The sequence below is a fragment of the Orcinus orca genome, chromosome 1 (genome assembly GCF_937001465.1).
Source record: "Orcinus orca chromosome 1, mOrcOrc1.1, whole genome shotgun sequence".
NCBI classification, from domain to species: domain Eukaryota; kingdom Metazoa; phylum Chordata; class Mammalia; order Artiodactyla; family Delphinidae; genus Orcinus; species Orcinus orca.
In genome coordinates, this window is record NC_064559.1 from 156,563,420 (window position 1) to 156,851,777 (window position 288,358).

General features: G+C 41.1%; 4 protein-coding genes and 1 pseudogene across 9 annotated transcripts in view; 2 read left to right on the plus strand and 3 right to left on the minus strand.

Annotated features, from left to right (window-relative positions):
• Positions 1-4,315: 4,315 nt before the first annotated feature.
• LEPROT (leptin receptor overlapping transcript) lies at positions 4,316-19,166 on the minus strand. 2 transcript variants are annotated; one of them, XM_004281626.4, is made up of 4 exons: positions 19,023-19,166; positions 14,009-14,084; positions 12,775-12,961; positions 4,316-9,403 (listed from the first exon to the last, which is right to left on the minus strand). In XM_004281626.4, exons 1-4 carry the CDS (start codon positions 19,036-19,038, stop codon positions 9,287-9,289), a joined length of 396 nt encoding a protein of 131 aa, XP_004281674.1. In that variant the 5' UTR covers positions 19,039-19,166; the 3' UTR covers positions 4,316-9,286. The 2 variants fall into 2 exon arrangements, with proteins under 2 accessions (XP_004281674.1, XP_049554397.1); XM_049698440.1 differs by having other exon boundaries at positions 18,933-19,053.
• A 10,803-nt stretch (positions 19,167-29,969) lies between these two features.
• Positions 29,970-186,020, minus strand: DNAJC6 (DnaJ heat shock protein family (Hsp40) member C6). Of its 4 annotated transcripts, none has more exons than XM_049698142.1 (20): positions 185,817-185,948; positions 124,262-124,491; positions 78,721-78,871; positions 77,706-77,755; positions 77,448-77,596; positions 67,894-68,016; positions 63,502-63,635; positions 62,796-62,990; positions 61,776-61,893; positions 57,315-57,394; positions 56,240-56,433; positions 56,059-56,139; positions 53,379-53,813; positions 50,041-50,175; positions 45,914-45,982; positions 44,795-44,914; positions 38,367-38,630; positions 36,095-36,237; positions 33,924-34,100; positions 29,970-32,366 (listed from the first exon to the last, which is right to left on the minus strand). In XM_049698142.1, the coding sequence occupies exons 2-20, from the start codon at positions 124,455-124,457 to the stop codon at positions 32,265-32,267; spliced, it is 2,916 nt and encodes a 971-aa protein (XP_049554099.1). In that variant the 5' UTR covers positions 124,458-124,491; positions 185,817-185,948; the 3' UTR covers positions 29,970-32,264. The 4 variants fall into 4 exon arrangements, with proteins under 4 accessions (XP_049554099.1, XP_033264866.1, XP_004281669.1 ...); XM_033408975.2 differs by lacking the exon at positions 124,262-124,491 and adding an exon at positions 183,092-183,187 and having other exon boundaries at positions 185,817-185,929; XM_004281621.4 differs by lacking the exon at positions 124,262-124,491 and having other exon boundaries at positions 185,817-186,020.
• A 25,724-nt stretch (positions 186,021-211,744) lies between these two features.
• AK4 (adenylate kinase 4) overlaps positions 211,745-288,358 on the minus strand; it is a 77,011-nt gene continuing 397 nt past the window's right edge. Inside the window, exons 2-6 of one of the 2 annotated variants that reach the window (XM_004281619.3) lie at positions 287,891-288,162; positions 253,533-253,652; positions 223,841-224,013; positions 219,693-219,811; positions 211,745-217,542 (exon numbers count right to left, since the gene is read on the minus strand). In XM_004281619.3, the coding sequence (XP_004281667.1) occupies positions 217,428-217,542; positions 219,693-219,811; positions 223,841-224,013; positions 253,533-253,652; positions 287,891-288,035 (672 nt within the window). In that variant the 5' untranslated portion in view covers positions 288,036-288,162 and the 3' untranslated portion in view covers positions 211,745-217,427. Of the gene's footprint in view, positions 217,543-219,692; positions 219,812-223,840; positions 224,014-253,532; positions 253,653-287,890; positions 288,216-288,358 lie in introns of those variants that run through there. The other variant, XM_049698405.1, reaches the window with a different exon arrangement.
• On the plus strand, positions 220,607-221,485 carry LOC105748631 (ZW10 interactor-like). Its single transcript, XM_033409043.2, is given in 1 exon segment — positions 220,607-221,485. A coding segment is annotated over 1 exon segment (879 nt).
• Positions 280,146-288,358, plus strand: part of LOC125961306 (eukaryotic translation initiation factor 4E type 2-like) — a 118,992-nt pseudogene continuing 110,779 nt past the window's right edge.

Genomic DNA, 288,358 nt, shown 5'->3' on the forward strand with positions numbered 1-288,358 from the left:
CAAGTAAATTCTAAGTGAATGAAAGATATATGTTCTGTCAACGAATCTATAACAGATCTAGGAGAAAATATTTTGCTTCTCTTAGAGTAGAGAAGACATTTCTAAGAATACATACAAATTCAGATTTTTAGGAAAAATTAATATATTTGCTACACAAAACTCAGAAAATTCTGCAGGTAGGAAAATCATATTACTACCTTTTGCTAGTCTGTTATCTGATATTATCTGATTAAAATACATATATTTGTAAAATAAAAGGAAGTGTTTATAATCTTAATATGTAAAGAACTCTTACAAATCAATAAAAAAGATAAATGTCCTAAAAGGTATGTAGGCAATTCATAAAAGAGAGCGAATGGTTTTAGGAAAAGGTATGAAAAAGAATTCAATATCACCAGCTTTCAAACATGCATTCAATTAAAAATAACCATGAGGTTAGAGTGGTTTTTTTCCTGAACAAATTAGCAATTCTTTTAAAATATGAAAACATGTTTTTTCGGCGGGGAAAGAGTATTCTCAAGAACTGCTGAGCAGGAAGATGATTTGGCACCATGAAAAATGTGTTCACTCTTCTATCCAACTTTGCTCTTCTAGAAAAGCATCTTAAAAGAGCTAATTAAGGATGTGCACAAAGATTGACTTGTGCCTCACATCCACACAGCTCTGTCTTCTCATCTCTTTTGGGTCTGAACTCAAATGCTTTTTTTCACAGTGAAGCCTATGCCACCCATTCTAAAATTGCAAGGACCCACATACTACTTATTCCCCTTCCCTTCTATATTTTCCCCCATGGCACCTGTCATATCATGTATTTTATTTTCTTGTCTAGTTTTTATTTTTCTTTTCCCACTGAAATACGAGTTCTACATGGCAAGTATTTTTGTCTGTTTTGATCACTGCTCTGGCCAGGGACTGTCCTACATTTTATGGATCCTGACACACAATTTGGGGGTTCTCCTTAAAAAAGAAGTGTTTCCCCCCAAAATTTCAAATTTTAAAAACCTGATATAATAAATATTATTAAATCTAGCAAAATGACAGTACTGGTAAATTAAAGCTCAAAATTTGAATTATTTTGGTATTGGCTGGATTTCTAAAGGTATTCCTAAAGGTAAGCCTGGGAATAATTGATACACTTTTACTTTTTTTGTAGTTCAAAGAGTTCATTCACTCATTCATTATGTTTTGCAGATTTATTGAAATGCAATTCACATACCATAATACTCATCCATTTAAAGTGTGCAGTTCAGTAGTTTTTAGCATAGTCAAAGAGTTGTGCAAACATTATCACAATCAATCTAGAACATTTTTATCACCTAAGGTAAGTTTGAACCACACTTTTCAGTTGATAGACATTCAAGTTGTTTCCTCTTTTTGTTTGTTTGTTTGACTTTTTGTTTTTTTTTATTAAGTTGAAATTTACCTACTACACAATTCACCTTTTTAAAGTGTACAGCCCAATGACTTGTAGTATATTCAAAACCTGTGCAATCATCACGCTAATTCCAAATCATTTTCATCACCACAAAAAGAAACCCATACCCATGAGCAGTCATTCTTCATTACCCCTTCCCTCAGTCCCTGGCAACTACATGTCTACACTCTATTTCTGTTTATTCTGGACATTTCATATAAATAGAATTATATAATATATGGGGTTTTGTGACTGTTTTTTTCCCCACTTAACATGATGTTTTCAAGGTTCATACATGTTGTAGCATTTATCGACACTTCATCTCTTTTTATGGTTGAAAAATATTCCATTGTATGGATAGACCACATTATCCATTCATCAGTTGATAGACATTTGGATTGTTTCTACTTTCCAATTTGGGCTATTATGAATAATGCTGCTATGAACATTTGTATTCAAGTTTTTGTGTGATATATGTTGTCATCTCTCTTGGGTATGTGCCTAGGAATGGATTTGCTGGGTTGTATGGTAACTCAATGTTTAACATCTTGAAGAACTTCCAAAATTTTCTATAGTGGCTACACCATTTTATATCCCCACCAGCAATTTACAAGGGCTCTGACTTTATCCTACCCTTGCTAACACTTGGTATTGTCTGTCTTTTTGATTCTAGCTATCCTAGTGGATGTGAAGCCCATACTGGTTTGGATTTCCATTTCCCTGATGTCTAATGATGTTGAGCATCTTTTCACGTGCTTATTGGCCATTTGCACATCTTTGGAGAAATGCCTATTCAGAATCTGTGTCTATTTTTCAACTGGGTTGTCATTTTACTATTGAAGTGGGATGAGACGTCAGCGGAGCAGAGGGGTGACATGATCTGATTTACATTTTACAGGCTCACTCATGCTGCTCTGTTGAAACTAGCCTTAAGCGGGAAAAGGGCAAAAGCAGGGAACCAGTTAGGAGGTTAGTGCAATAACCCAAGTAAGACCATACTGTCTTGAACCACTAGCAGCAGCAAACGTATGAGAAGTGTTTTCATTCCAGATACATTTGAAGCTAGAAGCAACACGATTTCCTGATGGAGTGCCTGGGGGATGTGCAGTAATGAGATGTTCTAAAACACTCCAGGTCTTTTGTTCTGGAGAACCGGGAATAATAGGAAGTGTCAGGAGTTTTGATTTTGGACATGCTAAGTTTGAGATACCTATTAGGCATCCAAGTGGAGAGATGATGTTGGCAGTCAGATATACAATTCTGGGATTTAGAGAAGTCCGGGCTGGAGATTAACATGTGTGAGTCAGCTGCCTAGAAAAGGTAAAGCCATGAGGAAGCATAAGCAAGTCAGTGAGTGTAGATACAGAGTAGGAAAGGTTTTTGTTGAATAAATGAAAAGTTGACTCTTTGATGTATGTTTTACATATATGTGTGTTATAATCTTCTATTAACTAAACTTCAACTTAGGTTTGTGGGAAGGGTATTAATCCTGTAGCGACTTATGCCACTAATTAGCGCTCATAAATATGTTTTATGTGACACCTCACATTCATCCCTCAAAGATGGGTCCAAAAAGTCCCATCTTCAAACAGCCTGTGTATCTGCCCCACAACCTTCAACTTCCCCTTATTGACAAGCTGCAGAAAAAGAGGAGATAAATGTTGATGCCAGTGTTTGGTGGGGACCCTCTGTTTCAGAGCCTTTAGGCGCTCTCAGAGTGACAGGAAACCTCCATGACATGAGAGACATGCGCAGGCAAAGTGGGTAGATTACAGAGGTGCTCCATAGCACACTGTGGGGACGTGGGCTATAGAGCATCAGCTTAGGTACCACTGTAAGACCCCATGGCAAATACTAAGTGTGGTACCTTGAGTAAATCAATCATCCAATTAAAACCTACATTTAAATTTCATTTGACTCAATTCCATCAGCAGCAAGAGCATCGCCAAGGAACCGCAAATGGTGAGGCTGCAGGAGTGATGGTTAGAAGCGCTGGAGAATTCTGGATTTGTCAGAGGAACAAGCATACAGTTTTGGGAGGCAGGGCTGTAAGAATCATGAAACTTTACAGAATATGGTGATAAGATTTGTTTCTCAACTGCACAGGACATGAAGGCAGAAGCATGGATATGCATTTATGCTTTAAATTATTAAATGAAATAATTATCTAGCTAAGATTGAATTGATGGTTTTATTGTTTAATTATTCTGAAGACAAAAAAATGAATGAGCAACTTTTGATTTAATAATATTTAATAATTTGGAAGTGTGAGAAACAGCTATAAATATCCAATTTCAGGACTTCCCTGGTGGTCCAGTGGATAAGACTCCACGCTCCCAAGGCAGGGGGGCTCAGGTTCAATCCCAGCTCGGGGAAATAGATCCCACATGCATGCCGCAACTAAGAAGACCACATGCCACAACTAAAAAGATCCTGTGTGTCTCAACTAAGGCCCGGCGCAGCCAAAATAAAATAAATAAATATTTTAAAAAATTATCCAGTTTTGATAAAGAGATAAGTCAACAGTGAAGAGCTACTATGTGCCATGTCTTCAGTTGTGTTCTTTGCCAAGTGAGTAATCTCAAGATTAAGACCACTTTGCCTATATGCCCAGTATTGAAGATGAATCCTTGTTTCAAAATGGTCTATTAATTTTGCACTATGCCTGGTGACTACACGGGAATGATCTGAAATTCATTTTCTACAAAGTTAAACTTTTAAAAAATGTGGGGAAAGGCTGGACATTTTAATTCTTTGCACCTTTATTTCTTTTTTTAAAAACAGACATTTGTTTCCTACTTCAGCAAAAACAAAGGAGGATGAAACTTGACTGATAACCTAAATGGAAATTTTTAAGAGGCATTGTAGGAAGAAAAGAAGAAAATAACTTGCCAGGTATGATTACTGGATAACAGATAATACCTTTTTATTTACATTTAGCTGACCAAAAAGATAGGCAAGTATTTTTTAAAAAAAATCTCAAGACAGAAGATGCTATGTTTAAATAACAGGTACATGATTTCTCCAGACACATCCATTCTCAGCCCCAGACAAGGTCTCTCGATGCATCCAGCATGCTTTTTCTAAATGAAAATTCTTATATACAAGCCCTTGGACCAGAGAAGCTTCCTTGGGAACTATTTTTTCTTATGGGCATTTTACAGTGATGTTGGTATAACCAAATTTCTACTAAGAATTTAACTTTACGCTTAGTTGGGTAATACAATGAAATATCTAGCTCACTTTCTTTATAATCTAACTAACTGCCTCAATCCACCTGTGAAACATCAGATCTTCCCCAAATGCTCTGTGTATAAGGGGGACACGTTACTCCTTAAGCAGTACTTTACATGTGTGCATTCTTCACTGTAGTGTACAAAATGACTCTTCAGAATATGTACAGCACTTTTTAAAAGTGTTGACTTTTTCTCTCTTTTCCAAAACAGCAAATTCTTGATTAACCATGTCCCACACAACCACCTTCAACCCTGGGATGTTAGCAAAGCTGTAACTAGGGACTCGATTCCTCCCGGTTACACACATTCTTGGACTACTTCTATCAACCACAATAAATATGGGCTCAAAACTAGACAAATTCTCCAAGTTTAATTAAGATTATCTAAACAAAAACACCGGGGAAAGAAATCTGCTGGTCTCCTTTCCAAATATAATGCATCCTAAAGTAAAATATAAAAGTTTTAGTTTAATAATGTACATAAAAGTCTTTGTTCAAGTATAAATGACAAGCTTGATTTTAAAGGAAATCACCCTCTGGTGGCCTAGCTGGAGGAAGGAAAAAAAAAAGAAAGAAAGAAAATCATCCCCATCATATGTACATAATTGCATTCTAAAGCAATCTTGGGGACCTTGCACAGTGTTTGGGGTCACATGTCACTGCTCTACTCCAGGAACATGGCCACATGAAAGCAGATTGTAACTCATGAGTTATTATACACTGAGATTTTTGCATATAAGGTACTTCATGAGGCAGAATGGCAAAAAGGACATTTAAATGCAGAACTTATATTCATCTACAGGAATAATATTTCCCAGTTGTGAACTAATTACTATACTTGGAAAATGCTAGCATCCTCATAAATATTTTGGTTAAATTATGGTGCAAAACCTGAATTTTGCAAACTTCAAAAAGGCACATTTTTGTGACATCTCCTAAGCATTTCTCTGAGAGCCTAAGGAATGCTATTAACTTCATGAAACATTTCACTCCCTAGAAGAGTCTTCACCAAGAAGATACCTCAGAGGTACAGACTTCCTGAGGACTGTAAGAAAAATCTGTGGGTTCATAAGTGGAGGAAAAAAACAACTATGAAATGTAGAACCAGCTGAGAACTCACCGTGAGGAACGGATGAAGTGTGATAGGCTTGCTCCTGGCCGAAAATATTACTGTCCTTCTATAAACTGCTGGAATGCTTTTTTCACTTTACTGTGGAACATTGCCATTTCTGCAAATGGGTTCCAAGGCATGCCCTTGTAAAAATGCAGCTGCAGGGCTTCCCTGGTGGCTCAGTGGTTGAGAGTCCGCCTGCCGATGCAGGCGACGCGGGTTTGTGCCCCGGTCCGGGAAGATCCCACATGCCGCGGAGTGGCTGGGCCCGTGAGCCATGGCCGCTGAGCCTGCGCGTCCGGAGCCTGTGCTCCGCAACGGGAGAGGTCACAACAGTGAGAGGCCCGCACACCGTTAAAAAAAAAAAAATGCAGCTGCAGCCCTGCGTGGTAACTGCACGAGGCAGGTATGGATGTGTTCCAGATGTGGGGAAGATGATCACAGTCATTCTTTCTGGGAAAGAGTATGAACCAACTGCTTTCTCTTTAAACATCACAAGATATCAGCTCTACTAAGAAAACTGATTGGTAGCAGTAGAAAGGCGGGTGATTTGGGAATATGAAGAACCCCGGGAGGTGGGGCAGACTAAAAGGAAGCCTCTGAGTCAGGAGAGGAGGCCAGCAAACATCACAGGTTTAATGGACCCCAAGGGCATTAGGGGATAGAGAGGGCTGCAAAAATTGAAGCAAGAAAGACCTTGTTCTTAGGAAAGGAGGTGGAAATATACATTTTCCTTCGTTCAGACTGTTGACACTACCCTGTTGCCACGATCCAAAACTCAGGCAAGTTCCTTGAGTATTAAAGGACAGCTATGTTAGGGTTTAGCCTTCCTCAGAAGGCTTGGCCTCGTAACCCATGGTAGCATGATATTGTTTCTGTGGGAAAAGTGTTTCAAAGTATAAGCCAGTTGTTTGGAACATGATAGAGAATCTCTTCATAAGATTACTCACTTCTGGGCAATTCTTTATGTGCATTCTCAGTTTTAGAATGTAATCAATGTGCTTTGAATCTCCAAAATATATTCCATGGTGTAGAGAAAACAAATGAACCTTTTATAAGGAATTAAAAAATGCCCAACATTGGGCTTCCCTAGTGGCGCAGTGGTTGAGAGTCCGCCTGCCGATGCACGGGACGCGGGTTCGTGCGCTGGTCCGGGAAGATCCCACACCCGCGGAGCGGCTGGGCCCGTGAGCCATGGCCGCTGAGCCTGTGCGTCCGGAGCCTGTGCTCCGCAACGGGAGAGGCCACAACAGAGAGAGGCCCGCGTACCACACACACAAAAAAAGCCCAACATTTGTGAAACTTTTGTACCGTACATTCATATACAGCAATACTCCCTACTGCCATTTATTACTTAAATGATACTAAGTGCTGCAGAATAAATGTCTCTGTTTCATACATATGGCAAATCCAATAATCTATCATTTCGATAAACCATTCCATTAGTAGGGAATAACTACAAATATTCTATATGCAAGTGCTTTATAGCATTCTGGAAATACAATCAAGAGGCAATGCTTTAGGGCTACACATTAAGGCTACCTTGGTTATTTAAAATGTGTATAAAAAAAAATGTGTATAAGCAACAAGGGCACTTTTGCAAAAGATAGTATAAATTAAACAGTATCTACATCTTAGGAAAAGAGAAGCTATTACAAGCCAACTACACATCGAAAATGGTATCTTACAACTTCCTGCTATTATTCTAATGCAGGACAGATTATTGCTCACAACTGCACATTTCAGAACACAAAGAAATTTTCATATTTTTGTTACCTTTTAAGCAAGGTGACATCAGAATAAAAACTTTTAAAATTAAGCTTTTCTTTTCTGTTAAAAGTAAAATTTATTACAATACAGTAAGTGTAAGTGTTATTAAAAATGCTGGTTAAAATTATAAAGTGTCTATATAATTTTTCTAATATAAATGTTGGAAATAACTTTAACAGTTCTATACGTACATAGTACACTGAAAACATAAAATCATGCATAAGGCTGAAATATCACTTTGCATATTATCCTTTTAGGTATCACTCTTGTCTTCTGCTCCCAGGATCATTCCAGAATATGAAGGGGTTACAAACTTCAAGCTTTCAGTGTTTTGAATGTATGTCTGTTACCACACATTAACAATGCTTTAAAATCACTGCTTACATTCTAATCACGTGGTCCTAGTTCCCATATTTCCCTTTCTCGATAGGCCTTGGACAAAAAGTTGAGCTAGAAAACCTGTGATTACAGGACTCAGCATGACATGAATTCTCAATGATTCATTTAAAAGTGGCATAAAGTGTTTTTTATATATATATATATATATATATATACACATATATACATATATATATATATATTTTAAAAGTCCTACAGGACATGAAAGACAAGTACATCACATGTAAATAAAATTAAGCAGCTCACCCTCTGCTTGCTTACTTGGCTCCATGTCTCTATAGAAAGGAGAAGCCGAGCCATGAAGAAGATAGGGCAAATCAGAACTGCTGGGAGTGCGTGTGTTTGGCGGGGCTGATGAAGGTGGGTGGGCAGCAGCACAGGGAAGGAACTGGGGAGAAATGTCAGATTATGAAGGGAAATGAAACAGCGTTACTTATCCATTCTTCCCCATCTTGCTAAAGCAGGGGCCGGTTCCAGCCCAGCCTCCCTCCCCTGCCTCCCAGTGAGGGATCTGTCCCCCCAGCACTGTGAAGGCAGCCACTGCCTTTCAGACAATGTGAAGCCATAGCTGTTGCCTACTGAGAACACTTCACAAATGTGAGGAACAGCCTATAAAGTATAGGTTTGGACATTTCATGAATTCCAAGGACAGGCTGAAGGAGGCCTCAACACGAGGGGCAGGGGAAACAGTTTTTACAAGCAGCTAACGCCCAGAGAGGCTAAGGGGTTCAGTCAAGGGGAAGGCAATGCTTCTTCCTTCATGACAGCGCTTCTCAGACTTTAACGTGCCTGCGATTCACTTGGGGTCTCATCAGAATGTATCAGGTTGAGGATGGGGCCCCAGACGCTGCATTTGTAATAAGCTCCTATGGACCACGCTTCGAGATGCTGATGCTCTTGGTCTATGGACCACACTTGGAGAAGCAAGAGTCTGCAACATAAAGAGGGAGCCGCCTCTGTCTCTCTGGGCCATAGGTATATCTTGGAAGTCCTGGGCAGAGCTGAGACAGCCCCAGTGCTACGTGCCCACTCAAGCACATCCCCGGGCCAAAGGTGGAGATGCAGCACACTGAGTGAGCAACTGTCTACAAGACTGAGTTAACATATTTTCTGAGAGCACCATGACTCTATGAAAAGCTAAACAAATAACATAATTCAACTTGAGTAAATGGAGAGGTCTACTGGCTGGGAATAAAACTAACCTTTTCCCCATGTAGTCCTCCTTAAAGTGAACATGATTACAAAGGTATAAAGAAACAGTATATTAAATTTCATAGTAAAAGGCCACATGTGCACACATATACATACAGTATGAATTCTAAGAAATTAAATGCATTTAGTCAGAATAGAGCACGTGCTACCACTGCTCCCAGCTAAAATCATCTCCTCTTCCAAATACAAGGAAAAAACCTTGAATTGTAAGGAAAATCACTGCATTGCCTGCCAGCACCAGGCCACAGGCTCCCCACTTGATCTGAAACACAAAAAAAGAGGATTAAATCTTTACTTTCTTTATACTGTATTCTTTGCAAATCTGTTATTTCCTGCTTTAGAAACATCCAATGAAATATTACATAAAACTGGTAAAAGGCTTAATAATCTAATAGACAGGAGAGAGTGAACTGTTCAGTAATTAGTCTAATTACTTCGTGATGCTTATTAATTAAGTCTGGTATCATCCTTAACGTTTTCCCCATTAGACATAATTCTATACTTGTTTTCAGTAGACAATGACTGCCTTAAGTAAAATACATGAAGCAAGATTACAAAGGGTCCAATTACAAGATTGGGTACTCAAAGTTCTGTATGTATTGCCTTCTTTCATGAAAACAGGAATTGGAGAGTTACGGACTGATTTGTTTCTTTTCTAGGCAAGAAAAGGTTTTAAATAATACTCTGCATGCAAATAAAAAGAGCTTTCCAGCAGGGCAGATAGTTTTCCAGAGGCACAGTTGGGGATGAGAGTACCCTCTAGTGGGCATTTTTTTGTTTTAATTTAACAAATAGAAAACATCAATGAAAGTTTCCTCATAAAACGTGATGCAGTATTTGAAAGGTAAAAATAGAAATCTTTAGGGCAAAATTTAAGAAGTACTAGTCTAAGGCACAAGAAGAATAAGATAATGAAAATATGACATCTAAAACCTTCCATGCAGACTTCCCTGACGCCGCAGTGGTTAAGAATCTTGCCTGCCAACGCAGGGACGGGTTCGATCCCTGGTCCAGGAAGATACCACATGCCGCGGAGCAACTGAGCCTGTGCACCACAACTACTGAAGCCCATGCGCCGCAACTACTGAGCCCACGGGCTGCAACTACTGAAGCCCGCGCTCCTAGAGCCCGTGCTCTGCAACAAGAGAAGCCACTGCAATGAGAAGCCCATGCACTGCAATGAAGAGTGGCCCCTGCTGGCCGCAACTAGAGAAAAGCCTACGTGCAGCAACGAAGACCCAACACAGCCAAAAATAAATTTTAAAAAAACAAAAAACAAAAGACTTCCACGCTTCTGTTATCTAGACAGAGTTCAAACAGGCCTGGCATTCCAGACCCTTCCCAGTCAGGCTTCCCCAGCCTTTCTATCCTCAATCTCAACCACTCCCTTTTTGCTCCATCATATTGGACTGCTCTTTATTCCACATACTGCATTTTTGCACTTGGATGCCATTCCATACAATAGCCTTCCCTACTTTACACAAAACATTATTTATCCTTAGAGGCCACATCAAATGCCAGTTGTAATTTCTCTCTTCTCGGTGCTCCTATGGCATTCTGATCATGTTTTAATGACCACGCTTGGTATATTTATAGTACACTTGCCCATCAGGCAAGTTTCTGTGCTCTTTGAGAACAGAGACAGTATCTGGTTCTTATTCTTGGTGTCCTATAAATAGCATATGCTCCAAAGATGTTTACTGCATGAATAAATAACACTTGTGCAGATCTGATATTCAATGCCCCAAGTAAGAGTTTCATGAAGTTGAAACAGTATGTAATTGGGGGAAATAAAAGCAAATAGTATGAAAGACAGTGAATGTCAAAGAACTGAATAAATTATACCCATAATGTGTATTTCAGAGACAAAAAGAAAAATTTTATATTTGATATCGATGAAATAAAGTGCATATTTTACGTCAAGACAAGAAAAAATTAAACAAAATTTTTCTCTGCCTGTTTGGGCCTCCTCCCTCCCCTTCAGTGTGTACTGTGCATTTGCATTAACCAGACTTCCTTCGGAGATAATTTTCCTTTTTAATCTCATAAAGGGTCACAACTGCTTAGGAGATAACCTTCCTTCTTAATCCTGTAAGGGACCACGATTACCCATGACCCACTACTTACTTTATACATGCCAATCTGGATTGCATAAACTGTCAATAGTATGTCATTTGATATATAACCATTTGTCTCTAAAACTTATGTAACTGTGCTTTGATCTCTAACATGTGGAACAGTCGTCTCCTGGGTTATAATCCTCAGGTCGGCTCAAATAAAATTTTCCATTTCTTTTTTAGGTCGATGATTGATTAGTTTTTTTCTTCAACAATATGAAGATGTCATCTTATTCACTGTATCGTCTAGTAGCTGTACAGTTGTCCCTCAATATATGCCTATTGTGTTGAGGATTGTGTCTATGATGCCATTTGCAGGAGAAGAATTTGGTATGTTGTGATTTATAATAAGAATTTGGTCTTTGTCCCCATTTCTTGCACAGAGCTTCTAAAACCTTGGAATTTCCTAAGTGATGAGAGTGGTAAAGGTGACTTTTTTTATGTGAATGAGGTAACTTTGGAAAGCACCTAAGGATGGAAGCTGGTTGCAGGAGGAGACAACCATGTGACTAGACAGTTAGAACTTTCAGTCCCACCCCCAACCTCCAGGGACAGGGGGCTAGGGGGCTGGAGGTTGACTCAATCTCCAATAGCCAATGGTTTGATCCATCATGCCTGTGTAACGAAGTCTTCATAAAAACTCAAAAGGATAGGATTCGGAGAACTTCCAGGTTGATGATTTGCTGCTCTGGGGAAAGTGGTACCCTCAGAGAGGTCATGGGAGCTCCATGGTCTTTCCCCACACCTTGCCCTATGCATCTCTACCATCTGGCTGCTTCTCAGTTATATCCTTTTACAACAAACTGGGAATCCAGGGAGTAAATGGGTTCCCTGAGTTCTAACAAATTAATCGAACCCAAGGAGGGGGCCATGGGAATCCCTGATTTATAGCCAGTCAGTCAGAAGCACACGTAACAAGCTGGACCTGTGACTGGCGTCTGAAGAGGGAGGCAGTCTTGCGGGACTGAGCCCTGAACCAGTGGAATCTGCTGTTACTCTAGGTAGACAGAGTCAGAATTGAGCACAACTGTAGGACACCCAGCTGGTGTGTAAGACTTGCTCCTCAGTGGTGTGGGGAACAACCCCCCGAACCACACACACACACACACACACACACACACACACACACTCACACACTCACACACATTGGAATTAGGTGATCAGGACCCCTTTTGATGTTGACTTTGGAACTAGCAGAGTATTGCTATAGTAGTCTCTGGATGGCCCTACAATAAAAGGTAAGGATTTCAGAACAATTCTAGAAAATAGCTTACAGTAGAAAAAGCAAGAAATCACTTGGTCTGGCTAAAAGTTGTAAGAGAAACAAAGAAAGCATTCTGCAAACATGGGCAAGATACTGACAGGTGGCTCTAAAGTGGGGGAATAGAGAAACTAAAAATATGCCTGGCCTTGAGGCTTAAGTCAGAGCAGGGGAAATGAAATTTGTGGTTCCAGACGCAGGCCTGTGGAGTAAACTCAGCAATAACTGGGCAAAACAATAGACAACAAAACTTACCACGGCCACACGAGCAAGAATAACAGGAAATCCAAAGGCAGAAACAACAATTCCGGTAGTGAAAAAATAAGCCAGTTCCCGACAGGCACTACTTGTTGCATCGGAGTCATATGTTGCTCGTTTGGCAATGAAATAGGGGATGGGAGAGATGGCATGGAATATCAGGACAAACAAGGGCCAGTAAACACTGTTGGTTGCACCCAGAAGAAACCCAAAAGGAAAAGTTACAGTTACATCATAATTAAAGATATATTGCTGTTTCAAAGTTAATATTACTTTAAATGTCTAGGTCAACGATTACTTTCATTTGTCACTATTAATACATGAGATGATTTCTACCAGGAACAGTTAAGAAGTAGCGATCATTAAAAATTACTAGTCCATTAATCTGTAGATAACTTATATTGTGTTAAGAAACAACTACACAATGTAAAATCTAGAATCTTTATTGTTTTCTGTATTATTGAGCTGTCATTTCTTTAGGGACAGAATCTTAACTCAGTCATCTTTGCTTTCCCTGTAGAACATAGCACAGTGCCTTGCACATGCTAATTCAGTAGAGATCTTTTGAATGCACGCAGGTGGAAACTTTCGCTTGCTTGGAATAAGACCCAGATTCCTTGCCCTGGCCTACAAAGCCTCACATGATTTGGCCAATTTCTTCCATTCATTCTGTGTCATCTTCCCTTCATTCGCTCAATCTGTAGCCACACCAGCCTTTCTGTTCCTTAAACACTCCCTCTGCCTGAATGCCCTCCCCTGACTCATCAAGCCTGATAAGCTTATTTATCCACCAAGTCTCAGCTTAAAGACAACCTCTTCCATGCAGCCCTCCCTGACTCTCCCAGGGAAACTCAGATTTACCTTCTCAAAGCTCTCACTGTACTTTGTACACTCTCTACTAGAGCTGTCAGCTTACTGACTGGACTGTTTACCTCTCACTCATAACTAGAACTGTAAACTCCTTGAGGACAGGACTGTGTCTCTTCATTCTTGTGTCACCAGCTGGTCCAGAGGAGGTTTTCAATAAATGCTCATTAAATGAATACATCAATTTTAAACAGAGCTTTGGTCTGCACAAATACAAGTGACCCAGGAAGGGACTGGGTTCATAATTTGGACTTCATTAACTCATCGGTTAGAGCTTGGTGCTAAACTGACCAAACTCCCTAATACCCATACTAACAGTGACAAAGACACACAAAAAATAGTTCTTTTGGAAATGATAACTTACCCATAATCCTCTAAGGCACATCCCAGCATAAGAAAAGTCAGCCCAATAGCCCCACTGAAGGATAATGCCACAAGAGCTGTGAAAAATAAAACCGAGAGTTATAGGTCCCCGTGGTTGTCAGAGACTGGGGGCGGGGGGAGAGGAATGGGGAGGGACTCTTTTTGGGTTGATAAAATGTCCTGGAATTAGAAAGTAGTAATGGTTGCACAACCTCGTGAATATACTAAAACCCACAGAATTTTACACTTTAAAAAGGTTAATTTTATGTCACATGAATTATATCTCGATTTTAAATGTTTTAATAAAAAAAGAATGCAGTGATTTACTTATTTCATTGGTGTTACATTTGACTAGCAAATGACCACCTATGTGCATCATTTTTAAATCATCAGGTGGCGAAAGAGCTCAAGCCTTTCCAGTACTCAACCCCTATCTAACATATGAATTCCCTCTATATTTGTCCCAAGAGCCAGCCAGCCAGTCGATACAACTCCACTGAAGGGAAACTCACTACCACTGAGGAAGGTCATTTCATTCTGATAGTCTTTAAATGCTGAAAACCCTTTTTCCTTAAATTAAACCCCAAACTGCCTCCTAGCAATATATACCCTTTGATCATTGTGCCCTCCAAACCACAGTGCTTCAAGTATTTGAAGATTGGTGCTTCCCAATTAGTGTCCCCTGAATATTTATTCCCTGCATCTGTTACACTAATCTTTGAGGAGGCAGGAACATGCTTGTTTTGTCCACTGCTGAGTGGGAGACGGAATGTGAGTTGTTAAAAAATCTTGAGCTCTGAGTCACCAACATGGGTTCAAATCTTAACTCCATCACTGACTGGTTGTGTGACCTTGGGTAGAAGGTGAACGAACCTCTTTAAATCTGATTTTTCACCTGTAAAATGCGAATCATGGTGCCACCTTATTAGGGAGTTTATGGGAATCAAATGAGATAATCTATGTAAAGTGCTTGGATGTGCTTTGATAAAGGTAGCAATCAAAAGCACAGGACACTGAATTATCCAAATATTCCTCTGAAAAAACCCCATAATACTCAAAATTAGTCACTGACTAAACTAATTAACATTTTGATTGCTTCCTTTTACTTTAAAGGCAATTTGGGGAGACTTTTATAGGAAGATACCAAGGTGATTTTAAAACATCTGGGAGTATACAGATGGTAGGGGACAAGGAAGCACTGTCAGTTTTATGTATTTTTCCATTTAGCACATGTCACTTTTGGAAAAAAAAAAATGTACAAAAGTAACTTGTCCCGTATTGTTTCATTACAGATGAACTTTTCCTCATTGGCTTTGTCCCCTGCCTGTGCCTGGTCACCTGCACTACTCTGTCCTCCGGGAGACCATTCAAAGCTAGGAATCATAGATCTCTTCCTTCTGTTCTGGGACACCAGTCACTCAGAGGTCACAACTATATCGCCAGTGGATGCTCTTTACCCCCCTTTTTCTTTTTCAGGAATTGCATCCTCGGCCATCTCTTAAACTTGGAGCTAACCAGGAATAGAATTTCATCTCTCTTGTCACTTTACACTCTTGCTGGGACATTGCATTCAACCCAAAGCTCCCTGGTACCACAAGGACACAGCTACATCTGAGGCTGCAGCCCAGAGCAGGTTCTAAGAGCTTGGCCTGCACCTCCAACTCCAATCTGGACTTCTGTGGGTAGCTAACAAGGACCTCAACTTCAACATGTGTAAAACTGAAACAACCCCACCTTCTCCTCCCAAACACACACTTCTTCCCTTTGAAGGCTCTATCTTCAAAGACCGACACCAACCCTACACTCCGTTTTCTAGAAAATCAGTAAGTCAAGGTGACTCAGTCTCCCAGACCTCACTCAAACACACTGCTAAAGACTGAGTGATTGGGCTTCCCTGGTGCTGCAGTGGTTAAGAATCCACCCGCCAATGCAGGGGACATGAGTTCGAGCCCTGGGCCAGGAAGATCCCACATGCCACAGAACAACTAAGCCCGTTCACCACAACTACTTAGCCTGCACTCTAGAGCCCGCGAGCCACAGCTACTGAAGCCCGCGGGCCTAGAGCCGGTGCTCTGCAACAAGAGAAGCCACCGCAACGAGAAGCCCACGCACCGTAACAAAGAGTAGCCCCCGCTCACCGCAACTAGAGAAAGATCACACACAGCAACAAAGACCCAACTCAGCCAAAACTAAATAAATAAATAAAATTAAAAAAAAAAAGACTGAATGATTGTGTCCCTCCCCCCAAATTCATATATTAAATCCTAAAGTCCAATGAGATGGTGTTAGGAGGTGATAAGGTCATGAAGGTGGAGCCCTCGTGAATGGGATTAGTACCCTTATAAAAGGGGCTCCATAGAGCTTCCTTTCCCCCTCTGCCATGTGAGGACACAGCAAAAAGATGGCTGACTAGGAACCAGGAAGCAAGTCTTCACCAGACAACAAATCTGCTGGCACCCTGATTTTGGAGATTCCAGCCTCTAGAACTAAGAAATAAATGTTGTTTAAGCCACCCAGGTTATGGTATTTTTGTCCTAGCAGTCCTAAAGGACCAAGACAACCACCTCTTCTCTTGTGCCCCCAGCTACTGTCCCCGTGAAGACCCTTATCATCTCATGCCTGCCTTCATCTCATGACTCTGCCAATCCATCCTCCACACAGCAGACAATGATGTCTCAAACACATAAAGCTGGTGTCACCCCTTCACAGTTGCTTTCACAGCCTATGAGTTGTTCTAGCACTGGAGGCACACCTCTGCCATTGTTCTAGCACTGGAGGTGCACCTCTGCCGTGCGTCACATGTTCTCTCCCCTTGGAATAAACTCTGCCCTCACTCCATCCTTTGCCAGGTGAAGCCTTACTGATCTTTTTAGATTCAGGTCAAGAATTGCCTCTTTTGCGAAAGTGGTCCCCTTCCTCCCTGGAGCAGGGTTCAATAATCCCATCTGTATTAATTTCCTAGGGCTGCTATTAATAATGTACCACAAACTGGGTGGCTTAGAAGAACAGGAATTTATTCTCTCACAGTTCTAGGGGCTTGACACCTGCTCCCTCTGAAGGCTCTAAAGGAAGACTCCTTCCTTGCCTCTTCCTTGCCAACTCCTGCAATCTCTGGTCCTCCCTGGCTTGCAGTTGCATCGTTCCAATTTCTGCCTCTGTCTTCATATGGTATTCTTCCTATATGTCTCCATGTCCAAATTTCCCTTTTCTTATAAGGACACTAGTCCTTGGGTTAGAGTCCAACTAATCCAATATCATCCTAACTTGATTACATCTGCAAAGACCCTATTTCCAAATAAGGTCAAATTCACAGATACTGGGGAGTTAGAGCTTGAACATATTTATTTGGGGGACACATTCAACCTACAACGCCATCTTTGTGCTCCCATTGTATCTGAGCACACCTTAGACATTTAAACAGTAACAATTATTTCCAGCTCTGTCAAACAACAACTTCTCATTTATCTTTTCATTCCAAGCCTCAGGCATACAGTAGTCCCTCTTTAAAAGTTGAATAATCTGCAAAAAGCTTCCTTTCCTTAGTCCTTTTCCATTTCATAGCCTATCTTCCTTGTTACTGTATCACAATTTCTAACACATTCACACATAAACATTATTATGTGATAGTTTCCGGGCATGACTAAACACAGTGTAGTGCTGATACTTGTCATCTGCTTTCTGCATTGGCTTCAAATGGATATATTTCACAATGGACACTATCCAAGTAAATCATGTTTACTAAATTAATGCCGAATATAAAAGTCAGCCAGAAATAATTTTAAAATGTGTCTGCTACTAACAGTTTCACACTCAGCTAAATTTCATAGTGAACACACACATGTGTACAAAGACACCCATACGCATGTTTACAGCACATGTTGATTAACTGGAGAGGGAAGATCTTTGCGTACAAATATCAAGGATAGGAACTCCCACGTGGAAAGAGTTATGCTACTCTATTCAAAAGATGAGAAATCTAAGGGTGTCCTACCAAACCAACAGGAAGCCTTCCAATAGCCTCTCCTAGAACTGCCATTCCCCATTCCTCTGAAGACAAATAGATGAGGGAACTGGTGTTCTTGGTACCCCTTTTTAAATCAACTGCCCCATGCAAAAACACGTACTGCACAAAGACCTACTGTATAGCACAGGGAACTATATTTAATATTTTGTAATAACCTATAAGGGAAGAGAATCTGAAGAATACATAATATACATATATATACATATACATTTATATATATATATATATATGAATAGCTGTGCTGTAGACCTGAAACTAACACGATATTGTAAATCAACTACACCCGAATTTTTAAAAAAGTCCTGCACAAACACTACCTTCTTGTCTGTCCATAAATGAATAAAGGCTGATGAAAGCAGCGATAAAATTCCACCTAATCTACTCTCCACAATTAAGACAAATACAGCATTTCAGGGCGCTTTCCGCTGACACCCGCCTGCAGCCAACTCTGCCTAGTTGCAAAAATCATCGGGAACAACAGATTTAAGTGCCCCAATGCCGAGACAATGGTTCCTCTGAAAGAATCGGGAAACTCGGCGAAGCGGCAGGAAAAGGGAGGAGAGGCATTAGGGTGGACATGTCAGGAAGTGAAAGCCCAGTTTAAAACTCGGCAGAGGAGGGGGTGGGGGGACGCTCCCAGGAACTGGGAAGGAACCAGGGAGGTGATGCCCCCGGGGCTAGCCGGGGTCTCCCAGGGAGGGACTGCTCCCGGCGAGGGCTCCGCCTGCAGCGACCCGGACACTCCGGGCGAAACGTGAAGGCCAGTATCCTTGCAGAAAAAGGGTTGAGGTTCCCCAAAACACGTCTCCACCCGTACCCCAAGGGGCAAAGGAAGCAGGCGAGCTGCTTCCCACCGGGAAAGGAGGGACGGGTGGCAGGTCTGAGGGAGGCCGTTCCCCACCCACGCGCTGAAGGCGCAGCTCCAGCCTCATCCCAGAGCCGAGGCGGCGATCCCACGGCAGGACCAGCGAGCCGGGGACCTCGGATGTACCTTTAACGCCCGCCATGTCTCCCGAGCTGGGGCCGCGGCTGCTTCCGGCTTCTTGCCACGGCCCCTGCCCCCGCCCAGGCCCGGTCCATGGCCGTACCTAGGGTGCCGAGCCCGCCCCGCCACGCAGAGCTCCGCCCCTGCCGAGCCAGATCTCCCCCGTCCCCGCCGCTCAGAACCCCTCCCCTGCCAGTTCCTATAGATCGTCCCCACGGCTCAGCCACCCAGAGCCCCGCCCCTGCTGGTCTCCACCCCCGCCACTCTGAACCCGCCCCTGCCGGTCTCGATCGACTGTCCCCCAGGCCCAGCCACTCAGAGCCCCGCCCCTGAGGGTCCCGATCTCCGCCTCCCACCCCCCTGCCCAGCCACCCAGAGCCCCGCCCCTGCCGGTCCGAGCCCGCCCCCGCCACTCAGAGCCCCACCCCGCCCCGCAGAACCCCGCCCCTACCCCGATCGCGCTGATAGGCTTGCCACGCAAATCCTCTTTCTCTCCGTAGCCGCGACTTTGCTCCACTAGCTCTCCTGCTAGGTCCTGAGCATATGCATAATCCCGGAACTGGCCCCACGCTCCTCTCTTCCATCTGTGGCTGGGACCCTGGCTGCGCCGAACCGCTAGGTACGCGGGCCCAGACGCTCCCCCACAGCCCACCAGGACGCGTCCAGCACGGCGCGGAAGGAATCTCTGCGTGAGGGTGGAGAAGATGGAGAGAGGACTCGGAAAGTTACAGTCGGTAGAGGAGGAAGGAATACCCTCTTACTCTGGCATTACATTCTCCAACCCTAGCGTGCGTTTGTGTGCCTGTCTGCGTTTACGTAACTGAGGCTATGGCGGAGGTAGGGATGGGGACACCAGAGAAGAGGCCCCAAAGATCCTGTTTGTCTGGCCTTGCCTTGCTTAATACCAACTTGAGCACTTTTCGAGCACTAGCGTTTTCTTCGTTACACCCTGGTGTATCTATAGAGACAAAAACCAATAAGCTGTTTTGAGTCTGAGGCTTTCATGAACCTTTAAATAAATAGCTATTATTTTTATCCTTGGGGCCTCAAGGTCTGTAGGTAACCAAGGCCAATTTAGACTTCAAAGGGCCATTTCGTATTTTTCTTACAGGAACAGAGAGTTCTCTTGCTGGATACAATCTGCAAGAGACGTTAAATACTATCTGGTCCAAGCGCTTCATTTTACCTTTACGGAAAGAGGCTCAGAAGGGACAGGACTTGCCTGCTTCACACAGCTCTTTGGAGAAGGTTGGATTATGGGCCACTTATCTCTTATTCTAGCTGAGAAGCCCTCCACCTTATGGTGCTGCGCCTCTTCTATTGCTTTTTCTTAATTTTCAACAGGACTGAAAGATAAAGGGGTTCGTGGGAATCCAGGTTCCCCTGACTGTGTAAGTACAAATTCTCACCACCAGCACCTTTCAGGATCCCTGCTCGGTTCCCTTCCCTTTTTCAAAACTGTACACTGAGCATATTATTGTCTCAACACAACGTTTAATTACTTGTGAGTTTACTTTTCTAGCTCCTCCCATTTCTCCTCATAGATGGAAAGTACACTTATTAAAAACTGTGTTGCTCTGAGGGTTGCCAGAGGAGAGGGGCGTGTGAAGTGGGGAAAACAGGTGAAGGGGATTAAGAGGTACAAATTTCAGGTTAGAAGATAAGTCATGGGGATGTAGTATACAGCATAGGGAATATAGTCAATAACACTGTACTTTGTATAGTGACAGATGGTAGCTAGACTTATGGTGATCATTACTATGTTGTACACCTGAAATTAATACAATATTGTAAGTCAATCATACTTCAATTTTAAAAATTAAAAACAAAACTATATCACACACCCATGTATGTACCACCAAGACTTAGAAATACAATATTATATATACAGTTGAAGACTCCTGTCATCCCCTCTCAATTCTATTCCACTCCTATCCTCTAAAGAGGTAACTATTCTTAATTTATTTATAATTCCCATACATACTTCTATCCTTTTATAATATAAATGTATAAAAAAATTGTCTTGCACATGATTACATTTTGTATAGATGGCATCATACATGCTTCTATAATTTGTTTTTTCCCTCAACACTGTTTTTGAGATATATTGATAGTGATACAGAAAACTCTAGTTAATTCATTTCAAGTGCTGTGTAACATTCCATTAAATGACTATACCAGAAAACAAACAAACAAAACTGTGTTGCTAATCCCTGGCTCACTGCAGAGCTTGCAGATCCAGAATTACACTGCATTCTTTACTTTGTAGCCGGCAATCTATTCAGGGTCATTGAGAACTTCTCTTTCCCTATGTTGAGTTAAAGCACTCAGGGGAAAGTGCCTACCACCCAAACCCTGGAAGCCTGGGTTTTTGCTCCCGTACTGAAGTACAAAACTGCACTCATGAGAAAGACTCTCCTTAATTGATGATTTTCCATGGGGTCAAATCTCCCATTTCCCCTTCCATTCCCAATCACCCAGCAGGTGTCTAGAAAGCCATATGTAAGGGTTTGCCGAAGCCTTCCATGTCAGCCTGAGGTCAGTCCCGTGGAAGGGAAATGATTTTGGAGAAAAGTGACATTACTTCAGAGGCACAGCTTGGTTTGAGTACTGCCTTGGGCTTAGTAGTTAGAAACTGGAAGATAGTGAGAAGCAAAAAGGTAAGGAGTTTGTCCCAGGGTAATGTCTGGAATCAGAAAAATGCAGAGACATTGTCTCCAACAACTTTTCTGCCCATACCAGCTGTCCTTTCCAGTTTACAAAGCACTTAAAAGAGAAAGCCATCTTGCCAGAGGCTTTAACCATCCTGAGAAAATCTACTTTCCTCTTGCCAAGTGTTCACTGACAAACTGTTCTTCTACTTACCCATTCTACGTTTCCTCAACAATAAAAGAGGGGCCTTTATTGAGGGGGATTGGTTCAAGATGGCGGAGTAGAAGGATGTGCGCTCTCTCCCTCTTGTGAGAGCACCAGAATCACAACTAACTGCTGAACAATTATTGACAGGAAGACACTGGAACTCACCAAAAAAGATACCCCACATCCAAATACAAAGAGAAGCCACAATGAGACGGTAGGAGTGGCACAACCACAATAAAATCAAGTCCCATGACCGCTGGGTGGGTGACCCACAAACTGGAGAACAATTATACCACACAAGTCCACCCACTGGAGTGAAGGTTCTGAGCCCCACGTCAGGTTTCTTAACCTGGGGGTCTGGCAACGGGAGGAGAAATTCCAAAAGAATCAGACTTTGAAGGCAGCGGGTTTTGATTGCAGGACTTCAACAGAACTGAGAGAAAAAGAGACTCCACTCTTGGAGGGCACACACAAAGTAGTGTGCGCATCAGGACTCAGGGAAGGAGCAGTGATCCCATAGGAGACTGAACCGGACCCACCTGCTAGTGTTGGAGGGTCTCCTGAAGAGGTGGGGGGCAGCTGCAGCTCACTGCGGGGACAAAGACACTGGCAGCAGAAGTTCTGGGACATACTCTTTGGTGTGAGCCCTCCCGGAGTCCGCCATAAACCCCATCAAAGAGCCGTAGTCTCCAGTGCTGGCTTGCTTCAAGCCAAACAAAGGGAGGGAACTCAGCCCCACCCATCAGCAGACAAGCAGATTAAAGTTTTACTGAGCTCTGCCCACCAGACCAACACCCAGCTCTACCCACCACCAGTCCTTCCCATCAGGAAGCTTGCACTAGCCTCTTATATAGCCTCAGAGGGCAGATAGCAGAAGCAACAACAACAATCCTGCAGCCTATGGAACAAAAACCACATTCACAGAAAGACAGACAAAATGAAAAGGTAGAGGACTATGTACCAGATGACGGAACAAGATAAAACCCCAGAAAAACAACTAAATGAAGTGGAGTTAGGCAACGTTCCAGGAAAAAGAATTCAGAATAACGATAGTGAAGATGATCCAGGATGTCGGAAGAAGAATGGAGGCAAAGATTGAGAAGACGCAAGAAATGTTTAACAACGACCTAGACGAATTAAAGAACAAACACGTAGAAGAATTAAAGAACAAACAGATGAACAATACAATAACTGAAATGAAAAATACACTAGAAGGAATCAATAGCAGAATAACTGAGGCAGAAGAACGGATAAGTGACCTGGAAGACAGAATGGTGGAAATCACTGCTGCAGAACAGAATAAAGAAAAGAAATGAAGACAGCCTAAAAGACCTCTGGGACAATATTAAATGCACCAACATTCACATTATAGTGGTCCCAAAAGGAGAAGAGAGAGAGAAAGGACCCAAGAAAATATTTGAAAAGATTATAGTCAAAAACTTCCCTAACATAGGAAAGGAAATAGCTACCCAAGTCCAGGAAGCGCAGAGAGTGCCAGGCAGGATAAACCCAAGTAGAAACACGCCAAGACACATAGTAATCAAACTGACAAAAATTAAAGACAAAGAAAAATTATTAAAAGCAACAAGGGAGGGCTTCCTTGGTGGCACAGTGGTTAAGATCTGCCTGCCAATGCAGGGGACATGGGTTTGATCCCTGGTACGGGAAGATCCCACATGCCGCGGAGCAACTAAGCCCGTGCACCACAACTACTGAGCCTGCGCTCTAGAGCCCGTGAGCCACAACTACTGAGCCCATGTGCCACAATACAGAAGCCCACGCATCCAGAGCCAGTGCTCTGCAACAAGAGAAGCCACCACAGTGAGAAACCCGCACACTGCAGCGAGGAGTGGCCCCCGCTCGCCGCAACTAGAGAAATCCCGCATGCGCAACAAAGACCCAATGCAGCCAAAAATAAATTAATTAATTAAAAAAAAAAGCAACAAGGGAAAAATGACAAATAATATAAAAGGGAACTCCCATAAGCTTAACAGCTGATTTCTCAGCAGTAAATCTACAAGCCAGAAGGGAGTGGCATGATATATTTAAAGTGATGAAAGGGAAGAACCTAAAACAAAGATTACTTGGCAAGGATCTCATTCAGATTCGACAGAGAAATCCAAAGTTTTACAGACAAGCAAAAGCTAAGAGAATTCAGCACCACCAAACCAGCTCTACAACAAATGCTAAAGGAACTTCTCAGTGGGAACACAAGAGAAGAAAAGGACCTACAAAAACAAACCCAAAACAATTAAGAAAATGGTAATAAGAACATACATATTGATAATTATCTTAATGTGAATGGATTAAATGCTCCAAGCAAAAGACAGGCTCGCTGAATGGTTACAAAAACAAGACCCATATATATGCTGTCTACAAGAGACCCACTTAAGACCTAGGGACACACACAGACTGAAAGTGAGGGGATGGAAAAAGATATTCCATACATATGGACATCAAAAGAAAGCTGGAGTAGCAATACTCAGATAAAATAGACTTTAAAATAAGGAATGTTACAAGAGACAAGAAAGGACACTACATAATAATCAAGGGATCAATCCAAGAAGAAGATATAACAATTATAAATATATCTACACCCAACATAGGAGCACCTCAATACATAAGGCTACTGCTAACAGCTATAAAAGAGGAAATCGACAGTAACACAGTAATAGTGGGGGACTTTAACACCTCACTTACACCAATGGCCAGATCATCCAGAAAGAAGATTAATAAGGAAACACAAGCTTTAAATGACACCACAGACCAGATTTAATTGATATTTATAGGACATTCCATCCGAAAACAGCAGATTACACTTTCTTCTCAAGTGCACACAGAACATTCTCCAGGATAGATCACATCCTGGGTCACTAATCAAGCCTTGGTAAATATAAGAAAATTGAAATCATATCAAGCATGTTTTCCAACCACAACATTATACAGATTAGAAATCAATTACAGGGAAAAAAGCATAAAAAACACAAACACATGGAGGCTAAACAATATGTTATTAAATAACCAAGCGATCAGTGAAGAAGTCAAAGAGGAAATCAAAAAATACCTAGAGACAAAAGACAACAATCCAAAACCTATGGGATGCAGCAAAAGCAGCTCTAAGAGGGAAGTTTATAGCAATAAATTCCTAACTCAAGAAACAAGAAAAATTTCAAATAAACAATCTAACCTTACACCTAAAGGAACTAGAGAAAGAAGAACAAACAAAACCCAAAGTTAGAAGAAGGAAAGAAATCATAAAGATCAGAGCAGAAATAAATAAAATAGAAACAAAGAAAATAGCAAAGATCAATAAAACTAAAGCTGGTTCTTTGAGAAGATAAACAAAATTGATAAACCATTAGCCAGACTCATGAAGAGAGAGGGAGAACACTCAAATCAATAAAATTAGAAATGAAAAAGGAGAAGTTACAACAGACACCACAGAAATACAAAGCATCCTGAGAGACTAGTACAAGCAACTCTATGCCAATAAAATGGACAACCTGGAAGAAATGGACAAATTCTTAGAAAGGTATATAACCTTCCAAGACTGAACCAGGAAGAAACAGAAAATATGAACAGACCAATCCCAAGTAATGAATTTGAAACTGTGATTAAAAATTTTCCAACAAACAAAAGTGCAGGACTAGATGACTCTACAGGTGAATTCTATCAAACATTTAGAGAAGAGCTAACACTGATCCTTCTCAAACTCCTCCAAAAAACTGCAGAGGAAGGAACACTCCCAAACTCAATCTACAAGGCCACCATCACCCTGATACCAAAACCAGACAAAGATACTACAAAAAAAGAAAATTACAGACCAATATCACTGATGAATATAGATGCAAAAATCCTCAACAAAATACTAGCAAACAGAATCCAACAACACATTAAAAGGATCATACACCATGATATAGTGGGATTTATCCCAGGGATGCAAGGATTCTTCAAATATATGCAAATCAACCAACATGATACACCACAGTAACAAATTGAAGAATAAAAACCATATGATCATCTCAATTGATGCAGACGAAGCTTTTGACAAAATTCAACACCCATTTGTGATAAAAACTCTCCAGAATGTGGGCACAGAGGGAACCTACCTCAACATAATAAAGGCCACATATGAAAAATCCACAGCAAACATCATTCTCAATGGGGAAGAACTGAAAGCATTTCCTCTAAGATCAGGAACAAGACAAGGATGTCCACTTTTGCCACTGTTATTCAATATAGTTTGGGAAGTCCTAGCCATGGCAATCAGAGAAGAAAAAGAAATAAAAGGAATACAAATTGGAAAAGAAGTAAAACTCTGTTTGCAGAGGTCATGATACTATACATAGAGAATCCTAAAGATGCCACCAGAAAACTACTAGAGCTAATCAGTGAATTTGCTAAAGGTGCAGGATACAAAATCTCTTGCATTCCTATACACTAACAACAAAAGATCAGCAAGAGAAATTAAGGAAACAATCCATTCACCATTGCAACTAAAAGAATAAAATACCTAGGAATAAACCTACCTAAGGAGGTAAACGACCTCTACTCAGCAAACTATGGCACTGATGAAAGAAATCAAAGATGACACAAACAGATGGAAAGATATACAGTGTTCTTGGATTGGAAGAATCAATACTGTGTAAATGACTAAACTACCCAAAGCAATCTACAGATTCAATGCAATCCCTATCATATTACCTATGGCATTTTTTACAGAACTAGAACAAAAAATCTTAAAATCTGTATGGAGACACATAAGATGCTGAATAGCCAAAGCAATCTTGAGGGAAAAAAAACGGAGCTGGGGGAATCAGGCTCCCTGACTTCAGACTATACTACAAAGCTAAAGTAATCAAGACAATACAGTACTGGCACAAAAACAGAAATACAGATCAATGGAACAGGACAGAGAGCCCAGACATAAACCCACACACATATGGTCAACTAATCTATGACAAAGGAGGCAAGGATATACAATGGAGAAAAGACAGTCTCTTCAATAAGTGGTGCTGGGAAAACTGGACAGCTACATGTAAAAGAATGAAATTAGAACACTCCCTAACACCATACACAAAAATAAAATCAAAATGGATTAAAGACCTAAATGTAAGACTGGACACTATAAAACTCTTAGAGGAAAACATAGGAAGAACACTCTTTGACATAATCACAGCAAGATCTTTTTTGAGCCACCTCCTAGAGTAATGGAAATAAAAACATAAATAAAGCAAATGGGACCTAATGAAACTTAAAAGCTTTTGCACAGCAAAGGAAACCATAAACAAGATGAAAAGACAACCCTCAGGATGGGAGAAAATATTTGCAAGTGAATCAACAGACAAAGGATTAATCTCCAAAATATATAAACAGATCATGCAGCTCAATATTAAAAAAACAAACAACCCAATCCAAAAATGGGCAGAAGACCTAAATAGACATTTCTCCAAAGAAGAAATACAGATGGCGATGAAGCACATGAAAAGCTGCTCAACATCACTAATTATTAGAGAAATGCAAATCAAAACTACAACGAGGTATCACCTCACACCAGTTAGAATGGGCTTCATCAGAAAATCTACAAACAACAAATGCTGGAGAAGGTGTGGAGAAAAGGGAACCCTCTTGCACTGTTGGTGGGAACGTAAATTGATACAGCCGCTATGGAGAACAGTATGGAAGTTCCTTAAAAAACTAATATGACCCAGCAATCCCACTACTGGACATATACCCTAAAAAAACCATAATTCAAAAAGACACATGCACCCCAGTGTTCATTACAGCACTATTTACAATAGCCAGGTCATGGAAGCAACCTAAATGCCCATTGACAGATTGATGGATAAAGAAGATATGGTACATATATACAATGGAATATTACTTAGCCATAAAAAGGAACAAAATTGGGTCATTTGTAGAGAAGTGGATGGACCCAGAGACTGTCATACAGAGTGAAGTCAGAAAGAGGAAAACAAGTATCATATATTAACACATATATGTGGAATCTAGAAAAATGGTACAGATGAACTGGTTTGCAAGGCAGAAATAGAGACACAGATATAGAGAACAAACGTATGGACACAAAGGGAGAAAGTGGGGTGGGGGGGTGGGATGAATTGGGAGATTGGGATTGACATATATTCATTAATATGTATAAAATAGAAAACTAAAAAGAACCTGCTGTATAAAAATAAATAAAATTCAAAAAATATAAATAAAGGAAGCAACTTTCACATACACACACACACACACAAAAACCCCAGAGAGTAAGACTTTAGAAGCTGAACCCTATCCCCAACTTGCCATCAGTTGTGTTACTTAGAAGTATATCCATGTCCTCTGTCACACTGTCCAGGACTACACAGGACTTCTTGGATAAATTTTTATATTCTCTCCTTGCATTCAATTCTCTCACACTATGAACTAGGTTTTATTATCTCCACTTTACAGATGGGAAAAACTAAAGCTCAGATCAAGCCCTAAACAGTTTAAATATGAAGTCAGACAGTCAGCACTTGAACTGTTCTCCATAGTAGATCTTATGCACTAAGAAGGCAGGAACTGCCATAGTAATTAGAAATAACATCCCTTAATGTTTAACAGGGCAATCGAATTCATTTATTAGTTTGATCTTCCCATACAGTATACACAAAATGTTGGTTGAATTCACAAATATTAATAAAGTTCACCGTATATAGTATCATCTTTCCCTATCCTACAGAAAAGAGCTAACCTCAACCTCAGCTCTGGGTAAACCTCTCTGCGCTTCCATTTCCTGAGCTAGGATTTACAAAACATGCCTCTCAGAACTTTTTGCAAATTAAATGAGAAAATGAATATATATAACAGCACCTAGGGTAGTGCATTCAAGAGAGAGGCAGTGGCACCCTATCTGCACTGGGGTGGCTCTCAAGTCAGTGCTTAAGTTAAACGCAAGTTCGATGCAGCACTATTGTAATCAGTCAGTGTTAATTTTCCTTCCTCAATCTTCACCACCGCTTTTTTACACAGAGCCACTCCCTTTACAGAACCTACAATGTAAGTCCGCCATTGTATGCAGACAGATCTCTGTCAGCCCAGGGAGATAGAAAAAAGGGCTAAGGGACATTTTACTTCTGGTTGCCTTTTCCCACGCATGTTATCCACTCCCTACCACCTGAGGTTTCAGTGTAATTCCAGCCCCAGTACCGACCTGCAGTGATACTTTGTTTTATCGACTATCAGTAACAATAACAGTAGCTACTATTTAGTGAGTACCTACCCACTTGATTAGGGACAGTTTATATACACAATCCCTAATTCCTCCATTGCAGGGTTGCTAGAATTGTCTCTGTTTTACAAGCAATAAAATGAAGATTTAGCGAGTTTAAGCAATTTGCCCAATATAACAGTCCTTAAGTGGAAAAACCAGGATTCAAACCCAGTCTTTTGGTCTCAAACCAACATTGTACCATTATGCTGAAACACCATGGTTTATGTAGAGAACAACCAAAACCTGTCTACTTGACCTAAATTCCCCAATAGATGTTTCCAGCAGGGAAACTGTCCTGTTGCTGCGATAGCTGGTTCTGGAATTCAACTTGCATGTTCATTCCTTATACAATAAGTGTTTCATCAGCATCATTAGGGTCTAACTTGAACGTTCTTCCAGACAGAGACACAACGCTGATAGTTCAAATGCTTTTGACTTGCAACATCTGCTTCCAAATGAACGTGCTGCTTCTCTTCTTAAACACCTAAACGATCTGTTTTCTATGACAAAGTCTCAGACTCCCAGGATCAATCCCTTCACCTCAGCACACGAATGAATTAATATCCTAGCTAGAACACCAGGATTTCTATGCTGATTCTTTTTGAAACATAGCATTCACGCAGCATGATCAAGTGTGTCTGTGTATGGGGGCAAGGGTGGCAACGGGGGGTGGTTAAAGTATAAACCAAGAAGGCCTGTCAGATCATGTTTTGGTGCAAATGTATTATATGCTTTTCATATTCTTTCTCCATAACTTTTCTTAAAAGTGAATCAGAAGGTATAATTCAAGCTTGTCATCATATTCCCATGAGTGCAAAAATAACTTACATTTCTACAAATATTTTTGAGCCTTTTAATATACATTACAAATATTTTAGACCAACCACATTTTGTTGGTGTAACATATTTACAAAACAAAAAATATATTACAATAAATATGAACGAAACAGTGAATCTGATCAACAACGAGCTCTGTCACAACCAGGTATTTAAAAGGAATGCGAAAACCTGTTGGTCTGCATATGGTAAGAGTTTTGAGATGAATACGGGTCCAGAATTATAATGTATCCAGAAAAGAGATAGGGAACATCCCAAATTTAAGTTAGGTAAGATTCTTTCTCATTGCTAATTACATAATGTTTAATGATGTTTTAAACTGTGAACATTGATGAATTATCCAAACATGATACAAAGCTAATATAGTTCTATCATTTCAAAATGTATGTGACATTCACATAATATCCTTTTAATTATTATCATTATATACTGTAGTTCACACAATATCTACAAATGTGAATGAGAAAAAAGAGTCACAGCAACATGTCTCACATTCCAGTTTTAAATAAGACAAGCACATACTGCATCAAACATTATTTTATGTTAATAAATAACACCTAGTTTTTTATGGTTACTTTGAACAGTTTACAGCTGTATATTTAAAAAGAGAACATTTTAGGCGAGTTTCACATTGTCAGCAAAAGGTAAAATAAATAATGAATCTTTATAACAAAAAAAAGAAAGAAAGGAAAGGAAAGGAAGAAAGAAAGGAAGGAAGGGAGGGAGGGAGGAAGGAAGGAAGAAAAGGAGAAAGAGAGAAGAGAAAGAACGAGAGAGTTGTATATAGAACATAAAATATTTTTGACATGCTGCTTTTCTGGTACAGTCTGCCACAAGAAAATGAAAATAGAAACAAAAAAATGATTGTCTTTTAAAAACAAGTTTTGAAAGCTTTCTACCATACTGAGCACGAACCTTTTAAGACGAGAATGGAGATCTTTTTTGCCATCTGCTTTGCATATATATCTTCTGCACACTGTGTGTGTGCACACCCAAAGAGATCTACTAAAGTCACAGGAAAATAACAACTGCTTGTCCCTTAAAATGAGAAACAGCCAAAACACTGAACTGAAATCCAACCAGTCTGAAGTCTGCAAAGGTTTCAGCCTTGCTTTACTTTCACAGATGTCCCTGTGTGACTTGTTCCTGTGGACCCCCAGCAACTTTTCAAACAATAAACCCCACTGTAATAATCCAAGGGGTCCAATTTCCTCAGGGGGGAAAAGGAACCTGGTTCCTCAAAAAGCCAGTCCTGACAAGCCATCGGACTCAGTCTGAAGGGAGCTCGGCTCTCTCTCTGCAACTGCCCCTGTCTGGTTACTAGTGGTTAGTGCTGTCGTCTATTCTCTTCCCACAGCTACTCACAAACCCGGAGGACAAGGGGGTCCATACTACACATTCTTCCTGATCGACTGTGAATGCGCCAAACTGCTTCACAACCTGCTCCCAGCAAAGAGCGTTTTCTCTGCTAAGCAAAAGGAAAAGCGTTAAGCCTAATGGCAAAATTAGAGGTTTCCTTCCAATCAGGTTGTTGTTATGGTATTAAGACTTTTTGTTCAAGCATCCAGTTTTCTAAAGGGAAAAGAAGGTAGTAGCCCAACTGTCTGACCAGGAATACAGATTTCTACACTCTCAGAGTCCCTATTTTTCTTTAGCCAGCATTTTCACGAAATTTTAGCTTATCCAGGAAGCGTTGGTAGTAATCACTGGATTATAATATAATCACTTCCCACATAATTCAGGTTCTTTTACATCTGTCAGTCCTCTTGACCAAAAGAAGTATACAGTATTACGCTAGAGACCATAGTAAATTTCCACTGAAAAAGATACTTGGTGCTTGTGTTCCTGGAGTCTATGTAAAGCCATTGCTCAAACTATATCTTTCCAAGAAAATATGAAAACCATTTAAGTCCACCATGTAATCTTATTATTAGAACTTTTGCTCATCGTCCTATCCTCAGACATTGAGATGGGTGCTATGCCTTTGGTGGCCTCTCTTTTCCATCCCCCCACAAAACGCTGAGTAGGCTCCCCAAAGGGCAGGCTGGAATGCTGTAAAACTCTGCAAGCTCATCGGACTAAAAGTTCCTCTCCTGATTTGGACCTTTTATGGGGGGGATGTGAGAAAACAAACATCCACATTCCTTATCAATGAGGAATTAATTTACGAGTAACTTAACAGTTAAGTACTGGATACACGTTGCTGGAGTTTTTTGGTTCACCTGTGAAAACCTCAGAACTGTGACACACACTAAGCATGAGCACAGGTCTGCAGCAGAGATGGAAAAGCTCATACATTAATACAAGGGCTTTTGGCCTTGATTTTCAAATTCAGACCAGGCATCATTGAGCTCCATGAAAATCATCTTTGCATATTGTTCATAAGGTTGCCCAGTAGCCTATAGAAAAAAAAAAAAACAACACATTAGATACCACAGACCAAAGTTTTATTTCTATTAAATTTTTCACTGTTAATATGTGGGCTCTAAGGAATTGAAATGTTTTTCTATTAGGCCATTTCTCTTTTTACAGCCCCATCTACATGCCCCTAATGACTATGACCTCCCCAGAAAGCCCTCCCCCTAGGGATTCACATTTGGTAGTAGTGATCAGTCGCTGAGTAGGTAACAGAGAAGTTACTGGGCAGCACAAAATGTATCTCCATTTCCAGAATTATCTATCAAATGACAAAGGTTCATGACTGCCTATCTCCAATTGATTAGCTATATTCTGAAAAACACATTTCCCCATTTCTTTTTTTTTTTAAATAAATAAATTTATTTATTTATTTTTGGCTGTGTTGGGTCTTTGTTGCTGTGCGCGGGCTTTCTCTAGTTGTGGTGAACGGAGGCTACTCTTCCTTGCGGTGCTCAGGCTTCTCATTGCGGTAGCTTCTCTTGCTATGGTTGTGGAGCATGGGCTCTAGGTGCACGGGCTTCAGTAGTTGTGGCACAGGGGCTCAGTAGTTGTGGCTCAGGGGCTCAGTAGTTGTGGCTCAGGGGCTTAGTAGTTGTGGCTCAGGGGCTTAGTTGCTCCACGGCATGTGGGATCTTCCCGGACCAGGGATCAAACCCGTGTCCCCTGCATTGGCAGGCGGATTCTTAACCACTGTGCCATGAGGGAAGTCCCCATTTTCCCATTTCTGAAAAAAGTTCTTGGAGACCCATAACATAAGGCATATAGTTTGTGAATTTTTCTGGGCTGTTTCCCTTTCTCTTTGATTCACTGAAACACATTATTTCTTTAATACTATCCAGATTAGTCACAAAAAGTGTGGAGAGATGAAAATCAAATATATCAAATTCAAGTACGTGTTCCTAAGCAGGACTTCAGTCACAGCCTCACATCATAGGACTGGTATCCTCAGTCCACAAGACAGCAAGGGACCCAATTCTGTCAGGGAGGTTTCTGTATATTATGGTGATCTCCACTGTGCCATCCAGTAGCTGAAGTTTCTGACAATGTGCAGCACGTACATGTGTACGTACTTCAATGAAAACATAAACTGGCATAATCAATATAGTGAAGCGTTTAGTTCCATTCTGAGTATTTTGTTAATTCTCACCAAGTTTGCCAACTACGTTCTAAAGCTTTTTTCACTTTATAATCCTGGCTAAATATCCTGCTATATCTCTAAAGGAGAACATTTTCCTGTCCAGCTCTTAGCCCACCCATAAGCCAAGACACAGTTTGTATCTGTTCCCTGAAAATTAGTCAGTGGTGAACCTTACACCTAAGGAAGGCCCCTACTCCACTATTTGTAATATATTATTTGATTCCTTTTCTTCTGTTTCATAAAGCGTAGCTATTTGTTTAAATACCTTTTTTGAGCCCATGGGATTTATTTTATATAAATGGTCTAAGCAACAAGTTGAAAGTATGCTGCTTTGACGCATACTTGTAAACGAACGACAGGAGGCCCAGACACGCGGTGGCGGAGAGCAAGCTGTACTCACTTTATCTGGATGTACCACCAGCACAGCCTTCCTGTACACCTTCTTCACCTGCTCTGGTGTGACCAGGTCTGCCATGCCAACTGGTTTCCACTTAGTCTCCCCAGCCCACAGCATGGTATGCATCGTGGACAGAAGGGCTCTGATATTTCTCTCTTTGCCTTCAATCCATTCCAGAATCTGTAAACACAGGGGCAATTAAGAGATCCAAATGCTTTCGAGTCCAGAGGGTCTCCACTGTGACTCTGGAAACCCCTCCTGCTCCAGTAACGTCGAGTACCTGCATACTCCAACCTGCCCTCTACCTGCTTTTCTTCCTCCACCCCCGACCTCATCTTTCTGGTTAACTCTTCATCATCCTTCAAGAGCCTGCTCAGGAAGTTCATACTGCTCTGCCTTTGGGAGTTTGAATACTTTCCTTCTTCTCTGGCTCCCCCTGAGTTAATTACTCACTCCTAAAGTATAAACTCCATGAGTGCCCACACCATGTCTGTCTGGGTCCCTGCTATCTGCTCCATCTAGTATAGTGACACAGAGACACTAAAAAAAAATCCCTTGGATAAAAGAACAAATTTCTCCGGGCTAACTTTTAAACATGCTTCTATCATAATATGTGTGACACTTTATTGTAATCATGTGTTTGTCTTTCCCTGCCACTAGGCAGACCTGTTTGAGGAAAGGTAGTGTTGTTAACATATCACTGTAACTCAGAAATCAAATAGTATGCCTGGCATGGAACAGAGCTCAAAGAGGGTTGTTAAATGAATACATTTAGTCATTCATTCCAACTATGAGCATTCATAGTTTGAATCTTCATAGTTCGAACAAATGAGATGATTAAATTGAAGGGTTTGTAACAATGCATCAGCATTTAGCACATAACAGAAGCTCAGTCGAGGTAAATGATGGCTACTCTCCCAAACGATTTAATACCCCATACCAACTAAATAACCAAGCATGGTTTAAAAGACATAAATGACTTCCTTTTATAGAAAACTGTCAGAGTTTACCTAATGAACAAAGGTTCTTGAGATGGAGCACAAGGTTTTTGGAAGGAATATAAAACCTTTTGGACGTTGTATGAAGTGCAAGGCAAATACAAACAAAGGATCCTATATTGTACTCCAAATAGTATCTGTACATCTTCAACAAACGTTCATATCTGTAGGGAAATTATGGCGAAGAACAGTAGTATACTTTTTCAAAATGTGTGACATTGACTAGCTGTACCACTCCTGATTTTGGAGTAACAGATTAGACCCTCATCTTCCAGGCTGCTACAGGGTCAGTATATTTCGTCTTGTGGAAATTCAGCCTCTCTGTCTGTGAAGAGCAGTCCACTTGTCTTGATCTTCACAAACTCTTTCACTATCTCACACCATTCATCAATATAACCACCCTTTTGTTCCCAAATTAACCATCATCCACGATAACATCCTCAGCTATAAAGTAATGTCTCCATTTTCTCATCTATGAAATAAGGGCGTCACTGGTTTGCAAACTTTAAAAGAAAAGAAAATAATAGGGAAACATTCTCCTTCCCCAAATAGAATCTTACCTAGACTTCCAAGAATCAAAAACAGATAAAAGCAGAAATGCTCTGGTTAAAAGTGGAGGGAAGCAGTGGGGAAGCCAAGGACCTCACCTCCCTCAGCCTTCTTCCCTGCCACCTTCCCAAACCTCCAGATGTAACATTACGGGAGTGAGTAATTCCAGGTACATCACTATTTCCCTCTCTGTCAGCAAAGAAGAGATCCTGAGGGCTTCAGTTGATCTGGTCTAATATAAAGCTCTCAAAGCAGAAATAGAGAACATAAATAATGCATTCTTCTCACCTCCAAATCATAATGACTTTCCTACAGATCGGAATGCCATCTGAACAATAAGATCACCTCCTAAAGAGTGCCATTGCTTATTTGAAAATGTAAACAAAGAAAATCTATACTACCATACCATGGAATAAAGTGCATTTTATTAAAGAAACGAAACAGCATACACAGTACTCCCTGAAAGTACTTTGCTATTAAAGGACACAGTTGTACTCAAATCACAGCTATAGGAACCAAATGAAATAAAGTGGATGCTGGAAACCTAACACGGCACCTTCTATAGGTTAGTCCCACACTGACATCTCCACACACATAATAATCACCCTGGGTCAGAGGCTCACTTACCTTTAATTTCTCAGGATCCATCTCCTTAGCCATTTCCTCCTTTCTCATCTCAGCTATTGTTCGAGGGCCCTTTTTGTCTTTGTGAGCATTAAAACCTTGACCAGAGAGTAGGTCTTCAAAGTCAGCTGCTTTTTGTTTCCCTTCTGCAACATAATATTTTAAAAATTAGTATGGTTTTTACTCTGAAACATAATATCATATCATTATATCACAACACTTGGTCTTCAAGGTGCTTTCACATGCACTAAGCCCTTAATCCTCTCAATTACCCTGTCATGTCCATTTTACAGATAAGGAAAGTAAAGTCTGGAGAACTTAAGAGATCATTCAGAATCATATACCATGTCCATGGCAAAGCTTGGACTCGGGGCGGGATTGCTAGATTAAGTCTAATTCCATAATTCCATATCCACTGTTCCATCTTTTAATAGATGAGGATATTCATGATTCTACCCCCTGCTCCCTCCCCCACGCCCCCCAGACCCCAGTCACACAACTAGTTAGTATCAGTGATGGGACCAAGACCTGGGTTTTGGTACTTGAAATCCATGCACGCCACTTCTTTCCTGCCCACACTCAGCTGACACTTTTAGTCCATCACAGTGCTCTTTTTTCCCAAGTCTGGTTTTAGCCTCACAATCTTCATCAGTCTGTTTGGAAAAGCAGCCTAGCATAGCAGCAAAGAGCAAAGACCCTGGAGACAAACTCTCCAGGTTTGAATTCCAGCTCTGCCCTTATTAGCGATGTGACCTTGGAGCAAGTTCCTTGCCATCTCCATGCCTCAATTTCCTCATCTGTCAACCAGGCATGGTGTGCTTAGAACAGTGCCTGGCTATTTAAATGTTTGTTGTTAAAACAAAACAGAACCAAAACACAGGAGTACATGCAGTCCATGCCCTTCAACCAAAGCTAGTGTTGGAATTGAAACCCACTTGCCAGCTCTATACTGTAAGGCATTCTGAACGTACACTGTCATACGCACACACTAAAATGTGAGTGCTCTGAGACTAGGGATTTTGTCTGTCTTGTTCGCTGCGCATCCCCAATGTTTTCTACACTGAAGACGCTCCATAAATATTTGCTGATTGAAGACATTCACCCCACATCTACTCAAAATAAGAACGGAGGGGAAGCCAGGTGACTCTATGGAATTATCCAGGAATATCCACTGCTAACTAAAGAACAAACATGATGTTGTATTCCCAATAAGAGGGTCCCTGTCATGTTAGTATTGTGAGAAGTCACCTGTGTCATATGCAGTAGAGTGTGGCAGTGAAGAGCAGGGGCTCTAGAGCCACACTGGCCTGGTTCAGATCTTGGCTGTGTCACTTACGAGCTGTATGGACTTAGGAAATTATTGACCTCTGTCTACAACACGGGGTTGGTTTGGGAAGATTATATTAAATAATATGCGAAAACTGCATAGAATAGCACCTGACGTATAATAAGCACTCAATAAATGTCAGCTACAGCTACCAGGAAAAGTAGAATTTCATTTTCCATGTTCCATAGGAAGGCCTGTTTCCTTATCATGTCCCTAAACGTTTCATTCTTAGGTATAATCAAATCAACTGAAATGTAAAATATATCATAACAGGCCTTTTAGCAAACTCGAGTTTAACCATCCCTGCTATCCAAAATATATTATTTTTCACTCGCTATCAAGAATCCCATTTGAAAAAGGAAGAATCCCATCCAGGGTATCCTCCAGCCTTAGCTGTTGGGCCATTTTGTGTTCTTGTAACTTTCTGCTCAGAAGAGAGGAAAAAACCGTCACAGGAAACCCAATGATCTCAGGAACATCCCCCAACCAGAGGATAATCAAGACCAAACGTCCAAGATACGTCCACTCCTCTAAATGGGGTCCAAGAGCAAATGTGAACACAGTGCTTGAAAGGTTCCCAACCTTCCTCTTCTACCCTCTCTTCCAAAGGAATGACAGCTTCAAGATGCAACCACGCCTCCACTCACATCCATTCAATACCCATTTAGTGCCTACTACATGCCAGGCGCTCTGCTAGGTGTTAATGACAATGAGGCATTGGTCTCAGCGTGGAGAGAGACAGACAGGTGAGCCAGCACTCACAAAGCGATCCGTGTCAGGAGCCTGGTAAAACCTGGAGCTCCAGGCACCACCCTGGTGTAGGGATCGTGCTCTGTCTCTACAATTCAAAGATTGCCTCAGAAACTACCAGAATTGCTTCCTATCTCCTTCTTCAGACATACATACATGTGGGTACCCTACAGCCAGCCTCCATACCGTCATCCTTACCCAAGTTAGCTGCTCCTTTCCCACGTTCGTTCTGGCCCCCAGGCACAGATGAGAAGCTCACGTTGTAGTTGGGTCGGTTCTGGGGAGAGGAGTGGGGCATGCTGGACTGTGGCTTAGACTGTGTCTGCTGCCAGCTGTAGCCACTTCCCTGCTGCCACCCTCCACCCATAGGCTGGGGAGATGCTTTCTGTGGTGAGCTGAGAGGTGGAAATCCTCCACCCAATCCAGTTGGTGTGGAGGGTTTGCTGGCAAATGAAGAACCACCTACAGAACAAATTAAAAAAACAACAAAAGAAGGAGAGAGCGAGAAAGAAGGTAATGCTATTTTGAGTAGCTTCTAACTCCTGTGTCTCAAGTGACTGTTTACAGTGACTTCAGTGGAACTTCCCTTGACTGGTGGCACAATTAGCCTTGCTAATAGTTAAATAAATTGCAGTCATATATTTCCTTTAATCCCCACAATGACATTTTTAGGTATGTATTAATAGCCCCATTTTTTCTTTGGATGAACGAACTATATAGCTCAGAGTAGTTAAGTGACTTTCTCAAAGTCACACAGCCAGAAGGTGGCAGAACTGGGACTTCAGTCCAAGTCTTTAACTCCAAGCCAGAAGAGCCCTGGCTCTTCCACTACGCCATCCCAGCCCTCCTTCCCATCCTCTCAGCAGACTCTACTTCACTGGAGTAAAAACTATCAAACGACAAGAACAGGGAATAAAACAAAATACATTCACTCATGAAGGTGCTACTTAAACTTCAATGAGCAGGATCATTCATGGTCTGTTATAAATACAAGCATGGTTAGTGTCCATGAGTAAACCAAGAGGTTTTGAAATTTCATAAATAGGTTTCAATTTCACACTACTTGCATTTCAGTGCAGGAGAGTAAACACAGCTAACACTCTGACAGCCTTGAATAGGGCAAAGAATCTTATTCGAGCTTTAAGAAATATTACTTTGTGCTGGGAATTTAAGTTGAATCCTGATTCTGTAACTCCTAACTTTTAAGTACTCACTGCATATATGCTGGGCTTTTTCTAAAATACGAAGACCAGTTGTAGCTCATGTTTAAAGAGGTAAAATGAGAAGCTGAAACATGGTGATCTACAGGGACCCTTTCAGGCACCAATTCCAAAACAACAGTGATAATAAAGTAACATTTGTATAGCTCTTCAGAAATTATAAAACATGTTTCTAAATATTACTGCCTTCAATCTACACAACACCCTTCAGAAGTAGGTAGTATTACTAGCCCCACTTTATTTATTTATTTTTCTTTCTTTATCAAAATTACCATTTAAAAATTATTTATTTATTTATTTTTGGTACGCGGGCCTCTCACTGTTGTGGCCTCTCCCGTTGCGGAGCACAGGCTCTGGACGCACAGGCTCAGTGGCCGTGACTCATGGGCCCAGCTGCCCTGCGGCATGTGGGATCTTCCTGGACCGGGGCACGAACCCGCATCCCCTGCATCGGCAGGCGGACTCTCAACCACTGTGCCACCAGGGAAGCCCAATTTTTTAAATTTTTATACAATTTTTAAAGGTTACTTTCCATTTAGTTATTACAAAATATTGGCTCTATTCCCTGTGTTGTACAATACATCCTTGAGCCTGTCTTACACCCAGTAGTTTGTACCTCCCACTTCCCCACCCCTATATTGCCCTTCCCCTACTCCCCAACACCGGCAATGCCTAGTTTATTCTCTATATCTGTGAATCTGCTTCTTTTCTGTCATATTCACTAGTTTGTTGTATTTTTTAGGTTCCACGTATAAGTGAGATCATACAGTGATTGTCCTTCTCTGTCTGACTTATTTCGCTTAGCATAATGCCCTCCGAGTCCATCCATGTTGCTACAAATGGCAAAATTTTGTTCTTTTTTATGGGTGAGTAGTATTCCATGAGATATATATATATATATGCCACATCTTCTTTATCCATTCATCTGTTGATGGACCCTTGGTTGCTTCCATATCTTGGCAATCGTAAATAATGCTGCTATGAACATTGGGGTGCATGTATCTTTTCAAATTAGTGTTTTTGTTTTTTTCAGATATATACCCAGGAGTGGAATTGCTGGGTCATATAGTAGTTCCATTTTCAGTTTTTTGAGAAATGTCCATACTGTTTTCCACAGTCTGGCCCCACTTTAAAGATGAGGAAAGCAAGGCTCAGGGAGGTATACTGATATGCTCATGATCACACAGCTAGTTAATGGAGCTGGGACTTGACTATGGGCTTCCTATCTCCACGTGTTATGTTCATTTCCTGTAGCCATAATCCCTAATCCCTCCCTAAATCTCTGAGTCTTTCACTACAACTCATCCCTTACTTACAGTGTCTTCTTTATATAGATACTGTTCCTCTGCTCTGATCTGGGCTCCTCTTTCCTTTCCTACTAGGAATGTTGTGTTATGACCATCGGACCCAGAGTCACTCTGAGTTTGAGTCTCTGCTCTGTTGCTCACTCGTGCATTCATTCTTGCATGCACTTATTCATTCATTCATTCATAGAGTCATTCATCAGTATCTGTTGAGCACTACTAAGTACCAGATACTGTGCACTGGGAATATAGCTGAAAAACATCTACAGAGAATCCTTGCTCTTCTGCAGTTCAGTGAAAAACTCATCTCCTTGACCTCAATTTTGTCACCTGTGAAATCAGAACTATGTCTAAGTCACAGGTATATCATGAAGGCACAATGGCTACGTGAAAGTTCTTCACAATCCCTGAGTTAAGCGAGTAAGAGACGTTATTTTAAAATAATGCAATTTCATATGCCCAGCATGCACCAGGACACCATAAGGGCTCAATAAATACTTGGTAATAGGAAAAGGTAATGACAGGGTTATATTCTGCAGGTAGGCATTGCTGTCAGTGTCTAACTCAGAACATGAAGCCCCTCTTTGTGAGCCCCTGGGCCCTTCTGCCAACAGCGCATCAACATATACCTTAGGCTGGGTTTGCATTCTGCACTGGGAGTCCATTTTATATTTTAAGGATGCTTACTATCTTCTTTCTGAATATATATATGTTTATTATTTAAAAATTCAATAACATAGAAAGACCTGAAGAACTTAAAAATTACTTCCATATTCCCACCACGCTGTCATTTATTTGTTCATTTATAAAACACTAGCGAGCGTCTTCTCCACGCCAGGCTGCAGATACAGTGGTGAACAGGCAGATGCTGACTCTGATCTCAAGCTGTTCATCAACATTGTAGGACTTTCTGATGTCTACCCTTCTGGAATATTTTCTACCCATGGTTAGCAATTCTAATTTTCAACGCCGCTGAAGCGGAGAGCTGAAAGAAATACAAAGCAGTAGCTAAACCCAGAGGCCACTGCAATCCTCATGAAAAGCAAAAGCAGTGGTCGTCAGACTCGGCTGTGCATTACACTCACTTGGGGAGCTTTAAAAACTGTTTATAACGAAGCCACAGCCAAACCAATTAAGTCAGAATATCTATGGGAAGAACTACAGTGTTTGTATCAGAACTGTTCAGTGTGAAAATACCTGAAGTTCTCAGAAGGATACTACCTTTTTTTAAAAATTGCAGCTATATAATTTGGAAGTTTAATTTTTATTCTAAAGCAATTACCTAAGAGTCAAAAATTCTAATGTGTAGCGCTGTTCACTGTGCAGCTTCAGGAAAGTCACTTACCTTTCCTAAGCTATGTGAGTTGAAAAATGGGGAAATTTAGGAAACTAGTTTCCCCAGCAGTTTTTAAGAATTACTGCATTTTAAAAACAACAAAGAACTCTTGAACTCCTCCTAGTAGGTATGCTGTTGCAGTGATATGGACGCAGCTATTCTGAAACTATTTTTGTTGTCTATTAATGTTGAGATCCAAGGAAACGGAAGATACACATATGGAATAGGGGAAAGTAAGGAAGAACCCTGTGGTAGTGGATGGAATTATATATTGATATATGTATTTATATCCACTCATCACCTATCTCCATCTCCTGAAAGGCAGAGCAATGACACCCACCCCCGTACCAAAAAACATACTTAGAACAGATTCTGGTTTCTAAATACCACTCCCCACAAAAAGGAATGAGGATTCTTGGAAATGCCTGATTCCAGGATGGGGTGTAAAAAGTTCAAGATAAGCCTAGAACATCTTGTGCCATAAAGAAAGTTCTCAAAAATGATGGAATCAAGTGAAAAAGATATAGAAGCCAGAACAAAGGAGCTTTCACAAACTAAATGTGGGACAATGTAAACATTAAATAATGACAATAATAGATGATAACCAACTGAGTCCAAAAAGAATCCACTAGTCTGTTATGACGTGAGAGAGGGAGGGAGTCAGAAAGGAAGGGGGGAGGGGATGGAGAGAGAGGAGATTCTGCCTTAGAGTGAAATGCTAATTAATATACATAGAAAGAAGAACAGAATCAGACAATCACAATTCTGCAGATATCATGGTAATGCCTGCTTTAGGCAAGAATCACTAATGAATGCTAAAATGCTAAAATGAATGCTTCCCATTCCAAAACCTCCTGGGTAAAAGTCAGATGGAGGACAGGATATTCTCAAATAGAACAGTCTCAAATTATCTCCCCAGATTACTCATTAATTACTATAGGGAAAAAATGGTAACTTTATGGTGAGGAAACCTGGCAGACATCACCTTAACCAAGTGATCAAAGTTAACAAATCGAGACGTTCTCAACTGGCCTGTACCCTTCAAGTATCGATGTCATGAAAGGCTGAGGAATGATTCCAGGTTAAAGGTGTCTAAAAGGACATGACAACCAGATGCAAGACACGATGCTGGAGTTTTTAAAAGAACTTCCTATAAAGGTCACCTCTTCAGAGAGGCCTTCCCTAACCACTTGATATCTAAAATAACACCCCAGCCCATCCCCTACTCGCCATCACTTTCTGCCTTATTTTTTTCACAGCACTCTGCACGGGGCTTATAGTGCAAACTCCAGACCTAGACTTCATGGTGTTGAAACCTTGTGATTTGGGCAAGTTACTTAAACTTTTGTGTCCATGTTTCTTCGTTTAAAAATGAGGACTATAACAGTTCCTGCTTCAAAAGATAATTGGCAAGATTAAATGAAATGATACGTGTAAAGCACTTAAAATAGAGCCTGGCACTTAGTAAAACCTCCAAATAAACATTAATTGTTTTTATTACTTGACATTATATTATATATTTATTCATTTAGTATTTGTTTCCCCTTCTAGAATACAAGCCTTACAAAGGCAGGAATTTTGTTTTGGTTTTGTTAGTTTGGTTGGTTGGTTTTTACTAAAGGAGTGTTAGCACGTAGAAGGCACTTAGTAAATAGTTGTGGGATGAATAAATGGGTAAAAAATGAACAGTGGATAAGATTTTATTTGAAGTAGAACTTTGCCTGTTACATATGATGTTATTATTCTAAAATGTGAAGTTTATTTTAAGATATAAAAAAGAGAAATAATTTTGAGAGTTCTTAAAAGGAAAAAAGGTCTAAAGGGTATAAAAGAAAAGGTCAAGATTCTGACATAACTACTGGCAAAAAATAAAAAGGTAGTCACGTTCTCATTCTCTGCAGACAATTTGGTTCTAAATGCCGCAGGAGGGCTTTCAGAGAAACTAAACTATCAACGTGCCTCATTTAATCCTTCGTGTGAGGGCTGCCCCACCTTTATTTAACAACTCTGTACTGCCCAGAGAAGGAAGGAGGAAGAAAAGGTTTCAGAACACACTAGTCCAATGAACTACTCCTTGAAGAAAGGTTCCTTGGTGAAAGAGTTTGAGAACCCTGCACACTGTATTCCCCTATTGGGAAGCATCTCCATGAGCACTGATTCTCAGAAGTTTTTGCAGTAACCCAACTCCACCGAACCCAGTGTTTCCAAAATTACTTCCTCGTGAAACACTTATTTTATAACAATAATTAACATATGATGAAAAACAGTTTGGATATACTATAAAGAGAGTCTATTTTCTGTATGGAATTTTAGAAACGGACCTGAGAGCACTGTCGCCAATGGAGAGAAGAGGGGGACAGTACGGGGATCTCACTAGCAACTTCACAGTAAGGCCTATGCACAGCTGGCCCTACATGGCACAAATCTGACCAGCCTCATGTCTCAGTGTTTTTCTACACATTCATTACTTTTGCTGCAGCCAAACTCTATTGTCAGATGCTCCTGGAAGTTCTAACTTTATTTATGCTACTACTTCAAAATGAGTCATTAGAGAAACGGATTAATAGGGGTTAGTTCCAACCCAATATTTGAAGCCTGCTTCCTTTTTTAAAAAGTCAATCTCGGGTTTTAGAGTACAGCTTAAAAATACACATGATTTTAGATCCTAGGTAACAATACCAGCTTATTTTAACACCAAAGATTTAGATTTGAGGCTTGGTAGCCATAAGTAAATGTTATTTATATCTTAACCTGCTACATTTATACCTAATGTCCCAAGGTCGGCAAAAGGATCCAGAGTCCGGGGTTTGTTTTGATGGGTGGGAGTACCATGCAACGAGCCTGTTGGGCTGGTGGCAGCTGACTTGCTTCCCATTCCAAAACCTCCTGAAAAAAATAATAAGGTCATTGAAAATGAGTTAGTTGTCCAAGGCTGAATTCTGAAATTCAGAAACCCAGAGCTACTGCTCACCTTGTCTCTAAAGGCAAATTAGGACAGGGTTTGCAAATGTGTTAGGAGTTGCTAGACTTATTTCCCTGACTACTAAGTGAGTAGCGGCCTGGAGCAGAAACAGGGAACAGAGAAACCATACGTCATTTCCTGGCCACCCCTGCAAACTATTACGTCTAGTGTTTATCTCACATGTCACCTGACTTCATTCTTTCCTATGGGATTTGGAGTCAGGCCTGAATTCCGGTTCTGCCACTTCCTAGCTGAGTGACGTTTGGCATGTTGCTTAACTTCAATATTTTCTCGTTGGTTAGATAAAGAAACAGCAACTGCTTTAGAAGGTTCTGTGATAAACATAAAGTGTGTGTGTGTGTGTGTGTGTGTGTGTGTGTAACTTGCACAGCATCAGGAAACAATCACACAAGATGGCTCTCAAGAAATACAATACTAGCCATCAGAAAGAGAATTTATTTATTATAGACAAATCCAGCCCCCAAACAAGTCCTTTGTGAAGAAAGAAAACCATTCAGATTATGCAACACCTACTCTATGCCAGAAAATCTCACATAAGTTATTTCACTTAACTGTGTGGAACAAGAATTAGGAACCCCATTTTACAGATAAGAAAACTGAAGTTAAGACTTGTAAAAAATCCAAGAGCTTCTAAACGGTTGAGTTAGATATAAACCCAGATTTGTCTAACTCAATTTATTGTCAAGGCATTTAGCAAATGAGACTTAGACAAGTTAAATACCATATACCATGCAGCACAACCATGCCATCAAGGGCGATGTGAAAAGCTCCGCCAGACTGGGAGCCTTTAGGAACTTTCTTAGGTGGGCTTAACCCTCTGTACGTACTCACTTCATCTTGGGTAAAGGATTATGCTTCGGCAACCGGTTAAGTGTGCACAAAATTAATCTGCTGACCATTACCTGGTTTAGTATGCCAGTCCCAACCTCCTGAAACATCTGGCTGAATGTTCACAGCAGGTGTACTAGAAGCTGCAAATGAGGAGAAGAAAAAGAATCAGGACAACATAGCTCAGAATCCACTTTTCTGTTATACACTACCAAACGTAAGGTAGATAGCTAGTGGGAAGCAGCCGCGTAGCACAGGGAGATCAGCTCGGTGCTTTGTGACCGCCTGGAGGGGTGGGATAGGGAGGGTGGGAGGGAGGGAGATGCAAGAGGGAAGAGATATGGGAACATGTGTATATGTATGGCTGATTCGCTTTGTTATGGAGCAGAAACTAACACACCATTGTAAAGCAATTATACTCCAGTAAAGATGTAAAAAAAAAAGAATCCACTTTTCTGAATTCACACAGGAAAATGCTCTCCCTCTCATGAGGCCTCATGACCTGTCCAGCTCCCAGGTGATTCAACTCCCCCTCTGAGCTCTCCCCACACTCTGCAACATTGTTATTTCGTGCTTTCATCTATGGTTACTTACATGAGCACCGGTAGAAGCCATAAACTGTCTCTGTTCCTTCTTTGGCTCACTTTTATTTTACCTCATAACTACACTTTGAATTATAACGGTGCCTATGTCTGTCTCCAATAAACTGTGAGTTTCTGTGAACTGTGTAACTGTGAAAATTATATTATTCATCTTTGTGTGTCCCATCTCTACACTTAACACAAAGTCGGCTGGCAATTAAAAATAGTGAAATGAAACTTAAACTCAATTTGCCTTGAATTGGCATTAACAAGTGTACGAGAGGCACGGGCAACTTAGAACTGAAATTTTGTTTTCTCCTCTGCTGTGACATGAATGGAGAATGATGAGTCAATCAGAACATGTACTGGGGACTGACTAGATACCACCCACCATGCTGGTGTCAGGTATGTATATACTGTCACTCAAAAAAAAACTCACTGCAGCTTCAAAATAGATCATTCTGACCCTTCTCGAAGTTCCAAATGTAGAATTTAAAAGAAATGTTCAGCTAAAGAGGATGGGATATATTAGAGGAGTACACACTGGTAGAGTAAGTTTTTTTCTACATCTACAAAATTCAAATAAGAAACAGGATGCCATAAGACAGAATTTCTTTCTAAGACTCTTCTAGGTTCTGTTCATTAAATCAGTGAGTACAACACAAATACTAAAATAACTTTGCAAGTAGGATTTAAGATACAACACACACTCCCCCACCGCCACCAAAAGGATCATCAAAGGACCAAGATTAGCTTTACCAAGCCTTACATTTACCTGTTTTGTTTGCTTAGTACGAACCAAGACATTGTGTACCTTCCCATCATTGAGTTAAACAGAACATGCCATTATCAAGAATAACAGTTCTTCCCTTTCAGCTCTCCCCTTCCCTTGTTCCATAGTAATCCATGAAAACTGAGGTGGAAATCAGACAATTTTACTAACATTTGCTCTTTGATTTCCTGTAAACTCTGACCTTAGTCTTACATCTAACTAGGATGCAGAACTAGGAATTAGTACTTCAACCTTATTACTAATCAAACCCTCAAATCCTTACCACCTACCACACATAAGGCACCACACTAGAGAACAGGGAGCTTAAGGACACAGTACCTCTCCTTAAGAAACTTAAAATCTGCTGGAGAGAAAGGAATAAACAAATGAACCAGTAATTACCCAATATTTTAAACTTCTATTTTGCCTTTTATTATGGTTACTTGTTTAGTTTTTCTTCTCAAATTGTGCCCCAAATGATTATTCTCTTCAGAGTAGATATTCAATAAATATTTGTAAAACTCAAAGGCAATATTTCTTGATTCTCAGAAGAGATTGACGGTGCCTTGTAGAAATCCAAGGTGGGCAATCTGACCTCCCAATATGACACTTGAGTCTCACCTGTATATGAAGAGGATGTAACTGACCCACTAACAGTGGAGTAAGTCCCTTCTCATCGAGGATAGTGGAAAATTCTTTCACTCACCAGCATGGCACAGATCAAAATAAGAAGTGTAGCCACAAAACGAAGGAGTGCTAACTGTCTGAAACTGAGCTATAAACGTCTTCTAACATGCTCACAAGACGGAACTGAGTCCACTACTGCCATGCCAAAGTATGAACATCCATACCCATGGGACATAAAAGGTAGTACTCATATGAAAACAGTAAATTCAAAGTATTAAAGTCAGGAAAATATATAACCTTACTAACATTATCATTATGCATCGAAGAGACTTAGATAGGAAAAGTTACAATTCATTGTATATTTATATATTATATGGAAAGACAGATAGATAAAACCTACCGTGTGCCAATAACTCTTCTAGGCACTACAGAAACATTCATAAACAAAACGAACAAAAATCCCTGCCTTTGTGAGCTCATGTTCTAGTGGGGAGAGAAAGACAACAAAAATAAACAACACATAAGTAAATTATTGAGTATATTAAAGTTGGCAAGTACAATGGAAAGGAAAATGCAGAGAAGCAGGAGGATGGGTTTTAATGTGAAATGCGGCAGTCAGAGTAAACCCCATCGAAAAGCTGACAGCTGAGTAAAGACCAAAGAGGTGAAGGAATTAGCTATGCCGATGTCTTGGGAAGAGGGGACACCAGTGCAACAACAGAGAGGCCAGTGTGGCTGGAATGGAGTGAGCAAGAGGGACAGAATGGGGAAGGAGGTCACAGCCCTGGGTGCTAGAGCACAAAGGGCCTACATAGGCCATTTCAAGGACTTTGGCTTCCATGCTGATTGAGGCATGGAGATTTTGAGCAATGACGTAACCTACACTTCAAATAAGTGAACAAAAACAACAGCTTTAACCTATCTGCCTGCGTCTTGCCTCTCAGGGTAGCCAACTTCCAATCAGGAGATTCTTTTAAGCGGGCACTACTTAAAGGTCAGAGGTGAATTTCTTGAATGTTGTCCTGTGGACCCGCCTCAAATAGTTTGAGATTTAAGACCAACAGGAAATCACCCATAAAGGTTGTTCTTGGACTGCTTTCTCCTTTTCGGTCGTTACAGTTTGACCAGTGTTGCACAACTCATCTTCCTTTTGCATTTGCATGAAGTCAAGCTGATGACTGGACTGCATTCTCCAAGGGGACTCAGGGTGCCTTCAACAACAAATACATCGTCCTCTAGGTTGAGGCCAATGATGTTCAATATCCTTCAACATTAGGAATGAGCTTCAGTTTTCCAGCTCAAAGTCATCTGTCCTTCACTGAAGAGCTTTGGTTTTAATCAGTGTTACCTAAGTGATACCTTTTTGCTCTTACAAATGGATGTGATTACGATTCTTTCTACACAACCTAAGCCTCTAACACAGAAATATAATGTGGGCCATGCATAATTTAAATCTTTTCTAGTAGTGACATTAAGAAAGGTAAAAAGACACTAGTAAAATTAATTTTAACAAAATATTTTATTTAACCCAATATATTCAAAAAATTATATCAAGTGACCAATATAAAAATATTAATAAGATATTCTACCTTTTTTTGTACTGAGCTTTGAAATCTTGTATGCACTTTACACTTAAGAGTGCATTTCAAATCAGACTGGCCACATCTCCAGTGCTCAAAAGCCATGTGTGGTTAGTGGCTTCATATTAGAGCTAGTCTAATACACCAGGATATTGTATTCTAAACTGTTCTGTGGAATACTAATTTTGTGAAATGCCCATCGTATCACCTTTTATTAACCTAGGACTCATTTTTTCACATTTCAAAGACTTCAACTAGTATGCACCTTCCAAACAACTAAAAGTGGCAGTGTTTTGTCTTCTTTCTTAATAGTACATAAAACAAAGAAATGTGCTACAATTAATGATGTCCTATAATTCTGTGCATGTAGCTCTAATGTAAAAAAAAAAAAAAATTCCAAATTAAATTTTAGGAAAGCTGAGTAAAACAAAGTTAAGTAGACTTCTTTACTGTAAAATATCTCAGAGCTTTTAATATGTTAATGTGAACTGTTAATTTTCAAAAGAGAGATGCATTATGTAGCTTTCCAAAAAAACAAAAACCAGAAAAACCCCACCTACAGGGTGCTTTTATATCTGAGCACCTCCTGCTATCGGTGCAAAACCATGCTCCACTGAACACAATATAAAATACTTCCTTACCATGCACTGTAGGTGAAGGGCTTCTCGTAGGCTGAAGAAAGGGGTCACTGGAAGCACTGGCTGTATTCAGAAAAGAACCCAGCAAATCCTGACCTGATGGTTTAGCAGGTGCTCCAAATGGGTCAAAGGTGGCACCTAGAAAACAAGAGGAGAAAAGTATTTCTTTGTCCTATGAGTTCACCCATTCAACAACGACTGAAGAGCTGTCACTCTCACAAGGCCGTAGGCCAAATACTTGAAAAATCAGGATGATGCCTGCCTCACAGGCTGTTCTACAGACCCATCCTAGCCTTATAACTTCCTCTAGGGTTAACAATGGATCCCAAGGATTTCTGACCACCCATGAATAATCCCTTCTTTGTGGACAAAGGAGAACTCTGGATTTACCTGTTGGATGAACCATAAACACTATAAGCAAGGGCCCCTTGGGCCTTCGGGCATCTTAATAACATAAAATAAGTCAGCCAAGCTTACAGACTAATAGATGAGTGGTGAAACAATGCCTGGACCATAGGAGATACCCAATGAATGCACTGTGCTCATATTCGGTGAATTCGTGGACCAAAACCAGGCGGGGGGCCCTGCTATTAAGGTGAACAATAGAAAACCTCATTGACCAGGTTTTGTTTAGTTTTGTTTGTGTTCTTAGTGGTCTCTGGCTCACTGAAAGTTAAAAAGGGAAGAAACTGAGCATGACAAAAACTGAACTCTTATCATACCTTGCCCTGTGAAGCTAAAATATTTCTGAAGCATTGCCTGTCAACAACTTGCCAGAAACTAGATGCAGATGTAGTGAAACGAGAAAAAGTTTGTGAATGAACCAAGGATCCTAGAACAAAGTGGCAGCTGAGGTTTCTAGCAAAAATGCAATAATATTAATACTGTATCATTTGTTCAGGGTTTACCGTTGTCTTTCATAAAGAATACCTCAGTTGATCCTTAATATCTCCCTGTCAGATAGAAGCGATATTATCTTCATTCCACAGACAACAAAACTGAGGTTCAGAGAGCCAAGTTTCTTGCCCAATGTCAAGCAAATGATAAGGCTGGACTCATGTTCAAGTTTTCTGACTCCAAATTCCAGGAATTTCCCAAAGGCATCTCACATTCCTCACAGGTATGAAGTGAATGTGATGAAAACCACGCAGAGTGGCACGTATATAATTGGGCTTTAATTTCTCATTATTGGTCAAGGGACAAAATTCCCTTTAGCTCCCTGTAGTAAGATGTCACTTCCTAATTTGTAAGTATCAAGCTAATGGGCTCTTCCTGGAGTGAGAGTGACCTATTCTAGTAACAGACAACTAGAATCAAACAAGTTAAGGAATAAATTCCACTCTCAAAACCCAGGTAGGATATATGATTTAATATGTGTTCAGCTATGACTTCATTGGCATAATGCTCTCCTAATATCTGCTGGGCAGCAGATGAGCCTTGTGTAGCAGCAATGAATCAATGATATGTCAGGCACTCTGTTACATGATGTATATCCCTTACCTCATTTAAGACTTACAAAACTTTATCCCTTCTATAAAATGAGAATACTGAGATTTATAGAGTAACTGTAAGAGGACATTGGGTTAATTCTTCTACACCTAAGTTTGAAGTCAACCAGTAGAGGATGCTAAAATCTTTTCACTATTACTTGGTATACTTTTAATATCAACTTATGTTAAATTAGCAACATTCTCTAATAACTAAAAGTGAACTTCCCAACACAAGACAAGAGCTAAAATTTAGTCTTTACAACAATGCTGATAGGTAAGTATTTCCCCATTTTACAGCTAAGAAGATTAAGGTTTTTTAATAAGCCTACACAAATAGGTGAGTGTCAGTCCTGACATTCAAATCCAAGTCTTTAACTCTGGACTCAGTGTTCTTTCTACTTCCTCTTGGAGGACAGAATACCTGAGTTCCAGATCTGGATTGGCACTAATCAGCTGTGTATCCTTTGACAAGTCAATTAATACAGCTGGCCTCAATTTCATTGTCTATAACCTGAGGCACAGATTTACCTAATGTCTGAAAGGTCCCCCTCTAGATCTGACTCTGGAACATAACTACCTGCCTGGGACTATGATGAATTAAATCAGTGAAAGTCACATAAGGTACACGGTCTTAAAAACACAACCATTGAGTACTATGCTATCTTGGATCCCAGGGACTTCTTTTCCTGACAGAGCTTTTGTTCACTGTGGTGAGTAAGAACTGCTGAAGGGTAGAGGAAATGGCCTGGGATTCAGGGCACCTGGCTTCACACTGTGGCTCCATCAATAACTAATGTAGGAACGTGAGCCTCACCACCTACAGTCCATGATTCTGAAACTCACTCATGTAAAGAATGGCTCCAGTTGAACCACCATAAATCAAGACCAGCCCAAAGCCTTCTGAGAAGTGAAGGATGATCCTGGGAAAGAAAGTTCCTGAAGGTTACCACATGCCTGGAGAGTGGAGACACTCCTCTTTACTCTTCCTAATGTGATGTCATCTTGGTTAATGGGGGATGATAACAAGGGCGGCTAGTTCTTTAGAAGCTATAATGGACCTCTGCTTACCCAACTCTACTGTCTTGCAAATGTTAAAGAACGGTGGATGACCAGTCACAGGAAGGGTTGAGTCTGTGGCAATGAGCAGAGTGAAGCTGACTGAGCCTCATGGGGCTCAGACTCTGTATCTGGCACCAACTGCTCTGCTCCACCAGCTGTGCTGCTGGCAGCAGTCCCTTAAATATATCTTGAAGTAAGCAAGTACTTCTCTGCACAGCCAAAGTGTATTCAGAAAACTACAATTCCAGGAAGGCATTACAGGAAAACTGAGGGAAAGCTCTGGGGTCAAATGGCCTGGTTTTGGACCCTAGGACTAGCTGTATAAAAATATGCTACTAATGTGACCCTAAGCCTCTATTTCCTCAACTATAAAATGGAGATAATAGCACCTATTTACTGTGTTTTTATAAAGATTGAATTTATGGCTAGTGTCAAACTCCATGTTTGGCAAATAGTAAGTAGCCCACAAATAGTACCTGTCATTATTAACAACAATTCATCAATTTACATCTCCGAGCAGAAATAACTAAAGCAGCTCAGGGACTAAAGCCCTGAAAAAAAAGTTAAAGTAAGGGTGACAAGTTCAAATATTCATTCTTAGACTGTCCTACCAAAATGGACACTATTTCTATTTCCTCTTGTGGTCCCCACTGAGATGAAGATACAGACCTTTTGGGGACTACTAGGGAGATCAGAGAAGTCTAGATTATTAGGAAAGTTCGATTCCACCTGCTTGGCCCCAAAGTTATAATTCAACACTGAGAGGTACAGCGCAACATGAAAAACAATTACCTTCTCCTACTCTCAGTGTTGGAGACGCAGAGGTGGAGGCGGTGGACCGGCGCGGTGTTGACTGGGTAGACGTAGGTCCACTCGGATGAAACACGTCGTCCACCCCTGACTGTCCAGCCCGGGCAGGGCCGGCTGCACCTCCACCCCCAAACAGGTCACTCAGAAGTTCGGAATTGGTGGGAGGAGCCGCCGGTGAAGAGAAGTTCTTACTCACTGCAGACCCTTCTAGACCCAGAAGGTCCACGTCCTCAGTGGGTGGAGGGGCAGCTGGCTCCTGCTGCTTTTTGCTGGGCTTCCTGGCTCCATGAGGTTTGTCGCCATTGGCATTGCCATGTGGACTGGAAAGGGTCAGAAGTTCATCATCCGACTGCTCACTTTCCTGATTCACTAGGGCAGCGTGGTCCTCCTCACAGAATGATTTCTCCGATTTCTGATCTAAGGAAGGCCATTGTGCCAGGAAACAGTTAGTTACCAGCCACGGCATTATTGCTTTTTGTTAGAGTCTATGTACATAACTTCAGAAAGAGAGAAAGAGAAGCCTGAAAAACACACAATGCTTTTAGACCCTTACCAATGGAAAACCTGGATGTATTTCACATTACATTCAATGACTACTTGTTGAGCAGCTGAGAGGCAGTATAGCATAGGAGTGAAGAGCAAGAACTCTAGAATCAGCCTGAGTTTGAATCTCATCTCTGCTACTTACTGGCTCTGTGACACTGAGAAAGTGACTTTACTTCTCTGTGCCTTGGGTTTTCTCCTCAGCAAAATGGGAGTAATAAATAGAACCTAGCTCACATTGACTATTGTGAAAATTACATGAGATGATATATGGAAAGTGCTCAGATCAATAGAAAGTAGTACTTAAGTGGTTTTTATTATTTTTTAAATTTACTACTATCATCATCATCTTCTTCTTTTTCCCAGCACTATGCTCGGTGCTTTGAAAAAAACATTATATCCTAGTCCTCTGCTGCCTCCTCTCACTTTTTCTTCTCCATGTGGCCTGCAGCCAAAAGCAAGGTCTTTCTCCCACAGTCTGGAGCAGAAGCGAAGCCCACACCTAATAAGTGAATAGAGGGAACGGCTCTGCTTAGGATGGTCCTTACACCAACCTAGGAGGAGATCCTTTCTGCATAAAATGGGGCCTCTTCTGGGGAAGGAATGGAGAGGCTGGTGAGTGACTTTCCAGGCCCTCCTTGAAACAGAGCCCTCTTTCTAACTCTGTTACTTACTGTCAGATGGACCCACGTTCCAAATCAAGTACAGATCCACATCCCTCATCCCCAATTCTGAAATGCAAAAAGCTGTGAAAAAGGAAAGGTTTCCCTAAACTGGTGGAAAAATCTGACTGGGACTGACATGAAAGTTAGTTATAGTCTTCATTGATTTCACTCAGGGTTATGAGTTATGTTTCACTACAGACATTTTCACATGTTTGATAACACATTGTCTGAGATGCCACTGGGGGTTCTAAGTAATCTGCAGTTTATGTACCGTATCATCTTTCTAACTTGCAAAAAATTCTGCATTCCTAAACCCATCTGGCTCTGCTGGGTTCAGATAAAAGATTGTGCATATGTGCTTAACCTATTTTATAGCCTGATAAGAATGATTTCTAAATTACTTACTAAAATAGCAGTGGAGAGTAAAAGTAAAGTTTGCTTAAAAGCCTTTATGTGAGGAAGAAAGATATAGGTGAAACTAAGAGGGGGTTGGGAAATCTACCTGCTATCTAGATTTCACTGGGGTTTTCCAATTTTTAAAATGTTATTGGTCCCATTTCTCAGTAGAAAATTCTGAAAGCAAGACTTTGATTCAAAGGAATGCTATGAACAATTTTTTTATCAAACATGGAAAACTCTGTGTAGGCAATGGGAATCCTGTCTTATGTTTACATGGCAAAGGAAGGTCAATCAAGAGGATTGTAAGTACACTATCACCAAAGCCAGTTTCCTACCCTTTTCTTAAGAAAGTCCTTACCATGGAATTCTACATCGAACTTTGCAGTTAACCTCAGCAAACTCTGAAACAAGGATGGCGAATGGGTATCGATCAGAATGCCAAGGCTAGTCTACTAACGGTAGCAGTCTGAAGTGTCACATCGGGAAGGATTCTAAACACATCTCCAGGTTTGGCAAAAAAGGATATTGTGATCGAGCCCAATTTCTGCCAAGGTTGTTAAAGCAAGTAGCGGAGATATGTAGGCAAAGTTTTGCCTTCCCTGTCCCAGGGGAAGCTCACCTCTGCCCTGCTGGTGGTTAGAGCCCTGGGCGGGGTGGGTGGAGTAGTGTGCCAGATTCTATATTTTTAAGGGCAGGAGATAGAGTCCTTTGTTAATTTCTTTGTGTGTCAGCAGTGTAAAGGGAGATCCTAGAAAATATCATGATTATTCATAAATCCAGGAAAGATGTGATCCAAAACACTGCATAGACAGAAAAGATGAAGTTCAGCTTAACATGGCCTTTGGCATCAATCTAAGAGCATCCATGGAGTTCAAAGCAGGGAAGCTCCTGATTTGGAAAAGGAATGAGCAGGAAGAATGTGAAACAAAGAAGACCCTAGATGGATGACTTCTAAATGCTGCTTTACTTTAGGCTGCTTCGAGGACGCATCCTCTTTATATATACAAGAACCACATAACTTAACCATGTAACTTGGAAGAAATGCTTAGAAGTACCTTGCCAACAGAGAGTGGAAAAGAAGCCGCCTTGCCCAAAATGTCTGGGGTTGTCTGGAGGGATGTCTATTGGAGCCTGTCCTATAAGACAAAAGACATCAAGGAAGCACAGGAAATAAATCAATGTGAGAAATCACACAGAGGCTTCGTCCTGAAAACAAAACCACCAGGTGACTCATACCTCCTAAGACCAGAGTATCTTGATGCTCCTGGTGAGAAGAGAAGAGGATGCTAGGGTTGACATCTTTTGTGCAGTAATGTTCCCATGGGGGCGTTAAGTCTATCACTTTGTCATGGGGCTGTAGTTCCACATCCAGAGTCACCTGAAATAGCTGAGGATATTTTTCTGGTACATCACATGCATCCAACTCAGGCCTAAATAGGGATTTCAAAGAATAAGATCAGTGAAAAACAATGGAACCAGTATGATGTTCGGCACAGAAACCATTGTAGATTGATTCTTGGTTTCACTCTGAGACGCATTTCTAGGGAAAAATCAACCATTAACCAGATGAGAGACTTTACTTTTCTGAGTCTCAGTTTCCTTATCTAGAGAAAAGAGGAAAATAATGCCTACCCATAGAATTTAAATACTACTGCACGTGAAAGCATTCTAGATAGCAGGGTGGATATATCCAGACAGTAAGCACTGGCAGGACCAAATCAGTTGTTAAAATAGTGAAATAAGCCCAGAGCTACCACCTTGAGCTCTTGAATGTCTACTCCTAAGCTGACCCCAGCAACTCCCACCTATCACCCCACCTTCAGCCACTCCCTTGAGTTCTCTAGGCCACACTTTAACAATAGCAACTAAGGGTGCTATAATATTTGGTGCAGGGGGTCCCCCAGGACCCTGCTTCAGTGCTGTGGCCTGGCATCCATTCTGACTGGTCATTGCTCATATCATACTGCTGATTCCACTGCCTTCCATGTTGCAAAACACAAAGGGATACACAGACGCAAAGGATCACGGTATTGAAACTCTGTTCCCTCTTTGTTCACTCTTGTTCCCTCAGATGGTATTTTAGACCTTGCAATTTGAAGTCTGATCCACTTGTGTTTAGGACAAATCACACCCAACTGAAAGTTATAAAATGCAACCAGCCTCTGTATGTTGCTAAGCCACACGCTACAGCCCTGAAGCACAGGATTTGGGGGGAAGCTGCAGCATGGCACTAAGGAGCCTTTAGCACTTGACTCCTAGCATTTCACAGCTGCTTGGATTGAAAAGGGATTTTGGCCCAAGTAGCACTCACTTGGTGAACTTTAAAACTGTTGTGTCCAGTGGAATGAATCCAGTATGAAACTGAAGCTGGAATATCTGAGTGTTGGTCACCTAAAAATACAAGAGAAGCACATTACAATCAACCACTGAAAAGGGAATCAGATCCAAAGATTATGTTTGGGGGAGTCATACACCATCAACTGTTTCTATAGCGTCTTTGTTTTCTATGAATATTAAACAACCTCCTCATTTGGAGCTGACCCAGGTTCATTTCTAGCCTCTCCTCTCCACGAACTCTGCCTTGGCAAGCCATTCCTTTATCTGCTAATGCCCTATGTTCTTACACCTTGCAATACTTTGACTCATCCCATTCCTTCTGTCTAGGATGCCCCTGCTCCAACCTCATGAACTCACCCTTCAAGGACCACCTTGAAAGGTCACATCCTCTGTAGCCTTTCTGAACCACCACTGGATAAAACAAACTGCTCCCATTATGACATTTCATCCTACCTCTACAATGGTAGTGGATATTTGTACATGTGTGAATTTCACCTGAGCTCCTTTAATTTCACTAAAGTTTTACTCTTGTCAATCCTAAACCCCTAGGCAATGACTGGCACAGAGTATGTACTTAGCAAATATTTAATGAATTAAAATACAATTACTTGCTATGAACATTAGGGTGCATATACCTTTTCGAATTAGTGTTTTCATTTTCTTCAGATAGATACCCAGGAGTGAAATTGCAGGATCATGTGGTAGTTCTACTTTTAATTTGGGCAAGGGGGCGGGGGGACTCCATACTGTTTTCCATATTGGTGTAGCAATTTACATCCCCCCCAACAGTGTACTAGGGTGCCCTTTCCTCCACACCTTTGCCATAATAACACTTGTTATTCCTTGTCTTTTTGATAATAGCCATTCTGATGGGTGTGAGGTGATAACTCACTGTGGTTTTGATTTGCATTTCCCTGATGATTAGTGATGTTGAGCATCTTTGCATGTGTCTGTTGGCCATCTGTATGTCTTCTTTGGGAAAAAAGGCCTATTTAGGTCTTCTGCCCATTTTTAAATTGTGTTTTTTTGTTTGTTTGTTTGTTTTTTAACATTGAGTTCATAGCAGCATTATTCACAACAGCCAAGATATGGAAGCAACCTAAGGGCTCACTGACAGATGCATGGATAAAGAAGATGTAATATATGGTTATTACTCAGCCATAAAAAAGAACGAAATCTTGCCACTTGCAACACAATGCATAGACCTGGAGGGTGTTATACCTAGTGAAGTAAGTCAGACAGAGGTAAATACTGTATGCTTTACTTATATGTGGACTCTGAAAACAAAACAAATGAACAAACATAACAAAACAGAAACAGACTCACAGACACATGGAACGAACTAGTGGTTGTCACAGGGGAGAAGGGTGAAATAGGTGAAGGGGATTAAGAGGCACAAATTACCAGTTATAAAATAAATAAGTCACCCGCCCATTTTTAACTGGGTTGTCTGTTTTTTTGATATTAAGCTCCATGAGCTGTTTGTATATTTTGGAGATTTATCCTTTGTCCATTGCTTCATTTGCAAATATTTTCTCCCACTCTGAGGTTGTCTTTTCATCTTGTTTATGGTTTCCTTTGCTGTGCAAAAGCTTTTAAATTTCATTAGGTCCCATTTGTTTATTTTTGGTTTTATTTTCATTACCCTAGGATGCGGGTCAAAAAAGATCTTGCTGTGGTTTACGACCAAGAGCGTTTTTCCTACATTTTCCTCTAAGAGTTTTATAGCGTCCAGTCTTACATTTAGGTCTTTAATCCATTTGGAGTTTATTTTTGTGTATGCTGTTAGGGAGTGTTCTAATTTGATTCTTTTACATGTAGCTGTCCAGTTTTCCCAGCACCACTTATTGAAGAGGCTGTCTTTTCTCCATTGTATATTCTGGCCTCCTTTGTCATAAATTAGGTGACTATATGTCCGTGGGTTTATCCCTGGGCTTTCTATCCTGTACCACTGATCTGTATTTCTGTTTTTGAACCTATTTGTAGGGCAGGAATAGAGACGTAGATGTAGAGAACGGACATGTGGACGTGGGCAGGGGAAGAGGAGGGTGAGATGAATTAAGAGACTGGGTTTAACAAACCACTACATGTGTAAAATAGACAGCTAGTGGGAACCTGCTGTATAGCACAGGGAGATCAGCTCGGTGCTCTGTGACAACCTAGATGGGTGGGATGGTGGGGGGTGGGAGGGAGGTCCAAGAGGGAGAGGATATATGGATACATATAGCTGATTCACTTCATTGTACAGCAGAAACTAACACAACACTGTAAAGCAATTATACTCCAATAAAAATAAATAAATAAATCAGTCACAAGGATGTAATGTATAGTACAGGGAATATAGTCAATATTTTATAATAACTCTGTATGGTGTGTAATCTATAAAAATAATGAATCACTATGTTGTACACCTGAAACTAATGTAACATTTTAAGTCAACTGTACTTCAATAAATAAAATTTTTTTAAATGCAATTACCTGTAGCGTTATTTGTGATACCCAAACAGTGGCAATAACGTAAATGTTCATCAAATGATGAAGAGGTTAATAAAAGCTATATAACCGTACAATGGAATGTTATCTGGGTATATAAAGAAGTACTGACACATGCTACAACATGGATGAACCTTGAAAACATTAGGCTAAGTGAAAGAAGCCAGTCACAAAAGACCGCACATTGTATGATTCCATTTACATGAAATGTCCAACGTAGGCAAATCCATAGAAACAGAAAGTAGATTCCTGGTTGCCTAGGGAATGGAGGAGGAGGAATGGACAGTGGCTGCTAAGAGGTGTAGAGTTTCTTTCGTGGGTGTTGAAAATGTTTGGGAATTAGTGGTGCTGCACAACTCTTTGAAAATACTAAAAATAACTGTACACTTCAAAAGGGTGAATTTTATGTTATGTAAATTCTATCTCAATTTAAAAATTGAAAAAGTATGATTACTTAATCCCTCATCCTCAATAGAAATATCTCCTCTCACCCCGATCCAAATAGGGCACTATAAAAAAGGCACAAGTTTCTAAAGAGCAAGGTTTGCTCTTTAGTCCTTGGGCTTCCATCTTCTGGCAAAACCATCTGGGCAAGTCAAAACCTCTGAGGCTTAGTTTCTTCCCCTGTAAAATGAAGGCAAGGGAGTAAGTAATCTTTTTTTTTTTTTTGCAGTTTTCTTTTTTTTTTTTTTGCGGTACGCGGGCCTCTCACTGTTGTGGCCTCTCCCGTTGCGGAGCACAGCCTCCGGATGCGTAGGCTCAGCGGCCATGGCTCACGGGCCCAGCCGCTCCGCGGCATGTGGGATCTTCCCCGACCGGGGCACGAACCCGTGTCCCCTGCATCGGCAGGCGGACTCTCAACCACTGAGCCACCAGGGAAGCCCTGCAGTTTTCTTTTTTTTATTGAAGTATAGTTGCTTTACAATGTTGTGTCAGTTTCTGCTGCACAGCAAAGTGATTCAGTTATACATATTTATACATTCTTTTTTATATTCTTTTCCATTATGGTTTATCACAGGATACTGAACATAGTTCCCTGTGCTATACAGTAGGACTTTGTTGTTTATCCATTCTATAATAGAATAGTTTGCTTCTGCTAATCCCAAACTCCCAATCCATCCCTCCCCCACCTCCCTCCCCCTTGGCAACCACAAGTCTGTTTGCTATGTCTGTGAGTCTATTTCTGTCTCTTAGATAAGTTCATTTGTGTCATATTTTAGATTCCATATAAAAGTAATATCATATGGTATTTGTCTTTCTCTTCCTGGCTTACTTCATTTAGTATGATCATCTCTAAGTTCATCCATGTTGCTGCAAATGGCATTATTTCATTCTTTTTTATGGCTGAGTAGTATTCCATTATGTATATATAATCGAATTTTTATATATATATTTATATATACATATATACACCACATTTTCTTTTTCTTTTTCTTTTTTCTCTCTGAATTGGGTCTTCGTTGCTGTGCGTGGGCTTTCTCTAGTTGTGGCAAGAGTGGGGGCTACTCTTCGTTGTGGTGTGTGGGCTTCTCATTTGCGGTGGCTTCTCTTGTTGTGGAGCACGGGCTCTAGGCGCGCGGGCTTCAGTAGGTATGGCACACGGGCTCAGTAGTTGCGGCATGTGGGCCCTAAAGTGCAGGCTCAGTAGTTGTGGTGCACAGGCTTAGTTGCTCCGCAGCATGTGGGATCTTCCCACACCAGGGATCGAGCCCGTGTCCCCTGCATTGGCAGGGGGAGTCTTAACCACTGTGCCACCAGGGAAGTCCCTCTACCACATTTTCTTTATCCATTCATCTGTTGATGGACATTTAGGTTGTTTCCAAAGGTAATCTTTAAATGTTTTTTCTGATTCTAAAACCAGAAGTCACTCAAGCCCAAAGTGATGTACACTCCTATTAAAGGATCAGCTGAGCTTATATCATAATTCTTTCTGAAACAATACCTTAGCCTGTAGCCGGCTTCCAATGGTTGACCTCAAGTGATACATGGAAACAACCACATCTCCTTGCACAGTGATGCTCAAGGGAATGAAGATTTTTCCATCTTGGACACGGTACTCTCTTTAAACAGAGACAAAAGCATACACTGAGAGAGAGTCTAATCTGGCACTATAACACAGGTATACAATACAGGCAGTCTTCTGTGGCTCTGGCCAAGGCACCTGTTGGCCCAGGCCTGAACCCAGGAACCATTTCTTATCTTAAGCAAAGTCAGGAGCACAGCAAGTGCCAACTGGATGCAAACTGGTTCTGCCACAGGATGCCACTGGTCTTATGCCAGGTCCTCTCTCTCGAACCCATCCTGGTTTCTAGATAAATCAATTGCCCATTAGCAGAAAACGTTTTCCCCAAATACATGTAGCCCTGATGTATTTACCTTGCCCTAACTGTAAATTTATGATAAAAACAGAGAGAGAACAAAGAAGTCTAACTGAGATCAATATAGAAACAGCAGTGAGATGCTCTGTGAGTATCTCATATACCAATTTTGAAATGCAATCTATTTCCAATCAATTTCATTTTCTGTTATCATCTAGTCCCTTCTTCCATATCTCCCACCACCTCCCACTGGTACTTGCTCTTTATTACAGATTCTATAACTTTTTAATTATATGACCATCTACCTAGATGCTCACCTAGAAACCTCATTCGTTCCTGATTCTTCCATTATCGTCACCAATTCTTATCAAGGTCACCTCCTTCTTAAATGTCCAGGTCTTCTGCCCTACACCACTGTCTGAACCCTTATTATAGCTCATGTTAGTCCCTTAGTTTGTATCACCATTTGAAGGGGGGCTACGGCATCCCTTGATTTAATTGTGCTTTTCTATGATTACCACCTATATTGAACACTTTTTAAAATATCAGGCATTTCATAATGTAGTCCTCAAAGGAAGAATAGGATCCAACTTACACAGGAATGGAGTTCACAAGAAGAAATGAAGAAAAGTATCATGACTTACTTCATTCGTTCAAAATCTGCACAAGTTGTATATATTTTGGTTTCTCCAATCAGTACATCACAGTAAGGGCGACATCCATTTCTCTGCTTGTTGAAAAAAGGAACTGGACTGACAGTGATCGACTTAATAGTGAGAGGCTTGAAGTGAGGGCGGTAGGGTTTGTCTGCTAGGAGGTCACACATGTAGCCCAGGTACCTAAAACACAAGACAGACATTCTGTTGGTGCGACCACAGCAGAAGAAATAAGCAGTTGGTTTGCTAGAATGTTTGCTCTCATACATTATTAACCTACAATAAAAATTTACTGTGTTAATTCTTTAAACATTAACTGGCAAAAGAGAATGCTGCCATAACTTAGGAAAGCTTTTATCTAGTGACACTGCTGTACTTCCCCCTGAAGAGCTGACAAAGGGGTATTTATTAAATGAAAAAGCTTATGGGCATTTTACATTAGCTCAGTATTTGATCTAGCAGATTAAATTTATCAGTTAAGGGCTAGCTTTAGAAAAAATATCAGAATTTATCATCCGACGCAGTTTTAACCCAAGAGGAAGTAAGGAGATGCAGTTTAAATAAGAGAAAGAAGAAACTGTGCCCAAAGAGAGAAGACAATACATCGATTATATAAAAAGGTTTTTCCCCTTTTTTGGGGACATGATACAAATTAGACCCTGTCTGCGCCAACCCTGCATCTAGCTGACTTTACCTCCTGTGGGATGGCGAAAGTCCGATTCCTGGTCGCTTTGCGTAGAGTAGTCGAACAGCTGGGCCAGGAGTAGAGTAGAGATTACAGAAAATGAACATAGCACCAACCAGAATTGATGATGCTGCCCGTCCATCCTATCAAAGAAAACGTATAAACTTGTCATAAACATGGATCGGTCAGGCACGCAACACTGAGAGCGGCTGGTGCTTGCAATTAAATGAAAGAGGTGAAGGGTGGGGAGTCTGGGCGTGGCGTGTGGAGGACAGAAATCTTAACTACGTGTGCCTGTCAGTTCAAAACTGTTCACCTGAAAACCCAAATCTATCCCAGCTATTTAAATCACAAAGCAGCAAGGGAAGACGGATTCTTAGGATACAACTGACTCTCTGCTAACCTAAGAAACCCAGCAATATAAATTAGATTTGTACATATTTACTGAGAAATAATCTAGTTTTCAAAGTAACTTTGGACTTGTAGGATCAGAATAGTTGAGGTCTCTCAGTTTAGGGTGAAGGTAAAGAGTTCTCAGGTTAGGCAAATACTGCTTTTTGGAATATGCGATGTGTGTATTTTACCCAAAGTTATGTTCCTAGATGGATATAAAATAAAGAAGCTTCACCTGATTCAACCGCACTCAGTAAAGGAATGCAAGCGATGACATTCCTGACAGATGGTGAGCAGCTTCTTCTAGAAAACTTTAAGTGACAAGGAGCATCCTGCTTCTGGACGGACTTCACAAAGTTCTTCCTTATACTTGAACGTGCTGAGTTGCAGTCTATTCCACTCAACGATCCTCATTCTTCCTTCTCTCTGGACAAAGTGTAAACCTACTCCTTTCTCCCTGGGACAACCCTTCACATATCTGAAATACTGTCCCTTTCCATCTACTTTTCTATTTTCCAGGTTGAAAACATACCCAATCTGTGATAATTTTATGTCACAACTTGATTGGACTAAGAGATGCCCGAAGAGCTGGTAGAACATTATTTCTGGGTGTGTCTGTGAGGGCGTTTCTGGAAGAGATCAGCATTTGAATCAGTAGACTGCGTGGAGATTCACCCTCACCAAAGTGGGCTGGCATCATCCAACCTGTTGAGGGTCCAAATAGAACAAAAAGGCAAAGGAAGGGAGAATTCTCTTTGTCTTCTTGAGCTGGGACCCCCATCTTCTCCCTGTTCTTGGACATCGGAGCTCTTGGCTTTCAGACCTACACCAGCGGCTCCCTTGGTTCTCAGGGCTTCAAACATGGACTAAATGTTACCACTGGCTTTCCTGGTTCTCCATCTTGCAGGAGGCAGATGGTGGGACTTCTAGGCCTCCAGAATCACTTGAGCCAATTCCTATAATAAACCTCCTCTTACATATGTATCTCTACACATATCCTGTCAGTTCTGTTTCTCTGGAGAACCCTACTACACAATCCCTTCAATTCTTCCTCATTTGATGTTCCATTTTAAGAGACATCATCATTCAGTGGACTTCCTCTTAACAGACTCCAGTTTTAAAACAACAGTCTTAAATGTGCTGCCCAGATGTGAAATGCAAGATATAAGATGTGCTCTGACCAAACTAGAGAGGAAATATCATCTTCCTTAGTGTGGTAAGAACCCTCTGCTTTTATTAACATAACCCCAGGCTAAACTAGTTTAAATGTAAGCTAAATCACACCATGAGCTCTTATTGATCTTTCTGTTCACTAAAACTGTTAGTTCTTTTTCAAATGATGTGTTAATGGACAAACACACTTAATCTTTTAGAACCAGAATTCAGGACTTTACATTTACCCTGTGTTTAATTTCACACTGGTAGTTTCTATGAAATGACCCACCTGAGAAAACTGAGAAGCTTGCCTCCACATTTTCAAAGCTGTAATAAAAGGGCAACCAAATGCAACCTTTTCCTGGGAGGACGCTGATCCATTAGTCACCTATCTTTGGAAGCAATATTCAGCCAATAGTTGTCTAAATGTCTAAAAATTTAGCCCCAACTTCTCCATCTTGAATATAAGAAATGGGGAAATATCTCACAGGACTCCAATAAACTATCTCTACTAATCTATTCGTCTGGTTCCGAAAGTCCAGTTGGTTTGATATGTGTGTTCATAATGAATCGATGTGGAATCCTGTTTTCTAAGAGTTTCAAATCATCTGTGCACAAACTGTGTTCGAATTTCGCCTTGAATTGCCATCAGGCTCATCAGCCTGTAACTTTCCAGGATCAACCTCCTCCATCTTTTGGAAGAAAAATCTCCTCTCCTTTCTTCACTGGCACTCTTCTTCCTGTTTCCTCATACTGCATAAGGAACCCATAATTGCTTTTCCAAGTGCTTTTAGCATTCTGTCACATAATTTAAGTCTAGAGAGTGGATTATTTTTAAGTACTGTGACGCTCTTTTACTATCTCCCTACCTCTCAGCTTTGTCTTAATTATCAGTGTTACTCCCTTTCTAGCTTGACATCTGTTCCCCCATGAAGGAACAGAATAAAGGACTTAAGATTATACCGTGTGCCTCCAGCATTTGTTGTTGTCCTTATTCCAAGGACAGTTTTCTTTAAAAAGACATTTTTCTCAATCTTAATTCTTTTTAGCATTTAGTCTTCCTGACACTCTTTTAACAGGTTCATGGCTCTTAGATATGTGTTCCCTCCTTTTATCAGCCATGCAGGTCTTTTTTAAAGTTTTCTTAGTTTTTTTAATTAAAAGATGAATATATGATTATTTTTAATAAAACAGCAGTATATATAGGATAAAAATAAATGCTCCCACCTCCAGCTGCAATTCCACTTCCAAAGACTTGGTGCAGACTTCCAACTCATGCATGTCCTTTTTCAGTAAGCCTAGAGAGCAGGCTATAGGGTCTTCACTCTTTGTATGTCTCTTCTTTTTTCTTCTTCATTGGGTTTTTATTTGTTATGATTGTATCATTAGAACTGGGAGCCTCTGGTCTCTCTCGAGCCATCTTCTCTTACAAAGCTGCCAGACCTAGGCTCGCTGAACTTTTAGAAAGTTCTCGAGTGAAGAAAAAAATCACCAAAGTACCTAAAGGCTGCTTAGTCTCTAAAAATAATCTGTCCTTTATACAACCTGTTCTGTCTCTGAAAGGAAAACCCTTTGGCCTTTCACATTAAACTCCTATGAAGCACCAAGTGTTCTTCTTTTATTACCAAGAATTTGGGGTTGTGAGATGGAAAGAAGAAAAAATCTCAGCTTTCATCCCTCTTTTAGCCAACTAGCTCTCAAGAAAGAGGGAGAAAATCATCAACTAAGATTATAGCAAAAAATACACCTTGAAGTTTACAGAAGCAATGAATAGTTCTAGTATTTATGCTCAGATTTCATTTGTGTGTTCATTTCTTTATATATCCAATCGCTTATTCAAATCTTTCATACCTTGTGACTTTCTGTTTGAATAGAAAAAAAAAAATCCCACAAGGACTCAGAGGCAAAAAATATACAAATCAATTTTCACTGCAAAGTAAAGGAGCTGTTACAGTGGAGGATTCCTGGACTGAATGTCAATATTATGAGATAGTGTGAGTGTGTTTTGTGTTTGGTAATTGCAATCATTGTTGCTTTTGTTGCGGTCATCCATTTACAATGCTTGGTGTCAGTTTATTTATCTCTTGTAAAAATAAAATACAGTGTTAAAAAAAAATATTTCATACCTGGGATTCCAAAGTAAAAAAGGCACAGTTCTTGCCCACAGGATGCTAACAGTCTAGTGGGGAAACAGGCAGGCCACCAGAGTATGATGATGCAGTATATTAAATGCTTAAATCCAAAGACATTTAGATATATAGGTTGAATGTCCATATTGTCAAAAAAGATTTTACCTAAAGTTGAGTTTTAAACAATAGGCAAGAGCCCTCCAGAGGAAGGGTTGGGGAAAGGGACTCTAGGAAGTCAGTGGTCAGAAAAATCCTCAGTTCCACTGGGAATTGCTATAAAATACAGTCAATCTATGTGACTACTTATAAGGGCATAGATGTCTTTTTATTTCATTTTTATTCAAACATAAAGGTAAGAAAAGAATATTCCAGTGTGCTTATGTCAATTCTATTCATCCAAAACTCAATAGCATTTTTGCCTATGCACACACAGCTCTTGTTTCTATCTCTTCTATAATAGTTAGCACATTCCAGAGGCCCTGTATCATGTGGGTTGTATACATATCTGCCTCTCCCACTGGTATTCGAGCTTTAGGGCAAGAATAATAAGTTTTCCCCTCATTTTATATCCTTCACATCACCTAATTCCTAAGTGGGTTCTTAAGAAATGCTTATTCAACTTAAGCACTACCTGGTTCACCAGTCTGTGTAAGGCCATTTGTATTTGACCAAACCAAACCAGCATGAATGATAGCCACAACAGCAACAAGAAAAGGTTACTCACCAAGCAATGGACAACACAGACGTTTTTGGGATTCTGTAGTAGCCAGTTATACATATTCCGACACACAGCAAAGAGGTTGTGCAGACTGGGGGCCTGCCTGATGGGCCAACTGCATTCTGAGACCTAAAGGAACACAGCGGAAGGAAATGAATTCGCCAAGCGACTTCCTCTCCATGGGCAGGTAGCACACCAAACAACTTCTGGAAGTGACACTACATTCTCTTTTAATACAGCAGAAAGACTTGGGAACAGGTCCAAACACAGAAAGAAGAGTTTAATCCTGCAATTTTTTTAATACAAAAATTCTGTTTCGGTAAACATATTTTGAAATATTGGGTTGGCCAAAAAGTTCCTTCGAGTTTTTGTAAGCGCTTACGGAAAAACCCGAACGAACTTTTTGGCCAATCCAAAACATTTAAAATTAAACTAGATGATTTAACATACATATTTGGATTTTTAAAGGTTCCAGTATTTGGATTTCAAAGGTTCAATGTTCCACTGCATTTAATTTCTATTTAGTATAAAATGTTTTGACCTGCCTACTAGATGCTTAATTATAGGATTACATTATAAATCCTGCACTATCCCTAATTTTATCCAAGATGATAAAAGTGAAAACACGAAAAAGTGCTGCTGGATAAGCTAAAGATAGGCTTTTTCAAGGGTCTTATTTCTTCCTCTTTTAATGAGGGAAACTACAACTCCATGGGGGCAACCTCTAGCATTTTCATTCATCTAACACACATGTTCATTTTAACACATTATAGGATATCAGCTATGTTCCTAGAATTCTGCTTGGCTCTGATCTGTACAACAGTCATATAAGACAGGTACTAATATGGTCTCTATTTTGCAGATAAGAAAACTGACTCTCAGAGGTTGTCTTGTCTAACGTCACACTGCTGGTCAGTACCAGCATTGCAACCCAGGTCTTCTGAGTATAAGTCACTTTGCTGCAACAGTATACTGGTTGAGATTATCATTTGCCTCAAAATTCTAGGCATGAGCCTCAATCGATTAGGTATTTATTAATTTAACAGCAAGGAAAAACTTAGGCAAACTTCATGACCTCTCTAAGCCTTTCTCCATAAAATGTCATGAATGATACCTACCTACCTGCCTCATAGGGTTGTGGCTACTACATGAGAATGTATTTCAAGGGCTTAGCTCAGTATCTGACATACACAAAGTGATCAATTAATACTGGCTATCATTATTATTATTATTTTATCAGGTAACTGTCAGTGCAAAGCCCTAAGGTCAGATAGAGCTAGCTATGTTTGGAAAAAATGAATGAAACCCTATATGGCAAAATCATAGACTGAAGGGTCAGATCATACCAAGCCTTGTTAAGAACTGAGAGAAGTATTTAAGAAGGAGAGTGACTCTCACACTTTCCAAAGACCTCTCAAGGTCCAGTATGGAGAACAGATATAGATGACACAAGACAAAAGTCAGAGAGTACAGTCAGGTGGCTATATTAGGAATTTAAGTAACAAATGATGGTGGCTTAGGCTGGACGAGTGGCAGTGGGACACACAAAGACTTGAGGGATTCAAAAAATAGAGAGGAAGTGGAATGCCTGTACAAGACTCAGGGACTGATCACAGGGTGGCAGTGCATGAGTATGGAGGGGTATGTGGAGGGGGAGCAATCGAGGATGACTGCTAGGTTTCCAGCCTGAATGGCTGGATAAAAGGATAAAAGGATAAAAGGATGGAAGGTGCCACTGGCTGATACAGGGAATTCTGGAGAAAACAACAGGTTTTATACAGATGGTATCATCAGAAAGTGTCTGCAACACTAACACCACTGGTCTCAGAAAACCCAAACGTCCCAAATTCTTTACATTTAAGAGTGGGGAGAGAGAGGCAGGAATAATCTGTTTGGTTCATGCTTTTCTAGTAACTAGATAATAACTAGTCAAAATATAAGTGGGAAATTATCTGTGGTCTCTAGAGCTGACACCTGAAAGCAAACACACGGAGTTTCTCTCTCTCTCTGTGGCTGCCAAAAAACCCATTCTTTTTGGTTAATTTGTAACTTTTTTCCTACAAAATGATTGTGGGTAGCGTCAGGGGACCTTCCAGGTTATTAATTTTCCTAGACCTTTGAGAATGACAGGTATAGTTTATTAAACAAAGTAGAGGAAATGCCTAACAAAGCTACCAAACAATCCAGGGTGACCCAGTATTGGGCCTCTGTCGATTTAAACTCCATAACAGCTTGCCCCTTTCACCCAACATGATTTGGGTCTATTTCTGGCCGATTCTTTATCCTCAGATAGATTCCCCATTGACAAGTTCTCAAGGAATGGAAATAATGTATTGATTAAAACCAGAATAATTGGGAAGAAAAATTTTGCCATCAGAGGAATTGCAAAATATACTTTTATACAAGCTGCTTCCTACCTGTGATGTTTTTCTTTCCCTTGGTAAATTTCTATTCATACTCCAAAGCCGAAGTTCAAGTGTTCTCTTGTCTCCCACAGTTTCTCTAACACTCACAGGCAGAAGTGCTTAGTCATCTCAGTCATCTTGTCCATTTTCACCTGTTATAGCTTTCACCAGTAGAGCAAAATGGTGAAGCCACAGTTGGGTTTTCACCTTAGCTTTACCACTTACTACCTGATTCACCTTAGACAAGTTGCTAACCTCTCCAAGCCTCAGTTCTCTTGTGTGTAAAATAAAAATGGTGGTAAGAATTAAGGAGCACAATGTAAACGCAGTAAGTGCCAGCTTATTGTATTCAAATTAACTGTTTATGTCTGTCTCCCCCGCTAGACACTAAGCTCCATGAGAAGAGAGACCATTTTTCATTTTTGTAACCCAAGTCCAGAGTCCACGTGCTAGTCCAATGGCAGGCACTCAGTAGGTATTTGCTGAGTGAATCAATGAGTGAAAGAACGAAGAATGAACCCTATTTGGCAATCCCTTTTTTTTTTTTTTTTGTGGTACGCGGGCCTCTCACTGTTGTGGCCTCTCCCGTTGCGGAGCACAGGCTCCGGACGCACAGGCTCAGCGGCCATTGCTCACGGGCCCAGGCGCTCCGCGGCACGTGGGATCTTCCCAGACCAAGGCACGAACCCGCGTCCCCGGCATCCACAGGCGGACCCCCAACCACTGTGCCACCAGGGAAGCCTGGCAATCTCTTCTTATAATAAGATTTGTCTTTGTCTACATGTAAAGTACCTTGAGGAAGGAACCGATTTTGTTGTTTTTTTAGGTTGCGACCATGTAAAAGTGTAGGAAATTTGTTTTCTCAGGCAGTATCTTTAAACCTTTTAGAAACTGTATGTCACTCCTACAAACACTAAATGTCAATATCTGAGTCTCAGCTAAAAGCTGGCTAAACTGTTCTTAGCACAATAGGCTAATTGTTCAGAATCATTAAACCAATCAAGTAAATAATATTAATTTAAAGTACTGCATAATTACATATTTACTTGATATATAATTATACTCCATTAAGCAAACATACAATTAGAATTTTTTAAAAGCATGTGTTCTGTCTAAAGGGGAAAAACATTTAAGGCATCAACAAAATCAAAAAAATTTTTTAAACGAATTCAACCCCTGCAAGTGATTTCTGTAGCCCTGTGAGGTTCACAGCTTCATGCAATAAGCACAATCCTTGGGCAGGTGACACTTCACGATGCTGCCTCCAGTCTCTCTGAACCCCTCCTGGAGCTGTAAAGCATCAGAAAACGCCATATGGATTACAGGCTGCCATGACACCACCCAGTGGGAAATGAGGCCAGAACAGCACCAGGGCTGGATGCCATTTGGTTTTCATCTTTCTGTCTCCCCAAGCACGAGATAAGAAGACAGAAGCATCCCATTTGCTGAGCCTAAGAGCAAAAGGGGCTACGGAGAATCAGACTGAAGAGCCATATCCAGTGTCTTAAGAACCTGACACCATTTTGGGAGGACAGGAGTACTTCAGGCAATAATTTATTTGGCATTTTATTATTGTTAATGGTAATTATAGCTTCCACTTACTGAATGTTTACTCTAAGCCAGACATTGCTATCAAATGTCTTCCTTACAGCAAACCTAAAGAAAAATTTTCTATTTGTGAGATAGGAATCCTTGTTATCTCCATTTTATACGGGAGAAAACCGAGCTTTAGATGAGGTGAAGTAACTTACCCAGGAAGAGGAACAGCTGAGATGCGAATCTAGGATAATTTTTAAAATTCAAAATTTGTGCATATTATATGAATTTCACCTCAATAAAAAAAATAATAAAATTTTGTATACTGTCTGATGATTATTAACTAGAATTCCATCTTACATTTGTGAGATAGTTATGGGATCAAGTGATGGCTATTTTTTTACCAAAGTTACTAAGACATTCAATTCACTGAAGGCTGCAGAACTAGAATGTGGGGCTTCCTGGTCCTCTGGCTCCCAGGCCAGGGATATTTTTCTGCCCCATTATTTCCTGTCCTTACACTGATACACAGTGGCAGAGGACAGATGAATATAATCTATAAAGTCTCTCCGCTATGGCCAACTCCCTTCACCAACCAGCAAACCAGAGCAGAAACAACTGGGAGCTATGGTGACCTCTTTGATGAATTCTGGAAGGAAAAAGGAAAAAAAAAAAAAAAGTGACCTTCAAACAATCCTTTAAGAAACCCAAGTTGATCATATATTTTCCTAAAATTAAGTTCTTTGCAAAGAGGAAGAAATTCTACAAGATTATGCAGTTTAGAAATAGTCGAAATAAAAGAAGATTCTAAAAGAACCAGCTGGGTTTATCTTTTCAATGCTACTAACTGGGCTCCTTCAGCACACCCCTTCCTGGTGAGACAGAGGAAGGAGGCTCAAAGTGGCACTGGAATAGCATTATCAGAATGTAAGAACTTTAGGGCAGGCTAGCCTTGGTGGCCATTCATCTGCTTTTCCATTTATTGCCAACAGCAACACCAAGAAATGTGTAAAGCAGTAGTTCCTGACATTCTAGGGCAGAGCTATAAAACCTTCTGTGCAGAAATGGAACCAGTGCACACACACATACACACAGAGTAAATGGCTATAGTGTTTACTTGGGGGATGATGAACAAGGTTTGGGTATAGATACTAGTGATGGTTACAGAATATTGTGAGTGAATTTAATGCTGCTGAATTGTACATTTACAAATGCTTAAAATGGTAGGTTTATGTTATGTGTATTTTACCACAATAAAGAAAAAATAGGAGTGAAAACAGATGGTTAAACTCTCTGAAGCCCATGCATGGATCGAAATATACAGTGGAACCATGTCTTTTAAACTCAGATTCAGAACATCTGGCTTAGATGATGCATCTCATTGGTCTACAGGACTTCACTGTCAACATCAGGATGTTTATTTCCTCAAGGTAGATACTGGCTAAGAAGAGTCAAAACACTGACATTCAATATCTCCTCTGCAGTCCTGAATAGGTATTCTAGCACTCTGAATGAAGGGCTATCTGCCACGTTTTGTTTTGAGTCAAATCCTCTGCTAAAATTGAAACTAAACACAGAGTCCTATTTTAACATTCTGTTACATATGCAAATACTAAGGAATTGCTATTTAATTATTTCATATGATTCCTGTCAACCCATGTGGTTTCTAAGCCTAAAAGTGATGCCCCTCAAAAAAGTAAAATCTTCCTAGAAACAGCCTGTCTCTGTCACCACCGTCTTTATCTCCAAACACACGTCACATAATAAAAAGGTAAAATGACTGAGTTCAGGGTTCAAGGCATAGAGATATAGACACAGTTGGACTCCTGTGAGTCTATAAATAAAACCAGTCTTGTGTTTGGTCTTTTCCAACAGTGGTATTTATAGAAGCCTTGGCCATCTACATTTATTAAAATAAGAATTAGCTGCAGACCTAGCACTCCACTGGTCTGGAAGGAGGAGAAAATGATTTCAGGCCTCAAGGACTGTTAAGATGAGAACCAAGAACACTTTTCTAAGTCATGCAACAGTGGGATGCAAATCAATTTGCGGTGTTAGTGCTGGGAAGAGAAAGGACTAGGAACTTGAAAAGAGACGTAGCCACATCAAAAACAGAGCTAAGGGGCTTCCCTGGTGGCGCAGTGGTTGAGAGTCCGCCTGCTGATGCAGGGGACACGGGTTCGTGCCCCGGTCCGGGAGGATCCCACATGCCGCGGAGCGGCTGCACCCGTGAGCCATGGCCGCTGAGCCTGCGCGTCCGGAGCCCTTGCTCCACAACGGGAGAGGCCACAACAGTGAGAGGCCCGTGTACCGCCCACACACACACACACACAAAAAAAAACAGAGCTAAGATGAAAATACTAAGGCTGTGGGACTGTCTTAAGATGCAACTGAGGGTTGAGGGAGCTAGGTCAGAGGGTCCTCTTCCAGTCCCCAGAGTTCTGGGACTATCTATAAAGGGCTAAAGGTGCAGTGCAATCCTGCATTTTAGGGGAAAGAATTGGAAAAGACTTGTGGTATGTGGAAATCCTCCCCTTAGCGAAATGTGGCGAACAAAGAAGGGGTGGGGGTGTGGCACGCGTGGCCTTTCAGGGAGTGGGAGCAGCTCATGCAAAGAGACTGTGCGTCTCCCCTGGTGGGAGCATGGTTCTCATACAGTGGAGAACAGTGAAAGATGAGGTAGAGAGGCACAGAGGCGAGATCTTGCGGAGCCTGGTAAGACACAGACTACAGTTTGCATGGAGAAGAAATAACCCCACCGCTTTCACCTAGACAAGACTCATGCGTCAAGGTCCAGCTCTCACTGCTGTCTCCCTTTACTAAACTCCCTCAGTAGGTACTGTAAATATTATTGTCTTTAGAACGTCCTGACTTCTCTCTCCAACTAGGCTTAAGTGCCTTGAGAATAAGAATCAAACTTTTTTTAGTTAATTAATTAATTAATTTTATTTTTGGCTGCGTTGGGTCTTTGTTGCTGTGCACGGGCTTTCTCTAGTTGTGGCGAGCAGGGGCTACTCTTTGTTGCGGTGCACAGGTTTCTCATTGCGGTGGCTTCTCTTGTTGCAGAGCATAGGCTCTAGGCATGCGGGCTTCAGTAGATGCAGCACACGGGCTTCAGCAGTTGCGGCGTGTGGGCTCAGCAGTTGCGGCACGTGGGCTCTAGGGAGCGCGGGCTTCAGTAGCTGTGGTGCATGGGCTCAGTAGTTGTGGCTTGCGGGCTATAGAGTGCAGCCTCAGTAGTTGCGATGCACGGGCTGAGTTGTTCCAGGGCATGTGGGATCTTCCCAGACCAGGGATCGAACCCGTGTCCCCTGCACTGGCAGGTGGATTCTTAACCACTGCGCCACCAAGGAAGTCCCAAGAATCAAATTTTTATTTGATATCTATGTGTTCAACAATTCTTGGCAGGCACATTCTATCTTCTGAGAGACATTTCTTAGCCATGCCAGGCACCGTTCCAGGTAGCAAATAAAATTAATGTGTTCCCTGCTCTTCTAGGACAAGTGAGAGCAGTCTGGGGCAGATATTCCATATGCAATTCCTGGTTTCTTTGGTAAGACTGTTAAGTCTGGTCACAAAATACATAGTTACACTAATTGATGCCTTTCTTTAAATATCTTTATAAAAGAGCTTGCTTTTATAAATCATATATACATATAAGAGATACCTTTATATGCATGAATGCTTCTATAATGATATTACATCTTTATTTACTTCCAGAGGGAAAATTTTTCAGATTATCACAAATATTTCAAGATTAAATAAAATTTCTATGAAATATTATACAGGATGTTCCATGGTCCTCCAGTTATAAAAATGATGGCACTATGTGTATCACTGAGTCACTTTGCTGTAGAGCAGAGATTGGCACAGCACTGTAAATCAACTATGCTTCAATAAAAAAAAATCAGAAAAAAGAAAGAAAGAAAGAAAATGATGGCACTGAGTCTCCAAACAAGAAAAATCAATTCAAAATATGTGCATCTGAATTAGAAATAAAATAGCTACCCACATTTTTATTGGATGCTAATTCCCTTGCTCTGAATTAGGTAATAGATGGAATAAGAGGTGGAAGGGCAGTTAACTACAGGGAATATTAAAGAGCTGCATTTGAAATCTCCGTTATAGAATGGGAATTGGGACGAAACCACTTTAGAATGGTTTTATCAGTGCTTCTCAGAGAGTGGCTCACAGGGCAACAGTAGAAGTAACACCCAGGAAGTTGTTAGCAATGCAGATTCTCACCACACCCCTCTGCTGAACCAGAAGTGCCAGGCCCAGGTGTTTAACAAGCCCTCCAGGACATTCTGATGTACACTAATGCTTGAGAACCACTGGGTTACCTCTTGCCTATTTTGAAAACACTCTGGGAAAAGAGAATCCTTCACAAAATTCTCCCTTATCTTTACTGAACATTAGGGCAGAAAGTGGTCTAAGACAGCATACAGACTCTCTTCTAGTTTTTACTGATCAGGAAACTGACGTCCAGAGATTATTAATGGCAACTAAAATTTGGAGCAAAATGTGTTCTGGCATCAAAGCTGAGATCCTCAATACACAGTACACACAACCAGCTATCATTTTGCATCGTTGAAATCAAGTTTCACTTTAAAGGGTCCAATGTGTAAAACCCCTTTCTATTTATTAATAAATCCAGATGTAGCTGAAGAACCAATCGTATCTAAAGGCTAAGTCAAGATTTTTGAAAACGTTCCTGAGAGAGAAAAAGCCTGATTTGAATGAGTAAATCAAGAATTCAGTGGCCAGAAATATCAGGCTTAACATCAGATTCAAACCAAAGCCAGCTCTCACAGCTCCTTAACTAGACTGAAACTAGAACTATTTCTCTGCCTAGTTCTAAAAGCTCCTTGAGAGGATAATCCAGGTTTCCAGGTAATACTGTCAGCCCTGAGTAATGGCTAAGACACATGCCTGTAGTCTTGGGCAAGTTACCTTACCTCTCTGTGCCTCAGTTTCTCCATCTACTTCAGAGGACCGTTGAGAGAATTAATGAGATATTGCATGTAAAGTTCCTGGAACACTGTAAATGCTCTAAAAATGTTGCTGCTGCTCTCACTGCTCTAAATATTAGCAATAGTATCACCAAACCTACAGTGTGGACTGTTTATGTGCTACACCTCACTTATGAAACACATACCTTCACCAAATGTCAGAAAGCTATTTCCATTAATACTGGTGTGTCTCTACTGGTTTAGCCACACTGCCTCATCATGATGCCAAAGCAGCAATAAGGAAGGGTGAAAGGCATCATTAGTGCTCCAGCATAAGGGTCTCCAACTGCCCTACGTAGCAGCCGATCTCCACTGAGCCGCACAGCAATGTGCCCTAACAACTGAGCAACCAGCCACAGCTGATTTGAGGCCCTCAATTAGATGGTATCTTATTGACAGAGAAACTTTCCTACAAATATCCTCACCCGAGGAAAGGCCTCAGAATATCTCATAACAGCCTAATAAAAATTTTGTGGATAGAGAAGTGTCCAGAGTATATAGTTTTTCAGCTCCATGTGCCGAAAGGCAAAGGCTTTGAGGATAGCTCTTAAGGGGGAAAATACCCTCTTATATCTTCAACCTTGTGATCAGAGCTAAAATTCCTTACCCTGCTATGAAACTTGGCAGTTCGATAAGACTTGGGCGACAGATTGTACACCGTGTAGTGGTCAAGATGTCTGGAATCCAAAAAGCTTCGAATGTCATCAACCTGATTTCTGAATCCTATGTCAACACTGTCCAGAGGAAAGGACATCACTGGAGGAAGGGTCACACAGAAAAAAAATTGGTTAAACAGGTCCGCTGTCGCGATGGGCAGTCATTGAAAGCTGAGCTATTGGGCAGTTAATAAACATGAGAAACTTACCAATAATTCTGGAGGTAACATAAGTGAAGTCTAAATCTCCCTTCGTGTAGCTAAAAGCAAGACAGGAAAGGGCACTCATTAAAATGATCCAAATGTCCCACGATTTCTCTCTCTCAATCACTTGCACATCATGACCTGGGACATTTCCATCCAGTAGATATATTCTGACTTCCCTTCAGGCCTTCCCCCTAGCAAGTAAGCACTGTTGATAGAAGACAGCCCACACCCTCAGGAGCACACACCTAGCACTCCAAACAGGGCATGCAGCTAGGGGGTAGGGGAGGAAGTGATGGAGAAAGAACAAAGGACCCTTTTTTTTTTGCCTACCAGGTGCTAGTTGGGGATTGAAAGTAAAGGATACAATTACTGTTGAAAAAAATTAAAATGTTGATTAATATGTTGGACTTCACATTTGAATTTCTGATTTAAAACCACATATTTTAACTTAAAGTCTCCCTAGAACTTTCTAATTCCTAAGAATAAAAAAAGAATTCATATGGCCTGCTTGTAAAAGTTTCACACAGTAGAAGGGTAGAAACTTCTCCCAGTAAATAAGTTTTAAAGGGCTATTAAGATACGAAAACAAAATTCTGTTTTGATTACAGTCCATAAGTATTGCTTATTTGGATTGCATGTGCATTACTGTCTCATTTAATTCTCAAACCACCTAAAGACATAAATCTTACCAGGGTATCAAAGCAAAGCTCAGAGAGGTTAATTAATTTGCCTTAGGTTAACAAGGGGAGATACTGCATTAGAATTCAGGATGCTGGATTCGAAAGCCAGGGATGGCAACCACTATCCTCTAACGTACCAAGGGGCCGAGTCCTCCCAGCCTATGCCTGTAGCTTCTGAAGGACTCAACTTTGCGGCTTCAATGGCATTCCTAGTCAATCAGATCCCATGCAGTTGCATCACAAAATTGATAGTCTTTGAGCCAGACAAGCAGTTGGCAGGTAATAAGATCCTTTGGGGGCACGGAGTCCATTAACTTAATGGGGAAGGACACACATACCTGGTAACAGATTGTATAACTCTGGAAGACGTGTCTTTGAGGGTGTCTTTCAAGTTGTCCTTTAGGTTACTGAAGAGCCTCCCTGCACCTCCTTTCACCATGTCAAAGAGACCTCCCCCATAGCTGGGCTCCATGTCTGGAGACGAGGCACCTGCCAGTGAAAATCAGAAAAAGAGGTAATAGCACAGACTACACAGGAAACCAATCCCTCTTTGTTCCTGAAACATACGCAGACTGTCTTCGGGAGTCTGGGACAGATATTCCTGCAAGTTATGTCATGCTTCCAGAATTTACTGACTCTGGGTTACAGACAGCAGTCTGCTGGTCCTCAGACGAGACCAAGGAAAGCCCCTCACCAAGTTCCAGAACAGAAACCTCCAGAGCTGCATATCCAATACTGTAACCACATGTGCCAACTGAGCGCTGGAAATGTGGTTAGTCTGAATTGAGACGGTGCTGTGACTATCGAAGTGTCAAAGTGCAAAAAATGTAAAATATCTCATACTTTTTTTTACAATGATTACATTTAAAATGATAATATTTTGGGTATATGGAATTAAATAGATTATACTATTAAATTAATTTCACCTGTTCTTTTTTAACGTGGAGACTAGAAAATTTTAAATTGTATGTGTGGCCTGCATTATACTCCTTTCAGGCAGTGCTGAGGAAGAGCAGCAGTCAGCTGAGAAGTGAGTCCAGGGGCCTCCTCTGGCCTTCGATGGAGTTAACTGTGTTAGAAGACTCCTTCTATGGCTATCTCTCAAAGTAATAGTTCACTTCCATCCTGGGAAAGTATTTTCTGAAGGGCCCGTATAACAGCTTTTAAGCTTGAGTACGCATAGTGGTCACTGGTGTTATTTGTCAAGTATGTCAGGTTCTCCTCCCTGACAGTTTCATAAAATTGTACTTTCTGGCTCTTTGTGACTGGCTCTAGTCCAGAGCCTCTCAACCTTGGCACTATTGACCTTGGGGCCGAATACTTCTTCGCTATATGTGTGTTGTGGTGGCTGGCAGGGGGAGGGGTGGATTGTCCTGTGCATTGTAGGGCGTTTAGCAGCATCTCTGACCTCTGGCGACTAGGTAGCATCCCCCCCCTTTCTCCAGCTAGGACAGCCAAAATGTCCCTAGACGTTGGCAAAATTAGCCCTGTTTGAAAACCAGCACTCTCGTTTATAATGTGAGTGGAAATGTTGTGTGTCTCTCTCAGTCTGGAGCATTTAACTGTTAGGGTGAGATTATCCATGAGAACTATTATCCATAGTTCTCATTCCCATATATTCTCTCTCTCTCTCTCTCTCTCTCTCCATAGCAATCCACAAAGTCTGAGATTGTGGCTACTCTGTCCAGGACTCCTGGCTCCCAGAGTAACGAGCTTGTGGCAGAGCTCTCAGCTGACCCTTGATGCATATGTACCATGAATGAGGAATAACCCTTTATTATTAGAAGCTACCCCATTCCCATTTTAGGACTGTTCATTAACATAACTTAGCTTATAAAGATTGATACAGGAAGGAAGTAGGAATCTGTGTAGAGGAAGCTAATGTAAACAACAGCCAGGTAGGCTGTACAGACCAGCAGTCAAGAGCGTGAGTCACTCTTACCTGGGTTCTGGCAGGAAGAAAGATTCCTGACTGTACAACAGGGATTAAAAATAGTGCCTACTTCATAGGGAAACATAAAATGAGTGTACCTTAAGCATAGTACCTACCACATTTAGGGGTTAACAGATTGCAGCTATACTATTATTATGCCACACCCTGAAATTCCTGTGTTGATGATATTTTTTAATCTTTGTTCACTTATCAACTCTTTGATGACAAAGGGCAAGAATGACATCTCTTCTTTTTAGAAAATTGCAGTATTTGTTCTATACTTCAAAATATGTTAGGAGGATAGATCCCTGGATCTCAGGTACAGCAGAACACAGGAACTTATTTAGCTTACAAGAGCAAACCTCTGTAACTTTGACTCTGTTGCTGAATAAGCTTCCTTCCGTGCTTTCCTCAGGACAAGGGGGGTGCATATCTATGTTCCAACCAGATCAGTTATTTTAAGTGACAGGTAGATGCATGCATGTGGACAATGGTTAAATGTGCTTGTGGAAAGTCTGGAGAGAAAATTTTAAAACAAACAAACTAATGAAGATGGATCTCACATTAAGTGTTCTTACAAAACAAAACCAGAAAAAAAAACGAAAAAGCAAGCCACACAAAGGAACACAAGAAACTTTTTGGACATTGTGGTGATAGTATGATGAGTATATGCATATGTCTAAACTCATCAAGATGTATACATTAAATGTGTGTGATTTTTATATACCAGTTATACCTCAATAAAGCTAAAAAATTAATTGCAGAAAAAGGAAAGTTGGAGGAGGAATTTGTAGATTAAAATGTCTTAAAAGATAAATCAATAAAGTATAATGCATGGAACTTAATCCAAAGAAATTATAAAAAGTTAATGACATTTATGGGCAATTGGAACAATTAACTGAGTATTTGATGTTAAGGATTTATTGTTAATTTTAGGTGTACTAATTATACTGTAGTTATGTTACATATAGTCTTTATCTTTTAGAATACTGAAATATTTATTATACATTTTTAAAAACTGCAACGTTTAACATTTAAAAAAATAAACAGAGAATAATAAAAAATACTCATGTAATTAGAACCTGAATTGCTAACGCTTATATAGCACTTACTATTTGCTAGGTATTATTCTAAACATTTTACCTACACTCACTCATTTCACCCTCACAGCATACCTATGAGGTAGATAATATTATTTTCCCATTTTATACATCAAAAAACTGAGGCACAGAGGTTAAGCAACTTGTCTAAGGGTATACAGCTGGTAAGTCAAGGGCAGAGTTGGGATCTGGGCCCTACGCAAACTTTACGACCATATCTTTCTTCTCCTAATACTATCTTGAATTTAATATTTATCATTCCAAATAATTTCTTTAAACTTTTATTTCATATGTAGGTATCCATAGGCAATACATTAATATTGTTTTTCACACTTTCAAACTATATATAAATGGCTTTCTGTTTGCAACTTTATTTTTTTCACGCATCATTATTTAAAATTCTTCTCTGCTGATACCACATATACCTTTAGCTCACTTAAAGTATGCATCCATTAGCCCATAGATGGATACTAAGATTATTTTCTGTAACAAACAATGTGGTGATGAACACATTGGCTTGATTACATGTGAGAGATCTCTCTAGGTTACGCCTAGGAGTGGAAATCTGCTTGGAGATGGGATACACACATCTTCAAATTTCTAGATATTAACACAACATTTTCCAAAGTAGCTGTATCAGCTTAAACTCCCACTAGTAGTACATATGAGCTCCGTCACTCTACATTCTCCTTAACACTTAGTATTGTCAGACTTTAACATTTTTACCAATCTGGTGAATGAGACAATATCTCCTCTTGGTCTTCTTTGTGGTTTCCCCCAATTATTAGTAAGGTGAAGTATTTTTTATTGTGCTTACTGGCCAGGCAGCTGTTCTTTAAATCATACTTCACGTATCTACTAAACTTCTATGAGCCGTTTAGATGTTCATACGTATACCTATAAATACATGTTAACTGTTATGTACTTACACCCTGATCACAAGAGGTTTTGATGCCTAAGTCACCATTAGGCATCTATTTGAAAACAAGGCTCTATTAGAAATTACAAAGAACAATCAATGCAGGTGAATAAACAAACGAATAGACACACGGACAAACACTGATAATGTCTACCACTTACTGAGCTCTCCCACGCACCAGGAGCCCCACTTGGACTTCTATGTTAGTACAATTTCACATTCTGGGAAATAAGGAGGGTGTTTATTATCCCCATTTTATAGGTGAAGAAATGGAGGCTCAAAGAAGGGAAGCAACTCACCTAAGATCTCAGCTAACAAGCGGTAGAGCCAGGGGTTCAAACTCAGGTCTGTACAATTCCCAAGCCTACACTGCATCTCCATGTCACACTATTCCACAGCTCCATATTAGCCCACAATTCTCATAGCCGTAATCAGGACAATCCTTGCCTGCCTTACACACAACCACCCCTCTCCTATCCCTTGCTCTCCTCCACCTCCCACATGTATGCCGTTCATCTGGCTGCTCTCAGCAGCAGGTGTCCTCCCAACGAGCACTCCCATAAATCACTGCATCTGTCAGACCCACCAAACCGATCTCATCACGCAGGCAGCCAAGCCTCTGTCGCCCACACTGCTTCGCAGCCCTAAATAATTGCCAGGAGCTCGTCTGAAGAGCAGCTCCACAGACCAGGGCTACAGCCACAGATTTGAGAAGGTTCTCTTGTGTTCTGTTTCCCTATGACATAGGGCATATGATTTCCCTTTAAACATATCCACATATAAAAATCTGTATCGTGTTTTCATTTTAAATACAGCAATGATAGAGCAACATATGCTTATAACTCCTCATTTCCATCCCGAGCCTGAACGCCCTTCTGATACATTACTGTTCTAAGAGATGACCCCAAACTGATTATCCAGACCTCTCTCTGACTCTCCATTTCATGCTGGAACAGCACTCCAAGGCACCAACCTATTTAAAGATATAAATATCCTTGATTATCTAAAAATCAGACTCTCACCATCACTCAGGCTGCATGCTCTATTCATTAGAGCCTTAGAACCCTGCAGAAACCAGAGCCATTTGCCAGGGTTACAAAGTCTGCAACCTCCATATACCCAACTTATCTGTCAAACTAGCCAGGACACAAAAAAGAGAAGAGGGACGCTATCTGATTTTGCCCTAACGGTTCTTTTAGGTGGGTGTTCTGACTCTCCTTAATGAGCTACATGAATGTCAGAAGCACAGATTCTCAAAAGGATACTGGAGCCTCAGCCTGCTGAGAGGAAGGGCAGAAAGACTTCAAAAAATGACACAACAAAGAGGGAAACGGTGCAGTCAGAGAGTGATATGCAGAAGAAAAATAATGACTAGTAGATCAGGGGTCGACAAACTACAGCCCATGGGCCAAATCCAGCCTGCTGCCTATTTTTATATAGTCTGTGAAATAAGAATGGCGTTCACGTTTTTAAATGATTGAAAAAAGTCAAAAGAAGAATAATGTTTAACAAAGTGAAAACTATATGAAGGTCAAATTTCAACGTCTATAAGTAAAGTTTTACTAGAATACAGCTACACTCATTCATTTACATATGGTCTATGGCTTCTTTCACGTTACAGTGGCCGAGTTGAATAGTTGTGACAGAGACCTTATGGTCCACAAAGTCTAAAGTACTTACTATCTGGCCCTTTACAGAAGTTTTCTAATCCTTGCACTAGATGGTTGAAAGATTTCGCATTCTTAGGAATCCAAATCTTGCCACCTCTGACACTTTTCTAAATGCTTTGGCTAAAATGGCACCTAGCGCTAAGAACATACCCTGTACTTATAAAGGGTCTTTGGGGATTTGAAGGTCTAAGAAGGTGGGAGTGGGGAGGTCAGAGTTGAGACAGCCTGAGAATGCCACCCAAGGAGAAAGCGTCCAGGTCTGTGACGCTAAGGCTCCAGGTAGAAGCTTGTTCTGTGACGTCTTGTCATTTTAAAATCTAAGCCCACCAAAGATAAGCACCAGAGAACTGCACTCTGCCCCCTGTGTCATTTCTAAGGATGTAATAAACAAGTTTTTCTTGGAATTCCTAATGTTTAGGAAACTAGAAACAGCATCCTCTCTCTCCCAAGTCATGGGAACTCACCATGGATATGACCTGACCTGTTCTCACTCACAGAGTCACATAAAATTTGTATCTCCTGGGAGAGAATCTGTTTCCCACTGGACTGTTAGTTAGCTGTTTGCTCATTTACTTACATTAAGTTTCAGTCCAAAAAATATTTGAAATGATTCGACTGTTGTTTGGAATAAAAAATATGTATTTTAAAGAAGACCAGCAAAATGTTAAGGATGGTCTTAACTGCCTTAATGTAACTAGAAATATAAGAAAAGTACACGTGGCTACTTTTCATAAACATCTTATTGATTTGTTAGCTGTGGACAAAACACCGTGAGAAGCATTGTGAAAGAAGAAGGAAGATGCTGACAAAAGCCTTGCCTTGGAAAGTCCATAATGCACCGTGGTCATTCCCCACATATGCTCCCACTGCTTATACAATATATATGCTCATGGCACCCTAGGCTGCATATAATTTCACTTGGTAACCTCTAAGAAAGGATGCTCCCCCATAAAGCACTGTCATCAAAAGAAAAAGAAGGTATGTAAATATTTATCCAAAACGATGTTCATTGAGGTACTGCTTACAATGGCAAGAGACAATAAAGGATGTATAATTGATTACCTCTAACAATGTAATTAGCTATTAAATTAGCTATTAAAATCACTTTGTAGAAGAATACAGATGCTCACAACAAAAGGCTAAATGAAAGATAAAGAGCATACTAACATGCACAGTACAATCTAATTTTTGCAAAAGAAAAATATTTGAGTTTAGAGAAAGAATTCAGATGATTTAATAAACATAAAATAAAAATAACAGCAATTCAAACTTACTGAATGCCTACCATGTATCAGGTACCAATCTAAATTCTTTATAGGTAGTATTTAATCTTCACAGCCACCCTGGGAAGGAGATACCATTGCTCTCTCCATTTTCCACATGCGGAAACTGAAGCAGAGACACATCAGTGACTTGCCCCAGGTCCCACAGTTACTAAGCCAGGATCTGTACCCAGGCAGGCTGGCTGCCCCAGAGTCCAGGCTCTTAGCTGGTACATTTTCAAAATAATTACAGCAATAATATCTAAGTGGGAGAATGATAAGTGATTTTTTGTTGTTGGATTGTAATTTCTAAACTTTCTGTAATTTACATTCATGAGGTTTATAATTTAAAATATGTTATGTAAAATAAAGACAACAGCCAAGTGATATGCCATTAAAATTCAAGTTGTCCTTCCTCAATAGATGTAGAGACCTCCCTTCTCTGTACGTTAAGTCATCCTAGTTCACAGTCACAACGGTTTCTCAGCCCAGCCTATGAGATGTAGGCAAACGTTGCCCATAAGACCTTGAGTAGCTCTATGTGGATCTTTAACTCCAAGCAGGCTGGGAACCTGCCAGGAACATCTTTTCAGTACTTGACTTTTTCTAAGACCTGAGACCCTGCTTCATCGTGGTAGCAACTGCCTCAGCTCTCGTAAAATAATCCAGTATATTAAGAACAGGGAAAAGGGGGCAAAGGACTCTTGGCAACAATTAAAGTTCTTGGGACATCAGCCCACCTCAGTGGGTCCTCTGGGTCTCCACAAAAACATGTCCATAGAGCATCAGCTTTCCCATTCCTGGGAAGTCTCTGTCATTCAGTTCTAGTAATTATGAGTTATTATTCCATAGTGTTCAGGATCAGCCTGTATCGGGGATAACTGATAATCTGAATTTTGGCATCATGATCTCTTCATATTCTTGTTCTTTTTCACCAGCAAGGCATTTTCCTCTGCAGTTATTTAAGTGTCATAAAGCTAGAAACGTCCATTCCTGGATTCTACCAAGTTGGCAATTGCAGGATAGAAATTCCCAAAACTAAAGGGACCTTGCAGAGATGTACCATTCGCCCCTATGTTAGGAAAATACTATTTCTTCTCCACAACACTTGGCAGGGGACAAAGAACCAGTGTCATCACCACTGAAGGCTTCATCATCCTTGTTTCTAGCAGATTTTCCAGCTCTTGGCTTCCCACAATTCAAGAAATGCATAACATGGGGATAACAACTAGATATATCATGGAAAAGCCCACTACCTTGGCTTCTAAAATCAAAGACAGCTTACACCTCATTCCCAATTCATCCCAGTTCAGGGAAGCTTAGAGAAAACAGGATGGACTTTGGGGAGACAGGTCTTAGACTGGAGACTTCATTTTTTCACTTAAAATCTGTGTGAACCTAAGCATGATATTTAACTCCTTTAAGGCTGCTTCTCCCTTTATAAATTGGAACAAGAAAAAACAACTTTTCTACATGTCAAAAGGTGTTAAAAGGATCAAACAAGATCATGTATGTCAACGTGACTTTTAAGTAGTAAGATTTTCTAAAACAGTCAGGAATTTTTATTTTAATTCTTAGAAATTCAGCTCTCATGTAAATGAGTCGTTGTATTATATTAAAGATAACAATTTCACAGAAAAAAAATTTAAGTGAAAAAATTGACACTCCCTATGCCAAACAAGAGGTTAGGCGTGGGACAAAGCCTCCACAGTCAAATTATGGGGTTTAAGTCAAAATACGGGGTACAGATTCAACTTCTGCTACCAGCTGGATATATAGCGTAGCAACGTTAAGTAACTGATCAAGGTCTTGATATCCTTATCTGTAAATTGGAAGCTTCAATAGAATCTCACATAGGATTGCAGTGAGGATTATATAAGTCAAAGTTCTATAAACTCTTAGCACAGTGCCTGGTGTGTTGTGCACACTTAATAAATTATAGCTACAAGGTGGCTCTGGGGAATGAAAAGAATAAAGCCATGAAAATGCTGTCTCCAGCAGAGTTAGGCAGCCTCAGCAAAAAAAAAAGGCCATGCTGTTCAGTTTCAGAGTTGATGAAGACAGACAATAGGGACGTGTACGACAAGGACAGAATCCCTTTCTGGAGCTTCCATTACAGCACAGGTAAATTCTTCACTTCTGATAGTTCAGAATCACGAGTGTTTAACAGAGGTGAACCTCTTTATAGCTTTGGGGTTTCCTCTTCCCATCTTGAAGTGATCTGGTACCTAATACGGGGAACGATTATGTGCTCTTTGCACAACTAATATTCAGGTTCACACAGATTCACGGATACTGGTTTCTGAAATAGTTCTGTACTATTGGGCACATAATATGAGCTACAAAAACTACAAGTCACTTGATGACATTGCATAGCAGTGGCCCAAGACATGGACCAGTCTGGCAGCTGCTCAACAGACCCTGGGGGCAGAGGTCTGGGTGTGTGCTGCGTCCACCAGCAGCTCCAAAGGAACTCAGCACCACTGGCAGGTACAGGCCACAAAGCAGGTGGTGCCAATGGTTCTGGCTTTGAGGGTCCAAACCATGAAGGGACCCTCAAAATGTATCACAGCCCTGACAGGTCAGGAACACACTCAGTCCTTCTTGAGCTGGAATAAGGTGCCGGGGCCTCTGAGAGAGTCAACTTAACAGGGATGTTGCTGGAAGGATCTGATGCCATTCCCTACATCAAACCATCACTTGGAAATGGGGATCATTTAGCTAGCGACAAGGATACTCTAGAGAATGTCCCAACTCAACAAAAAAAGAGGGACATTAGCATGATGGTGTGTGCTATAAATATTACCACATAGTAAACAATTATATGTGCATGTGTGTATTTGCTTGTTTAGAGAATAAAAGGGACTACACTTTATATTTTATATATATTTATACATTAAATTGTATTATCAGGACAGTTTTTAAATATTTTATTATCACTCTTGATACCATCAAATCAGTATGTACAGTATTTCTTTACCCACTGTTAGGACTTTGATGGGAGGAGCAACCCCAGCTCCTTCCTGGGCAATGTGGCCACAACAGAATCACAGACTCAGGGTCTCAAAGAAGATAGAAACAGGGGAATGAACTTAGATGATTCCCTAAGTCTCTTCCAGTTCTAAAATTCTTTGAGACTGTATCATCGTTGTACAAAGGTCATCTGTTAAGCACATACTCTAGACTAGGCACTCTGCTAAGTAGTCTCCACACGCTACTAAATTAGACCCTCACACGAATAAGCACAGTGGCCCTTGGGTGTCCCACTGAGAAAACGGAAGCTTTGGTAAAGTCTAGTGACAGTCATGGCAGAATGAGAGTGAATCTACGTTTGGCTGGATCCAAAGCCTCTGCTCTTACTCACCTCCACATCCTGAAGTCTTTCACAAGAACTTTGTCTCTCCTCTCCTCATTCTCTCACCTCACTTTGCACCTCCATCCTAGGATGTGGTGGAGCTGTCTGACTGACACAGAATTATTTGTGAATGGGTCTGACCCGCCCACCTTAATCCCAGCAACTCTTGAGTCTTCAATAACAGGAACAATGTTTCATGCTACCTCATACCTTCCTAAAAGGTATTGTGCCATAGCTTAGCACAGTACCTGGCACATAGTAAACGCTCAATAAATGTACATGAAACGGGGCTGCTGCAGAATATAAGAATCAGAGAGAAGATGGCAGAGGCAGAAAGGAAGACCAAACAGATCAACCTTGGGAGAGACTTGGTCTGGGCCTAACTTTTGGCAGCAAATATAACCAGATGCTTTCACTGTCTCCTCATATTTCTCTGAATTTCTGATTGTAGCGCTGTATCACTCAGCACCCACTGAGCATGCTTGCCTAAGAGACGGAGATTTCATGAAACTCAACAAGAGCTGTTTATATTTGCTGCCTACAGTTTTTATACTCAGACAGATAAGAGGAGCTAATTAAGTAACCATCTCTGGCTCCTCTTTTCCGAAAGGATCCAAGGTATTTAAAAAGAATGATAAGAGTAGAAAGAATGAGAAATAGAGTCAAAGTGAAGAGCAAACTGAGACCAAAATTGACTTTGGTAGAATAAAGGCAAGGCTCAGTGGTCACGAACAGGCCGGTAGTGCTAGGGCAACTCCAGCTACATGGATGGAACACATTTTGTTCCTTCATGGATCACTGAAGTCAGGCTACAGTTGTCCATCCAAATTCTACACAGTAAATTCTCATATAAAACAATACACAGATATTGCTTACTTTGATTCAACAAATATCTTAAGTACTCATGATGTGCCAGGGAAACAGATCTGTCTAGGAGATCTTTACTCTCCAACAGTTGGGCCAAATAAAGAGGTTCCCCCTTATGAAATAATAATGATCAAATCTAACGAGATCAGAACTCAGTGGAATTCTGAAGAAACAGAAAAGTTTCTGCCTACCACATGGCCTCTCAACTCCAGGAAGTGAGGGACCATCACATTTTTTTCCTCTTTTCTTTAACCAAAAGGTCAGGGCTTAAATTGCATAAATGGACCATGACATTTCCCTCTAATGACTAGTCTTGTTGCCTGGAACAGAGAAAACGCCCTCAGTGTTATTTGACCCTGTCCATCAGAGGACAGAGATAGCAAAGAACTGAAGGCCTGCTGAGAGAATACTACCAAGAAAAAAATCAAGCAAAAATCTTCTTTTCACCATTTTGGTTCTATTTAATGGGGAGAGGGGAGGCAACAGAGGCTTCAAAGGGTGACTGAGAACTCTAATGGTCCTCCCAAACAACTCCCAGATACACGAGAATCTTAGGAAAGCACTGTTTGTTATGCAGATGAAGTTCTAAGAGGAGTCTCTCACCCTCCCTCCTTCCAACAAGATTGTCCTCTCTTAGCAACGCCTAGATGGAAATTCTAGAGCTGTCACTGTAAGCAGACTTCTGAGAGAAGGATCCCACCATTGCTCTCCAAAGGAGCAGCAACTGTCATGGACGGATATTGTTTGTTGTTTACAAGCTCAGAGTAGATGTATGTACACTATATACACACACACATATGCTGCACATACGCCAGAGGAGCCTTGCTACATGCTAAGCATCATGCTAGGAACATACAATACCCCACACAGTAAAACTGACAGATATTTTTGCTCTCATTTTTCAGATAAGGCAAGTGGGCCTCAAAGAGGCAGATTCATTCACACAAGGCTTCTTAGCTAGGATATACAAATGCCTATGTGATGCCAAGACCCGTGCTTTTTGCATTTTGTCAGTCACAGTTGGGTACCTTCAACCACAGAGGTGGAAGTTCTGCTTGAATCTTGAGAGGAAGCAACCCAGACTCATAACACTTCAAAACTCAACGGGATATTAGTAACATATTCCCATGCCTCACACGAACACACTACGAAGACCAAATTATTCTCCACAAAGCATTAATGTGATTAACTTTTCTACAAAACAGCTCTACTGACATATATAAAATTGACATATAATAAACTACACATATTTAAAATGTAAACCTTCAATAAGTATTCACATATATATGTATGGGTGTACACATACACACACACACACAAAGCATTAACTCCAAAGCCTGAGTCCCTCTTGCCATACTCTCCAACAGAGTCCAGAGCGGCAGAAGATAAGACAAATGCAAGATTCAGCATGAATTACCATCCATGCTCCCATAAGGCTGTCCCCATTGCCACAGCCATTCTCTCCCACAGCTCTGTGTTGTGCTAAGAACTAGGAACCTGGCTCAATTACTTGAGACAATTCAGAGAAAACGCTATGTATAGTCATGTATCACAGAGCTCAAGACAGGCATCAACCAACAGATATAATAAAGAATTCTAGAATTTTAGATCTGAGGGTACAACTGGTCAAGATATCTTCATTTGTCTGTGTGTGTGTGTGTGTGTGTGTGTGTGTGTGTGTGTGTGTGTGACTGTGAAGTTGAGAGAGGGAAGGAAAGGGGGAAAGGAAGTACTAAACAAATATGCATTCCAGTTTCTACTGTAAAAAAGGTTTTCGGGGCTTCCCTGGTGGCACAGTTGGTTGAGAGTCTGCCTGCTGATGCGGGGGACACGGGTTCGTACCCCAGTCCGGGGGGATCCCACGTGCCGTGGAGCGGCTGGGCCCGTGAGCCATGGCCGCTAAGCCTGCGCGTCTGGAGCCTGTGCTCCGCAACGGGAGAGGCCACAACAGTGAGAGGCCCACGTACCGCAAAAAAAAAAAAACAAAGGTTTTCGTTCAGATTAAAATACAGTATATATATAATGTATATATTATATATATTTTTATATCATATTTTAGTATGTAACATTATATAATATGTATTTTATTATAGAATAATATATATACTGCAGAGGTCATTCATATTTAATATGGAAAATCTGAGCACATCTAAGGATACCCATCAAGAACATTAGGAAGAAAGCAAATAGAAAAGAGGAAAGGATGGGGGATGAAAGGAGGAAAAAAGAAAATCTAGGATAAAACCAGAGAGGGGCCTGTGCAACGTAAAGACTGCAAAGCAGTATGATTAAGTCACTTCTGCACCTGAGGTCCACTAAAACCAAAGAAAATGGAATTAAAACAGAGAAGAAAATAAAACAAGAAACAAACAAGGGTGACCCTGTTAACATTTTGGAGAAATGTACATCCTCGCATTTTTAGTTCTGTGTTTTTGTGGACATGCACGCATATATATTATGTGTTCTATGCACAGGTACACAAAAATAAGATCATACTATATATAGCTTGGACCTGCCATTTCTCCCACTTAACAGTGAAAAGCAGTCTTCCAAGTCATGAATATTTTTTCTCCAAATCTCTCATAGAGCTGCACCATAACTGTTAACTGCTTTTCTCTTGCTCAGACTTGCCAAGCATTATTATATATATACGTGCATATAAAGTGAACAGGAGTTCAGAGGAGCATATTTCCAGCTTGAGGAGAGGGATGCAGGTTGCTGGAAGTAGGAAAGAGGAAGGCTTTATGGAAGAGGTGGTATTTGAATTACAGTTTGGGTAGAAATAGGCTGAAGGACGTATCAGGCTGAGGGAGGAGAGAAAGCACAGACCAAGAGACCAACAAGTCAAGGACATACATAAGAAGGAAAAGAACCATAGCAGAGCACCAGTTATAACTGTTCTGGGGACCAAGCTAAGAAAACTGAGAGATGGGTTTTACAGACTCCACTAAATGTAGAGGGAGGAGAGGAGATGGTAAATAATCTGTCTAAGAGACCAACTGTAGTGCACACTGCAACCAGGATATCATGCTGTTTCTTCAGGGAACTGGGAGGATGTAGAGGGTGTGTTAGAGAAAGGGGGGAAGTGAGCCTGGGAAGTTGAGTAGTCCTCGGATCCCAGAAGGTCTGAAGGTCAAGCAAAAGAGTAAGAACTCTTGCCTGCTCTCTGTATAAATGCTTGTGGGATTTGGTCCTCACACTGACATAACAAATGACAAAAAACGGTGATCATGAGATTTCTCAGAAGCCCTTCACAGAGCAGATTAATGCTGCCTCAGACAAGTGGAATTCCCCAGGGATGGCACACACACACTTCAGGGCACATTTCAAAAGCCAGAATTCCATCCGAGGACACCTGAAGCAAATTTCAAGGCAGTACCTTCAGCAACTAATCATCAGATAAATGTATTAGTAGGAATCTCTGATGCGCCGTCTCTGGAGTAAGTCTTGCCGAGCATAAAAATGCTCAGTGAGGGGCTTCCCTGGTGGCGCAGTGGTTGAGAGTCCGCCTGCCGATGCAGGGGACACGGGTTCGTGCCCCGGTCCGGGAAGATCCCACATGCCGCGGAGCGGCTGGGCCCGTGAGCCATGGCCACTGAGCCTGCGCGTCCGGAGCCTGTGCTCCGCAACGGGAGAGTCCACAACAGTGAGAGGCCCGCGTACCGCAAAAAAAAAAAAAAAAAAAAAAATGCTCAGTGAGGATCAGTGAACTCAGAGTGAGGATACATCTAAATGCTAACTAAACAGGCAATATGGAAATACTCTGAAAGTGAATCCTGAGACAAAAAACAACAACAAAACAAAACCCCACAGCAAGAAATCGGAAGAAAACCTGCTACCAAAGTGCAAAAAGAACCTTCAACTCCTCATTTCACTGGTCTCAGGACGAAGCTTCCAGCATGGACTTGTCTGGGAGACATTCTCATAAGGGCCTCACCAGTACCCTCTCACATGGAAAAACCAAACACTGAGCAAATTTAAGCAAAGGCAATGATGGAGACACCTGGGTCTGGCCTAGGCACACAGCAGATGTGAGCTAAAGCTCAAGGGCACACCTTCACTTGCTGGGTAGTAGGTTGGTTTCTAGCCTCTCTTCGGACCCCCTCTGCTCAAAAAATGCCCCTCCACGTGTTACTTGTCTCAAAGAGTCTCAACTCAACAATAAGCACTGCTGGAAAACCAGAGAAAAGAGAAGAAGCATTTGGTACCAGCATGAAAGGACCTATGCTTTGCAAATAAGCAGACCTGGATTAATGACACTGACCTTCCTTCCTTACTACCTGCATATCAATGGGCGGGCTAATTAATCTAAGCCTCAGTTTCCTCAACTGTAAAATGGGGGCAGATAGTATCTTCCTTCCATGTATGTGGTAGGGTTTAAACAAGATAATGACAGATAAGCATCTGTCACCTGGAAGGCAATCATAAAGAGTGTTTTCCTATACATGCCTATATTCTTATTCTCCTATGTGAAAGTGGAGGAGATCATCCTGAGCAGAACAACCACAAGAAAGGGAAGGAAACAGGCACTTGGGAATGGTCTGCATCTAGGAACTGCCGAATTCTTCCATCCATTCAGTGGAAAGGCCACTTACTATCTGTATAACCTCATGCAAAGAGAAAGCCTATGATACGTTCCTCACAGGACCATCACAAAGATTAAATCCACCGTCTGTAAAAAGCACACTGTTACATTTACCACTTAGTAAATGGTAACTTGATGTGGAGGTATATGTGGTGGCACTGAATTAACCAGAACATTGTCCACAATGGATCACCAACTAGGACTCTGAAATCCTTTCCCTGTCTGGAGTTTTTTTTATCGTATGGGGATTTGAAGTGCACAGAGATCAGACATGCAGGAAATGGTCCTCAGATGAAAGTCCTCACATGCAGCCCCATGCTGCCTGAGGCAGGCTTACCAAGCAAAAGAAGGGGGTCCCTCCCTGGCTCCATGTTAACTTGTTGGTCTGGCTGTCTTTCTGGCTTAATTATGCTCCAATAATCCTGACAAGACTGGCTGGGCTGCACTGTAAATCATGACAGTGGAAATCCTAAAATAAAAGCAAGATTCATGATATGACCTCAATCTTGGCATGAAGGCCCATTAATTGGAAATCATGGACTTAACCGAATTCTGGGCATAGAACAGCCAGCTGGATTAAATTTCCTGAGACCTGTTTCTTCACCCACATGAAGATAACTGGAACACACCAATGACAACAAAGCCAAACACTGGGTGTTGCTGAGGAGACAGATAATTGTTTCCCTGGCACACTAGCTCCCCAACCATCAGTCATGCTTTGGAGGGGCCACTGCCACCATTTCAGCCACCTTCCTGTCCTCTACATGCTCAAGGGTGCCATGTAACCTCTTAGAGGCTCAGTGTTGAGATTACTGTTAACTTAAAATATATATATGTATTTACACACACACATACACAAGTGCTCGATAAGCAGCCATTTTCATCATCCCATATTTGCCATCATCTGCTATTATAAGGAGCTTGGAGGGGAGGAGGGGAACAGGAAAGAGCTGTGTGGCTCTTCTTCTGCAAGCTGCAGAAATGGTACCACAAACGGCACAGACAAATCACTGTACACCCAGGGCCGCCCTGCGTTCAAGGCAGCTCCTGCCTGTCCTTGCCATTTGACAGATGCAGATTCCAGTGTGTCTCTTCTTTCCTTCAGTCTAGTCCGTGTGAGGCTACCCGCTCTCAGAACCAAGATTTACAGGCATGACTCCTCACCCAACACTGAGATGGGTAGCACACTCTTCACTACAGAGAAGGAAGGATGGTGTGCAACGTGTCTAAGGCATTGATTATAGAACACACTGGAACCAGGATATCATGCTGTTTCCTCAAGGAACTGGGAGGATGTAGACAGCGTGTTAGAGAGGGTGGGAGGCAAAATTAGGAAGGTGAGTCGTCCTCAAATCCCAAAAGGCTTGAGGGCCAAACTAACCTTCAACAGAACAGAGTTATTTAGAATTATTGGGAGGGGTGTGGGAATGCTTTTGTTGGAAGCTTCAAATAGACAAATTAATGTGCAAGGAAAGCTTAGTGAGAACAGAGACAGTGCTTAATTTATGTCTGTACCAAGTACCCAGCAGGTTGCCTACCAAGGTATAAACAGTCCAAAATAGGACGCTGAATCCAATGGAATTAAATCTGTCAAGAAACCAAGAGCACAACTTCACTCTTAAACCAACTGCAATTGCTTTGAAGTGCTGCCTGGTAATACTGGCAGTGGTTATCGTTCATTACTCACCTTCTGATTGCTGGGAACTGGGCCTCCAGGCTTTACATCCATGGTCTCATTTGATCCTCACAATTACGTTGCCAAGTAAGCTCTATCATCCCCCATTTACAGATGAGCAAACTGAGGACCCAAGACACAGACACAGTCACACAGCCAGGGCTCTTCCCCAGACCTGTCTCCCTCCAAAGCCTGTGATCTTCTCATGACATTTTACATATTAGTTAAAAGCTTAAAACATAAAGGGAAACAATCAAACCAGCAAGCACTGCCAGAGCAGAGAAGCCAGGTCCTGCGGTGTCTGCTCTGTATGTGATGTAAGGATATTTTTAGGACCAGGTCCTAAGAAGGGGAAACCTCTAAACATCACTTGCTGGGAAGGCACAAATGAATGAAGACTACATGCTGAGTCTTTAGCAGACAGGAGAGGAAAGCCGAGGCCCGGCTCCACTCACGGTCCCTTGTGCAGACTATGTGGTCATGCACCGGGACGGGGGCAGCGCCTTCAGAGGCTCTCTATATGTGGAATCTGAAAAAGCCAAACTTGTTAAAAACAGAGAGTGAAATGGTGATTACCAGGGTCTGGAGGGTGGGGGGAGAGGACTGAGCTTTAAAGGTACGAACTTGCAATGAGCGGTAAATAAGTCCTAGTGATCTAATGCACAGTATAGTGAACACAGACAACATTATTGTATTATAATCATCAAACCCGCTAAGAGACTAGATCTTCGTTATTTCAACCACAAAAAAGAAATGATAATTATGTGACGTGATAGAGGTGCTAAGTAATGCTATAACGGTAATCATATTACAACATATAAACGTATCTAATCAACATGTTGTACACCTTACATTTATATAATGTTATATGTCAAATATATTTCAGTAAAAAAAAAATAAAAGATGCTCTTTCCTAAACTTGTCTCTTCTTGCTGCCCAGTCCCACCCACCCGACGGTCACAGGCACTCTTTAGGGTCAGCAGCTGCTCAGACTTTGATCCTCCTGTTCACCGGTCATGTGTACAAGCATCCTAGCGGCGGCAGCAGAGGTCACGTATCTAACGAACAGCAGGGTGAGACACAAAGCAGGTTTGCCTGGCCCTAAATCCCATGCCCTCCCACCATCCTATTCTTCATTTCCCCATTAGAGAGAAGAGCAGAGGTCTCAGTGCAATTGCCAAAGTGCATGGGTGGCTGTACCTCTGAAAGAGCCCCAAGATGACCTTGCCCAATATAAATGAGACATAAGAAATGCCTACGTCCAAGACACCCAATTCTTCCCTCAGCAGCCACTGTCACTGTGCTTCTCACAAGGGTAGAAGCCTGGACTCGCCCAGGATGGTGGGGGGCAGCACATGAGTAGAGCCAACGTCTCTTCTCCCCACTCACTTACACACTTGGGTCCACTCCCTCCCAGGCATGAGTCCAGGCATTTGGGAATCTGTATTATCCGACTCATGAGAGTAACCAAAGGAGTTCAGTTCCAAATACCAGTGAACCCTGAAGCAGATGGCTTTCCCCCTCTGGGAAAAGCCTCTTCCTCTGTAAAATGAGGAGGCAGAATTAGCTGCTCCCTAAGGTCCCATAACACTGGAGACTCCATGGTTCACAGACTCTCTAAAACGTGATCATTAAATTGTGATTTGTGCTACAGGGCAAGGCACTGGTAGGAGCCCCAGCTCCTGGACATGGAGCTGAAGTTTTAACTGCTACTAAAGGGTGGCATTGGTCAAATCAAAAGCATCCCAATCTCCATCATGGCTTCTGCTTTCTATTTCTGTCCAGGAAGACCTGGTGAGGGCTGTTATGTAATAGGCTGGCCAGCTGCAAGCTCCTTCTGTCCTCTTTCTCTGTACTTGGCATTAATCCCAAAGGGACTGATCTCTCCCTGGCTGCCCTTTTTTTGTAACATTTAAACATCTGCATCTTGCCTTTATAACTGTAAGCTCCTAGAAGGCAAGCTGGGTGGGTTAGACAAGACTGCATACACAGTGCAGAGCACAGAGCTGTGGACACAGTGGTAGTAAGAGTACTCTAGTATTCCGCTACTAAAAATGACAAACAATAACTAAAATAGGCTCATACTTGAGAGCCTACTCTGTACCAGGCATTGTTCTAAATGCTTTATGACTCTATGAGGTACGTATTACTGCTATCTTATATTTTGTAGGTGTGGAAACAGATATAGAGAGGCTATCTTACTTGCCGAGGTCACACAGTTAATAAAGGCAAAATGTGGACAGTCTCCCACAACCATTTGTTGAATGAAATTACCTAGACAACAGTTGGGACTGTGTTCTTTTGGCATTGGAGAGACCTGGGTCCAAACTCTAGCTCAGCAATTTACTAGCTGTTTCTTTAGATAAAGCCAACTAAACCTTTCTGAAGCTCAGTTTCTTCATCTGTAAAATGGGATGACAGTATCTACCTTATGGGGTTATTCTGAAGATCAGAGATAAATGCCTGTAAAAGAACCTAGTGTGGTCCCGGCCTAGTCTTTTATTCATGTATTTACTAAGCTCCTACCGTGTAAAAGGCTCTGTGGCAGGTGGTGGGGAAACAGAAGAAACCCTGTCCCTACCCTCAAGCTGCTCAGGCAAACATACACAAAAAACTATATACCATGAGGAAGGGACAATGTTCTGCACTGGGTATCACCTGAACCCAGCGGAGAGCACCTGAGGGCAAGGACAGCTGAACAGAGTCTGCGAGGATGAGTGAGGCTAGCCAGGCCCACTTGGACAGATGATTCCATTCCCAGTTGATGAGGCCATACCCCAGGGTACTGACCATGACCCTGTTCTCATATCTCACATTCAATCTCTCAGAAAAGCACTGTCTGTGCTGCCTTCAAATTTTGTCCAGAATCCAAAATGTGTATAGAGCTTCCACTTCTCTTTTTTTTAAGAGAAAATGGAGGAGACATGGGGGGTGGGGATATATTTTTATATACACACCACTCACACACTTATATTTACAAAGTGAAAAGATAAACCCAAAACTACCTATGAGGCAGGAAACAGGGTATAGGGGACAGGGATAGAAGCTGAAATTCTTTGACTACAACTTGTTTTATAGATTTGAATTTGGAACTATGTAAATATTCTACATAATTAGAAACATAAAAGTAACTCATAAAAAGTGAAAGCAAAATGAAGCAAATTAACCCAACTAAGCACCAAACTGAAGATATAAACATATAGTGAGAAATTATCTCAAGTGCCCTTAAAACACAAATTAATTGTCTTAAAGTGAAATCTATCCAAACCCTTCCCCACTCCCCAAAGTTTTAAAAACCCAACCATTTTACAACCTTATACTGTTTTGGTGGTCGTGTTGGTATTATTATTCTGTGATTACTTATTATGGCATAAAGCAAATAAGAAATTATATTGGTGTAGTTGAGAACCAGGGTTTGGGGCATGGGAGAAAAGGAGATACAGATGTAAGAGGCATTGATATAAAAAAATCAATGAAATTAAGTGAAAACCCCATGCTCCTGAATCTGAGTTGAAATTATCATTATGAATCCGTGATATATTATATTTTTAAAAAATTGTTTCTAGCTCTGCCCACTGAAAAGGGCCGGACACAGAGACCAACCCAGTAGCAGAAAGCACCCGTCACACCAAGATTATGGTCTTGAAAAAACACTGCCCTCTAAAAACAACTAGGGCCCTTTGAAAAATGGCCGATTCTAAGATTGGGGCAGAAAATGTACAAGATGAGCCTGGTTTGTGATACCAGAAACCAAGGAAAAAGGAAATGACTATTGCAGTGTGTGAAAAGGACTCAGATGCCAAATTAAAAGGCTCCCACTAGCCAAAGATGGGTCCATTTGAACATCAGTAAGAATAATAACTGCAATGGATTGAAACATAAATATATATTTGTAAACATGAGTTCATAATAATAAGATAATGAGGAAAAGAGAGAGAGAAACTTCATTAGACACCTTTGGAGAGAAGGCTGGGGAACCAATCTTTTATTTTTGAAAACTAATAGATGAAAGGAAAGAATCAAGCCTTTTCCTGCCTTTGTTATATAAACTGTACTTCAGGGTAACTAAATATTTGATAAGGGAGCTTTTTTCTTCATGGAAGAATTTCCAGCTAACAAAGAGAGAATGATAAAATTCAGCATTTGCAACTCCTGATAAAATAATGGAACTAGGCAGTGATCACAAGAACAGAAACAACCATGCATTATGTACTCCCAATGGAAATACAAAACACAATCAATAAGACAGTTTTGCAAAAATCTAATCTGAATCTAAATCTTATCAAGCCTCTAGAGCTAACTACCAGGGAACACAGGGGACAGAGGAATAGATTAAGTGCCACTACAGGGATGCGGTCAGAAAAATCCAGACTTTGGGGAAAACCTACAACGCAAATTACTTGATTTATGTCAACAAAGATATGCAGGGGGACAAAAAAAAAAAAAAAGGAAAGAAAATTTTGGAAAATAAAGAGAATTATGAGACATGTTAACCGACCTCAATGCATGAACATTATTTGGATCCTTGTTCAAACAAATTGTAGAAAGGAAAAAATAAGACTCTCACTTTAAAAACTGGGAAATTTTGAACAGACTGGATATTTGATGATATTAAGGAATTACTATTAATATTCTAGATAAAATGAGGTATGTGATAATGTTTTTAAAAGAAGCCCTTCTATTTAGAGACACATTGGATGAGTTGATTATTATGGCTGAGATTTACGTCACAATAATCCAGGGGGCAGGTACAGATATAGAAGAAATGAGATTGGTCACGGGTAGATAATTGTTGAAGCTAGGTAACAGGGATATGGGTTTCCACTTTCTACTTATGTTGTTTCCCCTTCCTACTTTTATATATATGTAAAATTAGATGGGGCTTCCCTGGTGGTGCAGTGGTTAAGAATCCGCCTGCCAATGCAGGGGACACGGGTTTGAGCCCTGGTCCCGGAAGATCCCACACGCAGCGGAGCAACTAAGCCCGTGTGCCACAACTACTAAGCCTGCACTCTAGAGCCCGCGAGCCACAACTACTGAGCCTGCGTGCCACAACTACTGAAGCCTGCGTGCCACAACTACTGAAGCCTGCGTGCCTAGAGCCCGTGCTCTGCAATAAGCCCGCGCACCGCAACGAAGAGTAGCCCCCGCTCGGCGTAACTAGAGAAAGCCCGCACATAGCAATGAAGACCCAATGTAGCCAAAAATAAAATAAATAATAAAAATAAATAATTTTAAAAAGAAATTAGAAAATTGTACATATATTTATATATTATACACATTATATGCCATAATACATAATGTATATATTTTTATATACACATGTATAGATATAATCCACCTTTTCTCATTACCTATAGTGCTACCAACCACAGATCTAAGTCATCATCATTTCTCACCTGAATTATTGCTACAGCCTCTTAACTGGTGTCTTTGCTTCCACCCTTGCCTCCCTGCACTCTGGTAAATAAAGAGCAACAAAAGTGTTCTTTCAAGAAATAAGGCAAGTCATGTTAACCCTTCTGCTTAAAATCCTCCAATGGATTGCCATCCCACTTAGAGTAAAAAGCAAAGTCCTCACTATGGCCTAAAGGCTCTACAGGAGTTGACCTCTGCATACCTCTCCAGCCTTATTTCGTACCTCTCTTTCCCTGTCTCTTTGCTGTAGCCAAACTATTCCTCTATTTAACATACACCTGCCTCACCGCCTTGGCATTTACTTATCCCACTGTTCCCCTGATATCCACATGGCTTGCTTCTTCACTTCCTACAGGTCTCTGCTTAAATGCTTCTTTTTCAGAGTTTTCCAGATCACCCTATATAAAGTAGCGCCCCCAAACTTCTTATTTTAGTTTATTTTTCTTCATCGTACTTTTTACCTTGATTTTTTTTCCTACTAGAAAAGAAGCCCTATCAAAGAATACCTATTTTTTGTGTTGGGCACTGTTATTTCCCAAAGTGTCTGGCTCAATACATACTGTTGATTTTGACCTTAAATTCTGAGCTATAAACCAGCCAGCAATACTGCACAGGGAGTGCTGAGCAAGGGGTGGTAGAGTAGGTAGGAACCGCAGTATGGAAGGCTGTGTGCCCCTTAAAGACACTGAATTTTATCTTGTAGGTGATGGGGAGTCTCAAACGATATACAACAGGCCTTCAAATTTTAGTTACACTCATTCTTGCCACCGTCATTATTATATTAAAGGAAACACATGTGTTTTGGTGTTTATATGGTATATACACTACAAGGTTTATCAGCTTCTAACTAAAGAAGCTGAATCACCATACTTCTGGTTAGCCACTTAAAACAACTGTTTCCTCCTGAAGTCGAATTAAAGGTCCCTGAGTAAAGAGATATGGACATATACAAAAAAAAGGTAATCATTTGCCTGTAAGATTCTTTGAATAAAAAAGCCCCAAGGACATTAGCAACTTGGGGTGAGAGTGGTTATTAGTTCAAGAATCAACAAATCTCTCTTATTTATTGGCCGCAAAAGCACTGATGCCCACAATGATTTTATGGCATAGAAAGTTATGGGGTAAGAATGGGTGGATACAAAGAAATCTGAGAATCAACTTGTCTCCTCCTCTCCCCCCATTCCGGTTCCCATAGGCAAGCACCAAATCTATCCCTCCTTTCTAGGAACCCACTACTAGCTAGTACCTTAGTTCAGGCCACTTTCATCTCAATCAGGACAATCTCTCCTGAGTGTCCAGCTAGCTGATCTTCCTACCACCAGCCTTGAACCTCTTCGATCCTCTCCAAAGGCATCTTGTTAAAATGCAAATTTGACCTTATCACTCTCTTCTATGAAACATTTAGGTGCTCCAAGTAACAGGGTTTACAAGCCTGGAATGATGGGGAGCTGCCTGCCTCTACAGTCTCACCTCCCGAATTCCTCCCAGATCCTCCGGCTCCTTGTTCCAGTCCCAGGGAACCACCTGCAGCTCTTCCAACAGCCCATGCTCTCACTTTCTGGAACTTTGTACATGCTTTCCTAGGTATCCTTTGCTGTCTCGAGAGTATTTTTGCTGTCTCCTCTCCAGGAACAATCCTGCATGTGTTATATGTATTATATTTTGTGCTCCATCCCGAGAAAAGCTACTCTAAAAAACCTCATATTATTTACCACCTTGCCAGAGGCTGTCAGGCTTAAGGGTTTTGTAGTCTATGTCCTCCTAATTCTTGTGTCAAACATGATTACATCTTATACTTGCAGCTTTCCTGTCAGCCTAGAAAATTTTGCAAGTATAATCTCATCTGGGAGTCCTCTTTTTCTTTTGCTATTAAGTTTTGTTATTGCCCTCTCCCAAAGCAGGGATAGTTAAATTAACCTAACAAAATCGCTACCTTTCTCTCTCTATTCTATCTAGTCCAAGGGACTCAAAATATATCTTCAGAAGAATTTCTTATAATGAGTGAATCAGATATGAACACGACTAAAGCGTTGGTTACTTTTCAAAATAATTTTATTTCTATTCATATCTATGCTTCTTTTTTTTAAAAAAATGGTCATTTAAACAACCTACAAATCCTTAATAATGATTCTCCAGGCTCTGCTTTCAACATGATATAATTAAACACAAGGTGATATTAAAGACTGAAGCTGGAGAAAAATCAAATAGTCCTGAGGAATTCTGGACTCAGGGATGTTACAGAACACATTATTAGGGTTAGTATAGAACAGAATTTGCAGTTATTTCCTTAAAATGTTTAAAATAATATTCACGGAGGAAAAACATCCCTAAGTCATTATCCTAATGATGGCACTGATGCTTTTCAAGATTTTAAAGCTACAATGTTTTTCAGAAATTATGACTACAAGTGCAACATCTGCATTGCAGTCCTGATTCTGTCACCTGCCAACTATGTTGTGACCTTGGGCAAGTCACTTACCCCTTTTGAGCCTCAGGCTCCTCAGCCATAACATGAAGATAATTATACTCAGCTCAAAGGCAGTTGTAAATTGGAGTAAAATGATGTCTGTGGAAGTGCTTTGTAAACTAAAAACAAGGCACTGATGTTGTGTACTTACAGGCAATGCCAAAGAGCAATGGGATGAAAGATAAAGCTCTTCCCAGAACCTCAGTTCCCCACCTGAGTCTGCTTATTTCTCCAAGCTGTTATTTTTATTGTTATTGGAAGTATATCAGAAGGATCTCTGCTGATCCTGGGCAGATACCAAACAAGTCCAGAATGTACTATTAAGTTCCCACAATTAATTACTAGGCTTGTGTTCTTTTTGCTTTTTTAAATAACCTCTTAGTATGTTACAAAGCTTAATATGAATAGCTGAATTAGCATTAGATGAAGAACCCAAGTGCCCAAACTGGAACCATGTGCAAATCTGCTAGTGATGGATGGACTGCTGCTAGTGGATGCACATCTGTGAGGCTCTAGTCACTGTAAAAAAAGAGTCTGCCACTGTTTTCAGAGCAGCTTAGCCGCTCTGCCAACAGAACACCCTCTGAGTACCCTCCCATTTTCTATAAATTCCAGGTTTGAGATTCTAATGCAATCATCTGATTTCTAACTGTTTAAGTGCTTCAATGGGTTTTAAGAGAAAAGGGTGATTTAAATATTCTTATAAATCATTGCTAATATCAAAAACATCACTCCTTTCTTATATTCACCCATTCAGAAAGGTGTCCTCTCTCACCAGCTCTAAAGTAGCCCCCATCACTACCCCGTAATTCACCAAATATTTGTTATTCCGAAATATCCAGGTTTCAAGTGCCCCTCTTGTCGTCTATATATGCTGATTTGGGGTAGGAAAAGAGACTTGACCATAGAGACTCGGCTTCCTCATAGAGTGCCCCATTGTTAATATTTGTATGTATAACTCATTTGCCACATCCACAAGAGAAAAAAAACCAAGCAAATGATAAAAAGCAAGGCTATCCACAAATGAGGGCCTAGAAATGTCTGTGGTAAATCAGGGCCTATAATCTCTAACCAAGCACAGCAAAGCTAGCAACCTAAGGCTTGGCACAGGTGCTAGGGTACACTGAGAGCCTCCAGAACACGAGGAAGCAGGGTTCAGGCCCATCAAAGTAATGAGCACGAGGCAGCGGGCGAGTTAAGATTCCCAGCTTGGCATCAGATCCACACGGAGCCACATCCCAACTCTACCACATGTCACAAGCCCTTCGATATCTCTGTGCACCTGTTTCCTCAGGCAAACAAAAATACCCCAAGGAACACTGCTGATGGCAAGATGGGACACAAGGACAATGGCTTTTGCCCATGTGGTGACCAAATATTTCTTTCTGACCTGAGCTCACACTCGGCCAACAAGATGTAAAACCCGTGCTTTCAACTCGGGGCTCATAACCTACTTAAAACAACACTTCCTGCTCAGGTTATAATTAGGAGTGTCTGGCTATTATGAGGATCATGAGACCGCTTTATGGAGTGTTAATGAGCATCCTTAATTCGTCTGGCATCAGCGTGAAGAGGACGATGACCACAGGCCGCCAACGCACTAAGATAAACAGGCGGCCGTTTCATTACGTGTTTGCTATGTGACCTTGGGGAAGTGACTTCATCTCTCTGGAAAATTTGATCTGTAATTTGGGGATTAATAATAGTACTTGCCTCCTAGGAATCTTCTCAGAATTAAATAAGATGATTAATGTTAAATATTTAACACATGCACGGCAGATAAATAGTAAAAGCCCTAAACAAATAGCAGCTATTTTTTACCAGTGTGACTTCCTCATCAAAGATTCTGAATTTCAGTCTTTCATGAAATTCTGGAATTTCTCTTGACTACTCTAGGGGGTCCTGCTTTGCTATCTTTCCTAGAAATGGCATTTCATAAGCCTGGAAGGCCAGTGGCTATAGAGTACTAGCCTCGGGCCTATCTTCATGGAGTTGAAACACAAGGAGGGAGGTGGCAGAGACTGCATTTGTCACACTAATATCCATTATCCCCTTCTTTTTCTCTGGGAATATTTTTTATCTGGTAACATGGCCTCCCAGAATAAAAGACTACATTTCCCAGGCTTCCCTTCAGCGATATGTGACCATGTGATTAAGTTCTGACCAGTGAGATGTGAGTGGCAGAGTGCAACTTCCAGAGTATTTCTGAGAGAGACGAGGTATCCTGGAAAACAAAAGTGTTACTTGGCCATCTCAGACAACGAGGAAGAGGGGAACACCCTAAGGAGCATAAAGCAACCAGACAGAAGGAGCCTGGGACCCTAGTTATTCCACAGAGTAAAGGTGCCATTGCAGATCAGGCTTTTATATGAGCAAGAAGTAAGCTTCCATGTGTTTAAGCCATAGATATCATGACCTTTGTTACCTGCAACCCAGGCTATAATCTCACATATATTGTAGAGGATGTGAAGAAAAGCAGAAGAAAGGCAGAATGTGATGGAGGGTTACAACATGTCCCTGGCACATAGTAGGTTCTCATATTTACTTGCAGAATTAAACATCCTCTCTAGAACTCCAGGCAATCAAACCAAATTTGGAATATTGAGGTCAGCTCCAAAAACAAGAGGGAGAGTGGCCAGCTGGAGTATTCATAGCAGAATGACTAGGGCAATGGAAGCTTGAAAAAACCCATCTCGCGAGGAAAGACTATAAGAGCTAGAAGGAGAGAGGTAAACCAAAGCATCAGGATTAGGCTTCAAGTAACTCAAGGGTAGTAAGTTGAACAGGGCTCCTCATTGTACTCCAGTGACCTCATCTGTAATAGATAAGACCAGAAAATTATTAAAATCCTTCTAGCTATACCATGAGGAATCTATAGATTCAGAGGAATTTATGTTGCACAAAAGGACAGAACCACAACCTGCCTAGATATAGCACTGAGAGAGTGATGGACAGATTTCCACTGAGAAAGACAAATTCCAGGTGATGATTCCTGTCCAGCAGGAGAACAGCTGCCTTCCACAGTGTGGAGTTATCTGATGGGAAGAGTTCAGTCAGGGGCTAGACAGGCTCCTAGAGGAAGTGCTGAGATTTGGAGGACGATGGAATTAAAACAGCTTCTTCCTACAGACTGTTCAGAAAAGTGGGCTTTATAGTAGACAGTCCTGGATTTCAATCCAGTTCTGCCACTTACTTGGCTACATGATCCTGAACAAGTAATTCACCTTTTTTTCAATCTCAGTTTCATCATTTTAAAAATGCGGGAAGTAGGGCTTCCCTGGTTGGCGCAGTGGTTGAGAGTCCGCCTGCCGATGCACGGGACGTGGGTTCGTGCCCCAGTCCGGGAAGATCCCACATGCCGCGGAGCGGCTGGGCCCGTGAGCCATGGCCGCTGAGCCTGTGCGTCCGGAGCCTGTGCTCCGCAACGGGAGAGGCCACAACAGTGAGACGCCCGCATACCGCAAAAAAAAAAAAAAAAAAAAATGGGGGAAGTAAAACATAATTTGAAGTCCATTGTGTTAAAAGGGGATAATACATATCAAGCAGGTAGCACAGTGCTAGGCTCACAGCTGCTTACAGAGGTCATCAATATTAACTTTAGAAATGGAGAAGGAAAAGAGAAAAATGTGAGGAGCTCAGAAGATGAGTTGTTCATCCGGGTGGCAGCATCGGCAGGTAGAAGACTGAAATTTGTGGACTGGGCAAGTAGTTGCTCAGCCAAAATAAACTTAGGGCTTGCCATATACATGCTGGGAAGTGCAGGCAGCGTCGAAAGCCTCTCAGAGAGTAGGAGAAGAAGAAGAGCTGGAAGTTGGAGTCTCATCAGAAACTGAGGAAGAACTCTTATCCAGACATTATCCACCCATCCAACACTTATTGATTATCTATGAGCAATAAGATGAGAAAATACCACAATGAGGAAAATACAGAGTATAATCAGGGCACAGAGGAGAAGCATCTGATCCAGAGTTAGAAGGTCAGATGAGGGTTTCCAGAGAAAATGAGAGTTAACTTAAGACCTGCATTACTGAGGCAAAGGAGTTTAAAGTGAAGGGTAGGGAGAGAGCTCAAGTTGATAATGTGTTTGAAGGAGACCAGAGAATCATAAACTTCTTCACTACCCTTCTAAAATTCCCATATTCTGAGTGACCAATCAGACGGCTAAGTCCGTTCCAACTCCAAGGTTCTACAATTACGCTTTGGATGAAAAAGCAAAGTTAATTAAATGCACTACATGTTAGAGTTGACTGCATTTTTAAAAGAATAGTGGTGGGTGTGGATATGGTTATAAAAGGGCAATATGAGGGCTCCTGGTGGTATGCTGTGACTGTTCAGTATCTTGACGGTGGTGGTTGATTCAGAACCCACACAAGTGACAAACAGTATGGAACTTACACACACACACACACACACACACTAATACAAATAAAACCAGGGAAATATGTCAATATCTTAGCTGTGATATTACACTATAGTTTTGCAAAATATTACCACTGAGAAAAGTAGGCAAATTTTACAAGGATCTCTCTCTATTGTTTCTTACAATTGCATGTGAATCTTTAACTATTTAAATAAAAAGTTTAGCTACAAAAGTAGATACAGAAAAAGAATACAGTTATATACAATTATAGTTATGAAATGCAAATTCATTGTTGAAACTGTAGCAAAACACATAAAAATAGCATGTTAAAATCACTGGTACCCTACTATCCAAATATCCTTTTATAATATTTTGATCTAGTTCCTTCATTTTTAGACTATTACACATCCTTAAAATGATTTTCTTGGGTGTATATACAAACATATGTGTGTGTCTTTACATAGGTTAATTTAGCATGTAGTTTATCTTATTTCATGAATTTTATATTTTAAGGCTCTTCCCATATTAAAAATTCCTTGAACATTTTTTAAAATTTTATTGAAGTATAGTTAATTCACAATGTGTTAATTTCTGCTGTACAGCAAAGTGATTCAGATATATATATATGTACACACACACACACACACACACACACACACACACATTCTTTTCCATTATGGTTTATCACAGGATACTGAATATAGTTCCCTGTGCTATACTGTAGGACCTTTTTGTTGATCCATCTGAACAATTATTTTTTAATGGCTATTTAGTAATACCATATAGGCATATCATAATTATCTGCACCAATCTCCTATTTTGGAACATTTTAGGTAGCTTTACATTTTTTTCTATTATAAGCAATTCTACAATAAATTAAACCTAACCGGTTGCCAACATTACTGAGATGAAAGAGAGCCAAGTCCCTGAATACTGAAATGTTAGAAGAGATCTTAGAAATCACCTGCCCAAAGAATCCCCCTAAAACAAACATACACTCACACAAAAATCATTTCATAGTTATGGAAATTATGTATGTATTCCCGCTTTAGGAAGTTAGGACAATGCACAATTTCAATAGCTATTTAAAAAAAATTAAAAGCATGAGCCACTACCCTTGCTCTACATCATTTTTGACCTTGTAGAATCAAGTAGAAAAAGCAGAAATGTCGATGGACACTTAGGTTGCTTCCATGTCCTGGCTATTGTAAATAGTGCTGCAATGAACATTGTGGTATGTGTCTCTTTTTGAATTATGGTCTTCTCAGTGTATATGCCTAGTAGTGGGATTGCTGGGTCATATGGTAGTTCTATTTTTAGTTTTTTAAGGAAGCTCCATACTCTTCTCCATAGTGGCTGTATCAATTTACACTCCCACCAACAGTGCAAGAGGGTTCCCTTTTCTCCACACCCTCTCCAGCATTTATTGTTTCTAGATTTTTTGATGATGGCCACTCTGACTGGTGTGAGGTGATATCTCATTGTGGTGTCCACTGACAGATGAATGGATAAAGAAGATGTGGCAAATATATACAATGGAATATTACTCAGCCATAAAAAGAAACGAAATTGAGTTATCTGTGGTGAGGTGGATGGACCTAGAGTCTGGCATACAGAGTAAAGTAAGTCATAAAGAGAAAAACAAGTACCGTATGCTAACACACATATATGGAATCTAAAAAAAAATGGTTCTGATGAACCTAGGGGCAGGACAGGAATAAAGACGCAGACGTAGAGAATGGACTTGAAGACATGGGGTGGGGGCGGGAGGCAGAAGTTGGGACAAAGTGAGAGAGTAGCAGTGACAATATATACACCACCAAATGTAAAATAGATAGCTAGTGGGAAGCAGCTGTATAGCACAGGGAGATCAGCTCGGTGCTTAGTGACCACCTAGAGGGGTGGTTTAGGGAGGGTGGGAGGCAGACGCAAGAGGGAGGGGATATGGGGATATACGTATAGCTGATTCACTCTGCTATACAGCAGAAACTAACGCAACATTGTAAAGCAATTATACTCCAATAAAGATGTTAAAAAAAAGAAAAAGCATAAATGAAGAAACTACAGAGAAAAAAATTTTAAGACTAAAACGTTCTAGATATGGTTCATATTCTCATTCTCTATGACACTGGAGAAGCAATTTAACTATTTTAATTTTGTTTCTTCATCCATTAACATACCTTCCTTCTGGGAAGTCTTCAATAAATATTTGTTGTCTGAGTGAATGACTGAACTTTCTGACACATATAGGTACTCATAGGTACTCAACGCTCACTATAACCCAAACATTCCATGTTCTTCCACCTTTCCAGTCAGCTCCTATGTGTAACGTCTCCCTCAGCTCCTTCTTGCCGACACTTCAGAGCCAGCACTACTGTCCATCCTCAGAGTAGGCTTCATCAACCCACTAACTTACTTCTTGCCCAGATTCTTTACCTCATACTTTGTTATAGATACACAGACGCCTGTCTCCACTGATGGTAAAGGAGCAACTTGCAGGTCACGCTGTTTCATTTTCAAGTTTGAGTAGGGCTTTGCCAGCAATGTTAACACGACAAGACAGGCTCCTCACATCTTCCACCCTGGCTGCAGCTACTGGATGAGAGGTACACATGTAACACCTATTAAGCCAACTGGATTCTCTCCTGAAATTTAGAGTTGGGGATTCAGAGACAGATGATCAGTGAAGACTGAATGCTTGAATTAGTGACATGTAAACTGGGAACTTTGGGGAAGCTATTCTACAAAGAGAAGACCAGAAAGCTGGTCTACAGAGAGAGGATGAAGGATAAAGCAAATGCATAGGAAGAAGCAAGACAAGAACCGTGAAGCACTAGAGAGAAGGGCTGCCGGGAGGCTCTCAGCTCTGGAGTTCCAGGCACAAATGAGGCAGGGCTCCACTCTCTGACCCTGGGACTCAGAAGGTAGCCTGTGACTTTATAACAACTCCCTTCCTTTGGTTTTCCATTAACATGTTTTGAAATGGCTTTTATTACTTGCAACCAAAGATAATTCACTAAGACATGGAGCCTTCACTAAAGACTCTGAATGATTTTTCCTCCATCCCTTTATCACCTTTTTCTTCCTCTGAAAATATTCTCTCCTACTTTATCTGAAATGTTCAAATTCTACTCATCCTTCAAGACCAGCCCTACATAAACCTAAGCATGGAGAAGTCTGTCTCTGTCTTCTCCCAACTCCCTCCCAGTGCATGTTGCTGTGCTTGGCACGTGCACAGCAGAGTGATTTGTGTACTTGCCTCATCCCCCCTTTAAGTTACTTCCTCTCTCCAGGCCTCGGTTCCCTCACTCTCAAAATCAGTAGACTAGGTGAGCTCAGTGGTTGTCAAGCTGGATGCTACTCAGCCCCAGGTTCTGCAATTACACACAAGAAACCACTGCTGAGGCAGGAGAGGCAAGTGGTCCCAAGAAAGCAGTATCCCAGCCTCCCATCCTTATTTTAACCAGAGTTGCTCTGTTTTCATGTACTGCATACAGTAAGAGTCTGGGTAAGGCTTTATTGAAAAAGGAATCTAGTGCTAATCAAAATGAAAACCCTAAACTAGATAATCCACAGGGCTCCAAGATGCCAGTAACAGTAGTGCACTAAAAATAACAAGAACATTGTATTGAGATAGACACTGTTCTAAACATCCTATGTTTGTCAACATTTTGATCATTACAACAATCATGTGAGGTAGATGTTCTTAACCTCATCCTAAAATCACAACCTGAATCACATAAATTACAAGTGGCAGAGGCAGAATTTGAGCCCAGGATATAATCCAGATCCAGATCTGAGTTCTTAACCACAATACTGTCTTCTATGCTCTTCTAGGGCATTTGTTTCTTTCTCTTTTTGATTTCACAGCACAGTTATTTGGCTGGTAGTCATTTAATAGTGTTTGCTGAATGAATAAATGCTTGAATGAACAAAGGAAGTCATCTTGGATTCCAAAGAGACTGAGACACAAACTTGAACTTTCTAGGACTTCGGCTGCCTCCAGGTAATAATCCCAGCCAAACAGAACCATTTTATAACTTAGGCCTTTCCCACACCATCTTTCTGAAAAGCAAAGGAACTTCTTGCAGCCAGGAAGAAATTCCTTTTAGGTATGGTTTAATTTGTAGCCTAGCACTGACCAGTACCATTAGTTTGGTGGGTCCATGAATGCATACTTCACCACGTTCACTATCTTTAACTCATAATCAATATATTCATTCCATTAACATCAGAGTTTCTCAACCTTAAAACTACTGACATTTTGGCTCTGATAATTCTTTACTGTGTGGAGCTGTCTGGTGCACTGTAGGATGTTTAGCAGTACCCTGGCCTCTATCCACTAGATGCCAGGAACAACCCTTCCCCCACATTGTGACAACCAAAAATGTCCCCAGACATTTTTGAGAACCACTGCTTTACGTGAACTAGCTTCTGTAGCAATACTGGGAAAAATAAATAAATAAATATAAGCAATGACTAATCATGCTTAGAACATAAACAGCAGATTCCTTTCATCCTTGGAAAGTTCCTGGGTTTCATCCTCCACCCTGAAAATTCTCCTTCAACTGGGCTGTCCTGAGGACCTTATAATGTATCAAGCCTGTTGACCGCCTCGTCCAAGAGTTCTGCTGATAACAACCCTCCACATTTATGAGGACTACATGGTAACCACACATTGTCTTAAAGCTTATGAACAATCCAAGAACGAATATAACAAAGAAAACGCTCAGAACCTTGTAAAATGAAGAAGTAAAATAATCCACTCTGAAGAAAACTCAGGATAATAAAATATTCCCAACATGGGCTCACTTAGCTTCAACCACTTGATGCAGCCAACACTTATCAAGCATCTACTCTAGGGCAGGGAATGCACTAGGCACTTTTCTATACCTTATCCCATTTGATTTTCCTAACAATCTGATGAGAAAGGCACTGCCCAAGGTCACAAAGCTAATCAGTGATTTCAAAACTTGAATCTAGAACAATCACTGGCTCCAACTCCAGTGCTCTCTCCACTGATGTACTGCAGCATTCTACAAGAAGACTAGTAGCCACAATTAATGGAGAGCCAATAAGGTAACAGAAAATCTTTTCATTCATATTTTTACACATAGATAAGAGACAAAAGGATCAATTCCAAAATGTTAATAATAATGGTTATCCATGAAAAACAAGTTTATCAGTTATTGTGTGTGTGTGTGTGTGTGCTTTTCTGCATTTTCTAAATTGTTTTTCCCTAGATATATATTACCTATGTAATAAAAAGTAATCAAACCCCATTTCCAAAAACAAAAATAACTCATGGAAGTATCAACAGGTAATGCCAGTTTTAAACAAAGCATTATCACTATTTCTCATTCATGAGACTGCCAAAAATTAAGAAGTTTGATAATACTCAGCCTTGACAAGGTTGTGGGGGGAAAAAGTAATCCCATACACTGTTAGTAGAAATCTAAGTTGGTACAAGGTTCTTAGAAAGCAATGCAGCAAGATCTATCATAATGTGAAATGAACAGGCTCTTTTTCCTAGCAGTGCCATTTCTAAGAATTTATCCCAGAGGTATATACCACATATGCAATATACAAAAATTTATGTTCAAAGATATTTACTGCCTATCAATAGAGGAACTTGGACAGTGGAATTCAAAGCAGTTATTAGAGAAAATGAGTTACATCTCTAGGTACTAATGTAGAAAGTTATCCAAGATATAGTGTTAAGTAAAGATCAAGTTATGTAACAGCATGTATAAGATTCCAGGATATACAAGTATACATTACATATGAATGCGTGTATGTGTATATGGGTGTGCAGGAATCTGCATGTGTCTATGCGGTTGTATATAAGCTTATATATGCTTGCATATTCTCTAAGTATATACAAGAAATCATTAATATTAATTATATCTGGAGAGTAAAACTAAAAGCTGAGAGAAAAAATGTGGACTTTTATTTTCATTTTTATACCACTCTCTGAATCGTTTTAAATTTTCTTTTCATAAACAGGTACCACTGCTATAAACAAAAACAGGGGCTTTTGTTTTGGTTTGGTTTTGGTTTTTGAGACAAGAAGCCCGGCTCTCACGCAATGGCTTGAAAACAAAGCAACATATGAAATAGAACTGTATTCTGTTAGGACTGCAAATGCTCACAAAACAAGACAGCGTGAAAGCCTGCCAGGCTGTGTGTACCAGTGAGAGGCATAACGGAGACACTTCTCTCCTGGCACATCGAGAAACAAAGCCAGCCTCCTACCCTGGGAGGGGGTTTAACGGCTGGGTGTTAAGACGGATAATTAAAGCGAAATCCTGCTATACTTTTTTGAGGCACCTAATAAGCCAATTTCCCTAACAGCTAAAACCTAATTTTTCCTGTTCTATCCCTCCAGCTTGTCTTCTCCTAAAGTAGCTGATACATCTTGGTCACTGGGTGCCCAAGATCTCAGGCCTCCTCCTTTGCAATCTCTGTCACACTCCGATATGTCAGAAGACCTGGGCCCTGCTGCTGGCTTGGCCTCCACCACCCTGAGTTATCCTTTCTCACTCTGGTCCCCTCCATGGCATTTAACACTCCATATAATCCTTTATCTTTGCTTACTGGATTGCGTCTCATCCTGCATTGTATCTCTGTGCCTAGAACAATACCAGCACATAGTAGGCAGACCACAGACACTGTGAAGTGAATAAATGAAGGATTATTCACTGCACGGTGCTATCAGCTACATTTCACCTTGCCTGTGAAACAGGCAGGGTCAGTATGATTGTTCTCACTTGAATTACCTGCCCAAGGTTACAGCCTGCAAATGACAGAGCCAGAGCTTGTATCTGGGATTTCTGACTCATGATTCCCTAATACCCCCACTATGCAAGAGCACCAGCAAACTGAACTGTAAAGACTGAAAACACAGCAATTTATCTAGGCTTCAGCAGTAGCAGAGGGGAAGAGAAAGATCTGCGTTCCTGCAGGGGTGAGGTAGGAGAGACAGGGAGGGGGAAATGGAGAGCTATGATCTTGCACTCCCTAGTTGCGAATTAAGAAGAAAAATTCTTTCCTTCATCTGAATGAAATGCAGTTACCTCTGGGATGGAGGCTTATGAAACCTCTCATCACCAAGTCACAGCCTGGAATACTTTGCTAATTGCAACAGCAAGTGAAATTTTAGGTAGGTCAGATGCAATTACCCAAACCGGAAAGTGACACCATTGTTCACACCTATTGGACCACATGCAGCAGGCTGGGATCTAAGTTTCACACACACACACACACACCAAAACTACAGTCATCCACACACTTCTTATGGTATGGGGCTCCAAGTCTCCCAAAACATGCTGACTCACTGACTGGGGAGAAGGGAGGAGATCCAGACAGGAAAGGGGAAAAGAGAGAGAACAACAGAGCAGAAGGGTAGCAGAGGCAAAGGAGGAAAGAGGGAGACGAGGAAGTTGGAGACGGAAGTGAAGGAGAAAGAGAAAGAAAGAAGCAAAGAGAGGGAAGAAGGGCTGCAGAGGAGGAGAGAGAAAGGAGAAATGAGGGCTTCTGTCCTGCTAGGACTTGTGCTGCAATGCTCAAGTGGCCCAATGCAGGTACAAGCAGACCTGGAGAATTCCTAGGGTCAGGGTTTTTTTTCAGGCACTTGTCTGTTTCCATAGAGACCGAGAATTCCTGCTGCAGTAATCATCTTCCAAGTTTCTTCGGTGTTTGAGCTTTCTTCCTGTGCCTCCATCACCAGGCAAGGAACCAGAGCCGAGGGCTCATCCAGTGAGAATGGGAGTAAGGGCAGGCTGGCTACCCTACACGGTCCTGGCCTCCGGCCTCGGTCCTGGACTCAGCCCAGTGCCACAGAGCTTCGGTTCTAGCATTTCCACCGATTACCTTACTCCTCCCTCCAGGCAAACACAGGCTCTGCTCCCGCCTCCTGCCCCTCCACAGCACTGCCCTGGAGATCTGCACAGCCTGATGGGCAGGTTACCAAAGAGCTGAAAGCCTGGTGAAATCCTGTGCCAAGCTGACAGCATATCCAGCCCTGCCACACGCGTGCCCGTGGTGCATCTGCAGCAGAGAAAACCAGTTGGTCACATTTTCCACTTCTAGCAAAGACTGGAAATACTACCTCCTCTCCTGCTGCCATCCAGGCTAATCATCTCTAGCTTTCTCTAGGCCTCCCGCCCCACATCCGGTCAGCTGTCAGCCTGTCCACCCTTCTGCATAATGCTTTCAGGAGCGGCCTCTTCCTTTCAGTCTCACTAGCACTGCCCTGGCTTGGGCCTTAGTTATTTCTCAGGGCATCAACTAAACTGCCATGTAACTGTTCTCCCTGTCCTCCAGGCGTATATATACGCTCTCTCTTTCAGTACACCTCCTCCCTCCTTAGCAAATCAGAAATTCCTGGAGCCTAGGAATCAGTGTTTTCAACCAGCATGTCAAGAAAATATGATGCAGCCAGGACACAGGTAGGACACAGATGGACTCCATCCCTTACACAGATGCAAATTATCCTCAGGATTCACACACTACATTCTTCTCTCTGGAGCTGCAAGAGACTCTGTGGGCCCTGGGGCACTTCTGCCTTCCTGTGCCCATTCCCCCATTTTAAAAAAAGTTTACATATTTTTTTACTGCATTGATATAAAGATGAATTCCTTACTGTTACTTATTTATTCCAGTTTTTAAAAGAAATTGAAATTAAAACATTTTTGTGGGCCTTAAAATTATTGTGGTCCCTAGGCACTATGCCTGTTGGATAAGTCGGGCTTGCCTCAGCCCCACTCCCAAACCTTCAGCAACCTCCCCCAGCCTACAGAATAAAGTCCAAGCTCCTCAGCAAACTCACCCGGACCTATCTTCCAGTGCCATCCACTAGAGCACTTCCCACCCATCAGGGCTTCAGCTTCCAGGTCTAAATGCAGGTCTCTCAACACACTGTGCATGATGAGGCCACTGTGTCTTAGCCCTCAGCCCCAAACAATTTTCCTTTCCTTCTCCACCTACTGACATCTGGCTCAAACATCACTTTCCACTGTGGCTTTCCCTAGTCCTCCTGGTTCAAATTATGGCTTCTTCTTCTGCACCCCCTTCACACTTTCTCTGTCTCTTATTATACCACTTAGACGCCCAATTCCAGCGTGCACATCTTTCACAGCATAATATTTCTAAAATCAGGAAATGGCTTACAACGTATGCCAAACAAACTTGCCAGCCACCAGGTAGAGTACTAGTTGCAACATGCCAACAGGAATTTTTTGCACATGCAAACCCAACACTGCACAGAAGCTACTGGGTCATCTGATTGCTTCTGTGATGGGGCTATTTCATTGGTAACACCATACACAGCTGAATTTTAATTTCTATCCCCAGTTAAAATTATGCTTTGATGCATTATTGAAATAAGAAGGTATTTTGGGGCTTCCCTGGTGGCGCAGTAGTTCAGAGTCCGCCTGCCGATGCAGGGGACATGGGTTTGTGCCCCGGTCCGGGAGGATCCCACATGCCGCGGAGCGGCTAGGCCTGTGAGCCATGGCCGCTGAGCCTGCGCGCCCAGAGCCTGTGCTCTGCAACGGGAGAGGCCACAGCAGTGAGAGGCCCGCGTACCGCAAAAAAAAAAAAAAAAAAAAAAAAAAAAAAAAGAAGGTATTTTGGATCTAGACTATAGCCTGTGACAGGTCAGGTAAAGCAATTAAAGGTAACAGAAACTGCCAGATCTCTTAACACATGTCATGAAATTTCCTAATTCCTTTGACTGTGAAGCACTAATTCTCATACACTGAGCTGCTCTGTCGAAAGCTTCCAAGTAGATTTCAAGAGAAACTGTTTAATATACACTAACTGTAATTTATTTTTTTTCCTGAGTTACAAGTTTTGGCAACAAGGAAATGTACAATCTAAACTGCAGGATTCTTCAATCCACCTCAAAATTATAGATTCTTTCCAAAAGGAGTTCAAGATGAGTACAGGTGATAAAAAGCAGTAAGTCACCATAAAGCTTGCATATAACTACACATGGCCAAAGGTGATACCAAAAAAATGTTTAACACTAAACCTGAAAGTGGCTAAGATTCAAACCTTGTGATACGGATGAAACACACAGATCTACAGAGAAAAGTCATCTATTGTTAGTCTATTTTTTTAGTTGTATACACTTAGTGTTTCTGTTTTTCTGCTGAAAACGTTGCCTTGATGAATCATACAATAGATTGCATTTTTTTTGATCAAGAAAGCAGTCTTTCGTTAAGCTAATTATTTACACATTAGAAAATTCTTGGGAGTCTGGGACTATGTATTAATCATCCTTCTCTCCCCTCTGGTATCCCTGCATATGAAAAATGCTCATTATTGAACTGGTCTAGCTTTTTGCCAACAGTTTCATTTCTTTCAAGTCTGGCCTCATTTCCGTGAAAATCTAGCTGTATGCTTATTTTTAGGTTTGGATGGGCATATTTCATTATAAATGCCCTTTTTAAAAATTCAACTCCGTTCATGCTTTCATTCATTCGAAGAGTATTTATCAGGCTCCTAATGAATGCCAAGCAGTGACAAGAATACAAAGGTAAATAAGACAGGCTTGCTCTGAACTTTACTTACTGTCTAGATGGAGAGACATGCTAGGCAACATATCACAACTCAATGTGATGACAGCTATGACAGGGACGTGAAAGCCACTGAAGGAGCATGGAGAATGCTCCATCTCATGCAGCTTATAGGGTTTAAGATTATGGAAACCACGTCCTGAAGAATGAGTAGGAGATAACCTGGAAAAGTGGACATCTAGATGGCTATGAGATAAGCTGGCCTAAGCTGAGGGAACAGTGTATGCAGAAGCATAGAGATGCAGGTGGGAGGCAAGGGACCTACCAGTAAAGAAAGGACATGAAGTTCTACTGCGCTGGCTTTCAGAGGTACTAGAGGGGACTTCTGATGTCCAGTTAAGAATACTCTGGACCTAATTCCCAGAGCAGCAGGGACTCATTTTCATTGGCAAGACATTGTTCCATAAATTTATGAAGCTGCACCAATTATACTCTTTTCTCAGCGTTACATCAGGATTTAATAAGCCTTATCCAATACTGTTTTTGCTCTATTTCCTTAGTTTCCAGCATTTTAAAATTCTTTATGTTATATTTAATACAAAAGGAGATACTTGTTTCACGAGATTCAACGTGAAAAACAACTACATTTATTTCAGCTCCCTCAGACACTCTTATTTCTTCTTACCTCAGGGAAAGAAGCAGATAGAAACATTTACTACTAAGTTCTTCATTTGCAATCTTACAGGCATTTCTCTATGGAATTTTACTCAATATAGAATGAGTAGAGCCTGTGTAACCTCAGGCAACTTGCTGAACCTCTCTGTGCCTCAGTTTATTCAACTATAAGAGGAAAGTAACTATCACCCACCTTAAAGAATTCTTATGAGGGTTAAATAAGATACCATATGTACAATGCTTAGCACAATGTCTGGATTGTAGTCGTTAAATTGTAGCTATTTTTATCATTAAACATTATTGAACAATTGTATATAAAGGTACATGGTTACAACTTTGAATCTGTATTTTATTACAGTTTTAATCTTATATAAGCACACATATATATACACAATATATTTTTGGTGGGGGTTTCTTATATAAATGTATTTATTTATTTTTGGCTGCATTGGGTCTTCATTGCTACACACGGGCTTTCTCTAGTTGTGGCAAGTGGGGACTACTTTTCATTGCAGTGTGCGGGCTTCTCATTGTGGCGGCTTCTCTTGTTGCGGGAGCACGGGCTAAGTGCGTGGGCTTCAGCAGTTGTGGTGCGTGGGCTCAGTAGTTGTGGCTTGTGGGCTCTAGAGCACAGGCTCAGTAGTTGTGGCACACGGGCCTAGCCGCTCCGCAGCATGTGGGATCTTCCTGGACCAGGGCTCAAACCCGTGTCCCCTGCATTGGCAGGCGGATCCTTAACCACTGCGCCACCAGGGAAGCCCTATATTTGTTTACACAAACTTTCAATAAGGGTTATCTCTGGGGCAAGGACCTAAAAAATCAGAGAGGGAGAAGGTACATTTCTACATTTTTCGTTTTATTCCTTTATGAAATCTTTTATTCTTTTTTAGCCAAGAGCATGGAAAACTTTTATAATAAAAATTGATGAAAAACCTTTGGAAGGGGGTTAGATTTATTTTGAAACATAGAGGGCAGAAAGGCTGATTTTTGCCTAGATAAAAGAAAGTACTCTGTACCAATGAGAGCAGTCCAAAGGTACTGCCTCAGAAGGCAGTGAAAGCTTCCTCACAGAAAGTGTATATCATAGGCTACATGGATTCTCCTAAGTCTATGAAACATGGCAGTCTCCAAGCATTTGAAATTTGACACAGGTGCATCCTTAAATGGTTATCCAGAGTCATTCAAACTTTAGCCACAACTAAATAAGTTGGGTGAATCAACTTTGCCTTCAACCTTCAAGACCCTTAAATGGGCAGGTATTCCTAAATAAGTAATATTAGTACATATATGCTGATGATATTTCAATGAATTATGAAGTTATCCAAGTAATTGTTTCATAAAGTTAAAGCCAGATTCAAAATGTGGGTGCTGTGTTTAAACACTACCTGGAATGGTATTTGTTAAAGATAATTTTTGTTTTCAGTCAGATTCATACAAGGCAAGAAAACATTTTAGCATTCTTCGTCACCCTTACACTTTTAAATCCCATTAAAATCTGGATTTTAGTTGGTCTACTGTCTTATGACTTGTCATTATGAACTTTGTAAGTAAAGCCTTATGTTGGAACACTTTAGTGACTCAAGATTGGGCATTCTACTTCTGTGGATTCTACTTTCCGTGGAAGGCAAAATGCACACAGGAGAAGTATGAAGTTTCTGAGCTAGTGAATTGGTATAGCTGCAATGCCATGTGGGATATGAGAGGATGACCTTTGAATGACACTCTTCTAGAGAATAATTTAAATGAAGAGAAAGTGAGACTTCGCTGGTAGCACACTGGTTAAGAATCCACCTGCCAATGCAGGGGACATGAATTCGAGCCCTGGTCCGGGAGGATCCCACATGCCCCAGAGCAACTAAGCCCGTGCTCCACAACTACTGAGCCTGCACTCTAGAGTCCGCGAGCCACAACTACGGAGCTCGCGCGCCACAACCACTGAAGCCTGCGCACCTAGAGCCCGCGCTCCGCGATGAGAAGCCCGCGCACCGCAACAAAGAGTAGCCCCTGCTCGCCGCAACTAGAGAAAGCCCACACACAGCAATGAAGACCCAACGCAGCCAAAAATTAATTAATTAATTAATTAATTTTAAAAATGAGAAAGTGAGCCAGGACAGGCAGACAGCTCTGCAAGACAAATCCAGCAAAGGGGCTGTTCTGGAATCTATCTGGAATCTGTTGACTTACAAAGTCATTAAATTTTCTGAACATCTCAGGAAAAATCCAAGTAGATAATATTGTTTCCATTTCAACAATGATTGATATTATGCCTACACAGAAAGATAGCTTAGTTCAATGGGGAAAAACTTAGACCTTAGAGTCAGAAGACTCGAATCTGGCTGTCATTAACTTGCTATTTTACCTTGAACAAGTCTCCTGCCATGTGTAAGAATGACTTTCCTCATCTCATAAATTGGAAGGGCACAGACAGTAAAAAGAAGAAAAACTGCAAAGGTATTCTCATGTTGTTTCAAGCCTCAAACTTAAGCTCTATGGTGAGATCAACTATGATGTTCTTAGTTTTATAAAAAGGGAACTGGCTTAAACATTTCTAGGTTTTCCAGCTAGTAACAATAGTGCAGAGGTTTGATCCCAAGTCTCTAGGCACAGACACATGCTGTTTACCCTATGTAATAGAATTCTGGGGAAATGAAATAAGATAAGTGTCCTATCTATTATAAGTAGCTATATAGATGTAAGGTATTGTTAAGACTAAGCTTTAAATTCTCTAAGGGATCTTGACATATTTTTTTCATTCTTAAACATTTTCGTTAGAGCAAAAGCCCCATGAACCACCTGTCCTATCCAGCATGTCACAGTACGATCAGTTGAATAAACGGGCAGATTACTGCTGGTTTAGAAGTGATCCATGAGTTTAATTAAATATCTTAAACAAATGGATATATTTACATTGCACAAGGCCACTCTTTGAAAATCTTAGAAGAAGGAACTATAATTAGGACAGATATAGTTGCTCTAGTAAATGAAACTTGCTACCCGCTACAAGAAAGCCCACTCTCAAGAACCAATCGCTCATCCAAACAGCATTCTCCCGAAATGCGTGTTGAAACAAAGCCACAATATTCTCTTAGCCTAAAGGGGGTGGATGGCGATCCCTGCAACCTCTTCATATAGTGCTAGTTTGATCAAGCTGAAGAATCAACTCCTAGCAAAAGCACTTTAGAGATAACAGTATTATTAATAAAAATGCTTTTTCATTACAACAATTTATCAAGGCAATTCATTCTTTTTCTCTAAACCTATTGGAAAAGTCTGATTTTGTGAAGATAGGGAAAAAAACCCAAAAATCCAGAACTTAGCATAAGCTGCTCTGCGTTCAAGTTACCGCCCTTATCGTACGATGGCCCCGTAGAGGTCAGAATTGTCTCATTTATGACTGTCTTCCCTACAGTGCTTAGCACAGTGCCTGGCATATAACCAGGCTCAGGAAATATATGTAGAATTTATTCTACAATGTTAACATACTTATTTAAAAATTCCAATTTTTAAAATGAAAATCTCTATGAAAAATTGAAATGTTCAGAATTTCATATTTCATTTCCCTGAAGCGAGGCTCCTCTATACTCATCTGGAAATGTTCATTTTCATTTCAGTTATTTGTTTATATGCACACCATGTTCCCAAAGGATTATAGTAGCATCATTTAGAGTATATGAATCTTTTTTGTAAGATTTAAAGGAGATCACATCCACTCAAAAGATGGTTTGTACATTGATACATCACAGATTTGGAAAAACATAAATCAAATAACCATGTACAACCCCAGTACCAAAGCCCTTGAAACCATCAGTCCCTTAGGGAATAATTTTAGCTTTAATTTAAAATAGTACTGAGAAAACACACCACCAATATCTTATTTAACTTCAATAGGAGCTTACATGGATAAAATTAGTTTTCAGCCTGGACACTTGAACATCTGTGGACAATATTTCATCCCACTTATAGGATGAGGAAAATAGAAAATGGTAGCCCAAGAAGAGCCATTACACGATTTAAAGAAACAAGCATTTGTTTGCAAAGTGCAGGAATTAAATTCAGCTTGGTTTCATGACTGCCCAAACAACTCAACACAAATCTTTCCTCTGGAGTTCTCAGTTGTCCAGTATTAAAGTTACCAATATAGAACAAACCACTGAGCACCTCAATTATAAGTTATCTTTACGTAAACAATCCTCCTATCTTGGTTCCTTGAAAAGGTAAGCAAACAGCTATAATGACATTCCTGGTCCAACATGGATATATTAAATAACTGCTATGCTATGGAAATCGCCAGAAGAACATTTCCAAGAGAAAATCCAACTTGCTAAAACACTTTCTAAAAGACGGTCGCAAGCCCAGATGTAAAGTTTAGAGGCATTTCCATTTTCCTTACATATAGAGGTTGATGAAATATTAATACACTCAGTGCAAAAGTATAAAGATAAACAAGATCAAAGCCAACAACAGATGAAATAAAATTTCATTGTGCAAATCATAAAAGCTGTGTAAAAGGGCTCTAGATCCCAGGTAAAATTTGCTCAAGAAAGGTAACAGCATTAAACCTAGCAGACAGCAGAGTAGAGAAGAGGCAGAGCTTTACAGAATTGCAAATAACATCAGCATTACGAGAATAATAATTGGAATAAATACCATCAGCAGTCTGCAAAAACCATCAGCACACTTCGTCCTTCACCTCTTCCCCTCATCCAGCTGGGTAGTGAAAGCAGCTGCCTCTCCCCGCCCCCTTCCCAACTGCTCCTCGAGCCACCCCCTCCCCTATCCTGTCCACCCCTCCCCTCCCCTTTCCCCTCCTCTCCCCGCCCCCAGCTGGTGTATTTAGCAGCCTAGAGAGATTAACAGGCGATCGCTACGGTCACTGGGCCTCCGGACTGATCTAACGTTTCCTAGCTCCCTGGACTACAGAAATTAGAGACGCGACACCCTGGTGGTATTAGGTGCCTTCGCCTTCATCCTGTCCTCTCCGAAGCCGGACTGGGTTGGGAGTCAGTGGACTGGGCCACAACTGGAGGGCCCTGCAGAGTTCAGCGGGGCGCTGCCCGCCCGCTGCGCTACCTGAGCTGTCCATGGTGCTGGCGCGGTCCTGAGGCTGCCGGGCGGGACTCCGCGCCGCTGCCGCCCCGGCGTTCACTCTCAGCTTGCCGCCTCCCCCGCCGCTCCCTGCATTTAGGTCCCCGTTACTGTCCACCAGCTGCAGGGATTCATAACCATCGTTGCTGGTCTTTTTCCGGTAGCTTCCGAGCAGGCTCATGGGCAAGCTCACAGAAGAGGAAAAAAATATCAACCTGGGGAGACGAAGGGGGAGGTGGAAGGTGGAAAGGGCTAAAGGAGGATTTTTTTTTTAAGGAAAAACAAAAACAAAAACCATCAAGTGCCCCACATGACGCAAAGAGGAGGGAAAGAGGGAGCGGCCCCCGGAGAGGAGCGTTGCGGGGCGCGGCGAAGCCACCGCCCTGGGCAGAGCGCGGCTCTGGGCGCCGGGCGCGAGGGCGGGAGGGAAAGAGGGAGAACGCAGGCGGGCGGGTGCGCGCGTCCCCAGTAAAGCCGCCGTGGAGCCGCCGGCCCAGCAGAGCTCCGGACCCGGGCCAGCCCCCCTATGGCTGGGGAGTGCCCGGAAGCAATCCTATAGGTGTCACCGCGTCGCCCCGCCGCGCGGCAGGGCAGCTCCAAGCGCGGCTGGCCCGCGGGGAGGGAAGGAAAGAGGGAGTAAGGGAGGGGAGATTCTCGGGGAGGGGGGGCTGAAGGCGGAAAATGGGGCGGGGTGGGAGGGGGAAGGGACTACTACCGCTAGGGTAGAGGGTGTTTGCGCACGTGAGGTAAAGAAGAAAGGGGCTGGGTGTCTCTGCCTGGTAAGCTTTGGGGACGAGGGGGGAGGGTCTCTTGGTAAGCTCCAGACACGCCTATTTTGTATAACTTAGCCTATACTTGCTGGAAGATTCGGCGAGTCAAAGCCACCCCTACCGTTGCCGTCCTGGAGGACTGACTTGTAACTCAACTGAACAGTACAAGACCGCATGTTACCCCAGGCTATATGTGTGCCAGGACAGAAAGAAACAGCAGCACGGCCCACATCTCCCAGAATGGGTAAAATCCCTAAGTGAGACATCAAAGACCTGGTTATCCTAACGCTAGCAGGCAGTTAGAGCCCATTCCACCTAGTGGGTAGATGTGACTAGTAACTATTTGTTGAAGGACAAAATTGGCGGGGGGCGGGGCGGGGGGCCGGGGGGGCGAATCAGGTGCAATTTCAGTTCTGACATCATTTACCTTGGGACCTGGGGAAAGGTCTATACCACTCAGCTGGCTTGGGGAGGATGCGTGGGAAGAAAGCTAGACGAGGATTTTCTTTCTAGGGCCCTCCCCCCTTTTTCATAATTCTGGGCACAGAGAGCCGACACTAATTAATCAGAGGAGAATTTATTGAGAAGTTAATGAACCTTAAGAGTCAGTGCCCTTTTTCTGGAGAAGTCCCTTTCAAGGCTGTGCACCTAATTTTATATCTGTGATTTTGTATTCTTAAAGAGGATATCAACATTGTATGTTTCAAGCCTTATGAAACGTGGATTTAACTCTGTTAAGTTTCAAAATGCAATTACCAAGTGCCCATTTTCACCTGAAATAATAAGATTGCAAAAGTATCCTTCGTTCTCATCATTTCAGGTGAAAATATTGGCTTAAAATTGTCATTTTCCCTATTAAGATTTGGAATGACTGAGGTGCTTTTCAAGTCATCTGACAGAGTTTCATCACCAAAACAAGAAAAAAGTACATGCATGTAAAATTTCCTTAAACCCATACACAAACCTAGATTTGACATTTCACCTTTCATGACTTTCTCTTGTTGTTATTATTATGATATCTTTAAGAACACAAATCAAACTATAGCATCTAAGAGACCTCAGTCTAAATCATTTGGGACCCAATGAGTTTCCTGGGAGTTCTAGCTCTACACAGGTCTACATAAAATAAATTAATTGGATTGAGAGTCATTTTCCTGTTGAAGGATCACTCAAATGCAAATTCTTATAAGAAGGGGATAAATCAGTAAAAGCCAAGAGTGCCTGCTGTCTTCTAGATCCCTCCAGTCCCTCTGAAAAGGTAAATTATCTGACCAGTTGCTTTCCTAACTGCATTATCTGATGAACATGTGGTCTGACCCAAATCACAAATCACAGTTAATGCTCATTTACAAGATCAAACAACTTCAGTGGTGGCAGTTAAAATTGTAATAAAATTTAAACATAAACTTTATACTTTCAATTTTCCCAATCTGTCAGTTTGAGCTATTTTAGATACTTGACTAATACTCTGTAAGGTCTAGTAAATAAATCTTTTCCAATAACATTTTAAATAACCTTTTTCTGCACCTTTCCTTCTCCTTTAATTTATTACTGACCCACAGGGAGAGGAAATACCTAGTATCTATCGTGTGCCTTGACAAATACTGGATTTATACCCTGGATTAAGAGAATTTAGAAAAGACCATTTTTGAAAAGTGAAAATTATTATTTTCAAAAAAAGCACTCAGTTATTTTTGCTCAACTTTTCAGAGTTGCAGACATATTGCTGGAAGAAATTATAGATTAAACATAGGCCTTTGTATTTTGAGATATCTACTTCCCCAGTTTACAAATTTAAAGAAAAACATGAGTGGGATACAGGGACCATTTTATTTTTTATATTTACACTTAATTTAACATAAATACAACCAATCAGAATAACTATTAATAACCCTACAAAATTAGGGATATAAAGAACATAATAAGGCAGGAAAATACAGTAACTAGATTAATTTACAACAGTTTAAAAATTACTTTAGGGCTTAAATTAAATACACCAATTTCAACACTAAAATTTACTTTACTATCCTAAAGATCAAATTCACAAAGAGTTCGCAGATCCACGAAGATCTCACTTTTGTCTTCTATAAAATAAAGTATAATAAAGTACCATCGTTATATAGTTGAAGTAAGAACTAAACTAGTACGTAACACGTATAAAGTAAGTACTTAGCAAGTGCTCTCTATTATTACTATTAGTGGTCTGGCTTGGGCACAGCTCTATCCTCAGCGCTGACAGTCCGACTTCCTCCCATGGGAGGAGCTCAATAACGGCTAAGTATTATTTTCTCCAGGACTATACTAATGGAAACTTGTCTATGTGATTTTGAATGACAGCTTAGGCTTAAGGAAGAGAGGTGGTACTGGTAAAATCCAACGTGAACATTTAGAGTCAAACTCTGTTTTTCCAAGATCAAGATTGTTCCATAATTTATTTTATCTCAAGAATATCACATCACATATGGGGCACAGCCAAAGGACTAGATGCCCTCTTTGGGAGAGTGTTCCTTCCCTTTGCCTTTTCCATTGCTGACTCAGTCACTTTTATTAACTTGGTGAAGATTATCCACACTGAGAAATGTCTGAGAGGCTCTATTTGAGACTCTATTCCTCCTCATCCCCTCCACCCCCAAAGTGCTCTCCTGTCACAGCAGATGTCGCACAACTTTCGTGGTGGTGCTGGAAGATGAATATGTACCACAACCTACCTGGGATTATGATCTGTGCTTTTTTGTCTCTAGGAACTATAAAACATTGCTTACGACTGAGATTCTAGCACCTTGTTTCCCAGGACTGAGTCCTAGTTCCATGGACTATAAGCTCTATAACCTTAGGCAAGTTACCCTCTCTGCCCCACTTTTCTCCTCTATAAAATGAGAATTATACTGTCATCATAATAAGGTTGTAGTGAGAATTAGTACCTAACACATAGTAAGTGCTTAACAAAAGCTATTATCAGTATCACTGTTCTATTTTTATGTCACTTTTTCAAAAACATGATTTCCTACTTAAAATTAGGCTAAAATCTGTCTTGTGTACTTAAGAGATTTATTGTCATTATGATTTATGATAATATAAAAGCATTATGTATGATGTGAAGTGATTATTCTGCCTTGAGTTTTTAGATATTTTAATGCATGTCTATCCTGTTAGGTTTTGGACTCCTTAAATACAAAAATCCATGTTTTGTTCATGTCTGTACCCCCATGACACCAAAAAGAGAACCTCATACTCATTAGATATTGATAAAAGTACCTGCCGAATTTTAAAATTAATGAATAAATAAATTTTAAAAATGTATTAGTATCACCCAGTCTAGTGAGTTTTTTAAACCACATGTTGTGGTCTACTAGTGGACTATAAAATAAACAGCAATTCATGACTATTATTTTCATAAAAATGAAGTAGGTTGGAAAACATCAGTTTTTAGCACATGGTAAGATGTTATTTCTTGAAATATTGTTTTGGGCTTGTAGGGCAAAATCTCCAGTACTGGGCTTCCCTGGTGGCGCAGTGGTTGCGAGTCCGCCTGCCGATGCAGGGGTGCGGGTTCGTGCCCCGGTCCGGGAGGGTCCTGCATGCCGCGGAGTGGCTGGGCCCATGAGCCATGGCTGCTGAGCCTGCGCGTCCGGAGCCTGTGCTCTGCAACAGGAGAGGCCGCAGCGGTGAGAGGCCCGTGTACCGCAAAAAAAAAAAAAAAAAAACAAAACCTCCAGTACCGAGACTGGTGAATTCCCAGTGTGAATGTCCTACGCACTGTGACATCTGAATTCACCTGGATAATTAGACAACAAAGAATTCTGGCTAACCAAACTGTAACTGAGGGCAGAGCTTCTATCCTCTGTTGCAAAATGTATTATGCTCTGTTTTTTAACATTAACTTCTTCAATTTTCACTTCAACTGATATAAATCAATGAATAGTACTAAAACTTTCTTTGGCAACATGCCTGAGTTACATGATTCAATTATCTCCTTACTGAATATGGCCTATGGGTATAGATGGTGCAAGGCATTCAAACTGGGGACCAGGAAACCACATCTGGCCCCAGACATGTTTTGTTGGTACTGTACTTTTAAAAAATTTTTCAGCTTAGATGCCTTTACAAAAGGTACACAGGCTCCAGTTTGAGTGCCACACTTCACTACCACTTCCCAGTGTATGATTCCCAGCCTTCCCCACTCTGTCAACCCTGTGGGCATATGTATTTGAGACCTGTAATGTAGTGGCAAACCTGGAGGAATAACAACATCAAGAGAGATGCCAAAGCCACATCTTCAAGCCACAGTCCAGAAGAAAGAGCAACAGACTGGGAATTCTCTTCTGACTCTATTATTACCTAACTCTATTATGAATCAGAAGAGAGGCCCTGATTGCTTCTCTTCCTCTTAGCAGTAAAACTGAAAGTGCTGAATTACAGGATTCTCTCTAGTTCTTAAATTTTCCTATTTTTCTCAGCACTTGAGTTGTCATTTCCTTCTTTCTCCTCCAAATGAAGCCCAGAGGGAAAAACCATGGCCACTGAAGTGTTCCAGTTGCTAAGTCCCATTTAATCAAGGTTTTACCATAGAACGCATGCATAAATAGTGGCAGCTCTCAAGAGTTACACATAGAGCAATACACAAAAAGAGAAGAGCAAGTATGCTGGAAAAAACGAAGTGAGCTAATATGAATAGAAGTCTCAATTATTCCTAAAATACTCCTCAGGAACGAGGTGGTCTGTTCCTGGTGCTTGGTGGAGTACTGGGTCTCCCAGAAAATAGGACAAATTTTCCAGGCAGGGCATATTCTTAAAGATAACTCAATACCCTGAAGCCTGTGCCTCCCTGAAGCGCTAGTCTAGCAGTAATAAAAATAACTGCCACTGATTACTTACCATTTGCCAATTACCTGACCCACCTTAACTCTCACCTTCCCAACAACCCTGCAAAGGTGTTATCCTTATTTTGAGGCAAGCTTGCAGAGGGTAAATAACTTGCCAAAGCTCACACAGCTAGCTATAGGCTGGGATTCAAACTGCCGTCTAGAAAGATCATGCTTTGGCCCCTGCACCAGTCGTAAGAGGTAATTCCAGTGGTCAAAGTGAAAAGCTGGAGGGCATCTGGGTCATTCCTTGGCTCTGACCTGCCTTACTAAGTGTGGTCCGTGAAAATGGTCTGGGTGCCTTATGGGAGCTACTCTTGGTTTACTAACCCCACAACAGGTTCTGCTCAGTGAAACCTGAATGGTTTTAATTAATGTGGCTTCCCAATAAGCAGCTTGTTTTGTAACCATCTGAGTTAGAAGACTTTTTATACTGTGCTCCTGAAAACTGATATGTGGCTATAGTTTGGGCTAGTTTTAAACCACGAAAAGGAAAAAAAAAAAAGCATTGTTTTCATTAAAAGCAAGCTCCTTGCTTTAATAGAAGTTAGACCTTCATTGTGTTCACATGTGTATGTGTGTAAGGAGATTAAAGAGACATCAAGGTATGGTGGAAAACCACTAGGTTTGGAGGAAAAAAATACAACTATGTTTGAGTCCTAGACCTGCCACATCAAGTTTTCTACAGTCGGCTTACCACTCACAGCCATATTCCCTTTCTATAAAGTGGACTACTCATCCTCCCTCACAGGAGGAATCAAATGAAATAAGGTACATGAAAGCACATAATAAACACAAAAGCCCTACTCATCACATCTATGAATCATCCAGTTTAAGTTGCAGCATTAAAAAAATATATTACTGGTCACGTATGACACATGACATACTATCAATTTAAGATGCTTCAAGATTTCATACATGTTAATATATTTTTAAGCTGTTTTAGAATTGATGAAACAAATATTATTATTTGACTATATGTTAGCCCAAGAATTTTATTTGTCAATTTATAATTCAGGTATTTTAAGCAACTCTGGTAGGTAAAGGTAATATTCACCATGTATTGCCAGGTCTCGCACAGTGCCTGCCAAGCAGTAGGTGCTCAATAAGTATCTGCTAATTGAATGAATGAAAATGCAAAAAATTGTCTGGGAGGCCATCTTTAGCTTATAGGAAAATCCACCACGGGGTTCCTTAGTGAGCTCACTGAAAACACAGTTCCACCTGCTAACATTCAACTCACCCTCGACTTTTCAAGGACATGCTCATGGTATGACAGTGTTACACATACATTTCAAGAGTAACTCATGGAAGCACCTGTCCCTTTTATTTGTCATCTGACAAGCCAGGAAACTTCAGCTTCCTGGACAGACGCTGACAGACTACCATGAGCTGGCCCTGTGCTCAATTACTCTCATTCTTGGGTAAAACAGACTGAAAAGTTCTGTGTGGTAAATAGGTCCCCAAGGTCAGGTGAAAATCTACACTGAAGTGAAAGTTTCCCTAAATCCTAGATATTCCCATGTTTGGCTCTGAGCTCATTATATATGATTTTATGTTCAAGATCATTAAAATACAGATGCTTATCCTCTGTAACCCCATTGTGCCTAAAAGTTCTGGGCTCTCGAGCATGTGGCAAATCCTCTATGGTGGTGAAGAGGAAAGCAGTGACCACCTCAGATGCAGGGAAAGCCAGTTCTTGGGGTGCTGAGTCTCCAGGCAGAGTCTCCCGGGCACCCAACCACTGCTGCCCACTTGACCACATCTACCTGGAGAAAAAGAACTAGCATTTCCTAAGCTCTAAATTAAGTGTCTGGGTTTTTCCGTATATTTACGCATTTAAATATGAAAGGTCTTTTTGAGAAGAATTACCATATCCATTTCATACCCAAGGGTACCAGAGCTCTGAAATGCAGCTGAGTGTGAGCTAAGCAGTGATAGCTAGTGATCTCCAATATTCATTATCATCTTCTATGCTAACAGAACCCCTGATCTTTAGCTGGGCACAGGGTAGCACAGTTTTATTGGGTTGGTCAAAAGGTTCATTCAGTTTTTTCCATAAGATGGCTCTAGTAGCACTTAGCTGTCTTTAACTTCATTTGAAACAAGTTTGTTAGATTGTATGTGACAGCTGTCATATCAGCGTGCATTTAAAAAAAGACATCAAAATTGGTGAATTTTTGTGAAGCCACTTTAATATTGAAGATGAAAGAAAAAAAACAACATTTTCGGCATATTATGCTTTATTATTTCAAGAAAGGTAAAAACGCAACCGAAATGCAAAACAAGATTTGTGCAGTGTATGGAGAAGGTGCTGTGACTGATCAAACGTGTCAAAAGTGGTTTGCAAAGTTTAGTGCTGGAGATTTTTTGCTGGACAATGCTCCACGGTCGGGGAGACCAGTTGAAGTTGATAGTGGTCAAATCAAGACATTAATTGAGAACAATCAACGTTATACCAGGCGGGAGAGAGCCGACATACTCAGAACACCCAAATCAGGTGTTGAAAATCATTTGTACCAGCTTCATTATGTTAATCACTTTGATGTCTGGGTTCCACATAAGTTAAGCAAAAAAAACCTTCATGACCGTTATTTCCACATGCGATTTTCTACTGAAACGTAATGAAAACGTTCCATGTTTAAAACAAATTGTGCCGGGCGATGAAAAGTGGATACTGTACAATGATGCGGAATGGAAGAGATTGTAGGGCAAGCAAAATGAACCACCAGCAACCACACTAAAGGCCAGTCTTCATCCAAAGAAGGTGATGTTGTGTATATGGTGGGATTAGAAGGGAGTCCTCTATTATGAGCTCCTTCCGGAAAACCAAACGATTAATTCCAACAAGTTCTGCTCCCATTTAGACCAACTGAAAGCAGAACTCAACGAAAAGCGTCCAGAATTAGTCAACAGAAAATGCATAATCTTTCATCAGGATCACGCAAGACCATGTGTTTCTTTGATGACCAGGCAAAAACTGTTACAGCTTGGCTTGGAAGTTCTGATTCATCCGCCGTATTTACCAGGCATTGAACCTTCAGATTTCCATTTATTTAGGTCTTTACAAAATTCTCTTAATGGAAAACATTTCAATTTCCTGGAAGACTGTAAAAGTCACCTGGAACAGTTCTTTGCACAAAAAGATAAAAGTTTTGGGAAGATGGAATTATGAAGTTGCCTGGAAAATGGCAGAAGGTAGTGGAACAAATGGGTGAATACGTTACTCAATAAAGTTCTTGGTGAAAATGAAAAATGTGTCTTTTATTTTTACTGAAAAACTGAAGACACTTTTTGGCCAACCCAATATAAAGAATATATTTCTCAGTCTTCACGTCTTGGACCTGCCACATGCAAGTTTTCTATAATCTACTAGGTACATACATGGGGCTAAGTAAAGGTCATTATAATATAGGTAGAAATGATGTGTGTAACTTCTGGTATGCATCCTTAAAAGGGAAGATGGGTGGTATGCCCTTCTTCCATTCCTTTTCCCTTTCTTCTGGTTGAATATGGAGCTCCAGCAGGTATCTTGGACCATGAGGTGACCTTGAAGATGGAAGACTTTCACAGTGAAACAACAGGATAGAAGGACTCTGATCCCCAGAGAACATGGCAGCCCTGGAGCTATTATCTCTAGACTTCTTAAAGGTGAGAAAGAAACTATTTTGTTTTAAGCCACTGTTATTTTGCTTTTTTTCTGTTATGTGCATCCAAAATTAATCCTTACTGGGATACAAACTGCAACCTAACCACTGGATTTCAGTTATTTATTTATCATAACATTTACTGGGAATTATGTAAAATCTATGTGATCATGGACAAATTATATATAGCCTCTCTATGCCTCGATTTCCTAATCTATAAAATAGTGGCATTGAACTAATAAGGCAGCTGTTAGAATTGCTTAATATAAAGTACACACAGAGCTTAACATAGTGCCTGGCATACAGTGAGAGTTCAATGAACGTCATCTGTTTTGTTATTTCTTGTCATTGCCCTTCGACTGATAACATAGCTGAGTCTATCATGCCTGACTTCAAAACCAGTGACCTCTCCACCTCACCCTGCTATCCAGAGACTGTCTTCCAGGGTGGGTCAAGCCCAGAGCAGCAGACCCCTTGCCCATGTCATCAACAAAATCCCTGGAAGAGTTGCCCCTTCCTTGGAGTGTAATTCTTTCTTTGATCTGCCCATATAATCTCAATGCAGTCTGGAATATTTTAAGCCACCAAAGTTGATACAAAATTTAAAGCACAGTGTCACTGTTTATGACACAGCAGTTCTGAGTCTATTTATTTCAATACAGCCAAATGAGAGAGTCTGACTTTCTCCGTTTGTGCTAAAAGTAAATAAAGAACTTGAGTAATAAACTGGAGCATTTTTATAGTATTATTTTACCTTTTATTTTCTATTATGAAAATTCTCAAACATATACAAAAGTAAATTATATAATGGACTTTCTGGGCCTATCATTCATATCTACAATTACTAAGTCATGGCCAATCATGTTTTATATGTATAAACCCATAATTTAAGCAAATTCCAGACTTCATCAGCAAATATCATTTCATCAGTAAATATCTCAGTATGTAGCACTTTAATTTTTTGGAAAACAACTATCAGATTTCATCCGTACTAGAAGTGGGGCAAGGTGCCATTCCATCTGTCTGCTGAGAGGCTAAAGCCCACCAGTTCTCTTTCAGGAGACTGTCAGAGGAACTTGCATAACCTTTCTGTTTCTTTATTTCCCAGTGGAAATGATATATTATCCATTCAGCCTCCTGTCCCCACTCTTACCCACTCCTTTTCCCAGAAAACCACCTCTTTAAGCACTAGTTGTAATCACACGCTTTGCTACCCAAGAGATCTGAAGTCAGCATGGAATTAAGTTTTTCCATAATAGCAGAAATTTGTGGAATATTATAGATGGAAGAAGCTGTAAAGGGTAAACTATCCATTTCAATTTAGAGACAAGAAAAATGAGACAAAGAACTGAGCAAATTGATTCACATTTGAACTTTCCAAAATGCAGATCCAATTATGTGATACAGATGCTTAAAACCATCCAAGGGTTTCGCACAGCCCTCAGTCTAAGGTATTCAAAACAATGGACCTCCATATTCTAAGGCTAGCTACTTGCCTCTGGAGACAGCCCTCACCACTTCTGCTTTCTCCATTCTCTCTCTAAGTCCAGACATAGAGCTTCTTTAAGACTCCCTGACTGAACAACCCTGATTGCCCTTCAGACCCCTACATAGAAAGCACTTCCCCCCAGGAAACCATCAAAGTTCTCAAAACCAAGTCAGATAAAATTCCATGTGGTCCCATAGAACACTGTATGTCTTCTAACATAGCACTTACAACACATTACATTGAAATTTCCTGTTTACACGTACGACTTCCCACATCAGATTGTAAGGTCCATGATGGTAGGACCATGTTTGGTACCTAACTCCATGCCTGACACAATGCAGACCACTTATAAATACTTGTTAGTCGACAAATGAACGACTAATGACACTGGGAAGAGTCCATGAAAGACTTAAGAGAAAAGTCCTCTATATACTGTTTAGCACCCAACAAAGGTTTCCCATTGCATCTATTGCTGCTTAAGGCCACAGGGCTACATGCAAGGGACTGGTTTTCTGACCAGTCCAGGGAAAAGGTCGTAGCATTCCATCACACTGCATTAATAAGAATTCAGCCAATAAAGTTGTCACTTATTGGTCTTTTTCTATGTAAATGAAACCATTTCTACTGAGTTAAGAAAAGCACACTTAGACTTGTAGCCTTTTGAAGTCATTTTTCTTTGAAAGTATTTACTTTTTGACCTGAATAAGAGATTCACAAACTCTAGATCACTTTTTTCTAAAAGACTTACAGATCATCATTTTTAAAGAATATTTCCTTCGGGAGACAGCAGAAGCAAAAAGAACTATAATCCTGCAGCCTGTGGAACAAAAACCACATTCACAGAAAGATAGACAAAATGAAAAGGCAGAGGACTATGTACCAGATGAAGGAACAAGTTGAAACCCCAGAAAAACAACTTAATGAAGTGGAGTTAGGCAACCGTCCAGAAAAAATTCAGAATAATGATAGTGAAGATGATCCAAGGACCTCAGAAAAAGAACAGAGGCAAAGATCAAGAAGACGCAAGAAATGTTTAACAAAGACCCAGAAGAATTAAAGAAAAAACACCTAGAAGAATTAAAGAACAAACACAGATGAACAATACAATAACTTAAATGAAAAATACAAGAGAAGGAATCAATAGCAGAATAACTGAGGCAGAAGAACGGATAAGCGACCTGGAAGACCAAACGGTGGAAATCACTGCCGCAGAACAGAAAAAAGAATGAAAAGAAATGAAGACAGCCTAAGAGACCTCTGGGACAACATTAAACGCACCAACATTCGCATTATAGGGGTCCCAGAAGGAGAAGAGAGAGAGAGAAAGGAACCAAGAAATTATTTTAAGAGATTATAGTTGAAAACTTCCCTAACATGAGAAAGGAAATAGCTGCCCAAGTCCAGAAAGTGCAGAGAGTCCCAGGCAGGATAAACCCAAAGAGAAACACGCCGAGACACATAGCAATCAACTTGACAAAAATTAAAGACAGGGCTTCCCTGGTGGCACAGTGGTTGAGAGTCCGCCTGCCAATGTGGGGAACACGGGTTCGTGCCCCGGTCTGGGAGGATCCCACATGCCGCGGAGCGGCTAGGCCCGTGAGCCATGGCCACTAAGCCTGCACGTCCAGAGCCTGTGCTCCGCAACGGGAGAGGCCACAACAGTGAGAGACCCGTGTACCGCAAAAAAAATAAATAAATAAAGACAGAGAAAATTATTAAAAGCAACAAGGGAAAAATGACAAATAACATACAAGGGAACTCCCATAAGGTTAACAGCTGATTTCGCAGCAGAAACTCTACAAGCCAGAAGGGAGTGGCACGATATATTTAAAGCGATGAAAGGGAAGAACCTACACCCCAAGATTACTCTACCCAGCAAGGATCTCATTCAGATTCGACAATGAAATCAAAAGCTTTACAGACAAGCAAAAGCTAACAGAATTCAGCACCACCAAACCAGCTCCATAACAAATGCTAAAGGAACTTCTCTAAATGGGAAATACAAGAGAAGAAAAGGACCTACAAAAACAAACCCAAAACAATTAAGAAAATGGTCTCCCCTTCAGAAACATTTGTCATTTTGTTTATGTACATTCATTAAGTCCTTATTTGGTTAAGATCTGCCCAATTCTCCCCAGATTGACAGCTCTTCAATTTATCTCCACATTCATCACACTCTCTGACAACTCAGTATTAGTTGAGCAACTGATTAAAAATATAAAAGATAAAATTCTAAATTTATTGAGATAGTGCAAATTATTTTGAGCTACTTCTTTGACACTGAGTTCTAGCATTTCACTTATAAAAAATATTTATTTATAAAACATAAAGAGCAGTTTAACATGCTATTTGTCACTCACACCTTAATAGGAATAAGGAGTATCAGAATTGGTCTTAAGATGGAGAAAGAGGAGAATTGAAGAGAGCTATCAAAAAAGAAGAGCAGAGATTGCTTTATAAAGGAGGTGGATACAAAAGAGATAAGGGAAATTTTTGTGAAGGGCCAGTTAGAACTGAAGGGAGGACAGTAAGAAACTATGAAAGGGCATAGTATTCAGGGAGTCACAAAAAAGTCAATGCTACTGACACAGGTGCTTCCTCTTCCTGTTAATGGTCTTCTTATTTATTAACCAACTTTGGTAACATTTGTTTTAAATTAAGGCAACGTTTATATACAATGAAATGTGCACATTTAAGTGTATAATTCAATGATTTTTAACTAATATATACAACCCTGAACCCAATGCAGAGAACATTTCCATCATACCAAAAATTTCCTTCATGCTGCCCTACAATCATTCTCAGGACTCATAGGCAGCTACTGCTCTATTTCAATCAATATATACCACTTTTACCTTGTATTTGAAGTGTTTACAAATTGTATCATATGGCATTTACTCTATGGTGTCTGGATTCTTTTATTCAACCAAATGTTTTGTTGTTTTTGTTGTTGCTTAATTCTTCAGTGTTATTCATTATACAGTGCCATATTCTATTACAAATGCTGAGTAGAATTCCATCACATGAATATATAAGAATTTATCCTTTTTTCTCTTAAGGATATTTGGGTTTTAGCAGTTTGGGGCTACTATGAATTGCTATAAACATTTTGGCACACTGCTGTTTGTGAACATATGTTTCATTTCTCTTGTAAATACTTAAGAGTGGAATTTCTGGGCAATGGGTTGATGGAGTATTTTTAACTTTGTAAGAAAGAGCCAAACAGTTTTCCAAAGGGGTGTACTGCTTTGTACCCCCACCAGTAACATATGAAAGTTCTACTTCCTCCAAATCATCACATTTAGTATTATCAGTCTTTAATTTAGTTCTTTAAATAAGCATGAAGTGGTTTTTATTTAACCCAAGTGGAGAACGGTTCAGTGGGCTTTTGGCCTGCCTTATCTTTTGATAAGTGGCTGTTCAATTATCTAACCTGTTTATATTGGCTAGTTAACATTTTATTAATGATTTGTAGAAATCATTTATGTATTCTGGATGCAAATCCTCTGTCAGATATATGTATTATGAATATTTTCTCTAGCCTGTGACTTGCATTTTTATTTCAATAATGGTATCTTTTGATGGATACTTTAAAAAAAATCACTTTGGTGAAATTCATTTTAAAATTTAATCTTCTTTATGTCTATTGCTTTTTGTTTCCTTGCCAAGAAATAGTCACATAACCCAAGGTCATAAAGGTATTCTCACATTTAAAAAAAAATGGTAATAGGAGGAAGAAATAGGAAATATGAACAGACCAATCACAAGTAATGAAATTGAAACTGTAATTAAAAATCTGCCAGCAAACAAAAGTCCAGGACCAGATGGCTTCACAGGTGAATTCTATCAAACATTTAGAGAAGAGCTAACACCCATCCTTCTCAAACTCTTCCAAAATATTGCGGAGGAAGGAACACTCCCAAACTCATTCTATGAGGCAACCAACAACACCCTGATACCAAAACCAGACAAAGTTACTACAGAAAAAGAAAATTACAGACCAATATCCCTGATGAATATAGATGCAAAAATCCTCAATAAAATACTAGCAAACAAAATCCAACAACACATTAAAAGGATCATACACAATGATCAAGTGGGATTTATCCCAGGGATGCAAGGATTCTTCAATATATGTAAAACAATCAATGTGATAAACCATATCAACAAATTGAAGACTAAACACCATATGATCATCTCAATAGATGCAGAAAAAGCTTTTGATAAAATTCAACACCATTTATGATAAAAACTCTCCAGAAAGTGGGAATACCGGGAACCTACCTCAACATAATAAAGGCCATATATGACAAACCCACATCAAACATCATTCTCAATGGTGAAAAACTGAAAACATTTCCTCTAAGATCAGGAACAAGACAAGGATGTCCACTCTCACCACTATTATTCAACATAGTTTGGAAGTCCTAGCCAAGGCAATCAGAGAAGAAAAAGAAATAAAAGGAATACAAATTGGAAAAGAAGAAGTAAAACTGTCACTGTTTGCAGATGACATGATACTATACATAGAGAATCCTAAGGATGCCACCAGAAAACTACTAGAGCTAATCAATGAATTTGCTAAAGTTGCAGGATACAAAATTAATGCACAGAAATCTCTTGCATTCCTATATACTAACAACAAAAGATCAGAAAGAGAAATTAAGGAAACACTCCCATTTACCACTGCAACAAAAAGAATAAAATACCTAGGAATAAATCTACCTAAGGAGGAAAAGACCTGTACTCAGAAAACTATAAGACACTGATGAAAGAAATCAAAGATGACACAAACAGTTGGAGCGATATACCATGTTCTTGGACTGGAAGAATCACTGAAAATGACTGAACTACCCAAAGCAATCTACAGATTCAATGCAATTCCTATCAAATTGCCAATGGCATTTTTTACAGAACTAGAACAAAAAATCTTAAAATTTGTATGGAGACACAAAAGACCCCGAATAGCCAAAGAAATCTTGAGGGGGGAAAAAAAACAGAGCTGGAGGAATCAGACTCCCTGACTTCAGACAATACTACAAAGCTACAGTAATCAAGACAGTATGGTACTGGCACAAAAACAGAAATATAGATCAACGGGACAGAATAGAAAGCCCAGACATAAACCCATGCACATATGGTCAACTAATCTATGACAAAGGAGGTAAGGATATATACTGAAGAAAAGACAGTCTCTTCAATAAGTGATGTTGGGAAAACTGGACAGCTACATGTAAAAGAATGAAATTAGAATGCTCCTTAACACCATACACAAAAATAAACTCAAAATGGATTAAAGACCTAAATGTAAGGCCAGACACTGTAAAACTCTTAGAGGAAAACATAGGCAGAACACTCTATGACATAAATCACAGCAAGATCTTTTTTGACCCACCTCCTACAGTAATAGAAATAAAAACAAAAATAAACAAATGGGACCTAATGAAACTTAAAAGCTTTTGCAGAACAAAAGAAACTATAAACAGACAAAAAGACAACCCTCAGAATGGGAGAAAATATTTGCAAACGAATCAACAGACAAAGGATTAATCTCCAAAATATATAAACAGCTCATGCAGCTCAATATTAAAAAAACAAACAACCCAATCAAAAAATGGGCAGAAGACCTAAATAGACATTTCTTCAAAGACATACAGATGGCCAATAGGCACATGAAAAGCTGCTCAACATCACTAATTATTAGAGAAATGCAAATCAAATCTACAGTGACGTATCACCTCACACTGGTTAGAATGGCCATCAACAGAAAATCTGCAAACAACAAATGCTGGAGAAGGTGTGGAGAAAAGGGAACCCTCTTGCACTGTTGGTGGGAATGTAAATTGATACAGCCACTATGGAGAACAGTATGGAGGTTCCTTAAAAAATTAAAAACAGAATTACCATATGACCCAGCAATCCCACTACTGGGCATATACCCTGAGAAAACCATAATTCACAAAGACACATGCACCCCAACACTGCAGCACTATTTACAATAGCCAAGTCATGCAAGCAACCTAAATGCCCATTGACAGATGAATGGATAAAATGTGGTACATATATACAATGGAGTATTACTCAGCCATAAAAAGGAACGAAATTGAGTCATCTGTAGAGACGTGGATGGACCTAGAGACTGTCATACAGAGTGAAGTAAGTCAGAAAGAGAAAAAACAAATATCGTATACTAATGCATATATGTGGAATCTAGAAAAATGGTACAGGTGAACCAGTTTGCAAGGCAGAAATAGAGACACAGATGTAGAGAACAAACGTATGGACACCAAGGTGGGTCAGTGGGGGAGGAGGTGGTGGTGGTGGGATGAATTGGGAGATTGGGATTGACATGTATGCACTAATATATATAAAATAACTAATAAGAAACTGCTGTACAAAAAATAAATAAAATTCAAACAAATAAAAGACAAAAAAAAGAATATTTCCTTCAGGACAGACATTGTTTATGTGTCACAGAAGATGACGCTTTCATCTTTGTCTCTGAAATCACTATGCCCATGTGGTATAGAATATAGGGAACCATGCGTTGGTGAAAAATGAGATGGAGAAGTTTCTAAAAGAAGGTAGATGATCACAAATAACGGAAACAAAATGCCCAAGTGGTGATAAGTATGTTTTAAGCTTATTACTACAAAAGATAATTATGGTAGAGCTTTTTTATGACCTTTAAAGCTTTGGCTGCAAGATCAGAGAGCACAGGAGTATTGGTTTTCAATTCAAGAAAGATATACTGGGTGTTACCATGGGGTCAGTTTCCTTACATTCATTCTCATCATAAGTTTTAAGGGGAAGCGATCTGGTACAAGGGAAAAATAGCAAATTGTATAATTCAGTAAAACTTAAGTCAACACAACTTAACTCTCTCAGTGTAGTGTTTAAGAACATGGGCTTTATAGATAGATCTGTGCTTCCGGCTGGACGTTTGTACTCGGACAAAATATGTAACTTCTTTTTAGTTTCCTCATCTAAACTGGGGTATTACACCCCCCCTACACAGAATGGCTGTACTTATTAAATTAGTTAGGGTAGGTGTAGTGTATATTTATTCTCTCATCAGCCAAAAGCAGCACTTTCTTTTCCTGGGAAATCCTCCTCTGTGTGGTTGACATTTGAGCTGCCGTGTCCCAGGGGTGGGCACCTGAAACCAAGCTAGGTCACTCATGGCCTTTTCACATGACTTTTCAATTTAAAACCAGAGAGAGAGTAAGTCTGAGTCCTTCGCTAGAGCAAGGATGACAGGCAGGAGTTGTAGGAGACATACTTCCTGACATGTGGAGATCGGTGGTTTAAGAGAACAATGTTGCCAAGGAGGGAGAAGTAAATTTGAGAGAAGAAGAGAGAGTGAGAGAAAACAGCATCTACATCCCAGGAATTCAGGAGGCTCAGATGCATACCTACCCTTTCCATGGTGACAAGATCCCCCTTTTTTAATTCAGTTAATTCAAATTGGTTCTCTGTCATTTGTAACCAAAGGACTCCTACCTAATGCAGTACTTAGCACAATCCCTACATCATCTTAGCTCAATGCACTGAAATTATTACTAGTTGCTCAGATAATTGGATTCTTATACCCACCTCTACTCCCCTGATACACGTAAAGAGGAAAAATTAAGATGCCTAAACAAAAGCTTGCTTAGAAACTTAGTGAAAATAATAAGCTTCCTGCTACCACTTAGAATTCTTATCCATTCAATTAAACCTTCTACATTTTCTGGCTATAACTAACATTTATTCTGTATGCTATGTTCTGCCGAGAACTTTCATGTAGTGTAGCACTGTCCAACAAAAATATAATGCAAGACACAAATATGAGTCATATATGTAATTTTAAAATTTCTAGTAGCCCCATTTTAAAAAAACTAGAAAGAAACAAGTGAATTAATTTTAATAATATATTTTATTTAATTCAATGGGTACAAAGTACTGCCATTTCAACATGTAATCAACAGAAAAAAGTAATCAATGAGCTATATTTTTCATACTAAGTCTTCAAAACCCAGTGTGTATTTTACACTTATAGCACATGTCAATTTGGACTAGCCACATTTCAACTGCTCAAAAGCTACTTATAGCAGTGATGACTGTATTAGACAGTGCAGATGTAAAATGTCTCAATCTGTACAACTCTAAAAAGATTAAAGCTTTTGTCATTGAAACTCAAAGAAATCAAGTACAGTTGACCCGAGAACACCCCCCAGGCAGTTGAGAATCCACATAAAACTTTACCATAAGCCCCCTGCATGCGCAGTTCCTGTGTATCTGCTGATTCAACCAACCACAAATCGTGTAGTAGGACAGTATGTATTTATTTGTTAAAATCCATGTATACGTGGATCTGCCTAGCTAAAACCCATGTTGTTGAAGGGTCAACTGTAAGTTGTTCATAGTCAACAGCTAGACAGTGCACGACCAGGCTCAAACCTTGGACTTTGGCCTCCAAATTTTATGCTCCTTATCACATTATGCTGACTGTACAATAAGAACTGATGTTCAACATAATCTGTTTTGAAACAGTCCGACCAATCAAATAAATTAATAGTGATGTGGCTTCACCTATAAAATGAAAGGTTTGGAAAGGTGCTCTCTATGTATAAGGGCTGTAGTTTGTGATTGACCACTCAGGACAGAGAGCCTGCCAATGGAACAGAGGAGCTCAAATGGGAACAATCCCCCAAAATCCACACTTCTCTATATCTACTGGTTCGTGAGATTCTTACTGTCACAAATCCATATGTTCCCTCCATCAGTTCCTTCTCTAGCAAGCTATTACTTTATTCACAGAATCAAAATCAAAATGATTGCAAATAAAATTGTTCACTGAAACAGTCTGTAACAGCCTTCAGTGCAGCTTTAACATTGGGGCTAGTCCAGTAAAATTGTTTCTTTAAGCAACAGGGGGAAATGGAGAGCACACAGCCTCATCTACTGCCAATGGCCCAACCCTCCCATCATTTACAACATGGAGATGGCCTTTTCCTAAACAGCTAGAGCTGACAGGTTAGGCTCTCAAGACAAAAACAGGCATTGCTGATATATCTTAACCATTATAATTTTCTCTGGATCTTTTCACACAAACTCTATTTTTTTTCCTTTGCAGCAGTAAATGAATTCTTTGGTGGTAGAATGTCAATCCTGCAAATTAACGAGAAACTTGTTTTATAGTCAAGATAACTGTGTGAAAGTGCTTAGCATAGTGCTTGGAACATAGCAATTTATGCTGGTTTCCTTTGCATCACAGAGCAAACCACATTGCCAAGGAATATTTAATGTCTGAGAAAATACCTACAATATAATGGTAAGGGGAATGAACAGAACACAAACCTGGTTCTAAAATGTGAATCATGTTCTTTAAAAAAAAGAAAAAGTCTACCTCTATATGTGCATAGACAAAACAATGGAAGAAATACACTAACATATTAACAATGGATATCTCTTGATGGTGGTATTAGGAATGATTTAAAGGATGTTTATTCTTGTATGTTCTAGAAGATTGTTTATAAAAATGGCTGCAGTCATTCAACCTCCCACCTCCCACCCCCACTCCTTGCCATCCACACTACTTTGTAACATCACTGCACATTTCTTCTCATCAAGAAGTACAGTTTACTTCCGCATTCCTAGAATCTGGGCTGGCCTTATTGCACTGCTTTGAACAATAGAGGATGTTATGAATTGAATGTTTGGGTTCCCCACCCTCCAATTCATATTTGTAGCCCTAAAATCTAATGTGATGGTATTTGGAGGTGGGAGATTTGTGAGACAATTAGGTGTAGATGAGGTCATGAGGGTGGGGCCCCCAAGATGGGATTAACATCCTTGTAAGAAGAGGAAGAGAGACCAGAGCTCGCTCGCTCTCTGTCATGTGAAGACACAGCAAGATGGCAGCCATCTGCAAGCCAGGAAGAGGGCCCTCACCAGGAATCGAATCTGCAGGCACCTTGTTCTTGAAATTCCCAGCCTCCAGAACCGTGAGAAATAAATGTCTGTTGTTTAAGCCACTCAGTCTATGGTTGGACTAAGACAGAGGGGAAGCGACACTGTACCAGTTCTGAGCCTAGGCCCAAGAGACCTTGTGGAATTCTTCTTGCGCTCTTGGCTTTCCTTCTTTTTCCCTAGAACAACCCGAAGTTAGCCTGCCATAGGATGGGAGACCACAAGGAGGAGTTGGCTCAGTCATCCTAGACATGTAAGCAAGCCTCACTAACAGCGGATTTTGGTCCAGATCAGAACTGCGCAGCTGAGCCCACCTACTGGCCAAAAGAACTGTGAGCTGAATAAATGTATACTATCTTAAGCCGCTAAGTCTCGGGGTGGTTTGTTATGCAGCAAACCGAATTGATAAATATGTGTTTTCCAGAGTTTCTACAATGAAAAGCATAACATTCATTTAAAAGACAAAAACCAACCTTCTTTGTAAAGAAGAAAGGGAAAGAGGGAGGTAAAGAGAGTCTGGTCTGACTCCACCATTCAGCAGCTGTGGTAGCCAAGTTATCCAAAACATATCAAACTTCCCTAATACCACCTACAACATAGAGTTGCTTTGTAAATTAAAGGTGATGATACGTACAGCATCTAGCAGAGTAGCTTAGTGGGCACTCAGTACATTCCAGATCCCTTCCTTACCTTCTTCCTTATATTCCCAGCAATGCCTTAATTTTATGGAAAAAGCTCAGCTTTATCTCATTCGAGCAGGCAATGCTATATAGTTCAGTTTTATTCTTAATTCATTTTCATCTCCTTTCCCAGATCTAACAAGCCAAGTTACTTAAAACCCATTTAATTATGCCCTTATGTACACTGAAAAGAGAAAATGTTAAATAATGGCAGTGTATGACTTCATTAATAGCTAACTTTTCTCTGAAGATTTTATTATCAAAATTTCAAATATGACAAAAAGTTGAAAGAATTTCACAATACCCACATAATCTAATACTTAGATTCAACAACTGAAAACATTTTACCTGTTTGCTTTATCTAGATATTTGAGGTTTTTTCTTTTTGCTTAACTTATTTCAAATAAGTTGAGACATCATATTACTTTACCACTCATGTCTTCTTCATCATGCATCTCCTAATAAGGACATTCTTATATACAACCACAGAATTAATAATTCCCTAATATCATCTAATATCCAGTCTATATTTAAATATCCTACATTGCCCCAAGAATGTCTTTTATAACAGCTGACTTTTCAATAACAGTTTACATTTAGACAGATGTGATACTCACAACAATACTTTCAGGTAGATATTATTATTCCCAATTATTATTCCCATTTATAGTTGAGGAAGTTAAATTCAGAATGCTAATTCGCCTTACCAAAGATCACAAAGGCAGGGAGTTTGTGGCAAAGTCATTATTTAAAACTATTTAATATTTAATTATTTTCAAAAGATCAGGCTGACATGTGGACAAATGCATTTAAATTTTTTTTAATCAACACATTCTAAAATAATAAAGCTTTTAGAAGCATAAAACAATATCTTTATAGCATTGGGGCAAGCAAAATTTCTTAAACAGAACCCCAAAAGTACTAACTTAATAGCAAAAACAAGTGAATTATACTATATTAAAGAATTTCTGTTCATCAAAAAACATCATTAAGAGAGTGAAAAGGCAAGCCACATGTGCGAGATTTTTGCAATACATTTATCCAAAGGATCCATATCCAGAAAATATAAATCAATAAGAAATATTCACATCAGTAAGACAGACAACCCAACAGAAAATTTGGCGAGAGTCATAAACAGGCCTTTCACACAAAAAACTACATACAAATGGCCAATAAACTTCTGGAAAGATGTTCAACCTCGGATTCATCGTGGAACTTCAAATTAAAACCACAGTGATCAGCCACTACACACAAACCAGAATCACTAAAATTTAAAAGACTAACAGTATCAAATGTTGATGAAGATGTAGAGCAACTAGAAATCTCATACACTGCTGATGGGAGTAAAACTTGCTACATTCACTTTGTAAAACTGGTAGTATCAACTAAAGCTTAATGTACACATATGCTATGACGTAGTAATTTCACTCTTAGTGTATCAACAACAGAAATATGTACAGATGTGCACCAAAAGACACATAAGAGAATACTTATGGCAGTACTTTTTGTAATATGCCAAAACTACAAATTACCCAAGGGTCTGTCAAAATTAAAACGAAAAAAGTAAAGTGGTATATTCATTAGATGGAATACTGTGGAGCAATAAGAATGAATGAACTACAAATACCATACAACATGGATATATCTCACAAACATGGCACTGGGCAAAAGAAACTGGAACAAAAAATTATATACTGAATATTTCCATCTATGTAAAATTCACAGACAAGCAAAACTAATCTACAGTGTTAGACCTCAGACTGACTAGTAGTTACTCAGCAGTTGTGGGGGGTGGGGTAGTAACTGGAAGAGGACTTCTGGATTGCTAGTAATAACATATTACTTGATTTGGACACTAGTTTCACAAGTGTGTTAACTTTATAAAAATGGATCAACCTGTACACTTAGAAATTGTGTGTCCTTTTCCATATTCTTAAAAGTTTGCTTAAAATTCAATATTTTCAGGGCATTATCATACTCACAAATCAATATGAAGAATTCTGATGCCAAACCTTACCAGTTCATCTCCTGAGAACATTCTAAATTGCCTATTTATGTAATGTTCTTATTTACTTTTATATATTGCCAATTTGGCCTTTTCCCAGTGTTGTCATTAGTTACATATTTCTCATGTTAGAGTTAAGCTTCTTTTTTTAATTATATAAGTTTCAGGTGTACAACATTATAATTTGATATCTATATACACTACATAGTGATCACCCCCAAACAGTTAATCCCCTGCACCCCATTCACCCACCCACCAGCCACCCTCCTCTCTGGTAACCACCGATCTGTTCTCTGTATTTATGTTTGTTTTTGTTTTGTTTTGTTTGTAGGTTTGTTCTTGGTTTTTGTTCCACATATGAGTGAAATCATATGGTATTTGTCTTTTTTCTTCTGATTCCACTTAGCATAATAACCCATAGGTTCATCCATATTGTCACAAATGGCAAGATTTTATTCTTTTTTATGTCTGAGTAGTATTCCCTTGTGTGTGTGTGTGTGTGTGTGTGTGTGTGTGTGTGTGTGTGTGTACACACACACACACACCCCCCACATTTTCCTTATCCATTTATCCATGGATGGACATTTAAGCTATTTCCGTATCTTGGCTATAGTAAATAATGCTTCAATGAACATAGGAATGCAAATATCTTGTTGAATTAGTATTCTCATATTCTTTGAAGAAATACAGAAGTAGATTAGATGGATTATATGGTAGTTCTATTCTTGATTTTTTTTTTAATTTTTTTAATTATGCTTTATTATTTGACCTACATGCTATTTATGATTGTATTGATTAATTTTAAATTCTTTTCTTTTTTTTTTTTTAAACCCCACATTTGTTTATTTATTTATTTTTCTGGCTGTGTTGGGTCTTCGTTTCTGTGCGAGGGCTGTCTCTAGTTGTGGCAAGCGGGGGCCACTCTTCATCGCGGTGCGTGGGCCTCTCACTATCGCGGCCTCTCTTGTTGCGGAGCACAGGCTCCAGACGCACAGGCTCAGTAGTTGTGGCTCACGGGCACAGTTGGTCCGCAGCATGTGGGATCTTCTCAGACCAGGGCTCAAACCCGTGTCCCCTGCATTAGCAGGCAGACTCTCAACCACTGTGCCACCAGGGGAGCCCTATTCTTGATTTTTTGAGGACTTTCCATACTGTTTTCCACAGTGGCTGCACCAATTTACAATCCCACGAACAGTATATGAGTTCCCTTTTCTCCACATCCTCTCCAATATTTGTTATATATTGGCTTTTTGATAATAGCCATTCTAACAAGTGTGAGGTGATATCCCCTTGTGGTTTTGATCAGAATTTCACTAATATTTAGTGATGTTGAACATATTTTTATGTGCTTATTGGCCATCTTTATGTCTTCTTTGGGAAAATGTCTATACAGATCCTCTGCTTATTTTTTTCTTTTTTTTTTTTTTTTTGCGGTACATGGGCCTCTCACTGTTGTGGCCTCTCCCGTTGCGGAACACAGGCTCCGGAAGCGCAGGCTCAGCGGCCATGGCTCACGGGCCCAGCCGCTCCATGGCATGTGGGATCTTCCTGGACTGGGGCACGAACTCATGTCCCCTGCATCAGCAGGCGGACTCTCAACCACTGCACCACCAGGGAAGCCCTCTCTGCTAATTTTTTAAATCAGGTTGTTTGGGTTTTTTGTTGTTGAGTTCTATGAGTTCTTTATATATCTTAGATATTAAGCACTTATTGGATATATGATTTACAAATATATTCTCTCATTCAGCAGGTTGCCTTTTCATTTTGATGATGGTTGCCTTTGCTGTGCAGGAGCTTTTTACTTTGATGTACTCTCATTTGTTTATTTTTGCCCTTGTTTCCCTTGCCTTTGGAGTCAGATCCACAAAAACATCACTAAGACTAATGTCAATGAGGTTACTACCTATGTTCTCTTCTAAGAGTTTTATAGTTTTGGATCTTACATTCAAGTCAATCCATTATGAGTTAATTTTTGTGTATGATGTAAGACAGTGGTCTAGTTTCATTCTTTTGCATGTGGCTATCCAGTTTTCACACCATTTATTGAAGAGACTTTCCTTTCTCCATTTTATGTTCTTGGCTCTTTTGTTATAAAATAATTGACAGTATATGTATGGGTTTATTCCTGGGATCTCAATTCTGTTCCACTGATCTGTGAGTCCGTTTCTGTGCCATTACTATACTGCTTTGATTACTATAGATTTGTAGTATAGTTTGAAATCAGGGAGCATGATACCTCCAGCTTTGTTCTTCTTTCTCAAGATTGCTTTGACTATTTGGGATCTTTTATGGTTCCATACAAATAGTTCTGTGAAATATGCCACTGGAATTTTGATAAGGATTTCCTTCAATCTGTAGATTGCTTTGGGTAGTGTGAACATTTTAACAACATTAATTCTTCCAATCCATGAAAAAAAAATATCTTTCCATTTATTTATGTCTTCTTCAATTCCTTTCACCAGTGTCTTATAGTTTTCAGTGTACAAGTCTTTCACCTCCATGCTTAGATTTATATCCAAGTATTTTATTCCTTTCAATGCAATTGTAAATGGAATTGTTTTCTTAATTTCTCTTTCTGATAGTTTATTATTGGTGCATAAAATGCCACATATTTCTGCATATTAATTTTGTATCCTGCAACTTTACTGAATTCACTGATGAGTTCTAACAGTTCTTTGGTGGAATCTTTAGGGTTTTCTATGTATAATATCATGCCATCTACAAACAGTCACAGTTTTACTTCTTTTTTCTGATTTGGATGCCTTCTATTTCTTTTTCTTGCCTAACTGCTGTGGCTAGGTCTCCCAATATTATGTTGAATGAAAGTGATGAGAGTGGGCATGCTTGCCTTGTTCCTGATCTTAGAGGACATGCTTTCAGCTTTTCACTGTTGACTATGATGTTAGCTGTCTGTTTCTCATATACAGCCTTTATTTTGATGAGGTACATTCCCTCTATACCGACTTTGTTGAGAATTTTTATCATTAATGGGTGCTGAATTTTATCAAATGCTTTTTTTCTGCATCTATTGATATAATCATATGATATTTATCCTTCATTTTGGTAATTTGGTGTATCACGCTGACCGATTTGCAAATGTTGAACCATCCCTGCACCCTTGGAATAAATCCCATTTGATTGTGATATATGATACTTTCAATGTATTGTTGGAATTTGCTTGCTAATACTTTGTTGAAGAATGTTGCATCTGTGTTCATCAAGAATATTGGCCTATAATTTTCTTTTCTGTGGTGTCCCTGTCTGGTTTTGGTATCAGGATAATGCTGGCCTCATAAGTGTTTGGAAGCGTTCCCTCCTCTTCAATTTTTTGTAAGAGTTTGAGAAGGATAGGTATTAAATTCTTTGAATGTTTGGAAGAATTATTGGTGAAGCTGTCTGGTCCTAGACTTTTGTTTGGGGGGAGGTTTTTGATTACTGATTCAAACCCCTTACCAGTAGTTGGTCTATTCAGGTTTTCTATTTCCTCATGATTCAATTTTAGTAGACTACATGTTTCTAGGAATTTGTCCATTTCTTCTTGTCCAATTTGTTAGCATATAATTGTTCACAGTACTCTCTTATGATCCTTTATATTTCTGTGGTGTCAGTTGTAACTTATCCTCTTTCATTCCTGATTTTATTTATCTGAGTTCTCTTTTTCTTGGTCAATCTAGGTAAAGGCTTGTCTATTTTGTTTATCTTTTCAAAGAACCAGCTCTTAGTTTCATTGATCTTTTCTATTGTCTTTATAGTCTCTGTTTTATTTATTTCTGATCTGATTTTTATTTCCACTCTGATCCATCCTTCTACTAACTTTGGGCTTCATTTGTTCTTCTAGTTCCTTTAGGTGTACAGTTAGATTATTTGAAATTTTGTTTCTTGAGGTAGGCCTGTATTGCTGTGAACTTCCCTCTCAGAACTGCTTTTGCTGTATCCCATGTATTTTGGCATGTCGTATTTCTGTCTTCATTTGTCTCTATACCTAGAGATTTTTATTTCTCTTTTAATCTCCACATTTTTGTGCTTCTTCTAGTTTTCTTCTTATAATTGGTTTCTACTTTCCTACCACTTTGGTCAGAAAAAACGATATGATTTCAATTTTCTTGAATGTATTGACACTTGTTCTGTGGCCAAACCTGTGATCTATCCTGGAGACTGTTCCATGTGTACTTGAGAAGAATGTATATTCTGCTGCTTTTGGATGAAGTGTTCTATACACAGCTGTTAAGTCAACCTAGTCTAATGTGTCATTTAAGGCTGATGCTTCCTTATTGATTTTCTGTCTGTATGATCTATCCATTACTGCAAGTGGGGTTTTAAAGTCCCCTATTGTTATTGTATTGTTTTCAATTTCTCCCTTTAAGTCTGTTAATGTTTGCTTTATTTTGATGCCCTATGTGGGGTGTATATATATTTATATATGTTATATCTTCTTGCTGGGTTGACCCCTTTATCATTTTGTAGTTTCATTCTTTGTCTTTTATACAGTCTTTGTTTTAAAGTCTATTTTGTCTGATATGAGTAAAGCTACACCAGCTTTCTTTTCATTTCTATTTGACTGGAATGTGTTTTGCCATCCCCTCACACTCAGTCTGTCTGTGTCCTTACTTCTGTAGTGAGTTCCCTTGGCAGCATATAGATGGGTCTTATTTTTTTATCCATTCAGCCACTCCATTTCTTTTGATTGCCAAATTCAGTCCAATTACATATAAAGTAATTACTGATAGCTGTGTACTTTTGCCATTTTGTTAATTGTTTTCTGGCTGTTTTTGTAGTTGTCTCTCTTCCTTTTTTCTTCTCTTTCTCTCTTCCCTTGTGGTTTGCTGACTGTCTCCAGTGTTATGTTTACATTCCTTTCTCATATTCTTTTGTGTATTTACTATAGATTCTTTTCTTTGTGGTTACCATGAGGTTCACATATAACATTCTACGTATATAGCAGTCTCTTTTAAGTTGATAGCTACTTAACTTTGAACACATTCCAAGCTTTATATATTTACTCCCTACCCCATGTTTTATATTTTTGATGAAACCTTTTATATTTTTTCATTTTATACTTCTCTTAATTATTATAATTAGTTAATCTTACTACTTTGTCTTTTAACCTTCATACTTGCTTTATAAGTGATTGATCCAATACCTTTACTATATATTTACCTTTCTAGTGAGATTTTTACTTTTGTATGTTTTCTTATTATTAATTAGTGCCTTTTTTGTTTCAGCTTAGAGAAGTCCCTTTAACATTTCATGTAAGACCAATTTAGTGGTGATGAACACCTTCAGCTTTTGCTTACCTGTAACTCATCTTTCCTTCAATTCTGAATGATAATCCTTCCAGGTAGAAAATTCTTGGTTGGAAATTTTTTTCCTTTCTTCACTTTGAATATGTTATGCTACTCCCTTCTGACCTGTAAAGTTTCTGCTGAAAAATCTGATAAGCCTTATGGAGTTTCCCTTGTATATAAGAAGTTGTGTTTCTCTTGCTGCTTTTAAGATTCTCTCTTTACCCTTAACTTTTATCATTTTAATTATAAAGTGTCTTGCTGTAGTTCTCTTTGGGTTCATCTTCTTTGAAACTTTCTGGGCTTCCTGGACCTAGATGTCTGTTTCCTTCCTCAAATTAAGGAAGTTTACAGCCATTATTCCTTCAATTAATTTTTCTTTCCATTTTCTGTCTTCTCCTTCTGGGACTGCTGTAATGTGAATATTATTCTGCTTGATGTTGTCCCAGAGGTCCCTTAAGGTATCTTCACTTTTTTAAAGTCTTCTTTCACTTTGCAGCTCTGCCTGGGTGATTTCCATTGCTTTGTCTTCCAGCTCACTGATTCATTCTTCCACTTCATACAGTCTACTGTTAAACACTTAAAATGTATTTTCCAGTTCAGTTGTGACCTCTCTTTGGTATTTCCTTATATTTTCCATCTCTTTGTTGTCATTCTCACTGTGTTCAACCATTTGTCTCCCAAGTTTGGTGAGCATCTTTACGACCATTACTTTGAACTCTGATTTATCAGACAGGTTGCTTATCTCCATTCCTGCAGCCATAGTTCCCCTTTTGTTTGAAAATCAGTCCACAGTCCCCATCCCTTGGGGTCGGCTGGTTCAGTCCTTGCCCCAGTCCCTAGCTTGTTGATTACTGCTGATATGTTAATATGCACATGAGGGAAAGGCTGTTGCTACCAGGGATTTCAGAAGTAAAAAAGCTGCAATATTGGTGGGCACAGATTGTGCATTTAAAAGCTGTTAGAGCACTTACCACCTAACCCAAAGACTCCCATACTAGGATAAGTTGGTCATAAAATGGGTTAGATTGACACTAGGTCACCCTCTAACCTTGAGAAATCTTCTGTGCAATGAGGTACACTGTAAAACACCACACAATCTCTAACCACATGGCATATCCCTCTTAGATATTAATTTGGCTCCAAGAGACCCGAAGGCTTAGCTAAAAGAAATAGGATCCTTAAATCCAAAGAGTTAAGTACACCACCTTTCAGCACAACTGCTTATTTTATTTCTAAGAATTATATGGTCCCAGAAGCTGTACATGTCTACAAAAATGGCAAAATCTTACTAAAAACAACTTAGAATTACAATAGCCATTATGAGGAATGTTCCATTTAGACAAAATCATTCATTTAAGATGTACACTTCAAAGTAAGGGTCCCAGGCTTCCCTGGTGGCGCAGTGGTTAAGAATCCGCCTGCCAGTGCAGGGGACACGGGTTTGAGCCCTGGTCCAGGAGGATCCCACATGCCACGGAGCAACTAAGCCTGTGAACCACAACTACTGAGCCTGTGCTCTAGAGCCCGTGCTCTGCACAAGAGAATCCACCACAATGAGAAGTCCGTGCGCCACAACAAAGAGTAGCCCCCACTCACCGCAACTAGAGAAAGCCCGCATGCAGCAATGAAGACCCGACACAGCCAAAAATAGACAAATAAAATTAAATTTAAAAAAAAAGTAACGGATCCCATATCAAGCAAACAGTATGGGATTCCTATTTTAATTGGTATGTAGAAGTTTCCAAAAGGCTTCAAGATTCCAAAATAGCTTCATTCAAAGATGTGTTGCAAAAGGCTAATGAAAAATTAAAAATATAAGAGGTATCCAAAGCAAAAGAGTCTAAGACTAACATAAACTCCTACTGCTCCCCTCTATGCTTTTTTATTTTGAGTACTCATTCTAGTAATCCTTTGTCTGAATTACCTTTCCACTCTAAAGAGACTATAAAACAGTTACCTTTTCATCCTTGGTCAAAGGCCAAACTCAGGTCTATAGCTAAAGAATTTCCAAAACCCAAGGAGGACACTCAAAAGCTTTTGTAAATGGATTATATTCAGAGCCTGATTTAAAAAACAGTATAGGTCCTCTCCCTTAAGCTAAACTAAAACTCTGTACCCAGAGAGAAAAATTGTTTTCTAAAGCCCTTGTAAAAGGATTTATAAGTGAACCAGTCTATGATGTCATTCAAGTTGCAACCCATTCCTTTAAGAAACTGAAAGCAACTGTGGGACTTCCCTGGTGGCACAGTGGTTAAGAATCCGCCTGCTAATGCAGGTGACATGAGTTCGATCTCTGGTTTGGGAAGATCCCACATGCCACGGAGCAACTAAGCCCACGTGCCACAACTACTGAGCCTGCGCTCTAGAGCCCGCGAGCCACAACTACTGAATCCTACACACCTAGAGCCCGTGCTCCACAACAAGAGAAGCCACTGCAGTGAGAAGCCTGTACACCGCAATGAAGACCCAACGCAGCCGAAAATAAATAAATAAATAATTTTTTAAAAAATGGTTGCAAAATTATTTTTAAAAAATAATAAAATAAAAGCAACTGTTCTTGTCTTATAAATCGAGTCTTTATAGAACTGAGGTTGGGCTCCAGAAACAATTAAAAAATCCCCAACCCTCCCCTATTCATCTCAAAGGGCTATTGTAGTAAGCACGGTAAAAATTCTGGTCTTAGTGAATAAAAGTCCTTCTTGAAGGAGCTTTCATTCTTTCCCTGTGCCTCTGACACATAAATGTTCTACCTGGTCTTCCCAGGAAACTCCTATATTCTTACCTAGGTCATCTGTTTAAAACACAAACATCAGGGAGATAATTCTTACCAGAAGAAAAACAAAAGGGGGGGACAGTTATTTGGAACTTGGGAAAATGAAAAATCTTTAATATCTACTCCACAAATATTAGTAAAAAGCTGTAGCTCTGAGCAAGTGAACTTAACTTATTCCAACTGTCAAAACGTAATTCGGATCCAACTGCTCTTTTATAAACTACTAAGTTTTACACTACCGTACCTGTCTCATGTCTAAAATTTTAAAACAAAACCTATAAGGTCACTATTTGCATCTGTCTGTATGTTTATGTGTGGGTGTATGTATATATATATATATATAATGGATGTGTGATAGTTTTTACCTCTGAATGGTATTGACAAAATTAATCTGCCTAAAGAGCTCTATTTCTTTGGGTTGAAGGTCAACCCAAAAGTCAAATTTATACCCTTATCCACTATAGTATTTATTTACCCTGGAATTTGAATTATCCTCCTATATCATAAACATTGCCCAGTTAAAGGTAGAGTTTGAATGGTTAAAGTGCCAGTTTCTTGATCTTTTTTTTTTTTTTTTTGGCCACGCCACACGGCTTGTGGGACCTCAGTTTCCTGATCAGGGACGGAACCCGGGCCACAGCAGTGTAAGTGCCAAATCCTAACCACCAGACCACCAAGGAACTCCCCTAGATCTTCTTTTAATAGCTGAAGGCCTGGTTATTATTATGAAATATTACGACTATAACAGTATTTTGCAGACACTGAAAATGTGGAAAGTGGGCAGTCACATGTAAAGAAGAAAATATGATCTCAACAAAGTAAAGCACATATATGGAGATACAAAGATATGCACAGAAAGGGGATATATTTTCTGTGGGAATACAACTGTTTTAACAAAAATGATCTCTAAAGCATGGATTAATAGACAGTTTTACAGGCTTCTCTATGCTTTTCTGAATTTTCATAATTTCTTTTGGGGAACATCTATTCTTTTAAATTACACTGTATTGAGTACCTACTATGTCACTGTGTCAGGCACAATACTAGGTGCTTTTTCGATATTATTTCTAATCTCATAACAACCCTTTGAGTTGCGTACAGGCATACCTCAGAGATGCCACAGGTTTGGCTCCAGGGCCACCACAATAAAGTGAATATCACAATAAGTCAAGTCACACAACTTGCACATAAAAGTTATGTTTACACTATACTGTAGTCTATTAGTGTGCAATAGCAGTATGTCTTAAAAAAAACAATGTACTTTAAAAGATTTTATTGCTCAACAACTTAACCATCATCTGAGCCTTCAGCAAGTTATAATCTTTTTGTAACAGTAACATCAGAGATCACTGACCACAGATCACCATAACAAATATAATAAAAATGAAAAAGTTTGAAATATTGCAAGAATTACCAAAATGTGACATAAAAACAAAAGTGAGCAAATGCTGCTGGAAGAATGATGCTCAACACAGGGTTGCCGCAAACCTTCAATCTGTAAAAACACAGTATCTGCAAAGTGCAATAAAATGAAGTATACCTGTATCACCCTTTCAATTTTGAAAATGAGGAAATTGAGGCTCAGATACTCAACCTGTCCACCTTGTCAGTCTCTGAGAGGAGGGATCCAAACATGGCTTCCTTTTCTTTTTCCCCTCTGTCCCTCCCTCCTTCTCTTCTTTCCTTTCCCCCCCCTTCCTCCCTTTTACAGTATACTCTGAAGGTCTGTGATATGCCAGAATTTAATCTAGTAATTAAAATCATGGGAAGTGACATGAAAGGGAAAACACAGGATGCTCTGGGGGTGTGTTATAAGGCAGGGCATGGGGAGGGGGCCTGGAGTCAGAAAAAGTCTTCCAGAGGAAGTTACTACTTGAAAGAGGAGTAGAAGAACTGAGAGCCAGGCAAAGAGGAAGGTAAACATATTCCAGGCAGAAGAAACAGCATTTTGGGAACTCAAAATCTAGCCTTTGAGAAAGTAAAATGTATCCAGCATGACTTAATGACTCACTACCAAGTCCAAGGTGTACATGTGTGTGCCCATGTGTGCATGTGTGTGTGTGTACATAAAATACCCTCACCACATCCTCAGTAGGCCAAGTCTTGCCGAAGCAGGAGGGAAAATGGAGATCCTTCCTACTGTTTCTTTCTTCTTACCGCCCCTCGCATTCCAATTAAGGCAAGTACCCTCCCCTGCCACCCCCTCTCTTGAGAGCCCTCTTTTTTTAACACTGGTTCCCAGATTTTCCCATTTATTTCACAGCAGCAAAAGTCACAGCTGGGTTCAATCTCTGCATCACCACCCCCCGTATGAAAAACGTATTCTAAATTTAAACCATACCGCACCAAACTAAAAATGGTTGAGAAAGGGGAACAAACATACCTTGTGCTGGGCTCTTGTTAGACTTCACAGGCACAAATTACCCTTTTTCCTAAGCATACAGAGTCAAATGATTCTTCGGTGATAAAATAGCCATCTCCAAGTTTGCATGAGATAAACGTTACCTGTTTCTAAATGACCAGGGAAGAGGTTGAAGAGGGCAGAAAAAAGAGTAGGGAGTTAACTGCTGACTCATGCAAGATGCCTTTGGGGTTCTGAGAATGTCATCCAGCTCCGGTGTTAGTGCGCGCTGGATTTTTCCTCATTCTTCATTTCCTGAACCAACCAGTTAGAAAAGTAAGACAGAACTAGGAGTCAGAAAGCCTGAGTGCCAGTCCCTATTAAATGAGACACTCCACCAACTCTCATGTAATTTCCCCTTTCCAAGCTTCAGTCCTCTCTTTCTTAATCACCTTATGGATTGGAGGTTGAACTAGATCAATGAGTCTCAAGATTTCTTGTCTTTGGCACTTTTTTTGTATTTGACATTAAAACATTAGTTCTTTTTAAAATTTTTACTGACGTGTAAAAGACATACTAAAAAGTGATCAAATCATGTGTTCAGCTCAATGAATTTTCACAAACTGAATGCACCTAAAAAACCAGCAGCCGGATCTATTAACAGAACACTACCAGTATTGGAGTAGGGAAACACATCTGCTAAGACTGAAAACTAAGCACTAACTTGTTTCATTTTAAAAGAAAATTTGGAAACACGTGGAAAACATTTCCACAAGTGGGTATGCACCAATCATTTTGGTCACCTTTTTGTTTTATGTCACATTTGAGTGGAGCTATTTATCGCCCTGATCTAATTCCTAGAACTATCTTAATGTGTATATGAGAAGAAAGGAGACTCTAGTACATAAGTGCTCAAAAACTGAGATGAACAAGTGAATGAACTGAACTTGCATTTGAAAAACTAAGGACATGGGCAGCAAAATGAAGGTCATGGATGCAACTAGCACTATAAATAACCTGCATCCTGGGAAGAATGTTGGGAAAAAAACATACTCTACTATGGTAAAAGGTTTGAATCAAGTGTTCTAAAACTTTCTGTAACTCAATCATTCAAATTATTTTGTAAATTTCAGAATCATATCTGAACTTGGGAAGTGAGAGTTGACAATTCCAAATCATAAAGTCACAAAAGTAGTAAACAACAGGATGGAGGACCAGATTCAGGAAAATGAAAAAGTCATTTAGTATACATATTCTCTGGAAGAAAGCAACAAAAATGTGTAAGCATTTCAGAGAAAATATGGGAAAAGAAGACACAAGTTTTTAATAAGCAAGAAACAATAGAATGACTAGAATAATAAAGAGTAAGTAGAAACCAACTGCACATACCTTTTATAATTGACATAAGATGTTTAAAATGTCATTGATATCTTGGGTTTTTTGCTTTTTTCTTAATATAATCCACATTAAAAAGACAAAAACAACAACAAAAAAAACACGTTCTGGTTCAACTTCCAGCTATAACACAGTGGAATGCAGCAGACCAACATTTCTGCTGAGGGCAATTAGAAAAGCCAGATAAAAGCCAAAAACATCTGTTGAAGTACCAGGAGAGCTGCTGATTAGTCAGGATTTGAGGAGCCGGATAGCCAGATCTTGGAGAGATAGAAGGCTCACTGAGGTAAGCCCAACTTTCTGCAAGGCCATTTTTCCCTCAAGGGTATTTGCTGATTCCTGGCATGGGGCAAGAAGTTGAGAAGCCAGGCAGAGAGTAGCTGCTAAGAAGCAGAGAAGCCTACAGGACTTCAGCCAGTCTTATGGGGCTGTAAAGACACAAAGTGGAGTTCAGGACTGAAAAGACACATGCTGGATGGGCTCAGAGAAGTGAGCCTGACATGAGCTTTTTCGCAGAAGTACTGCTAACTCAGCTGTACAGGGCTAGGGGCTCAGAAGCCGAGGAGAAAGGAGATGAAAAGCAGAAAGAGCATTTTTTGCAGAGCAGAGTTTTCAGCAGACTCACAGTATAAGAAGACAAAAATTGGAGTTTAGGACTTGCTGAGGTTCTCATCTCAGGCTCTCAGTCAGCACCCCTGGGGATCTAGGGTTGAGGAAACCCAAAAGTGGACCAAATCTTAGGTGTCAGCAAAACAGCCTTAACTGGACTGAGTGCCTGATTGGATTGAGGCACTCTCTTTTCTACTGTGGGCAAAGAATATGGTAAATACTCTCATAAGAGAGAAGACATCATTCAGACCATCTTCATACACAATGCTGGACATTTAATAAAATATTGTCAAGCATATGAAGAAAGAAACCAAGAAGAAAAACAGAAAATGTAAACATACTCACAAGTGACCCATATATTGGACTTATTAACCATGGTCTTTAAAGTGACTGTGATTAATATATTTGAGGAAATAGATGACAAGATGGTGAACCTGTTTTTCGATAATAAAATAAAAACTCTAAAACTGAAAAATACAAAATGAAATTAAATAGACTGTGTAATAATAAATTAGACACAGCAAAGAGAGCTAGTGAACCTTAAAATAACAAAAAATAATCAAACTGAAAATGAGAAAAAGTAAGAATACAGATAATAAAGTAAGGGATACATGGAAGAGAGTAAAAAGTTCTAACATAAAAGACCGAAAAAGAGGGGAAAGAAGGGAGCAAAAATAATATTTGAAACAATAATGGCAGAGAATTATGAGAATTACAAAAATCATCAAGCTTCACATACTCAAGAAGGGCTGAAAACCCCAAGCAGGATAAACACAAGGAAATAAAATCATGCCTAGAAAAGCAGTTGAAAAACAAATATACAAAGAAAAGTGTTAAAAGTAGGCAAAGAAAAAAAGATGCAACATCAAATAGCAACAGTAAGACTGACAGCCCACTTTTCCAAGAAAGAATAAAAGCCAGAGACAGTGGAATGGCATCTTTAAAATGCTGTGTGTGTGGCGGGGGGGACTGCATTCCCAGGATTCTATTCACCCAATGAAATTATCTTCAAAAGCAAAGGCAAAGATAATTCATTTCCAGACCAAAAAAAAAACCTGAGAATATTCTTTTACAGAAAATATGACACAGAGGTAGTTGAGTATCACAAAAAAAAAAGAAAGAAAGAAAATATGCACTACAAGAAATACAAACGAAGTCTTTTTTTTTTTTTTTTTTAATTCAGAAGGAAAAGATCCCCAGGGGGAAACACAGAAATTCAGAAAGTAATGAAAAGCAATGGATAGGGTAAATGTGTCAGTAAACCTAAATGAAAATTGATTGTAAAAAACAATGACGCTAGTGTCTCATGGGGGTTGAAATATAATTTAAATGAATTATAATAATGACACAAGAGGCAGAAGGTGAGGGAGGGAGGATGGATAAGGGGAGGACACAGGGTAGAGTGAAAGTGTTCTCAGAGTCTAACACTGTCTGGAATGCAATAAGTAAAAGCAGCACTGAGGTAATCACATATACACAAAATGAAAAGTAAAACGGGAACAAATGTGTAACATGCTAGCAGAGAGAAAAAAAGGGAAAGTTAAAAATAATGCATGATTAGTCCAAAAAATAAAGCAAAAAAAGAAAGGAAGAAAGTGGTACATAAAACAGATGGGGGAGGGTGGGAGGGAGGGAGACACAAGAGGGAAGAGATATGGGAACATATGTATATGTATAACTGATTCACTTTGTTATAAAGCAGAAACTAACATACCATTGTAAAGTAATTATACCCCAATAAAGATGTTAAAAAAAATAAATAAAATAAAATAAAATAAAATAAAAAAATAAAAAAAAAAAAACAGATGGAACACAAATAGGAAACAAACGTGAATAATTATATTAAATGCTTTAAATACTCAAACTAAAGACCAAAACTGTCAGGCTGGATTTTTAAAAACTCATTTACATGCTGCTTAAGAAGATTCAGAATAAACATAAGGGCATAGAAAAACTGAAGTATAAACATGGAAAAAGATATACCATGTACATATTGGCCCAAAGAAAGCTGTTATGGTTCCATTAAAATTAGAAAGGTAGACTTTAAAGCAGGAAGTAATACTAGAGAAGAGGAGAGATACTTCACAATAAAGATACATCAATTCTAAATTTATATAGTATGCACCTAAAAACAGAGCCTCAAAGTTAATAAAACCAAGAGTTAGCAAATATAAAAAGAGAAACTTGAAATCTATAATCATAATGGGAAAGCTTAACCCTCTCTCAGTAACCAATAGATGAGAAAAAAATATTAGTGGGGTTATAGAAGACTTGTACTGTAACATTTTTAAAACTGACATCCTAGCATATATAGAATGTGTAACCAAACAACCTCAGTATGTGCATTGTTTTAGACACACAAGATATATATATAAAAATTGACAATATGCAGGGCCCTAAAGCAAGTAGAAACAAATTTTAAAGAACTAAAACCATTCAAAGTATATTCTTTGGAAAAAGAATAAAGGGAACCCAAACTGGAAAAGAAGAAGTAAAACTGTCACCGTTTGCAGACGACATGATACTATACATAGAAAATGCTAAAGATGCTACCAGAAAACTACTAGAGCTCATCAATGAATTCAGTAAAGTTGCAGGATACAAAATTAATGCACAGATATCTGTTGCATTTCTATACACTAACAATGAAAGATCAGAAAGAGAAATTAAAGAAACAATCCCATTTACCATCACATCGAAAATAATAAAATACCTAGGAATAAACCTACCTAACAAGGCAAAAGACTTCTACTCTAAAAATTATAATATGCTGATGAAACAAATCAAAGATGACACAAACAGATGGAAAGATATACCATGTTCATGGATTGGAAGAATCAATATTGTAAAAATGACTATATTACCCAAGGCAATCTACAGATTCAATGCAATCCCTATCAAATTACCAATGGCATTTTTCACAGAACTACAACAAAAAATTCTTAAAATTTGTATGGAGGACTTCCCTGGTGGTGCAGTGGTTAAGAATCTGCCTGCCAATGCAGGGGACATGGGTTTGAGCTCTGGTCCAGGAAGATTCCACATGCCACAGAGCACCTAAGCCCGCGAGCCACAACTACTGAGCCCGCATGCCACAACTACTGAAGCCTGTGTGCCTAGAGCCCATGCGCTGCAACAAGAGAAGCCACCACAGTGAGAAGTCTGCACACCACAAGGAAGAGTAGCCCCCACTCGCCACGACTAGAGAAAGTCCGCAAGCAGCAACAAAGACCCAACACAGCCAGAAATGAATAAATTAATTAAATTTGTATGGAGGCACAAAAGACCCCAGATAGCCAAAGCAATCTTGAGAAAGAAAAACAGAGCTGGAGGAATCAGTCTCCCTGATTTCAGACTATACTACAAAGCTACAGTCATCAAAACAGTATGGTACTATCATAAAAATGGACATATAAATCAATGGAACATGATAAAAAGCCCAGAAATTAACCCACGCACCTATGGTCAATTAATCTATGAAAAAGGAGGCATGACTATACAATGGAGAAAAGACAGTCTCTTCAATAAATGGTGCTGGGAAAACTGGACAGCTACGTGTGAAAAAATAAATTAGAACATTTTTTTAACACCATACACAAAAACAAACTCAAAATGGATTAAAGACCTAAATGTAAGACTAAATGTAAGATACTAAATGTAAGATACTACACAACACTTATAGGAAAATACAGGCAGAACACTCTTTGACATAAATCACAGCAATATCTTTTTCGATCTGTCTCTTACTGTAATGGAAATAAAAACAAAAATAAACAAATGGGACCTAATTAAACTCAAACGTTTTGAACAGCAAAGGAAACCATAAACAAAACGAAAAGACAACCCACAGAATAGGAGAAACTATTTGCAAATGATGTGACTGACAAGGGATTTATCTCCAAATTTTACAAAGAGCTTATCCAGCTCAATATCAAAAAAAAAAAAAAAAACCAACCCAATCAAAAAATGAGCAGAAGACTTAAAGAGACGTTTCTCCAAAGAAGCCATATACTTGGCCAAGAGGCAGATGAAAAAATGCTCAACATTGCTAATTATTAGAGAAATGCAAATCAAAACTACAATGAGATATCACCTCACACCAGTCAGAAAAGCCATCATCAAAAAGTCTACAAACAATAAATGCTGAAGAGGGTGTGGAGAAAAGGGAGCCCTCCTACACTGGTGGTGGGAATGTAAACTGGTACAGCCACTATGGAGAACAGTATGGAGGTTCCCTAAGAAACTAAAAACAGAGCTACCATACAATCCAGTAATCCCACTGCTGGGCATATATCTGAAGAAAAACATGGTTTGAAAGGATACATGCACCTCAATGTTCACTGCAGCACTGTTTACAAGAGCCAAGACATGGAAGCAACCTAAATGTCCATCGACAGATAAATGGATAAAGAAGGTGTGGAACAAACATACAATGGAATGTTACTCAGCCATTAAAAAGAATGAAATAATGCCACTTGTAGCAACATGAATGGACCTGGAGATTATCATACTAACTGAAGTAAGTCAGGCAGAGAAAGACAAATATCATATGACATCATTTATATGCAGAGTCTAAAAAAACTGATACAAACAAACTTATTTACAAAACAGAAACAGACTCACAGACTTATTAGAGGACAAATGTGGTTATCAGGGGGAAAGTGGGAGGAGGGATAGATTGGGAGTTTGGGACTGACATGTACACACTGCTATATTTAAAATATATAACCAACAAGGACCTACTGTATAGCATGGGGAACTCTGTTCAATACTCTGTAATAACCTAAACGGGAAAAGAATTTGAAAAAGAATAGAGGCATGTATATGTATAACTGAATCACTCTGTTGTACACCTGAAACTAACACAACATTGTTAATCAACTGTACTCCAATCTAAAATAAAAATTTTTTTAAATAATAAAATTAAAAAAATAAAACAAACTATATTCTCTGACCACAGCAAAAGTAAACTAGAAACAAAGAGCAAAAAGATAACTAGAAACTCCACCAACTGCTTAGATATTAAGAAGTACATTTCTACATGACTCTGTGTCCAAAAAATCACAATGGAAATTATAATTTAAACTAAATGACAATTAAAATATGACATAACAAAACTTGCAGGAGGCAGCTAAAGCATGCTTAGAGGAAAACTGATAGCCTTCAATGAAAATAGGTTTTATAAAGAATACTGAAGGACTTTCAAGATAGTGGAGGAGTAAGACATGGAGATCACCTTCTTCCCCACAAATACATCAGAAATACATCTACATGTGGAACAACTCCTACAGAACAACTACTGAATGCTGGCAGAAGGCCTCAGACTTCCCAAAAGATATATATTTTTTTTCCTTCTTTTCTTTTTGTGAGCATGCATGTGTATGCTTTTTGTGTGATTTTGTCTGTATAGCTTTGCTTTTACCATTTATCCTAGCGTTTTCTCTGTCAGTTTTTCTTTTTCTTTATTTTTATTACCTTTTTTTTTTGCGGTATGCGGGCCTCTAACTGTTGTGGCCTCTCCCGTTGCAGATCACAGGCTCCGGATGCACAGGCTCAGCGGCCATGGCTCACGGGCCCAGCTGCTCCGCGGCATGTGTGATCTTCCCAGACCGGGGCACGAACCCGTTTCCCCTGCATCGGCAGGTGGACTCTCAACCACTGCGCCACCAGGGAAGCCCTACTTTTTTTTTTTTATTTTTAATAAATTTTTTATTTTAATAATATTTCATTTCATTTATTTTTTTCTCCCTTTTCTTCTGAGCCATGTGGCTGACAGGGTCTTGGTGCTCCAGCCAGGTGTCAGACCTGTGCCTCTGAGGTGGGAGAGCCAAGTTCAGGACATTGGTCCACCAGAGACCTCCCAGCTCAACTTAATACCAAACAGCAAAAGCGCTCCCAGAGATCTCCATCTCAACGTTAAGATCCAGCTCCACTCAATGACCAGCAAGCTACAGTGCTGGACACCCTATACCAAACAACTAGCAAGACAAGAACACAACCCCACCCATCAGCAGAGAGGCTGCCTGAAGTCACGATAAGGTCACAGGCACCCCAAAACACACCACTGGACGTGGTCCTGCCCACCAGAAAGGCAAGATCCAGCCTCATCCACCAGAACACAGGCACCAGTCCCCTCCACCAGAAGGCTACCCAACCCACTGAACCAACCTTTGCCACTGGGGGGAGACACCAAAAACAATGGGAACTACGAAACTGAAGCCTGCAAAAAGGAGACCCCAAACACAGTAAGTTAGGCAAAATGAGAAGACACAGAAACACACAGCAGATGAAGGAGCAGGTAAAAACCCATCAGACCAAACAAATGTAGAGGAAATAGGCAGTCTACCTGAAAAAGAATTCAGAGTAATGACAGTAAAGATGATCCAAAATCTTGGAAACAGAATGCAGAAAATAAAAGAAACGTTTAACAAAGAACTAGAAGAACTAAAGAGCAAACAACCGATGATGAACAACACAATAAATGAGATTAAAACTTCTCTAGAAGGAATCAATAGCATAATAACTGAGTCAGAAGAACAGATAAGTGACCTGGAAGATAAAAAAGTGGAAATAACTACCACAGAGCAGAATAAGGAAACAAGAATGAAAAGAATTGAGGACAGCCTCAAAGACCTATGGGACAACATTTAATGCACCAACATTCCAATTACAGGGGTCCCAGAAGAAGAAGAGAAAAAGAAAGGGACTGAGAAAATATTTGAATAGAGTATACTTGAAAACTTCCCTAATATGGGAAAGGAAAGATTCAATCAAGTCCAGGAAGAGCAGAGAGTCCCATACAGGATAAATCCAAGGAGAAACACAGCAAGACACACTTTAATCAAACTATCAAAAATTAAATACAAAGAAAAAATATTAAAAGCAGCAAGAGGAAAACAACAAATAACATACAAGGGAATCCCCATAAGGTTAACAGCTGATCTTTCAGCAGAAACTCTGTAAGCCAGAAGGGAGTGGCAGGACATATTTAAAGTGATGAAAGAGAAAAACCTACATCCAAGATTACTCTACCCAGCAAGGATCTCATTCAGATTCGACGGAGAAATTAAAACCCTTACAGACAAGCAAAAGCTAAGAGAATTCAGCACCACCAAACCAGCCTTACAACAAATGCTAAAGGAACTTCTAGGCAGGAAACACAAGAGATGGAAAACACCTACAATAACAAACCCAAAACAATCAACAAAATGGTAATAGGAACATACGTATTGATAACTACCTTAAATGTAAACAGATTAAATGCTCCAACCAAAAGACATAGACTGGCTGAATGGATACAAAAACAATATATATGCTGTCTACAAGAGACCAACCTCAGACGTAGGGACAAATACAGACTGAAAGTGAGGGGATGGAAAAAGATATTCCATGCAAAAGGAAACCAAAAGAAAGCTGGAGTAGCAATTCTCATATCAGACAAAATAGACTTTAAAATAAAGACTATTAGAAGAGACAAAGAAGGACACTACATAATGATCAAGGGATCGATCCAAGAAGAAGATATATCAATTGTAAATATTTATACACCCAACATAGGAGCACCACAATACATAAGGCAAATGCTAACAGCCATAAAAAGGGAAATCGACAGTAACACAATCATAGTAGGGGACTTTAAAACCCAACTTTCACCAATGGACAGATCATCCAAAATGAAAATAAATAAGGAAACACAAGCTTTAAATGATACATTAAACAAGATGGACTTAATTGATATTTATAGAACATGCATCCAAAAATAACAGAATACAGTTTCTTCTCAAGTGCTCATGGAACATTCTCCAGGATAGATCATATCTTGGGTCACAAATCAAGCACTGGTAAATTTAAGAAAATTGAAATTGTATCAAGTATCTTTTCCGTCCACAATGCTATGAGACTAGATATCAATTACAGGGGAAAATCTGTAAAAAATACAAACACATGGTGGCTAAACAATACATTACTTAATAACGAAGAGATCACTGAAGAAATCAAAGAGGAAATCAAAAAATACCTAGAGGGGCTTCCCTGGTGGCACAGTGGTCGAGAGTATGCCTGCCGATGCAGGGGACACGGGTTCACGCCCCGGTCCGGGAGGATCCCACATGCCGCAGAGTGGCTGCACCCGTGAGCCATGGCCGCTGAGCCTCTGCGTCCAGAGCCTGTGATCCGCAATGGAGAGGCCATAGCAGTGAGAGGCCCGCGTACCACAAAAAAAAAAAAAAAAAAAAAAAAAAAACCTAGAAACATATGACAGTGATAACATGATGACCCAAAACCTATGGGATGCAGCAAAAGCAGTTCTAAGGGGGAAGTTTATAGCAATACAATCCTACCTCAAGAAAAAAGAAACATCTCAGAAAAACAACCTAACCTTACACCTAAAGCAATTAGAGAACGAAGAACAAAAAAACCCTAAAGTTAGCAGAAGAAATCATAATGATCAGATCAGAAGTAAATGAAAAAGAAATGAAGAAAACAATAGCAAAGATCAATAAAACTAAAAGTTGGTTCTTTGAGAAGGTAAACAAAATTGATAAACCATTAGCCAGACTCATCAAGAAAAGAAGGGAGAAGACTCAAATCAATAGATTTAGAAATGAAAAAGAAGTAACACCTGACACTGCAGAAATACAAAGGATCATGAGAGATTACTACAGGCAACTACATGCCAATAAAATGGACAGCCTGGAAGAAATGGACAAATTCTTAGAAAAGCACAAGCTTCTGAGACTGAACCAGGAAGAAATAGAGAATATAAACACACCAATCACAAGCACTGAAATTAAGACTGTGATTAAAAATTTTCCAACAAAAGCCCAGGACCAGATGACTTCAGAGGCGAATTCTATCAAATATTTAGAGAAGACATAACACCTACCCTTCTCAAACTCTTCCAAAATACAGCAGAGGGAGGAACACTCCCAAACTCATTCTACGGGGCTACCATTACCCTAATACCAAAACCAGAGAAAGATGTCACAAAGAAAGAAAACTACAGGCCAATATTACTGATGAACATAGATGCAAAAATCCTCAACAAAATAGTAGCAAAGAGAATCCAACAGCGCATGAAAAGGATTACACACCATGATCAAGTGGGGTTTATCCCAGGAATGCAAGGATTCTTCAATACATGCAAATCAATCAATGCGATAAACCAGATTAACAAGTTGAAGGAGAAAAACCATATGATCATCTCAATAGATGCAGAGAAAGCTTTCGACAAAATTCAACACCCATTTATGATAAAAACCCTCCAGAGAGGAGGCATAGAGGAAACTTACTTCAACATAATAAAGGCCATATATGACAAACCCACAGCCAACATCTGTCTCAATGATGAAAAACTGAAACCATTTCCTCTAAGATCAGGAATAAAATAAGGTTGTCCACTCTCACCACTATTATTCAACATAGTTTTGGAAGTTTTAGCCACATCAATCAGAGAAGAAAAAGAAATAAAAGGGATCCAAATCGAAAAAGAAGTAGTAAAGCTGGCACTGTTTGCAGATGACATGATACTATACGTAGAGAATCCTAAAGATGCTACCAGAAAACTACTAGAGCTAATTAATGAATTTGGTAAAGTAGCAGGATACAAAATTAATACACAGAAATCTCTTGCATTCCTATACACTAATGATGAAAAATCTGAATGAGAAATTAAGGAAACACTCCCATTTATGACTGCAACAAAAAGAATAACATACCTAGGAATAAACCTACCTAAGGAGACAAAAGACCTGTATGCAGAAAACTATAAGACACTGATGAAAGAAATTAAAGATGATACAAATAGATGGAGAGTTATACCATGTTCTTGGATTGGAAGAATCAACATTGTGAAAATGACTATGCTACCCAAAGCAATCTACAGATTCAGTGCAATCCCTATCAAACTACCAATGGCATTTTTCACAGAACTAGAACAAAAAATTTCACATTTTGTATAGAAACACAAAAGACCCCAAATAGCCAAAGCAATCTTGAGAAAGAAAAATGGACCTGGAGGAATCATGTTCCTGAATTTCAGACAATACTGCAAAGCTACAGTAATCAAGACAGTATGGTATTGGCACAAAAACAGAAATATAAATGATTGGAACAGGATAGAAAGCCCAGAGATAAACCCACGCACATATGGTCACCTTATTTTTGATAAAGGAGCAAGAATATAGAATGGAGAAAAGACAGCCTCTTCAATAAGTGGTGCTGGGAAAACTGGACAGCTACATGTAAAAGAATGAAATTAGAATACTCCCGAACACCATACACAAAAATAAACTCAAAATGGATTAAAGACCTAAATGTAAGGCCAGACACTATAAAACTCTTATAGAAAAGCACAGGCAGAACACTCTATGACATAAATCACAGCAAGATCCTTTTTGACCCACCTCCTAGAGAAATGGAAATAAAAATAAACAAATGGGACCTAATGAAACTTAAAAGCTTTTGCACAGCAAAGGAAACCATAAACAAGACGAAAAGACAACCCTCAGAATGGGAGAAAATATTCGCAAATGAATCAACTGACAAAGGATTAATCTCCGAAATTTACAAGTAGCTCATGTAGCTCAATATTAAAAAAACAAACAACCCAATCCAAAAATGGGCAGAAGACCTAAATAGACATTTCTCCAAAGAAGATATACAGATTGCAAACACATGAAAGGATGCTCCACATCACTAATTATTAGAGAAATGCAAATCAGAACTACAATGAGGTATTATCTCACACCAGTCAGAATGGCCATCATCAAAAAATCTACAAACAATAAATGCTGGAGAGGGTGTGGAGAAAAGGAATCCTCATGCACTGTTGGTGGGAGTTTAAATTGATACAGCCACCTTGGAGAACAGTATGGAGGTTCCTTAAAAAACTAAAAATAGAACTACCATACGACCCAGCAATCCCAATACTGGGCATATACCCTGAGAAAACCATAATTCAAAAAGAGTCATGTACCACAATGTTTACTGCAGCTCTATTTACAATAGCCAGGACATGGAAGCAACCTAAGTGCCCATCGACAGATGAATGGATAAAGAAGATGTGGCACATATATACAATGGAATATTACTCAGCCATAAAAGGAAATGAAATTGAGTTATTTGTAGTGAGGTGGATGGACCTAGAGGCTGTCATACAGGGTGAAGTAAGTCAGAAAGAGAAAAACAAATACCGTATACTAACACATATATATGAAATCTAAAAAAAAAAATGTTCTGAAGAACCTAGGGGCAGGACAGGAATAAAGATGCAGACGTAGAGAATGGACTTGAGAACATGGAGAGTGGGAAGGGTAAGCTGGGACCAAGTGAGAGAGTGGCATGGACATATATACACTACCAAATGTAAAATAGATAGCTAGTGGGAAGCAGCCACGTAGCACAGGGACATCAGCTCGGTCCTTTGTGACCATCTGGAAGGGTGGGATAGGGAGGGTGGGAAGGAGACGCAAGAGGGAGGAGATATGGGGATATATGTATATGTATAGCTGATTCACTTTGTTGCAGGGCAGAAACTGACACACCATTGTGGAGCAGTTATACTCCAATAAAGATGTTAAAAAAAAAAAAGAAATACAACTGTCTTTATTTATAGAAAACCAAATACCTACAAAAATCTAAAAACTATTTAATAAGTTAATTTAGGAAGGTCACTGAAATAAGGTCAACAAATAAAAATTAACTATATTTCTATATTCTAACAGCAAACAATTAGAAAATGAAATTTTAAAATGCCAGTTACAGTAGCATAAATATAAATATATAAATACCAGTGACATCATTTTTTAGATTTATATCACCTATATCCCAGTATTTCTGCCCTTAAAGAGGGCAGTTTGTGCTCACCTCAATCTTGTTGTCCTAATTTTATTAAAGGAACCAGAATTATAGAATTGAATATATAATCTCCAAAAGTTTTGATGTTGGCTGAAATTCTTTTAAATTATTAAAGAGGTAAAAATAAAGTCATTTTGTATACTCTGAGTAACATATATATATACAAATAAAAAAATATTTTGTATTTCCTTGTTTAGTATCTCAAAATGAAATTTAAAGATAAAATATCCTACCTAACACACAATTAAACAACAATAACTATACCACACATACCAACAACAGTGTAAAAGAGAAAGGAAAGAAAAGTTAATAAATATAGCAAAACAATATGGATTTCAATATGCAAATACTCAAGAAAGACTATATTAGATGACATTAATAGTCAGATACATGTACAAGTACATAGATTGAATGAGACAGGTGTGTCGTTTTGATGTCTCAAACCAATTGACGCTTTGGGTAAGTGATTTTTCCAAACAAAATTAAGTGTAATCTTTCCTTGCTTTACACAACATTTTTAATCCCAGAAACTTCAGTGTATATGTAATACCAACTTATATTCTAGGCTCAGAAAAGTATAGAGGGTTTACACTTATGTCTTCAGCAAAACATCTGAAAGTTGCACAGGACAAGAGATAATTAAATTCATCATTACATGGAACAGTCCGGAACATTGCAGGACATCTATCATTTCCCAGTGAATGCTGCTACAGCCCCTTGCATATTTCTAGTATGTTCCACAGGAAGCAGTATTGTGTCCATCTGAGAAGCAATGGCATAGTCCAGGCTCTAAACCCAGCTCTATCTCATGCTAGCCGTGAAAGCTGAGAACTCACTCAGCCATTTACAGATCACCCCAACCAATACACGTCGTTTGCCTGACCTATGCAGTCCCAAGCAGCAAGCACAAATTCTTGAAAGAATCTGAGTCTTCTCTAAAGGTAGTCATGGTTGTTAAAAAAAAAAAAACAAAAAAAAACACACACAACATTTTTGGATTTCCTTGCACTTACTTCATTTTGAATTACAGATTGGGGGATGTACACCATAGTGTTTTAAATATTTAGAGTTTAAAAGTCTGGATCTGACCATATTCAAACTCCCAATCAGATTCTGTAATAACTTTCAGGAAAAAATCAGATTCTTTCAGGAATCAGTGTGCTCTAATCCTAGTTTTACCATGTTAAAATGTTATGCATAACTTTATTTGCTCACAAAATGTCATGTTTGTTATTTTGAAATAAAACATAGAAAAACTGAAAAGAGAACTATTTGCCCTAAACTGTTGTAGGGAAAAAAAAATGTTTCCACCCAAACTTTCAAACTCTCCACTCCTATTCTTTCGTATCTCTGCTTCTAAAACCTTACTCATAAAAGAGAGAACTTACAAAATAAAAGGAAAATTTGCAGCTGAACTTAAGAGTTAAAATGCCTATTTTCCAAATAATCACAATCTAGAAAAATACACAAAAGCCATCATTTTCTATGGTTCACATTTCCCTTTTTATAATAAGTAAATTAATTCTAGCAATAAATGATGTTGAAAATTTTATTAAAAACTCTGCAATTTTCCCACGCTACTCATTCTCAAAGCCCTTGCCTACCACGTGAATGGTTTTGAAGGTAAAATGAGCTGGGTTTGAATCCCGGCTCTGCCACTTACTAGCTATGTGCCCTGTAAAAAGTTCTTAATCCATTTCTTTACATGTAAAATACCCCCAACCTTGCAGTGCTGTGACAATGTGTAAAGTACCTTGAAAAGAGCTTTTCACATACTACTTGTTCATTAAATAGGAGCTATGGCTGTTATTATTATAATTAGCTGTCATGCTTGCCAATACCTACTTATTAACTCATTCAACTATTTTCTTCTGAGTTGCCTCATACAGAATTTTTTTTTCCTGGTTTGCAAAGCATTTTGAGATGTGCTGGGTAAATGCTATACAATGCCTTTTGTGTTTAAAAGCCTCACTGGACTGTCTTAAGACAAGATGTACTAAAAAGAGAAAAAAGAAAGAAAGGCATTTATTAAACCACAGCTCAACATTTACAGAACACTAGTCATGTGATGGTAGCTTATAAAATTCAGTTTTTGCCTACCAACAGCTTGATGCCTTATTTGTCCCTGTCAACCTCTTAAAATTTTACCTGGTGCTTGTTTTCAAGGAGAGTTGACTTCCAAACAATGCACAACATTTTAATAGTTTTCCTGTGGTACTTTTCAGCACAAAGACTCTAATTTTTAGATATTTGTGTTTCATATTCAGGTCACCAACTGGCACTTTGGAACCTACAAATAGCTCTCATGGTATAGTTACCACGGTCATACGTTCTCTTCAACATGCTCACACACCCCACCTCACATCTCACACTCAGCTGGTGCTGTCAACACATGCCCATCTCCCGGCCCTGAAAGGATTCTTTGATCCCTAAGAGGTTAGTTTAGAAGGGTCTTGGGGGAAACACAATAATTCATAACCTATTTGGGGTCTTAGACCCCTTGGAAATTCTGAGGAAAACTACTGACATTCTCAACATACATAAAAATGGACTGCATTTCATAGACTCCTTGACAAACTAGGAAGCTGTGATTGATTTCAGTGTTTCTCCAACTCTTTTGACTGGGATTCACAGCGAGAAACTGATCTGACATCAATACAGCCCATATCTACATACATAAACAAACATAAACATCTAAAACAGAAGTTACAGGAAACAATTATTTACACTTACCATACGCAATGGTTTCTGACATTTTCTATTCTATTTCATCTTTCTAAAAGGTTGCTTGAGACTCACTAAATTGCTTTCTTACCACCCACAATCTGAAGAACAGTCACCTGGTCTAACAGTTATCCATTTTAGAGATAAGGAAACAGGTCCGCAAAAATCATGGGTATTGTGCTAGGTCACCAACGAGTTAGTGGCAAAACAAGCCAGAACCTAACCACCCTGACTTCCAACCAAGGCTCCTTCCAGAACAAAGTGAAACAAAAATTCTAAATACCAACTCCCCTAAAAAAGCAGCTGGGGATTTGAAGCCTAAAGCATCCTGCCTGATACACTGAGAAACTGGGAGTGTTTCAATTCCAAATGGGGGTGAATATTAACCTAACATGAGCCTCCAGCTCAGGCAGTCTTAACTTTTTCTAAACCATGCCCCTGGCCTAGCATGACATGGCACATAAGCACATTTTTTTCTTTCCAGAAACCTTTTCTCCAGCTACTGAAAACGACACAGGAAAGGCCAACATTCTCCCTGAGTTTATTTAAAATGTTCTGATTACACAGACACAGGTTTTATTTGTCCATGAGAGCCTGGCTTAGAAACAGCAGTAGACAGGCACTCTTTGCATTTACCAGGGCCATGCAAATCTGTTTTCCTCCTCGCTAAGGCTGTTTAATCAAAATTTAAACATCAAAACCGCAGAGATCGCTATGTGGAACCGACACCAGCTACCCCAGACCCTTTTAAAGCCTCAGTTATAGTAAGTGAAATTGCTTAAGAGCCTTCATCACAAGCAGCGTGATAGATTAAAATACCAGCCTTCCTACTGGCATCAGGCTGTGTGTGGTTTTGTTTGGTTGGTTGCTTTTTGTTTGTTTTTAATATGGAATAAGCATCACTGTTCATTACAAGATGAGAATCTTATGACATGCCAGAGAGTGTGCCTGAGGACTGGGCTGGTGAAGGCCAAGCGGGCGGCCCTGCATGCAGTTAGGAGAAGGCTTGGGGCCTGGGCGGTCTCACCAATGAAGAGAACCACCCAGCTCCGGTGTTGCGGAGGGTCGGTGGGCGTGAGCAACCTGCTCCGGCGCTGTGTGCCAGCCTCCACCTGAGCACCCAAGCCCGGTGCCCAAGGGCAAAGTGCTGGGGCCTCCTTAAAGCAGAGCGTGCTGGGAGGAGAGGGAGGGGTGGAAATTGCTGCAGAGAGGCTTGAGGTGAGATCAGCGAACGCCTGCTGGGGAAAAGGGGGGCGGGCAAACCCTAAAATTAGCTGGGGGGAGGCAGGGGCTGAGCCAGGCTACGCGGAGATTCGGCGGCTGCCCCGGAGCTTTCCCGGGAGCCCAGCCGCCCTGCGCCTTCCTCCTGCGGCAGGACCAGGAGCCGCACCTACGCAACACCACGGAAGGGCTCCTTCCTGGAAACAGGATTGGGGAACGCGTGTAGCCTCCCGAGCCTTGGGATCTATCGTTCCTCCCCCATCTGCGGCAGAAAATGTTAAAGACCCTCGGAATTTGAAACCCCAGAATCCTCCAGAATCCTTGTTGTTGAACTTAATATTTATTTGGCTGGCTCATTTGAGAGAACTGACCTTTCCTGAGTTTTCATTTAAATCCGTTTCTCTCCTCCCCCATGCCTCAAGCGGAATTGGCCGGGGGTTGGGGGGGAGGGGGCGAGAGCGGGGGCGGGGGGATGCGAAGGGGGGTTGTTACCAGGGATCTAGGGGATGGAAGCTAGCAGAGTGGGGGGAGTTTGCATCTGAATATCTCTCTGCAAGATAAACACTTCTGAAGGTCAGTGACGGCTCCCCATTGGATCCTCCCGAAAAGGTGAATGTTCATTAAAGGCTTCTCCCTCTACATTTTTCTTAAGAACCCAAACTGTAAACGTCCGAAGTATTTCAGAGATTGCAATTCCAATAATGCACCGGAAACCTATATATTAATTAAGTATTCTGAACACTTGCAAAATAAAAGGGAACTATTATAAGGAAGTCTGTGAAATGTAAATATGTGTTATTCAGCCAAGATTAAATGAAGAATGCAAAAATGTTATATTTAGTAGCACAAAAATGGAAAACTGAATGACAATATTTGGAAACCAGAAATCTGTTATTTTTAAAAGTCACGTTTATTATTATATACTAGAATTTTTAAATAATATATGCACACTAATTTTAAATCAGCCATTTAATAGACACTAAACATGTCCATGGAGTGACATCTTATCCCTAGCCTCTTTTACCTACCCTCTGCAGTCGGCCCCTTACCTTTATTTTCAGAATCTTTCATTCTCTCCTTCCTCCCTCTGCTGCAAAGGAGCAGGAAAGTCCGGCTGGTTCTGCAACCCTGACTTTGGATTTGTCATTCAGACAGTCAGCGGTCTTGGGGGAGAAGTCCCTCAGCCGAGGAGCACCGGGCTCTGGTAATTGCATGCAAGTCAGCGTGCAGGGGTTATAATTTTGCTTATGCTGGAGCAGAAAGGATGGGGAATGAAGACAGACGTAAACACAAATTCCAAAACATGGCATGGAACTGGATCTGGAGCCTAGGCTTGCCTTTCCTTGCAGTAGGTTAGGGAATCAACTGTTCAGTGCCTCCTCGTCTCTGGAGAGATTTGATTCAAGTTGAAAGAGGACCACATGTGCCGTGCACCAAGCTTATTCTCAAATGGAGACCTTCACTTTGGAGGCGGATTAAGAGCCCTGTGCTTGTTTCCTCTTACATATTCATTCATTCAGCAAACACTTCTTTTACCTCTCTGTGGACCAGGCTCTATGCTAAGTATTGCGGACAGAACAGTGACGGGAACCAGCCCCAGTCCTCAAGCCACTCACCGGCTGTTACAATGCAGAGGCATACAGTGCCATCCAATGACCTATGTCTGCTGAATGGACCTGGGTTATTGAACCCAGTTCACCCAGGTGTAAGTTGGTACTCAAGGCTTTAGTGATTGGTCTTAAGCCACTGGATGGCTGAGACAGAAATGGATCTGTGGAAGCCAGACCAAACCCCCTCTCTGCTAGACAGCAAGGAGTACTCAAGCAAATCTTTCAATCATCCAATGCAAACTTACTTCCAATCATTACATACCTCAGATTCATTCTTTCATTCATTCACTCAACAACGGTTATTTGTGCCAGGCACAACTCCACCTGTTAGCAATTCAAGAGTGCAGGAAACAGACCAAGTCCCTGCTCTCGTGGCTATCACATTTGGGTGGGAGGATTCAGACAGGCCATAAACAAACAAATATAAACATATAATAAATGGCAGTAAATGCCGTGAAGAAGAATGAAGCATGATAATGAGGTAACAGAGCTGCCATTTTAGATAGTGTGGCCAGGGGAGGTGCCATTGAACTTGTTTTACAGAAAATGAACCAGTCATCACAGTCCCTTCCAAACATCTTCACTTAGAAATTGTTTTTTGAGTTGCAAACCCTCACAACTTCCTCTGCTCCAAGTGCACTCACTGATGGGTAGTGTTTATTCCCCAATATACAGACTGGTAAACTGACATCCAGAATGATTAACTGACCCAATCCAGGACCTCACTCACCTCCAAGATGGAAGAAGAGCAACAAAAAGAAATGCACCAACCTGCGCTCATCCCCAGAAATTGCTGGGTTAAGTACAATATTGAAAAGGAAAATTTGCCAGAGTAGGAGGTGAGAAAAGAGGATTGAAGACCTCTCTCTACCACTATTACCTGAGTGGCGTAGAGCAGGTGATTTAACCTCTCTGGTACCAGTTTCCTCATCTGTAAAGTGGGGCTAATCATCCGTGCCCTGTGTGTGGTCCAGGCTGTTCAGAAGATCAAAAGGGAGAGCAGATGTGGTACTTTGTAAACTAAGTTCTACATAAGTGTAAAGGATAATTATCAACATACTTGGGCACATTAAGAGAACTAATTGCTAGTGTTTACCTGCTCACTACGGCAGCCCGAGAGTCAAATATAGCTATAGAGGGAAAGCCTGTCGTGGCCACTAGGGGTCCTGGAGTTGATTTCTAGCCGCCACAATTTAAAGACTTCCTTAAAGTTTGGGGAAATTTTATTTTGTTTTTGTTCCCATCTTTCCTTGACAGTGGATAATATCCTTATGCATCCTTGACAACTTAAGGCCAATGAGGAACATCTGCCTTCATTGGAACTCTTCACTGGCCACCAAATGAGGCATGTTGCCCCATAAACCACATCAAAGAAACGAGCATCTCCATCTCCAAGGACCAAGGCCAGGGCAGCCAAAACGTACCCAGTTAGGAGCACCTTTAGGGGCAGATAGGGTGAAGGAGGGGGTGATGAGAAGACACCATCCGTGTACTCTTTCATCCAATAAATATTCATTATGCCAGACACTGCTCTGAAGACTGAGAATGACACAGTGCTGAACAAAACATTCTGTCCTCAAAGAGCTTGTGGTCTCAGAACAAGAGGTTTCTACAACGTATACTGATTTACTGAGTTAGGCCGAGGACTGGGTCTGAATAGTAGGGCAAGGGCTATAAAGCAGGAGAGACCAGGTTCAAACATGGGCTCTGCCACTTCCTGGCTCCTAGAGTAAGCTGGGATATGTTCCTGCACCTCTCTAAGTCTCCATTTCCTGATCTGTAAGATGAAGATACTGAAGGCACCTACCTCCTAGGGTAGGATGAGGCTCAAATGAGTTAATGCATGTGAAGTACAGAGCACAAAGCCTGACACATAAAGGGAGGGCTCCATAAATGCTGTAAGACTAATATTATCACCTACTGACCTGGATCAAGTGTACCCCTCTGCACCTCAGTTTCCTCATAAAATGCAGAAAATAATAACTAGTTTATATGGCTATTGTGAGAATTACATATCAGGAAGAAGATAAAGCCCTGGCGTAAAGGATTAGCTCACCCCCTGCCAGGCTCACTCCAGGCCCTTTTTCACCAAGCAGGCTCCCCAGGAAAAAAGACAAAGCCTGGGAGGAGTGAGGAAGTGGGAGAGAGCCTGCCACTTATGTTAACAAGGAAGCAATTTTTTTACAAGAGTATGATCATTTCTAGGGTTACCTGCATTTTACTCAACACTGTATTTTGAAAAGTTTCAAAATACAAAGAGTTGGAAGAATTGCATGGCAAACATCTTCAAGTACATTTTGCTAAATTTGTTCTGTCACATAGATGTTCATCTTTCTATTCATCCTTAATAGATTTTTTTTAATTAAGTTGAAAGAGATTTGAAGTCCTCTTCAGATAAGAAGAGCCTTTATTTTCCCTGATACAAATTTTACAGAAGCCTTACACTGGCTGATTCTGTGGCCATTCCAAGCAGGGTCAGGTAAATTCTTAGAAGCCTTGTCTTGCCCACAGTAAACCTCAAGGCCACACCCAGCTGAGGGACAAGGATAGACTCAAGCCTTGGAGCCTTCCAGAACAAGGCACTGCCTCATGCTTCCAATAAACTGGTACCAACAACCATTCTAAACATCCATTAATGGAAACGATGCTCCAGCTCAATAACCGGGTTTAGGGAAAGCTTCAGGCAGGCTCCACTGGCCACAAGTCCCTGCACAGCTCTGCACAGTCCTTGTCTTGTTGGATGCCACTTCTGAGTCATTAGACCGGTGAGTCATGCCCAGCAAGGGAGGCCATCTTGAGAGCAAAACCAAAGAGAATTTTCAAGAACAATGAGTGACACCCTGAATTGAAAGAGAATAAGGCTCTTCATTGTCCTAGCAAAACAAAAATGAAAGAAAAAAAACGCTGCTGTTAACACTGTGGGTTCAACTTCCCAGCTGTAAATTTTACTCCGAAGAAAAACTCAGCAACAAAGGCTTTTATATTCCCTTGGAAATCTGAGAGCAAAAGAGACTGGGAGGATATTTCTCAAATTGGGCAGACCCAATGATCTTTCGGTAACTTGCCTGGACCCTCTCTTCTGGATTAGTCATTCATTTCCAAAACATGCCAGGGTGGGGTGACAGGAGAATGACTTCACCTGCACCACCACAGTCGGTCTTCCCCCAGCCACGCCTGTCTGGTTTGCTCAGAGCATCCAAGTGGCCGTAAGCGAGATGAACTGGAGTGAGAAAACTGCTGACTGGGGGCTGGGGAGGGGATGGGGCTTTGTGATTAGGGTCACCGCACAGAAAGGCAGCATGACTATAAGAAAAGCTGGGTGTGCTCCGATGAAGCCAAGCCACAAGGCAAGGGGAAGAGAATTAATACGTGGAGTACCCACTGTGTGCAAGGCAGTCTTCTTATCATCATCACCATCCTTTTAAAGAACTTATTTGCCAAGCATGGCCTTTAGAGCGAGGACTTTCACAGCACACTGCCTGGGTTTGGATCCCAGCTTACTAGTTGTGTAACTTTGGAAACGTTACTTATCCTCTTTGTGTTTCGGTTTTCTCGTTCATAAAATAGAGACTGTAAAACAGGGTTATTGTAAGAATTAAATAAAATTAAAATATTCACAGGTTTAGGACCACGGCTGGCACACGGTAAGCAAGGCATGCACGTTAACGCTTGCCAGTCCGTCTTTTTTAGACGAGAAAAAATGAGGCAGAAAGAAGAAAGGAGACTTGCCAAAGGACACATAGCAAAAAAGTAGCAGAGCCAGGATACTGCCTGTCATTTACTTCTCACAACACCCCTGTGACGGAAGTGACATCATCTTCCTTCTATTGATGAGAGCTTGGAAGCCCAAGAGCTTAGTAACCTGCTCATCGCACAAGCTGGCAAATGGGAGAGTTAAGACTGAAAAACCCACATTCACTGTCTTTAAAGCCTTTGCACATCCCACTAGGCCAACGGTTCTCAAAGGTTAGCACACACCAGAATTACTGCAGGGCTTGGTAAAGCACAGGTTGCTGGGTCCCACCTCCAGAGTCTCTGCTTTGGTAGCTCTGAGGTGGGCTCCAAGAATTTGCATTTCTAGCAAGTTCCAGGAGACACTGTTGCTGCTGGTCTGGAGACAACCCTTGAGAACTACTACTCTACAATCAGGCACCTGTATGCAGAACAGAGGGTAGGAGAAGGTATGGGGCCTAATGGGTATAGGTCCCACTCCGGCAAAGGGTTGGCTACTTCACAGAGCCTAGCAAATATATTTTGCATTTATATGGTCCTTTCATAGTTATGATATCATTCGATCTTTCCAATATCCCTAGGTAGTGACCATTATCTCCATTCAATGTGATTTGTTTTTAGGGACATATGGCCAAAAAATGGCAGTAAGGATAAACCACAGTTCACCTGACAAGTGTTCTGTCCTTTCCTCCAGGTAACTAGTCCTGGAAAGCACTACCTGCGGATAGACTGACTCCAGGTCCAACCTGTGTCTTCCCAGGGAATAACTGAAGTTCAGGAAAGGGCACTTCGGCCACCAGCGTTTGCAGGAGGCAATTTCTGGGGGGAAGAGCTCAGGACTGGTTTTCTACCATCATTTCAAGGACTAGGAAAGCCTACTGCTCACAAAATACTTCCACCAACTATCCGCTCCCGTCTCTATAAGCTAAAGCTTTGCTATTTGACGTAAATCTGGTTCTCTGCAAAAGCTGGAAGCAATTTAGGGGCTTAATTTCTACTGAACACAGCCTGTTCATTTAGAACAGCTTGCATGGTTAGTAGATTTTTTTAAGTTGCTTGGACATATAAGCAGGTAAATCATTGGTATCCAGAAGATTTCAAGAACTCCTATGAGTAGATTTTTAAAAAAACATGAACCACCAAAAAAAAAAAAACATAAACAGGCGTTCACACATGTCTTGGTCACACATGGCCAATATTCATGTGAAAAGATCTCCAGCTTCATTATTCGTCAGGGAAATTCAATATAAAAGCACCATGCAGTACCACTTCATACGCATCAAAAAATTCTGACAGTACTGAGTATTAGCAAGGAAGTAAGGAATCAATATATACATCCCAGAGGATTCATTCATTACTTAACCATTCATTCATTATTATCCAATAACTAAATAAACATATTTATTGAATGTCTTCTATATTCAGGATACAATATTAAGCTGAACAGATGCCAGAGGTCCCCAGAAGCTATGCTACTTCTCATCTGTAGCCTCCTGCTGAAAAAAAAAGGAAGGGAGGGTAGAAAGAAGGATACTGATGTAGAAGGCCTTCTGATTGGTCCAGAAGGGATTGCGGCCCCTGAAGAGCTTCCAGCCATGTTTTATTCCCACCGCTCATTGAACTTTCCATATTTGGGTTGTGATCATATGGTGCAATATCTGGACTAATATTAATAAAAATAACAACCACCACCTTGTGAGCTACTATGTACCAAGCACTTTATATACAATAACCCATATAATCATCACAGGAACATTATAACATAGGAGTATCATCCTTATTTTACGTATGATAGATAACTGAGTTTTAGAAAGATTTAGCACCCTGCCCAAGATCACACAGCTTATTAGTGTGCCACTTACTAGTGGCAGATTCAAATCATCGTCTGTCTGGCACCAAAGCATATGATTGTAGATGCCCCAAGTGACGCTGACATCATCGTGAGAAATTCAGGCCACCTTTAAGAAAAATTAAATAAAATTGGGATATGGATTTCATTCACTGCATAATATTTATTAATTTTACTTCTTCCCTCCATGTGTATAGATACTGGCACATGTTTATTTTGTGCCAATGTGGCAGAAAGGAAGCTGTGTGGGTAGTCAGGCCTGAATTGGCCACACACCAGTCCTATGACCTCTTGCAAGTTACTCTGTCTCTTGCTTCACTTTCCTCATCTACAAAATGGGGGAAATAAATACCATCTGTCCTCCCTCCTTCCAAGGTTAGTTAAGATCTAAATAAGACCTTATAGTTGACCTACTCCATAAACTGTAAAGTATCATATAACATAAGACATTATAATGGCCTCATCTCCAGGTTGTAGGGGGGAAGGGGAAGTAGGGAAATACAGTGATCTGCCAAGATCCTACCTAAGAAAAGAGAGGTGTGGCGTGGCAATGGGCCCCAGGTAAGCCATGGGTGAACTCTACAATGGGAACAAAGAAGAAAAAGAGAGGATGGTTGTGGACACAGTATACACCTGGGTTTAAAAATTATAAAACTAAAAAACTTATTCTAACCCAATTTACTGCAGTGGGAATACCCATTTATTCCTCTTTTGTAAAACATTCACACAACACCTGGAGTAACACTATGCATATAAGGATCACTCAAGGAATACTTGTTGCAATTACCAATCTATTCAACTACTCAGGCAAGCTAAAGAAAAGGGGCGGTCAGCCTTTAGACCTACTAAGTTTCCGCAACAGTTCTTGATGCAGTGTGGAAGGCATTTAATCGGCGCATTCACTAAAAGTAATAACACGTCCTTTGAAAGCCGGCAAGATGACAAGGCCAAGCCACAGAGCCTCCCTAACCATCAACAATAGAAAAGCTTGTTTCTAACACAATAATTGGTGTTGTTTCTAACACAAATATTTGAAGGATAATTATTTTTGCTCTTTGTCAAATTTCTTTTTAGAATGCTTACTATGTGCCAGCACTTTACAATTATTAACTCATTAATTCATTTAATCTTCGTAAAAACCCTGGGGTGGAGATGGGGGTGATGCGGCCCTGTTGCAGTCTAGCTTCTGCCCTGGCTCAGGTCGGCCATTTTAGAACTCAAGGCATGTCAGCCTCTGAAGAATCCTCAGATGATGGAAACAGACGAAAAGGACATGATAGGACACAGAGACAGACAGACAGACAGACAGACAGACAGACACACACACACACACACACACACACACACACAAGCAGACAGGTATCTACAAAGTACCCAGCTCTGACTTAGCCTGGTGGGGGATGCAAAGATGAAGTGGATGAGAACCTGCCCACATGGAATCTATAATAGCAGATGAACAGTGACAAATGATGATGAAATACCAGCAGACAGGTTACAGGTGGCACCTATCCCAGGAAAGGCTTCACAGAGGAGATGCATTTGTGCTAGTCCTAACGGACGGGTAGGAATTGGCCAGGCTGAGACCAAGGCATGGCCACTGCAGATAGAGAGAAGGCAATGAGCCAGCAGATCGTGTCATGTCCCTGTGCTCAGAACATGTTAGTGGCTTCCCAGCTCACTTGGAATAAAATCCAAACTCCTCATCATATACTACCCAGACCCTGACCCTGCCTGCCTCACTTTCCCCTTGCTTAGCTCAGGCACACTGAGAACCTTTCCACCTGCTATTGCCCCTGGCAGGAAGCTCTCCCCTGGCTCCATGCTGGAGTAACTCTGAATCAGTCTTCACGCTCAGCTGTAATTGCATGGCCGCAGAGACGCCTTCCCTGTCCACCCCCCAAGTAAGCTAGGGCCCCTCTACCTTTTCTTCTCTCCCAGCAGACGATTTGATTCCTTCCAAGCACACAGAGCAATCTGCAATGGAGACTTTTACCTATTTGACGTGTGTAACGTCTGTTTCCCCCTTTAAAAGTAGTTCCATGAGCTGCGGCCTTGCCTATCTCGTTCAATCCTGGGCCCTGACACACAGGGGAGCTCGATAAAAATTATGGAATGAATGAATGCGGTGAGTCAGTGACTGAATAAATGTGAGTTAAGGCCCTGGTGAGGATAGGGTGGAATGTGTTTGGGAAATAGTTAATTGTGACTAGAGCTTACAAGATAACAGATGGGTTGGAAAGAGGGTGGGTCCAATGGGGAGGGCCTCCAAGGCAGAGTTGGGTGCGGATTAAATCCCCCAACGGGTACTGCATTGCAGGTGCCGGCCAGGTTTTGGGGGGAGGGGGATGCAAACTGTTTTCCAGAGGCACCCCGGATTCCCTCTGTCCAGAGCCAAACGGACAGACAGGGACTTGTGCGGGAAATTAACAAGCTGCAACCACCTGGGCCAAGGGGAGATACGCTTAAAGGGTGGAGGGGGAAGAAGGGACTGTCGTCGAGCGGCCCCGGGGGAGCTTGGGGACTGCTGTAGTCCCCGTGGCCGAGGGTCAGGGAGGAGGGTCGCCCAGGCAGGGCCAGACGTCCAGGCGGCGCGGCCCCCGCCCGCGGGCTCCGGGGGCCGAGAACCCAGCGGGAGATGCCGCCCACGGCAGCAGCCGGAGCCACCGCGGCCCCGCTTCAGCGGGAGGCCGGCGCCCGCCGCTCGTGGTAACAGGTCCCGCGGCCGCGCCCACACTCACCCTGCGCCGCCTTGGAAGCCGAGCGCGTCCGCCACAGCCGCCGGGTTGCCTTCCACGGCCGCAGCGAAGAAAACAGCCTCCGGCTCTTCTTGCCGCTCTTCTCAGTTGCTCCCATCTGTGCGCCCGCGCCCCTCCCCCGCCGCCCGCCGCCGTCCGAGGATCGCCTCCCGCTTCCCCGGCCGCCGCGCTTCTGCCAGGTGCCAGGCAGTCGCCGGGGAGGACGCGGCCGCGGGGGGAGGAGCTTGCGGCCGGATGCGGGGCGGGGAGGGTGGGGACCTCGCTCGCGCTGAGCCTGCGGGTGCGGCCGACCAAGCCGGGGACGCCGCAGGGATGCGCCAGCCGGGGGAGCGCTCAGCCCCTGGCAGCTCACAGGTGAATGCTTTAGTCTTTCCCCCTTCGTTCCGGAGATGTTGACGGAGTGCCCAACTACTGCTAGGCATCATTAATTAACACAAACCCCCCTGGGATGTGCACTGATTTTTTTTATCCCCAAATTACAAATGATAAAATTGAAGCTCCGAAACGTGAAGTAATCTGCCCAGAGATCACACAGCCGCTAAATTATGCCGATATCCAAGTCCTGGGCTCTAGCTATATTTTTTTCATCCCTTTCTACTGCCTCAGAATGATTCCACATTATGTTGGATTTTTTTTGAAGTTTTGCTTTTTTTATGCTTCTATTTTTTCTTTTTTTTTTTACATCTTTATTGGAGTATAATTTCTTTACAATGGTGTCTTAGTTTCTGCTTTATAACAAAGTGACTCAGTTATACATATACATATGTTCCCATATCTCCTCCCTCCTGCATCTCCCTCCCTCCCACCCTCCCTATCCCACCCCTCCAGGTGGTCACAAAGCACCGAGCTGATCTCCCTGTGCTCTGCGGCTGCCTCCCACTAGCTATCTATCTTACGCTTGGTAGTGTATATATGTCCATGCCACTCTCTCGCCTCGTCACAGCTTACCCTTTCCCCCCCCATATCCTCAAGTCCATTCTCTAGTAGGTCTGTGTCTTTATTCCTGTCTTACCCCTAGGTTCTTCATGACATTTTTTTTTCTTAAATTCCATGTATATGTGTTAGCATACAGTACCTGTCTCTCTCTTTCTGACTTACTTCACTCTGTATGACAGACTCCAGTGGATTTTTTTTTATTTAAGTCTGATAGATATTCCTGTTTTCCTCATGCAATGGATTAAGAATCACTTTTTTTTTTTTATTTATTTTTGGCTGCATTGGGTCTTCGTTGCTGCACTGGGGCTTTCTCTAGTTGCTGCAAGGGGGCCACTCTTCATTGTGGTACGTGGGCTTCTCATTGCGGTGGCTTCTCGTTGTGGCACACGGGCTCCAGTAGTTGTGGCTCACGGGCTTCATTGCTCTGCTGCATGTGGGATCTTCCCAGACCAGGGCTCGAACCCATGTCCCCTGCGGATTCTTAACCACTGCTCCACCAGGGAAGCCCTTTTTTTTTTCTTCTTCTTTTTTTTAAGAACCTATTCTATGTGCAGGCACTTTTACACATATGCCATGAAACCTCACAGCAACCCTGGGGGGTAGGAGGCGTTTCCCATTCGCCAGATGAGGAAACTGAAATGTCAGAGCTGAGGTGGCCCAGCCCCCACCACTTTATCTCTGTCGTGATTTTGCCTGTAGTTAAGAGTCGGAGAGGAAGAGCAAAACCACGATCCCTTAACACTGCCTGACTGAAATAATAATAGCTAACATTTATGGAGTGCCTCTCATGTGCCGGATTTTATATACATTACCTTATTTAACTCTCCCAATGATACTCATGGGAGAGAAATTATTAATATCCTCACTTAACAGATGGGGGAAACTGAGTATCAGAGAGGTCAGGTTACCTACATAAACCCATATAAAGCTTATATGTTAGGTTGAATCATGAAACTACCATTTTTGTAGGTTCAAACAAAAGGCTCAATTCATCATATGACAGTTTCACCAGATGATCAAAATTTAAATCACCAATGGAGGGAGATGATAATCCAGTGCATCCAGATGATACACTGAGAGACACATCACCTTTGTCACATTCTGGCCAAGAATGCACAACCTGAATCTAATCATGGAGAAATATAAGTTAAACCCCAAATGAGGACTTTACTATGAAAACTGGGGTACGGGGGAGGGGGCGTCAGGGCAGGGATGTTATATTCGTTAAAAATGTCAATGATATAAAAGATGAAGAGGGACTTCCCTGGTGGTGCAATGGTTAAGAATCCACCTGCCAATGCAGGGGACACGGGTTCTATCCCTGGTCTGGGAAGATCCCACGTGCCGCGGCGCAACTAAGCCCGTGCGCCATAACTACTGAGCCTGCGCTCTAGAGCCCACGTGCCACAACTACTGAAGCCCGCGAGCCACAACTACTGAAGCCCGTGCACCTAGAGCCCATGCTCCGGCAACAAGAGAAGCCACCGCAATGAGAAGTCTGCACACAATGAAGAGTAGCCCCCGCTCGCCACAACTAGAGAAAAGCCCACACGCAGCAACAAAGACCCAACACAGGCGAAAATTAAAAATAATTAATTATTTTTTTTTAAAGATGAAGAAAGGCTGTGGAGGTGTTCTAGATTAAAGGAGGCTAAAGAGATATGACAGCTAACAGTAATACCTGACTCTAGAATGGACTGTGTTGGAGTTTGGAAAAAAGACTCCAAGGGACATTACTAGGTCAATTTAAATATATATATATGATTAAATAAGTGTCAGTGATAAACTACTGAAGTTGATAACTATACTGTGGTTATGTAAGAAAATATCCCTATTTTTAGAAAATACACACCAAGGTATTTAGGAGTAAAGGGTCATGATGCATTTATTTTACCTTCAAATGGTTTACAAAAGAAGTTTCATATATATGTTTGGGGAGAGGGGGAAGCAAATGATAAGGCAAATACAGCAAAATTATAGTAATAGGTGAATCTGGACAAAGAATATATGGGTGTGTTTTGTACTGTTCTTATTCTTGCAACTTTTCTGTAAGTTTTCAATTTATTCCCAACTGAAAAGGTTATAAAAAAACCTTTAAGTTTCATAGAAAAAATAAAGTGGGAAGACTGTACCTGATATTAAGGCCTACTATACAGCTATAGTTATCAAAACAGTGTGGTCTTGGCAGAGGGATAGATGCATAGATTAATAAAGAACCCAGAAACAGACCTGCACACATATACCCAACTGATTTTTGACAAAGGTGCAAAAGCAGTTCAATGGAGGAAAGACAGCTGTTTCAACAAATGAGGCTGAAGCAATTGGACATATATTGGCAAAAAAACATTAACCTTGACTTAAACCTCACACCTTATACAAAAATCTAGAAAAATGGATTATGTTATTTTATTCTATGTTATTCTACAGAAAATAATAAGAGAAACTCATCTAGGATCTGGAGCTATGCAAAGAGTTGTCACCAAAAGCAGGATCCATAAGAGAAAAAAGTTGATAAATTGGACTTTATCAAAATTAAATACTTTTGCTCTGCAAAAGACCCTTTTAAAAGGATGAAAATACAAGCTACAAAATGGACAAAAATAGTTATCTGACAAAGGACTAGTATTTATAATATATAAAGAATTCTTAAAACTCAACATTAAAAATAATCCAATTAGAAAATGTGCAAAAGACATGAGCAGATACTTCACTAAAGAGGATGGACATACAGATATCAAATAAGCACATGAAAAGATATTCAGCATCATTAGCTACTAAGGAAGTACAAATTAAAACCACAATGAGATATCACTGCATACCTCAGAATGGCTAAAATGAAAAATAGTGACAACACCAAATGCTGGTGAGAATGCAGAGGGAGAAACTGGATCCTTTACACATTGCTGGTAGGAATGTAAATGGTACAGCCACGTTAGAAAAGAGTTTAGCAGTTTCTTATAAAACTAAACACAGCTACCATAAGACCCAACAATGGCACTCTTGGGTACTTATCCCAGAAAAAAATGAAAACTTATGTTCACACAAAAACCTATACAGCAATGTTTATAGTAGCTTTATTTGTAATAGCCCCAAACTGGAAGCAACCCAGATGTCCTTTGGGTGAATGGTTAAACAAGCCGTGGTATATCCCTACCATAGAGTACTAAGCAATAAAAAGTAACAAAGCTATTGCTGCAGGCAACAAACTATATGAATCTCCAGGAATTATGTTGAGTGAAAAAAGCCAATCCCAAAAGTTATGTACTATATGATTCCATTTATATAGTATTCTTGAAATGGCAAAAATTATATAAATCAAAAACAGATAGTGGGACTTCCCTGGTGGTCCAGTGGATAAGAATCCACCTTCAAATGCAGGGGACGCGGGTTCGATCCCTGGCGGGGAAACTAAGATCACACATGCCGTGGGGCAACTAAGCCCGTGCGTCGCAACTACTAAGCCCGTGCCCACTGGAGCCTGTGCACCACAACTAGAGAGAAACCCACGCACCACAATGAAGATTCTGTGTGCCGCAGCTAAGGCCCGACACAGCCAAATAAATAAAAAATAAATAAATAGACTTATTTAGAAAAAGACAGATAGTGGTTGCCAGGGAGGAGGGAGATGAGCATGGCTATAAAAGTACAACAGGAAAGGCCTGTGGTGATCGAACTGTTCTGTATCTTTTCTTTATCAATGTCTACATACTGGTTGTGATATAAGACTATAGTTTTGCACAATGTTTCCACTAGAGGGAATGTGTAAAGCTGTACGTAGGATCTCTGTATTATTTTTTACAACTGCATGTGAATCTACAGTTATTTTAAAATTAACAGTTTAATTTTTAAAAAGCCACATGTCTGCAATTTCATATAGTTCACTCTAATATCTAAATCGTGCTTGAGCCAAGATTCCACCGAGGCCCACGCCTTCACGGCTACACTCAGCTTTCTTGTGACGGCTGGCTCACTGTGGGAGACCAAGGACCATCTGCCAGGTTCCAGGGCGGAGACATGGAAGACTCGGAAAGGTCACAGGAGCATGGAGACCCAGGTCAGCCAGGGAGTGCTAAACTACTCTCCTGTTTGGAATGAGTCCCTTGGGGGTCTAGATAAGTGACACTCGAAAAGTAATTAATGGCCAGACCTATTTTGTTCTTTCTCTAATCCAAGAAGAATAGGAAGATATAAATATGAAATAAAGAAGGGGAATGGGAGAGACCAGGAAGAGGGTGGAAATCGAGAGGTGTCTTCTCTATCAGCAGTAAGCTGTATTTTCTTCTACACCAGCCTTCATTCTCCATGCCATCTAGACTAACGTCTAAAGAAACAGACCCTTAGAAGAAACAATCTAATTAACAAAGCTACTCAGAAATAGCAGCCACATGCCAGCAACTCCTACCCTAGACAAGGGTTGCCCTCTGCTCCTGGGACTTCTTACTTGGCCTTGCGGTTAGGACACCTAAAATCGAATCCTGGTTACCAGGACCACTTGCAAAATATTGGTTATGTCCCTTCCTCTCCTGGCTTACTGTTTTAATCACCACAACCTCCACTCCCATTAATGAATGGGATTTAACCACATGACCTAGAAGTTTCCTTCCAGGGTTTCCCACCATCCTTCCCTGCATGTCCTAACTCTCACTAGTTTTGGAATACTGCTACGTATCAGTAACCCCAGTGCCTGGCTTAGAGACTCACCTTTTCTTCTAGTGTTTGGTATATCCAGTGGATTACAGTAGCTTCTTGGAGGGGTGCATTTGCTCACTGCTTAGATGTCGCGGGTCAGGGTGGGATGAGAGAGACATTCTTCAGCTTGCCCTTTTAGTCCAAGCATCATGTGATTTCATGGCACCCCTCCAGCTTGGAGCTGAAACCAGCCAGAAGTCTCTGGCTCCCACGGTTACAGCCTGCTCCAGTCAGATCCAGTGGGAAGCCTTCCCAGCAGTCCCTGGAGCCCATGGGAAAAGAATGCAACCTGCGAGAAGATCTTCCACCCAAGTAGAAACATGCAAGTGCCCTGAGGCACATTCATAAGCACTAGCAACATGGAATTTCTTTTCAAATGTCGAAAGTGCAAAACAAATATTGGGCATAGGACAAAAAAAAGACTCCCCAAACCCTGAATTCCATTCATGTCGTTTTGTTTACAAAGCTAAGTCCAGAAATTCAAAGATGGCAGTGCTCAAAGTCAATGGGATACAAGACTGTGTGTGTGTGTGTGTGTGTGTGTGAGTCTGCGTGTGTGCAGTGTGCGAGGGGGCTAATAGAAAGGAGCTGTGTGAATCCTGGCTCTGTCACTAACTGTGTGACCTTATCCAACTTGCCTAACTTCCCTAAATCTCAGTTTTCCCATCTGTAAAATGGAGATAGTAAATAGTACCTACCTCACAGGGTTGTGATAAGTTTTACTATCATATGTAAAGAATCAAGTAGGCTAAATTAAACAAAGGAGCTTATTATAATACTATGTCCATTTAGAGATGCAGATAAAAAAGAATGGCATCTCCTTTCACAATGAATAAATAAATTGTGTGTGTGTGTGTGTGTGTGTTTGCACGTGTCTCAAGACAGAGAAAAATGGGACGGTTGATAATTGGTGAAGATCACATCCTTCAAACTTCATGATTTAATTCCATGTCTGTCTTCTTTTACGCCTGAGGTGTCCTGTTACTCACCCTCCCTTACAGAAAGTTCCAGAATGTAAACTAAACTGTATAACCTAAAGGTAGCTCAGGTGCCTTTGGAACCACTGGATGCTGTTTCACGTTACCCCAATGGCAACGCCAGTAGGACTATCATTAGTACAGGAGACAATTCAGAGTAGTCTCCACTTTAAACTTATTTTTCAGTCTGAAGTTCTGAAGTTTATATTGTATTGAAAATAAGTGCTTAAAAATCTGTCTTTCCTCCAGAGACTAGAGCTCCCGTTTTTGCATCTGACACCTGGCTTATTAATCACAGGATTCTCTGCACTTGGCACAGACTTGGCAAAGTAGACGTTCTCATTAAATGTATTCTTATTCTGTTTGCGGTTTACATCAGAACAAAGGGACTTTATTGCAGGGGAGTGGTGATCATGAGGCAGTACAGAGAAGAGTCATAGTAAAAAGTCACTACCACTCTAGGCTGGAAGGGCAGAAGGAGAAGGCGTTACAGCAGCCCGGGGGTTGGGGCCACCGGACGGAAGATGGAACCAAGGGGATGGATGCCCAGGAGAAGAAACAGCCTCTGCAGGCATTTCAGAAAATGTTTTCTGACCTGTACCTCAATGTGCAGCCCCACATAGCCCAGACATCCCTCACTTCCAAGGAGCTTTTCCAGAAATCCTCCTTCCCTGTCTTCCCTTATGTTATCTGGGATTTAGGAGCAGTGGAGAAGAGTGATGAAAGTCACAGAATTGATCACTTCTGGGCAACCCTTGGCAAGTTACTAGCCTCTGTGTGCCTTAGTTTTCTCCTCTGCAAAATAGGGAAATTCATACATGTCTCGAAGGGGCACGCTGGAGATGAAATGTGAGATTACATTTACAAAGCATCTGGGCTTGTCTGGCATAAAGCAAATGTTCAAATTATGCTAATCCTCGCCCTCCCTTTTTAAATGACACAGAACATGCTGTAACAAAAGGTTTTTGTATTCCTCTCTTTTCTATTAGAGAAGAACTATTGTGTGGAGCCTGGAAAATCTATCAAAGGGCAAGGGATCTTTCTGGAAATGTTGGCCCCATGGCTCAGAGTTTAACTGTAGGCTTTGATGGAGGGGAAATGAAATACAGGGTGAGTGGTTATCTACAGACACATAGTTGGGGAGCCTTCAAAGTAGAGAAGGACAGGGCCATGGGAATGGCTGATGGGGGCTGAGGGAGGGTGATTTGGGGGTCCCTCCTCCTGTCTTCAATCTCCTTGTCAGAGACTTTTTTGAAAATGACAGTCCAATTGTGTAATGATAAATGATTTTTTTCTTCATGTCTTTCTAATTCTTTTCTTTTTTTCAAGCTTTCTGTGTGTGAATCTTAACTTGTATAATAAGAAAGAAAAAATTAAGTGCAAAGTTTTAGGCCAACTGAAAAAGCTGACTCTGTTGGTGAGGCTTTAAAATGAGTGGTAATAGGAAAATGGAAATAAGGTGGGTTCTACTAGGGACTCAGCTGCAGCCGCATGGGAGAGCGGTGGCCGTTTCAAACCAGTCTCACGGGCTGGGTCTGCAATCCTCACATCTTTTGTTCTCCTGGAGAGTGCCTTTGCAATACTTAGTATTGCGGTGTAATGCCTTCAGGGAAAGCCGGCATGCTTTTAAACCTTAGAATGTGTACATACTCCCCTTTTTTTTTTTCAGTTGAGGTATAATTATAGTTAAAATTGGAGTTTTTAACCCCTCCTTTGTTTGCTATGTATCTCTGTTACCATAGTATTAATTTGCTTTTGTGACAGAGATGACTGGTGCTCACCAATATCCATGTTTCTCTTCTTCCTGGGCACACAGCTAGACTACTTTCCCGGCCTAACTTGCAGTTGGTCATGGCCATGTAACTGAGTCTGGCCAAGGGAATGGGGAACAATGATGTAAGCCACTCAGAAGCCTGGCCTCTGAAACTTTTCACATAACCCTCCAAGCTCTCTTTCTTCACCTATCAGCTGACTGGAAGCTGAAGATCCAGGTACTGATTTTGAAGCCCAGAAGTATGGTGGAGCTTTCAGATGGAGGGAGCCTGGGTCCCTGAATGACTGCATGAAACTAATCTCTCCCGCTCCTGCATCAATCTCATTGGACTGCAGTGTGAGCAAGAAACACCTCTGACATGTCCAGAATTGAGATTCTGCAGTTGTTTGTTACAGCAGTCAGAATACTTTTACTAATACACCTAAAGAGACTGCATTCTGGGGCAGAAATATCTAATTCTGAGTGGTATCCTGGGTGACATGATGCCAGATGGACACTTCCAAGGAAGATTCTTCAACATTGGACTTGAGCATTTTATGCGCATGCATGGACTTATAAAGAGGGTCTGCTTGCTGTGCATGTAAGTTAAGAACAAAATCACTGATAAATTAGGGTATAAACATTGGAATCACATCTGCAAATTGTGGTGGCGGTGCTCTACCGAAATTCATAACTGACCCTTCGGGATTTGGTCCTATTTCGTTATCTTAACCTTTGGGGCTTCTAACAAATTGCGCAAAGGTTTGTAATGGTTCTTCACTATATATCAGCTATCAAATGCTTTTCAGATCGATGAATGACCACATAAAATTATTTATTACACACAAAATGTTAATTAAAGAATGATTACTTAATACTTGAATTGCTAATTAAAAATAATGATTCAATATTTTCTTTTTCTTCCAGGATTTACGTTGAATATTGCTAATCGACCATAGCTGGAGCTGCATATCAACATCTCCCAAGGGGCCACAAAAAGCAAATAAGACCATTGGATGTAACATCTAAGGACAAATTTCTCTCAATTACATTTGCTGGTTTACGTTTCCCTCTTCCATGAAAAACTATCTCTGCTTCTTATTTTCAACTGTGGGTCATTAATGATGATGGAGAGAACTGAACTGGGTGGATAGTAAAAGGTGTTACAAAATGGAGAAGACTTTTGACAGTTTGAATATTTGAGAGGGTTTGCTTCTGTGAGCTTGGCTTGAAATATTACACTGCCTTATCCTGTGATGCTGACATGCCTCCATGAATTCTTTTTTTTTTCCCATGAATTCTTTCTTTCATTAAACAACTACTCTGAACAAATATCCCGCTAGTCCCTTAGGATATAACTCTGAACAACTGAACAACTGTGGTTCTTTTACTCAAGGAGCTTTTGGTCTAATGGAAGAGAAAGACATTAAATAACCAATTACCCAAACAGATAATCATGCAAGTGGAATAAGTGCTATGAAGGAAAAGCCCAGCGTCCCAGCACTGTTAGAACATATAATGGTGGAGGTGGAGGAGGGCGGTGACTAAGCTCACTGAAAGGGAAACATCTCTCTGAGAAAATGAATGGACTTCAAGACCTGCAGGATGACCAGTTGCCCAGGCAAAAAATATATAAGATATAGGAAGCAAATCTTAATGTAGGAGGACTATTATTACTGATAATACTAACCAACACTATTATAATACTTATTATATGTCAGGTAGTGATCTAAGTACATGACATATAGTCACACATTTAATCCTTTCAGCAACCCAATGAGGTAAGTACTATTATTATTTTCATTTTACAAGTGAAAAAACTGAGGCAAAGAAATGTTAATAAGTTACTAACAAACGGCAAAGGAAGGATTTGCACTCCAGCGATCTGGCTCCAGTGTTTGTACTCTTAGTCACAATGGTCTGCTGAGGTTTGGTGCATTCTAGGCAGGAACAGAGAAGACCTGCATGGGTGAAGACTGGTGAGCAATGGAAAAGGTGGCACAAAGTGAAACAGGAAAGATATGGATTTGAGATTCCTCTGGGGTTGGGGGAAGCTATGCCATGCACTAAGAGGTCAATAAAATCCCCTAAAATTCTGCAAGCCATCTTGATCTTTGTTTTCTCCACGTGAATTTGGTGACCCATGAACTTTGGAGGGCACGACCCCAGGGGCATAGAGAGGTTGTCCTGCCCCGTTAGCAGCTTGCACATCCAATCAGCCATGAGTTCTTCCCTATGGAGTTTAGTTTAGTTCTTCCCTCTGGCTGATCTGCCTGGGGGCTACCTGGACATCCTACCAATGGGTTCAGAGTTCCTGCGGCTCTGAGAAGTGAGTTTTGCTGATGCTGCCTGTGACTCCTCAGCCAGCCTGATACACCCCCTGGATGAGCCCAGGGCACGCTGACTACATCTAACTCAGCACAATCATTAGCCTTGTGCACACTCCTCACACAGTTCACCCCCTTGCAGTCAAGTGCAGGAAATGCAAGAAAAATCAGTTTCTAGAGTTATGTTGTTCAATACAGTATCCACTAGACACATGTGGCTATTTAAATTTAATTAATAAACTTTAATAGAATAATTTAAAAGTCAGTTCCTCGGTTGAACTAGTCACATTTCAAGTGCTCAATTGCCACATATGGCTAGTGGCTACTATATTGACAGCATAATTGAAGAACAATTCTATTGTTGCAGAAAATTCCATTGGACAGTGCTGCTCTAGAAACACGCTTCGTGTCTCTTGGGCTCATCTCAAGATCTGTAACCATGGCAGAGTGCATTTTATTCCAAAGCCCATTCTTTTACACAATGCTTCATTCCCATTCATAGATTACTATTCTGATTCAACTAACGCACACTGAGCATCAACTGTTGTCAGACTCTCTGCTGGATGTTGAAATAGGCTGAACTATCAATTTGCTAAAAAAGTCTTAGATGACTAGAACAAAAAGTGTTTGAAATACGGATGCACTGGACTATTCCATTTTTTGTGGGTTTGTGGGTAGGCAATCAAATCTTGGGCAAGTTACTTAAGCTCTCTCAGCCTCATAGCACTGTTGTGGGTATTAAATGAGATAATATATGAAAAACACTTAGTAAATACTCAATAAATGGTAACCATTATTGTTCACATCATCATCATCTTCCCAGTTGACAGGGAACACAGTAGGAAGGGAACTCAGCCTTACTCATTGTGGGATAGTAATAACTGTTATAGGCCTTCTTTGTATTGATCATAGATCTATCGTCTTTATAGCATTTAGTCACCAGTCTTAGCTCTGCCTTGGGCTGCTCATTAGATATCTGAAAAATATGCCCTCTTGTCCCCTCCCCACACTCAGCCCCACCTACCTACCCCCCTTCTGCGGCTTCTCCTTTTCACTCTCTTCTGAATATTTTCTTCTTTCAAAATGGCTTTCTAAAAAGTAGAACCCAGAACCTCCCCACGTACTTCAGGTATTGCCCAAACACTCTATATTCAGTGTCTATCAAGATATGTGGCCATGCCAAGGGATTCACTTAATAATTTTTTAACATTTAAAAAATTCATTTTGGGACTTCTCTGGTGGCACAGTGGTTAAGAATCTGCCTGCAAATGCAGGGGACACAGGTTCGATCCCTGGTCCAGGAAGATCCCACATGCCACGGAGCAACTAAGCCTGGGTGCCACAACTACTGAACCCATGCACCACAACTACTGAGCCCACACACTGCAACTACTGAAGGCTGTGCACCTAGAGCCTGTGCTCCACAACAAGAGAAGCCACCGCCATGAGAAGCCTGTGCACCGCAACGACGAGTAGCACCCGCTCGCCACAACTAGAGAAAAGCCCGCACCCAGCAACAAAGACCCAATGCAGCCAAGAAAAAAAAAAAAACATTTATGAAGGTTTACTTTATAACCTGAAATGTGAAACTGAATTTTGAAAATTAAATATAAGACTTAGTTCATATCCACTACACACATACACACACACGTTTTTTACATAAATGGTATCATAGTCTACATTTTGTTCATAATTTTTGTTAGCAATATATCTGGAAATATTTCCAATACTGAGTACAATATAACTCCTCCATTAATCTGAACGCAAAACTATATTCCTATTATAGGAGCGAAGATCCTATTAGCTGTTTTTTAGCGGGTGGAGGAGTTTTAAACCTTGGATTAGGCTAGTGTACGGTTATCTAAAATCTCAGAATTTTTTTTCATAAAATTGTTATCAAGCCAAGTTCCTCCCATTCTATACTCTGCCACTGAATGTTTTAAACCTAAATGTAGGACTTGGCATTCATTTCCATTAAATTGCATTTTGTTGTTTTGACCTAGCCTCAAGGTCTTTTGAATCTTGAGTCTTTTATCCAGAAGGCAATCTCTCCCAGCTATAAATCTAATTAATATAATTTTACTTCCACTAAATCACTGAAGCATCCTAGGCCAAGAATAGAGGCCTAGTAAGTAAGACAGGTGTGACCTTTCTCCAGATACATGGATCTGTTTCCCCTTCCACTAATCTTTGCAGGTATTTTGTCCTGGGACTATGTGTTTTATTGGATCCTGACCCTTTGCTTTCCCCCTTCCTCCTTTTAGGTCTTCCTCTTTACGTTTGAACCAAAGACTGTCGAGCAGGTTGCAGCTGAGAATGCATTCGTTTACTTTACTACTCCTTAACATTCGTTTACTTTACTACTCCTTACTTTACTACTCCTTAACTACTCTTTAAACTCCTTTACTACTCCTTACTTTCCTAACCCCTTTGTTTGGTGACAAAAACAAAGTTCATCGCAAGAATTTGAAACAACAGAGATAAAATAGGGTTTTGGGGTCCACTAAAGATTCCAACTGGAAATTAAATATAGATCAGAAACTCATTAGATGAATCCATTATTTATTAATCCTATCCATTAGGAGGCGATGAATGAGAGGTGACACCCGCTCTGCTTGTAAAGAGTCAGCAAACAAGGAGGGAAAAAAGGAGTATCTCGTAATGTCACTTTTTCTAAACCTCTAGTTTGGAGTGTGTGGAGTCGTTAGTGGGTTCTCAAATGTCATTCTCTTTCCCCCATCAGGCATGCAGCAGGGTTGCAGCTCCCTATTCTTTACAGCCTTCCCCAGAGGCAGCAACTGTTAACTGTTTGACATATACCTTTCCAGACCTTTCTTCTACATTTCCACATATGAATAAATATGAGTAAAAAATATCACTAGAAAATATTTAGAGGGACTTACTTACCTGGTGGCGCAGTGGTTAAGAATCTGTCTGCCAGTGCAGGGGACAGGTTTGAGCCCTGGTCCGGGAAGATCCTACATGCCGTGGAGCAACTAAGCCCATGCGCCACAACTACCGAGCCCACGTGTTGCAACGACTGAAGCCCACGTGCCTAGAGCCCATACTCCACAACCAGAGAAGCCACCGCAATGAGAAGCCTGCGCACCACAACAAAGAGCCGCCCCCGCTCACCACAACTAGAGAAAGCCCACACACGGCAATGAAGACCCAACGCAGCCAAAAATTTTACAAAATATAAAAATAACTTTAAAAAATAAAGAAGATATTTAGAAATATTAACCAAATTCCTTTCTTGCTGTAACTCTCCAATTCAAACACCTTGGCTCTTTTGTGCTCGTTGAGAGAAGGATGAGAAAAAACAAGTATGAGGGCTGTGAGCGTCTTCCCCTGGCTCTGGTTTTCCAAAGTTTGAAACCCCGGGAATGAGGATGAATCTTAGTTTATACACATGATAAGTAAGAAAAGTAGAGGATTTGAGGACAGAGGGATGGCCCACTCATCTTCTCCTCACCCTTGGATATTTCCCTGGGAGGAGAGGAGCAGGGAGTCTGAAAGAAAGAGGTGAAGGTATAGATTTTGGAGTGTCCTGGAATGAGGGGCTTGGCAGCCTGTCTCTGAGGCAGCATCCTGAGATGTTGACCGTAGACAGTCTCTCAGACATTCCAGTGCCGTGGTAGGGAAAAGGATCAGCAAAACGAGTCCTGGGCCTGAAGAATGATTTCTGTGCCCATGGGCAAGATGGAGAAGAAACAGGAAGAACATCTTGAGCTGACAGGATGGAAACACCTATGTGACTGATGACCAAGAATCACGAAGATGGATATCTTGGCAGATGCCTGTGTTGACAGAGGACCTCGAGTATCAGAGGGACCAGTTGCTATCCCATCTCCCAGTTCCTTGGAACTCAGATGCAACCCTGGAGAAAAGGAATGAGAAACTTCAAATTCATTGAGAGTATATCTACCAGGTTGATGTGGTGAGGATTAGAAACAGAAATTAGACCAAATTATAAGAGAAAATTATAAAAATGTTTTAAAGTTCTATTTCGGAATCCCCTGATGATCCAGTGGTTAGGACTTGGCGCTTTCACTGCCAAGGGCTCGGGTTCAATCCCTGGTTGGGGAACTAAGATAACACAAGCCATGAGGTGTGGGCAAAAAAAAAAACAGTTCTATGTCTTGTACACCTGAGTTATGGACTTACTATCCATCAAACACATACACACACACACACACAATTTTTTACATAACTGGAATCATAAACTACATATTGTTTATATTTTTCATTAAGAATATATCTGACAATTTTTCCAGTACACCGTGTTCCACATAAAGATAGAGTATGATTTATGTATTACTTAACCATATCCTTAGTGTAAGATATTTAGGTTGTTTCTAGTTTTTGCTGTTTCAACCAAGACTTCAATGTACATTCTTATGTATATAACTTTGTGCACATATGTATTTCTGTAGGAAGAATTCCTTAAAATAAATAGTATATAGAATCAAAGGACATGTGAATTTTTTTGTGTGTGTGTGTGGTACGCGGGCCTCTCACTGTTGTGGCCTCTCCCGTTGCGGAGCACAGGCTCCAGACGTGCAGGCTCAGTGGCCATGGCTCATGGGCCCAGCTGCTCCACGGCATGTGGGATCTTCCCGGACTGGGGCACGAACCCGTGTCCCCCACATCAGCAGGCGGACTCTCAACCACTGCGCCACCAGGGAAGCCCTGGACATGTGAATTTTTAATATTGATATATATTAGCAACTTGCCCTCCAAAGTCACTCTATCAACTTGTATATCCTGTGACAGTATATGTTTCCCTTTACATTATAACCTCACAATCCTGAATATCATCAGTATTTTTAATTCTTGAGAGTTTAATAGTTAAAAATGTTTTTCATTGTTCACTTCAGGGTAATTGTAAAATATGAAATTTTCTTCCTCTTTCCAGCTTTGGCCAACTGGCATATCCCACCTTAGGAACTGAGGAAGTACAAACTTCTAAGAAAAGAACAATGGTTAGCCAAACCAGATTTCGAGTAGAATCTTATGTTAATATATTGCAATGTAATCCTGATTAAAAATCTCATTTTTCTCAGATGCAACATTTAATGAATTTAATAACAGAACTCACTTACAGTTGTCCATAAGTTAAATGCAGATATGCAATAATAGAGAATATATCTTCTTTTCAAGAATTCATGGAGAGTCACAAAACTTCATAAAAGAATATTCAAAAGTTCCATAAAGTAGAAATCATACCAAAAAATTTTTGGCCACAATGCAATACTGCTAGAAATTAATATCCAAATTAAAAATCAAAAGCCCTTCCACATAGAAATTTAAAAGAAAAACTATTAAATAGCCTTTGTGTGAAGAGAATATACAAAGTAAATACTATAATGAAAACACTGCATCTCAGAATTTGTGAGATATTGCTATGACAATAATCAGAGGAAAATTCACAGTCTTAAACATGTATAAAAATAATAGAATGAATATAAATGAATTAAATTCTCAACTTAAACAGCTAGGAAAAACAACAACAACAAACTGAACCAAGAAAGCACAAGGAAGGAGATAATAAAGACAAAAACATAAATCGATGGAATATGACATAGATACATAATTAAAACTTCTTAGGAAAGAATCAATGAAAGGAACATAGCTAACTTTTGAAATGGAGGAAAGTTAAGAAGTCTTATTTATGGAGAAAGATGAGTCTAAGGCTAGAAACAAGATAAGGTTGCCATTGTCTCCACTACAACTTAACACTGTATTGGAAATATCAGCCAATGCAGTCAGTCAAGAGAAAACAATTGGAACTAAAAAGTGGAAAATAAGTAAAACTATTTCTATGTACAGATATTCTACATGAAAGACCCAACGGAATCAATACTATAACAAAGAAATAATAAAGGAATTCCTTAAGATAGCAGAAAATAAAGCTAACATACAAAAATCAACAGCCAACTGCTAGTGGTCTTCAAGAAAATAAGGAGCTAGAACCAGATGTAAATCAACTAGGCCTCTAGGCACACTATTGAAGTGGACTAGAAATTTTTTTAGAAGAAAAACTTCCTAATTTCTGAAGAACAAAATGAGTTGATTTGGGCTTCCCTGGTGGCGCAGTGGTTGAGAGTCCGCCTGCCGATGCAGGGGACACGGGTTTGTGCCCCGGTCCGGGAAGATCCCACATGCCGCGGAGCGGCTGGGCCCGTGGGCCGTGGCCGCTGGGCCTGCGCATCCGGAGCCTGTGCTCCGCGGCGGGAGGGGCCGCAGCAGTGAGAGGCCCCTGTACCGCAAACAAACAAACAAAAAAAAAATGAGTTGATTTATATAACACTGGGAGTAGCACTGGGATAAAGCAAATAAATAAATATATTAATGTGAATAGGAAATAAGATTTTCAGTCTGAGAAGAAAGATATAAAAGAGGGTATGGAAAAATTCTGTAATGATTGAATTGGAATTAGAAATATCAGTATGAACTTATAACTTAAAATGTATATATTTCTTAATTCTATCTAATGTCACCACAGTAACGATGAGCATACATGGTGCCAAGATCTTGGTGGTTTCTGAATACCCTACTACCCCACTAAAAGAGACCAGAGCTCTGTGAAGAAATGACTAATTCCAGGTCTTAGAAGGGAAAGTACAAGATGACACTGTGAACTCTTATGCCGACAATCAAGTAAGTGTTCAGTCACCAATGGAGCCGTGTCAAAAAGAAACAAGAACAACTTAAAGGATCCTACTTGCCAAATTTGGGATGATTTGAGCGTGAGAAAGAATAATTATTAGAGCTAAAAAAAGCATTTAGCAAGATGTCAGGCCAAAACATCAATATACAAAAATCAATTGTATAGCTGTACTAGCAAAAAACAATCTGAAAATGAAATTAAGAAAACAATTCCAATGTTACAATAACATTAAGAGAATAAAATACTTAGCAATAATTTTTTTAAAAAATAGCAAAAGACTTGTACACCAAAAGCTACAAAATATCAGTGAAAGAAATTGGAGAAGAATTAAATAAATAGAAATGCATCACATGGCCATGGATTGGAAGACTTAATATTGTTAAAATGGCCATACTCCCCCAATGGATCTACAGATTAAACACAATATCTAGCAAAATCCCAGATGTCATTTTTTGCAGAAATTGAAAAGCTGATCCTAAAATTGAAATGGAAATTCAAGGGACCCAGAAGAGCCAAAACATTCCTGAAAGAGAAGATCAAAGTTGGAGACTCATCAACTATACTCCAATAAAAATTAAAGAAACAAAATAAAAAAGTTTAGAGACTCACATTTTCTATTTCAAAATGTACTGCAAATCTACAGTAATCAAGACTGTGTTGAACCGGTTTGCAAGGCAGAAATAGAGACACGGATATAGAGAACAAATGTATGGACACCAAGGGGGGAAAGCAGTGGGGGGGTGGGGGGGATGAATTGGGAGATTGGGATTGACATGTGTAACTAATATGTATAAAACCGATAACTAATAAGAGCCCACTGTGTAAAAAAATAAATAAAAATTTCTATGACCTGGGAGGAATGGTTCTCAAAACAGAATTTAATTTTAGGTATAGAAAGAAAAAAAGACTGTGTAGTGGGCTTCCCTGGTGGTGCAGTGGTTAAGAATCCGCCTGCCAATGCAGGGGACATGGGTTCAAGCCCTGGTCTGGGAAGATCCCACATGTCGCGGAGCAACTAAGCCCATGTGCCACAACTACTGAGTCTGTGCTCCAGAGCACGCGAGCTACAACTACTGAGTGCTCACGCCACAACCACTACACGCCTACAGCCCATGCTCTGCAACAAGAGAAGCCACTGCAAATGAGAAGCCTGTGCACCACAACAAAGAGTAGCCCCTGCTCACTGCAACTAGAGAAAGCCCATGCGTGGCAACGAAGACCCAACACAGCCAAAAATAAATAAAATAAATAAATTTTTTAAAAATTAAAAAAAAAGACTGTGTAGTACTGGCATAAGGATAGACATATAGATCAATAGGAGAGAATTGAGTCCAGAAATAAAACCATATATCTATAGTCAGTTGATTTTCAACAAAGGTACGAAGACAACTCAATGAAGAAAGAATAGTCATTCCAACAAATGTTGCTGGACAATTGCATATCCACATGCAGAGGAATTGGAGCCCCTACCTTATGCCATATACAAAAATTAACTCATAATATTTAGATCAAAAACCTAAATGTAAGAATTATAAAATTCTTAGAAGAAAACATAGGGATGAATCTTTTTGAACTGTGGATTAGGTAATGGTTTCTTAGATATGACACCAAAACACAAACAACAAAAGAAAAATTAGGTAAATTGCACTTCATCAAAATTAAAAACTGTTGTGCTTCAAAAGACACTATCAAAAAAGTGAAAAAAACAACCCATACAATGGGAGAAAATATTACAAATCTTATAACTGATTACAGTCTAGTGTGCAGTATATAAAGAACTCTTACAACTCAACAATAAGAAGACAAATAACCCAGTTTTTAAATGGGCAAATTATTTAAATAGACATTTCTTCAAAGAAGACGTACAAATGGCCAATAATGACATATGGAAAGATGCTTGACATCATTAGGGAAATTAAATCAAAATCACAATAAGATCACATCCACAAGAATAGCTATAATAAAAAAAACACAATAGCAAGTGTTGGCAAGAGTGTGAAGAAATTGGAACCCACTGGAACTCATTGCTGGTGAGAATGTAAAATGGTAACAGCCACTTTGGAAAACAGTTTGGCCATTCCTTAAAAAGTTAAACATAGGGTTACCATATGACCCAGGAACTTAATTCTTTGTTTTTATTGGAGTGTAGTTGCTTTACAATATTGTGTTAGTTTATACTGTACAGCAAAGTGAATCAGCTATACGTATACATATATGCCCTATTTTTTGGATTTCCTTCTCATTTAGGTCACCACAGAGCACTGAGTAGAGTTCCCTGTGCTATACAGTAGGTTCTCATTAGTTATCTATTTTATACATGTATCAATAATGCATATATGTCAATCCCAATCTCCCAATTCATCCCACTGCCCCCTTTCTCCCTTTGTATCCATACATTTGTCCCAGGAACTTAAGTTTTAAGATAATCAAGGGAATTAAAAATGTATGTCCAGGGCTTCCCTGGTGGCGCAGTGGTTGAGAGTCCGCCTGCCAATGCAGGGAACATGGGTTCGTGCCCCGGTCCGGGAAGATCCCACATGCCGTGGAGTGGCTGGGCCCGTGAGCCATGGCCGCTGAGCCTGCGCGTCCGGAGCCTGTGCTCCACAAAGGGAGAGGCCACAGCAGTGAGAGGTCCGCGTACCGCAAAAAAAAAAAATTAAAAAAAAGTATGTCCACACAAAAACTTGTACACAAATGTTCATAGCAGCATTATTCATAATAGCCAAAAAGTGGAAACAACCCAAGTGATGACTGGATGAACAAAATGTGGTATATCCCATATAATAGAATATTATTCATCCATGAAAAGGAATGAAGTACTGATCAATGCTACAACATGGATGAACCTTAAAAACATGATGCTAAGTGAAAAAGCCAAGCAAAAAAGGCCACATATATTGTTCCTTTTATATGGAATTTCCAGAACAGGCAAATCCATAGACAGAAAGTAGATTAGTGGTTACCAGGGGCTGGGGAGAGGGAGGAATTAAGAAATCAGTAAATACTCAAAATAGTCAATACATTTTTAAAGTTAAAATTTTTTTGCCACTTAGTAATTAAAATTTTTCCCATCTGTAGAAAAGTTAAAAGAATACTACCCCTGGTGCCCTTCACCCAGAGGCATCAACTATAAACTTTCTTTTTTTTTCTTTTTTTTGCCACATCTCCTTGATAACTGAAGGTCAGCTTGGCTAGATATGAAATCCTTGGTTCACACTTTCTTTCCTTGAAAATATTGTGCCATTGTTGTTTGGTTTGTACATTGAATCACTTCGTCTTTTTGCCTGAAGGCTTAGAGGAGTTTTCCTGGACATACAAGAATATGTCTTAGGGAGATCAGCTCGGTGCTTTGTGACCGCCTGGAGGGGTGGGATAGGGAGGGTGGGAGGGAGGGAGACGCAAGAGGGAAGAGATATGGGAACATATGTATATGTATAACTGATTCACTTTGTTATAAAGCAGAAACTAACACACCATTGTAAAGCAATTATACTCTAATAAAGATGTAAAAAAAAATATATGTCTTAAAGTTGACTATTCTGAGTCAATTTTCAAAGTTCCATGGTGTAACTTTCAATATACAGTGTCCTTTTTAATATATAGATTAAGGATTTATTTATTTATTTATTGGTAAGTTTTTATTGAATTATAGCTTTAAACATTGGCTTTATTATTTGTTTTTCTTTACAGAATCAGTTATAGGTGTATGAGGTCTTCTTTGTCTATCTTCTATAGCCATTATTTTCTTTGAGCTTTTCACTTTTTCTTATTTTGTTTCAACCTCATGGAAATTTTCATTTCACTTTTCCATATCTCCTCTGTATACTTTGTTGAATCTATTCCCTCTTGTACATCTTGTAATTTAGTCCTTATTTTGGAGATCATTGTCATTGCAATCACTTTCTTTTCTGCATTCAGTCAATTCTTATTCCACACCTCTTTTTGTGCCCACTTCTCTTTTGCATTTGTGAATTACTGATTTGTGATGTTTTTTCATAACTTTTTTTTTCATAACTTTTATGCCTTGTCTAACAATATATGATTCATGTTGGAGTGTTGTACTACAGTGTCTTCTGGTTGAAGGTTGGGTCTCGGGTGTTTTCATCAGCTGAAGATTTTTTTTTTTTTTTTGCGCTACGCGGGCCTCTCACTGTTGTGGCCTCTCCCATTGCGGAGCGCAGGCTCCGGATGCGCAGGCTCAGCGGCCATGGCTCACGGGCCCAGCCCCTCCGCGGCACGTGGGATCTTCCCGGACCGGGGCACGAACCCGTGTCCCCTGCATCGGCAGGTGGACTCTCAACCACTGCGCCACCAGGGAAGCCCAGCTGAAGATTTTTGATTCTCTATTTCCTTTTGAAAGTGACTTTGTGTGGATGTTGGCTGCTTTCACCTGTTCATTTTCAAGACTTTTGGATTTTTCTGGATGGACCAGATGTTTCTACAGATAGGGTTGAAGGATTTGAGTGACTTACTAGTTTCTTAGTTCAAGAGTCCCCTCTTCAGTTGGTATAGTGAAATACAATTTCTTTAACGAAGAGGCTCTGTGGGATAAGGGAGGATGATTAGGGAGAGTTTAGAAAAACTTAATTTCCACCAACTTCTTTATTCTTCCCTCTTTGTCACTAACTCTCCAAGAGATATCTCCTCCTTCCAAGCTCCTTGTTCTCTCCCAGAAGCTACACCTCTTCATACATGTTTAGAAACATTTAGCCCCATGTACCTTCAAGCCCCTTCCTTCCCCCATTAGTGAGGTCTCCAATCCAGCATGGCTGTTCTCAGTATTTTTCCACTTAGTGTGGGACTCTCTGGGATACCACTGCACTCTCCTTTTTCCAAATAATCCCTGCCTCACTCTCCATTTCCACATGGGCTCCATGCTACTAATTACAGATATTTATTTCTCCACTCAAATGCAATGAGAGTTCGCAGTCTTCTGTTTCCTGGTTATGTGGTAGATTTAATTGTGTTATGTGGTGAGTTAATTGTGATTTTGTTTGCTTTCCTTGATCTCTATAGTTTGGGGGAGACATGTAGAAACAGTAAGATTGAGGCATGTCATCTTCAAAGAGCCCTCACCATCTAACCTCTATTGATAAATACCAACATTTATAAATTTTTAGGTAAGGTTTTCATATGAACACTAAATAATTGGGTTGTTTTATTGGCTTCATATGGGGGAAACAGCAGTTTTTTTTTTTTATATACAGATAAAATATGGAAGATGGTTCAGTCAGGTCTTTAAGCAATGTTAGCCTGTACCCGCTTCTCCCTGATCCTGCTGGGCTGATAGAAGGCTTCCATACTGTGCTGAGTGCATACGATCAATGTGCCCAGGGTACATTTTGGAGGTCAACATGTCCAGAGTAGTCTGAGATGGTCAGTGCACCCAGGGTGGTTGATGGAATATAACATAGTGGATCTAGAGTGGTCAGTGTATTTGGGCCATTACTGTGAAGAGAGTGGCTGATCTGTCTTGACTAATCTGGATGTGGCCCATTCCTTTTTGTATCCCTGATTCCTCCTCAGCAGGGAATCATTTTCTCAGGGTGCATGGACTTAGAATGGGGGGTGCAAGATGGCAACGCCTGATGGGATATGAGACCTAATCTCTCCATGGGAGGTCTTCTTGCCTTGTTAAAGGGACTGGCGCTAGGATCCTGACTAGGAGAAAAGCTGGTCACAGGAGAAACTCAACACTGCTCAGGCCCTAGTCACCTCCAAGTGGCAAGGCTCTCCACCCTGACTCCTGCAAGTCCTGCCCAAGGCCAAAGATGCCTTGACTGCAGGCCCTTTAATTGTGGTCCTTCTGGGTCTTTGGGTAGTAAGAGTCAGAATGAGGAAGAACAGCTGAATAATCATAAGTGAGCACTGGAGTTGAAGTCTGCATTCTACTACTTACTGAGTAGGTGGTCTTGAGCAAGTTATTTAATTTCTCTAAGCCTGAGGTTCATCATCTATAACTGGTATACAATGCTTGGCCCATTGCCTGTCACCACAGAGTAAACCTTCAGTAAAACTGTAAATGTTATCTTCTGTAACATAGGCATATATGTACACACATATACATATATAATTTTATTTACACACACATATATAAAATGCATATACAACATAACTAGTTTAGGAAGGTTCCCTCAAGTATGGGTATGGTTTTCATTTAATTATTGGTTGCTTACATATTCAGTGGCTTAAACGGGGAAAATATATGGGGAAAATATGGGGAAAATCATACCCAGTTGAACTCTGGGAGAAAAAACTCAAGTGATTTATTTAAGCAGGTGGTGTTCTCTGATAAAGCAAAATTCTATATAACTATGCATTTCTTTTGGTCATCAAAATTAGAAAATCGTCCCCTTCATAGTGCCTTACCCTTACATATCCTACCCCCTCACTTCATAGATATCTAGACTAAGACCCTCATTCCTACCTCCTGAGTGCCTCTGATCCAGCAGTCCCACACCAGCTTAAAATGATATGCTGTTTGGCCCGTGCAATGCTTTCTAACGTTTAAATTGCCAACATTTAAAAATAAGATTTCAAGGGAATATATGGCTGATTCATTTTGCTGTGCAGTAGGAGCTAACACGGCATTGTAAGGCAGCTCTACTCCAATAAAAATTAATTTAAAAAAAAGGTTTCACACAGTGGCTCCCCTTTCAGCAAAAGCAGTGTCCCCCACACCACCTCCCCTCACTCTCGTTTCACTCATTTTTGTTCCTGACTTCTCCCTTGGAGGCATTTAACTCTCCTCTGGAGGCATTCGTTATAATCCAACCATTCCTTTTTGGTGAACCCTACATCTTAGTTCAGACTTGTAGTACAATTACAATTTTATCATGCAAATCGGATAAGTCACTTCCCAGCAGAGTCTGTACTGTCTATTGCAAATTTTAAGACCAGGTCAATACAACTTGATCTTACCTTCATCTCCTTGCCTCCACCTGGCTTACATGCTTATACTTCGATACACATCCCATCCCCTTGGCCTGCGTTCCCTCTTTCCTGCATCACTCAGCTCAAATATTAACTCTCCCTTGGTCTCTACTTAGCCAGCCAAGAGTCACTCCACCTGTATTCTGTCAAGTGTAACCCAGTGATTAACTCCAACAGTTACGTGTAGTTATTGAATCGTGTCCATCCCCTCCAGGAGACTGTAAGGAAGTCAAGGACAAAAACTGGGTCTTATTCATCTTTGCAGCCCCACAGCCTAATAGTGTTGATAAGAGAAAGTTATAACTGGATGACATATTCATCTTGGACCCATTTCTATCAGTCAGCTTGGGATGAATTATGCTATGGTACCAAGCTCCACCCAAATCTTAGTGGCTTATAAAAATAAAGGTTTTTCATGCACACTGCTCGTCCATCATGGATTGGCTGCATCCCTGCTCCAAGTCTCTACCTCAGGATTCAGGTAAAAGAAAAGCCCCATGAGGCTGCCAGTCTCGTTACAGAGATGGGTGCCCATGCTCTGGCTCCTAAGGCTTCTGCCCAGAAGCGGCACCTTCATTTCTGTTCACAGTCCAGTGGCTAAAGCACATCACATACCCAAGCATGAAGCCAATGGGGCAGAGATGTAAAATCCTCCTGAAAGGTGAATGGTTTGAACTTTAAAACGATATCCCACATTGCCATCATGTCCAGTTCACCTTTCAGGGCCATGGAAGCCTGGAGAACGCACTCCCCAGGCTCCTGTGTTAGCTGGCTTCTGACCGGCTGCAGCTAACGGAAGGCCCCTTTAGGAGACAGGAGAAGATGAGGTTGGGAGAAGCCAGGGCGTTTGCCCCTCTCCCTGCCACCGGGAGCTTCTCCTGCAGAGGCTGTATTTCCTCCATGCCTTGAGCTCCCACCAGACAGGCCTGGGGGTTCTGCTTCTGCTGAGTAAGCCGGGACTCTAGGACCTTAGAGTCACGTATTCCATGTATTCTGATCCAGTCTCCTAATCTGTAGGATGTGATCTGTGTAGGATGTGATGACGGGATCTGCTCACATCATCCAGCTGTTTTAAGAATAAACTAAAGAAGGTCCATGGGGCTTCCCTGGTGGTGCAGTGGTTGAGAGTCCGCCTGCCGATGCAGGGGACATGGGTTCATGCCCCGGTCCGGGAAGATCCCACATGCCACGGAGCGGCTGGGCCCGTGAGCCATGGCCGCTAAGCCTGCGCGTCCGGAGCCTGTGCTCCGCAACGGGAGAGGCCACAACAGTGAGAGGCCCGTGTACCGCAAAAAAAAAAAAGAAGGTCCATGAAAATATGTTAATAAAGTGCTGGAAAATAAGGAGCTTGAGGGTAAACAAAGTAAGGCAACATGATGAACAGACAAGAATATGAGACTGGGGGTCATAACTCTTGGTTTCAGGGTCTCACTCTGCCACCAACTGTCACCTTATCCAGCGAACACCATGTTCCTTGTTTTCCCCATCTACAAATTGTAGAAAACACTGTTGACGATGGGGTGGCTGCACAGTGGCATAAATGAGAATCTCTGTGAAGATGTGTATTTTCCCAAGTGTAAAAAGCTACAGAAATGTTAAAGGAACTCACTAGTTATAAGCGGAAAAAAAAAAACTTTATTTCTATCAAATTAAAAAGTATGAATCAATCTTCAAGCAAGATAAAATCAATAACACAATTAACAGTTAAGAGAGCAGGTACAGATTAGACTACGGGTTTAGAATCTTTGAATTAAGCACATACACAGAAATCAAGAGGGCCGACGACTTTCACACTGAGGAAAAGCACTGACTCATCGTAAACACATGACTTCTGGGAAAATGGAGCTGACATCTCACAGGACAGTAAACCAGAGACAAGTTGTCATTAGGTTAGAGAACTGATTTAAGCTCGAGAGGGATCATAGTGAAATGTCTCTGTAACTCAACAATTTCCCGAGATCTATGCATCTCAAAAACAAGAACATATAAAAATCAGTAGTATAAATTCTCATAAAACTAGAAAAGCCCTCTAAGCCCTGACACCCTGTAGCTTACATAAAGACTGAGTTTTTGTTTTTCTTCCCTTTATTCTTCTCTAAATTAAACACAAAACATTGTTTTTATTTAACACATTTCTGACTTTATATCCAAAGCTTTAAATGAAGAAGAGAAAGGTTTTATGAAACGAAGTTAGACACACATCAACCCCAGGGAGAATCTTTAAGGTGCGCTGCTCTTTGACATGTGTTTAAACAGGAAATCTTTTATTTCAAGAATTAACACTGTGCTTTCTGGAATAGCCTAATTATCACCAAAGAAGGAATGAATATTCTCTCTCTCTCTCTCTCTCTCTCTCTCTCTCTCTCTCTCACACACACACACACACACACACACACACACACACCAATTTAGGGAATTCCCTGAAGCATACAGATAATGGCATTTATTTTGGCAAGAACTGTGCAATTTGTTAAAAGATAAGGTACGGCATTTCTCAACACTTGTAATTATGTCTCAACAGATGCAGGAAGCAGATTTTTCCTCATAGTTGAAGTACAGCTTCATGGTTCCCCGACACCTGGGTCTTGCACACTTTTCATCTGGAAACCAGACTGGGTCAGTTATTTATGGAAAGGGACGATAACTTATGACCAGACCACATTCCCTTATTAAAAGAAGTCTCTGCTACTGGGTTCTTCTTTTGAAACACCAAATAGACAAGGAGTACTGAGAATGGAGGAGAATAGAGAGAAAGCAATTCATACTACGAATACACCTCTGTCTTATTTACCAGAATTGCCTTTCTGGTAAAACTACTGCAGTGAGAAAAGGTAGCGTCTATTAAATGAAAAGAAATGAAATTCATCAGGTAGATACGAATGCCTCCCGAGATCCTGTGACCCAGCAGAGTACAGATGAGACACATGCCCTCTGTACATACAGTGTGCAACTACCACCAGGACCCACCCAGTGCCCATTTCCTGTCTCAGCACCAGAGCCAAAAGCAAGGATTCCAGGTGGGAGCAAATATATTGTTTTACCTATTCATGAGAACAGGGAGCTCAAACTACAGAAACGTACAAAAAAGGCCTTTTTGAGTTTCCTGATTAATCCCTATAGGTAAAGGAAAAGGTTAAGTAGACAGGATTATTTCAGTTTTTAAATCCAAGGAGGCAAGATCACTGAGATAATACTATCTATTACATAGGGTCATTGTGGAGGATTTAATTACACAATGGATGCAGTACACTTAGCACCGAGGACCAATAAACAGTAACTACCAAGAATATGCTGATACCTTAATATATTTGGAAATCTGCTGACTTTATGATTTGGGCAAAGACACTCCCCACCCCCAGCAGATGGTAAGACCTCTTTAAACAAATAGCCAAAGTCAGATATTGAACTCAGGTCCCAGTGAACTAAATTTTACAAAAACCCTATTTATGGGTTTATACAGGCATCTTTCTATCTAAATTTATCCTGTCAACAACCTAGTAATGGCAGAAAAGGCCACACCATCACCTCTCTCCCAAGAATCCTCTGTCACCTATGCCTATTCTTACCTTTTTCCCTTCCCTACCGAAGAGAGGGGCACAGCCTGGGTGAAGCTGGGCTGCTGGAGGATGCCAGAAGTGACCCTGTGGGAGGAAGGGGAGACAGGAAGCCAGTAGCCCATTTCTGCCAGAACTGTGCGTGACAGGCACTGCCACCACATCAGAGGGTGGACAAAGGTGTGGATGTGGCATTCAGGATCATGTTCATGTGTAATGTCATACAGGGAAGATAGTATGAAAGTCAAGGATGACCCTATATTAGGGGCTCAGTCACCATCTGTTCATCTGCTAGCCCTTTCGGGAAGATCAGTTACTACCAGGGCCTTGTCTCGGGGTGGGAGTGAGGGAGGGATTTGTTCTGATGTCAGGGAAGCAAAGGGAGTAGTGTCTGGTGAATTTGCAGGAGTCCAGGCCTGTGTGTGAGCACCACGGCTGGGGTGGCTCAGGCATAAAGGTCCCTTCAGGGGCACAATGCCATGGACACTGAAAGGGTAGGTGAAGACCTTGAGCTTGCCTCTGCCACAGATTAGCCTGGACCCAAGTCTACTCTGACAGCCTTTCACTTTATTTACAAATGAGTAGTTATGGAGGATCAAGGGCTCAGACTCTCCTCTAGCAGCTTCCTTTGCTTAAGCAAAAGTCAAAAAAAAAAAAAAAAAAAAAAGGGAACAGTCCCATACAGAGCTGAATGTCACCATAGTGAACTCTGCTATTTTTGACATGAGGCCACTTGGAAATATAAGCAAAACCAAGCAGCTCAGTGCCCTGCCTTGCTTGGGACAGGACGCAGGTAGTTAACATCCAGGAGCAGAGTCAGGAAAACCTGGCTTTGAGTCCTGACTACACTGTGCGCTGGCAGCAGGAGCCAGGGCAAGATGCTTTACTTTTCTGACCCTCGCCTTCTTTGTTTATAAACATGGAATCGTGCCTATCTCAAAGGATGCTGGAAAGAGTAAATGAGATGTTTGTAAAGGTCCTAAAACTGTACATAGCACTCAGTAGGCCTTCGATAAATGGTACCTATTATATGCTTGCTTTAGTGTTAGAGTGTATTAAACACGGCAATATTTTCAAGTTCCAAGTAAGCGGGAAGCCGGTCAGGATAGTGGAAAGCAAACTGAACGCAGAGCTGGCTAGAGTCACAGAAGGTGGGGCCACGTAGGAATCTTAGAAACCAGCCAAACTACTCTTTTTGCCTAACTGTAATGGAACCTCATGTGTGGCATTAGAAGGAAAACTAAAGAAAGATACCCCTTTAATTTGACCTTTGTCAAAATATTTTCAAGAAAATTTTATTTTTTTTTACAAAATCACTGAAGGAAAAACTAGACTTTGTTGAAGAAAACCAGAAACAGATTTTTTAGGCCACTGAACATGAAACAAGTATCATCTTTCAAAGCCCACAGAAACAGTGTTTGGCTTTTATTGGCCTCACCTAGCAAAGGTGATTGCCCTCAACTGCAGGGCAACCTCAGAAACAGCACAGCGTTGAGACACACTGAGTGGTTCTGACACTGGCACTAAGCATCTATTTTGCTGGAAGGGAGAAGGGAGGGAAGGATGGAGGAGCAGAGTATATGGAATCAGGGGTCACCTAGGCCGTTTCCCATGCCTCTTTGAAAAACTCCAAAGCCAGTGGTTACACTGGAACATCTGCTAAACATTGAAAGAAGTGAAGAAAGAGGTCTGAAGATTTTTCTGCTTCCAAAAAAAGCACACACTTTCCTCTTCTGAATGATCCATATAATAACCTTAACTTTCTACTTTTCCCACTTTGTGGAAATTGTCTCTATGGCAGAAGCAATTTTCCTCATAGCAGACTTGTTTTTCTTTGCCCGATTCCCCAGGAAACCTGAGCTGTATCTGCATGTCTGATTTTCACCCTGTCCCTATCAACTGGCATTCAAACACAAGTCTTCTAAAAAGTCACTGTCATGCACTGATGTTTCAAATACCTGAACTGGGCATTTTAAATGCATAAACCTAAAAAGTAAATAATCTTCTTTCACGTTGATTCAGAGGATAAGGAGGAAACTGGTCTGTGTTTCCACTAAGGTAGCCAAAGAACATTCACATGAAGGGACAAAGGGAGAGAGACTGGCAAGAGTGGGGGGCAGTATTTGTAAGGAAGATGTCCGGCTACCATACAGAATCCACTGGTCAGTGAATTGACTGTGGATTCACTGCGACATCTTCGGAAGAAAAATAATGTGTTTCAACACCACCTATGCTGAAATAGGCTTCTTTTGTTTTCTCACCAGTATGAAGAGTTAGACAAAAGTCACTCCCAGGAATAGTAAAGGACCCTCCCTGGGGACAGTCACGATGCATGAAGAGGAATATCTATTTTTAAGGCAACAGGAATAAATTTCATTGTCCTTCCCAGAGGAGAGCAAGAATTATAAAAGATGGCCACCAAGTCTGGAAACCAGGCAAATCCTTAAATAAATGGTTTACTGATACTACATTTCAGTGAATGACAAAATGGTATGATCTATATTTCTAGACTTAATGGCCACCCTATAGAAAGCATCTTTGGAATAGAATAAAAAATTACGATTTTTGTCAAATCCCATAATCGTAAACCTGTCATCATCAGTCTAGGCATGGCTAGTGCAACGTTTTCCTCAACGCCACAGGCTCCATTCCCTTCACCAACTATTTATAATATGCTTGGGTCACTCACAGGAGAAAAACACTGTCAGCATCAATATTTAGCAGCATTTTCAAAATACATTTTTTTTGTCTTGACTAAAAAGCTAAACTATTCATTTAGTCCAGTAATTCCATATGGTCTTATTTACTTCCATACATAAGATATGATATGATCTTTTAACATTTATGGAGGTGAATATTTGCCAGTTTTTCAGGGTTCCCTAAAGACTCTGAGGGTTTTATTTTGCCACAATAAAAGAAAGGAGCAGTGTCAACCCATGAGAGTCAGACCAGCAGTTTAAATAGACCCTCCACATAGCTCAGTTCCTAGTGCATAAAGAGATTCAACACAGTCCCCTAGCTCTCAGCTCTTAGAAAGGAATTTGAGAGGGATAAAAGCAGTAACAATCTGTATTACTTAGTAGGCTAGGAAGGGAGAAAACAGATGTCTAATAAAAGTAGTAAAAGCCAAATCCTTTCATTCCAGGATGACTGGAAAGGAGAGATTCTATGGAGTATGGAGGCAGAGACAAGGCGTCATTCCTAAGAGAAAATATGAACTGTGGAGAGTGACTCAAGGCCAGAGAAGCAACCACTGAGAGCTTAGCTTCAATCCCACTGTCACCAGGAGGACACATACCAGAGAACCTGGGACAAAGGCAGCTACAGCCCTTGGCATTCTCAGGCCTCCTGGTGCTATGGTTCAACAGCCTTTGGGGGCTGGGGAGAACCAGGGACCACCACCATCACGTGTGAAAAGGCCACTATGGCAACAACATGGCTGTCGAAAATCAGCTAGAGCTTGGGTTATACACCACTGGAAATCCAGCCTGTACTTGCTTTCTTTCTTGTGAAGGACTTGAGACATGTGCAGGGACATCTTAAACATGTGCAGGTAGCCCCTCTTTTAGAAAGGCAGAGAAGAGCCTCTTCATTAACTCTTTCTATTCATTAGTTTTCATAGCAGTTCACCATTTAAACTAGAAAAGATGCTGCAAGCTATCTCAGCTAGCTGCTAATTGGGACATGGCACCAACACTACACATACAATTGAATGGATGACCATATCTTCCTGGTTCTTCCACTGGAGGGCTCAGTAGGCTTCTTTGGACTGAATAGGTGTGATCTTGTTCGAGAAAAGTGTGTAAACATAGGGCCAGATTTTGTTAGTCTCCGTTCCAGAAAATTGGTGGAGTACTCCTCGGCTCCTGAAAAACAAAGTCCAACATACAAAGCATTTTAGGTTTCCTTTTGACATGATATTAGAGCAGAAGAAGATCCTGGGCATAATGTAAGCACAATCTCATTGTCTATATCACACATCACTGAGCGCCAAAACAGCTCCTACAAATGTATGAACACCCCTAGTAATTCTGGCAAGCTGACCATCGTGCCACCTTTTCTTCTCCCCTTTAAAAACATATTAAAGGGGGGCTTCCCTGGTGGTGCAGTGGTTGAGAGTCTGCCTGCTGATGCAGGGGACACGGGTTCGTGCCCCGGTCTGGGAAGATCCCACATGCTGCGGAGTGGCTGGGCCCATGAGCCATGGCCGCTGAGCCCGTGCGTCCGGAGCCTGTGCTCTGCAACGGGAGAGGCCACAACAGTGAGAGGCCCGTGTACCGCAAAAAAAAAAAAAAAAAAAAAAAAAAACCAACCATATTAAAGGGGACTTCCCTGGCGGTTGGACCCATTTGAAGTTGGACCCATTTGAACGAGCGAAAAGTGGATTTAGTTTCTACTTACACATTACATTCAGTGTTTTGGGTTTATTTGGCAACTCAGGGAATCAATCCTAAGGAACATCCAGTAAAGCAAGAATTAGAAAGAATCGGAGTATACATGAACAGAGTCAAGGACATAACAGACGAGAAAGAGGTTGGCAAGCTGGACGGGGGGTGGCTTCAAGATTTGTAAAAAACGCGCTCTGGGAACCAAAACCTAAAAAATGCATCAAAGTTGCCAATAAAGGAAAAAGTAAAAATTAACCTTTTGGTTTTGATGTACACATGTTCATAAAGTACGTAATTTTTATTGTTTTCCACAAAATAGATGATGATTATGTGGCAATGTAGGGTTTAAATGTATTCCTTATTGAATTCATATATAAAATTTGCATTTTAAATCTGTAATGCTAAATACTTTTTTACCCCGAAAGATTAAGTTATCTTTAGAGATTTTCCTATAGAACACTATGAGGTTTTTAACGTTGTGGTATATTTTATATTTATAGTTTACCATCTCTTGACAAGACTCATTTCTTTATACAGGTCAATCTTTCAAGTGCCTTTTTATAAGCAACTATGAAATTTAAGTTAAATGTTCTTTGTAAATATTTGTCTGTTTCTGATGAATAATGATTTTATGAAGTATGCTGAAGTTATAAATATGTCCGTTTTCACTATATAAAATTAAGAAAGCATGAAATGAGTTAAATGTCCTTTTTCTCTGTGTAGTTATTTCATTATGCTTTCATGGTTTTGGGAATCACTGCTTTTTGTGATATTTGAAGTATGAAATTAGGTCTTTAAAGTTAGTCTTTAATTCTTGGCACTTTGCCAGTACGTCCCATTTAAAGTAAAATATATTCACATTTATTTTAGATGGGAAATGAGGTTGTATAATGATGGCTGAATTTTGCATAATGGCTATACCCTATCAATAAAGCTGTAAATGTTGTGTAAAAAAATAAAATAAAATAATAAAAATTGGGATTTTCTTCCACAGAGAGAGCCTGATTTCTGCTCTTCTTCAGCAGAAGCCTGATCTTCTGCTCTTCAGGGATCACTGGTCACAATGAGCCTGAGTGTCCCTGGGGTGATAACTGGCTGGAGAAACAGAGGAAGCTGTCCAGTTCAACTGTCACTCAACAGCCCAGCTTGACAAGGCCCCCACCAGGTTTGACACTCGTTTCCAGTAACTGCCTGGCCTCTGGGGCCATGTGAATTTGCAATCTGTAGTTTTAGCTCTTCTTTGTTTAAACACCCTCCAGACATGTGGGGGCCAAAAGTCTCTTCTAATCTTCTATCCAAGTCAGATATTTACATATGGGAGTATCAAAATGTAAGTCATTATTTCAGTCCCTTAAGAGAAAAATGAAAAGTCTAGATGCAGTTTTACAGTCAAGCAGACAGAGATGATCAGGTTTTGGTCCTTATAAGAGTCTCAGCATAAAAGTACCAGGCATTCTCTCCCACGTACAATGCCAGCATTTCATCTGACTTTCATCTGACAGGTACTGGGCCTTTTGGGTTTATCAAGCTTAAAGAAACACTACCCCACTGCAGCCCAATGTCCTTCCCATGAGGAGCCACCCCTTGCTGGCTGGCCATCTGCCATGGAAACCCTGAAGCACACTCACTTGTATAATTCAATGACTGGTTTTGCCACATCCTTGTACTGTCTTAGTCTGGCAGCAACTGCTTCAGGTTTGTCATCCTCCTGCTGTACCAATGGTTCACCAGTGATGTCATCGATCCCCTACAAATACCAGAGAAACCAGTTAGTATGGCCAACGGTTGGGCTATTCCACAGGTGAAATAAAACTTTCCTGGGCAAAACCATATATTCACCTTTGATTCCTACCCCGTGATGATTTAGGCCTGGGGTACAATAGTAATGGTGAAGGTAGTTGAAAAAGAAATAGCATTCATAACAACATGTTAAGCTGTTTTCATAAGAGCTGACGTTAAATCTTTATTAACTTCTCAGGTCTTTCCAAACATGTTCCAGTGGTTCTGATAAATGAGACCTTCAACTCACAGTTCAAAATTCCATGCTGTCTCCCCCAACACCAAACAGCCATTAGACAATGTCACTCTAGCCCTCTAAATATTCCTAAAACTAGCTGCCTTTCCAAAGCTTGAGTTCATAATACGGAAAATAAATATCTCAAAGAACCAAACAGTTTACTTAGGGAAAACACTTCATTGAGGAGGAGGTATTTCAGTCCTGTCTCTGCTAGCTTTCAAATTCTGTCACGTAGCTCTTCTGAGATTAAACTTGCTCAGGTTATTTTACTAAATTAAATAATGGCATCTGAAGGGAGAATAGGCATGAGTCATTATACCCATGAAAATCAGGAACAAACATTCTGAGAACTGAAAAACTGCAATTTGAGAAAATTTGATTTTCAGTATATTTTAACTTCAGGAGTCATACCACCTACTTACAAATAGCAAAATGGACACATGAGAATTGCCTACCAGGGGAGAGAGTAACAAGAAATAAATCTGTCAAAAGGTAGGCTAGAGCTGAAGCGTGGCCTGGGGAAGGATGGAGGCGGCAGAGACTAAGGCGGAGGCTGCTGCCCGAGAGGCCCTGGCCAAGGTGGCAGACATCCTGGAGCCTATAGGTCTTCAGGAGGAGGCAGAACTGCCCGTGCAGATCCTGGGTGAGTTTGTGATGGACTCCCGGAAGAAAGACAAGCTCCTCTGCAGCCAGCTTCAAGTAGCAGACTTCCCGTAGACTTTCTCGGTTCAGGAAGGCACTGCCCAGGACTTGAACCCCTTGGCTTCTGAAGACACGAGCCGGCAGAAGGCAACTGAAGTCAAAGAGCAATGGAAAGAGCTGAAGGCCACCTACCAAGAGCACGTGGAGGCCATCACAAGTTCCCTGACCCAGGCACTGCCCAAGGTGGAGGAGGCCCAAAGGAAGCAGGCCAAGCTCCGGGAGGCCCTTGAACAACTCCAGGCCAAGAAGCAAATGGCCATGGAAAAACTCAGAAGAGTCCAGAAGCAGTGGCAGCTACAACAGGAGAAGCGTCTGCAGCATCTGGCAGTGGTGTCTTCAGAGGTGAGGGAGCGTCAGACAGGAACTCAGCAGGAGCTTGAACAGCTATATCAGGAACTTGGAACCCTGAAGCAGCAGGCAGGGCAGGAGCAGTACAAGCTGCAGAGGCACCAGACCTTCCTCCACCTGCTACACACCCTTCAGGGTAAGCTGCTATTCCATGAGGCTGAGGCAGAGATGCCACAAGAGTTGGATCTTCCTACGGATAAGCCCCAGCAGCTGACCCAGCCCCAGGAGCAGAACATTCGGGACACCATGGGGAGAGATGAATGCGTGTCCTCCAAGGCCAACAACCCACAGCCTGCTGGAGATACAGGCTTACCATGGCTTCCTGGGAGACAACAACATGGGGAAGGATCCTAGAGCAGGAGAAAAACTAAAACTGGGATTTCATGTGCCTGAAGGAGTCATTTATTTTAATCATGAAGACACCTGGAAACTACAGGAAACTCATCTCCTTTTGTTGTAATACTGATTGCTATCAACAGTAGTCTATTTTTCACCTGAGTATCCTGTTTATTTGTAAAGAAGCTAAATGACAGCCTGGTTCATTGTTAAATTTTGTATTAGGAGCAGAGTTTTCACTTAGGACTGTCTTAGAATTCAAAAGATACTTGCTTCCTGGATGTTTGTCTTAGTTTGACAATATTAAAGTTTTGTGATGAACAGTAAAAAAAAAGGTAGGCTAAAGCAGAATCAAAAGGCTCAGGCAACTCAACGGGATAGTCTGAAGCCGGCTGTAAGTTTGAAATGCACTAAAATTTTATTAGAGCTCAGGGCCTTAGGTACATAACTTACACTTAGGATTTACTGGTGAGCCACAATTATCACATGGGTATTCCAGGGCTGTTTCCCTAACAAAACATGAGACATGGGCATGGGAGAAAGCTGTACGTCACCTATAGTTCCCTCTCTTTTATTTTACTTACTGCTGCAAAGTTCAGAAGCCATTTCTAGGGCTTCAGAGTATCAGGAGATAACAACAACTGCTTCCAGAAAGAGCAGAATAGGACATCAGCATCTCTCCTGGGGCAGCTTGGCCACAACAGCTGGTTGACTTAGGCCAGAGCAGCACTTTTACTGCTATCTTTGGAAATAGCACTGTAATTGCAGGTGTTCTCTTAGGGATACCCAGTCTTTGGAAAGCAACTCAGTGTTCAAGCTTCTCAAATTTTGGGAGAGTCTGCATCAGCAGGTCTAGGCAGAGCCAAAATATGAAGCTTTTGTGTTAGACTCCAATGCATGTTCAGAACCCTATTTTCCTCCCTATACATTTTTTTCCCCATACTAGCTTTTGGGGATGGAATGGAGGAAGGGTTCTAATAAAGGACTTCCAGAACTACTTACATTTTAAAAAGAAAACTTGAAAAGGAGACCAGTGCTTAGCCCAAATGAAAAAGACTCATCAGGACTTAATGAAGACTTACAGAGCTAGGAAGGCGTCCTTAACCCCTTGAAGTAGTTTTCTATAGTTATTACTGACTCTATCTATATTCAAGTCTAGCCTATTCCATAAACATGAACCCAATAAGACACAATAGCCACCCCTTCCACATTTGGATAAGAACAAGTAATAGTATCTACCACCAAATAACTGAAGAATTATCAGATTGAACTAATTCATGTCTTTAACAGAAAGAACAGTTACTCTTTAAATGAATTTGTCAAAAGTTTCTTTAAACATATACCTTTACATGTATTTAATCTTACGCAGATGCATAGATGTTATATTTTGAACTTCTTCTTAAGGGCAAGCTTTCATGCCTTTAGTCCTGCCTAGTCCCTCCTCTGCACTCCCACCACTCACATGACCCCACTCACTCTAACCCTGTTCCTTATTCTGTCCCAGCCTCAACTATTGGCCAGCCTAGGATAGTTCCTTTATATCTTTATCACTACTCCTATGAAGCTAGAGGGCGCTTACAGACACGTAAACAGATATACATAAAGAACGGTGGTCATAGGGAATTCCCTGGCAGTCCAGTGGTTAGGACTCTGTGCTTTCACTGCTGAGGGGTGGATTCAATCTCTGTTTGGGGAACTAAGATCCCACAAGCCGTGCAGCGCAAGCCAAAAAAAAAAAAAAAAAAAAGAAGAAGAAGAAGGGCGGTCACGGTTTTAGAAAAATGTAATCATTCTGCTATTTGCTTTTCTCATTCAACAATACCCAGGAGAAATATTTCTCCGGGCCAAAGAATGTACTACTATGTCTCTTTTTTTTTTTAACCTTATACATGATTTTCCAAAATGTGGATATTCTCAAATTTATTTAATCATCCACATAGATGAATATTTGTTCTGTTTTCAAGTTTTGTTTTATTTTTCCCACTACAAACAACATGGAAATAAGCCTCATCGTGTACATGACCTGACCTGAAAGTGCTTACATTTCCATAGACTGTACTCCCAGAAGTGGGTTGAGTGAAATATGTATTTAGAAGTTTTAATGTAGGTTGCTCAGTTGCTCTTCTAAAAGACTGTTAATATTTCATATACCTAATACAGGTAAGAGTATCATTTTCCCAGATCCCAACCAGCAATACATGTTGTAAATGTTAATTTACATCCCTTCACTACTAGTTAATGAGAATTTTAAAATATTTGCTGGCTATATATATTGCTCTTTTTGGAACAGCCTATTCATATCGTTCCCCTGCTTTTCAACTGAAATGTTTTACCTTTCTTGTCAATATGCGAAAGTATTTTGTATATTCTTACATGTACATGAGGCGGGTTGAAGTCCAGGTTATATACCCTCCCACTAGGAGGGTGAATCCAGCGTCGGCTGAGACGATCTTTGAGCGTCTCAAATGGAATGTTCAAAGTGATCACTAGGTCCAGGTCACATATTTTGTCCAAGGCTTCGGCCTGAACTAATGTTCTAGGAAAACCTAAATGCCAAAACAAAACATCAAATGTGAGACACTTCCCAATTCAGTTAGTTGTTGAAGTATTTTCAGAGACAGAATAATCAAATCTGCACATACACTGCCCAGAAAGGAGATTTAATCAGGAATTTATATCTACTTCTATAAATTTAATACTAGAAGAAAATATGCTACTTTACAACCTAGCTTTAGCATTTGGAATATGAAAGGCTAAGGAGTCACATGATAAAAGCAGTAAGTGCTGAACATCACTACGCTAGTCCCAGCTCTAGTCTCAGCTCTGCTCTTAACTACCTGTGTGACCTTGGGCAAGTTATAACACCTCCATTTCTTCTTCTGTTAAAGAATCAAAGGGGCAAATTTTATTTGTGTCCTTTTAGTTCTAACAGCTTATGAGCATATTATTCTTAGGATACCTCTATATATACACACAAATATTTTTTAAGTCTAAATCAATTAAAGTAGGATCCTTCACTCAGACCTTCATTTGAGCCTGCACCTTAGTAACAAGGTGGGCAAAATTCCAATCTCAAAAAGAACTGGTGCTTTTGAAACTATCTGGACACTGCAAAACTTATAAATTCACCCTACTTTTCTAAATGTCGGAAAATAAACTGCAGTTGAAATTTGAACTCATGGGCATCACTTCCTTTTTTGCAGTTAGTTGACCCCAAATTTTATATATATATATATTCCCCCCCCCACCAGGGATTGACCTGCTTTAAATGTAACCCCAGGTTTGGCTGGGATGGTACACAGTAGTATCTTGTTCCTAAATAGTTTGTCAAGTTGGTCTGTTTTGTTAAAAACCTTACTGTATCCAATTATCACTTTTTAAAAAAATGTCCTTTAAATCTTAGATAAAAGAGCTGGGTGGATGGAGAGCAGGAAAGAAAGTATAATAGGAGGTGCAATCTTCAGAAGACAAACTTAAATCACTTAACAATCAAAGAACTCCTTTTCTTATTACAGGAAGTCAGTTATTCAAACATGAATGTGCTGCACTCTGTGTTAAAATCTCCAAGTCGTTTGAATGCCAAGGTGATTTCAGAGTGTTTGTTGCATTCAATGTGACAAAACCCACCCAACACTGTCTCTACGTCCCCGCTCCAGGTACAAACCTCTGCTCCCTTCAATGCCTTCCTTATTGCCTGTGAGGCCAGGCCCTTTTCTCCAAAGCCCATTCCTCCCAGGGTCCTCATCCATCGTCTTCTGCACACAGAAATAGGCCCCTCTTCCCCCCCCCCTCCATACACCAGGACACTGGATGATATTTCTGATTTTCCTTGGTCTTGCATGTTCCCCAGCTGCAACCCAACTCACCTGTTCCCACAACTTCACCTTTGGGCTACCCATGACACCACTTTCCTTATCTACACTTCCATAATTTATTCTTCTTTTGTTCAGTATCACATGACATGATGCCCAAGGTTGACTTTGGCCACATCGACTTACTTTCAATACTGCTCTCTTCACTAGCTCCTTTCTATCTTTGTAGTGTCAGATACCTCTGCCTCAGGGCCTTTGCATTTGCTGTCCTCTGCCTAAAATGTTCTTCCTGCAGGTCTCTGAATATGACTCCTATCATTTCAGATATATGAATAAATGTAACTTCCTCAGGGAGACTTCTTACACTAGTATACTTAAAATAGTCCCATTCCCCTTCCACTATCTATCTCATTACTGTTTATTTTCTATTATTTATTACTATGAATAATTTCCAAGTATTTATGCTTATTTTCTATCCCTATCTCACTCTGAGAAAAGGGACTTTTTCTGTCTTGATCATTGCTATACCCTTCAGCTTCTAAAAAATTAACACAGATGAGCAACTTAGTATAGGGCCTTGTAGCTATTTCCAAAGTTTATGTCCTGATGAACTTGCTTACGGTACTTTGTATCTAAGTGTCTTTGCAAGTCCCATCTGAAATTATTCATTCCCTATATCTTACTAAACTCAACATCTGGTCTGCAGTCCAATGTAAGCCCTGGTCACAGTAAGTACAGAAATGAGAAAAAACATTTAGGAATTTTATAGCAATTCCACAGAGTAATTTTAACTCTGTTGAATCTAAAATTTGGGCTTGAATTTATTGGGGTTTTTTCTTTTAATTTTTCCAGTAATTTGATTTGGCAAAAGAGATTGCTCTGCAGTGGATTGGGGAAACAAATAAAACTGGATTTTCGCTACAGATAATTTGTTCTAGGCTTCCCCTGGAGCTTCTTTTCTAATTTCTCCAGTAAGGGAAATTATCCAATGGCCCAAGTTTCTAAATTTTTTTTTTTTAAACTGGGCCAACCTTTATTATTTTTTTTAAACCCCACATTTGTTTATTTATTTATTTTTGGCTGTGTTGGGTCTTCGGTTCTGTGCAAGGGCTTTCTCTAGTTGTGGCAAGCGGGGGCCACTCTTCATCGCGGTGCGCGGGCCTCTCACTATCGCGGCTTCTCTTGTTGCAGAGCACAGGCTCCAGACGCGCAGGCTCAATAGTGGTGGCTCATGGGCCTAGTTGCTCCACGGCATGTGGGATCTTCCCAGACCAGGGCTCGAACCCGTGTCCCCTGCATTAGCAGGCAGATTCTCAACCACTGCGCCACCAGGGAAGCCCCCAAGTTTCTAAATTTTGATGTTGTTTATTGCAGAATCTCTTAAGAGATTAAGTGGTATCTCTTTGCAAAGGGATACAAGAACAGAGAGACCCAAACCCAGGGCACATTTCAACTCTATTCTTATGACAAGGAAAGACAGAGTAAGTTCAAACAGAGGTGAGGAGAGGCTTATCTCGCAGAGCACATCTAAGTTCATCGGCTATCATGTGCCCAACCTAAGCTAAACACATGCTTCCACCAGGCAACACCAGAGCTGTTCCAACATTACAGCTAACATCAGAAGAAACTGCTTTCACAGCCTCATTTGCTGTCCTCTTGTGATCTCTCTTGCATTCAGGCTGGCTTCATCAGAGAAATAGGTATTTCTAATCTTACAGCCTAGGCTCTTGTGCCAATAGTCACTCAGCTGTATTCCCTCCTTCCTCCCACACTGGCTAAGCATCCCCTTCACATAAAGGCACCCGCATGTTGGGAGATTATGCCTGGAAGTATGTTCAGGGTGCTTCTGCAATGGGAACTGAGATACAGTATCTTCAAAATAGAAAACAATATTGCCTTTAAATAAACTAACTAGATTTTTTTCAAATCTCAACATAATTTCTGTCAGATCAGATTATGACTGCTTGGTATCTGGGGAAGTAAAAGGTCAAATCATACCTGCCTAAGATTAAGTACAATGTAGACACCTTGGCCTTAGCTCTGGAAGGCAGCAACGCCTGGTACACAGTGAGCAAACACTAGGGTAGTTGTCTTCTACTGTTATTATTTATTTATTTACTTACTTATTTTACTTATTTGGCTGTGTCAGGTCTTAGCTGCGGCACGCGGGATCTTCGCTGCAGCGCGCAGCCTTCTCTCTAGTTGTGGCACGCGGGGTCTAGAGTGCACGGGCTCAGTAGTTGCGGCGTGCGGGCTTCGTTGCACTGTGGCACGTGGGATCTTAGTTCCCCGACCAGGGATTGAACCCGCGTCCCCGGCATTAGAAGGTGGATTTTTAACCACTGGACCACCAGGGGAGTCCCCTTCTAGTTTTCTATTAAGTGAATATACTTCTTTGATTAGTCTGCCTTATTTGTAAATAATTCCATGAAATTATATGACTCTTGAGCTCTGTAAAGTCTATATGTAACCCTCTATCATGGAATGGCTTGATTACTTTAAAATTGATTCATGAAGCAACTTCTCTTTTGATTATTATGAGGTTCAAAAACAGACTGACTTTTAGAATTGGGGTTTCATAGCATTTGAGTGTACTCTGGAGTCCCATATATGTGACAGTTACCAGGTAAATAATAATGTAATGCTATCTGGGTCACCAGGGAACAAGATTTGGACCCATGTGGGTGTTCATGGCTCAATTCTATCTACGGCTGCACAGACTGGGGGACAGGGAAGGGGTCTTAGGAGAGTCCAGATAAAACCACACCAAATTCTTTCCCACCAAATTCCCTTTTGAATACTACACACACCCTCAGCCAGGTGCTTTCTTCTGTCTCCCTCCTCCCAACAGCTCACTGCAGGTCAGGCTGGGGATGCTAGAGTAAGCACTTTGGCAGCAGGCCCAGGCACTATGCCAAGTCTTAGTCCACTTCAGCCTACACCACGCTCCAGAGTCTGCCCTAGAAGATGAGCTTCCTGAAGTGGGGACTTAAGACGTGTCTCACTCCCCTTGTTATCTCCTGGTACTGTGCCCGGTACAATCTACATTGAAACGCCAATAAAGTGAGGGCAGTAAGCCTTCCACATAAAGGCACTCTCCCACTGATGGCCAGGTCCTGCCTTTCCCTGTATAACCTACACCTCATTGAAGTTTCAAGATGACAACTGGAATTAGAAAGATGCCTGCAGCCAAAACAATCCCAAATCAATCTTTGTTCTTTCCTCAAATCCAATTTCAAGGAAAAGCCATCTTCTGAAGCAGCAGCTTCCAAAGAGACCCTCCTCAGAGTACAGAAAGAAAGAAACAGAACCTCTACTGTTTTTTTTTCCTCATTCTTTTTAATCTTCTATTTGGGAGGGCCCATTTTACCAGTTATATATTAATAAAATTGTACGTATTTATATATTTATACATAAATATCCACATACTGAAGATGTAGACAACATTTTTATTGATGAGTATGCACAAAGAATTTTAGCAATCACTCAGCCACAGTCCCTGGGGCCTTCTGTTCCAGCATCACTAGTCACTACCCTGACAAGAAAACATTGTTCTTTATCCTTTGGGTAGAGGTTGAGAGCTGAAAAAAGCCGTAGGAAAGAAGAGGCAGCTCTAAAACAGAATATAACAATTCCTTCAACAAATAAAAACTCAAATATTATTGGTTAAAGTTTCCTTGTCAAATGAGGTTCAGAAGCCCATCTGCTCAGCTCCCCTAGAAATGCTTCTGAACTTTGGGGGCCTCTGGAAGAATGGGTGGGAAATGCAACTGTGTACAAAATAAGCTGAATTCACAAGGAACAGATTTCAAAAATATGTTGGGCAGTGCCAACCTACTGGGCTCTCACATTCAGACCCATATTTAATTCCTTTTCTGAGAGTTTCTAAGAGTTTGGGGGGTCACTGGTGCTCTTTGCTCTCCCACAATTACAGTTCAGCACACAGACTCCGCATTCTGGTCCCACCCAGTCACCAGGGAACTCAACCCAAGCATACCTTAGAGCTCGGGCACAGCATAGCCATGACAGTAATAACCTTCCCACTCTAGTTATCTGTTTGCCCCTTTCATCACCTCATTTTTAGATAATAAAGCTCTTTAAATTTACTTTCCTGATCCAGTTCAATACCTTATCATGGGGCTTCCCTGGTGGCGCAGTGGTTGAGAGTCCACCTGCCGATGCAGGGGACGCGGGATCGTGCCCCTGTCCGGGAAGATCCCACATGCCGCGGAGCGGCTGGGCCTGTGAGCCGTGGCCGCTGGGCCTGCGCGTCCAGAGCCTGTGCTCCGCAACGGGAGAGGCCACAACAGTGAGAGGCCTGCGTACCGCAAAAAAAAAAAAAAAAAAAACACAAAAAAACCTTATCATGATGAGCCTTAATTTAGGTTAAAATTCAGAAGACTGGTAGATTCAGCACAAAGATTCAGCCTCAAGCTGCTGGTAGTACAGGTGTGCCTTGTGGTGGCAATGGGACACAACTTGCAAGGAGCTAATCTACACGCAGGCTGCACTAACTGTAACAGAACCCAAACCGAGAAAGGTATGGCTCTGCAGTCCTTTCCACCAGTGTGCACCCCATTTCTAGAAACATTCACACAGACAAGGAAACTCTAGAAGCTGGACTAGATGGTTTCCAGGTTCCAATAATAATTCAGCAAACGCAGCCTTTATGCTTCACGCGTATTTTTAGTCTACAGTTTACAAAGTACTTATATAAGTTTACTTATTTCATTCTTCACGTCAACCCTACGAGGTCGGCAGAGCAGGAATTATCACCCTCTGTTGGATAGATGAGTATGTTTGCCTTCAGTGAGGGTCAACAGAGGAACTTGGATTTAACATCGGGTCTCTGGTCTTTCAAGTGCTCTTTCTATTCTACTATGCTGTTGTTCTAGGGGTATAAAGGGGGGGTACTTAAAAGAATCCTAAATGTCACCCCATCTATCTTTCTTCAACCAAAAGAGCAGAGCATCACGGTAACATCCTCATCATCATGGTTACTATTTGTCGAGCATCCTCAATGTGCCAGATATATTACATGCAACAGAAAAACCAAACCTTTGCAGTAGCCGGCAAAGGCTTGCTGTTGTTCCTGATTCTTCTCTCTCCTCCTCTCTCCTCATCTCCCTGCACATCACTGACATCCTTGCTGTTCTCAAGCAGGCAGGCTCACTCCCGCCTAAGACGTCTATAGTTCACGTCCCCTCTGAGTAGAAGGCTCTCACTCCAGATGTCCAGGTATGCCCTCAGCTTCACAAGCCTTGGCTCGAAGCAGGTCTGTTAGTGAGGGCTTCTCTAACCAGCCCACCACTGGCGCCCCATTCACCCTTCATTCTTTTTCTTTTTTTCTCTGCATCACTTTTTGTCTATGACTTATTTTCTGAGTGCTTTTCTTCCCACCAGAATGTAAGCGAAATGAGGGCAGAACTTTCAAAGTTATTTGCTGCCATATCCTTAGTGCCTAAAACAGTGCCTGGCATACATAGTAGATGCTGAACAAATATTTGTTGAATGAATTAATAAATATCTCAAAAGTCACAATTCTGCCAGGTGAGCATCATCCGCATTTTAAAGTTATAAAAGCTGAGGCTCAGAAAAGTTAAGTGACTTGCCCAAGACCACATATTTAATAACCGAGGAACCTAGAACCAAGGAACCAAGTGCTATCTGACTTCAGAATCACACACCATGTACCACACCTGGCTGTCTTCCTTCTGAAACAGAAAACTGCATACTATGAGAAGCAAATTCTCAGACGGGAAGCAGTGCCTGCCTGCTGCTGGCAACCAGAGCAGTCAGCTTACAAAATGACTTGAGAAACCCAAATCCTGGTGGCTTCAGGGGTTCTGCCTGGTCTAGTGCTGCAGGCACAGACGCACCAGATTCTGTTCCCACATATGCATAATAAATATTCTGCATCTTGCTTTTTTCTGTTAATGTATCTTGAATATTTTTTATACATAGTACACATTGCTCCCTCACTCTCTTTAATACCTGCAGAGTACTCCCTAGTTTGGATGTGTCATAATTTAACCAATCCCCCTACTGCTAGACATCTAAACGGTTTCCAGTATACTCCAATAAATATCATTGCACACACCATTAAACACATGACTAGGGAAAAACAGCATGGCAAGTATAGACTCTGAGAATGAATATAGACTCTGGAGACAAACTTCCTCGGTTGGCGGTTCACCTATGGTTTTCTCACTTTGCGACGTTGGTTACCTAACCTTTCTGTACCTTTGAGAATGATGATATCTAATTCAAAAAATTACTATATGTAAATCCCAGCATGGTGGCTGGCCCAGGGCAAAGTGCTGGAGAAGGAGTGGAAAATGGGGGAAAATGAAAACCACGTGGAGCTGGAAGTCGAAAGACAAGTAGCAAGTTTGACAGTAAGAAGGACGTGAAGGATGAAGACAAGCTTGGGCTTTTATAAAAGTATGAAAGAGGTGGTAGGGAGACAGAATACCATCACCACCACAATCACCCAACAGGATGCTTTCACGTGGGAGAAATGAGTCGCCTCAAAAACAGAAGAGGTGGGCTTCCCTGGTGGCGCAGTGGTTGAGAGTCCACCTGCCGATGCAGGGGACACGGGTTCATGCCCCGGTCCGGTAAGATCCGACATGTCGCGGAGCGGCTGGGCCCGTGAGCCATGGCCGCTGAGCCTGTGTGTCCGGAGCCTGTGCTCCACAATGGGAGAGGCCACAACAGTGAGAGGCCCACATACCGCAAAAAAAAAAAAACTGAAGAGGGTTTCCCTGGTGTCGCAGTGGTTGAGAGTCCGCCTGCTGATGCAGGGGACGCGGGTTCGTGCCCCGGTCCGGGAAGATCCCACATGCCGCGGAGCGGCTGGGCCCGTGAGCCATGGCCGCTGAGCCTGTGCGTCCGGAGCCTGTGCTCCGCAGCGGGAGAGGCCACAACAGGGAGAGGCCCGCGTACCGCAAAAAAAAAAAAAAAACCAGAAGAAACAAGAAAAGAAAAGTAACATCGTAAGGGGAGACCCAGGTTTTCCTTAAGACAGAAGGTAGACAGAGCATTCTACAAAGAGAGGGCATGTGGAAGGTGGAGAAAATTGATAAGGAAAGAGGATTCCAGAGTACGGTGGAAGAATCCAGAATTAGGGGCAGGAGGAGGGGAATCAGTAACAAAGAGAAGGGGATTTTTAAAAGGTCATGTAAGAGGGATGTAATGTAAGAGGGATGACTTACATTGCCATTAATAATCAGGCATCACAGTTGGAAGTGACCAGTCTCAAATAGTATAATTTTCAGGGCAGCTGTGGTGTCCTCATCTCTGAAGTGGTCACCAAGGCCCTGGGGATGGGCCGGGGATCCCACTGAAGTTTGGGGTACAATGTCACAGGCCTGAAGGGTCACAGGTCCTGTCTGTCACTCTAGTTAGGCATAAGGACAAAGGTTCCATGGAGTGAGGAGCAGTGTTTATCTGCTTATAAGATAATTAAGAAATGAATATCCTTCAGCCTATAGATCCTAATTTTAAGACTTCAGGGCAGACAACAGGAAATGGTACTCAAAAAGGCAGCATGGGATCTTCCCTGGAGGGACAGTGGTTAAGAATCCACCTGCCAATGCAGGGGACGCAGGTTCGATCCCCGGCCTGGGAAGATCTCACATGCTGCGGTACAACTAAGCTCATTCACCACAACTACTGAGCCTGCGCTCTAGAGCCCGAGAGCCACAACTACTGAGCCCGAAAGCCACAACTACTGAAGTCCGCATGCCTAGAGCCTGTGATCTGCAACAAGAGAAGCCACGACAATGAGAAGCCCGCGCACTGCAACAAAGAGTAGCCCCTGCTTGCTGCAACTAGAGAAAACGCACGCACAGCAACGAAGACCCAACACAGCCAAAAATAAAAAAATTAAAAAATAAGAAAAATAAATGGTAGCTCCAGAATTCCTTGAATTTATTTACACCAGTGTCTCAAGTTGGGCTGAGTAAATCCTCAAAGTAATTCATTTGTTTTTTTCTTTGTTTGTTTTTATAAATGTCTGTTGTTTATTTTATTTATTTATTTATTTTTGGCTGCATTGGGTCTTCGTGGCTGTGCGGGCTTTCTCTAGTTTTGGCGAGCGGGGGCTACTCTTCATTGTGGTCTGCGGTCTTCTCATTGCGGTGGCTTCCTTTGTTGTGAAGCACAGGCTCTAGGTGCGCGGGCTTCAGTAGATGTGGTGCACAGGCTCAGTAGTTGTGGCTCACGGGCCCTAGAGCTCAGGCTCAGTAGTTGTGGCACATGGGCTTAGTTGCTGCCCCGCACGTGGGATCTTCCCAGATGAGGGATTGAACCTGTGTCCCCTGCATTGGCAGGCAGATTCTTAACCACTGCGCCACCAGGGAAGTCCCAAAGTAATTCGTTTGTAATTCTCACATCAATCAACTGCCAAGAAGAGAATGTCAGAAGAGGTGCAATGTGACCAGCACATTTTAAACCGTGTTTTAAAAAGCGTTATTATCCAGCCATACATATTTTTTCAAAAGAACATAATGTCAGAGGGGCAGAGTATGAAGACTACTTGAAACCTGTCAAGCAAGATGCCCCTGTATCAGGACATGAGATGTTCATATTGACTTGGGGGGTGGGGTAACTGTGGGCATTTTGCTCTAGAATACAGTTAGCTACCATTTGATATCCACTGATCCAAGTTCTCTGCTAGAGGTCTACTCTTGGTATGAGATTCAACTCGTTGGTATTTTGAATTGCTAGGCTACTGGGATTTGGAAGGAAACAAATAATTAGCTAATGTATGGAATGTTAAACCATGATCCCATGGAAGTCTTGTAAGAGAAAATCTGTATCTAAATAGGAAGAGCCATTCTGAACATGAAAGTGTTTCAGTGCATATGCAAAGTATTTAAATACATTCTAACCAAGAGATTATCGTCTCTTAATTAAGTGATTTAGACGAGGCAGGCTATGATTACACTGGCAGGCCCAAGGAAAACTTGCCACTCTAGCTGTGGCTATTTCTTCTTCTTTAAATATGCTTGCTCATGAAGCCTATTAAAATTACAAGATCCCTGAGAGCTGGGGCTGTGTTTAATCCTGAAATGCCCAGGATAGTGTCAGATCTCACATGGATATGGTATTCCTGGCAGGCAGGGATTACTAACCCAGTGGGCTGATGCATACTCAAATTCTGTCAACAGGTGGCAGCATTAATAATTTTTCCACTTAAAGAACTGCAACAATCGTGGTATGCTTTTGTTTTTACTAAAACTAATCCTGAAAGACATGCTTTTAAATGAGTAGCAGTATTCCAGCCTCCTTAGACAGCCTATTCCCAGTGAATACATTCCATTGTTGAGGAAACCAGAAAGCCCAACAGGTAAAGTAAAATAAAGATCATATTTAAGCATGGAAAGCTTGCTTTCCTCCCTTTAACTACACATATGACACTGTTCCACTGCATGGTTTCTGATCAGGAGTATGGAAAACCTACCTCACGGTATCCCTATCTCATCTCATAACCTGGCCTGGAAAAGCTGCTCTGTCCTGTTCAAACAGCCAATCCACGTTGAAAGCTGAAATTTTATACAGTCTCCCAGAAGCTATCATGGTGCATCACTACTTACGGTGCCTTACAGGTTGTTTTTAAAAACTCCCCAAAAGATTTACCAGGTGCAGGGAGATGTCACTAAAGTCTTGACTGGTATCATGTTCCCAGCAGTGCTGGCCACTGGGCCTTGGCACCGACTCCTGTCAGCCATGCCAAGAGCCTGAGGGAGGGTAGCTGAAGCAGGAGGTGCCACAACAACAAGCTCAGGCAGTGGAGGGCAAGAGGGAACTAGGACGTTTGTTTTTCTAATTTGGAGTGCATTCACTCCAGAGGAAGGGCCCAGAGCCAGAGTCCACCACCACATTCCCAGGCAGAAAAGCAAGCCCTCCACTTGATGGAAATAAAAGGGCAGCTCTGAAGGGCAACTTCCAACATCCGCCTGGGATGGGCAGCTTGTGAAAAGGCCAAGCAACATCAGGCCCCCTTCCTACCGCCATTAAGATCTGGGGCCAACGTGGTGGCTTCTGACCACCCATCTCTTCCCAGTTGTTAGAAAAACAAGAACCAGGTTACAGATTGTTCATCACAATTAATCACGGAAGGATTAAAGTTGAAAGCAGTCAGTTATTCTTCCATGGTCTCCCCTAACCCAGTGGGGCATTCAGACCATTCATACCACCCACCAGAAGCCTTAGTTATAACTTAAAATTAATCACCATCAAAATCTGTTTTGTGAAGGCCTTTTCTCTCTTATATCTTATCTGTTTATTCAATATTTATTTCTATGTGCATCTGAGACCTCCATATTCCTGTTCAGCCAGTTTTTATTAACAGATGGTGAAAAGATTAAGAAGCAGCTGTGCTCCAGATGTTGGCAAATGGAGCTTATGCTACCTCCTATCACTTTGTGAGCTCCACATTTCCCACTATGCCAAGAGAGCTCGAGGGACTAATTCCTGCTCACTGAAACCTTCCAGGGACACTTGGAAATCCTGTTATACATCCTCGAGTTTAAGAGATTTGTAATAAATGGGTACTGCTCTCAAAGAGCTTATATAGGTTAGTAGTAAATTATTTAAAAAACGAGATATGCTATAAACACTACTTAGTGATCCACTGACAAATACAAGATACAGAACATTTGGCTTTAAACCACAAGTTTGGATCTTCAAAATGGCTTATTGAAATTAAAGAATTTCTATTAGGTAGGCATTCTTGGGGAGATTCCCAAATGGCGTGGACATCCTCTGGCATTAGCTTAAGGATTTTTCCTGTTTAAGGGCATAGAGGACAACTACTAACTTAAAACCTTTGTTCTTAAACAGGTTATTCTAACAGCATGGAGCCCTTTTCCCAGTAAGGGAAAATGGGTATTGCACTGAGGAAGTAGCCATCAACTGCAAATCCTTTGCTTAAAGGCTTTTCTGTTTAAGAATTCTGCTTGGTCATTCTTTGTAAGTCTCTAGAAACAAATTAGGGGAAAATTGGCCCCACTGTATCTCAGTTGAGACAAAAGGGATTTGGATTTGTAAATGATTTCACCAGGGTCCACATTTTTGCCCCAAGTATCTCGTACGTAGGCTTAGCTACAGGCTGTGGGCCAGACCTCTCTATAATCAGACATATACTTATAAGCCTTTTCTTCGCAGCAAACACAGTGGTAGGCAATACAACCATGAACAACACAGATATAATCTCTGCTTTCTGAAGACTTCATTGGGGGTGGGAGCATGAGGAAGGTACACAACACCAAATTTGCAGATAAATATCTAATGTCATGTGATTATAAGGTAAGAAGAAAGAGTGATATGGGTAGATAGGATGGTATACGGAGGATTCACTGAGGAGGGGATACCTGAGTAGAGATGTGAATGCAGCAATCCACATGGATCTCAGGAGCCAGGGCATCGCAGGCAGAGGGCATAGTAAGTGCAAAGGCCCTACAGCATAGCATGCATGACAACAAAAGGTAAAGAAATTATAAAGTAGTTATGGAATATAAATAAAGTTTTGCTCTCCTCTGCCCTGAACATGTTTGAAGGCAAAAGGAAACACAGCTGTAAGAAAAATTTAAACAAAATACGATAATGACAAAGAATATTCAACAAAGCATCCAATATAACTGGCTTTCTTGAAATAGAAAAACTGAACAGATGGACCAAAAAAAACGACATAATACAGGAGAACTTCCCTGAAAGGAAAGAAGTGAATTGGAGATTAAAAGGACATACTATATATAAGAGGAAAAACAAAACCAATAGAGAGATTCTACTTACTTAAAGTATGAAGAAACAATTCGTCAGGAAGTCTATACAGGACAAAATAATTATATTCACAAAAGGGAAAAAAGTCAGACTGGCCTTAGGTTTCTACAGAGCAATAATCCAGGCCAGAAGATGATGAAGCATGGCTGCAAAGGACACAAGGACCACTCAAGAATATCACAGTCAGCTCAACTGTTGAACAATAAGGAGATATTTTCAAACTCAAAAACTCATGGAATATAGCACCTCATGAGCTGTGCTGCAAGGAGGGTGGGAGAGGAGAGGAGAGAGGGATTCAACAAAATCCAGTCAACCAGGTGATGAATGGCAAAGTTGTGTTAAAAAGTAGTACAAATGAAGTTATTTACAAAACAGAAATAGAGTCACAGATGTAGAAAACAAACTTATGGTTACCAGGGGGGATAAGGGGTGGGGGGAATAAATTGGGAGATTGGGATTGACACATACACACCACTATATATAAAACAGATAACTAATAAGGACCTACTGTATAGCACAGGGAACTCTTCTCAATACTCCGTAATGACCTATATGGAGAAAGAATTTTTAAAGGAGTGCATATACGTATATGTATAGCTGATTCACTCTGCTATACAGCAGAAACTAACACAACATTTTAAATCAACTATACTCCAATGAAACATTTTTAAAAGAGAATGTGGGCGACCCTGCCCGCCGGTTGCTGGGGAGCGGCTGCCGAAGCCCGTGGGACTGGGGAGCGGGCGGCGCCCAGAGGGACTTGCCGGGGACTCTTGACCATCAGGGCTCCCCGCCATGCAGCAGCTGGCTGTATTCCAGCTGGACCACCCCAGCCCGAGGGGGAGCTGCTGCCCTTTCTCTCCTCCGCGCCTTACCCAGCGACGGCTGACCACACATCCCTGACACAGCACGTCGCCAGCAGCCCCAGGAGGAGCCATCTCCCGGCTCGGCCAGTCTGACCCCGAGTGTGAGGGCTGGCGCCCGGACTCTGCCATCCAAGTTGGCGAGCCTGGGGCACTCGGAGGCCGCCCAGCGGCATCTGCAGCCTGAAGGCAGGATGCTCAAGGGGCAGCTTCCAAACACTGATGAAGACCTCGCCGCCCGCCCGGGGTCCCCGGCCACTGACCACCGTTGCGGACCCGAGAAGAGCCCAGTGCTCCCTCTGGACACCCCAGCGCAAGTCAGCAACGAGGACCCACAGGCCAGCGGGAGACCCTTCAGTCTCAAGCCGCCGCCGCCGAGGCCCAGGCTGGAGCGAGCGCTGTCCCTGGATGAGAAAGGCTGGAGGAAGAGGCGGTTTCAAACCAGCCGTGAGGACCTGGCCGCGAGGAATGGGGCCAGCCCCCCCGGGGGCACCCCGCAGGACGAGGCCCCCGGGACCCCAGCCCGCAGTGGCTCCCCGCCCTGCCTGAGCACCTCCCTGCAGGAGATCCCCACAACCCGCAGGGCCCCGGGCAGCGGAGGCCCCTGCTCGCAGGGTAACTGTCTTTCCGGAATGATCAGCACTTCCCTGGACCTCTGCACCGGGATGGGGCCTCGACCGGGAGCATCCACCGGCTGGCCAGTCTGCTTCCCCGGCGCCCACTGCCCACCATGGACGGCAACGCCGCCTCCGATGCCCTGCGGACAGCAAACAAGGTGGACTGGGCTCACGCGGACTGCAAGGTGCAGCTACAGGCCAGACTGTTCCAGGCCCACAGCAGCCTGGACCCCGGCCGGCCCCCGAGCCCCCTGGCCCGTGACGTCCCTTCACTGGGCCAGGTCCACCTTCAGCCTCCTGGTGCCCATCCGCACCAAGGAGGTCCGCAGCAGGTAGGGCCTCGGGGGCGGGCGGCATCATGGCCTGCGTCTGTGGCCTTCGTTGGCCTTCAGAAGCCCCGTGAGAACCACAGGAAGCTTCCCCTGGAAGCGTGTGATGTGCTGCAGCGGGTCTCCCTCCACTGACCCCCATCTCCCAGGCCCTCCCCAGCTTTTCCTTTGCGTCTCAGCCCCACAGGCACCTATGAAGCAGATAGTGGGGTACACAGGTCCCTCTGCGCACTGGGCGGCCCTGTTTTCCTTCCCGTTTCTTGCTCCGTCGGGGGCAGCCTTCATCCATGTGTGCAGGTCGGCCCAGGACTCCGGGGTGGGTCGTGGAACCCGTGTCCCCGTAGCCGCTTTGATCAGGACCAGCGCGTAGCCAGCTGTGCCCTGTGCACGCGCCGGCACTTTTCCAGGACCGAGAGCTGGACAGGGGTAGCAGCCCCAGTGACAGCGGCTGGGCTGCCCCGAGGGGAGGGTCCCCGGGGCCCACCTCTGGCAGGGAGGAGCGCAGGCAGAGCCCTACTTGTGCACTTTGCTCTCAGGAGCGCCCCGGGATTTCTCAGTGCTTGGGGCTGCCGAGGGCTGCCCAGCAATCGCCCCACCCCCCGACCCCGCGGGCAAGGAGAGGGGTCTCGCATCTCATAGGACGCCGGGCTTCCAGGCCCCTCAGGGGACTTGAAGAATTAGTCCGTCTTGACTTCTTTACAGTTTAAAGGGGAGGCGGGCGCCGCCCTCCTGCTTAGGTCCCATCTCGCACCTCTGCCCACCTCTCCCGAGCCAGAGCCATGAGGGTTCACCAGGACCCGGGTCCCAGGAGCTTCTGAGCCCAACCCATCCACGCCCACCAGCTCTCTCCTGACCCGTCGTCTCCGGGAGCCTGGTGTCGGGCCACACTGCGGTGCCCACGCTGTGACTCGGAAGGCCGCCCTGTCCGTGCTGGGCCTGGCCACGGACCGCGGGCTCTCAGGGCTCCTGCCTCGTCGGCCGGGGCTGGGCAGGTTGTTTGACGCGCACATCGGGCCACGGCCTTGACTTGGGGGCCCCACGCCATCCACTCCCTGCCGGGGCGCCCGAGGCCCCGGGGGACGCAGGGAGCACTGTCACCACCGCCCCCCGCCGCACCCCCCCACCCAGACCAGGCCTACGCCAACCCTTCCGGTCGTGGACCGGGGGAGGGGAAGAGTGAGGCGATCCCTGTTCTGGTGTCCTGGGGCGGCTGCAACAAAGCACCACAGACTGAGAGCCTTAAAACAGTTGTTACTCCGTCCCAGTTCTGAGTCCAGAATTCAGAAATCCAGGTGCGGCAGGACCGCGCTCCCTCCCGAGCCTCCAGCAAGGGTCCTTCCTGCCTCTTCCACCTGCTGGGGGCCCAGGCGTCCCTGGCTTGTGGCTCCATCTTCACGTGGCTTCTCCTCTGTGTCTGTCTCTCCTCTTCCATAAGGACAGCGGTCATTGGACTTAGGGTCACCCTCATCCAGGAGGACCTCATCTCAAGATCCTTAACTAATTACATCTGTCTGCAAAGATCCTTTTCTAAATAAGGTCACATTTGCAGATTCTGGGGGTCAGGGGGCAGATGGAAGGTAATCCTTACCCACCCCCACCCTTGGAGAGCCCAGCAGTGAAAGCCAGGCAGGTGGTTCCTCGGGCCCCCAGGCTCCCTCCTGCACCCTCCATCAGCACTGGGCGTTCTTTTAGGACAAAACAGGTTCCTTTGTTAAAGTAATTCAGCATGTTTCTCATAAAGTGCGAGATCTCTTAGTGCATTTAAAGTATGATTTCACAGGGAATTCCCGTGTTGTCCAGTGGTTAGGACTTGGTGCTCTCACTGCCGTGGCCCTAAGAATTAAGATCCTGCAGGCCGAGCGGCCAAACAGTATTTCACTGTTTAAATTTCATGCAATTTATGTAGACTCGCCTGTTATATAAAAATGAGAAGCACGTCTCAAAATCAGATCCCCAGCTTTGCTCTCACACAAGCAGCCGACAATGGGTTGATGGGCTCCCCACCTCCAGACTCTCCGTGTGTGTCCTAGGACACAGGTCGGCGGACCGGATAGTGACTGTTTCAATTTTGTGAGCCGTGTGGTCTCTGTGGCAGTGCTCACCTCTGCCGTGGGGGTGAAAAAGCAGCCCCAGGCCTCGCACCAACAGCGTGGCTGTGTGGCAGGAACGCTTTGTTCAGGGAGGCCGAAGTGTGAATTTCAGGGCATTTTCCCATGTCACGAAATACTATTTTTTCCCAACCATTTAAAAGCACAGGGGACTTCCCTGGTGGTCCAGTGGGTGAGACTCCATGCTCCCAATGCAGGGGGCCCGGGTTTGATCCCTGGTCGGGGAACTATGTCCCACATGCTGCAACTAAGAAGTCCGAATGCCACAACTAAAAGATCCTACGTGCTGCAGCGAAGATCCCGCGTGCCGCAACTAAGACCCGGTGCAGCCAAAATAAATAAACATTTAAAAATTAAAAATATAAAAATAAGAGAATGTGTATGTATGTGTGTGTGTATATATATATATATATATATGTATGTATAACTGAATCACTTTGCTGTACAGCAGAAATTAACACATTGTAAATCAACTATACTTCAATACAATAAATATTTTTAAAAAGTAGGGCAGCCTTACTCATATATAAATCATATACCATACAAGCCACTCATTTAAAGTGTACTATTCAATGGTTTCTGGTATATTCAGGGACATAAATAAGATTAATTAAAATAAAATTAAGAGAAGTGGTAGTGGGAAAAAAAACGAGTGCACAGAATTCATTAAAATTTCTTAACTGTAAGATCAAAAAAAATGGGAAACTAAAGTTACAGAGAAATTTATAATAAATTTTAACAATAAAAGCTAAAAAAATTGGAAGGAAGGGGAGAGGAGATGGAAGTATATTCTCTAAATTTGAAATGTGAGACTAAAAAAAAAACAAATTTGTCATCTCCTAATGTCTTTCACATTTTTTAAAATAAACCCGTGCTGCGGGTGCACGGACTTCCCATTGCAGTGGCTTCTTCTGTTGCAGAGCACGGGCTCTAGGCACGCGGGCTTTAGTAGTTGTGGCTTGCAGGCTCAGTAGTTGTAGCTTGCGTGCTCTAGAGCGTAGGCTCAGTAGTTGTGGCGCACAGGCTTGGTTGCTCCGCGGCATGTGGGATCTTCCCAGACCAGGGCTCGAACCCGTGTCCCCTGCATTGGTAGGCGGATTCTTAACCACTGTGCCACCAGGTAAGTCCCATCTTTCATCTTCTTAAGGGGCTCCCATAGGAATTAACATCCCTGGTGATGAAGAAAGTTTTATCTGAAACTCAGTGATAATTCCTTAGGGTTCACTTTAGCTTTTGCTATATTAAATTTGAGTAAAATTAATTGCCTTTTTTAAAGAATGTAAAGGATGATATCATTCTTACAGATTTTTATCTGCATGTGTGCATGGAGAGGTATCTACAATGATTGTTTGCAATTATTAACCCTGGTTATTTCTGGCTAGTAGGATTTTAGGCAATTTGTTGCCTTTCTTTGCATTTTTCCATATGGCCTGAGTGTTTTATACTGATCATGTATAATTTCTATAAAAACAGTATAAAAAAGGTGAAGTTAAATCGTCTGTGGGAATTCCCTGGCAGTCCAGTGGTTAGGACTTGGCACTTTCACTGCCGAGGGCCTGGGTTCAATCCCTGGTTGGGGAACTAAGATCCAGCAAGCCGCACAGTGCAGCCCAAAAATAAAATAAATTGTCTGCATTTTTCCACATCACCTTCTACTTTTAACCCTAATCAACTTGTTCTTCTTTCCAAAATCAGAGTTTTCGTATTAGTAATAGGAAAATCAAGAGAGTTTTATCCTGTTTTGTTTTATATTTACTAGGTAAGGTTTAATGGAAGATGACTGATTTTATTTACTTAGGCTTTACGTAAGCCAAGTGTACTTAGTGAGGGGTAAAAATGATGATCCTTATTTATTAGAATGACAATATTTTTGTTAAGTTTCTCAACAGTTTATTATTGAAATGTTAAGTTCTAACATCTATATCAGTGTCTATGTATATATTTACATTAATAATAATTATCAATTAAATTTTCTTTACACTGAAAATAAGAACACACATCTAACACCTGACCACCTACTGTGTTCCAGAACTCCACTACAAGTTTTACATTTGTTAGCCAATCCTTGCAAACCTATGACATACATACTCCTATTTTACAGATGAGAAAAAAAGAAACCAGGAAAGGTAAACTTGCTTGCTAAAGACTACAAGCTAATAAGGCCTGACTCCTAAGTCCATGCTTTTTCCACCACATAACTGTTTTCTTAGTATGGAACTTTGTGCATAGTAAGTGTACAATAATTGTTTTATTATTAAACCAGCAAAGTATACCTCATAAGCTTTGGATGTAGTTTTGCAATGAATTGTCTTAGTTCATCCAATTCCCAAGATACCTGCTTCCTAAATTAGGGAAGCAGCCTCTCCTAACATCTAAAATTAGTTTCATCCTGTGCCTTACTTTACAGACTTCTAAGTAAGCAGCATTAGCAAATGAGCTAAGTGCATCTGAAAGTGTACAACACGAAAGGCCCAACTACAGGGAAACCATGCTTTAATACCTAAAGTATGTCTGAATTTAAAATTTTTTTTAAATTTAGTTAACTTTTAAATGTTAGTTGAAAGGAAAGTTAAAATATAAATTATTCACTCTTTCAAACTCAGTTTTAAATTTTATTTTTAACTTCCTTCCACCTCATTTATAATATTAACTTTGACACTTAACTCCCTGTTTTTGAATTTCAAGAAGTGTTTAACTTTTGGCCCCATCCACTTTTCCAGCCTCATCTGCTCATACTTTCAGCTCTAGGATTATCCAACTACTTGTGGTTTCCAGAACACACCTTGTTGTTTCATGCCTCTATACCTTTTTTTTTTTAATTAATTTTTATTGGAGTATAGTTGATTTACAATGTGTTAGTTTCTGCTGTACAGCAAAGTGGATCAGTTATACATAGACATATATCCACTCTTTTTTAGATTCTTTTCTCATGCCTCTGTACCTTTCGTACATGATGTTCCCTCCGTCTAGAATGTGCTTTATTCCCCCTTCCCAAATTTTGCTCTTGGTGTCACCTTCTCCCAGGAACCTTCCTAATAGCTGCCTCCCTCACCCCCAAGAGAGGGCCAGTCACTTTCTCCTCTGTGCTACCTCTCCCCTCTCACCCCCTTCACTGGTGCTCCCAAGATCCTACACTATGATTGTTTAATGCAGCGTTTGCTCCTCCTGGGCTATGAGGTCGGGAAGTGTGCTACTCCCTCTTCCGATGGATCGATGGGATACACAAATCATGTATACTCAATTTGTTTCTTGAGCTCTGAACCAAGTTTTTCTAGGATGTGTTCAAATACCTGTATACATATGGTTCCCATATGGCCCTTAGTGCTCGCATGTTAAAATCTAGTCATTCCCTGAAAACACAAACCGAATTAAACAAAGTCAGGATTGTCTACTATATTCAGATTGTTCCTGATCCTGGGGTAGCACTCAGATCAATCAGAAGAAACCCACCAGAAATGGACACAGGGACAGGGTTCCAGGAGAGAATCCAACAAAATTAAGAAGAAGAGATCCAGGGTTTTACCATGTTTTTCAGTCACATACTCTGAGCTCATTCAGACACCAAGGACACTGAACAAAGGAAGAGTCATGGAATAAAAACCAAGTTCTCTGAACTTATGGTTACTGGGGGGAAGGGTTCTGGAGGTGGGGGTATTTAGGGAGTTTGGGATTGACATGTACACACTGCTATATTTTATTTTATTTTATTTTTTTACATCTTTATTGGAATATAATTGCTTTACAATGGTGTGTTAGTTTCTCCTTTTAACAAAGTGAATCAGTTATACATATACATATGTTCCCATACCTCTTTCCTCTTGCGTCTCCCTCCCTACCACCCTCCCTATCCCACCCCTCTAGGTGGTCACAAATCACCGAGCTGATCTCCCTGTGCTATGTGGCTGCTTCCCACTAGCTATCTACCTTACATTCGGTAGTGTATATATGTCCATGCCTCTCTCTCGCTTTGTCACAGCTTACCCTTCCCCCTCCCCATATCCTCAAGTCCATTCTCTAGTAGGTCTGTGTCTTTATTCCTGTCTTACCCTTAGGTTCTTCGTGACATTTTTTTTTTCTTAAATTCCATATATGTGTCTTAGCATACGGTATTTGTCTTTCTCTTTCTGACTTACTTCACTCTGTATGACAGACTCTAGGTCTATCCACCTCATTACAAATAGCTCAATTTCGTTTCTTTCTATGGCTGAGTAATATTCCATTGTATATATGTGCCACATCTTCTTTATCCATTCATCCGATGATGGACACTTAGGTTGTTTCCATCTCCGGGCTGCGGTGAACATTTTGGTACATGGCTCTTTCTGAATTATGCTTTTCTCAGGGTATATGCCCAGTAGTGGGATTGCTGGGTCATATGGTAGTTCTATTTGTAGTTTTTTAAGGAACCTCCATACTGTTCTCCATAGTGGCTGTACCAATTCACATTCCCACCAGCAGTGCAAGAGTGTTCCCTTTCCTCCACACCCTCTCCAGCATTTATTGTTTCTAGATTTTTTGATGATGGCCATTCTGACTGGTGTGAGATGATATCTCATTGTAGTTTTCATTTGCATTTCTCTAATGATTAATGATGTTGAGCATTCTTTCATGTGTTTGTTGGCAGTCTGTATATCTTCTTTGGAGAAATGTCTATTTAGGTCTTCTGCCCATTTTTGGATTGGGTTGTTTGTTTTTTTTGTTATTGAACTGCATGAGCTGCTTATAAATTTTGGAGATTAATCCTTTGTCAGTTGCTTCATTTGCAAATATTTTCTCCCATTCTGAGGGTTGTCTTTTCGTCTTGTTTATGGTTTCCTTTGCTGTGCAAAAGCTTTGAAGTTTCATTAGGTCCCATTTGTGTATTTTTGTTTTTATTTCTATTTCTCTAGGAGGTGGGTCAAAAAAGATCTTGCTGTGATTTATGTCATAGAGTGTTCTGCCTATGTTTTCCTCTAAGAGTTTGATAGTTTCTGGCCTTATATTTAGGTCTTTAATCAATTTTGAGCTTATTTTTGTGTATGGTGTTAGGGAGTATTCTAATCTCATACTTTTACATGTACCTGTCCAGTTTTCCCAGCACCATTTATTGAAGAGGCTGTCCTTTCTCCACTGTACATTCCTGCCTCCTTTTTCAAAGATAAGGTGATCATATGTCCGTGGGTTTATCTCTGGGCTTTCTATCCTGTTCCATTGATCTATCTTTCTGTTTTTGTGCCAGTACCATAATGGCTTGATTACTGTAACTTTGTAGTATAGTCTGAAGTCAGGGAGCCTGATTCCTCCAGCTCCGTTTTTCGTTCTCAAGATTGCTTTGGCTATTCGGGGTCTTCTGTGTTTCCATACAAATTGTGAAATTTTTTGTTCTAGTTCTGTGAAAAATGCCAGTGGTAGTTTGATAGGGATTGCATTGAATCTGTAGATTGCTTTGGGTAGCAGAGTCATTTTCACAATGTTGATTCTTCCAATCCAAGAACATGGTATATCTCTCCATCTATTTGTATCAGCTTTAATTTCTTTCATCAGTGTCTTATAATTTTCTGCATACAGGTCTTTTGTCTCCTTAGGTAGGTTTATTCCTAGATATTTTATTCTTTTTGTTGCAATGGTAAATGGGAGTGTTTTCTTGATTTCACTTTCAGATTTTTCATCATTAGTGTATAGGAATGCCAGAGATTTCTGTGCATTAATTTTGTACCCTGCTACTTTACCAAATTCATTGATTAGCTCTAGTAGTTTTCTGGTAGCATCTTTAGGATTCTCTATGTATAGGATCATGTCATCTGCAAACAGTGACAGCTTTACTTCTTCTTTTCCGATATGGATTCCTTTTATTTCCTTTTCTTCTCTGATTGCTGTGGCTACACACTGCTATATTTTAAATGGATAACCAACAAGAACCTACTGTACAGCACAAGGAACTCTGCTCAATATCATGTAATAACCTAAATGGGAAAAGAATTTGAAAGAGAATAGATACATCTATATGTATAACTGAATCACTTTGCTGTACACCTGAAACTAACATATTGTTAATCAACTATACTCCAATATACAATAAAAAGTCAAAAAAAAAAAGTTCTTATACTGTGATTTAAACCAAAGATGACCCTCACAAAGACTTAACATTCTGTTAAATTCTGTTAAATTTCTCAGCAGTTTATTATTGAAATGCTAAGTTCTAATATCTGTATTGGTGTCTGTACATATACATATCTTTTTCATTTTCATATTCATTCCTATACATATGAGCGCGTCAAGAAGGATGAGCCTGGTGAGGCACCAAAGATTACAATTGTTCAGTCCGTGCTTAGCAGGCATGAACACTGCCACTGTACCCAATAAAGTTCCATCAAGTCTATGACTCTCCATTCTTTAGCAGTCACTCCAATTGCTTCAAACCTTCTGTCCAAGGTATGACAGTATACATATTGCCTTAACAGTGATCGAAGATACAAATGTTATCTGACAATATTTTTCAGGACTAAACCTGAAGGTACTCTTACTGTATAACAGAGAACTAAATTAAATACCCTGTGATAAACCATAATGGAAAAGAATATAAAAAAAAGAATGTCTATATGTGTATAACTGAGTCACGTTACTGTACAGCTGAGATTGTAAATCAACTATACTTCAATAAAAAAAAACACATCTGAAAGTAAATGAGTAAAATAATCTATCACCCTCTTAAATGCACACACGCACGTGCACACACACACACACGAGAAGAAAGCCTGATTCTTTTTTTCCAAAGAGAATATCTTCAGTGACCTTCCAAACAAACCTATTATACATTTTATTTTTGAAACATATCCTACATTCACAAGGGCAACAGAAAAAAATTGCCCTTGGCATTTCTTAAAAGATGTGATTCAGAAGACACGGGATTGTCAGCTTTTTTTTCTGTAGGCATATGTTGCCCAGTGGGATGTAAAACCATTCAGAGGTCTGATTCAGAAAGAAAAATATGAAGGGGATAAGGTCAGAGCAGTTATGCACAGTCCAGTATGGTAAAACACATTTGCAAAATCAGGACAAGATACTGTAGCTCCACCATCTGTAGTCTGGTTTCCCAGCATCCACCTTTTACTTGGATACCAAGGGCTCTGAACGAGCATGTATCCCGGAATATCTTAGGTCTGAGATCATTCACCTCTCAGGGAAAACAAACACATACAAACACGGCACACCCTGAAGTGGCTCTGACTTGTGCTAAAAACAAATAAATAAATCCCAGAATTACCCACAGAAGGCACCAGCTAGTGCTCAGAATGAATCAAATGGAATATACAACCATGGACTGAATGATGACTCTCCTTGTAAAGTTATCTTTATCTCCAATGGAAAGGCTTAAATTATATTCCACTTATAATTCCAAAATTTGATTGCTTTCTGTCAAACCTAACTTTGACAACAAATTTAAATATTTAGATGACACCTAAAGTCACCTGGCAGACAATTCTGTGACATCTTGAGATAAATTGGGACTGAGCCTGAGAACTTGCAGGTTACTGTTTAAATGCACAGGTTTCGGCAACCAAGTTTAGAAACAAAAAAAAAATCTACTACCTAACACACCTCCCTACGGGCCCCATCTCACTGCCAGCTGCTTTTTAAAAAGTGAAGAATTTGTATTTGAGCTGGTTATTTATAAGAGCTGGTTATTGTTCCCTAGTTACTTCACCTTAAGATCACCTAGTAAGCAGTAAACACCCTCTTTAAAAAACAAAAAAAAAAACCAAAACCATCATAGCAAAATTAGAAGGCTTGTGCATGACATTCCTCTGGTTGAATATTTGTCTTAAAAATTAAAATTATTTTCAGAAAACCGCTCTCACACATTAAACGTCTAAAGAAATTAAAGAAAGAAAAAAAGAGGGGAAAAACCACACTTATATACACATATTAACACATAAAAGAGTGTTTCTTATCCAACTAAAAAGCACACTGTGAAGGCAAGGCGGTGCTGAACTGTTTTTAGCAAGGACATAGCTGACCAAACCACAGAGCACTCACGAAGCCCATCCACTGCTACCCCTGGCGTCCCCTTGGTTTGCATCCATGCTACGTGTTTCCACCCACCATTTGCAGGATGCCTGTTTACAGCCATATGGACCAAGACGATGAATCATCTATCATCCAGAATTCTTTTCTTGACCTTTCCACATGCAATCACCTTTAGCACGCTCCATAGGCACGTCCTCCGCAGAACACGTGCCCTGGAACATAAGGAGTTTCAAACTGAACACAGAACTTAGCATTCTTGATGGTCCTCACTTTGCCAAATGGATTTATTCCAGAGCTTTAAAGAAAAATCACAACTGAAACCATGACCAGATGTGTTTAGAAAGATACAAACTAAATCAGTTAGGAGACTGACGTCCTTTACTAAAAACAGGCCTATGAGGTAAAAGAACTTCAGTTACTCACCGAGAGGAAGTCATAGCAAAACAAAGCAGTGAAAAGATACATAAAACATTTCACAACTGAAGCTGACTTTTCCAACTTCACGTGGCTGAATATTTTTTAAACTATTTTCGAACTTAACACTTCATGTAGTAACCTAAAAACAAAAATTCATGACCTGGACCTTATGTACAACAAGTCACAAAATCTCATATAGCACTTACTATATGGCAAATATAAGCACTTTCTGGACATTCACTTACTTCATCCTTTTTGTAATCTCTGTTTTCCATGAGGAAAACAACGCAGAGACCTACGGGTAACTTGCCCAAGGGCACTGACAATGGCAGAGCTGGAATTCAAAGGGGGTAGTCTGGTTCTAACTGGGATCAGTGGTTATTATACTAACCACCTTCCCAAAGGAGTTTAACATAGATGATCCTTTTTGTAAAACAGTTAAGTTCACTTAAAACTACACAAGTTTATTTTATAAGGTGAGAAGCCTTACAATTAAAGAATTTAAACTAGAGAAATTACTGTTAGGTGGTGGCAGAGCTAAAGTTTATCAGTCCCGGCAAACACCCACATAAGAAGAAGTAGTGGGAGACTAACTTTTTTGAGTTAAATATTCAGAGTCTGGAGAAATTACCATAGCTGGAGAAGTGTAGGGAAGGTGATGACAGCCAAGAAACTCCAAAAGCTGGGAAGGCGATCAAAGAAAACCCCAGGGCTACAGTGCCTAACATCAGTCACACTCCTGTCAATTCTTCCTCCTCAATGCAGTCTTTCAGGAATGGTGCCTCCTCGCCATCTCACTGCTGGTGCTTAAATTCAGGCCTTCAGCATCTCTTGGCCCAATTGTGCCAACAATCTCTTACTCAGCTTCTAGTCACCACCTCCTCCCCTACCCCAGCATCTAATAGCTCTGCTGCTAACAGAATAGTCTTTCTGAAACACAAATACATCGGATTATGTTATTCCCCTTTTTAACTCTTCGGTGGTCCCTATAGCCAAAAATTTCCAGTTCTACCATCTCTGCATAGAATCAAAGTCCATCACCCCAGGATTTCCCCTGTCTCTCTGTTTGCAGGCCCAGGAAAACACTAGGCTAAGTCATTCCTCTCTTACCCAGTGCACATTGCGCCTCTGCTGAAAAAATCCTTCTTCCCAACCCCCATTAGTCAACCTGCAGGACATGTCTCTAGTCATCTCTTTTTCCATAAAGTTGTTCCACTCCTGCCTCCCACCAATAGAACCGACAACTTTCTCCTTTGTGTCTTCAGTGTACCACATGTATATGATTTTATTATACTGTCAATTTTTTACACACCTGACTCCCCTACTGTAATATAAGTCCCGTAAGAATACAGAAAGTGTCTTGTCATTTTATCAACAGCACCTGATAGTGCCTGACACACAGTAGGAGCTTTATTCATTACTGCCTGATAAACACATGCCTTCCACGGGCCATTATAGCCTTTCTCTTGACAAAAGTTTTCAGTTCAGTCTCAGTCCCATGAGAACATAGGTCCTGATTTTTTTAAATGGAAGGCATTCTAGAAAGACATGATCTACTCTATAGTCAACTTTTCAGAACACCTCCAAAGTGAAGAATAAATGTTGAATAGTATAGTTCACAAAGAATGGACCATAGAACAAATCCCAGAGGTTATAGGTAGGGTAGGAGATTCTATGATCATATACATTCAGAACGTCTCGTGACATTTCCTTCTATGAAGAGTTAAATCACATTATCATATTAAAGGTTCATTAAAGTCCTAAGAAATTGGTTAACTTTGGACTTACTAACTTTGGATAGGCAAGTGAACCTTCCTTTGCTTCTGTTTTCTCATCAATAAATGGAAATAACAGTCTCTACCTTGATATTGTAGGAATTGAATGAGATAATAAATATCAAATGTTCAGAACAATACCTGGCATACAGTAAGTGCTCAGTAAATTCAAGCAACATTTAACATTTAAATTGACATTTTCTTTTTTTTTTTTTTTTTTTTTTTGGCGGTACGCGGGCCTCTCACTCTTGTGGCCTCTCCCGTTGCAGAGCACAGGCTCCGGACGCGCAGGCTCAGCAGCCATGGCTCACGGGCCCAGCCGCCCTGCAGCATGTGGGATCTTCCTGGACCGGGGCACGAACCCGTGTCCCCTGCATCGGCAGGCGGACTCTCAACCACTGCGCCACCAGGGAAGCCCTAAATTGACATTTTCTAAACACATTTAACTACAAAGTCTGTTTTTTGTCTAGCCATTACTAACACTGCACACTATACACTTTGAGAAACACCAATATAGAATAAATACTCTACCACAAGTTGGTCATTATGGAGATTTACGGCTCCAGACGTTAGGAGAAATATAGGCAATCTGATAGTTAAAATGTAGGACAATTCACTCTGGCTTCTCTGTGGCTGGCAAACATCAAAGTTTCAGCTGTTGCAACTTGCTGAGATAGGAAAAAGTGCATTGTGTGAACTGAAGGAAAACTACTCTGCAATGGAAAGAAGTTTCTTATATATAAATCTCACTACCCTTTCTGTACCTAGAAAGCAGTATATTCATCAAGTTCTTATTTTCATTGCCAAGGAATCCTGCTATTAAAGAGTAAGACAAATAATCCATCCAGTCCATTTTTTCCCTTTAATAAATGAAAAGATTTATACTGGTAACACTTAAAAGTAGATGATTCTTAATTCCAGCTTCCTCGAGTACAAAACTGTGCAGTATTGTGTGTGTGAGCATCTGTATGCATCTTCCTGGGTTAAGTACCATAGGAGTGACTGAGTTTTTTTTAACCATTTTTATAAAATTGAAGTATAGTTAATTTACAATGTTGTGTTAGTTTCAAGTATACAGCAAAGTGATTCAGTTATATGTATAATTGAATATATATACTTTTTCATATTCTTTTCCATTATAGGTTAATACAAGATATTGAATATAGTTCTCTGTGCTATACAGTAGGTCCACGTTGTTTACGTATTTTACATATAGTAGTGTGTATATGTTAATCCCAAACTCCTAATTTATCTCCTCCCCACTGCTATCCCCTTTGGTAACCATAAGTTTGCTTTCTATGTCTGTGGGTCTATTTCTGTTTGGTAAGTAAGTTGATTTTGTATCATTTTTTTAGTCCTACATATAAGTGGTATCACATGATATTTGTCTGAGTTTTTTTAAAAAAATCAGGCCTATGTATCATTTAAATATTAAAAATCAAACAATAGGAATGGGTATATACAGTGAAAGGTAAATCTCTCTCCCAACCCTAATCTTTACCCAGAGCCAACCACTAGTATCAGTTTTTCATAACCTTCCAAAGACAGCTTATGTATGTGTTTGTAAGTATATATAGTAATACTATGCTGTCACTCCATTTTTATGGCGATAATAGTATATGATATTAACTATACTGCAACTAGCTTTTTTCACTCAGCAGTTTGCCTTAGAGCTCTATCCATATCAACACAGAGGTACAGATTATTTGGTTAATGGACATACCAAAATTTAAGGCAACCCTATGATAGATAGATAGGTTGTTACCAGTGTCTTGCTATTTACAAATAACACTGAAAACAAACATCCTTTAACATACATCTTTAGGCAAGAAATCAAGCAGGGAATTGCTGAATCAAAAAATATAAAGACTGCTAAACTGCCCTCCAAAGGTTGCCCATTTTATCCTCTCAAGAATACTTACTTCCTATACTCTTACGGTTTTCAGATTTTCTATCTTTTTTAATCTGACAGGTAAAAAAGGATAACTAATGCTTTTAATTTATGTGGCCTATTTTGAATGAAAGAACCTCTGATTTAAGATGAGTCATACTTATGACAACTTAGTCATGGAAACAAAGGCACGATCAAAACTGGAACAATAACAGGAATTCAGTGAAGGTTTGCTTCAAGCTGACGGCTCTAGGGATGGTGGTCTGCAGACAGAGGAATTAAAAGGTTTCACCACGTGAGGTTTCTATCACGTTGCCAAACTGGAATATGTCTAAATAGATGACTGAACGTTTAGGGGAAAAGGGCATTTTGCAACCTGTAAGAAATACGGGAGTGTGCAAGGAGACAACGACCCACTATTGGCAGAGGTCCAGCGGACCCACACGTTCAACTCACCATCCAGTAGCCAGTGCTGGCCGCGCCTGTTCTCCAGCTCTGACAGCATGAGGCGTGTGATCACGTGATCTGGAACCAAAAGACTTTTCTCTATGTACTGCTTTGCCATATCACCAACTTCTATTAAAGACAGGAAAAAGACACTCTCAAAAAAGAAGCTTCAAAAAAAAAAAAACTTACAAACTCTTTTCTGACAGTTTTGCCTTCTTTCTCATTCCTCCCTGATGGCACGGGGAAGCTGAGAGGCACAACCACTCCTTAGAGACCAAAGGAAAAATTTTCCACTGCTCTTCTAGAAAGAATGCTGGATGACACAAACATCAACCGGTTTATTTCTTTTCATGAGCCTCAGGATAAGCAGATGGCACCTTGCTGACGCAGTTGTAGAAGCAACGCAGTGTTATTAGTGGAATGCCAAGTTCATAAAAAGATGTGAATTTTAAAATTTTTTTCAAAGAAAAAAATGCTCATATCATAATTTAAAATAACAATTTCTTATATGTGGAAATTGTAAGTTGGGTTCAGGAGAACAAATTAGCAGTTTAAATCTGCTAAATTTCTAGGAACTGAATTTCTTTTTTTAACCAAGATGAAGTCCTCTGCTCTCCAGGGATCTGATAATGAACCATTAAGAAACACATTCTTGACAGGCCAATTAAGTTCTTATAAAAACATATAGCAGAATTATATTACTAGGTTAGAAAGCTCAAGAATCATTTAGCCTCCACCTTCACCTAGAATTTAAGGCAGAGCCCTTCCTTCCCCAGACTGAGCCTATACTCCCAACTCTGACTTCAACACTGAAACATGGGCGGTGAAGAGTTCCCATCACTGGACAAGGATCTCAAAATTAGGCCCAATGATGTGGATTCGGTAACGTGCAAGAAACAGGACATATATGTGGCTAAACATGAATGTGAACAAAACACATTCATTCAACAAGGATTTGTTGACTGCATACGATTTAACAGGTAATATTCGACAAATGTAACAGTGACTAAAAGTTGCAGTTACTGATCTCTAAGCAGTATTACTTTCCTTAAGCGCAACAGTAACAATCTTAACCGAGAGTACATATTATCCCAGGCACTTATACGTGTTATTTCATTGATTTCTAAGATCCTCAACTTTAGACAGGAGGTAATACCCATATTTTTTAATGACAGCTTTACTGAGATATAATTCACACACCACAACATTCACCATCTTAAAGTGTACAATTCAGTGGTTTTTTAATGCTTCCTCAGCGTTGTGTAACCATCACCACTACCGAATTTCAGAACATTTATATGACCCCAGAAAGAAACCTTGTACCTATTAGCAGTCATTCCCCATTTCCTCCTCCCTCTAGGCCCTGGCTTCTACTAATCCACTTTTTGTCTATAGATTTGCCTACTCTGCACATTTCACATAAATGGAAGCACACTATGTGGTTTTTTGTGTCTGGTTCCTTTACTTAGCATAATGTTTTCAAGATGCATCCATGTTGTACCACCTACAGTACTTCATTCATTTTCATGGCTTAATATTATGATTCCATTGTATGGACATATCATATTTCTTTTCACTCTTTGGATATTCTGAATAATGCTGCAGTGTACAAGTTTTTGTGTGAATGCATGCTTTCAGTTCTCTTCAGTAATACCTGTAAGGTATATATGTTTTATATCTGAAAAATCACTGTCAGACAGAACGCTCAGAGTAACTGACAAGCTTGGTGTTTGCTCTGCAATGGTCAGGCCAGCCCCAGAGCCCTGTTCTTAGTCTCATCCACCAAACTTTAAGGTACATATAAACAACAAATACACATCTTCCAAGGTGAGAGACCAAGACGTGAACTGCCTCCAAATATCCCATGAGAAAACAGTAATGAGTAGGAATTGTCTTGTTTGGAAAAGAGAAGAACCAGAGAAGGCCATGACAACAACTTACCCATAACCTGATACTTGGCCCATGGAAAAGGCATTAATTTATTTAATCCTCAGGGTTTAGAATTAGGACTAGTAGTAGGAATTATAAATGGACAGGAAAAGTTGTCTAAGGAAATGTTTGAATGGAGACTGCCCAGGAAGGGATATTATAGAGAGATTTTGAAAACTGGATTGGGGATTGGGCTTAATTCATGTTTTAGGTCCCTTCAGATGGAGGATTTATGGTATTAGGATATACCTGAATTCAGTAATTTAATGGAGAACAGTATCAAAAATGATACGTCTAAGGCCTCTGATTATCTCCTGACTCTCCTACATGGCTTCCACTGACACCTCTGACACGTATCCTGTACAAACTCAACATTCCCCTCCCACTCTGCTCTTAACCTAGTGTTTCCTGCCTCCTCAGTAATGGAGTCCTCCATTATCTGCAGTTTTCTTGGATTCAGTTACCCAAGGTCAACCACGGTCTGAAAATATTAAATGGAAAATTCCAGAAATAAGCAACTCGTAAGTTTTAAATCGGGTGCCGTTCTGAGCAGCATGATGAAATCTCTTGCCGTCCTACTCCATACAGCCTGGGATGTGAATCATCCCTTGGTCCAGAGTATCCCACCTGTTAGTCACTTAGTAGCTGTCTTGGTTATCAGATCAACTGTCTCAGTACCTTCAAGTGACCATATTTTACATAATAATGACACAAAGTGCAAGAAGAGTGATGTTGGCCATTTGGGTGTGCTAAAGAGAAGCTGTAAAGTGCTTCGTTTAAGTGAAAAGGTAAAAGTTCGACTTAAGGAGGAACGAAAAACATTGTATGCTGAGGCTGCTAAGGTATATGGTAAGAACAAATCTATCCGTGAAATTGCGAAGAAGGAAAAAGAAATTCATGCCAGTTTTGCTGCTGAACCTCAAACTGCGGAAGTTATGAACACAGTGCATGATAAGGGCTTAGTTAAGATGAAAAATGCATTAAATTTGTACAATAAGATACTCTGAGACCACATTCACGTAACTTTTAGTACAGTATATTGTTATAATTGTTCTATTTTATTTTTTATTTATTTATTTTTTTAACATCTTTATTGGGGTATAATTGCTTTACAATGGTGGGTTAGTTTCTGCTTTATAACAAAGTGAATCAGTTATACATATACATATGTTCCCATATCTCTTCCCTCTTGCGTCTCCCTCCCTCCCACCCTCCCTATCCCACCCCCACAGGTGGTCACAAAGCACCGAGCTGATCTCCCTGTGCTATGCGGCTGCTTCCCACTAGCTATCTACCTTACGTTTGGTAGTGTATATATGTCCATGCCTCTCTCTCGCTTTGTCACAGCTTACCCTTCCCCCTCCCCATATCCTCAAGTCCATTCTCTAGTAGGTCTGTGTCTTTATTCCTGTCTTACCCCTAGGTTCTTCATGACATTTTTTTTTCTTAAATTCCATATATATGTGTTAGTATATGATATTTGTCTTTCTCTTTCTGACTTACTTCACTCTGTATGACAGACTCTAGGTCCATCCACCTCATTACAAATAGCTCAATTTCATTTCTTTTTATGGCTGAGTAATATTCCATTGTATATATGTGCCACATCTTCTTTATCCATTCATCCGATGATGGGCACTTAGGTTGTTTCCATCTCTGGGCTACTGTAAATAGAGCTGCAATGAACATTTTGGTAATTTGTTCTATTTTATTAATTATTGTTGTTAATCTCTTACTTTACCTAATTTATAAATTACTTTACCATAAAATTACTTTATCGAAATTACTTTATCCTAGGTATGTATGTATAGAGAAAAAACATACTATATATATATATACATATATATATGTATATATATAGGGTTCAGTACTCTCTGTAGTTTCAGGCATCAACTGGGGGCCTTGGAACCTATTCCCCATGAATAAGGGGATGTCACCTAAGGTTAAGCACAGTTGTCTTGATTTTCTTGATTTTCCCCATTCTTTTATATCTAACTGAACATGAAGATTTTGAAATTCTACTTCCACAGTGTCTCTCATATCCAAGACAACTGATCAAAACATAATAGTGCAACAGTAACAATTGGTCAACAAATTTGAGCAAGCTGTGGGGATGCTGCAGAACAGGCTATGTCGTTGTGAGGAGAGAGAAGGGCAGCGATGGCCCTGGACCACCCTGGTAGTTAACAGGAGCGCATGGCTTCTCAGAAAGCTGAGCCAAAGGAAGGCAGCAGCTAGATACACTCCAAAACCTAATTTAGAAATCTTTATAGAGTGAAGAGGAGACAATTGGTCAGAGAACCAACAGACTGATAAACCATCTCATAGCTAAGATCAAAGTGGGTCCTTTACCCATACCAATCATTGACCATCTACAAAATCAAAAGATTGCTTCTGGGGTGTTCCACGTATCAGTCAACCAAAAGAATAAATAATTAGACTACCTAAACAGCCAATTCTCAATTCTTAGCTTACCTGGCTTGTCAGTAGCATGCGAGATGGCTCCTTTGCAATAAGTACAGCAGCTAGAGTGATCCTTTTAAAATGCAAGCCCATCATAACCCTCCAATGACTTCCCATCTCATTGAAAGTATAAGCCAAGTCCTCACCTTGGTCTCCAAGGCCCTGTGTGATTAGGCCCTAGTTCTCTGACCCCATCTCCTACTTCTCTCCTCATTGCCCATCCTATTCCAGACACAACAGCCTCCTTGCACTTTCCTGAAGATCATAAGCATGTGCCCTCGCCAGGACCTTTGCATTTGTTCTTTCCTCCGCAGGGAACGCTCTGTCCTCCAGAATTTCACATGGGTCAAGCCCTCATTGCATCCAGATCTCTGATTAAGTATCACCTCAAAATGGGCTTCTTGGGGCTTCCCTGGTGGCACAGTGGTTAAGAGTCCGCCTGCCGATGTAGGGGACACGGGTTCGTGCCCCAGTCTGGGAGGATCCCACATGCCGCGGAGCGGCTGGGCCCGTGAGCCATGGCCGCTGAGCCTGCGCGTCCGGAGCCTGTGCTCCGCAACGGGAGAGGCCACAACAGTGAGAGGCCCGCGTACAGCGAAAAAAAAAAAAAAAGGGCTTCCCACCCTATCTCAGCAGCACAAGCACAAACACACACCCCTATCACCCTCTACTCTCTTATCCTACTGTGCATTATTTTCTAGAACTACAGACTTTACATATTGTATATTGATGTATTTGTGAATTCACTTTCTGTCCTCCCCCATCAGAATATTGCTATTAGTTCATTGAAAAAATAATACTACTTTCCTCACTGCCATATCCTCAGTGCTTAGAATATAATCTGGCATGTATAGATAACTCCATAAAATTTTGTTGCATGAATGAATGAATACACTGAAGATTACAGAGAATTCTTTTCCCCTGGCAAAAATCAATGTGATCTTCCTATACAGTTATTACAGAAGCATTTCCCCAAGATCATAGATAGCTCAACTTTGCCAGGTATCAACCTTTTCAAGGGAAATATAGACGAAGTGTGATCAGTACTAACTAGGTGAGACGGCCATGTAGGGTTTCATAGCTCAGTCTTATTTCCTCAGCCTTTCAAACTATGAATAGCAATGAATGAGGTCAGGGAGGGAAAACTGGGGAGAAGGAAACACCAGGACCCAACGTTGCAGAGGCATGGGGCTGCTTGGCATACTTGGAGGAACTTCAATTAGTGACATCTGACAAAACCACGCCATGAGAGAGAGCTAGACAGGTAGGTTAAGGAGTCTGGGCTTCGAGGGACTAAAGGAAAAATGGGTAGTTCCAGAAATGCCATTCCCACAGCTAAAGCCAACTATTTAACTTGCAGGGCCCAGCGCAAAATGAAAATATGGAGCCTCCTTGTTCAAAAACTAAAAATTTCTAGATGGCAACAGCAGAGCATTACACTAAGCGCAGGGCCTTGTGTGACTACACAAGCCAATGCCCACGGCGATGTGAAATTTGGACAGGGTTGGCATGGTGAAAGCCAAGGAGGCTGTGACAATAATCCAAGCACAAACAGGCCTGGTCCAAAGCAGAGGTAACATCAGAAGACCTTCTGGCCCTTGAGAGTACCTTGAGTTAACCCAACGGAGACTGTGCAACTCCAAGTTCAAAATAACCCTGTGGAAGACTTCCAGAACCACCTTAATCCAATTTACTAGTGAAGAGAAAGACCTAAGCAGCATCCTTTCCCATTTTTGGCAGCCTGGGCTCTTCTCTGGAGCAGGACAGACAGCATGCCCTCTAATCTGATACAAAATCAAACTTGTTCCATGTCTCTCTCTCCACACCCCACACCCCCTAAAAACCAGGAAAAGCCAACAGCTGCCAGAGCAAAGTGGCCCTAACATATCTACACCTGAATGAAGACTTCCCTACAGCAGCAATCTGAAATAAAACACTAGTTAGAAGACAAGCCCATTCCAGAAAACAGGACCTTCATCTGCCCTTGTCAGTTTGCTTGGAGGAGAAAGCAGTATCATTAAACGCTAATGCCAGCATGTTTGGATAAAACACATACCTGCTCCAATTCCTCAAGCAGTATTCCAAAGAAAGGCTGTACGTACACATACGTTGTCTTACACTACTTTTGCATCCTTAGTGTGTACACGTATGTGCACGCACACACACACTCACTAAAATAATAAACCATAAACCACCAGGAAGCTTTCAAAAATAAACTTAATAAATTAAGAGTAACTCAAATAAAGGCCAACAGCTTTGCATATCTTAAGTGTCACAACAACTAAAAAATAAAACTAATCATGTGTTTATGAGATTGACCAGAACACCAGAGATTAAGGCCACATTTGGAAAAACTTTCTTCAGAAATGGAAAGTGTCAGATGACAAAATGGTATGTATTATAAAATTATGTATGTATATGTATAGATATATATTACCATTGTCAATGTTAAATGTATTAGAAGAAAATACACCTCTTTTACAATATAAATTTTGTAGCAATGCATCTTAAAAACCTATTCCATTTAATTACTACTAAATATAAATTAAAATAGACATGACCTTGGTTACCTTGAGAAATATATATTTTCAATTTCTAGCCAGATCAGACAACGTATAAGTTTTCAGAATTTAACACTACCTATTAAGTTGTATATTTAAAATAACACCAAATAGAAAAATTTAAGATAACACAGAACTTAAGTACCTATTAAATAGGTCATTTCTCCAAAACTCAGGCTTCCAGGCTATGGAAGATATTTTTATTGACCTCAGTTCTTTCACATTAAAGTTGTCCATATTTGCCTTAACAGACTGACATAGATCATTGTATTCTGGGCAGCAAATATGGCAAAACACTGTCCACTGCTAAAAGGGGAAGATTTTGGGCACACGATTTGAATTATCTTGATTAAAAAGAAAACACCGGGACTTCCCTGGTGGTGCAATGGTTAAGAATCCACCTGCCAATGCAGGGGACACGGGTTCGATCCCCGGCCCGGGAAGATCCCACATGCCACAGAGCAACTAAGCCCATGCACCACAACTACTGAGCCTGTGCTCTAGAGCACACGAGCCACAACTACTGAGCCCGTGTGCCACAACTACTGAGCCCACGTGCCACAACTACTGAAGCCCACGTGCCTAGAGCCCGTGCTCCGCAACAAGAGAAGCCACCACAGTGAGAAGCCCATAACGAAGAGTAGCCCCCGCTCGCCGCAACTAGAGAAAGCCTGCATGCAGCAACAAAGACTCAAATATAAAATAAATTTATAAAAAAGAAAGAAAAGAAAAAAAAATACCTTTGTCTAAATAACTAGGAGAGCCACTAAGCAAATAACATTTCTTTAGAAAAACCATGAGAAAACACTCGCAGATAAGTAGGTGGCACAAAATCCATTCTATAGCCGCCCTAAATATTCACAACTGCCAGCTCAAACATTCCAGAGACTGAATGACTTCCAAAAAGAAATAAATGCATAAAGGTCCAATATGTGAAAGGCAGATTACTGAAATGGGGCGGTGGGGGGAGATGGTAAACACTTCACCCAGGGGAAACTGGAGAATATGGGATGTGGTTGGTTTCATGGTTTAAATACTCTCTGAATCCACTTAATACTCACTCAGTTGATATTTATTCAGCATCTACCATGGGCCAGGCCCTGTGCCAACCTCAGAGGAGGCCTGTCCCAGAGCTCAGAACCTAAGCACGGGGATCAGGTGCCAGCCACAGAAAGCTTTCAATAGCAAAATTTTATGGAATTTTACTCTGTCAGGTAAAAAAATTAAATAGTCGGTAATTATCACATTACGTTATACAAGCTCTTACGTTGTCAATAAAATTCCATATAAATATATTTTGAAACAGAAAGAGGCTATTGGTCACAAACTAAATGAGGGTATTTGGTCCAATATTCAACCTGCCAGCTAATTCACCTTTGACTACTGAAGAGTTATCCCTAAAATCCTAGTCCAGAGTTAACAGAAAGTCAACTAGGATCCCTTAATCTCTTGACACTGGAGACAAAAAGATTTGTTTTAACAAAGGTGGAGATTAAGAAAGATAATCAACTTTAGTCAGGTAAAATCCACTACTGGAATGGAAGTCTCTTGAAACCAAACCTCAACTACTATTAATACTTTAAGCAAAGGCAAGTGAGGTCTTTTTATTTGATTTGAATATATCTGTCTTGTGTCTTTCTTTGTCAAATACTTTTTTCAGTAACTAGCCCAGAAAGTGCCAGTGTAAGGACAACAATGACAAGGGTGTTTTGTGGCATGGGCCTCCAACCAGCTGTGCAATGACCCTGCCAGCATCCTACCAGAGACCTCCCACTTTATCCCTAGTGTATGCGAGTCACTCCAATTACTCAGAGCCACAGGTGAAAACTCTCTTCCCCAGGAACGTGCCACTTATCTAACCAAAAATTTCTGTGCACCTACTACACGCAAGGCACAAGAGATACAAATATAAGAACACCTCCAAGAATGAGGAGTGGGGACAGACTCATGAACATAATTATTGAAAAGTGTATGCTCGGGCTTCCCTGGTGGCACAGTGGTTGAGAGTCCACCTGCCGATGCAGGGGACACGGATTCGTGCCCCGGTCTGGGAGGATCCCACATGCCGCGGAGCGGCTGGGCCCGTGAGCCATGGCCGCTAAGCCTGCACGTCCGGAGCCTGTGCTGCGCAACGTGAGAGACCCACGTACCGTGCAAAAAAAAAAAAAAAAAAAAAAAAAAAAGTGTATGCTCTGGGACTTCCCTGGTGGTCCAGTGGTAAAGAATCTGCCTTCCAATGCAGGGGATGCAGGTTCGATCCCTGGTCGGGGAACTAAGATCCCACGTGACACGGGGCAACTAAGCCCACGCACCACAACTACTGAGCTCGCACGCCTCAACAAGCGAGCCTGCGTGCCACAAACTACAGAGCCCACGTGCCGCAACTAGAGAGAGAACACCCGCACGCCGCAGCTAAAGAGAAGCCCCTGAGCCGCAACGAAGACCCAAAGCAGCCAAAAAAAACTATAATAATAATAAAATAAAATAAATAAAATTTAAAAAGAAGGGAACTGAGATAAATTTATAACTTATTTATTGTAAAATAATGCAAAATCTTGAAACTATAAAGACTAATCCTATTTGTTCTTTGTTCCTTTGGACATCATCAGACTAAGATGCCCAACAGGTTCAGGTCACTGACCACATCTCTCTCCTGATTTCACATGAACTACACCTGTCTTCAAAACCTTTCCTCTGCCATTCAGTCTCAGGGTAAAAAATTTAGCTCATCATGGGGTCAATTATTATTTGTGTTTTAACCAAAGGAAATTGCAGCAAAAAATTATTTAAATCCGTGATCTATATAATCAATTACTCCCTACATCAAAAGGATGTTAACAGTAAAAAAATTTCTTTTTCTTTTTAGATTTGAGCCCAAATTTATGTAAAGTACAAATGTTTATCTCTTTACCACTAATTCTGAGATTAAAATGAAAGAATTTGTAATGTGATTTCTTTTTTCTATCGAGATATGACTCACATATAACATTACATCGGTTTCAGGCCTACAACATAATGATTTGATGTTCACATATATTTTGAAATGATCACCACCATCAGTCTAGTTAACATCTGTCATCATACATAGTTACAAACTTCTTTTTTTTCTTTCGGCTGCACCACACAGCATGTGGGATTTTAGTTCCCTGACGAATGGATCGAACCCACACCCCCTGCAGAGGAAGCACGGAGTCGTAACCACTGGATGGCCAAGGAAGTCCCTAAACGTTTTTTCTTATGATGAGAACTTTTAAGATATATTCTCTTAGCAACATTCAAATACGTAATACAGTATTATTAATTATAGCCGCCATGTTACACATGACATCCCAGGACTCTTATAACTGAAGTTTGTACCTTTTGATCCCCCAAAGCCCCCGCCTCTGGCGACCACCAATCTGTTGACCACCAATCTGTTCTCCATATCTATGAGCTCAAGGTTTTTTTGTTTTGTTTTGTGTGTTTTTTAGATTCCACATAAGTGAGATCATATAGTTTATTTACTCGTGATATCTGCATTTTTATCAAGGGACAATACCCTTTCAAAACTACTGTTAACGGCTTCATAATGAGGCAAAGAGCCAATAGGCTACAATAAATTACCACCAGGCTGGGAATCTGGAGTCTTGATCTGAAGTTTGCCTCCAAGTCTCTGCCCACAGGACTGAACACATCAATGTCCTTCACTTATCGCGGCCTCAAGTTTCCTCATCTGCGCGAGGGAGGTGGGCTCTTCCTCTGCCATCCCAGAGGTGGAATTTCAATTTCCCGTACCTGGCTTTTGGCTTAGAGGGCTGGCTCCTCAGTACGCCTGAAACCACAGCAGGATCCTTTCCACCACCAAGACTCTACCTCTGAGGTGAGGACAGGGACCCCAGAGACTGAGAGTCTCCCTGCCTTCATGGGCAGCTAAGGCGCTGATCATTACGCCCATTCTAGATGTGAGGAGTGGCGTCCGGACCAGAACTCGGGCGTGACAATCTGCCTGGGAATAAGGGCCAATGCTCTGCTTGGCCTCTTTGCTTTTTTTCCTCTCTAGCCAGACTGGATATTTGCATTCACTTAGTCTAATTTTGTACCCTGGGTCCAGAAATATGTTGGCCGTGGGTGTGTTTCTGTAATAGCCAAGATAAAAATATGCATGGACAGAAACCATGACTCTGGATAGGGTAGGGGCTAGCATTACTGAGAAAGAAGGTGATCCAATATCTAAGCACAAGGAATACCCTTAAGCCTTCTCATCCCACTAGCAGGTCAATTATGTGACCGCCCCCCCCACACACACACACAGATTCAAAGAATCAAATGGTACAGTAACTTCATTTTAAGACTTTAAATAAATCGTGAAAAGAAAAAGATACTGGAATTTCATTAAGCCAAAAAAAAATCTGGATGTCCTACGTCGGGAATATTTTCTTGGCCTAGAATAGGAACACATGCATTTATAGACACACCATGAACATCTGGAGAAGGACCACACGCTGCCTTATGTAAGCAGCAAAGGAGAAAAAGAAGATTGGGGTGAAAGCAACAGAATCTGGGCAAGGGAACAAATGGGGAAAGGCAAGTAATAGTAATCCACAAGGTTTACCAAAATCAAAGATGAGTTTTAGACCCAGAGCATTTAACCATCTCCTCAAGCTCAAGTTCTGCAAGTCTGCCTTGGCATCCACCACACCGGGTACTTTCAGCTCCAAGGGGTGGGATCATACTTCAAATCTTACAAGCTCTCTAGATTTTCTCAACTCCCCTGTGACCTTATCACAACCCAACTACTAGCCCCATTCAGAGGACAGGGAGGAATTTCACTTTTAAAGCAACAAAAAAGGAACTCCTTCCCATTGCAGAAGATCCCGGGTGTGGAATCTGGCTGTACCAGGCATCTTGTCGGCTGCCTCTCTGGGCAGGATCTTGGCTGCAGATCTGTACAAGGGAAGCTGCTGTTTCCTCCAGTGCCATCTGCTCACACAGAATGGATTGCTACTGCTGCCCATGGGGGACTTCTTTTCTCTCTCTCTCTGCCTCCCTCCCTTTTCCCTCCCTTTGTCATAGCTTTCCGGCAATATTCTGGTCAAGCACTACTCCAAGAACACCGAAGAGGTACACGTTCCCCAGCCTCCCATGGCTGGTAGGAGAGAGTCCTGCGAACAAAGGGAAAGAGAAGGAGGGAAACAGCTGCCGCTACCACTCTTTTTGCTAGGGCTCCCAGCGGGGTCACGTGGTCCACTGAGAAGGCCGACATGCAATCACCCTTTAACACCAGCAAGGACAACAACAACAACAATAATAATACCAGAGGGCAGTCATATGAAAAACAGTACGGAGGTTCTGCAAACAATCAAAAATAGAACTACCATATGATCCAGCAATTCCACCCTGGGTATTTATCCAAAGAAAATGAAAACACCAACTTGAAGAGACTTATGTAGCCCCATGTTCACTACAGTTCAATAGCCAAGATATGGAAACAACCTAAAGGTCCATAAGTAGATGAATGGATAAAGGAGAGGTGAGAGAGAAATACATACTTACATACATACATACACACACACTCATATACACACAGACACACACACACAGCGGAATATTACTCAGCCATAACAAAGAAGGAAATCTTGCCATTTGCCACATGGATAGACCTTCCGGGCATCATGCTAAGTGAAATAAGTCAGACAGGGACTTCCCTGGTGGTCCAGTGGTTAAGAATCCATCTTCCAATAAAGGGGATGCAGGTTCAATCCCTGTTCCAGGAACTAAGATCCCACATGCCACGGGGCAACTAAGCCTGTGCGCGCAACTGCTGAACGCCAGAGCCACAACTAGAGAGCCTGTGCACCGCAACTACTGAGCCCATGTGCCACAACGGGAGAAGCCCATGCTTTGCAACGAAGATCCCACATGCTGCAACTAAGACCCAACACAGCCAAAAATTAAATAAATAAATAAAAGTAGAGAAGGAAGTCAGAGAAAGACAAATACCATATGCTCTCTCTTATATGTGGAACCTAAAAAAAACAACAAAGAAAACCAACCAAGCTCATGGACACAGAGAACAGACTGGTGGTTGCCAGAGGAAGGGGGTGAGGGATGTGTAAAATGGGTAACGGGGCTCAAAAGGTATAAACTTCCAGTTGTAAAATAAGTCAGTCATGGGGAATGTAATGTACGGCATGGCAGCCACAGTTGATAATACTGTACTGCATATTGAGAAGCTGCTAAGAGAGTAGATTTTAAAAGTTCTCATCACGAGAGAGACGAGAATTAACAAAATTAATTCTGTTAACTATGTGACAGACGTTAACGAGACTTACTGTGATCTTTTCATAAGATATACAAATATCATTATGTTGTACACCTGAAACTAATATAATGTTGTATGCCAACTATACCTCCATAAAAATAAATGAATAAAATAAAATCAGGTCAATTTAAAATAGATAGATAAGATAGACAGATAGACAGAGAGACAGACAGACAGACAGAGTGTAATGGGGGAAAATACCAGAGGCAACAGTCATTAAACACTTAAGTGCTGGACCAGTGGTTGTCAAACTGCTGTCAGTATCACAATTCTGGTTTTGAAATTAAAAAGTGTTTTGTACACAAAAAGGGAGAGTATTACAAATTTTTTAAATGTATGTCATTTTATGTATTTGTATGTATATAGTTAATTGCAAGGTTCTAATTCCTACTGTTCAAAAAATGATTAAAGATGACAATTTAGGTGATACAGACAAACTTTAAGCACTTCATAAAGGACACAGTCTCCTTTCAGAGAACTGCAAAATGGGGCAGAAGGCAGGAAGCCCTTTATAGGATAAAGAATAAAGAACAAGGAAGAGACAAGAAAAAGATATCTGATTGGCTGGGGCCACATCGTCGGTCGATCTGGTTTAGGGTGAGAAGACCTAGAGCTGGCTTGGCATTTGGCGACTGGCTGACTGGATGTACCACGTTTATGGTCAAGCAGAACACTGACATGGACACGAAACTTACCTGAGTTTCGGTTTGCTGGTGTGGCACACCAAGCAGAAGCAATTCCATCTTGGGCCTAGAAATTTATTTCAACCTTATTATGGGTCACATTAAACAAATTAAACACTGGGCCAAGCCCTACTCAAGCCACTTATATGCATTATCTCATTTGATTTTTACAACAAGGCTAACACGTAGTACCATTTTTTTTTTTTTTTTTTTTTTGGCCACGCCACACAGCATGTGGGATCTTAGTTCCCTCACCAGGGACTGAACCCGTGCACGCTGCAGTGGAAGAGCAGAGTGCTAACCACTGGACCTCCAGGGAAGTCCCAGAGGTAGTACCATTATTATCCTTGGTTTACAGTTGAAGAAATGGAGATACGAAGTGCTTTAGCTTCCCAGGCGATGCATTCCCAGAGCCTGTATCTTACATGCCCGAAAGTGCTGGATTCCCTGGCCCTGCCTCCAAGCCTTTCTCCACTTCCTCAAGCAACTAGTCTCTTCCTCCCAATTCCTCCCACAGTGCCATCCTTTGTTCAGCCATCTGCCCTCTCCCCTTCTGAACTGAGAACATCTCAACTGCAGGTCTGGTCTAGATGAGTGACTTAAACTAAGCCTCAGGGAGCAAAGGATGCCTTCAAGAGGTTTTCAAAGTTGAATAAGTAAACAAATAAAAATAGAATTTTTTAAAAAGGAAGGAAAGCAAAATGTAGCAAGAAAAATAAATAAATAAACCCTGACACTTGAGGGTCTGTCCTAGGCAAAGGGAAACTAAGTCTCTTTTTTTAATAAATTTATTTTTTTTGGCTGTGTTGGGTCTTTGTTGCTGCGCAGGGGCTTTCTCTAGTTGTGGTGAGCGGGGGCTACTCTTCGTTGCAGTGCGCGGGCTTCTCATTGCGGTGGCTTCTCTTGTTGTGGAGCACGGGCTCTAGGCACACGGGCTTCAGTAGTTATGGCACGCGAGCTCAGTAGTTGCGGCGCACAGGCTTAGTTGCTCCGCGGCAATGTGGGATCTTACCTGGACCAGGGCTTGAACTCGTGTCCCCTGCATTGGCAGGCGGATTCTTAACCACTGCGCCACCAGGGAAGTCTTGGGAAACTGAGTCTTAATAATACTCTTCTCTTTCTTAGAAGTACTTGAGGGGACATAAGAAACTTTTATCTAAAATTTAATAAGATTTATAAAACACACTAAAGTTTTAAAGCCTATGTCTACACTTCATTCAGGGAAAGCAATTTAATGAGTTTTTGGCTCAGCAAAGGTAGGGCTAGGATTTATCTGTGGGGTAGACGCTGAAAAGGTAAACTGCTCTGGATAAGAAAGTAACAACAGGTTTTGGATGATTGAAAGCTGGTAGATAGAAAAAGAGCAAAATTTCCAGAAGGGAGAAGAACAGGAAGGTAAACTGAACTCGAAGGTAGGAGAGGGGCAGGCAGGGCTAAAGGGGTGTGTAGGGAATGGCAGACAGGTTTTCAGACAGTGGTGTCTAATATGCCATGTCAGGACTTCCCTGGCGGTCCAGGGGTTAAGACTCCATGCTTCCACTGCAGGGGGGTCCGGGTTCGATCTCTGGTCGACTGGGGAACTAAAATCCCACAAGCTGCATGGTGTGGCCAAAAATAATAATAATATGCCATGTCAAGATGTTGCTTATGTCAGACTCTAACCTTCATCACCCCCAAACCTTTAATACAACCACCTTAGATTAGGAGTCCTCTGGAAGAAGATTAATGTCCAACAAGGAGTGAGGAATGCAGAAGACGGCAGCCCTTATAAGACTGAAAAGCAGAAGTGAAGAATTCCAGGGAAGCGTGAAATCTGAAAAAGGAGTGATTACAGAGTGGCCAGTACCGTAGATGGTGGAGTGAAATGCTGTGTACTGACCAAGCAGGTGATGGGAACCTGAGTCTTCCTAACTCAACAGATAATGCTGGAGGACCAGCCAAGTGCCACAGACTGTTCCCCAGGGTCGCCCATCACCCACACCATGAGAGCACGTCTATGCCTGAGCACAGTCACTACCAGGCCGCACATCGTAATGACTCAACACTAACGACCAAGATGTGTGGTTTGCAAATCTCTTTAAAACTCAGTCCAAGCTGGCCCAGAAGCAGAAGTAATGAGGAGGAAGAGAAGAAAGCACTGGATTTCACTCTCTGACTCTGGAAGTCTTACCTCACTAACTAATCTGAAGATGAGCTGGTAAATTACCCAACAGGAAACATAAACCTCCGCCCTCCGCCCATTAAACTAAAGGATTGCTTTCAGGCTAGGACAGTGTATGCCCAGTTAGTTGCCTCTATTCCAAAAGGAGTTCCTCAATAACTGAGGATGTTTCCCTTGTAAATGAAAGGGCCACTGGTTTGCTGGCCCCTCGATGAAGCTGAATTCTACACTACACTTGAGTGTGGAATATGCACTCAGGTCTCTACATCTTCTGCTAGATATGCACATACATGCAACTGAATGCTCCACCAGATATACAATTTTAGACTCAACTTAAAACTTTCACACTTTCTCCACCCACCAAATGAAAGAAGGAAAACAAAGCAGACAGATATAGCTCAGCAACTGCCACAGCTGTTCTCTAAAAATTGGTACAAAGAAGGTGACATATACTCTTTTGAGACAAGAATTTCTCATCCCTTTTTTTTTTTAAATGCTAAGCCAGAAGATACCTGGAGTCTCTAAAAGTGATCAAATTCATGCAATAGAGCCACCTCGACACAGCAAAGCAGCACTGTCTGGCAGCAGTTTCCGGTAACATAGCTACAATGATCCTGCCACATTTAGCCAACAAAATGAAGTTATGTTTTAACTCATTCCACTTCTCAAGTATATAACTGGATTCCACTCTTTGGAACATAAAAACAAAATGAGAAAACCTGCAGGTAAATTTAAACCTAATCAAAGCCAATGAAAACTGCTATGGTGATTATTAGTTTATTTAGTTTTACGTATTTTATGCAAAGCATCAACGACACCCAGTTCACGTGACCTTTTAAGAACAACCATTTCTCTTACTTTGTGCGAAAAGCAACATTGGATAAATCTGTATAAGGAAAGAAGGAAAGACTACTGCAATAGGGTGGTGCCCAGCAGATAGCTTGCCTTGCCTATGTAACATCTGGACTGTCAAGAACAATGGTTTAAAACATTCTGCAGCTTTTTTTTGCCCTTCACTGGTCACTAACTATGAAAAAGATTTGCAGGACATGTTTATAATCAGGCCTGGGGCTTCCCTTGTGGCGCAGTGGTTAAGAATCCGCCTGCCAGTGCAGGGGACAAGGGTTCCAGCCCTGGTCCAGGAAGATCCCACATGCCGCAGAGCAACTAAGCCCATGTGCCACAACTACTGAACCTGCACTCTAGAGCCCACGAGCCACAACTACTGAGCCCGTGTGCCACAACTACTGAAGCCCACACACCTAGAGCCTGTGCTCCGCAACAAGAGAAGCCACCGCAATGAGAAGCTTGCACACCACGACAGAGTAGCCCCCGCTCGCCACAACTAGAGAAAGCCCCTGCACAGCAACCAACACCCAATACAGCCAAGAATAAATTAATTTTAAAAAAAAGCATCAGGCCTGTATAACTAAAGGCAAACTGGAGCAGAACCAGAATTACAGAAAGACTCTATCACCATAATTCAACTTCTAGAAACACCACTTCCCAACCCCCAGTGGGGTCCTGCCTTCTGTCACTTAGAACATCTCCTACCGACTAACAGTAGTTCCAGCTCCGGCTCAGCCACCATCTGTGTTTGTCTTTCACAATCCCCACCATTGAGGAGAATCAATGTTGCAGTGCTGTTTGGTTTGGCTGGATTCCCCTAGACATAAGCTCAGTGCATGCATTTTTTATTCTCTGGGGTGTGAACTTCAGCAGTGTTTGAAGCATGACATTTGGAAACCTAAAACTGACCTTGATTACGAGATTTGGACTGGCACTCTGAGATAACGTCACAGAAATATCTATGCTGGGGAAAGTAATCCTTCCACAAGGCTCTTAGAATGCATTTCCTCCACAAACCTAACATCCCTGCAATAACTACAAACAGACATCAACACACAACACATTTGCCTGCAACCAGGGCACTCACCTTGGGCAAAAAATTGGAGAGGGTACAAGAGAAAACAAGCTCTAGTAACCAAGATAGATATTTTAATCCAGTGTTTTCAAATATCAAATTCAGGAAAAAGTCCATGATGAAAACCTATGAAAATTTTGAAGGGGATCCAACCCTGCACACAACTCATTCTCACTCACCTCACCCTAATCTCAGTCCTGTCAGATCTGGTCTTTATTTAAAATGTTGGCATTTGTTCATTTTACTGCATTACACTACCACTTACCTTGTTTATTGATTTTTTGGCACCCCATTAAATCTTTTACTCAAGGAAAATGCCTTGCTCATCTCATCCTAGCCTCAGCCCTGCCAACTCATATTAACTTAATACGCACAAGGAAACCCTGTGAGGTAGCTCTACCATTACACAAGAAGTTTAGGGTTAGGTTAGCTACTTTACCCAAGTTCATACAGGTAGGGTGGCCAAGTCAGATTCCAAACCCAGCTATGTGGGTCAGAGCCCAAACTCTTAAAGACTACATCTCAGAGCTTTGCATCGCTAAAATATTTAGCATAAGTGAAACTGAGCAGGACCCTGTGGGGAGCTCCTGGGCACAAAAGCCTTTCCAGGTCCCCATTTCTTATTTGCAGGATAAAGGCTTCAGCCTCCTAAACCTTCCCTGAGTTCCAAAGGGCAGGTTCAAACAGCTACTAATCAGAGAAATAGGGAATGAAGAAACAAAGGAGGCACAGTCAAGAAACTACAGTGCAGGGATTAAAGCAGGATCCAGGTTCCTCCTCAAGGGATATACATAACAATATCTTTGAGTTCTTCTGCAGGAACTAAGGCCCCACACAGGTGGAAGGTGGAGGAACGTAACTTCAGGCTGAGCTCAAGATTCTTGGAGCACCGCCCTGTTACCTCACCACCAGCCAATCAGAAGGAAGTCACACACCCTGCAGCCCTCACCCCAAATTTTGCCTATAAAAACCTTTCCCCAGGGCTTCCCTGGTGGCACAGTGGTTGAGAGTCCGCCTGCCAATGCAGGGGGCACGGGTTCGTGCCCTGGTCCAGGAGGATCCCACATGCAGCGGGGCGGCTGGGCCCGTGAGCCATGGCCACTGAGCCATGTGAGAGGCCTGTGTACCACAAAACAAAAACAAAAACAAAAAAAAAAACAAAAAAACCTTTCCCCAAAAACCATCAGGAAGTTTGGGGTTTTTGTGCACAAGCCACCCGTTCTCCATGCTTGACCCTGCAATAAAACTTTGCCTGCTCCAAACTCCGACTTCTCCGTTCATTTGGCCTCACCGTGCATCAGGCACTCCAACTCTCACTCAGTAACCTAAGTCTCTACAGTCCTGGGTTTCATAAAATAATATGTGGAAAACAATCCAAAGAAACTATAATTAATGACAATCTGGGTAAATTTAGTCATGAGTTGTTCATCGCTGATCCGTGTCCTGCAATCTTTAGACTAAGTGATTAATTCCATCTGGAATTCGTCCTGGAATCTTTCTAATTTGTCCCTAATTTTTTAGCTATTCTAACCTTCAGAAGGAGCGAAGGAAGAGAGAGGATCTCTGGACCCTCACTCAAGGACAGGACTATAGAGTTGAGTAGTCTGGAGTAGCTGGTGTCTGTACTTAGGTCTGAGATGACCCTAGTACATACCCTCAAATACTGTCAGCTTTACAAGGCTACTTGAACTACACTGTGCACTGCAGGACAATGTTCAGAAATACTCCCAAATGACATGTTCATTTAGAGTAGGATACAGAAGTAAATCTATTCTAACTGTAAGCAGATAGGTTAGAAGGTCCTGGAGAAAAAGAACTAGGAATGGCTTTCTTGACATGAGAGAACCCATTTTGGCCTAAGCCATTTTGTGATCTAAGCCTTGGCCACAATGCTTGCCCTTGAACAGGTCTCAGTAATCAATGATCTTAAGGGAACAAAGGAATGTAGGAACAGAGAAAAGGCAGTCAAACAATAGTCCAGTGATAAAGCAGAGTCCTATTTCCTCCTCAAGGGATACACAACACAATATACATATTTGAGTTTTGCAGCAACTGAAGCCCCCACCCAGGTGGAGGACAGGATGATGATGTTGACCCACTAGGCTTCAATCAACCAAGACTTAGACCTTTGCCCCAATTCTAAGCTGAATTCTCCTCTGCTCAAGCCCCTTCATGAATATGCATGTCCCCTTAGCTTAAAACTTCCCCAGTTTTGCTGTTTGGGGATGCTGCTTTCAGAAAGATCCCAAATTACTTGCTGTAAAGTAATAAGAAGTCCTTCCATCTCCCATTCTTCACCTTGGTTGTGTGTTTTGGCTTGACACCCACCAAGACGTGAACCTGGCTTTCCGGTAACATAGCTACAATGATCCTGCCACATTTAGCCAGTTGTTCGGAAGGGTGGCCATTGCAGATTAAAAGGGTCGTAGTGAAATCAGGCTGCAAAAGAATCTAGAAATGGTATCATGGGGAGAATGGCTGGGGGAACTAGGGCTGTTTCTCTTGGGGGGAAAAAAAAGGCAACTTAAGTCAGGGAAGCGGTGCCTAGCAACTATTTTCAATTATCTGAAGAGCTAGTGGGTTTAATTTATGTGACACCAAAAGACTGAAGCTGGATAAGTGGATGACAGTTTCAAGGAGTTGGCTTTCATATCAGTATAAGGAAAAAAAATCTTCCAACAATTAGACCTGTCCAGCAATGAAAGAGCCTGCAAGTTGGCTGTCAGCTTCTATAGAGGGGATCTAGCGCAGAATGGCCACTTGGACAGAAGGACTTAAAATCCCTTCCAATTCTAAGATGTTAAGAAATGGAAGAAATAATTAAACTAATAGTCATTGTTATGCATAGTGTTTAGTTCCTAAGAACCCCAGAAAACTGAAACAAAACTATGAGCTCAATGAAAAGGTTTTGCACTTTCATCTCAATCCAAGCTGTACCCCTGATTTTTTAAAAAAAACTAAGCCCACTGAAGTAATGCAAGTTGAAAATCAGTCTCCCTCTTGGAAAAACTAAATTATGTCCTGGGTTGGTATTTATAGTCACCATTTAAGAAAACTGGGAAACTATACTCATATATACAATCAATATTTTATAGCTCTCCTGCAAACCACATGGGTTATTTTTACCAAGATCTACAGGGGTCATGTAGGAGAAAAACTACAGAAGCAGTTGTGTTAGAATTTAGGAAAACCAAGCAAAGCAAAAGTTGAATCAGATATGTCAGCTACCCTGGATATTAAAAGACCTTGAGAAAAATCTATCCAATCAGACAAATAGGTAAAGTTAGAAAACTGTCCTTTTTAATGATGACACAACTTTTAAAAAGCTATTTTACGTTAAGGGAGTCTTCCAAAAGAGGCACACACCTAACTTTAATGTAAGTATTTTTGTTTGGACAAGAATGGAAACAAGACAAATTCAAAGGAAAACAGAAGGACAACACAATTACTAGAGGTCGAGCCCGAGGTATGCATGACTCCAAAGCCCAACTATATTTCCTCTATGCCATGGAGCCAACCTCCGTGCCAACTACTTGCTATGAACTTCCCTGAGAAACATCCCATCTAACAGGATGCTATTAGAATACCTTGATTAAACAAATACTTACTGAAGTTTAAAGTCTACCTATTTGTCTGTGGATACTGTAACAACCTCTTACCTGTCTTTGGAAGTTTCACTCTAGAACCATCCAGTCCAGTTTCCAAACAGCCTGAGTGATCTATTAAAAAATGTGAATCATGTAAAGCAACTAGACTCCAATAAAAACTAATTTGAAAAAAATGTGAACCAGATTGTCAATTCCATATTTAAAAACAGTGGCTTCACCTTAGATGAGGCAATGGTATCTTAGCCACAACACCAAAATCACAAGAGCAAAAGAAGAAAAGAACACAGGTAAACTGGACTTCATCAAAATTCAAAACTTTTATGCTTCCAAGGACACCATTAAGAAAGTAGGACTTCCCTGGTTGCACAGTGGTTAAGAATCGCCTGTCCATGCAGGGGACACAGATTCGAGCCCTAGTCCCGGAAGATCCCACATGCCACAAAGCTACTAAGCCCATGCACCACAACTACTGAAGCCCACGTGCCTAGAGCCCATGCTCCGCAACAAGGGAAGCCACCACAATGAGAAGCCCGCATACCGCTATGAAGAGTAGCCCCTGCTCGCCGCAACTAAGAAAGTCTGCACACAGCAACGAAGACCCAATGCAGCCAAAAAATAAATATATAAATAAATAAATTTATTTTTTAAAAAAAAGAAAGTAAAAAGACAATTCACAGGGAATTCCCTGGCGGTCCAGTGATTAAGACCCGGTGCTTTCACTGACGAGGGCCCAGGTTTGATCCTTGGTCGGGGAACTAAGATCCCACAAGCCACATGGTGCGGCCCAATAAAAAACAAAAACACAAACAAAAAGATAAAGACAATTCACAGAATGGGAGACAATATATGCAAATCATGTATCTAATAAGGGACTTATAACCAAAATATATAAAGAACTCAGCAATACAGGACAAATAAGCCAATCGTAAAAACTGGTAAAGGATTTAAATAGACATTGCTCCAACGAAGACAAGACATACAAATGGTCAGAAGCACAAGAAAAGATGTTCAACGTCGTTAGTCCTTAAGGAAATGCAAATCAAAACCACAATGAGACACCACTTCACACCCAGGAGGGAGGCTAAAAGAAAAAAGAAAAAGACAATCACAAGCACTGATGAGGATGTGAAAACATTGGAAAACTCAATTCATAGGTGGTGGGACTATGAAATGATGCAGCTGCTTTAGAAAATAATTTGGCAGTTGCTCTAAATGTTAAACATAGTGTTACCACATGACTTAGCAATTCCACTGCTAGGTATACACCCAAGGGAGATGAAAACATATGTCCACACAAAAACGTGTATACTAAGGTTCACAGCAGGAAACAACCCAAGTGTCCATCAGCAAATGAGAGAATAAACAAAATGTGGTACAGCCATCCAACAGAGTATTATCATGCAATAAAAAGGAATGAAGTACTGATACATATCATATTACCACATAGTTGAATCTTGAAAACATGCAAAGTTAAAGAAGCCAGCTCCAAAAAAATCACATATTGTATGAGTCCATTTATACGAAACATCAAAAAAGGCAAATGCATACAAACAGAAAGTGGATTAGTGATTATCAGGGCCTGGAGGGAGGGGGGAATGGGGAATGACTGCTAATGGGCACAGGGCTTCTTTCCGGGGTAATGAAAATGTTCTGAAATTAGATAGTGGTGATGGTTGCACAACTCTATAAAATATACTAAAAGGCGCTGCTTTGTGCACTCTAAAAGGAGAAACTTTACTATAAGCAAGTTATATCTCAGTAAAGCTGTTATATATAAAAAGTGAACAAAACTAACAAAAAACAACAACAACAAACCCCATCACTTCTCATCCAGTTATAATGAAGCCCAAACTCCTGGCCAGCCTGCAAGGCCCTAGGCCTACCTTTCCAGCCTCCTTTTCTGCCATCTCCTCCACACTCAACGGTGCTCCTGAGACACCTGCCTCCTCTCCTCTCCACTCATGGAAAGCTCACTCCTATATTACAGTCTTGTCACATGGTCTTCCCTCTGCCCAAGTCTACATATACCTGGCTTCCACACGCATGTTCAGAGCTCAGCTTATACATCATCTCCTCAGACAGCCCTCCTCCAACTTCACACTCCCAAGTGGTCTTCCCAGTCACTGTCACTGTACTATTACATTTTCTTCATAGTACTTATAAGGCATAAGGTGTACAATTTATCTTGATTATTTTTCCTTTGTTTGTCCCTCCTGCCCTAATAGGCTATCAAAACATCTGTTGAGCTGCACTGACGCTAATGAACGTACTATTCAGATGGTGAAAGATTGTAACTGAAGTTATGAAATAGATCATCTCACAGGGAGGTATTAATAAATGCCATGTTAGAGGTACAGATGGGGATGAGAGAAATTCCAGATTAGAAACTGACATGTAGCTGCAACAGCTGTGGAAAAGCTTCATGGAAGTGATGGGACTGAAAACAGACTGAGAAATTAATGGAAGTGTGAAAGGCATTATGGGAGAAAGGTACCTCTGCATAACACCCTCCCCGACCGTGTCCGTGACCAACACTTCACCCACATACACCCCACCGTGACTCATAGGACTATAACGTGGAACCGAGAACTTGAATCTTAAACCATAAATGCTTCAAGGGCACTTGTGCATGCCTCCCCCCACCTAACGCAGGCATAGAAACATCTGTCAAACAACTAATAAAAAAACAAGTGCAGGTACTATTCCAGAAATCTTACCATTTTGATGAGAAGCAATTTCTGCCTCCTCACAATTACACATGGTTTCTATTTCAGACCTTTTCTGACCCTTTATTTAGGAGAAAGGAGGAAGTGGGTCCTTTTTTAGTTTTTTTTTTTTAATGTTTTAAGGACAGAATGATAAGAACAAACCACATATCTCTAGGTCACCCTTAAAGCCGAATCTCAGTGGACTTGTGGAGAACTAAGCTGCAAAGGTTCCCTGCCATTCCTGTCCCAGTGTGGCATTTCTAAGACATGAAGTGGAGTTTCAGTAGTTACTGGAGTACCTGCATAGCAGCACGACATAATGGGAAGTTTAATCCCAGCCATGTGGTCCCAAGTTTGAATGCTAGCTTCTCTATTTAACTAACTGTTTAACCTAAGGTAAGTAACTCAACCTCTCTGAGGTCATTTCTTTATTTGTAAAATGATGTATTCCAACTGCCCTGTAGATGTGTGTGTAAACTAGAGAATGTGCGTACATTAGCCCCTGCAGGGCCTAGCGCATGCTTGACCCACTGCAAACGTTAGTTACAACGATCAAGTCACAAGAATTACAGTCACAAGAATTACAAAGTGCCAGGGTCACAGGTTGCTGTGATACAAAAAAGTGCTTTAGTACAGAAAATAGTTGATTTCTAGCTTCTTGGGAATTTGATGAGCAGGACTGACTTTGCATTATTTCAATACCATCAGTCTTTCTGGCTAAGGAAGTGATGCTTGCTGCTGGACCTGTCGTTTAACCAGTACAAGAACTCTTGGAACTTGGAGTGAGACTGTTAAAATATAACATCAGCCATCTAACTGGACTGCAGGAAGCTCTACAAATGAGACCTTTTGTACTATGTCTTAAAGGCCAACCTGAACTAAATACCAAGTGGTGGAGGGAAAAAGGCAGAGTAATCCAAAGCCTCTACTACCTGCTTTAAAAATATATGAATAAAAATGTGTATCTATCTAGTTTGATAAAAGACAATATGTAGTTGATATTATCTGATCCATTGTGAAAGCATACTGTCTAAAACTTTACAAGAAAAACAATTTCTGAGTCTTAAATCTTCTCACAACATGGACCACACAGAGTGCTACTGAGCAGACTAGCATAATACCATGTAACAATTTACTTGGCAATTTACTTGTTACATACCATTCAACAATTTAAGAGGCAACTCTATATGCCCTTCCCAATGGGTGGATTTATAGCTAATAGTCTAGTACCCAGTTTACTAGTTTCATGATCAGTTGCCATCACGTGAGTTCCAGGAAGCCTGAGGCAGAAGATTAAAGGTTTCCTGGTACCATATGTGTATGTATCTTTTTTTTTTTTTTTTTTGCGGTACGCGGGCCTCTCACCGTTGTGGCCTTTCCCATTGCGGAGCACAGGCTCCGGACGCGCAGGCTCAGCGGCCATGGCTCACAGGGGCAGCCGCTCCGCGGCATGTGGGCTCTTCCCGGACCGGGGCACGAACCCGTGTGCCCTGCATCGGCAGGCGGACTCTCAACCACTGCGCCACCAGGGAAGCTCTGTGTATGTATCTTAAAGGTAAGCACAAGTAATGGAAACTGGAAAAGGTGATCTGGAGCAGGTATAATAATAACCCTTTCCTTTGATGGTACGTACAGCTAAGAGATGAATGAGGTCTGAAACGATATTATACAAGGTGTGATCAAGCCACAAAAGCACACAAAAGATCCCTGTGAACCACAAACAAGCTCTAGAGGGGGAGTTCCGATTCTGTGTGGCAACAACCACCTTTCCTCACCTTGCAGATGGGCTCATGTGTCAAAACTCAGCTCAGGAGTCTCCTCCAGCTCTAAAAAGCCTTCCCAAACCCTACCCCCTCCTAAATGCCAGGTAGGCTGCCTCTTCCCTATGTCCCCAGGACCTACAAACGCTCATCTTGCTCCCTTTCACGACTTCATACTTGTTTGCCTGACTGCCTCTCCCAATAAACTTAGCAGCTCCTTCAGGGAACAGACCTTGTCTCACCTCTTTCTGTCCCATAAGCCAACACTGCTTGGCACTCACACATTTGTTGGAAGACATATTTAGAGGACATTCAGCCCAGCATGCTTTGTATACTGAAAGACTATAAATAACCTACCCTCCCATCCACAGGGGACTGGTTAAACCAGCCATTCTCAAAGTATGGTCCAAGGATCCCTGAGGGTCCATGAGACCCTTCCAGGAGTCTGTGAGTTCCCCCTTTTACGACATATCTGGGTGAAGACACATAGTCTTCCAATACTTTAACCAAAACAAAATAGCACACCGCCTGAGTGAAGAACCAGATGTGAGAATCCAGCATTCTTCTATTAAGCCAAACTTAAGAGATTTGCAAATACTCATAACAAAACTACTCTTTCTCATTGCGTATGTTCTGGAAAATAGTTATGTTTTTATAGACATATGTTAACATGTAATGGGTTTATTATTGTTAGCTTTAATGAATTAGTAAATATTTTTAAATTTTCTCAGTTTTAATTTCTAATACAGTTAGTATCTACGGGGAGAACCTGTATAAAAAAAGGCTCTTTAGGGACTTCCCTGGTGGCGCAGTGGTTGAGAATCTGCCTGCTAATGCAGGGGACACGGGTTCGAGCCCTGGTCTGGGAGGATCCCACACGCCGCGGAGCAACTAGGCCCGTGAGCCACAACTACTGAGCCTGCGCGTCTGGAGCCTGTGCTCCACAACAAGAGAGGCCACGACAGTGAGAGGCCCGCGCACCGTGATAACGAGTGGCCCCCGCTTGCCACAACTGGAGAAAGTCCTCGGACAGAAACGAAGACCCAACACAGCAAAAATAAATTAATTAATAAACTCCTACCCCCAACAACAACAAAAAATGGCTCTTTGGGGTTCTCAGTGATTTTTATATGTTAAAAGGTCCGGAGACCAAAACACCTGAGAATGGTTGGTTAAAGAAACAATGGTACAGTTGTACAATAAGAGTATGCATCCAGCCTTTTTTTTTAAAGAATGTGGTAGGTTGATAAGTGCTAGTAGAAACCAATGTCGAAGCTATACTTCAAAGTTTTAAAAAAAAGAAGGCAAAACAAAGTATATATGTGTACATTTTTTTTAAAAGAGGCACCACTATACATACATGAGATATATGTATACACAAATTCTTTGGATGAACATCCAAGAAAAGTAAAAATGTAGGTATCCCTGAGGACAGTAACTGGGGAACCAGAGGGCAGGATGGGAGAGAGATCTTCCACTCCACTCCTAGTGTATTTGAAAATTTTACCATCTGCGTGTATTACCTTTTCAAAAAATCAAGAGTGGAATAAAAATTATATTGAAATAGTACAAAGCATTAAACTCACATTAAAGAACAGACTTCAATGACATTGTAAAATATTAAATGATACATTGTGAAATAAACAAGCAGTTTTTAAAATAGTAATACATAATATATTCTTGAAAAACAGTCTGGACGATATACTGCATATAAAAAGTATTAACAGTATTTTTTCCTCCCAGTTAGTGTGATTACAAGTTTATTGCTTCCTTATCTTTCTTGGATTTCTAAACCTTTGATAACTTAATACAAACTATTTCTATAATCAGAAAAACAAGGAAAGAGTTTAAATACATAGGTACCGAGAATTCCCCAGTGGTACGGTGGTTAGGGCTCCACGCTTTCACTGCTGAGAGCCCGGGGTTCAATCCCTGGTTGGGGAACTAAGATGCCACAAGCCATGCGGCATGGCTGGGAAAAAAAAAAAAAAAACCATAGGTACAAATGTATGTGTATCTATGTCTGTACTTAAATAAAATATTTAGTAAGCCAAAAATTACATGAATATAGTAGTAGCACCTATTAGATACCTTTACACCAAAACCTTGTCTGGATGTTTGTAAGCTAAGTTTAAAACTCTTGTGGGACTTCCCTGGCAGTCCAGTGGTTAAGATTTCACCTTCCAATGCAGGGGGTGCAGGTTTGATCCCTGGTCAGGGAGCTAAGTTCCCACATGCCTGGGGCCAAAAAACCAAAACATAAAACAGAAGCAATATTGTACCAAACCTCTCATTACCCTATGGTTTAAAAACGATTCTGGGGACTTCCCTGGTGGCACAGTGGTTAAGACTCTGCACTCCCAATGCAGGAGCCTGGGTTCAATCCCTGGTCAGGGAACTAGATCCCACATGCATGCCACAACTAAAAATTTGCATGCCACAACTAAGGGGCTGGCGAGCTACAAAGAAGGGGCTGGCGAGCTGCAACTAAGGAGCCTGCGAGCCGCAATTGCCACACCTAGGACCCAGTGAAACTAAACAAATAAAATATATTTTTTAAAAAACTATTCTGATCCAGTCATTTTATTCCCAGTAACCTATCCCAAGGAGAGGATATCTGCTCAATGGTTTACATACAATGATGTTCATAAGAGCATTACTAAACAGCAAATAACCCAAGTGTTCCATACCACACTGGTTAGGCAGACTCTAGTTCAACCCTAAGGTACATCTGACACAGAGGCTCAGGCCAAAATCCTAGGACTCACTGTGCACTGTTTTGCCTCCATCACCCCTCAGAGCCAACTCATGCCTTCCAGTCAGCCCTGCCTTCATACACACCCTAAAGCCCTTCATTTCTCACTGCCACCGCCCAGTCCAAGCCACGGTCCACTCTCTTCATCCACCTGGTACCACCCTTGTCACCTCACACAGAACCCCAAGTCAACTTTTAGAAGGTCAATCCACTCGTGCTGCTGTCCTATAAAACCCTTCAATAGCTTTCCAGTGCCTTTAAAGTCCAATCTTTCCCAGGACCCTCAAGGCTCCACATGACTTCCTTCCACACCCCCCTTGCTCACCAGGCACCAATCATATTCCCTGTCTTTCTGTTCCTCAAACAAGCTGTGCTAGTCTCACCTTAGGGCCTTCAAACTTGCTGTCCCTTCTCCCTGGAACACTCCATTCCTGGATCATTATATGTTCATCCCTGCGGTTACTCACCTCCCAGAGAGGCACTCCCTAATCACACAACTTAGGATAATCACCTTAGCCTCATCACTAACTCATCACCCTTTCATTTCCTTCATAACAGGCACCTTTATCAAATACTATGCTGCTTATTCCATATGTGCTATCTCCTGTCTCCTCAATGTCCACATCCCCTCACCTTGCTGTGGACTCTCACCTCTAAGAACAAAGGGAGGGACTTCCCTGGTGGCGCAGGGGTTAAGAATCCACCTGCCGATGCAGGGGACACAGGTTCGAGCCCTGGTCTGGGAAGATCCCACATGTCACAGAGCAACTAAGCCCGTGAGCCACAACTTCTGAGCCTGTGCTCTAGAGCCCATGAGCCACAACTTCTGAGCCTACGAGCCACAACTACTGAAGCCCGCATGCCTAGAGCCCGTGATCTGCAATAAGAGAAGCCACGACAATGAGAAGCCCGCACACTGCAATGAAGAGTAGCCCCTGCTCGCTGCAACTAGAAGAAAGCCTGCATGCAGCAACGAAGACCCGACACAGACAAAAAAAGAAGAAAAAAAAGAACAAAGGGATATCTGAGTACTCAAAAGATACTCAAAAAAATATCTGCTGAACGGACTATAATACAGAAATTTTAAATGTTTTTGAAGAAGCGTTAAGAACACAGGAAAATGCTTACAATACATATCTAAGTGGGAGGGGGAACGGTTATCAACTAATAGGACACCAAGTTTGTTGGGGGTAGTGGGGCAAATACACAGAAAAGAAAAAAAGTAAAATAACTTCTGTGGAATTTCCAAGTGTTGGGGTGGAATTGTGGGTAATTTTCACTTGCCTTTTCAGTTTCTTCCACAGCTTCACATTTTCCAAATTTTCTACAAGGCGTGACTTTGATCAGAAAAAGCTACTTTAAAAAATGACCACACCGGAAGGATGCTCAGATTCAGCTGTGAATGTGACAAAGTCAGTCTTACTGTCATGGGCCACCTTATTCAAGTCAAATAGTTCTCCCGAAGTATACGTGAAAACCCTCAGACAAAGAAACCAGAAAAAGTAGGGGGATGTAGAAGTGGACCTGTAGACTGGACAGAGGCCTCCAAGCTGGTCAGACCCTTGACCTGGGCTACATTCCGAGTCTCACCAAGCTAGGGGAGAAAAAAAAAGGAATATACCATACTCCAGATATTGCAGAATAAGCCAAGACTTTGTATGATCTACAAAAAGATGAACTATTTAAAGTTGTTTTAGATACATTGTTGAACATCAGTCTCTTTAATACTTCTCCAATTCTCAGAAGTTTTCATTCTTACATAAGAAAAGACACACATTTATACTTAATGAGTATAAAAAAACAAAAAACAAAAAACCCCTAAGCCCTCTGAACTAGGTCATCTTTTCAGAGGAGAGGCTCAGCCCATTGACTAATTTGAAATGCCAGTCCCATCTGCAAACCTCAGCAAGAGCTGCAGTTAATATTAAGAGCAGAAACAGGTTTGTTCTTGAACATCTTTTCTCAAGTCCAGGATGCTTCCAAATGGAAACTTTCCAATTTTCCTGCACTTGAGATAGTAGATCCAGTATAATCCTTAAAACAGGATTCTCACACCCTTCAGAAGGAAGTTTCAGTCACCCATCACTCAACAAAAGAAGGTACCACTAAATATAAATTTTAATGGAACTCACTACTGAGTGCCAGCTCAGTGTGTTCCTGTGTGTGCGCATGCACTCGCGCGCACACACAGGCTCATGCATATGCTTGCAAACAACACACGCACACACACATAGAGAAAAGCTAATATTCTTTTTTTTTTAATAAATGTATTTATTTTTGGCTGCTTTGGGTCTTCGTTGCTGTGCGGGCCTTCTCTAGTTGCTCTAGTTGCAGTGAGCGGGGGCTACTCTTCGTTGCGGTGCGCGGGCTTCTCACTGCAGTGCCTTCTCTTGTTGAGGAGCACCAGCTCTAGGCACACAGGCTTCAGTAGCTGTGGCAGGCGCGCTCAGTAGTTGTGATGCACGGGTTTAGCTGCTCCGCGGCATGAGGGATCTTCCTGGACCAGGGCTCAAACCCATGTCCCCTGCATTGGCAGGCGGATTCTTAACCACTGCGCCACCAGGGAAGCCCCAAGGAAAGCTAATATTCTTTATGACAGACTGTAGGACCCTGCTTCTGGCAGCCTAAGAGAACTCTCCCATCTATTTACTCACTCACTTGCTAAAGAAAATGTAAGCCAAAGACTTGGGGGTGGGTCTTCAAATAAGGTATTTGATAAGTCTCAGCCTGCACTACTCCAGGCAGACTAGGCAAAGCCAACGGGTGACATCTATCATGAGGCTAATCTCAGATCCACAGTAAATACAAACTTTTACCATAAATCATAGAGCTAATTAAGCAAAATGGACTTGATCGCTAGAGGCTGTTTGATTCTTTCTGGGAAAAATGTAGATAGAATCCGTGACCCATGCCTTCATCAGACTTGTTGAACTCCTTTTATGCATTAGGCAATTTGTCAGATCCCTGTCCTTTAAGTCTCTCAGTGGAAACTGGAACATGGTAAAGGTAGAAAAAATATCACTCTAGTCCCCAGCCCCTAGAACACTGATATATATAGCAGGTACTCAGTAAGTCTCTACTGGATAAATCAGAAGGCATTTGCTGCACTGCATCATAACTGTGTGTGACTGCAGCAACAGAATCCACAGGCTAGGTGCAGAGGAAAGAGACGAATTCTGCCAGGGCAGGTGAGGGAAGACTGCCCAAAAGCAAAGAGTAGCCAGCCCTTCCCTGGAGAAGCCACCAGGGAGTGGCTGCAGGAAAACCTCGTGGACAGGAGTATGCCCCAATCCAGGCTGCAGCAGATGGCCTGAGCTACTTTCCAACTTAAATTCCTACCAAGGTTTTATTTCCTGGGGTTTTGCTGTGCTTCATCATCTCCTTCAAACCTTCAGCTATAAAGGGGTACCTACAGAGGGATCCTTGTGCTTCTCTACCAGGAAATTAGGGAAAAGCAAACAGCAGCTAACAGAAAAAATAAATGCTGTGGAATGTTTTCTTATTTACCAGGCAATGAGCCGGTAAGACTCTTAGACCTTCTGAGAGAGAAAAAATAATCTGAGAACACCCTCCAAGTCCACTAGAAACAGGCCACTTTCAAAACGTATCACTGTCCTTTATTCCTCCTCTTCTTCTTCTTTCCCTGATAAAGCTTTTTAATTGTTCATGCATAAACTACTTGATTCCCAACAGAAAAAGATAATTTAAACATTGCAGAGTCACTTCTTACTCCAGGGAGAAACACTGGGAGGGAAGTGAAAGCATTTGAAAGAGAATGGAAACTAAAATTCAGAACAAAGGAAAGTTAAAATGAACAAAATAAAGGAAAACAGCAAGTGGAAAGTTTTCAAAACCCCTAAAAAGGTGCAGAAATCAACTACTTCCCATCATATTCTCTTTAAAAATGGAAAGAGCCACTAATCCAGAACCAGGATGGATGGTGTGAAGCCCTTCATGCCAGAAGAAACAAGTTACCAAGTCAGTTGCTATAGAGAATGCAGAAAAATGGGCTCCCACCCAGCAGTTTCCTCCCCTCATTATGCCTACCACGAGAAGCCCCACCTGACCACAAAACCCTTGGGTAGAGAGCCAGCCTTCCCTCTCACAGAGTTCTCACCCCTGCCCAAACTGCATTCCAAACACGGAAGGAATAAAATGCATTTGAATGTGGTATTAAAATTAAAATAGACCCAATCGTGGTAACAATACCCACAAGAGAAAATTCCAGGTGCAATCTGGTACACAGAACTCGGACTTGTGTATGTTGAGGGTGGGTGACAGGATTCTTGAAGATCAAAATAAAAGCTTGCTTTTTTACAACCTGCTTAAGAGATAATGAATAAAACTCCGCCTTTGAGATACATCTTAATTCCCCGCTTTCAGGCTTTCTGTTTTCCAGCACCGTCCTCCACCTACCTCACCAAACTAATCTGTGCTTCTGTAATGAAGATCCCTGGATAATTAGCCCATAATAGGCCATAACCACCTAGGACACTGATGAGAACAGAAGCCACAGTGAAGCACCCCGTCTGCAATAACAAGTTTTCATAAAGGAGTTGCTAATCGTGAGCATCTGCATCCCAGAAGGGCCATGTATATATACCTCGCAGGAGCACCACAGCTCCCTCTCGCCTTTGAACGCCAATTCATTATGAACTGGTGTGAACGTGGGGTGGGAGGAGAGGGGAGAAGGGCCGTACTGAAAGGCTAAGCGAGCAGGAGATCTATAGCCCCCAATTCACCACGCAAGCCAAAGGAGGCATTCTCAAGAAGCCATTTCCAGGGAAGCTGGATTCAAAATGTAATTTATCAGAACGAGTCTCCTTGTCTCCTAACGGCCAGGCCCCGGCTTGAAGAGGAGGGGGGAGTGAGTGGTGAGAGTTTACCTTAGAAGGCGGCAGGGAACAGACAGGCCTTTCAAAGCCACCCAGGGCTCTGCCCAGAGGTCCCAGGCGGAGCGGAGGGTCTGGAGCAGCGCGCGGCTGCGAGCCCCGCGGCGCCACAGGTTCCCCAGCGCACGGCCCCGCCCGACTCCCACAGGTGCGCGGCGCTCGGCCCGGGGGGCTCGGGCGAGAGGAGGGGACGCTTCGGGTCACCAGGGACGCAGTAGACGGGGTAGGAGGCGGCCGAGGGACGGGGATGGCTTGGCCTTAAGGAAGCTGGGCGAGAGGGAAGCTCGGGGCTTTCAGATGCCTGGATCTCGCTCCTCAGCTGGGTGGTAACCGGCTTCTCGCCACGGCAAAAGCAGCCCGCGCGGAGAGAGGGGCCGCGTGCACCTCCCACCCTCCTCCCAACTAGCCTCGGCCTCCTCCCTGGCGCGGTTAAGCCGCACGGCAGCGGGCCACCGGCTGCATGCGCCCCGGCACGTAGGAGCCTGCAGTACCACACGCGGGCGGGGGAAGGGCGCCCGGGGACCGAAGAGACCCGGCCCCTCCCCGGCCCTTTGCCTTTGCCTCCCAGCCTCACCCGATCCCGCGTCGGCTCACCCCGCCCCTCGCCTCCGCACGTCCTCACCCGTGTTGGCCTTGATGTTCTCCCGCAAGAAGTGGCCGCTGGAGAGATGCTGGAGGCCAAAGTTCTCGGCGATCCTCTGACACACGGTGCCCTTGCCCGAGCCGGGCGGCCCAAGGATGACCGCGCGCAGGAGTTTGGAAGCCATTGCCTTGGCGAGGAGGGGGAAGCCGAACTGGCAACCCGGACAGCGGCCTCGAAGAAGCCCTGGGAACTTTGCTTCTTCTGCCTCAGCCTCTGACACCCTGAGCTCGCGCGGGGACTTGCCGCCGCCCCTGCAGGGGAAGGAGAGACTTTTGAGACAACCCCTCGCCTCCGCCCCGCGCCGGGGCGGCTAGAAGGCGGAGTAAGCGCCACGCTACACCTCCCCGCCCTCCTCGCCCCACGCTGCGATTCTAGCGAACGCCCGAGCGCCCGCCCCTGGCGGGGGCAGCCGTCGGGGGCTCGGAGGTCCACCCGGACCGCCCCGCC

What these genes read in the sequence shown, in the direction of transcription:
- LEPROT (XM_049698440.1), bottom strand. Translation starts at nt 19,038, where the DNA reads ATGGCGGGCGTTAAAGGTACATCCGAGGTCCCCGGCTCGCTGGTCCTG. An exon ending in TGTGCCTTAGAGGATTATGG is followed by an intron (nt 12,962 to 14,008) that starts GTAAGTTATCAT and finishes TGCAACCAACAG; the next exon opens with TGTTTACTGGCCCTTGTTTG. An exon ending in TTCTTGCTCGTGTGGCCGTG is followed by an intron (nt 9,404 to 12,774) that starts GTAAGTTTTGTT and finishes TTTGTGTTTCAG; the next exon opens with ATCAAGTGGGGAGCCTGTGG.
- DNAJC6 (XM_049698142.1), bottom strand. Translation starts at nt 124,457, where the DNA reads ATGAGCCTGCTCGGAAGCTACCGGAAAAAGACCAGCAACGATGGTTAT. An exon ending in CTTTCGCCATCCCACAGGAG is followed by an intron (nt 62,991 to 63,501) that starts GTAAAGTCAGCT and finishes CTTGTGTTTTAG; the next exon opens with GTACCTGGGCTACATGTGTG. An exon ending in GCAGATTTTGAACGAATGAA is followed by an intron (nt 61,894 to 62,795) that starts GTAAGTCATGAT and finishes CTCTGTTTAAAG; the next exon opens with AGAGTACCGTGTCCAAGATG.